The 288,358-nt window shown below is 44.1% G+C and overlaps 9 protein-coding genes, 2 long non-coding RNA genes and 1 pseudogene across 19 annotated transcripts in view; 4 read left to right on the top strand and 8 right to left on the bottom strand.

The window, feature by feature from the left end:
• The window catches only part of atp8b5a (ATPase phospholipid transporting 8B5a), a 96,754-nt gene extending 93,103 nt beyond the window's left edge, over positions 1-3,651 (bottom strand). The window contains exon 1 of the mRNA XM_079516037.1: positions 3,535-3,651. The gene's annotated coding sequence lies outside the window, so the exon portion shown is untranslated. The remainder of the gene's footprint in view (positions 1-3,534) is intronic.
• A 6,206-nt stretch (positions 3,652-9,857) lies between these two features.
• ovch1 (ovochymase 1) lies at positions 9,858-33,147 on the bottom strand. Of its 2 annotated transcripts, XM_079516121.1 has the most exons (14): positions 32,760-33,145; positions 32,581-32,661; positions 29,673-29,753; positions 26,934-27,117; positions 25,926-25,998; positions 23,233-23,422; positions 22,005-22,144; positions 20,445-20,598; positions 19,544-19,573; positions 19,234-19,462; positions 17,626-17,768; positions 16,942-17,043; positions 12,803-12,951; positions 9,858-10,058 (listed from the first exon to the last, which is right to left on the bottom strand). In XM_079516121.1, the coding sequence occupies exons 1-14, from the start codon at positions 32,818-32,820 to the stop codon at positions 9,885-9,887; spliced, it is 1,791 nt and encodes a 596-aa protein (XP_079372247.1). In that variant the 5' UTR covers positions 32,821-33,145; the 3' UTR covers positions 9,858-9,884. The 2 variants fall into 2 exon arrangements, with proteins under 2 accessions (XP_079372247.1, XP_079372248.1); XM_079516122.1 differs by lacking the exons at positions 9,858-10,058; positions 12,803-12,951 and adding an exon at positions 15,883-16,074 and having other exon boundaries at positions 32,760-33,147.
• Positions 33,148-34,879: 1,732 nt separating this feature from the next.
• Positions 34,880-43,779, bottom strand: LOC306933407 (GTPase IMAP family member 8-like). Its single transcript, XM_079515623.1, has 9 exons — positions 43,586-43,779; positions 42,345-43,049; positions 41,496-41,614; positions 39,765-40,410; positions 38,852-38,919; positions 38,667-38,745; positions 38,063-38,130; positions 37,685-37,820; positions 34,880-36,063 (listed from the first exon to the last, which is right to left on the bottom strand). Exons 1-9 carry the CDS (start codon positions 43,746-43,748, stop codon positions 35,915-35,917), a joined length of 2,133 nt encoding a protein of 710 aa, XP_079371749.1. The 5' UTR covers positions 43,749-43,779; the 3' UTR covers positions 34,880-35,914.
• A 389-nt stretch (positions 43,780-44,168) lies between these two features.
• LOC306933856 lies at positions 44,169-47,547 on the bottom strand. Its single transcript, XR_013791258.1, has 4 exons — positions 47,438-47,547; positions 47,273-47,348; positions 45,608-45,661; positions 44,169-44,278 (listed from the first exon to the last, which is right to left on the bottom strand). It is a non-coding gene; the product is annotated as an uncharacterized lncRNA (long non-coding RNA).
• A 47,892-nt stretch (positions 47,548-95,439) lies between these two features.
• Positions 95,440-158,943, bottom strand: camsap1b (calmodulin regulated spectrin-associated protein 1b). 5 transcript variants are annotated; one of them, XM_079515488.1, is made up of 20 exons: positions 158,354-158,943; positions 157,395-157,561; positions 149,392-149,654; positions 133,519-133,680; positions 130,843-130,923; positions 130,039-130,071; positions 121,399-121,540; positions 118,509-118,648; positions 112,774-112,870; positions 112,274-112,433; positions 110,788-110,876; positions 110,330-110,414; positions 108,131-109,484; positions 107,141-108,097; positions 105,325-105,461; positions 104,672-104,922; positions 101,772-101,874; positions 101,168-101,280; positions 99,705-99,823; positions 95,440-98,874 (listed from the first exon to the last, which is right to left on the bottom strand). In XM_079515488.1, the coding sequence occupies exons 2-20, from the start codon at positions 157,558-157,560 to the stop codon at positions 98,578-98,580; spliced, it is 4,749 nt and encodes a 1,582-aa protein (XP_079371614.1). In that variant the 5' UTR covers position 157,561; positions 158,354-158,943; the 3' UTR covers positions 95,440-98,577. The 5 variants fall into 5 exon arrangements, with proteins under 5 accessions (XP_079371614.1, XP_079371612.1, XP_079371615.1 ...); XM_079515486.1 differs by having other exon boundaries at positions 107,141-109,484; XM_079515489.1 differs by having other exon boundaries at positions 107,141-109,484; positions 112,310-112,433.
• Positions 158,944-163,149: 4,206 nt separating this feature from the next.
• Positions 163,150-176,548, bottom strand: LOC306933727 (beta-1,4-galactosyltransferase galt-1-like; the record flags this gene model as incomplete). The annotated part of the gene is made up of 5 exons (XM_079516036.1): positions 176,492-176,548; positions 170,688-171,350; positions 166,224-166,554; positions 163,753-163,928; positions 163,150-163,375 (listed from the first exon to the last, which is right to left on the bottom strand). Exons 2-5 carry the CDS (start codon positions 171,287-171,289, stop codon positions 163,150-163,152), a joined length of 1,335 nt encoding a protein of 444 aa, XP_079372162.1. The 5' UTR covers positions 171,290-171,350; positions 176,492-176,548.
• dis3l (DIS3 like exosome 3'-5' exoribonuclease) lies at positions 176,539-225,817 on the bottom strand. 2 transcript variants are annotated; one of them, XR_013791302.1, is made up of 19 exons: positions 225,546-225,817; positions 224,158-224,311; positions 221,271-221,399; positions 217,655-217,790; positions 216,543-216,710; positions 216,009-216,087; positions 213,861-214,040; positions 213,072-213,241; positions 212,362-212,523; positions 211,623-211,873; positions 210,830-210,922; positions 209,053-209,347; positions 208,135-208,370; positions 206,976-207,130; positions 204,191-204,378; positions 201,390-201,535; positions 198,485-198,656; positions 195,773-196,845; positions 176,539-176,665 (listed from the first exon to the last, which is right to left on the bottom strand). XR_013791302.1 is itself a non-coding variant. In XM_079516776.1 (18 exons), exons 1-18 carry the CDS (start codon positions 225,676-225,678, stop codon positions 196,528-196,530), a joined length of 3,165 nt encoding a protein of 1,054 aa, XP_079372902.1. In that variant the 5' UTR covers positions 225,679-225,817; the 3' UTR covers positions 195,609-196,527. The 2 variants fall into 2 exon arrangements, 1 of the variants encoding a protein (XP_079372902.1); XM_079516776.1 differs by lacking the exon at positions 176,539-176,665 and having other exon boundaries at positions 195,609-196,845.
• LOC306933726 (ubiquinol-cytochrome-c reductase complex assembly factor 1-like) lies at positions 183,469-184,303 on the top strand (annotated as a pseudogene). The gene has a single exon. The product of its transcript is annotated as a ubiquinol-cytochrome-c reductase complex assembly factor 1-like (transcript).
• A 15,562-nt stretch (positions 225,818-241,379) lies between the features above and the next one.
• LOC306934627 lies at positions 241,380-242,602 on the top strand. Its single transcript, XR_013791323.1, has 4 exons — positions 241,380-241,489; positions 241,580-241,666; positions 242,077-242,196; positions 242,391-242,602. It is a non-coding gene; the product is annotated as an uncharacterized lncRNA (long non-coding RNA).
• A 6,276-nt stretch (positions 242,603-248,878) lies between these two features.
• On the top strand, positions 248,879-263,108 carry pmpca (peptidase, mitochondrial processing subunit alpha). Of its 2 annotated transcripts, none has more exons than XM_079516443.1 (14): positions 248,879-248,964; positions 249,718-249,784; positions 250,871-251,073; positions 252,187-252,266; positions 253,352-253,434; positions 254,274-254,368; positions 254,841-254,941; positions 255,712-255,975; positions 256,854-256,946; positions 257,951-258,069; positions 258,871-258,961; positions 259,877-259,939; positions 260,058-260,202; positions 261,087-263,108. In XM_079516443.1, the coding sequence occupies exons 1-14, from the start codon at positions 248,922-248,924 to the stop codon at positions 261,254-261,256; spliced, it is 1,617 nt and encodes a 538-aa protein (XP_079372569.1). In that variant the 5' UTR covers positions 248,879-248,921; the 3' UTR covers positions 261,257-263,108. The 2 variants fall into 2 exon arrangements, with proteins under 2 accessions (XP_079372569.1, XP_079372570.1); XM_079516444.1 differs by lacking the exon at positions 248,879-248,964 and adding an exon at positions 249,103-249,136.
• A 1,503-nt stretch (positions 263,109-264,611) lies between these two features.
• On the bottom strand, positions 264,612-273,515 carry LOC306934118 (phosphatidylinositol polyphosphate 5-phosphatase type IV-like). The gene is made up of 7 exons (XM_079516599.1): positions 273,411-273,515; positions 271,553-271,672; positions 271,212-271,319; positions 270,404-270,565; positions 269,123-269,238; positions 268,193-268,329; positions 264,612-266,148 (listed from the first exon to the last, which is right to left on the bottom strand). Exons 1-7 carry the CDS (start codon positions 273,484-273,486, stop codon positions 266,016-266,018), a joined length of 852 nt encoding a protein of 283 aa, XP_079372725.1. The 5' UTR covers positions 273,487-273,515; the 3' UTR covers positions 264,612-266,015.
• A 669-nt stretch (positions 273,516-274,184) lies between these two features.
• Positions 274,185-286,861, top strand: LOC306933631 (uncharacterized protein; the record flags this gene model as incomplete). The annotated part of the gene is made up of 4 exons (XM_079515948.1): positions 274,185-274,205; positions 283,365-283,513; positions 284,204-284,265; positions 285,859-286,861. 4 exons carry the CDS (start codon positions 274,185-274,187, stop codon positions 286,026-286,028), a joined length of 402 nt encoding a protein of 133 aa, XP_079372074.1. The 3' UTR covers positions 286,029-286,861.
• Positions 286,862-288,358: the final 1,497 nt, after the last annotated feature.

Below are 288,358 nucleotides of genomic sequence, written 5' to 3'. Positions count from 1 at the left end.
AACGGCAGCACTTCTTTTATATTTCAGCGCACCAAAAGAACCCCCGAACAATCAGCCCGCTGAATTATTCACATGACCTCTGCAGCTATGAAGACAGAACGAGTGGTCGGGTCCTCTCATCTTACCGGATAAAAAACCCTGACATTTCGATTCAGCATCCCCCCCCCCCCCCCCCCCCACCCCACCCCACCCTCCCGGGCTCATACAACAGAGGTGGCACATACATACGGTATCAATATCCATCGAGGACCCACCCCACTGCAACCAATGAGTCTGCAATGTTGTTACACGTTGACTCACGTTGAACTCAAAAGGGAACCGAAGATTTTGCACCCATCACAGGCTTCCAATATAGGTCTCAATAATAGCATGCTAAATGAATAGCGTAGTGTCAGTAATGGTATATTTACTCCATAACCGATGAGACTCAATTCGTGGGGATTGTGGAAAGCATTTGTGTGATGCATTAATATAAACACATTTATTGCATTATGGCACGCTTCATAACGTTGTTGTAAATTATTATAATTACGCAATAAAATGGTCCATCCATTCATTCATACATTGGGAGGTGAAGCGTTAACAAGCATATTAACAACAATGTATTTCGAGGGTGCCCGGATGAAACAATTATTTACAGGAGTGACCTGAGAGAAAGAAATCAGACCCGTCTGAACCGAGTGGTACTGTACTGTACTGTACTGTACTGTACTGTACTGTACTGTACTGTACTGTACTGTATGTAAATAAAAAATAAAATAAAATAAAATAAAATAAAATAAAATAAAATAAAATAAAATAAAATAAAATAAACGAATGGTTCAAGCCCATTAATTAAGATTTGAGTGCCAACCCTAACGAGCGAAGGTTCGAACCCCGAATGTTCGGGGACAGCCTTAGTGTGTGTGTGTGTGTGTGTGTGTGTGTGTGTGTGTGTGTGTGAGAGCGTGCGTGCGTGAGTGTGTGACTTAATGGCTGCTAAAAAATCAGCTTCTCATCATGCACCTGTGCAGTGTGAAGCTGTGTCACCCATAGACATATATACATAGACGCCTCATTTGCCGCTGCAGTTCATTGGAGCGACGTGTATCCCAATGAAGGCGGAAGTGCAGTGCTGAAGGCTTTTTTTTTTTTTTTACAAATCTTTATAACAGTCATGACAATATACATTACAAAACAAGACAAACAAACAAACACAAACAACAAAGTTATTAACAATACAACATCAGAGCCAGGGGGATTAGATTACTAACAGAAAACATTAAAAGAGTGAACACAAAGCAACAGTTCTCCGCAGCTTTCTTATTTAGAAGTGCTGAAGGCATTTGCTGAATGCGACTGCGTCGCTGCCCGAGTGACGTCACTCATGTGAATCCTCCATGTCTCTCGCTGTCACTCAAGTGACTACTGGCCAATCACAGCGCGTCTTTTCCGGGACTTATGTTACGCACGCGGAAGCTTGACAAGCTTCCGCTTTGCTTCCGCTATTCTTCGCAAGGAATGTCGGGAAAATAGTGCCTTCAATTTTGACACACGCCTCAGAGCCGGAAGGGGCGTCTATGTATATATGTCTATGGTGTCACCTGTTACCCTGAACAGACAGACATATACGTATAGGGACACACATTGCTGTGCATTGGAGTGGCTGCACCACTCAAAAACAGTTTGAGAACCACTGATTTAGAGGCTACTATCACTCTATCAGTGCATACTGATAGCTGTCATCGCAAACCTTACCATCATAAACACCTTATACTTTGCTGTACAAACAAGGTGTTTTCAAAATTGTGAAAATAGCAGATCTACAAGCTCTCATAACGCATCACAATGGCCCCTTTCACACCGGGGTTGAACTAGTTCCGTTTTTTTTCTCCCATCTAATGTAGAACCAGTTCAGAGTGTTATTTTTTTTTTGCGGCTTTCGCCTTTATTTTATATTTTTTATAGAGGGACAGACAGTAGGCTGACAGGAAATGGGGGAGAGAGATGGGGGAGTGACATGCAGTAAAGGCCGTTGGGATCAGGAGTCGAACCCGCGGCACACTGCCAGACTTGGACTACCGGCCAAGGTGCCTGGACCGCTGAGCCATGGCCCAGGCCCAGTTCAGAGTGTTAAATCCACTGAAAATGTATTGGTTCAGAACCCTAAACGTTGTTTCGGAACTGGAACCAACAACCAGACGCTGGTTCCGTGAAATAATCTAGCATGCACGGAACCAGTTCTATAGAACCAAAGTTACTTTGGTGGGAAAGAGGCCAATGTGGAGCGTTGAGTTTGTACACTGGCTATTTTCACAATTTGTGAACAATTTGGAAAAAGGTGAATTGAACGAAGAAACACTGAAGGAGAATTTTACTCCCATGAAGCCTAAGCATAATCGTGCATGGTTTACACTTTACAGATAAATCTGGTTTGTTTAACAGAAAAACAAACTCTGTGTGCTTGCATGCCGCATGCGTGCACAACCCATTGAGATTTTAGTAATTCTCTCACTTAAATTGTTGGCAACAAAAGTAGGCTTTTGTAGGCTTAAATAAAGTCTCAATTTGCCCTGCAGTCACTTATCTCCAGCTCCACTTAAAAAAACACCAAGAGTACAAGTAAAGCCCTCTCTCCTCAGTTGATTAGTACAGTGCATGGTTCTCAAAGTGGGGTCCGGGGACCGCCAGGGGTCCTTGAGGGAGTTCCAGGGGGTCATCAGCTAAATGATAATTAGGAACCAAATGGACCCTCATGGGTCTGTAACTCAGAGCGTGTACAAATGGAACGAAATTGACCCTTATGGGTCTGTCTGTAACTCTGAGAGTGTACTGTACAAATGGAACCAACCAACACTCTCAGAGTTAAATTAACATTGATTTTATACAATAATAAATTGGGGTCTCAGAGATAGAAATGCCATTAAATGGGGGTCCGTAGCCTAATGCATATCAAACTGGGGGTCCTTGAAATTAAAATGTTTGAGAATCACTGCATAGGCCTATATATTTTCAAATGGGGGTCCAATGCGGGCTCTGATCCATAGCTCTAATGCCGTTGCATTAGAGCTATGGACCAGAGCTAGGGTGCTCCTTCCTTGGAGTTGCCATGAAAAAGTTTGAGAACCAGTGGCAATTAGTAAAGGCAAAATAGTTGCGCACCGGAGTAGCCTATAGCTTGCCAAAATATCAGACCTACACAAGCTCACAACGCGTCGCAGCGGGACGCGTTGTGAGCTTGTAGATCTGATATTTCCGGCGCGCGACGCGACCATAAATCTAAATCACCCATCAGAGGAGGAGAGAGACGCCACACCACACGCACACTGACTTTCTTTCACTCTCTCTCTCTCTCTCTCAACAGTTATCTTCACTTTCTTCCTCTATCAATCTCCTCCTTCCCGCTCCTGCTTCTTCCTCTAAACGTCTAAACTAAACCGTCTCCTGCTCCTCCTTTCCCCCCGTTCTCTCCTCCTCCGAAATGGGACTGAATTCTTATAGTTTCAGACACTGACTGTACTGTACAACTAGTGTCCAGTGGTTCTTAGTTCTTACCTGCTGCTGGCTTTGAGTGCGTCTACTCTGTATGGAAGAAATGTCCAGAATATAATGTTGCAGTTCTGTTGCACACATCGGTGAGCTAGCGGTCTGCCTGGCTGCCTGGAAGGTCCAACTATCCGAAAACAAGAAGAAGTGAACGGTTTCCCTGTAGTGGACTCCTTCCTTCAACGTCCTCCTCCTCCATACTACTGAATAGTGAATATATACATCATCCCTCCTATCTCCTACTCCTCCCTCATTGACGCGCGCACACACACGCACGCACGCACGCGCACACACGCACGCACACACACACACACACACACACACACACACACACACACACACACACACACACGTTCCCTTTCCTTCTCTCGCTGCTCTCAGTCTCGGCTCCTCCCCTACGATGTCTCGTACGCCTGGACTTCCCCTCTAGTCAACTCTACTACTCTACAAACACAGCACACCGCCTCTTTTGTTTCTGTTGCAATCCGTGACTTTTTATGTCCAAGTAACAAAGTTACTACTTACTTACTGGTAACCAAGAGGATTCGAACCGGGATCATTTCGAACCCAGTTGAACTGGGCCAGTTCTCCAGCAGTTCTCCAGAGTCCATATTTTTACCGCTCACTTGCTGCCAAATCTCACTTATAATTTCCTGAACAAGTTCGAAGAAAGGAAACCTTTTTTGTCCTCTCTTCTCTTTCTTTTTTTGTCGCATGCACACACGCACACGCACACACACACACACACACACACACACACACACACACACACACACACACACACACACAGTGATAACTCCACAAGTAACTGCAGGCCTACAGAACAGCACATTTGGGGACATTAATGTCGTTTTAATAGCCATTGTGTAGAATGTAGCCTATTAATTATTAAATATTATTATTGTTATTACCAGTAAGACGCCCTGAGGTCGCGTGCACGCATCCACCGGGGTGACGACAGACTGCTGGGCGAGCGCTGGCGCATGGGGGGTCAGTTCAACATATGGAATGTCAGAACAGGTCAGCTCCATATATGGAGCTGGATCTAAGGGTGGCAGCGGGGTCTTGAGTGTACACTGTACACTCATGCTCCGACCATATATGGCCAGACCCTGTACAGGGTTTGAAAACCACGGTCATGGGGGAGGGAAGCTCAGGGGTGCTAATTTGTGTTCCTATTTTCTTAAATGGTAAATGGTTTGATTGATTGATTGATTGAAGAATTTATTAACAGTTTGCAGAATTACAGTACATTTCAAGCACAAACTCAATACAAAGGCTGTTAACTGTGAGTGGACGACCCAATTAAGCATTACACTTGTTTCCAATAGGGTCCACCATGTTCAAATCATCAAAACATTTAGAGACGTACAAATAGACACTTCTATAGACAGAACAGGAATTCATCATAAAGGAGGTAAAAAGGTGCATTTATATAGCGCCTTTATCCAAGGCGCTTTACATAGATTGTGCATTACATTCACCCATTATGTTCTTCATGAGTGCTCAAGCACCGACGCACCCACATAGACGGCGCCGCTCGTTCCACCGCCTCAAAAACTGTGAAAATAGCTAGCTGATCTATAAAGCTCTGACTGTAGCAGCTCTGAGCTTAGTTGTACCTGCTATTTTCACAATATTTATCTGTGGAACTGAGTCAAACTAAATGCCCTCAAGTGCTTGTCAGGGTGACATGGGTGGGCCGTGGCGGGGGGGGGGGGTGTATTTTGGGATATTCACGGCCTGAAAAGGTTGGGAGCTACTGAGCTATGAGACACCAGAGTCAGGAGATTCAGGACAGAGAAGGAAATGTTCAGGAACCTCCAGGACTTTGTTCATTGGGTTATGGGTCGCTGGGGGGCAGCAAGACCCCTGAGCTGGGGGGCAGCAAGACCCCTGAGCTGGGGGGCAGCAAGACCCCTGAGCTGGGGGGCAGCAAGACCCTTGAGCTGGGGGGCAGCAACAAGACCCCTGAGCTGGGGGGCAGCAACAAGACCCCTGAGCTGGGGGGCAGCAAGACCCCTGAGCTGGGGGCTGCAAGACCCCTGAGCTGGGGGGTAGCAAGACCCCTGAGCTGGGGGGCAGCAAGACCCCTGAGCTGGGGGGCAGCAACAAGACCCCTGAGCTGGGGGGCAGCAAGACCCCTGAGCTGGAGGGCAGCAAGACCCCTGAGCTGGGGGGCAGCAAGACCCCTGAGCTGGGGGGCAGCAAGACCCCTGAGCTGGGGGGCTACAAGACCCCTGAGCTGGGGGGCAGCAAGACCCCTGAGCTGGGGGGCAGCAAGACCCCTGAGCTGGGGGGCTACAAGACCCCTGAGCTGGGGGGCTACAAGACCCCTGAGCTGGGGGGCAGCAAGACCCCTGAGCTGGGGGGCAGCAAGACCCCTGAGCTGGGGGGCAGCAAGACCCCTGAGCTGGGGGGCAGCAACAAGACCCCTGAGCTGGGGGGCAGCAAGACCCCTGAGCTGGGGGGCAGCAAGACCCCTGAGCTGGGGGGCAGCAAGACCCCTGAGCTGGGGGGCAGCAACAAGACCCCTGAGCTGGGGGGCAGCAAGACCCCTGAGCTGGGGGGCAGCAAGACCCCTGAGCTGGGGGGCAGCAAGACCCCTGAGCTGGGGGGCAGCAACAAGACCCCTGAGCTGGGGGGCAGCAAGACCCCTGAGCTGGGGGCTGCAAGACCCCTGAGCTGGGGGGCAGCAAGACCCCTGAGCTGGGGGGCAGCAAGACCCCTGAGCTGGGGGGCAGCAAGACACCTGAGCTGGGGGGCTGCAAGACCCCTGAGCTGGGGGGCAGCAAGACACCTGAGCTGGGGGGCTGCAAGACCCCTGAGCTGGGGGCTGCAAGACCCCTGAGCTGGGGGGCAGCAAGACACCTGAGCTGGGGGGCTGCAAGACCCCTGAGCTGGGGGCAGCAAGACCCCTGAGCTGGGGGGCAGCAAGACACCTGAGCTGGGGGCTGCAAGACCCCTGAGCTGGGGGGCAGCAAGACACCTGAGCTGGGGGGCTGCAAGACCCCTGAGCTGGGGGCAGCAAGACCCCTGAGCTGGGGGGCAGCAACAAGACCCCTGAGCTGGGGGCAGCAAGACCCCTGAGCTGGGGGGTAGCAAGACCCCTGAGCTGGGGGCAGCAAGACCCCTGAGCTGGGGGGTAGCAAGACCCCTGAGCTGGGGGCAGCAAGACCCCTGAGCTGGGGGGTAGCAAGACCCCTGAGCTGGGGGCAGCAAGACCCCTGAGCTGGGGGGCAGCAACAAGACCCCTGAGCTGGGGGCAGCAAGACCCCTGAGCTGGGGGGTAGCAAGACCCCTGAGCTGGGGGCAGCAAGACCCCTGAGCTGGGGGGTAGCAAGACCCCTGAGCTGGGGGCAGCAAGACCCCTGAGCTGGGGGCAGCAAGACCCCTGAGCTGGGGGGTAGCAAGACCCCTGAGCTGGGGGCAGCAAGACCCCTGAGCTGGGGGGTAGCAAGACCCCTGAGCTGGGGGGCAGCAAGACCCCTGAGCTGGGGGGTAGCAAGACCCCTGAGCTGGGGGGCAGCAAGACCCCTGAGCTGGGGGCTGCATGTGTACTGTAGCATCCTGAGGTGATTGGACACAATGGACAGGGGGAGGGAATAACACAGTTTTGTTACTTTTTTTTAAATATATGTTTTTTGTGGCTTTCGCCTTTATTTAATATTTTTTCATAGAGGGACAGACAGTAGGCTGACAGAAAATGGGGAGAGAGATTGGGGGGGGGGTGACATGCAGTAAAGGCCGTCGGGATCGGGAGTCGAGCCCGCGACACACTGCCAGACTTGGACTACCGGCCAAGGTGCCTGGACAGCTGAGCCACGGCCCAGGCCTGTTATTCTGTTATTCTGTTATTCTATTATTCTGTATAATTTAATGAAGTTGTTTTCCATGGGAAAGCACAGGGCGAGAATGTGCTGAACTGTGTTGTGTTATAATTGTGTAAAAAGCGTTAAGGGGTAGCTGCGGGGCACTCCCCTCCCTCTTTCCATCCTTGAATCGATTGAGTTGGCTGGTAATGCACTGTGATAAGTGGTGTGCATTAAAAGTGTGTTTCCGAAGAAACTAAGCCAATAAGCCATCATAATAAACTTATTTTCCCAGATCAAATGACAGTTATTATACACCCTGATGCCTCTGGAGGGTGTCTGTGTCTTGTCTGTTATCTCCAGGTAACAGACAAGACACCCGTGCCTGTGTGTCAGTCTTGTCAGTTGTATAGTACTGTAGGAGGGGCGGTGGTGGCTCAGGGGTAGAGTTTCCAGATGGCAACCGCAAGGTCGCCAGTTCGAACCCGGGCTCCCCCAGAGTTAGTGTCGAAGTGTCCTTGAGCAAGACACTGAACCTAATTGCTCCTGATGTGCTGGTTGGTACCTTGCATGGTTTCCGCTGCCATCAGTGTATGAATGTGTGTGTGTGAATGTAAAGCGCCTTGGATAAAGGCACTATATACATTTACCATTTACTGTACTTAGCTGCTGCCACAGACAGGTCTACCTATACTGTATGTGAAGTCAGGAGTACTTAATGGGGGGTATATAAGCCCCCCCACCCCCCTAATTAATACACAGGCATCTACAAGAACAGCGAACTAGACTCCTGCAGAGCCAGGACCTAAAAATCAATCTAGAGCTGCAGGAAGCATGCAACTATACAGTAGACGGTTGCCTAGGGTGCCACCTGCAAGGGGAGTGCTATTGATTGCCCACCCCTCCCAAAGCTTTTTGTAAATATCTATTTTAAGAGCAGTTATTCAATCAATTTGTCAAATACAACCCACAATAAGAGTCATTTCATTATTATGAGTGAGTGAGGTGATGATGATTTAGAGATAATTATGATATACCCAGAAAAGGGATGTTATGGTGGTAGGCCTACCTACTGTACACGCATTGATCATTCGTATAGGAAACACGCATGGAAAAACACAGTTGTTGATCATTCATATAGGAAAAGAAACACAGCACCTGACATAACATATGTACCCCACCCACCCCTTAGACCCCTTTTTTGATTGATTGATTGAAGTATTTATTAACAGTTTGCAGAATTACAGTACATTTCAAGCACAACTCAATACAAAAACTGTTAACTGTGACTGTGGACGACACCATAAAAGCATTACAATTGTTTACAATAGGGCCCACCATGTTCAATTCATCAAAACATTTAGAGACGTTATCAAATATACACTTCTGCGCCAAAAACAGGAAATCATAAAGGTAAAAAACCTAGGGTGATTCAGATTTTACAGGGGCCAGTTTCGAATTGCAGCCGTCCGTAGGTGCCCTTTGAGAGCGGTTTTGAAGGAGTCAAGGGATTTGCATGTCTTAATGACTGTTGGTAGGGCGTTCCACATTTTGGTGGCATAGGAGCGAAATTAATTTAGTCCCTTTAGTGCCGAATCTGGGTTGCACATGGTTTGTTGAGCTCTCTCTGGTGGGTGTGGAATTCATTGACATTAAGGAAGTATTTAGACAGGTACATGGGTATCTTGGTAGTGTATCGAATCTTGTGGACCAGACCCATTGCAAGATGCTGTACTCTGTCGTCAACCCTAAGCCATTCCAGCCTGTCAAAGTGGGCAGGGGTGAGGTGCACCCCCTTCGACTGGTATCATGCATATAATCGGCGAAATCATCCGTTATCAGCACGTTTGAATGGTGCCAAAATGTTGATACTGGCATCCTCACTGTTCAGTATGTCATTATCTGCGATTGTAGCATTGTCATTATCACTGATGTCCTGACGGAGGCGCACCAGACCCGACTCAGCGCAGTCCGAGTTATGTCCTGATAGGCAGAGAATAGTATATATTAGTAGCTCCTAGTTCCATGCACCAAAATGACACGTCCACCAGGGGGAAACCTTGACCAGGCTATGTGGTGAGGATGCCAGTATCAACATTTTGGCACCATTCACCCGTACCTGCCCCCCACTATAAAAAAACGACCCTGTCACAATTCCATGGTCTTTTTCTCAAGTTTAGTCTTCCATGTTTCTTGTGCATATTATTCTTATTGCCTTCCTGCGTGGTCCGGAAGTTATCGCTGCTTGCAGCGATCCTTTTCTAGTTATTATTTTAAATAGCAGATCTTAATGAATCACTTTACGTGTGATGAATAAAATTACGGGGAAGCTGTGAGCAGAAATGTACAGACATGCAATTATGCAGACCATCCCTGTCCCGAACATTTATTAAGTGGGGCCGCCTCTAAAAAAGAATTCCGGGACAGGGATCGGCTGCATGATTGCAGAGAGAACGATCAAAAATGTACTTTATGAAGTAAAGTTTACCTTCAATCGATACACATGCAAAGTAATGGGTGTATATATATATTTATTGAATTATACAGTCAAATATTGCGCTTATAATTGCGAATAACATTTTGGATCCATTGGCGATGTGCTGATATACTAGAGAAGACGGCGGGTTTGTCTGGGTCACAACGCCGGCTGCCAAAGGAGAACAAGCCAAACAGGAAGTAGATGCCATTCTTCTGACAAAACAATGGGGCTCCACGATCCCCCTGTAAAAAAAATAAAAAATAAAATAAAATGTTAAACCAGTGGTTTTCAACCCTTTTCATGTCAAAGTCCATTATTTATTGGGCATTTGAGCCACGGACCACCATTTGATGAGATGTAGCCTCCTTAGACCTGGGGTTCTCAACCCGTGGGTCGCGACCCCTCGGGGGGGTCGCCAAATTATTTTAGGGGGTCCCCAAATTATTAAAAAAAAAAAAAAAAGATTTGTTTTTAAATTTTATTTTCACGATTTTTCAAAAATAGCAGACCTACAAGCTCGTAGCGCGCCACTCGGTGGCGCGCTATGAGCTTGTAGATCTGCTATTTTTCAATAGCTAAATTATAACAATGCTTAAAACACCAAAAGGGGTTCCCGCCCAAAATGGTTTAAGGTTATTGTAGCAGTCAATTTATATTGGGGGGCGGGGCGGGGCGGGGGTCCCGAGACATTGCCAAAGCATTTCCGGGGGTCCCCGGCCAAAAACGTTGAGAACCCCTGTTCTAGGGGGTGCGCGACATGAAAAGGCTAATGGTGGTGCTATGGTTTTATTTTAAATATACTAACATATTATGCCAATATATGGCAAGTATATGCAGAATATAGCCTATGCTGCATATAAATGCCATATTCAGGTTCATATATGTGCATAAATAGGAAATGTATGTCTCTATATAGCAATATGCAATGTATATTTCCATGTCGGGGGGTGTCAGCTAGGTCAGGAGGTAACAGGGGGTGCATCATGTCGGGGGGTGTCAGCTAGGTCAGGAGGTAACGGGGGTGTCAGCTAGGTCAGGAGGTAACGGGGGGTGTCAGCTAGGTCAGGAGGTAACAGGGGGTGCATGTCGGGGGGTGTCAGCTAGGTCAGGAGGTAACGGGGGGTGTCAGCTAGGTCAGGAGGTAACAGGGGGTGCGTCTGCTAGGTCAGGAGGTAACAGGGGGTGCATGGCCATGTGGGGGGGGGGGGGGGGGGTGCGTCAGCTAGGTCAGGAGGTAACAGGGGGTGCATGGCCAAAAAGGTTTGGGAACCGCTGCCTTAGACCAAAGACGTATTATTTATATTATATAAAACATTTTGTCGTCGTTGGATACGATTTTGCCCACAATTCCATGCTGTAGTGATGTGGTACCCAATTGTGTGGAATGCGTTAAAATGAAAACACCTCTGTGGACATTTTAACATCCACAGGTGCTGTAGTGATGTGGTACCCAATTGTGTGGAATGCGTTAAAATGAAAACACCTCTGTGGACATTTTAACATCCACAGGTGCTGTAGTGATGTGGTACCCAATTGTGTGGAATGCGTTAAAATGAAAACACCTCTGTGGACATTTTAACATCCACAGGTGCTGTAGTGATGTGGTACCCAATTGTGTGGAATGCGTTACAATGAAAACACCTCTGTGGACATTTTAACATCCACAGGTGCTGTAGTGATGTGGTACCCAATTGTGTGGAATGCGTTACAATGAAAACACCTCTGTGGACATTTTAACATCCACAGGTGCTGTAGTGATGTGGTACCCAATTGTGTGGAATGCGTTACAATGAAAACACCTCTGTGTACATTTTAACATCCACAGGTGCTGTAGTGATGTGGTACCCAATTGTGTGGAATGCGTTAAAATGAAAACACCTCTGTGGACATTTTAACATCCACAGGTTTTTTTTCTATGTGCAACCAAAACAGATGCTTGATTCAATATTTAGATATTTGTCATTTTTGTATGGGTTTATCCTAAATAAACCCATTGTAACTTCAAAATGTTATACTCATCCCTTTTACAGTGACTGATATTGTCTTTCTAATGCGGAGAGGACATGGCACTCTTGCGCATTAGAAAGAAAACTATTTTTAATAAATCAAATTTTCAGTGGTTTTCAGTATTTTGTGGAAAATAAAAAACGACCCAAAGGCCAACCCAAGTACATCGCTAAGAAAATAATCAATAGTTACAGCCGTACAAACGCCACTTCAACCCATTGAGACCTGGAACGCATCCATGTCACGTTAGCGTTTAACCACATTAACCATTAACCCATTTTGGGGCGGGAACCCCTTTTGGTGTTTTAAACATTGTTATAATTTAGCTATTGAAAAATAGCAGATCTACAAGCTCATAGCGCGCCACCGAGTGGCGCGCTATGAACTTGTAGGTCTGCTATTTTTGAAAAATCGTTAAAATGTGCCTCAAATCTTTCCGAAAATTGTCATGATTTAGAAAACTTTTTTTTTTTTAATTTCGACGTCAGGCCTGAATGGGTTAAAAGGATCCCTGGCTAATAAGACAAATACGCCTTAAAACATTATACTTGCCCTCTATAACTAAAATGTAAAAACAAAAACACCTTAAATATTTTATTTCTTTCAGAAAATCTTTTACTCAATAGGATCTGTTCCTGTCGCAAGTTGATGACGTCATATGTCCATGTGTGGTCCAGCCCGATGGAATGTATGGAATGCACGTGCTAATAAAAAAGTATTTCAAATATTGCTTTGATGCTCATATTAACTTTCGGAAGTATTAAGTTGTTTCGTGCATTCCATACATTCCATAGGGCTGGACCACACATGGACATATGACATCATCAACTTGCGACAGGAGCAGTTCCTATAAGGGAAAGATTCTCTATTTATAAATAACATATTGATGGTGTTTTTATTTTGTAATTTTATTTATAGAGGGCAAGTAGTGTTTTAAGACACACTTGTCTTATTAGCCAGGGATCCTTTTAACACTTACCATACAGGAAGCCGAGCCAGCTGAGTTTGTACACAGGTGAGTGTCCTTGAGGCGGTCGAGGCGGTGTCCTGCCCAACTCCTCCTGCAGGCCGCCTGGTCGACTAGACTCAGCTTAGCCTGGTGCAGAATGTCAGCGTTCACACTATCCTCTAGGGGGAGACAAACACCACAGGAATTAGCAGGAGTCAGTGGTCCAACAAGCAGTGTTGTTTTTGATTGATTTTAGAATTGAATTTTGATTTTAGTTTTAGTCATAGTCTCTTGAATAGTTTATTATTATTTTTTGTCACATTTTAGTCACCTGGAATGTTTGTGTTTAGTCGACTAAATATCACAAGATGTCTGATAACATGAATATCAAACATCTAAACATCTGTCTGAGGTGCGCACAAAACCTAGAGTAAAGTGAAAAATACCCCCTCATATTATTAAAGGACCACTTCACCACTTTTCAACTTCTCTTCCTATAATTGAACCTCACTAATAAGTTCATGATAAAATACCACCATTTTTTCCTACTCAGTCTGTCTCATAGAAAGGCTGTGGGCAGTTCAGAAACCCGTCCAGTGACATCATCGATGGTGAATCCAAGCTAATAGAAACGGCAGGCTTTCTTTTCCTGAAAAGTTGCAATGCAAAGGTTGAAGCCATCGTTCTCACGATAATAAAAATCTAAATATATTTTAAAACAAATCTTGTTTAAAAAAAAATCTGCCTAATGATGATGTCACTGGTGGACGGGTGTCCGAACTGCCCAAAGCCCTCCTATGAGACACAGACTGAGTAGGAAAAAATGGTGTTATGGTGGTTTTATCATGAACATTAGTGAGGACCAATTATATGAAGAGATGTTGAAAAGTGGTGAAGTGGTCCTTTAACGGCATTTTTGTAGTGGGAAGGAGTACTTTCTTACTTTCCAAGATCAAGACAAGGTTTTGGACATAAAAAGAAAAATTCAGTCCGACCACAACGATTATTGTTGGACATTCGGGACTGTGGCCAACCGCGTCCCGCGGCACTATATTTAAATGCTGAATCCCGTCGACAGTGTTTATACAGTAGCATATCAGTTGTTCTCAACCTTTTCAGGCCGTCACACCCCAACATGATCATATAATCACCCCCATATCGGGGGCTGTGGCTCAGGAGGTAGAGCAGGTCGTCCAATGATCCATGGGTCGGAGGTTCGAATCCCGGCTCCTCCTGTCCTGTCCACATGTCGAAGTGTCCTTGGGCAAGACACTGAACCCCACACTGCCACCAATGAGTCGGTCGGTGTGAGCTCGCCACCATTTTTGTGTGAATGTGGGAAGTGAGGACGCTGGTGTCGACTGTTCGCCGCTTCACCTCCCAATGTATGAATGAATGAACCATTGTTAAGCGCTTTGAGCACTTGGGAAAGAGCTATAAAAATGCAATTAATTATATGTAAACTGTGGACCCCACCGCCCTGACAAGCACTGAATGCAGGAGTAAATAATTGTGGAATAAAGCAGATCTACAAGCTCACAGAGCCTCGTTTGTGTGAGCTTGTAGATTGGCTATTTTCACAATTTCTGCCTTTCTTATTGCGAACGCAGTGAGCATTTACTATGAGACCCAGCAGATCACGTCTGTGTGTGTGTGTGTGTGTCTGTGTGTCTGTGTGTGTGTGTGTCACGCTGTAACACCACCCGCCCACCACCAGAGGGCGCAGCTGTATCACACACAAAAACACACACACACATGCACGCACGCACACACACACACACACACGCGCACGCACGCACGCACGCACGCACACACACACACAAAAAACTTAACTTAAAAAAAAACTTAACTTAAAAAAAAACTTAACTTAAAAAAAAAACTTAAAAAGGAAAAACGCACACACAAAAAACTTAACTTAAAAAAAAACTTAACTTAAAAAAAAACTTAAAAAGGAAAAACGCACACACAAAAAACTTAACTTAAAAAAAAACTTAACTTAAAAAAAAAAAAAAAAACTTAAAAAGGAAAAGCTTTAAGGAAAAACTTTAAAAAAACTTCACTTAAAAAAAAACTTAACTTAAAAAAAAAAAGAAAAACTTAAAAAGGAAAAGCTTTAAGGAAAAACTTAAAAAAAACTTAACTTAAAAAAAAAATTAACTTAAGAAAAATCTTAAACACAAAAAAAAGAGAACTTAAAAAAACCTTAAAAAATTACGTAATTTATTCTAATTGTTGTTTTTGCAATTCACGAGCTGCGTTCGCTTCCCGCGTTCGCGCGTCTTACTTGTAAATATTATTTGACAATTTGACCAATGTTTAACCTTTATCCCGCAGGGGGAAATCAGTCGCCCAGAGGCGGCACAGCAGTTCAGTGCCACCTGGTGCCACCGAAGCCCATTATAAATAAAAGAAAGAAAATTAAATTATATTGTGCATGTAATGTGCATGTCATCACCTGACATGCAGATTAGAGCAATTTTCAAAATATGGATAAAAAAAAGGCGTCCAAAGGCGCCATTGGCACTCTCTGCCACCAGGGGCAGGCGTCCAAAGGCGTCCTGTGGCACTGAGACAGTTAAGGTCACAACATGTATGTAAGTATAAGAAAAAGAAAAAAGGTACTGTAGTAAACAGTAGAAACAAGGCAAAAGGAAAGACAAGATGCATCAAGGAACAATAATAACTAGAAGAAGTGCCCTTCTGGGCACAGGTCTCCACCAGGAGGATAGGACTGTGTGAGATGTTTGGCAAAATGTTTAGGAGTAATATAAACGCTATAACAGGCCAATGTGAAAAGGGTGGGATATATTCCTCAGTCTAGTAAGGAAAATGTGTGAAAGATTTCACGTAAATTGCATGCTGCGTTCATGATTTGAGGCTTTTGTTCAAAACGGGGCAATCGTGCAAACTATGAAAGCCAATTATAGCCAATTAGGATGGAATATGAAATATCGGACAGATCCGACTTGAACACATGACCATAGAGATACTGTGTAACGATTTGTGAGATCTTTGGACAGAATCTGGAGGAGTAATTTCAAAAAATGTGTTTTACAAAAGTCGGCCTCCTGGTGGCGCTATAAAAGGCAGATGCGGAAAATGCAGGTTTGTCCTTGGCCACTAGGGAGTGTGCATGCAACGTTTCACGCAGATCGGTGCAGTTTTAGGTCAAAAATGTGAAAAGCTGCCTCATGGTGGCGCTATAACAGGCCGTTCTGGAAAATGCGGGGCAGAGGTTCATCGTTGGCATCCAGGGAGTGTGTGTGCAAAGTTTGGCATCGGTTAACGGTGCCGGAGATTAGCTGTACACAGACGGACGGAAGGACGGACACACACACACACACACACACACGGACTGAGTGCAAAACATACTCTCTCCCCATGCCTTCGGCCTGGTGGAGACAATAATAATAATAATACAAAGCATTGAGAGCAAACAAGGGTAAAAAATAAGGTGTTTATATAGTCAGAGAAAGAAAAACAGTGCAAAGCCAAACAAGTCCAATGGTCAGTGCAAGAAAGCGTGAGACGTGAAAAAAACGAACTGCAGAACTAGGGGTGTCACAAAAATCGATTAGAATTAGAATCGCGATTCCCGTTATGAACGATTCAAAATCGATTCATAATTTCCAAAAATCGATTTTCTTGTAGTTTTTTCACCATGTAGTTTTCACTACATGGTGTTTGTTACTGTCAAGTTGTAGTATAGTCACTTCAGTTGGCTGGAGTAGATTGTGATGAAATCCTATGTATTGAATCGAGAATCATTTTGAATAGAGGGTATGCGCATGCTTAAAGTGAATGGCACATCGAGTAGCAAAGCAACATGCAAAGTGAGTTTAACATTGTTAACGTTGTTTAATGCAATCAGATAGGACTTTTCTGTTTGGATTAATGGGTTGTCAAGGCCAGAAAGTATTTTTTTGCCACTCAGTAGGCATTCCTGCGTAACCTCCGGGTTTGCTGATGATGTCACGCGCATACCCTCTATAGAGAATCGTTTTGAATCTGGAAAAATAATGCTTTTGAAATTTTTTTAAAACGTTTTTGGATTGAGAATAGAGTTGAATCGAATCGTGACCCCAAGAATCGGAATCGAATCAAATCGTGGGACACCCAAAGATTCACAGCCCTATGCAGAACCACTGTTTGTATGACCGTCTCATTACCTGCCGCTGTGCTTTTCCCCCAGCCCGTCGTGACACAAGACCAGCTGTCATCCAGCTGCGTCGCGTCGTCAGGCATACAGACTGGGAAAATGGCTGCACTACCTAGTAGGGACAGTAGTACGAGACAAAAGGATGACATGACTTGCGGAACTCGACTTCGTCTCGTTCCTTACCGCATCACTGTCGTGGCAATAATCACGTTAAACCACACCCTCTCGTGTAATATTGCTTAATCATCAGCTGTGGGTCTGTGTGGCCTAATGCGGGAGCCGTCAAATCAAAACGTTTGAGGACCACTAATACATTAATTAGGTCAGTGGTTCAAGTCAAGGATGCTCAAATTGACATGTACTGTATATAGTCCGGCAGTCAACAGGCTTCTTTTGTTTAAAGTGCGAAATTTGGTAAAAAGTATTTTATTGGCCTAAATTGGCCCATATATTATCTATATACATACATTCATGAATCCACTTGCTGACCAGCGGTCAGCATTGAGCAATGTTTTTATAGTGGGTTTATGTGACCATACCATTAACATCCTATATAAGGCAAAAATTTTAAAAATGTAAAAAAAATAATCATTATGCTTTAAGTAGCATGTCAAACTAGGGGATTTTCATGATTCTGAATACATTCCAAGCATTAGTTTTGCACAAAAGACACTCCTTGGCTAAAAAAACGTACCAATTCTGGCAGAACTACTGAGGCGGAGGAGTGAGAGTCCGCCTTCTTCAGGCAGGCGGAACACCTCGTCCACCATCACACTCTGGAAGACCGTCATGTCGTACAGGTCATGACCGCCCAGCACCACCACGGTCCATCCGGGCCTGGAGGAATAGAGCAGAGCTTCTCAAACTTTTTCATGTCAAGGACGCCCAAATAGACACGTATAAAACATATGACAGGGACCTCCATAAGAGATGATTGCTATGGCACTAGCAGTTTCAACCAGTTTCATTTCAAGTCCCCCCTGGTTTGACCTGAATTAGGCTATGGTCCCCTATTTAATGGCATTTCTATCTCTGGGACCACCAGTTTATATTGTAAAATCAATGTTAATAACTCCGAGAGTGTACAATATTGTAAAATCAATGTTAATAACTCTGAGAGTGTACAAATGGAACCAAATGGACCCTAACGAATCAATTTGATCAGCCCACAAACTAGTTCAGGCAGTATACACTCGAGAGGTTTAACACATTGAGACCTGAGACCAGATTCTACAATTGCCTTCTAAGATCATGACAGTTTCCTGAAAAACCTATATCAGTGGTAGTTCTCAAACCTTTTCATGTCAAGAATGATATGCATTTGGCCGCAAACCCCCATCTCAAAATATGTTGTTCCAGGGACCCCCAGAAGCAAAGATTTGAGTTCAAAATGTTCACTGTGAAAGAATATATATATATATATATATATATATATATATATATATATATATATATATATATATATTCACAGATTTGCACACATTTATGATTTTTCAAAAATAGCACAAGCTCGTAAGCACGGCACTCGAGCTTGTGCTATTTCTGTGATGAGGGTACATCACTGTACCGCGTTCCATGTGTACGTGCAGCTCTGTGTGGGAGATACATGTACTGTATGTGATGCGTCAAGCAGCTGATGATCAATTGGCGGTCTACTGAAGCTCACCTTGTTGCCACTGTGCGTGGTGTGCTCCCACCACCAACACCAGTAAGGCTCACCTTGTTGCCACTGTGCGTGGTGTGCTCCCACCACCAACACCAGTAAGGCTCACCTTGTTGCCACTGTGCGTGGTGTGCTCCCACCACCAACACCAGTAAGGCTCACCTTGTTGCCACTGTGCGTGGTGTGCTCCCACCACCAACACCTGTAAGGCTCACCTTGTTGCCACTGTGCGTTGTGTGCTCCCACCACCAACACCAGTAAGGCCTATGCCTGTTGCCACTGTGCGCCGTGTGCTCCCACCACCAACACCAGTAAGGCCTGTTGCTCTTCTGCCTGTTGCCACTGTGCGTCGTGTGCTCCCACCACCTTGTTGCCACTGTGCGTCGTGTGCTCCCACCACCAACACCAGTAAGGCCTATTCATACTCCACTTTTAGGTGATAAAGTGACCACCGAAATGGTGCATGCTTAGTAAAAACAGAGACGGAAAATGTTTTTCAGACCATGAGCCAATATCTGATTTGTGAAAACAGGGGGTGAAGCCAAGCATAGACCGACCACCTGGTGGAACCACGGTCTATGCTGGGTTTAAGTAGTTTGAAGATATTGGTGATATCCGTGACGATCGTGTGCCCGTCACCTGGTATCGCAGTGGCTGGATGCCAGCACCCAGTCTTTGTGGATCAGGGTGCCGCTGCAGTCGTTGACGCCGTCCTCCGTCGTCTGCAGGCTGACTTGCCAGGGCCAGGAGTTTTTGCATGCCGCGGTCACGCCACCCAGCTGCACCCGGCCATCCTCCTGGGACAGGGTCAGTTCAGCCAGGGAGGGCTGCACGCGACAGCGCGTCCTCTGCACCTTGCCACATGTCGCTGCAGTGGGTACAAATACTCAAATCAATGCAAGATGACTATCTATATACACATTTATTTGAAATGGTAAAACCTACATACCTTCAGAGTCAAACCCAGCATCGGAAGCATCTGAAAACATGCCCCATGCACACACACACACACACACACACACACACACACACACACACACACACACACACACACACACACACACACACACACACACACACACACACACACACACACACACACACACACACACACACACACACACACACACACACACACACACACACACACACACACACACACACACACACACACACACACACACACACACACGGCCATCAGTTGCTTAGATTAACAGTTTTCAAACTACAGTTAATTTATGCAGTTTCTTTATTTTTTTGAGTGGTGCTAGCCACTCCTATAGACAGCAATGTGTGTCCATCCATATCTCTGTCCGTGTGTCCGTCTGTGTGTCCCTCGAGTATTTGAAAATAACCCATCTACAAGCTCACAATGTGATGCGACGCATTGAGAGGTTGTAGATCTGTTATTTTCAAAAGATGTTGATACATTTTGAAATGGGACATTCTGCATAATTCATACTTTTGGTACTTTAAGTACATTTTCATGCCAATACTTTCGTACTTTTACGCACGTACATTTTTAATTCCGGACTTTTACTTAACAGAGTATCAGAGTACCTCTACATTGCAGTATTGATACTTTTACTTAAGTAAAAATAACCCTTTTTCCACCATTGAATTAAGTGCAGAACCCTGAGGAACCTCTTTTTTTTCTCATGCCACAAATATTTTTATTTTTTTTAAAAACATTTAAAAAAAGATTCTTCCAGGGGCCACAAGGGGGCGCTCCGCGGGCCGCAAATGGCCCACGGGCCGCCTATTGGGGAACCGTGGGGTAGGCTATTAAAAATAACCCCCCTCCAAAATCACGTAGGGGACCCGCACAGCTTGAGAACCACTGTCCTTACCGACCAACTTTTCATTGATCCACTCCACGTGGTCCTGTGCTTTGGTGTAGACCCCTGGTCTCTTCGGCCGGCCACAACCCACCCCCCAGCTGACCACCCCACCCAGCTGATACTCTGTCCCAGTGAAGCAGGACAGAGGACCACCAGAATCCCCCTGAAGAGCAGAAAGATGGGTAGTTATTATAGGAATAATACAAGTGCGCCCGCCTCCAAATCTGGCGACCTTGGAATGGTCGCCACTACTAGGTAACCAAACGGGCCTTTAATTGGATCTTTAACTCTTGAGAGAGTAAAATTAAACCAAATGGACCCGTACGGGTTTCATTTTACACTCTCAAGAGTTCAATTATCTCTGCATTACTTAATTTTCATTTACAAGAAGTCTACACAATTAGAGGATGTAGAAGAATTGGTATTTTGATCAACGTTTGCCTGTTATGTCTCCTCATGTTATGTCTCCTAATTGTATCAATACGGCATGTAAATGTGGACAAAATCTTATCCAACGACAACAAAATATTCTACGTTTTGGGTCTGAGAGGCTAAATCTCATCAAATGGTGGTCCGTGGCTCAAAGGCCAAATAAATAATGGGCCTTGATATGAAAAGGGTTGAAAACAACTGCCTTAACTTAACCTTATTCCAAACCGTAACCTCAGTAAAACCTTATTCCAAACCGTAACCTCAGTAAAACCTTATTCCAAACCGTAACCTCAGTAAAACCTTATTCCAAACCGTAACCTCAGTAAAACCTTATTCCAAACCGTAACCTCAGTAAAACCCTATTCCAAACCGTAACCTCAGTAAAACCCTATTCCAAACCGTAACCTCAGTAAAACCTTATTCCAAACCGTAACCTCAGTAAAACCCTATTCCAAACCGTAACCTCAGTAAAACCCTATTCCAAACCGTAACCTCAGTAAAACCTTATTCCAAACCGTAACCTCAGTAAAACCCTATTCCAAACCGTAACCTCAGTAAAACCCTATTCCAAACCGTAACCTCAGTAAAACCTTATTCCAAACCGTAACCTCAGTAAAACCTTGCCCAACGCCAACCTTATACTGTATACAGCCCCTGGTCTAAATGTGTTAGAGCAGTGGTTTTCAACCAGTTGTCCGGGGAGTCGGGGACCACCGGTGGTCCTTGAGGTGGTTCCAGGTGGTCCCCAGCTAAATGATGGAGAGTTGCTTAACCAAATGGACCCTTAAAGATCATGAACTCTTAAGTGTAAAATGAAATATTTCATTGTACGCTCTCAAGAGTTAAATTGTTAAACATCTGCATTACTTAATCTCTAAGATGTCACTCTACACAATTAGAGCATGTAGAAAAAGGTTATTCTGATCAACGTTTGCCTGTTATCTCTCCTATGGTACCACATCAAATACAGCATGGAATTGTGGACAATATATTATCTGACAATAACAAAATATTTAGTTTTTGTGGTCTGAGAGGCTAAATCTCATCAAATGGTGGTCCGTGCGTGGCTCCAATGCAGAATAAATAATGAACTTTGATATGAAAAAAGGTTACACTCGGGCATGTTTCATCTCTTACCTGGCAGGCGTCCACGCCTCCCTTGGCGTTTCCAGCACAGACCATGGTGGGTTTGACTTTCCCGCGGTAGAAGCTGTTACAGGCGCGATTGGAAATACAGCTCACGTTCACTTCTTGGAGCCTGTGAACGCGTGGGGCGTCTGAGAAGAGGTGGGTTTTGAATGAGCTTTTATTACTTTGGAATTCCTATTTTTAATCCACTTTAAAACACTGCATGGACTAAAGCCACCCACCAAACCATAAAATAAAAACGTGACACGTGGTCATATAATTCAATCATCGCTTGTTAATTTAATAGCGGTTGAATAATTGATAAGAAAAATAATTGATTTTGGCCAGTCATGCACATGAGCCTGTGGCTTGGGTTTTGATCGATTGATTTCTTTTTTCGATTGGTTTTTATTTAGCACAGTATAATACAATAAAACATTCAAAACATTATAGAAAAGGGAAAGTGCCCAGGGGGCTTATACGAGGCCTCTACCTATTATAAGACGCAATAAAGACATTTAGAACAAGATATAAAGAATTTCCAAAAGACATGATTGCAGTACAAAACAAATACAAAATCTGCAACATGATTCAAAATACTTGCTGATCTAAGACATGATTAGAGAAGGGAAGAGAATACAAAAATGTATATGTTTAAGGTTTAAGTAAAATGTGTTGCCAATCAACTTACCGATTGATGTAATTAAGAATTAAAAGCAAACAAAACAGTAGTTGATTAGGCAGTGAACTCCAAATTATAACAAAATCAGACCCGTCTGAAGTGAGTGGTACTGTACTGTACTGTACTGTACTGTACTGTACTGTACTGGCCCTCCTCCCTGGCCTGTGTGTGTCTGTGTGTTAGGCTGTCCTCTTATCATCGCCATGACGTAAAATAGACACTGCCTATTTGCTCAGACACTGACGTAAAATTCTCCATTAATTGTCAATGGGAATTTAATGTTTGTGTAGGACGAAAATCCACACTAATAGCTAAATATAGGAGGGGCTAGCGCCGCTCATAAAATCTGTTTAACCCATTTAGCCTGAGGCCCGATTCTAAAAACGCCTTACAAATCCTAACCTCACCCCTAAGAGGGGGGGTTACATCCCGGGTTGAAAGGTATACAGTTTACGTATATGGGTTCCCGGTCTAAATGGGTTAAAAAAATCTATTTCAGTGAAGGGCGGCCAAGTCAAAAATAAAATGCCAGTGAAAGTGACATATATCCCTTACTCTCTCTGGTGGAACCCCAGCCAGTGATGGTGCACTGCAAGGGGGGCTCGAGGGGCTTCATCCATATGTCTATTGGTCTGACGTGCTGGTTGAAGGTCAGCTTCGTCCGGAGTCTCAGAATGGCCAAGTCGTTCTTCTTCGTCTTGGTGTTGTAGCCCTCGTGGCTCATGATCTTGGCCACACGGACCCGCTTGAACACAATGCATTTTGGTTGAATGATAACGCACGCACGCACGCACGCGCCGCCCCATTCCGTTTTTCTCAACCTTTACAGGTTTCTCGCTTTTATGTATTATTTGAGAGGCGCTAGCCCCTCCTATGCCCAGCTTTGATTTTGTGTCTGTGTGAATCATAGCGATGATTTGATTGGCTGAGCACCCCATTGCGATGATTTGATTGGCTGAGCAGTGTACTGTATTGAGGATAAAAAGTGAGGACGGAAAAACGAGGACGGAAAAATGAGGACGCAAATTGTGATTGGCCGGAATGAGGTGATGTATGATGATGAGAGCGCCCCTCACTTCACACGAGTGTGAATTGTTTAAATTGCCTTCACACTAGCAGCGACAAAAACATCTCAACAACTCAGTGTGGTCAGCTACGCTGTCGCAAAGTCACAGGCGAAGTGTTGCTCAACGCGCTCTTTGAGGTCAAAGAGCGTGCGTGTGGGTGCCAAGATATATATACAGTAAAAGGGAAATATAAAGCCTTTGGATTCAAAAGAACAGGCTGATGGCAAGAATGTGTTGTCCCCCCATTACAAGCAGGAATTGATGTCATTGTATGGAGAGAGAAGGGCAATGGAATGAATGAATGAACGAACGAACGAACGAACGAATTTCGCGTCTGGCTGCCTTTCACAGCCCATCCTTTACTGACGGGATTATTCAGACAATTTACAATACATTACATTTCCTGTGCCAACACGCTGACATCAAAATAGTATACTAAAATAAATAAATATCACACATGTCTGGGAAATAGTGAAACAAAAACATCACCGACGACGACTCACTGCATCACTGGAACGCTGGACAAAACTAAAGCCAGATAGACTTCTTTCAGTAGATTTAGAACTTGACACGCGGTGACAAGGTGTCGGGCGTCAGTCTGTGCTGTAGATCTGCATGTGGCTGGCTTCCACTGACAATGGCTTGTTGGCCTGTCACTTCATTTGTGAACTAGGGATGTCCCGATCACGTTATTTTGCTCCCGATCTGATTCCAATCATTTGATTTTGAGTATCTGACAATGCCGATCCGATATTATAATATAGGACAGGTTTATGCCACATCACAATAGTACAATATCCAAAATCACAGACAATCTCCACTAATATCATGATGGATATAATATTGATACAAGGATGCCCCGATCACATTTGAAAATTACGTGATCGGTCCCGATTTCCGATCACATGATCGGATCGGGACAACCCTAGTGTGAACGCAGCAGACTTTGTGGCTGCTATATACACAACGCAACATGGACAGTTCATTCACCTGTTCACTGGCTTCACGGCGACCCAGTGGACAACATGGACAGTTCATTCACCTGTTCACTGGCTTCACGGAGACCCAGTGGACAACATGGACAGTTCATTCACCTGTTCACTGGCTTCACGGAGACCCAACATGGACAGTTCATTCACCTGTTCACTGGCTTCACGGAGACCCAACATGGACAGTTCATTCACCTGTTCACTGGCTTCACGGAGACCCAACATGGACAGTTCATTCACCTGTTCACTGGCTTCACGGAGACCCAACATGGACAGTTCATTCACCTGTTCACTGGCTTCACGGAGACCCAACATGGACAGTTCATTCACCGGTTCACTGGCTTCACGGAGACCCAACATGGACAGTTCATTCACCTGTTCACTGGCTTCACGGAGACCCAACATGGACAGTTCATTCACCTGTTCACTGGCTTCACGGAGACCCAGGTCGTGTTTCATTCAGTTGATTCACCTGTTCACTGGCTTCACGGAGACCCAGGTCGTGTTCTACTGTATATACAACGCAACATGGACAGTTCATTCACCTGTTCACTGGCTTCACGGAGACCCAGGTCGTGTTTCATTCAGTTCATTCACCTGTTCACTGGCTTCACGGAGACCCAGGTCGTGTATATACAACATGACATGGACAGTTCATTCACCTGTTCACTGGCTTCACGGAGACCCAGGTCGTGTTTCAACATGACATGGACAGTTCATTCACCTGTTCACTGGCTTCACGGAGACCCAACATGGACAGTTCATTCACCTGTTCACTGGCTTCACGGAGACCCAACATGGACAGTTCATTCACCTGTTCACTGGCTTCACGGAGACCCAGGTCGTGTTTCATTCAGTTCATTCACCTGTTCACTGGCTTCACGGAGACCCAGGTCGTGTTTCAACATGACATGGACAGTTCATTCACCTGTTCACTGGCTTCACGGAGACCCAGGTCGTGTTTCATAAAGACAGTTCATTCACCTGTTCACTGGCTTCACGGAGACCCAGGTCGTGTTTCATTCAGTTCATTCACCTGTTCACTGGCTTCACGGAGACCCAGGTCGTGTTTCATTCAGTTCATTCACCTGTTCGCTGGCTTCACGGAGACCCAGGTCGTGTTTCATTCAGTTCATTCACCTGTTCGCTGGCTTCACGGAGACCCAGGTCGTGTTTCATTCAGTTCATTCACCTGTTCACTGGCTTCACGGAGACCCAGGTCGTGTTTCCCCGCCAGCACTTCCCAGAACTTGGCTTTGTTATACCTATAGGAAATGACACGTCCATCATTGTTAATAAGCTTTATGCCAAAATCTAAGAAAATGTCATCTTTACGCATAGACCTGTCACAAAATAAATTGTGATTGAGGATTCCATTGTGTTTTATTTATTTGCATTCAACATTAAAATATAATCAACGTTACATTTCTGTTTGCCTTTTTACACAGGACTATTAACACATTTAGACACCTTTCAATCCAGGAGCTACTGCACCTCTGTGTCTCATTAGTTAACTTGTTGCCATGTATCCAAAAAGAAACCTCAAATAAATAATTTACTATGGCCAAAACAGGCTAGGTTATACTTTCTGAAATAGCAGAAATGGCAGATGCAACTTGTTGTGAGCCTGTATATATGCTATTTTCAAAATATTCGAATATTTATGAGTTTTCCAACATTTTCAATGTTTGTATGTTTTTGGTAATGCTTACTTTGTCACACAAAAGGAGCAAAAATAGGTGTTGCGATGAGCTATTTTGGAAAGAATTTAAACTTGAAAGTTGTCCGTTCGTTATACTTTTACTTCAACTCCACTACATCTCGGAGGCAAATTTTACTCCACTACCAATATTAGAAAATGTTACTAGTTACTTGGTAGTTTTGGATTATTAGTACAAAACATATTAGCAACTTCAGCCCCAGTGAAACTATAGGCTATTTTAAAAATAGAATTTCTACAAGCTCATTGTAGATCGTTGTGAGCTTGTAGTTTGCCTTTTTTTTCTCTCTTTTTTTTAAAAGATGTTTTACACATCCCGTGAAATGTAATGTGAACAACAACATTACATTTTGTATTCTGGACTTTCACTTGCAACAAAGTATTTCTTTCATTGCATTATTGCTGCTTTTATTCAAGTGAAAAATGTATGTATGAGTATTGAGTACATTTTCCACTCACTGACTAAGTACTACGTCTCACCGTTTGAAACAGTGTGCGGCAGTGATAATGTGGCGATCACCGATGATAGCCCCACCGCAGGCTGGCATCTTGGCAAAGGTCAGGGACACCTGCCATGGCCAGGAGTGAGCCCAGGCCTCCTGGCCACCGATGATCCTGGTCTCTATCTCCGTCTCCTTATTGAAGCAACGCTGCCCTGATATACCTACACACACACACACATAGTAAACACACAAAGGTCAGGGACACCTGCCATGGCCAGGAGTGAGCCCAGGCCTCCTGGCCACCGATGATCCTGGTCTCTATCTCCGTCTCCTTATTGAAGCAACGCTGCCCTAATACACACACACACACACACACACACACACACACACACACACACACACACACACACACACACACACACACACACACACACACACACACACACACACACACACACACACACACACACACACACACACACACACACACACACACACACACACACACACACGTGGTGAAAAACTTCTACAAGCTTTATGCATTTATACAAGACATTTTCATGAATATTTTGTCTTGCATTAAGAGTAAATGCATACTGTACACAATTTGTTGCAATTGGAGTGACATCTTGTACAATTGATATTTTGCGCACCACCACAATTGTGCGACTAAGCTTAAAGGAGCATTCAGTGATTTGGAAAACCACCCAGTCCGCCCCGGTAACAAAATGCGCACATGCACGCTCTACAGTGGGGGGAAGTGCAACAGGCCAACAGCATGTGCACCAAGGCCCGCCCCCACTCGATCATGATTGGAGGAAGGCCCCTCTCATCCTGATTGGATGAAGGCTTTGCCACCCGCCACCAAAACTGAAACTAGGGTTTTTTGACCCCAGGGGCTCACTGGGGACAGGGAGGAACTCCTTATATGGTCAGCACACTCTATAGTAGGGAGGATTATCCAGAAAAAAAGAAAAAATAAGTGATATTTAGATTAAGTCAAATCACTGAATATACCTTTAAGCACAAAATAAGTGTTTAATAGTTAATAATAAACACGTAATTTTTAAACACGCTTCTTGATTCATCAAAAAAGTAATCTGTAGAATAATAGCCAAGAAAACAATCGAGCCCTACAATGGCATTAATGCACCCAACCAGAAAAATGCAGCCGAGTAAAACACAATAGACCAGGGGTTCTCAACCCGTGGGTCGCGACCCCTCGGGGGGTCGCCAAATTATTTTAGGGGGTCCCCAAATTATTTTCAAAAAAAATAAAAAATAAAAAAAAGGGTTTTTTTTTAATTTTATTTTCACGATTTTTCAAAAATAGCAGACCTACAAGTTCATAGCGCGCCACTCGGTGGCGCGCTATGAGCTTGTAGATCTGCTATTTTTCAATAGCTAAATTATAACAATGCTTAAAACACCAAAAGGGGTTCCCGCCCAAAATGGTTTAAGGTTATTGTAGCAGTCAATTTATATTGGGGGTCGGGAGGGGGCGGGGCGGGGGTCCCGAGACATTGCCAAAGCATTTCCGGGGTTCCCCGGCCAAAAACGTTGAGAACCCCTGCAATAGAGCACCGAAGTCTGACGTCACTTTCAGTAGAGGGCACCAACACACAGGTTTGTGTATTTTTTTATTTGTATTGAAATCTCCATAGGGCGATTTTATGTCGCTTCATATAAGAACTGTGTTTGAAAAATAAACCGACCACCCCGGCGTTTCTGTCAGGGGAGTGGCTGTGCGTCGTTACGTGAATGATGTCCATTCATATTTGATACAGCCAGTTTCTAGAGAAAATGGAATTAATGTGACCGCAAAAGCCTTGAAACTACATATGAATGCAATGTCGCTGAGCATATACGTCACGCCCAGCTGTCAACATATTGCGTTCCTGAGATTCCGCATTGACGTAAGCTCAGCTGGCGGTGACTCGACTCGTACTAACCACGATACATTATATATCAATCAAATTAAAATAAACGTAATTAACGTTCAGTTTCTGTTGTGCGACGGGCTGCGGGCAGAAGCAGCCTACCCGGAAATGTAGTCTCTGGGTTGTTTGGCTCGTTTCTAACGCTTATTTTGTTACTCTTTGGGTATATTTGTACAGTTCCACCTTCAGTCGATGCTTCATATCCATATGAGTGAAAAGGCTGGGGTGATCGGTTTATTTTTCAAACACAGTTCTTATATGAGGCGATCTAAAATCCCCCTATGGAGAGTACAACGCTTATAAAAAAATACACGAACCATGGGACTGGTGCCCTCTACTGATAGTAGAGGGCAGTGACGTCAGGACGGTGCTCTATGCCGTATGAGCTATGAGGAAGACGGTCTTGCCAGGGCTGTCACAGTTACAAAATATGATTTAAAGTGTACAAATAATTGCGATTAATGATTTAATTGTGTTTGACATTGAAGATTGGAACGTATGAATAAAAACGTAATTTCCGTTTGGCCTTACAGGCTTTGTAATAAAATAATTACAGGGCAGATATGACAAATAACTTAAATATATATACAAAGACATTACTAAGATACTAGGCCAATTTCATACTTCCACAAACAAAAAGTGTGGAAATAGACGATCTACAAGCGTTGTGAGCTTGTAGATCTGCCATTTCCGCTATTTTTGAAACATTTTTGAAAATGTATGAATATCTTTCAACATATAAACAAATATTACGATTATCTCAAATAATTGTGATTAGACAATTATGTGATAATTATGGTAGTGCTGTCACAATTAACATAATCGTCTTGGCATACCTTGATATCGAGAGGCGCCCTGGATCGCAACATTTTCATGGTCTGTATTGTCGCCACCGTCTGATGTATTGTTGCCACCATCTGATGAAATATCAAAGGGAACACGTTTCATTGTGTTAGATCAAATTATATTAAATAAGTTGTGGGCATGCATGTTCTACACACATTCTTTATACTAAAATACTTTTATCCGACGATTGTGTAGCTAAGACACTCCCCAAACTGCTATGGTCCAAATGGTTTTCCTATATGATAAAACATTGTTTTAAAAAAAAATCCAGTGCATATGGCAGGCCTTGTTGACGAATTTGGAAGAGATTTTGAAGGTCTGGTTCCAAAAATGAGCCAGCATTTAATGTGTAAAATCCATGATATTTACATTGGAATGAATGAGCCCCGGCTGGAAAGTGTCTGAGTGCGAGTGTCTAAGTGGGAGAAGGCGGGGCTTAGCTAAAGGTGAATTGTCTGAGCTGTAAGCCTGGGCGCTAATAATAATAATGGATTTTATTTATAATGCACTTTACATTCCTCAGAATCTCAAAGTGCTAATGTCCCTCTGCCAACCCGGGGAGAGCCCCGAACTGAGCTCATGATTCCTTCAATGCATGAGGAGTGAGCAGGCCGCTTGTGATCGCCCATCAGGGGGAACGTGTTAACGTGTTCCTTCCATGCGCTATACGTCCTACTGGGGAAATGAACCGGATGAGCTCGTATCGCATCACTGCTTGCTGTGCTATGAGCTTGTAGATTTGTGCAATCTTTGAATACAGTATAGCGTTGCTGTCCGGAGGAAACCTCATAACTCCATTTTTGAGATTTTTTTCCCCCATAAATCCGTGCTATTGAACACCCTTTACGTCTGTGTGTTGTTTGGAAAATATTGAACCAATGGAAAGTAGTAAAAAGCACATTGGACAAAACCTCTTAACTCCATTGGACCCTCAAACTGTCTGCTAAAACAGCTAACTCCACCAACTCTCTCCTTCTCATGCAAGTAATTGACAAAATCTAAAGTCACAACCCCAACTTTAATGAGACAGTATGGCATTGCTAAAAAATATAAGGTTTTCTTAATTTCCTTAAATATGACCTCTCAATTTATTCCACAATTTATTGCAATTGGATCGCTTAGTGAAACTAGTGATCTTGGACAATAGAGCAGCTATTTTTGCACACCACCTTGCTTGAGCGACCAAGCGTAAGCAAAGCACAAAATAACATTTAAGTGTTTAATCTTTAATACATTTTTAAAGACGCTTCTCGATTCATCGAAAAAGTAATCTGTAGAATAATAGCCAAGAAAACAATTGATAGCTGCAGCCCTACAATGACATTAATGCACCCAACCAGAAAACTGCAGCTGAGGAAAACACAATGCCGAATGAGCTATGAGGAAGACGGTCTTGCCAGGGCTGTCACAGTTACAAAATATGATTTAATGATTTAACGATTTCATTGTCATACAAATAATTGCATTTAACCATGAAACACAGACCAGCCTCTCCTCTGTTAAGAAAATAAAAAGAACGTTTCACCTACTCACCAATACAAAGGCGGCTTGTGTTATTAGAAAGCCTACTTTCCTTAGTGGGCGCACTCTGAGACTCCCACCACACGTAAAAAATGGCCAGAAAGGGATTTTATTTTCACCGGAAAAAAATACTTTTAGTTACTCCACTGCGCCCTTACCGATATTGCCTCAGACAAGATTATTTCCTTCCAGTGTACATGTTCAGGTGGGTTCACCAATTCTAGACAATTAGGAGAGAGTAGAGACTATACCATTTTATCAGCTTAAAATGTATAGTGTTCCAGTTCCAATTGTGTCTGCACTCTGTTCATGGCTTTGTCACTTCTAATTCGACTTGTTTATCCTGTTCTGTATGAATCCCCTCTCCTGATTTGATATAATTGGTATCCAAATCTGATTTTCTGTTTACTAAAGAGCTGGAAAGATAGGGAGGGAGACCCAAACACTATGATGAGCAATGATTACAGCTTCACTTATATTTTAAAATAGCCAAAAAAACAAAAAAAGACAATCTACAAGGTAGGTTAGCCGCAATTTGCAACGCTAGATTTTTTTATAATGGGATGAATCTAGAGTTGCAATGTGACTCACCACTCATCCAATTTGGTTTGCGATCTGCTTGTCTTAAACAACGTTAAACTCACCAACATTGCAGCTGTAGTCAAAGCTTGAATTATCCTCTTTCAATCTGCCGAGCTTGTTTTTCATAAAAATCCACCGTAGAGATGTTATGAGCTACTTTCTGTCAAGACATCCTCTGCAGGTGATTCTTTTTCTAAGTGTTGCAGTTTGGAAGCACTCGTTTTTGTTAACGGGTCGCGCTGCTGCCTCCTGCATTATGTGCAAATTCGAAACAGGTGGTACGCAGGGCCGTTCAGTGACATACGACGAGTGCTTCCAAACTCCAGCACTTAGAAAAAGAATCACCTGCACATCATTTCTTGACAGAAAGTAGCTCATAAGTCATAACATGTCTACGGTGGATTTTTATGAAAAACAAGCTCGGCAGATTGAAAGAGGATAATTCAAGCTTGGACTACAGCTGCAATGTTGGTGAGTTTAACGTTGTTTAAGACAAGCAGATGGCAAACCAAATTGGATGAGTGGGGAGTCAATGGAGGGTATTGCAACTCTAGATTCATCCCATTATAAAAAAATCTAGAGTTGCAAATTGCGGCTAAAAGGTAGGTCACAACTTGAGAGCTTGTAGGTCTGCTGTTTTCAGCACAGGAGACCATCACAGCAAACACACCCATAAATTCACTCAGCATATGCTTAATCTTATGAGTTGTTTTTTTCTTTCTTTCCACCTTGCATTATAGCTCTTATCAATAATATAAACATAGCATAGGCTATTCAGTGAATAATAATTCCTACCATAAGCAGTAGTTGAATTGATCCCAACAGTAGTGTTTGTTGATGGAGGTTCAAGTGTGGCTGTTTGGTTGGTAGACTCAACTGTAACAAAACAAAACAATAAACATTGTTTTCATATGACTCTCCTCTCAGTTCACGGTAATTCCCAACAATACCAAACCTTGCATTTTGTTTCTTACCCCACCAAACACCATGCAACACCATCAATGTGTGCAAGACAACACACGCCAAAGTCAACATGGCTAGAGTTGTGGTTTGGGCAGGGCTCCTCCAAAGCACTCACGCTGCAGCTCCAGCTGCACGGAAACTGGTGACCTGTAGAATTCTGTGACTCCAGACAGATCGCCACCAAATTACCAATACAGAGCCTGAGAGCCATATGTTATTTTTTTCCCCCTGGCTATATTGTTTAAAGTAAAAGCAGTGGTGGAAAAAGTACTCATTAAAAAAAAAAGTAGGCTATCAATTTTTACTGGACTATGATGAATTGAAAACGGTGGACCCTCTTAAAACAAGGTTCCAGACTTCCCAAAACAAACTGGTCAGGCTTCTACTTGGCCTCTCTCCCCGTGCAGCAGCAGCAGCAAGACTCATACACAGCCGCTGCCACACCATCAAAAGAGCTGCGCACGTTCTCGGCTGCGCGTAGCTTAAAGCTTGAGTTTTTAGACAGCTGGTGGATGGAAATTAAGCTCCACCTCCGCGGAATTCTTGCGCGACGGCCAGATTCCCGGAAACGCTCTCCTCCGCTCAAGTCTTCGGCGGAGGTGGAGCTTCTTTTCCATCCACCAGCTGTCTAAAAACTCGGAATTTAAGCTGCGCGCAGCTTAAGAAGTGCGCAGCTTAAGAAAGTTTTGCGCTATGGTGTGGAGACGGTGACAGAGTTGGCGGTGCCCAGATTTGAACCCATGACTTTGTGTTGCAAAGGAAAGAGCTCTACCTACCGAGCTAACAAGCAAAATCATTCAGTGTTTTTGTAGTAAGTTGCACAAGGATAACTAATGATAAAGGTGGGTAAAGATAAATTAATTGACTGCATATAAACCAGAAAATGTACCAGATTCAGACGAGGAGCTCAATGAGTGAGTGAAAACCAATGAAATGAGTCGGAAACAGGGATTAAAGGTTAACTGAAAAATTATTATTAAACTTCACAGAAAATAAACAGCTTTGAACATTCATGAAAAACAAACAAATGGGGCCCACTTTCAGTTGTTGAATTGAAAAGTCCTAGTTCAGTTCCTATTCAATTCAGGGAAAGCAGTCTCTTTCAGTCTTTCTCCAATTTGGAGAACCAGATTACCACATTTGTGGGTGAAGGGGGGGGGGGGGGGGGGGGGGGTTCAGAGTTCCGGGTCGGCTCGCCAGGTCTGGATACCATCCTGTACCAGAACCATCCATGCAAGGGAATCCTTTCAGAACGGCTTGGTCCTTTAATGATGGCCAATATTAGGCCTATATGGTCGAATATGACATCAAGGTATTTACGGTAGCCTAAGTAATAAGCTGGAACACATGCATGTCCCGACTCCTGGCCCTCCCAGATGTGCACACATCTGGAACACATGTCCCGACTCCTGGCCCTCCCAGATGTGCAAATCTGGAACACATGTCCTGACTCCTGGCCCTCCCAGATGTGCACACATCTGGAACACATGTCCCGACTCCTGGCCCTCCCAGATGTGCACACATCTGGAACACATGTCCCGACTCCTGGCCCTCCCAGATGTGCACACATCTGGAACACATGTCCCGACTCCTGGCCCTCGCAGATGTGCACACATCTGGAACACATGTCCCGACTCCTGGCCCTCCCAGATGTGCACACATCTGGAACACATGTCCCGACTCCTGGCCCTCCCAGATGTGCACACATCTGCATCTGAAGTGTTTAGCAAACCAAAATGTCACGTTTGAAACCAGTGCTATCAAAGCTACTCATCTAGCAAACACACTCAACACTCCCCAACTGTAAACACAACAACAAACACAGAAGTCCCTTAAAGTAATTTACAGTAATAATTAATTATACTGTGGTGTTAATGTAGCAATAAAACATATGTATGGATGTATGATCATCTGAAGCTAATTTGACCTCTTGACCTGTTTGTGTCCAATTGTACCAGAAGTGTAATAATGTTCCCTGATGAAAACAGACACATTTACATCTAATAATTTACATTTAATCATTTTATAATGTATATAATTTATAACTGAACAAATCTGTGTCTATTAATCATTGGTATAGATAGTAAACATAGTTTAGTAAAAGAGAACAACATAATTTACAGTATTGTCTCTTACATAAAAGTGATTTATTCCCTGATAGATGAAACAGAACAGTTTACATTAATATACAGGATGGATGCTACAGACAACATAAAACATTAATATACAGGATGGATGCTACAGACAACATAAAACATTAATATACAGGATGGATGCTACAGACAACATAAAACATTAATATTCAGGATGGATGCTACAGACAACATAAAACATTAATATACAGGATGGATGCTACAGACAACATAAAACATTAATATTCAGGATGGATTCTACAGACAACATAAAACATTAATATACAGGATGGATGCTACAGACAACATAAAACATTAATATACAGGATGGATGCTACAGACAACATAAAACATTAATATACAGGATGGATGCTACAGACAACATAAAACATTAATATTCAGGATGGATTCTACAGACAACATAAAACATGACATGATAAACTTGAGCTTGAACAATAATAATAATGTTGAAATACAATCATGTTCTCTTCAATGAAAGCTCACATGGTTGTAAATGTATGCATTGTAATGTCCACAGTCCGACTGGTGTGGGTTTAAATTTATTGACCAATAGAGATTTAAAGGAAGGGACAATTATGTCAATATGACTGAATTATGCAAATATCAGCCTGATATGTCAGCTGGACGACGATTATATCGGTCAGGCCCTAGTTTAGTTTAGTTTAGAGGCATTTCCTTCTGTACTTAAACCTGAATTATTTACTATACAACAACTTATAGAAATATATACATGATAAAATACATTTAAATACAACAAATTAATCAAGACAAATAAACATGAACCTAAACTGATCAACCAATGTAGAAATATGTTCATATTAATACAATAATACAAATGTAGATCTGTACAACTCAAAGTAAAGTTTTAGTGATCTGATTTGAATAGATTGTCAGTACACTGAAAAGAACAACAATGCTCATCACTACTAGTTGTGAGCTTGTAGATCTGCTATTCATCCGCGTAACACCGGTGTGTGCAACAAAGTATAACTCAAGCCTAATAAAGTTTTCATCTATGAAACATCTTCATCTCTCACATCATCAGTGTCTGCCTGGCTGGGAGCAGAGCTGCTCATGGTGTCATGTCCTGAAGAGGGCGCTATTGGTCCAGGATGTCTGTTCAGCCAATCTGAGACCTTGGCAGAAGGTGTGTCACCACTCACTGCAACACAAGACAACAAACACACCACCACACATTTACAATTAGAATAAAAACACTGTCACTGCAACACAAGACAACACAGCACACCACCACACATTTACAATTAGCATCTCACTCACATATTGTTTTAAATGCTAATTTTGGTCATGGGTGGTATGGCCGACTTACTGGTAGGCCTACTGTAACCTAGGGGATATTTCTCATGTTAGCCTATTATTATGACAGGCTTAAAAACACATCTTGCTGGAAAAGAGACAACGAGAGAGCTTTACAACAGAAAGCCAACTATTAGAGGACTGACTATTAATTATGGCATTTGAACACTGATGCCTTCCATGTTACAATGTGGGACAGGGTCTCAGTTTGAACGCTGATGCCTGCTAGTCACAATGTGGGACAGGGTCTCAGTTTGAACGCTGATGCCTGCCAGTCACAATGTGGGACAGGGTCTCAGTTTGAACGCTGAGGCCTGCTAGTCACAATGTGGGACAGGGTCTCAGTTTGAACGCTGAGGCCTGCTAGTCACAATGTGGGACAGGGTCTCAGTTTGAACACTGATGCCTGCCAGTCACAATGTGGGACAGGGTCTCAGTTTGAACACTGATGCCTGCCAGTCACAATGTGGGACAGGGTCTCAGTTTGAACACTGATGCCTGCCAGTCACAATGTGGGACAGGGTCTCAGTTTGAACACTGATACCTGCCAGTCACAATGTGGGACAGGGTCTCAGTTTGAACACTGATGCCTGCCAGTCACAATGTGGGACAGGGTCTCAGTTTGAACACTTATACCTGCCATGTCACAATGTGGGACAGGGTCTCAGTTTGAACGCTGAGGCCTGCTAGTCACAATGTGGGACAGGGTCTCAGTTTGAACACTGATGCCTGCCAGTCACAATGTGGGACAGGGTCTCAGTTTGAACACTGATGCCTGCCAGTCACAATGTGGGACAGGGTCTCAGTTTGAACACTGATACCTGCCATGTCACAATGTGGGACAGGGTCTCAGTTTGAACACTGATACCTGCCAGTCACAATGTGGGACAGGGTCTCAGTTTGAACGCTGATGCCTGTCAAGTCACAATGTGGGACAGGGTCTCAGTTTGAACACTGATGCCTGCCAGTCACAATGTGGGACAGGGTCTCAGTTTGAACACTGATGCCTGCCAGTCACAATGTGGGACAGGGTCTCAGTTTGAACACTGATGCCTGCCAGTCACAATGTGGGACAGGGTCTCAGTTTGAACACTGATGCCTGCCAGTCACAATGTGGGACAGGGTCTCAGTTTGAACACTGATGCCTGCCAGTCACAATGTGGGACAGGGTCTCAGTTTGAACACCGATGCCTGCCAGTCACAATGTGGGACAGGGTCTCAGTTTGAACACTGATGCCTGCCAGTCACAATGTGGGACAGGGTCTCAGTTTGTGGGACGCTTGAAAAGTCTTGGAAATGAGGGACTTCACGCAACGGCCGGGGGACATCTGGTCACCCTAAATATTCATCTCAGAGCAGCCTACTAATCATTCTTTAATGAAAATGAATCCAATCTTGTTATTTTATGAAATGCACGAGCACACACATTTTAGTAAGTAATGTGTGTCCACAACAGTAAGACTCACTACTTGGTTCTTGTGGCTCCGTCATCACAAACGTCAACATCGTCTCGATCAGCTCCTCCTCTCTCTTCTTCCATTCTTCTGCTGTTAGAGTTTTAACTCCTGTCAGTCTCTCAAACAGAGTCTTCTGTCGTGTCTCCTTGTCACAATATCAACAGGAAAGAGAGGGACCATTGTAATTAGTGAAAAAGCGCAAATATATATCAGATAGATGGTATATCAATCATCAGTACTTCAATCTGATTTATCTTCCTATATAAAAACAACAATGGAAAAATATGATCAATTGCATTTTCATTTGTAACCAAAGCTCTTAGTTATCAACAAAGTGTTATGCTATGTTGATTCATGTAATACATAGACCACAATGGAAACACTTACATCAGTCTCTGCCTGGCTTGAAACGACACTCATGGTGTCAAATCCTGAAGAACGAGTTCCTCCACTCACTGGAACACAAGACAACAGACAGCAACACATTTACACTGACAATAATAAACACACTCACTGGAACACAAGACAACAGACAGCAACACATTTACACTGACAATATAAACACACTGACTGGAACACAAGACAACAGACAGCAACACATTTAAGCTGACGACATGAACCATGATGTCATTTTGACCGTGACCTCAACTTCCACGCAAAAGTTCACTACAAAAGTTCAGTAATTGTATACACATGCACACACATACATATATATTATGCACATGCACATACCCATGCGCACAAACACACACACACGATTACATAATCATTGTTTATTCTTTTCCTAAATTAATGTCATAAGTAGTCTGGCTGTGTGTTTTATAACTATTGAACCAATAAAAAGTATTAACAACAGCTGTGACTAAATAATTACTACCCATTGAAACACAGCCTCTTTTTATTTCCTGAAAAGTAACATTATTGGACATACAGTACAGGTTTCCATCTGACAGTGATGACATCATGATGTAAACAGGATATTGATACTCACTGCTTGGAGGAAACCACTGCATGCTGTTCCTTCTCCTGACAGCTGGCAGGGTTGATTCTTCTAGCCCCGTCACCACAGACTGAAAATACAATGAAACATAAAGTAAAGAAATGAGAACTTAAATGTTTGTGATTAAAGTCAGACTAAAGTTTCATCTATGAGACATCTTCCTCTCTCACACTTACATCAGCATCAGTGAAGGTTGGAGCTCCACTGGCGGTGTCATATCCTGAAGAGCGAGTTCCTCCACTCACTGGAACACAAGACAACAGACAGCAACACATTTACACTGACAATATAAACACACTCACTGGAACACAAGCCAACAGACAGCAACACATTTACACTGACAATATAAACATACTCACTGGAACACAAGACAACAGACAGCAACACATTTACACTGACAATATAAACACACTCACTGGAACACAAGACAACAGACAGCAACACATTTACACTGACAATATAAACACACTCACTGGAACACAAGACAACAGACAGCAACACATTTACACTGACAATATAAACACACTCACTGGAACACAAGACAACAGACAGCAACACATTTACACTGACAATATAAACACTCACTGGAACACAAAACAACAGACAGCAACACATTTACACTGACAATATAAACACACTCACTGGAACACAAGACAACAGACAGCAACACATTTACACTGACAATATAAACACACTCACTGGAACACAAGACAACAGACAGCAACACATTTACACTGACAATATAAACACACTCACTGGAACACAAGACAACAGACAGCAACACATTTACACTGACAATATAAACACACTCACTGGAACACAAGACAACAGACAGCAACACATTTACACTGACAATATAAACACACTCACTGGAACACAAGACAACAGACAGCAACACATTTACACTGACAATAAAAAAATAAAAACAACTGGATGTGAAAACCCTACATGACACGGTTCCTCTTGACCTCTTACACCCAAAAGGTCATCACACGCACGCACGCACGCACGCACGCACACACACACACACACACACACACACGCACGGAGGATCAACAACACCAATGTAGACAGGATATTGATACTCACTGCTTGGAGGAAACCACTGCATGCTGTTCCTTCTCCTGACAGCTGGCAGGGTTGGTTCTTCTGGCTCCGTCGTCACAGACCTCCTCATCCTCTCTATCATCTCCTGCTCTCTCTTCTTCCATTGTTCTTCTGTTCTTCCTGTCAGTCTTTTAATGAGTGTCATCTGTCCAAAGTGTCCTCTGTCCCTCATCACCATGTATTCTATTTTCTCCATCAGCTCTGTGACTTCTGAAATGTCCCACTTGACACCATGCAGAACATGGTACCTGTAGCCACATTTCTCCAGGATCCACCTCAGAGGTTCTCCTTCAGACTCGATGTACTCCTCAACACGTCTCCCTCCCAGCCAGAATCCCCACGTGAACAGAACCAGAGCGCATCTCCAGACTCTGTCCCCCAGCAGCTCCATGTGTTCCTCCACTGATCTCCTGTCAGCTTCACAGAAACTGGACTTGACATCGACAGTCACCAGGACAGCGTGGGGTCCAGGAGAACACAGAGTCGCACCGTGTAGAAGGACGTCTTTGGTCTTCTGTGATGGAGGTGTAGTCGACCAGTCTGGACAGTTCACCACACTCACTGTTCTGTCAGCAACTCGTCTCTGTTGTCTGACACATTCTGTCAGTCTAGTCTGGGTTTTAAACTCCTGGAATATGATGTTTACTGTATGTATTATTCTCATTTACTTTGTCTAACAGTGACAGTAATATGGGATTAATATCGTGCCATAATCTGAATTCTGTGTTTGAAAGCTGTCAATTTGACATTCTATCTTCTCCACAGGATATGTTCAGAGCAGTTTATTAACTCATTAAAACCCTTGGGGTGCCACCCCCAATAGCAGCCCTTTTGTGACATATATTCATATTTTTAATTCATCATTTTAATGCCAAAAGAAAAATCCGTGATTTACACACTATATCTCATTTTGACGGGGCAAGACTATAGTATTGGGACAATCAGTCCTGATGGTGGCGGTAACGTCACCATTGTGCCGATTCTGACCAAAGGGGAGCGAGTGAACGATGACCACATCCGGTTTGAATCAAAATATCCGGTAGTATCTTTGCTACTGTGCAACAACATCAGATGTCCGGAATGCTAAGCTATCATCGTATTTTTCATAACTAAGTCAAATTAAGCTCTAATCACGCCCAAAACATTGCATTTTACGCAGCGATGCATGCGCGATCATGCGCGTGCGTGCTCGACCATGCACGCGCGGATTTCGGCCGGTTTTAGGAACATTACTTCCGCCGTTAGCCAAATTAGCCAAAATATTTAAAATTTTGCTACATTAAGGTCCCGATTAGGCTCCCGATTGACAGCCCGTCAATTCCGTCAACGGGAGGTCTGGATTTATTGATTAATTCCGTCAAATCCGTCAATGGGAGTTCAAGGGTTAAGATGCCGATTCTACAAATGCCTTCTAATTGGTAGTTCTCACATTTTGATAAAAAATAAATAAAAAACAGAAATAGCAGAAGTGACGTACGATGAGCTTGTACATCTGCTATTTTTGAATAGCCGACGCACAGATCTAAAATTACACATTTCTGTGTGACACTTCACTGATCACATGATCAAAATGCACATTCATGACAGCATAGTATAATATTATATTATATTATATACATTATCTTCAGAAAACATATTTGATCTCTTTAATGTTTACTTAGAGTGAAGTCATTCATTATAATTATAACATCACATTCATATCATATTCCTCACCTTGTATGGAGTTCGTTTAAACAAAGACTTCTGCAGTATGAGATCTCCAGCTCTGCTTCTCTGATCCTGTTCTCCACCAACCAGCATCACCTTCACCTCTGGTAGACTCTGATGTTCTCCTGACGCACGCACGCACGCACGCACGCACGCACGCACGCACGCACGCACGCACGCACGCACGCACGCACGCACGCACACACACACACACACACACACGCAAACGCACACACACACACACGCAAACGCACACACGCACACACAATTATTGATGCTTTAAGGTGGAGGTGGAGGTGGTGGAGGAGGTGGAGGAGGAGGATGTGGAGGAGGTGGAGGAGGAGGAGGACGGCGGTGGTGGAGGAGGAGGAGGTGGAGGTGGAGGAGGAGGGCGGTGGTGGAGGAGGTGGAGGAGGAGGAGGGCGGTGGTGGAGGAGGTTTAGGAGGAGGAGGAGGAGGTGGTGGAGGAGGTGGAGGAGGAGGAGGTGGAGGAGGAGGAGGAGGTGGTGGAGGTGGAGGAGGAGGAGGTGGAGGAGGAGGAGGTGGAGGAGGAGGTGGAGGAGGAGGTAGAGGAGGAGGAGGAGGTGGAGGTGGTGGAGGAGGAGGTGGAGGAGGCTTGAGCACCTGCCCTTTTGCAGAGAGTGCCCTTTCTCAAAAAAAAGGGGGAAAAAAGGGCTTATGTGGGGGGCCAATAAGGGCTTGTGTGGGGGCCAATAAGGGCTTGTGTGGGGGCCAATAAGGGCTTGTGTGGGGGCCAATAAGGGCTTGTGTGGGGGGCCAATAAGTGCCATTGGCCCTTCAAGACGAACATTTGACAAGTAATGATAAATTCCACTATCATAATGAACACGTCACCTTCAAACAGAGCATTCAGAGCAGTTCTTTGTCTCTGTGTCTTGGTCATCAATGTGTGGACATGTTCCTCTCTGATCTTCTTCCTCTCTGACGTCGTCTCTGAAACATCTCCACCATCTTCATAGTGTCCACCTCTGTTTCCTGCCACCATCTCCTCCATCTTCTGCAGCAGCTCTGTGACCTGAGTGTCATCTGTATTCTGGTTGTTGAAGACATGGTACCTGTTCCCACATGCGTCAACAAGCCAGCAGAGGTCTTCTCCTTCAGCCTCGATGTGCTGCTCGATGCTTCTGTCTCCCAGACGGTCTCCATGGGTGAACAGGACTATAGCATGACTCCACACGCTCTGTGACAGAAGGGTCATGTGTTCCTCTACTGCTACTCTCTGTGCTTTGGTGAATGCTCTATGAAGAGGAACGGCCAGAAGGACAGCATGTGGTCCAGGAGGACAGAGAGACACACTGTCCTGGATCTCCAGTTTGTCCATCTCTGAGGTGTCCTGTAGTGGACGGTTGTAGTCCCAGCCTGGTGAGTCCACCACTGTCACATGTCTCCCTGCTACGCTACCCTGTCTCACCTCACACTGCACTGACCTTTGACTTCTCTGACTAACTTTAACACCACTTCCTCCTAGAATGGTGTTTCCTGCTGAACTCTTCCCAGATTTCCCGCTTCCAAACAACACAATCCTGAGGTCAGTCAGTCCTGTCAGAGAAAACATTGTTTACTTTAACTTTGACAGTTTCTTATTTAAAAACTGGAGACATTATTATTTCATCATTCATCGCAGTACAAAAAGCAAACAATAGCACATCTACAAGCTCACAATTAACACAATATGTTGTGAGCTTGTAGATCTGTTTGGGAATGTTCCCCTACAGTGTAATGACATGCCCATAATAGGAATGATTTAAAGAACCAGGATACAATGTCCAATTCATTTTATGTTGTTCTTAATATCTAATTTATAATATAATATAATATAACAGCAGAAAGGTGTGTTCAGTGTACAGTTCAGAACATAGAATAGACATCATAGAATAATACTAATGTACGTACATTACTACGTGTGTGTGTGTGTGTGTGTGTGTGTGTGTGTGTGTGTGTGTGTGTGTGTGTGTGTGTGTGTGTGTGTGTGTGTGTGTGTGTGTGTGTGTGTGTGTGTGTGTGTGTGTGTGTGTGTGTGTGTGTGTGTGTGTGTGTGTGTGTGTGTGTGTGTGTGTGTGTGTGTGTGTGTGTACCAGTATCTTTTGGAAGTCCAGTGGTTTGTTTCAGAGAGTCTGTCCTCCTTTGTTCTGCTCTTCTGCTGATAGTTCTCTCCTTCTCCTTCAGTTCCTCTGAGACGTGTTCTTCTGTCTCATAGTAACCACCACTACTCTTCACCATCTGATCTATCTTCTCCATCAGCTGTGTGACCTGACTACCATCTCCTCTGTCATTGATGTTAAGAACATGGAAGCGACCTTCACATTTATCAGTGAGATATCTTAACTCAGGGGAAGATCTAATGAGATCAGGTCTCATGTTGGTTTTATCAGCTACAGTGAACACCATAATAGCGCGTTTCCACACTCGGTCACCGAGGAGAAGACTCACATGCTCCTCTGCTGACAGATCTGTTCCTCCATATGGGGTGTCCAATGGCATCACTAGGACGAAGGCATGTGGTCCTGGAGGACACAGACTCACACCATGTTGGATTTCTAACTGGGTCAATTTTGGGGTCAGATCTAGGGGCGAATAAGACAACCATCCTGGAGTGTCGACCACACTGACCTGTCTCCCTGACACTAACTCTTGTCTCATGACACTCTTAGTTATTCTGTTTGTTTTAAAACCATCTCTGCCCAGGATGAGGTTTCCTACTGAACTCTTTGCACTGGCTCTTCCCCCGATCAGAACAATGCTCAGTTCTGACGGCTCGCTGTTCTTCCCTGGTTGGAGAAATAAACATAATATTGATAAAAAATCACAGATGTGACTAAACCAGTATCAGTTTGTTGGTTTCATCTGATTTAACCCATTAAGACCTGAGGCCAATAGTTCTCAAACTTTTATTTTGTGCCAGGGACCCCCAGAAGAGAGGATCTGTGTTAAAATATTCCACATTTTTATTATTCCACATTTCTACACTCAACACTGAGGATTCTTCCATTATGTACAACCTCGCAGCGTGGCACAAAGTGACGTGCTGTGAGCTTGTAGATCTGCTATGATATAGATCTGCTATGATATAGATCTTGCTATGCTATAGATCTGCTATGCTATAGATCTGCTATGCTATAGATCTGCTATGCTAGAACCACAGTTCTAAATCCTAAGAGTTTTCTGAAAAAACTACATTGCTATACAGCAGGGTTGCCCACACGTTTTTACGGAGCTATGTGTGTGGGTGCCTGCCTGGCTGGGTGCGTCTGAGCACGAAAACAGCATGGTTGTTTTTCACCACCTGTGCGCAACCTAACACACACACAAACACACACGCACATATTAACTGTATATATGGTGATTTCGGGTGTGCCAGTACAGTACAGTACTGTCACTGTAGAGGGACCCCCACATTGTAACTCTGTCATTTCTCAACCGTTTCGGACGCGGGGCGGCTTGCCGGAATCGGGCCGGCACCCTGGGTGCGTTCCTGTGGGTCTGGAACCCCCCCCCCCCTCCCCCGGGGACCCCCACAAGGAGTTGCACCACTCACTTCACATGGGTGTGATTTTTGACTTGAGAGCTACTTTCAAAATTACCAGCTCAACAAGATCTACCCACCAAAAAAACATATTATCCCAATGCTGGAAATAGTTTTAAAATGTACCTGAGGGGTCTTTAGAATTGCGGCGCTGGTGTTATAAGACAAATGCACTTGGAATGGGACATGTTTAAGTGGGGAAAATGTAATTGGTAGGGTTTATTTGTATATAACTTTGGAATGCATACTGACATTTGTGTGCAACACTCTTGAATTGAAAGTAGGCCTACATATATCGCATTGTGGGTTTGAGCTGACAGGATGTCAATCAAGTCACTTTAATTCATGTGGCAGATGCCAAAAATATTCTTTTTTAAATATTTATAATATATATTACATATTTTTTAGGGGCATGTCATGTGGTCTACCTGCACAGCCTTTGTGATCTACTGGTAGATCACAATCTACCTTTTGGGCACCCCTGTAATACAGTATATAGGCCTATATATACGTTTAGCTGAACTCTAAAACCACACAGATCCTTTCCCAGTTTTAAAGGGTTGATAGAACTCACCAGTGATGGAAGCTGAGGTTCCACTGGCCATCCTGTCTACAGCTGTTGGTTGAACTGTAAAACATTAACATACAGTAAGTTAGAATAATCTGCTGTTATTATAGGTTTGTTGTCATTACTCTTATATTGTTATATCACACATTGGACAATATAATGAATATAATATATTTAGACCAACGGTTTTCAAAGAGGGTTCCAATGGACCCTCACAGGTCTGTAACTCTGAGAGTGTACATATGGAACCAAATGGACCCTCACAGGTCTGTAACTCTGAGAGTGTACATATGGAACCAAATGGACCCTCACAGGTCTGTAACTCTGAGAGTGTACATATGGAACCAAATGGACCCTCACAGGTCTGTAACTCTGAGAGTGTACATATGGAACCAAATGGACCCTCACAGGTCTGTAACTCTGAGAGTGTACATATGGAACCAAATGGACCCTCACAGGTCTGTAACTCTGAGAGTACATATGGAACCAAATGGACCCTCACAGGTCTGTAACTCTGAGAGTGTAGATATGGAACCAAATGGACACACACACACACACACACACACACACACTTACTTTTCTAATGATGATGTTCCATGTGTACAATGTGTGTTATGTGGGTAGGAAACCTGTTTGACAACACACACACATTATGGAAGAACATTTGCACACACACACACACACACACACACACACACACACACACACACACACACACACACACACACACACACACACACACACACACACACGCACGCACACGCACGCTTTTCTAATGATGATGTGCCATGTGTACAATGTGTGTTATGTGGGTAGGAAACCTGTTTGACAACCTCTCTGTTCCTCCTGTCCCCATCGTGCTCAAACCATGCAGGAAACCTTTTTTATTTATTTTTTTTTATTATTATCATCAACTATATCTACTGCAGGTTCCCAAACATTCTAACCCTTTGACACAAAAGAGAGATTGTTTTGTCTTCGAGACCCAAACTAGAGAAATCACTTCACGCTGTGTTGTGAGCTTGTAGATCGACTGTGTTGTGAGCTTGTAGATCGACTGTGTTGTGAGCTTGTAGATCGACTGTGTTGTGAGCTTGTAGATCGACTGTGTTGTGAGCTTGTAGATCGACGGTGTTGTGAGCTTGTAGATCGACTGTGTTGTGAGCTTGTAGATCGACGGTGTTGTGAGCTTGTAGATCGACTGTGTTGTGAGCTTGTAGATCGACTGTGTTGTGAGCTTGTAGATCGACGGTGTTGTGAGCTTGTAGATCGACTGTTTGTGTGAGACATCATTTACTCGCTGAAGATAACATGTGAGCATTCCTCCATAGCTAAACCCAATTTAAAACTTCCTTTCACCTGAACTACATTGAATGTAGGTTGTAGACCATTATGGAAGAACATTTGCACACACACACACACACACACACACACACACACACACACACACACACACACACACACACACACACACACACACACACACACACACACACACACACACACACACACACACACACACACACACACACACACACACACACACACACACACACACACACACACACACACACACACACACACACACACACACACACACACACACACACACCATTATGAAAAACCTTCTCAAAACAATGATTTTGTACTTCAAAACAATTAGTATTTTACCTTATTAGTTGTGTGACAGAAAGGTGCTGAGTGGAATCCAGCTGCGTGAGGCGGTGCTTCTGGAATGTGTTGTATTCTAAGAGCATAAAGAGAATGATAGCGGTCAACAATGGAAACACGACAGTATAAAAACATGCTCTACTTTGACACATAATATGATATTACCTATAAGTACGACCCCCTCCTCTCTCTACTGTCTGCTGGCTAGTGTTTCTGACCCCCTCCTCTCTCTACTGTCTGCTGGCCAGTGTTTCTGACCCCCTCCTCTCTCTACTGTCTGCTGGCCAGTGTTTCTGACCCCCTCCTCTCTCTACTGTCTGCTGGCTAGTGTTTCTGACCCCCTCCTCTCTCTACTGTCTGCTGGCCAGTGTTTCTGACCCCCTCCTCTCTCTACTGTCTGCTGGCCAGTGTTTCTGACCCCCTCCTCTCTCTACTGTCTGCTGGCCAGTGTTTCTGACCCCCTCCTCTCTCTACTGTCTGCTGGCCAGTGTTTCTGACCCCCTCCTCTCTCTACTGTCTGCTGGCCAGTGTTTCCGACGCCCTCCTCTCACTACTGTCTGCTGGCCAGTGTTTCCGACGCCCTCCTCTCTCTACTGTCTACTGGCCAGTGTTTCTGACCCCCTCCTCTCTCTACTGTCTGCTGGCCAGTGTTTCCGACGCCCTCCTCTCTCTACTGGCCAGTGTTTCTGACCCCCTCCTCTCTCTACTGTCTGCTGGCCAGTGTTTCTGACCCCCTCCTCTCTCTACTGTCTGCTGGCCAGTGTTTCTGACCCCCTCCTCTCTCTACTGTCTGCTGGCCAGTGTTTCTGACCCCCTCCTCTCTCTACTGTCTGCTGGCCAGTGTTTCTGACCCCCTCCTCTCTCTACTGTCTGCTGGCCAGTGTTTCTGACCCCCTCCTCTCTCTACTGTCTGCTGGCCAGTGTTTCTGACCCCCTCCTCTCTCTACTGTCTGCTGGCCAGTGTTTCTGACCCCCTCCTCTCTCTACTGTCTGCTGGCCAGTGTTTCTGACCCCCTCCTCTCTCTACTGTCTGCTGGCCAGTGTTTCTGACCCCCTCCTCTCTCTACTGTCTGCTGGCCAGTGTTTCTGACCCCCTCCTCTCTCTACTGTCTGCTGGCCAGTGTTTCTGACCCCCTCCTCTCTCTACTGTCTGCTGGCTAGTGTTTCTGACCCCCTCCTCTCTCTACTGTCTGCTGGCCAGTGTTTCTGACCCCCTCCTCTCTCTACTGTCTGCTGGCCAGTGTTTCTGACCCCCTCCTCTCTCTACTGTCTGCTGGCCAGTGTTTCTGACCCCCTCCTCTCTCTACTGTCTGCTGGCCAGTGTTTCCGACCCCCTCCTCTCTCTACTGTCTGCTGGCCAGTGTTTCTGACCCCCTCCTCTCTCTACTGTCTGCTGGCCAGTGTTTCTGACCCCCTCTTCTCTCTACTGTCTGCTGGCTAGTGTTTCTGACCACCTCCTCTCTCTACTGTCTGCTGGCCAGTGTTTCTGACCCCCTCCTCTCTCTACTGTCTGCTGGCCAGTGTTTCTGACTCCCTCCTCTCTCTACTGTCTGCTGGCCAGTGTTTCTGACCCCCTCCTCTCTCTACTGTCTGCTGGCCAGTGTTTCTGACCCCCTCCTCTCTCTACTGTCTGCTGGCCAGTGTTTCTGACCCCCTCCTCTCTCTACTGTCTGCTGGCCAGTGTTTCCGACGCCCTCCTCTCTCTACTGGCCAGTGTTTCTGACCCCCTCCTCTCTCTACTGTCTGCTGGCCAGTGTTTCCGACGCCCTCCTCTCTCTACTGGCCAGTGTTTCTGACCCCCTCCTCTCTCTACTGTCTGCTGGCCAGTGTTTCTGACCCCCTCCTCTCTCTACTGTCTGCTGGCCAGTGTTTCTGACCCCCTCCTCTCTCTACTGTCTGCTGGCTAGTGTTTCTGACCCCCTTCTCTCTCTACTGTCTGCTGGCCAGTGTTTCCGACCCCCTCCTCTCTCTACCGTCTGCTGGCCAGTGTTTCCGACCCCCTCCTCTCTCTACTGTCTGCTGGCCAGTGTTTCTGACCCCCTCCTCTCTCTACTGTCTGCTGGCTAGTGTTTCTGACCCCCTCCTCTCTCTACTGTCTGCTGGCCAGTGTTTCTGACCCCCTCCTCTCTCTACTGTCTGCTGGCCAGTGTTTCTGACTGTGCTGTCTGACATTTACAAATGTAAGATCACGCCTTTCTGGTCCATGCCTTCATCACCTCAAGAATAGATCACTGCAACGCCCTCTTCTCCTGTTTACCATCAACAGCAACAAATGCTCTTAGATTAGTCCAAAATGCAGCAGCTAGAGTACTCACCATGGAAAAAGGTAATTTGACCACATCACACCAACACTCATAGCACTACACTGGCTGAATACAGGACCACACCATATCACTACACTGGCTGAATACAGGACCACACCATAGCACTACACTGGCTGAATACAGGACCACACCATAGCACTACACTGGCTGAATACAGGACCACACCATAGCACTACACTGGCTGAATACAGGACCACACCATAGCACTACACTGGCTGTATACAGGACCACACCATAGCACTACACTGGCTGAATACAGGACCACACCATAGCACTACACTGGCTGAATACAGGACCACACCATAGCACTACACTGGCTGTATACAGGACCACACCATAGCACTACACTGGCTGAATACAGGACCACACCATAGCACTACACTGGCTGAATACAGGACCACACCATAGCACTACACTGGCTGAATACAGGACCACACCACACCATAGCACTACACTGGCTGAATACAGGACCACACCATAGCACTACACTGGCTGAATACAGGATCACACCATAGCACTACATGGCTGAATACAGGACCACACCATAGCACTACATGGCTGAATACAGGACCACACCATAGCACTACACTGGCTGCCCATACAGGCCAGAGCCGACTTCAAAATACTCCTCCTGACCTATAAAACCTTAAATGGAGTCGCGCCGTCTTACATGTCCAGTTTAGTTAAACTATACATCCCTCCAAGACCACTATACGCTCTCAGGATGCTGGAAACCTCACAGTCACAACACACAATAAAAGAACAGTTGGGGCAGAGCATTCACACATGGTGCCCCCTGTCTGTGGAACGCCTCTCCCTCAAGATGTCAGAGATGCAAACTCCCTGGACATTTTTAAATCGAGGCTAAAAGCACATCTTTTCTCTAAGCACTACGGTACCGCCTATAGTTTTATTCTTGATGATCTATTCTATAGCTATGCACATTTTACCATGTTTTACTACAGTAAGTTTTCTTATTACTATGTATTGTGTCTTTGATTTTTTTTTAATGTATTGATTTGATTTGATTTTTATTAAGGATCCCCATTAGCTGGTGCCATAGCAACCAGCTAGTCTTCCTGGGGTCCACATAAGAATAAACATTCCAGTACACATACAACTAGAAAAAGTGCCCTTCTGGGCACAGGTCTCCACCAGGAGGATAGGACTGTGTGAGATGTTTGGCAAAATGTTTAGGAGTAATATAAACATGTTTGCCTTTGATGGCAATTGGATGACTTGAGGCATTTTGTTCCAAAAATGTGTTTTGCAACACATTGGCGCTATAACAGGCCAATGTGAAAAGGGTGGGATATGTTCCTCAGCCTAGTAAGAAAATGTGTGAAAGATTTCACGTAAATTGCTCTTGTTCAAAACGGGGCAATCTTGCAAACTGTGAAAGCCAATTATAGCCAATTAGGATGGAATATGAAATATCGGTCAGATCCGACTTGAGCACATGACCATAGAGATAGTGTGTAACGATTTGTGAGATTTTTGGACAGAATCTGGAGGAGTAATATCAAAAAATGTGTTTTACAAAAGTCGGCCTCCTGGTGGCGCTATAAAAGGCAGATGCGGAAAATGCAGGTCAAAGGTTTGTCCTTGGCCTCTAGGGAGTGTGCATGCAACGTTTCACGCAGATCGGTGCAGTTTTAGGTAAAAAATGTGAAAAGCTGCCTCATGGTGGCGCTATAACAGGCCGTTCTGGAAAATGCGGGGCAGAGGTTCATCGTTGGCATCCAGGGAGTGTGTGTGCAAAGTTTGGCATCGACCGGGTTTACGGTGCCGGAGATTAGCTGGTAACGGACGGACGGAAGGACGGACGGACACACACACACACACACACGGACGGAGTGCAAAACATACTCTCTCCCCATGCCTTCGGCCTGGTGGAGACAATTACAAATACACATTTGTTAAAAAGTCAGTATTCAACTTACATTAGTTCGGATAAAATAAAAATAGCTAAGATTACAAGTGAGAGCGGGAAAAAACTAAAAAACTTAACTGCATCAAATGGAATTTTAGATGCTTTTTAAACGTTATTAAAAGTCTTTGTTTAGTCTTTGAGTTTAGTTCAAAATAGCCTTTGTACTTTCCGCACTTGGGCTCTGTACATCTACATACACGTTCACATTTAAAATATAAATAGCCTTCCCAGTGGCCACGGATGTTACAATCATGTACGGCTGATCAGAAGTACCCGTAAAGTCCGTATTGTTCAATAAAAAGCATTTGAATCCCATCAGTGTCTATTTTTCCTCAAAGAGTTATAACATATCATAGTGCAATACACCTCCCAACCGATAGGGTCGCGCAGTTGAAAGTATAGAGAAAATGGCCACCGATCGGATTAAAAGGCTTTTTTATTGAACAATAAGGAATATACAGATACTTCTGAGGGTCCGTACATAATTAAGACATCTGTGGCCATGGGTTTAGCACTTTGTATTTGAAATATGAACGTTTATGTAGATGTACGGACCCCAAGTGAGAAAGTACAAAGACTATTTTGAACTAAACTCCAAGACGCTGGGCGTCTGGATCCAAGTCTACTTCATGTCTCTCTCTGATGGTCATCAGAATGATCACCTCAGCCAGCATGTGGTTCCTCCTCAGAGCAGGCCGTGGACAGAATGTCTCTCCACACTGAGGACAGCTGGACAGGCTCTTCTCCTCGGCCTCCTGGTCCCAGGCTCCTTCGATGCAGCCGAAGCAGTAGCTGTGTCCGCAGGGCAGAGTAACTCAGCACCTCCACGACAACTGGTCCTGGTCCACGACTAGAGACATTTTACTGACTGACGATCACCTCTCTGTGGAGAATGACTGTTTGACTGAGACTAACGTGAGTTCCCAGAACTAGAAGTTCCCACATAAAAACAGGATGTCTGACTCGAGGCTGAAACACAGAAACAAAACAGAAACAAACACATTTAGGTTTCGTTTCCTCTTCGGATGTCACGGGAGAAACAAGCGAAGCGACCCTAACCCTAACCCTATATGAAAACAAACCCACAAGATGGGTTGTTTTGTTAAATGTTTGGTATTTTGGTAATGAGAGCGTTGTTATTTTTCAACTACCTTATCTATAATATCCAGAAAGTTAATTTCCATCTTCCTCCTCCTTACCCATTAAAGCTGTATAACCACAACTCATCTGTGCCACCACTAGAGGGCGGTGCCACACAGCCACAACAAGCCAGCTGTGTGCATTAATGGTGATTTTTGATTGATCGAAGTATTTGATTGAAGTATTTATTAACAGTATGCAGAATAATAGGTACATTTCAAGCACAACTCAATACAACTGTGGACGACCGACGACACCATAATAGCATTACACTTGTTTACAACAGGGTCCACCATTTAATTCATCATAACATTTAGAGACATACAAATAGGCTATACACTTTATATAACAAAAAATCACACCCGTGTGAACTGAGTGGTGCAACAGTGACGTCACACACTAACCATAGCAACCATGCTCCTTTTTTGAGTGACAGGTACACGAACATACAGACAAAGCTGGTTGTTGGAGTGGTTTGCACCACCAAAAAACAGGAAATCATCGTAAAAGGAGACAAATAACTAATGATGACGGCAGCAATAATTCAAGGTCCTCTTTTCATTGTTACATGTTGTGTCCACAAGACCTCCTCAGACACTGTAGCACTATGAGTAATAGTACTAGGCATTCAACAAGATACAATGGTAATAATAACTAGAAAAGGATCGCTGCAGCGATCCAAGCAGGAAGGCAATAAGAATAATATGCACAAGAAACATGGAAGACTAAACTTGAGAAAAAGACCATGGAATTGTGACAGGGTCGTTTTTTTTATAGTGGGGGGCAGGTACAGGTTCTTGAAGACTCATACACAGAGTTGGCAGTGCCCAGATTTGAACCCATGACTTTGTGTTGCAAAGGCAAGAGCTCTACCTACCGAGCTAACAAGCAAAATCATTCAGTGTTTTTGTAGCAAGTTGCACAATAACTAATGATAAGGTGGGTATAAAGATTTATGAATTGACTGCGTATAAACCAGAAAATATACCAGATTCGGATGAGGAGCTCAATGAGTGAAAACCAATTAAATGAGTCTGAAACAGGGATTAAAGGTTAACTGAAAAATTATTATTAAAACTTCAGAGAAAATAAACAGCTTTGAACATTCATGAAAAACAAACAAATGGGGCCCACTTTAAGTTGTTGACTTGAAAAGTCCCAGTTCAGTTCCTATTCAGTTCAGGGAAAGCAGTCTCTTTCTCCAATTTGGAGAACCAGATTACCACATTTGTGGGTGAAGGGGGGTTCAGAGTTCCGGGTCGGCTCGCCAGGTCTGGGTACCATCCGGTACCAGAACCATCCATGCAAGGGAATCCTTTCAGGACACAAAAAACCTGAACTGAAAGGCCAGGTGTCCAAATCAGTCTTTGTTTCAAAATCACTGTTGTACAACATCAAAAATAATCTATCAATTCATGAGTAAAGAACCTGATTTGATCAGGATCAAGTTCTTTATACATGTTTCTCACTAAACAAATCAGTTTCTAGCATTGTTACGGCCCTTTAAACTTGGCTCAACCAAGGGCTAACATAAAAGGACAAAATCAAAAGTTTACAAAGATATTACACATTTATTTAAAATCCTGCATTGCAAAACAGGGACTAATTGACAAGCCCAGCCCATCTGAAACTTAACTAATAACAGCAACAAAAAGTGAACACAACTGTTCAGTTTGGGTGTTTGGGAGACAATGAGCTGCTGGCCACAGGTCCACTTATATAGCCTGCAACTAATCAAGAACAGCTGACTAAGGGTGTGGCAGCCAGAAATCTCAGGTGATTGACAGGTGAGGCACTTTAGACCAGCAGAGGTCAGCAAAGCCACAGGCACTACAACAGAACAAAGTAAAGACAAAATTTCACAAAACGGCAATTTTCATTGGCTCATAAAACCTTCATTTTTTCACTTAAAAAAACGTACTATACTTTCCCATGTCCGTATAGGTCCAAAGTTCACGTGTAGAAGTTTTCGTGCATTTTGATCAAAGATCCTGGGAGGAGATGCATTTTAATTGATTTTCATATAATTCAAAATGGCGGTTGATCTAGAGGTCAGAGGCCAAAAGTAACAGAACTTCTTCGGCATGAGGAGACGCATATGTGTGTCGAGGTTTCATTGCCGACGGTCAAGCGGTTCATGAGCTATGCGTGGTCAAAGTTTGCATTTTCAATATAGCGCCACCCTTTGGCCAATGGTTGTGGGCTTCGCATCCTCACCGTTTGGCAAGGCCCTCTACCATATCTCCAAATTTCGCGAAAACCGACTGCACGGTTCAGCCAGAACTGCTATTTTTGGCGGAAGAAAAGAAATAGCAATTTCAAAAAAGGACCAAGTTCTTTCAGAACTGCTTGGTCCTTTAATAATATAACTTAAAATCTTTGCTTCTGGGGGGGTCCCAGGAACAAAATATTTTGAGCGGCCAAATACATATGTTTGAGGGGGGTTCTTGACATGACAAGGTTTGATCACCGCTAATATAGCATGTATACGTCTTTCAGTTTTTAGAAGGATTTAGATGTGTGAATGTGTTAAAGGATTAATAATTGACTAGTAACTTTATTACTCTTCCTGAGTGCCTTGCCCAACAGTGGACAGGAGGTGCTAGCAGCAACAAGCCCTCATAAACTGTACGACAAACATTGACAGGTGGATCTTTAGTGTTCCTAGCTGGGAACAGGTAAGAGACTATTATGTGTATTATGTTCCGTATCGCTGCTTTTATTAGACTAGTGGTTCTCAAACGGTTTTAAGTTAAAGGCTCCCCAATATAACTTGTGGGTGTAGAGATGGAACCAAACGGACCCATACGGGTTTGTTTGGGTCCATTTGTACACTCTGTTATGTAAAGGGACCATTCGGAAAACTGACGTAACCGCAAGGGTCCCTGGACCGCACTTTGAGAACCACTGTATTGGACAATAAAATGAGTCATATATAAATATTTGTTTTAATTATGGCATGTTTGAGGAAGTGCATGGTCAAACTGCTCTTCGTCATACTGTACAGTGAATGGCTTGTAGATGTGCTATAGCAACTATTGTTATTTGAGTGGTGCTATCAACCCAACGGGAACTAGTACGTACCATGGGACATATTCCACAGGTTCTGGACTAGTTTACATACGCTGCTACGACTCACTTTCAACATAACGTTCTCAGAACCTAATTTGGGCAGTGCTCAGCAGCTCAGGAGGTGATACTACTTAAACAAAAAATTCAAAAATAGCTTATTTTCATTGAGTTAATTAAAAGATTTTACTATTATTGTATTGTATATTATGTCATTCAACTGGCCTATGGTTGGGAACTGCACCTTAAGAGCACTACCTGCTGCTTTCTTTAATCTCTGCCGTGTGTGTGTGTGTGTGTGTGTGTGTGTGTGTGTGTGTGTGTGTGTGTGTGTGTGTGTGTGTGTGTGTGTGTGTGTGTGTGTGCAGCATGCTTATCGTTGCTGTGGCGCAGAAACATATTACGTATCTCCATATTGTAACTTGTTGTGTTTTTTCGTAAATGAATGCCCTACTTGATGACATTACACAGTAATGATTACTGTAATGCAAACAAAAGCATCAAAAGTAGCAGAGTGTGCCACATTTTGAGCCTGTTGTAGATCTTCTACCTTTGCTATTTTTGAATTTGGATACTGAAAAGTTAACAGTTTTGGACATAATGAGGGTTCCACCTGACGGAGATGATCTAAATATCATGTACATATGCATGCTATCTTTACACTTATGTATGTATATAATTTGACCAGTTTACTTAATTTTTCTCCTGCTCTACCCTATCTCTATACTCTCTTCTCACGAGAACTACAATTGATGGATTGTGCAAAAATACACACACACAAACAGACACCTGTAAACCTTTTTCATTTTTTCAGTTTACATTATTTAATTTGTGACCAGGATGTCGATGTTCGTGACCAAGGGTGAGGGGGTGACGACGGTCACCATCACCGCCAACCTGAGGTCGCTTGATGCGGTTACTTCTCAGTCAGTGCTGGGGGTGAGTGAGTAAAGGCCTATTCATAGTCTGGTTTTTCGGTGGTGAGCTGACCACCGGAGCTGAAATAACGTTGAGCGGTGGTGAGTAAAAACAGAGAGAAGGGCTGCAGCGGTGGCGGTGGTTTGCTCTTCACCGCAGCTAGTGACGTCATGTTGTAGTTCGGTGGTCACCTAACCACTGAAAATCCAGACTATGTATGAGCCTTAAGTGGTGAAGCTGCACTGCAACTGCACAGTTTAATTGATTGAAGTATTTATTAACAGTTTGGAGGATTGCAGTACATTTCTAGTACAACTCAATACAAGAAGGGTGAATTATATTGGTTTTGTGCCAATGTCGTGCAAACAAGTACAACACAGGGCTTTATACATTTAAGTGTTTTAAGTTTGTTTGTCAAAACAAAAGGTTGGATTCAAATTAACACTCACCACGACTGATTTCAGTCCTTTGGGTTCTATAGAAAGTTGGGCATGTCTTCTATGGTAGCATGTCATGCACTGAAAATAGGCTTGTAGATGGCCTGTTCAGAGTATTGGAAGTGGCCAAATTAGCAAAAGAATGCATCTTACAGAGAAACCTAATGATCTCGGATATTTCATGAAAGCAAAGGTGAAACCTGAAATTTCTACGAAAACACAATTCTACATATTGTGCTAATTGTAGTGTGGTGGGCTCCACCTCTCACGCCGTTTCACAACTGACAGATTAGGCCTAACAAAAATGTGTTCAGTTTATCTAGCTTTTATCCATGAGTTAAAGCTCTATATTCTTAATATTAATCACGTGACTACAATCACTAAATCCCAGTAACTTTTCCTCTCCACATACACAGGTCCTGCAGGTTATGGCTGGGTGCCTTAACATTGGCCTTGGGGCCATCCTCGCTGGTAGCAGTGTGATTGAATTGCACTATGCTACGGTGCTGGACCTTTTCTATCCTGTCCACCATGTCCTTGGTGGGATGGTAAGGAATCTCATATTATTTTCTGTCATGTCATTTATGGCATAAGATGAGAAACAAAAACATACCAGGCATACACAACACAATTATTTGTTCATTTCTGTTTCTTATTCTCTAGTTTATTGGCATTGGCATCGTGTGCATTTTGACCAAGAAGTTCCCCAGGCCTTGCATGGTAAGCAGACCAGCTATTTATTTATTCATATTTCTGGTAATCATTTTCAGCTATATTGGGCATATACAAAATCCTCCATTCATAAATTGTACTTTGTCATAAAAGAACGTCAAGTAAAAGTAAGTAAGTAACGTCAAGATTCAATTTATCCCCTGAGCAAGCAGGCAGGCTCTATTAGCTCAATGGTAAAAATGTCAGCACTTGCGCAGGACACCAGGTTCAAATCCTGGGTAGAAGAAGAAAGTTTAGAAGGTAGAAGAAGAAGGTCTGCTGAAAACGTATATATACATTTTTGAGGGGCGCTTAACCCCTCCTATATACAGGTTTGTTTTAAAAACGCCATTGACAATGAAGGGAAAATGTACATCATCTTGTCCCTAACACACACATTAAATGCCATTAACAATAAAGATAATTGAATGTTTGTTTTGACACAGTTTGTTTTACATCACCTAATCATAGCAACATGAGTTTGACTTAGCGAACCTCACTTCACACGGGTGTGATTTTTTAATAGCCATCTGTTGCCTGCGTTTGACGTGTATATACGTTTTATATCGCTTTTTATGGATCTGAAACGGCACTGCTAAAAAAAACTATTAAACTGTTTGCCCTGAGTCGGTTGCTAGGCAACGCCTTGCTTACACCCGCACGAACGTGCTTGCGCATGCGTAGACTACTGTTATAATTAGGATCTTCTATGGCTCATTACTCCACATTTCTGTCGCTGTCCGTTGTGCTGATCAGACATCCGATCTTCGGATCTGATTGTTCTCTCCTCTGCATCATCAGCGCCATACCCTATAGGTGGGGTTGGCAAAAGGGCCTTTCTGTGTGGAGTTTGCATGTTCTCCATGTGTCCCCTAGGGTATAGGTACCATCTACCCTCACAAAAAACATGCAGTAATCAGCCTGATGGAGGGGAAAGGAACTGTTTGGAATAACGTGTTCCTTCCACACGCTAACGTCCATCCGGGGAAACTCCCCCCTGTCAGGTGAAAAGAAACAGCTTGGACTCCTCATGCATTGAAGGAAGCATGAGGTCCGTCCGTTGCTCTCCACAGGTTGGCAGAGAGACTGTAGTGTCCAGGATTACATTGGATAATTGTATCTGGGTGTGGGATAAAAAAAAAAAAGGTACTATACTGTACATTTAATCTGTCAACTCTTCATCTTTAGATGTTTGTCAACGTGTTGGCGAACCTAGCCGGTGTTGCTGCCGCCATTACAGCCATTATGTTCTACGCCATTTACTTCCCGGCTGCAGATACATACAGCCTGTGGTCACTGTGCAATTTCGGTGACACCACCTCCGCGGCACACAAGCACGACTGCTACATGACGGACTGCATGAGGGACTGCATGAAGGCCAAAGAAGCTGTTATTGTAAGTGTTGAACTAGGGGTGCAAAAAAGTATAAAAGAAATGGAATGATAGTTGATCATTTAATAAAATGTGATTGATCCACCGCAATTAGACGCGTTTAGTTGTGAGTTCGTATAATCGGCTATTTTCAAGAACTAGTAGTAGCCAGCGCTTGTTTTACAGCGCCGGCTACTAGCTAGTAGGTTGGGGTTATGGGGAAAATGCTCTCGCCAGATCATTATTTACTATTGTATACCATTATATACTATTACTATACTCTGCCTATCAGGTCGCAACTCGAACAGCCCTAAGCGAACTTCGAAACGCATCGCTATAAATCGCTCAGTGTCTCACATGGCTTAGGTTCACTTGAGACGGCGGGCATCCTTCACGGTCTAGTCCAGAGTTATTATATATAAACAATCGCCCCATCAGCGCCCAACGACTCCCAGGCTCAGAAAAATAGGGAGTCCCATTTTGCTGCGCACGCAGCTATTCACTTCCTGTTTTACGGGCCGACAATCTTCTTTATTTACTCTGAATCTACACACAGCAGTCTGTGGTTTTGATCAGAACGCTATGTTCTGTTCTGGCATAAAACGTGTCCGGTGCGTTCACATAAACTTGAGTTGACCCATTAAAACCGGGATTGTGTGTGTGTGTGTGTGTGTGTGTGTGTGTGTGTGTGTGTGTGTGTGTGTGTGTGTGTGTGTGTGTGTGTGAGATCATATGTTTTTCAAAAAACTTGAACAATTTATAAACAGTGGTTCTCAAACACAAATCTTCTCTTCTGAGGATGGGTGGGGCTGCCCTGGCACACAAGGGCGGGGGGGTCAAATACATTTTGGGGGTCTTCCTCGGTACGAAAAACTTTGGGCACTAATGATTTAGAAGGCATTTTGTAGAAATTGGGTTAAAATGTGATTGTTCTTGTCACCAGGTGCTGGCGCAAGGTGTGACTGCGGTGTTGATCATTGTGTCAGTCCTGCAGCTGTGTGTCAATGTCACCTCTTCTGTGTTGGGGATCAGAGCTCTGAGAGATGGGTTTGTATACTGTAGGAAGTGGTATTATGTCTGATGAAATCAATATAAAAAATCTATGTTAAGCTTTTGTTAAGAAGCTTCCATCATTAATTTATTGAAGACACAACCGATGTGTTGAACAAAATGTCTAGCCTTGGTAATTATCAATCACAGTTTCTAGTTACTATGGATGTCTTTGTACACAAATATCGATCACAATGAAGGGTTGCATGCTTTGAAACCTTTTCTCTCTAGCCTTTAGCTCCTGAGTGTATCCTCATTACCATGTTAACCGAGTGAATCATTCATAACAATGTGTTCTTATTTACTGATGAAGTGTACAAACAAGTTATCGGAGTACCCATGGGTTCTAGCTTCTCTCCCAATTATGCATGTCCATTGTCTTTACCTGGGTTATTGGGAGAAGATGTTTGTGCTAACTCCTGTTCGTACATTGATGATCTGCTGCCGGTGTTAAATGGATCTGAGACACAACTCTTATAATTCCATACTTACTTAAATTCTTTGAATGAAAACATCAGACTCACTATAGAATACTCACAGCAAACCATCCATTTCCTTGACATGACCATTTACGAAGATGACTCTGGTTAGCCTGTCCTTCACACAACGATCTATACGAAAGAGATTTCAAGGAACACTGTTACGAGCGGATTCCTTTCATCCGCCACACCTGATTAAGAATGTCCCTTTTGGTCAATTTCAAAGGTTAAGTCGCATTTGTCGCATCAATAGACTGAACCAGAGGGAAACATTCTGGATTCACACTTTGGATGCAATTACCTAACCTGACTCCGCCAGATGGGGCAGCAGAGAGTACACTGGGTTCCCCCCTCCTGCTCCCATCTGGGAACTCTCAGGCAGACTTGATGCCCGGGCACAAAACGGCCTGGCCAATCAGCGGCAGCTAGAGGCGGGATCAAGGCATACACAGTGCTCCCAGATGGGAGCAGGAGGGGGGAACCCAGTGTACTCTCTGCTGCCCCATCTGGCGGAGTCAGGTTAGCAATTACCCCGCCTGGCCTGAATGAGCACATAGACTTCATGTGTTTTTTATAGTTTACATTAGGCTCTATACTAGCCTTTATTAGGCTACTATTGCCTGTGTCCTCTGCTATATGTTATACTAACAGTATATGGTTGAATATATTGCATTGTATTTTATACCTTGCATTTATGATGTATTCAATGTACTTTAAGTATGTTTGTATGATGTGTCATGTGTTCCTTTTTTGTATTTGATGATTGTTTGATTGTTTCAGAGCCATGTATTAAGAGCTGTACCACATGATTTGTTAAGTAGTTATTATTGCCGGACTAGTCCCACCTGACCTGGGTCCAGCCCTGTATAATGAGTTTGTTGTTTTGTGTCTTGTTATTAGCCCTGATGAAAATCGGTATAGGTCGAAACATGTTAGATTGTTATCACCATGAAACTTCCCCAGTTGAGTACTAACACGAAGACAATGATTTATTGTATTACACATTTTTAAATTTTAAACATGCAAATGAGGCATTATATACGAAAATATGCAAAAGCTACTACTGAGGAAGGGTTATCATATATTAATTTACTTAAATTGATCCTATAAAATGTATAGTTTTGCACACTCAATTCATAATTAACGTTCCAATTTTGGAGCTCATGCATGGACTAAGAACCAAAAAGAACTGAACCGGTTCCCATTTGGATAATGGATAGCAGGTAACGTTGCACCAAAATACCTTTTGGGGACAGTGCAAGCTACCAGTAATTTGCAGTCAGTGGCTGACTTGCGGGCAGTGCTGCAGGTATTGGCACTAAGCCTACTGTACTTACTTACACCTTTCTGCACAGATATAGGCTAATACAAAAATGCTGCTGTATTAAATGATCCATATCCATTCACTGCGATAACATAAGACACATACTAGTTTTGTTTTAGTTCAGTCCGGACAACTCATGAATGGATAGAATATGTTTTGTATTAAATATAAAATGACCATTACATTTATTATGGTTTGGCAATGAATTGGATCTTCTTTTAGGTACTCTGATAAAGCGTAAATCTCCCAACAATATAGGGACACCGAATCCCTTGTACATAAACAGCAGATCCAAAAGAACAGGTGGTAGCTGGGGTGGTGGAGGGTGATTCCTCATACACGCGTATCAAACACATGTTCTGTTCTTAGTTCTGTGATTAATGGCTGCCGCAATGCAATTGCAATGAGAGTCACATGGTTTGACCAAAACATTTGTGTTTGATGAGGCAGCCATCAGCAATCAAACACAAATGTTTGGTCAAACCATGTGACTCCCATTGGAATTGCATTGTGGCAGCCATTAATCACAGACTGAACACAGAACATTTTACAATTTGTTTGTCTACATATTGGTGGCAGATCGACCCATAATGCACTTCTTAGTGTTTCTCTCAGGTTTCAAAATAATTGTATAACACTTTGGTCCAAACAGCACCAGCAAGAGGCCAAAACTAGATGCTAGAATAGCAAACACCTCCACTACATCTGCATATTTGCCTGGAGAGCTGATGTATGCTGGGATGAAGGCTATCCACACGGCACAGAAGATCAACATGCTGAAAGTGATTAATTTGGCTTCATTAAAGTTGGCTGGAAGATTCCTTGCCTTGAATGCTAGGAGGAAGCTGAGGAGTGCCAGTAAACCAATATAACCTAATAACACTGCAAAACCAACCGTTGATCCCACATTGCACTCATAGACTATCTTATCACTGTGGTATTGTGTGTTTTTATGAGGAGTCGGCGAGGCAGACACAATCCAGGCTGTGCAGATTATTGCTTGGACGAAAGTAAGAGTCAGAACTGTTCCTCTCTGCTGTATAGAACCAAACCACTTCATAATGTCTGCACCCCCAGGCTTGGAGGCTTTGAACACAGCCAACACCACCATAGTCTTTACCAGGATACAGGAGACACACAGCACAAAGCTGATCCCAAATGCTGCATGCCTCAGCCGACAAGTCCAGAGTCTGGGATGTCCAATGAACAGGAGTGAACACAGGAAACACAGTATGAGTGACAGCAACAGATGGAAGCTGAGTTCTGAGTTGTTGGCTCGCACCATGGGCGTGTCTCTGTGATACACGAAGATTCCCAGGACAATGACACACATAATTGTGCCTAGCAATGAGATGGTTGTCAAGGAGATACCCAGGGCCTCGTGGTAGGAGAGGAACTCCATGCTCTTAGGGACGCAGTGGTCACGCTGGGGACTGGACCAGAAGTCCTCTGGACAACCGGTGCACTCTAGAGAGTCTATCAAAGAAAAGAAGATCAAAGGGACAGACGAGTATCAGCCTAAAGAGAATCAACTATACATGCATAATGTAACCCTACCAGTCGCATTGCTGATCTCTCCCTCGGAGCAAGCAATGCAGTCAAAGCAGCAGACAGGTTCTCCTTTCCTTCTGGCCACACGGGTTCCAGGAGAACAGCCCTCACTGCACACTGACCGAGGAGGCTACAGAAGAAAGTAACAATGATCGATCAAAACTAAATTGCATTTGTGTTATGACTCAACATGAGCTTTTTTAGAAAACCAAAGTGACCTTTGTGGATTCAAAGCTCCAGAAGATTCTGTCATCATCGAGGATGAGTTCTTCACCTGCGGAGGCTGACTTCTTGGCCACACCTACAGTGTGAACCTTTGTGCTTCCATCTGGGAGCCACACCCAGTTTATGATATCACAGATTGGTAATGCATTTCCATTTTCATCAAATGATACTTGATCACCAAATGATGTGGTGAAGCTTATCTTTTCCAGGTAATACACAAGCTAGAAATATATAGGATGAGCAAAATTATAAAGAGCAAGAGAATTATAGGCAACTATAAGTAGCGGCCTGCTCACTCCTTATCACGTGACAGGGGGGAGTTTTCCCGGTAAGCCGTAGCACGTGGAACATGTTATTCCAACCAGTTCCTTTCCCCTCCATCAGGTGCCCCGGCTGAATATAGACCAGAATTACTCCAAGTTTTTTGCCTACTGTACTCTAGGGGAGACCCGGTAGAGCATGCAAACTCCACACAGAAAGGCCCTTTCGCCAACCCCACCTATAGGGTATGGGCGCTGATGACATGGAGGAGACTCAGGAGAGAACACGCCCACAACATCCCCGGTGGGAATCTATTATTACTCTAAATTAAATCAAACTGGAAACATTAGTAAAGTGTGTCACACCTGCCATGGCTGTATTGTTTGCAAAGTGGCACAGCTGTGCCCAGTGAAAGGCCCTCTTCCTGGCACACACTGCACCATGTCATGGAGGGCATGGGCCAGAGAATACACAGCCTTGTACACATTATACTCTAGCCTGAGGTCGGACACATCCAGAAGTTTACTCTCTGCTCTTCCTAGATCCTCTTGTCCAGAACACACCCTTCCACCAGTATCCACCCACTCTGGGGGAAGGGGTGCAAATTTACACTTAAACATGTGCTCCCAAAACTGCCTCACCTGAAGAAAACAAAAAAAGTAGGCTTAAACAATACAATAATATTTAAAAACAAGACATCAGATTGAATTTGCAATTTAAAACCATCTGTCTATCCCTCTCATAGTATTTATTGTCATCACTGTTCCTATGCTACTACAATGTGCGAGGATCCGAACAAATTGATTATCTTATAAGTTATAACCTTGAAACTTGAAATTAAACAAAAGACTCACTAGTGTATTTTCATGGCTGTTGTCATGGTCATGTCTGGGATGAACTTTTAACAAAAACTCTTTGAGACCTGGTATCTCTCCACGACGGACGTCAATGCCCAGCGTACCTCCAAGGTACGGCATGAAGTCCGGAGTCTGGAGATTAGGATCGTTGGCCCAGCCCACGTCGGCTATCCACTGTAGGCCTGTCACATTCTGCTTTACCACCTGTTGATTGTGTTGAACAACAAACAAATACTACTACTACGACGTTCTGTTCAAACACCTCACTTGTAATGGCGGTGGACGGCGGGGAATTATTTCATTGATGGACCACAGGCGAGCGAGCGTTACCTATAGCGATGGGTACGCTGCTAGACGGTGGATATCAGCGAGACCATTCTGAATCCATAAATATATAAAAATACGTCAAAAGATGTTCTTGGCACTGAGCGCCATTGGTAAAAAAAGACGTGAAAAGACGTTCTTGACAGTCAGTAACTATTTGCGTATTAGCATTACTGAGAAAAAACAGAACAATTAATGAATATGTCCATCTCAATACCTCTGGAGACATACACCACCTTTAAGTTTCACTTAATGTTTTGTTGTGTTATCAGTTATTAGTAACGTCACTATGTGTGGAACATGCAATTAGCCCTTCGCTAAGTCCCTCCCCAACCTGTGTCCAATAGGCACATTAGCAGCGAGGAGACAGGGCAGGCTGTCCCTCTCTCCCATTGAGATGCATGTTTGTTAAATGACGGGATTTCTCCATATAAATAATCATTTCAGTAGCAAGAGCTCCAAAATGTCTGCTAAATCTAGTCAACAAGGCCTGCATGCACTGGATAAATGCACATGACATTTTTTCAATGAACTAGAAATACGAGGAAATGACTGATGAATGAGGGAGAAACCGTATAACAATCAACTGAACAATCAAATGATGATGTTTAGGTGAAAAAAGAACAGAAAAAAATATATATTAATGAATTAAAATATAAATGGTTGTATAGTTGCAACGGTGGGTCTTGCAGGGTTAACGGGGTCCAACAGGAGTTTTCATGTTGCACGGTAAGACTACGGTCATTAGTATTGTTGCCATCACCTGGGTGGGTCAGTCGTGTAAGTTTCCCGACATTAAGCTGTGTATGTGTTCAACAACAGAGCCATGCAAAATAACATTGACAGCTATGAGGTGAAGAAAGCTTGACCTGCATAGCAACGGTTGCTAAACTACTTGGATTTGTATTGGACAATCGCTTTTTGGGGTGGGGTTTAACAAAGGGCTAATTGTTGCATTTTGATGAGTTTCGATTACTATTTGAATTATTAAAGAAAATGCTTGCAATTAAATTGCAACCTATTTTAATACATGAAAGGATGTATTTATGTCAAAATAACTAATTTCAGAATTATGAATCACTAAATGAAACCCCAACCTCTTCCATGAGTTTAACCATACGTATGCCATATACATAAACGATGACCACACGAGCTTTGGATGTCTTCATCACAGAGACGATCCTCTGCAGTTCAGCTGGGTCACTGTCCCAGGGCAGAGGTTCCAAATAAGCCAAACAACCCCGACCGGACTGGGCCAGGTCAGACTGGAAGATTTGGGCTGCATTGTGACCGTAGACATCGTCACTGATCAACAATCCTGCCCAGGTCCACTCGAACCGTCTCATAATCTGGAGCATAGCTTTCACCTGATATAGAGAATGCAGGGATTAGTGTTTAGGATAGATTATTAATATCAGTGAGTTGTTTTTGGTAATGACAACACAGGGTATTGTACGTAGTAGGTGGGTACATGGGAGTGTAGATTTAAACATCTATTGTCTGAGGAAGTTCACCTGGAATGCATTACTGGGGATTGTTCTGAAGAAGGAAGGGAACATCTTCCGGTCACTCAGAGATGAGCTCATGGCATGGTAACTGACCTGTGAAAGGCAGGCAACACGTTTGTTCTGTAATGGACACAATCTCCCTGGAAGCAATGTGAGTGGAGTCAAGAGAGGACATATCTTGCTCCATGCTCATGAGGCGTTCTCACATTCCATTCCAGCGCAAAACCATTGAAATCAGCGCTCAGAATCAGTCACCTAGATTTGCACTCACGCTCCATGCAAACACGAAGCAAACAAGTTGCATGGGATTTTGCTGTAAATACACAATTGTAAAATAATGGTGCGCTCTCTCTCTCTCTCTCTCTCTCTCTCTCTCTCTGCAAGTACATACCGGTAGCCTATGTCCATTCAAGCTTTAAACATACCATAATCCAGTGCTACTCAACCCGCGACCCCTTCATGGTCATACAAATACAAATATAATTATAATATAATATATAATTAGTCATTTTCATTGTTTTGAACAAGATCGTATGGTAGCCTATAGTATTGTTGGTTCCAAGACAAAGTGGCCTGATGTCAGCTGATTATTGACCACTTTTATCATATAAATATAATATACTTTTATTAACCATTTTTATTCACCTGTGTCTGTGATCATCTGTTCATTATAATTATGTTCTCTTCATGTTTTGTGAATGAAGTCTCATTTTGTAACTTCATTAATTAATCACAATGTTTTTGTTCATTGAGGTTTGGCCTTATTGATGGAAATGTGGCTTTTTACTCTGTTTCCTGAATTGTCGTGTCGTTGTGAGTGGTCCCTGAGCCATCTTAAGTTTGCCATAATCATTGTACATCATTAGTTTTGTAAATCAATGAAAAGACAAAACATAATATGCTGAATTGGTGACGGTAAACAGCAGGGGTGTAAAGATACATTTTTGATAGATAAAGTGTTACTATTAAACCCCATATTTTTATTTTTTCTTCTTAAAATTGGTAAATACAGTACTTAGTATTGATAAAAAATATTATTTATATTGCAAAGCGATTCGGTACCGATTTTTTCCATTGCAAAACGATACGATACAAAGTCAAGTTTTAACTCAAATCTTTGCTTCTGTGGGGAGTCCCTGGAACAACATATTTTGATATGGGGGTCGGTGGCCAAATAAATATAATTCTGGGGATCCTTGACATGAAATAGTGTGGAAACATTTTTTTTTTAGAATCGCCTTGCAGGTCTAAATTTAAAATTGATATTTCTATACAGCTACTATATCGTTACACCCCTAGTAAGCAGGGCTCAAGTAAAACACTCACCAGAGGCACTCTGTATAAAGACAATATACTAGAGATGGCAATAGAATGTGATGAGTGATCACCCACAAGCCCGAGCGCTGGAGGAGAGCCCACGCAGCCCTCATCCAACTGAAAGTGCTCCTCTCTCCCGCTGATCAGTGACAACGCTGAATGGAATGCAACTCCCAGAGTAACACAGTTGTCATAGAGACTGTACCCCAGAGTCACATTGGGGAGCAGGCTGGGGTTTCTGTTGATCTCTGTGATCGCAAAAGCCATGGTCTGGGCCCATCGAAACCCTTCTAGGTAAAAGCTATACGACACGACATGGCACTGTAACCTTGCGTGATGTATTCTTTGTAGAAATGTACACCAAGTAATAATTCATCAAGACAAGGTACATGATCTTTTGCTTACTGTCGTATGTGCTATTACTCACTCATAGCAAACGGGGTCCTGCTGCTCGGAGGTAAAAGACAACTCATGGAACACAGAGGAGAGGTGCATCTCAAACAAGCCTCCGAGAATAAAGTCTCCATCCTTGTAAATTCTGTTGAGGTTCAACCGAGCCTGTAACTCACAAGAAGAGGAAGACAAAGTAGAGAAGGAATAACAGAACAATATCAAGTACAAGTACAGGTATGGAAGCAGGTGTGTGTCTAGAGAAGCCCTCATGACTGTCCTTCTCTGTCTAATCCTCTGTCTGTCCACTTTTATAAACAGTGTGCCGTCCCCTGTGCCAATGTGTGCCATTATGTAATCGTTCACATCACCCACCTAAACAGAGGCAGACGTATGGGGCAGGGCATAACACATCGTCATCAACACTATCTCAACACTCATCAAACCCTGTACACTCAAGACACACGCTTCATATAAGGCCAGTACAAAATTCATTACATAATTGATCTGACCTCATCAAACCCTCACAGACCGTTCTGACAATCCATTATGTTGAACTGACCTCATCAAACCCTGTACACTCAAGAGAAGACTGGATCATCACCTAGATCTGGGCCGGCCAGCAACTCTACATCTGACTTCACGGACACCAGATTAATAGTTTAACTCCTGCTTCCTAAGTATAAAGTTACCTTTGAACAGCCACTGCACCGACCGCTGAGTTGCTTGTCATGAAAATCCACTTTAAAACGGTGTATCGCTTGTAGTGTTTCATTCTGTCCGGCGGATTGCCCGTATGACTTAAAACTGATTAAAAACGTGGATTAAACAATGAAAACATAACTCGGGCAACTCGCGAATCGCAGGGAAAGTGTTCTACAATTAATTAACTCGGGCAACTCGTGAATAGTAGTCAAAGTGTTAACTGTGCCGTATTAAGAAGCTCTGTTGTTTCAGAGCGTCGCTTCTCGCCCTCATCTTATACTGGTTGTTAGGGCACAGGAAGCTTATGGCCTATACAAGTAGGTTCAGTTGTTTGTAACGGTCAGCAGCACTTTTAACCACTATAGTTTAAAGATGAAGTGCCGTCATTATTGTATTTTTTCCAGTTTTTCATGTGTTTTTGAGGTGACAGTACTTCATTAGACCCCCTGGTGTGGTTGTTATGTGCAATGATGTCTTCCCTTTGTATTTAGGGTGTCTTCCAGGACGTTGAAACCTTGACAGTCAAAAAAACATGATATAGTGATATAGTGACATCACAATATCATTAGAGATGTCCCGATACTGGATCGGTATCGGAAAAGTATCGGCTCGGCCCTTATTTGGTCATATCGGTTCATAACGGTATCGGCAAATATGCCAGTCTAACCACAGATCCAACACAGGGGTATGGGGTTGACACTATGGCAGGTAAATAAAATGTGAGATGCCCAAACTGCAAGTGCACATTTGAGTGAGGAGTCTGTTATAAACACAACATGAGATATATAGCTAGATTAGCTATAAACACTATTCCCGGTCGGTGGACTTCAAAATATGATATTTTTTCTTTTTGTATTATTGTAAATATTATTCTCTGGTATCGGTATTCGGTATCGGTATCGGCTAACACAGAAATTGTGGTATCGGGATCGGATCGGAAACGAAAAAAGTGTATCGGCCGGGACATCCCTAACAGTTCAGGTGGATCACCACCGAAGCCAGTAGTCACCGGCCTTTGGCCGACCGGCCTCCAGTGACAGTAGAGGTGAACAGCAGTATAGGCTGTGAGTGACAGCCTCTGGCACAGGCCCAAAGTTCCAAAGTAACCTATACTGTACATGTCTTCAGAGGCCCATGATGCAACAGACCTGAAAGACAAACAGGTTCCAGTGGGAACTGAGACTCATGGGGATTAGCATGTTAAAGGTGTTGTTGATGGTTAACATACATGGCTGAGGTGTGAGTGGAAAACAAGGGGGAAGCCTAAGGCATCGTCAACTCCCAAATTAGCTGAGTGATGCCATCTAGCAGGCAGCCAAAAACTCAAACAAAAACAATCTTGTTTTTGTTTTAATTAACCCAGGTCTCAGATACAGTAGCCTATACATATCAACAGGCAATGCATTGTAAAAGACGTGAGAGGTTTAAAATTAACACCATGCAATAAAGCTGAAGTGCGCTTCAATGCCTTGAGTTAATTGTGAGTTAATTAGTTTCCTTCTTCCTTTTCTTATTTTGTATTGTTAATCCACATTGAATCTGCTGTATACAGTGAATACATACAATAGATGCGTAACAGTCTCTTTGAAGACCCAGATAATATTTATGTAAACACCAAATATCTTAAAACAAAAGAAAGAAGAGACTCTCTACAGTATGTACTTTCATTAGGGAAAAGGTGTATTTCCACGATGTTCCATACTTCCATTAATTAGTTATTGGCAGTTGACTAAAGCTTGTTTTCACCAAAAAACGCTGTTTGGGAACAGAAAGCCGAGAGAAATGTGTTTTTAGTGTCCGACTAAGGAACATCTTAAAACCGTCTTTGTTTTGGTTAGCAGCGAAAGGGTATTTTTCATTTTCACTGAAGATGAGAGGCTGCGGCCGCTGCACTATACCGTGGGTGTGATGGAAAGGATTGAAAATACCATAGACTTAAGGAGATGTCCATCTAACTCCATGGACCAGAGCTAGCTGGTACTAGAGAGAGATAAGAGGGATATAGATGTCTGTATCAACTTAATAGATATCTATTACAAGATATATAATCTATAACAAGATTTCTATATATTAACATAGATTACAATGATATCTGATTTCTATTTTCAATATTACTAGATTACAATTATATTTATAACTAGATTACAATTTACAATATTTGCCATTGGTGCTTAAAGTTAAATATTTCAAAAACTACAACTACTTTTCAGGCAAACATGTCCACCGTAAGATCAACTTAAATAGCTTTGAATGGGGTTTCTAGGTGAAAGTGATTTTTTGACGTGCCACTGTCTGCCATTGAGCCCCATTATAAATGTCTCAAATTTGAAAGCACTATATTTCTAAAACTATGAAACATTTCAAAGATTCCTTTTCAGGTAAACATGGCCACCATAAGATGAACCTAAATAGGTTTGAATGGGGTTTCTAGGTGTAAGTATGTAGGACTAGTAGCATGCCAAAGTTTGTGCTATTGCCATTGAGAATGCATTGGGAGTTTAAGTTAAATAACTCGGATACTACAAAACATTTCAAAGTAAAAAGTTCCAGCATGTGTCTCCACAGTAAGCTGAATTATAAAAATCACACCCGTGTGAACTGAGTGGTGTAAGGTTGATTCAGCTGGAGTTTTTGTCCGATGTGAGGTATTATATAAGGTAAGGTATTATATAGCCTGATCAGCTCTGATCTGACGTAATGAAATCACACCCGGATGTGATTTCACAACTGGCTTTTTTTGTGCAGAAAAAATGAGCACGGTTGCTACGGTCATCCAGTTCACCCGGGTGTGATTTAATTACGTCAGAAATTATTTTGAACATAGCAACCATGCTCATTTTTTTATGCACACAAAAGCCAGTTGTAGGAGTGGTTTACACCACTCAAAAAGTGTGAATGGTGTTTCTAGGTGAAAGTGCTTTTTTGACGTGCCAATATCTGCCATTGAGCCCCATTATAAATGTCTCAAATTTGAAAGCACTATATTTCTAAAACTATGACACATTTCAAAGATTCCTTTTCAGGCAAACATGTCCACCGTAAGATGAACCTAAATAGGTTTGAATGGGGTTTCTAGGTGTAAGTAGGACTAGTAGCATGCCAACGTTTGTGCTGCCATTGAGAATGCATTGGGAGTTTAAGTTAAATAACTCGGAAACTACAAAATATGTCAAAGTAAAAAGTTCCAGCATGTGTCTCCACAGTAAGCTGAATTATAAAAAGTGTGAATGGAGTTTCTAGGTGAAAGTGATTTTTTGACGTGCCAAAATCTGCCATTGAGCCCCATTATAAATGTCTCAAATTTGAAAGCACTATATTTCTAAAACTATGAAACATTTCAAAGATTCCTTTTCAGGCAAACATGGCCACCATAAGATGAACCTAAATAGGTTTGAATGGGGTTTCTAGGTGTAAGTATGTAGGACTAGTAGCATGCCAAGGTTTGTGCTATTGCCATTGAGAATGCATTGGGAGTTTAAGTTAAATAACTCGGAAACTACAAAACATTTCAAAGTAAAAAGTTCCAGCATGTGTCTCCACAGTAAGCTGAATTATAAAAAGTGTGAATGGCGTTTCTAGGTGAAAGTGCTTTTTTGACGTGCCAATATCTGCCATTGAGCCCCATTATAAATGTCTAAAATTTGAAAGCACTATATTTCTAAAACTATGAAACATTTCAAAGATTCCCTTTCAGGCAAACATGGCCACCGTAAGATGAACCTAAATAGGTTTGAATGGGGTTTCTAGGTGTAAGTATGTAGGACTAGTAGCATGCCAAAGTTTGTGCTATTGCCATTGAGAATGCATTGGGAGTTTAAGTTAAATAACTCGGATACTACAAAACATTTCAAAGTAAAAAGTTCCAGCATGTGTCTCCACAGTAAGCTGAATTATAAAAAGTGTGAATGGCGTTTCTAGGTGAAAGTGCTTTTTTGACGTGCCAATATCTGCCATTGAGCCCCATTATAAATGTCTCAAATTTGAAAGCACTATATTTCTAAAACTATGAAACATTTCAAAGATTCCTTTTCAGGCAAACATGGCCACCATAAGATGAACCTAAATAGGTTTGAATGGGGTTTCTAGGTGTAAGTATGTAGGACTAGTAGCATGCCAAGGTTTGTGCTATTGCCATTGAGAATGCATTTGGAGTTTAAGTTAAATAACTCGGAAACTACAAACATTTCAAAGTAAAAAGTTCCAGCATGTGTCTCCACAGTAAGCTGAATTATAAAAAGTGTGAATGGCGTTTCTAGGTGAAAGTGCTTTTTTGACGTGCCAATATCTGTCATTGAGCCCCATTATAAATGTCTCAAATTTGAAAGCACTATATTTCTAAAACTATGAAACATTTCAAAGATTCCTTTTCAGGCAAACATGGCCACCATAAGATGAACCTAAATAGGTTTGAATGGGGTTTCTAGGTGTAAGTATGTAGGACTAGTAGCATGCCAAGGTTTGTGCTATTGCCATTGAGAATGCATTGGGAGTTTAAGTTAAATAACTCGGAAACTACAAAACATTTCAAAGTAAAAAGTTCCAGCATGTGTCTCCACAGTAAGCTGAATTATAAAAAGTGTGAATGGCGTTTCTAGGTGAAAGTGCTTTTTTGACGTGCCAATATCTGCCATTGAGCCCCATTATAAATGTCTAAAATTTGAAAGCACTATATTTCTAAAACTATGAAACATTTCAAAGATTCCCTTTCAGGCAAACATGGCCACCATAAGATGAACCTAAATAGGTTTGAATGGGGTTTCTAGGTGTAAGTATGTAGGACTAGTAGCATGCCAAGGTTTGTGCTATTGCCATTGAGAATGCATTGGGAGTTTAAGTTAAATAACTCGGAAACTACAAAACATTTCAAAGTAAAAAGTTCCAGCATGTGTCTCCACAGTAAGCTGAATTATAAAAAGTGTGAATGGCGTTTCTAGGTGAAAGTGCTTTTTTGACGTGCCAATATCTGCCATTGAGCCCCATTATAAATGTCTCAAATTTGAAAGCACTATATTTCTAAAACTATGAAACATTTCAAAGATTCCTTTTCAGGCAAACATGGCCACCATAAGATGAACCTAAATAGGTTTGAATGGGGTTTCTAGGTGTAAGTATGTAGGACTAGTAGCATGCCAAGGTTTGTGCTATTGCCATTGAGAATGCATTTGGAGTTTAAGTTAAATAACTCGGAAACTACAAAACATTTCAAAGTAAAAAGTTCCAGCATGTGTCTCCACAGTAAGCTGAATTATAAAAAGTGTGAATGGCGTTTCTAGGTGAAAGTGCTTTTTTGACGTGCCAATATCTGTCATTGAGCCCCATTATAAATGTCTCAAATTTGAAAGCACTATATTTCTAAAACTATGAAACATTTCAAAGATTCCTTTTCAGGCAAACATGGCCACCATAAGATGAACCTAAATAGGTTTGAATGGGGTTTCTAGGTGTAAGTATGTAGGACTAGTAGCATGCCAAAGTTTGTGCTATTGCCATTGAGAATGCATTGGGAGTTTAAGTTAAATAACTCGGATACTACAAAACATTTCAAAGTAAAAAGTTCCAGCATGTGTCTCCACAGTAAGCTGAATTATGAAAAGTGTGAATGGCGTTTCTAGGTGAAAGTGCTTTTTTGAAGTGCCAATATCTGCCATTGAGCCCCATTATAAATGTCTCAAATTTGAAAGCACTATATTTCTAAAACTATGAAACATTTCAAAGATTCCTTTTCAGGCAAACATGTCCACCGTAAGATGAACCTAAATAGGTTTGAATGGGGTTTCTAGGTGTAAGTAGGACTAGTAGCATGCCAAAGTTTGTGCTGCCATTGAGAATGCATTGGGAGTTTAAGTTAAATAACTCGGAAACTACAAAACATGTCAAAGTAAAAAGTTCCAGCATGTGTCTCCACAGTAAGCTGAATTATAAAAAGTGTGAATGGAGTTTCTAGGTGAAAGTGATTTTTTTGACGTGCCAAAATCTGCCATTGAGCCCCATTATAAATGTCTCAAATTTGAAAGCACTATATTTCTAAAACTATGAAACATTTCAAAGATTCCTTTTCAGGCAAACATGGCCACCATAAGATGAACCTAAATAGGTTTGAATGGGGTTTCTAGGTGTAAGTATGTAGGACTAGTAGCATGCCAAGGTTTGTGCTATTGCCATTGAGAATGCATTGGGAGTTTAAGTTAAATAACTCGGAAACTACAAAACATTTCAAAGTAAAAAGTTCCAGCATGTGTCTCCACAGTAAGCTGAATTATAAAAAGTGTGAATGGCGTTTCTAGGTGAAAGTGCTTTTTTGACGTGCCAATATCTGCCATTGAGCCCCATTATAAATGTCTCAAATTTGAAAGCACTATATTTCTAAAACTATGAAACATTTCAAAGATTCCTTTCAGCCAAACATGGCCACCATAAGATGAACCTAAATAGGTTTGAATGGGGTTTCTAGGTGTAAGTATGTAGGACTAGTAGCATGCCAAAGTTTGTGCTATTGCCATTGAGAATGCATTGGGAGTTTACGTTAAATAACTCGGAAACTACAAAACATTTCAAAGTAAAAAGTTCCAGCATGTGTCTCCACAGTAAGCTGAATTATACAATGTGTGAATGGCATTTCTAGGTGAAAGTCCTTTTTTGATGTGCCAATATCTGCCATTGAGCCCCATTATAAATGTCTCAAATTTGAAAGCACTATATTTCTAAAACTATGAAAAATTTCAAAGATTCCTTTTCAGGCAAACATGGCCACCATAAGATGAACCTAAATAGGTTTGAATGGGGTTTCTAGGTGTAAGTATGTAGGACTAGTAGCATGCCAAAGTTTGTGCTATTGCCATTGAGAATGCATTGGGAGTTTAAGTTAAATTACTCGGAAACTACAAAACATTTCAAAGTAAAAAGTTCCAGCATGTGTCTCCACAGTAAGCTGAATTATACAAAGTGTGAATGGCGTTTCTAGGTGAAAGTGCTTTTTTTATGTGCCAATATCTGCCATTGAGCCCCATTATAAATGTCTCAAATTTGAAAGCACTATATTTCTAAAACTATGAAACATTTCAAAGATTCCCTTTCAGGCAAACATGGCCACCGTAAGATGAACCTAAATAGGTTTGAATGGGGTTTCTAGGTGTAAGTAGGACTAGTAGCATGCCAAAGTTTGTGCTGCCATTGAGAATGCATTGGGAGTTTAAGTTAAATAACTCAGAAACTACAAAACATGTCAAAGTAAAAAGTTCCAGCATGTGTCTCCACAGTAAGCTGAATTATAAAAAGTGTAAATGGAGTTTCTAGGTGAAAGTGATTTTTTTGACGTGCCAAAATCTGCCATTGAGCCCCATTATAAATGTCTCAAATTTGAAAGCACTATATTTCTAAAACTATGAAACATTTCAAAGATTCCTTTTCAGGCAAACATGGCCACCATAAGATGAACCTAAATAGGTTTGAATGGGGTTTCTAGGTGTAAGTATGTAGGACTAGTAGCATGCCAAGGTTTGTGCTATTGCCATTGAGAATGCATTGGGAGTTTAAGTTAAATAACTCGGAAACTACAAAACATTTCAAAGTAAAAAGTTCCAGCATGTGTCTCCACAGTAAGCTGAATTATAAAAAGTGTGAATGGCGTTTCTAGGTGAAAGTGCTTTTTTGACGTGCCAATATCTGCCATTGAGCCCCATTATAAATGTCTCACATTTGAAAGCACTATATTTCTAAAACTATGAAACATTTCAAAGATTCCTTTCAGCCAAACATGGCCACCATAAGATGAACCTAAATAGGTTTGAATGGGGTTTCTAGGTGTAAGTATGTAGGACTAGTAGCATGCCAAAGTTTGTGCTATTGCCATTGAGAATGCATTGGGAGTTTACGTTAAATAACTCGGAAACTACAAAACATTTCAAAGTAAAAAGTTCCAGCATGTGTCTCCACAGTAAGCTGAATTATACAAAGTGTGAATGGCGTTTCTAGGTGAAAGTGCTTTTTTGACGTGCCAATATCTGCCATTGAGCCCCATTATAAATGTCTCACATTTGAAAGCACTATATTTCTAAAACTATGAAACATTTCAAAGATTCCTTTCAGCCAAACATGGCCACCATAAGATGAACCTAAATAGGTTTGAATGGGGTTTCTAGGTGTAAGTATGTAGGACTAGTAGCATGCCAAAGTTTGTGCTATTGCCATTGAGAATGCATTGGGAGTTTACGTTAAATAACTCGGAAACTACAAAACATTTCAAAGTAAAAAGTTCCAGCATGTGTCTCCACAGTAAGCTGAATTATACAAAGTGTGAATGGCGTTTCTAGGTGAAAGTGCTTTTTTGACGTGCCAATATCTGCCATTGAGCCCCATTATAAATGTCTAAAATTTGAAAGCACTATATTTCTAAAACTATGAAACATTTCAAAGATTCCCTTTCAGGCAAACATGGCCACCATAAGATGAACCTAAATAGGTTTGAATGGGGTTTCTAGGTGTAAGTATGTAGGACTAGTAGCATGCCAAAGTTTGTGCTATTGCCATTGAGAATGCATTGGGAGTTTAAGTTAAATAACTCGGATACTACAAAACATTTCAAAGTAAAAAGTTCCAGCATGTGTCTCCACAGTAAGCTGAATTATAAAAAGTGTGAATGGCGTTTCTAGGTGAAAGTGCTTTTTTGACGTGCCAATATCTGCCATTGAGCCCCATTATAAATGTCTCAAATTTGAAAGCACTATATTTCTAAAACTATGAAACATTTCAAAGATTCCTTTTCAGGCAAACATGGCCACCATAAGATGAACCTAAATAGGTTTGAATGGGGTTTCTAGGTGTAAGTATCTAGGACTAGTAGCATGCCAAGGTTTGTGCTATTGCCATTGAGAATGCATTGGGAGTTTAAGTTAAATAACTCGGAAACTACAAAACATTTCAAAGTAAAAAGTTCCAGCATGTGTCTCCACAGTAAGCTGAATTATAAAAAGTGTGAATGGCGTTTCTAGGTGAAAGTGCTTTTTTGACGTGCCAATATCTGCCATTGAGCCCCATTATAAATGTCTCAAATTTGAAAGCACTATATTTCTAAAACTATGAAACATTTCAAAGATTCCTTTTCAGGCAAACATGGCCACCATAAGATGAACCTAAATAGGTTTGAATGGGGTTTCTAGGTGTAAGTATGTAGGACTAGTAGCATGCCAAGGTTTGTGCTATTGCCATTGAGAATGCATTTGGAGTTTAAGTTAAATAACTCGGAAACTACAAAACATTTCAAAGTAAAAAGTTCCAGCATGTGTCTCCACAGTAAGCTGAATTATAAAAAGTGTGAATGGCGTTTCTAGGTGAAAGTGCTTTTTTGACGTGCCAATATCTGTCATTGAGCCCCATTATAAATGTCTCAAATTTGAAAGCACTATATTTCTAAAACTATGAAACATTTCAAAGATTCCTTTTCAGGCAAACATGGCCACCATAAGATGAACCTAAATAGGTTTGAATGGGGTTTCTAGGTGTAAGTATGTAGGACTAGTAGCATGCCAAAGTTTGTGCTATTGCCATTGAGAATGCATTGGGAGTTTAAGTTAAATAACTCGGATACTACAAAACATTTCAAAGTAAAAAGTTCCAGCATGTGTCTCCACAGTAAGCTGAATTATGAAAAGTGTGAATGGCGTTTCTAGGTGAAAGTGCTTTTTTGAAGTGCCAATATCTGCCATTGAGCCCCATTATAAATGTCTCAAATTTGAAAGCACTATATTTCTAAAACTATGAAACATTTCAAAGATTCCTTTTCAGGCAAACATGTCCACCGTAAGATGAACCTAAATAGGTTTGAATGGGGTTTCTAGGTGTAAGTAGGACTAGTAGCATGCCAAAGTTTGTGCTGCCATTGAGAATGCATTGGGAGTTTAAGTTAAATAACTCGGAAACTACAAAACATGTCAAAGTAAAAAGTTCCAGCATGTGTCTCCACAGTAAGCTGAATTATAAAAAGTGTGAATGGAGTTTCTAGGTGAAAGTGATTTTTTTGACGTGCCAAAATCTGCCATTGAGCCCCATTATAAATGTCTCAAATTTGAAAGCACTATATTTCTAAAACTATGAAACATTTCAAAGATTCCTTTTCAGGCAAACATGGCCACCATAAGATGAACCTAAATAGGTTTGAATGGGGTTTCTAGGTGTAAGTATGTAGGACTAGTAGCATGCCAAGGTTTGTGCTATTGCCATTGAGAATGCATTGGGAGTTTAAGTTAAATAACTCGGAAACTACAAAACATTTCAAAGTAAAAAGTTCCAGCATGTGTCTCCACAGTAAGCTGAATTATAAAAAGTGTGAATGGCGTTTCTAGGTGAAAGTGCTTTTTTGACGTGCCAATATCTGCCATTGAGCCCCATTATAAATGTCTCAAATTTGAAAGCACTATATTTCTAAAACTATGAAACATTTCAAAGATTCCTTTCAGCCAAACATGGCCACCATAAGATGAACCTAAATAGGTTTGAATGGGGTTTCTAGGTGTAAGTATGTAGGACTAGTAGCATGCCAAAGTTTGTGCTATTGCCATTGAGAATGCATTGGGAGTTTACGTTAAATAACTCGGAAACTACAAAACATTTCAAAGTAAAAAGTTCCAGCATGTGTCTCCACAGTAAGCTGAATTATACAATGTGTGAATGGCATTTCTAGGTGAAAGTCCTTTTTTGATGTGCCAATATCTGCCATTGAGCCCCATTATAAATGTCTCAAATTTGAAAGCACTATATTTCTAAAACTATGAAAAATTTCAAAGATTCCTTTTCAGGCAAACATGGCCACCATAAGATGAACCTAAATAGGTTTGAATGGGGTTTCTAGGTGTAAGTATGTAGGACTAGTAGCATGCCAAAGTTTGTGCTATTGCCATTGAGAATGCATTGGGAGTTTAAGTTAAATTACTCGGAAACTACAAAACATTTCAAAGTAAAAAGTTCCAGCATGTGTCTCCACAGTAAGCTGAATTATACAAAGTGTGAATGGCGTTTCTAGGTGAAAGTGCTTTTTTTATGTGCCAATATCTGCCATTGAGCCCCATTATAAATGTCTCAAATTTGAAAGCACTATATTTCTAAAACTATGAAACATTTCAAAGATTCCCTTTCAGGCAAACATGGCCACCGTAAGATGAACCTAAATAGGTTTGAATGGGGTTTCTAGGTGTAAGTAGGACTAGTAGCATGCCAAAGTTTGTGCTGCCATTGAGAATGCATTGGGAGTTTAAGTTAAATAACTCAGAAACTACAAAACATGTCAAAGTAAAAAGTTCCAGCATGTGTCTCCACAGTAAGCTGAATTATAAAAAGTGTAAATGGAGTTTCTAGGTGAAAGTGATTTTTTTGACGTGCCAAAATCTGCCATTGAGCCCCATTATAAATGTCTCAAATTTGAAAGCACTATATTTCTAAAACTATGAAACATTTCAAAGATTCCTTTTCAGGCAAACATGGCCACCATAAGATGAACCTAAATAGGTTTGAATGGGGTTTCTAGGTGTAAGTATGTAGGACTAGTAGCATGCCAAGGTTTGTGCTATTGCCATTGAGAATGCATTGGGAGTTTAAGTTAAATAACTCGGAAACTACAAAACATTTCAAAGTAAAAAGTTCCAGCATGTGTCTCCACAGTAAGCTGAATTATAAAAAAGTGTGAATGGCGTTTCTAGGTGAAAGTGCTTTTTTGACGTGCCAATATCTGCCATTGAGCCCCATTATAAATGTCTCACATTTGAAAGCACTATATTTCTAAAACTATGAAACATTTCAAAGATTCCTTTCAGCCAAACATGGCCACCATAAGATGAACCTAAATAGGTTTGAATGGGGTTTCTAGGTGTAAGTATGTAGGACTAGTAGCATGCCAAAGTTTGTGCTATTGCCATTGAGAATGCATTGGGAGTTTACGTTAAATAACTCGGAAACTACAAAACATTTCAAAGTAAAAAGTTCCAGCATGTGTCTCCACAGTAAGCTGAATTATACAAAGTGTGAATGGCGTTTCTAGGTGAAAGTGCTTTTTTGATCTGCCAATATCTGCCATTGAGCCCCATTATAAATGTCTCAAATTTGAAAGCACTATATTTCTAAAACTATGAAACATTTCAAAGATTCCTTTTCAGGCAAACATGGCCACCATAAGATGAACCTAAATAGGTTTGAATGGGGTTTCTAGGTGTAAGTATGTAGGACTAGTAGCATGCCAAAGTTTGTGCTATTGCCATTGAGAATGCATTGGGAGTTTAAGTTAAATTACTCGGAAACTACAAAACATTTCAAAGTAAAAAGTTCCAGCATGTGTCTCCACAGTAAGCTGAATTATACAATGTGTGAATGGCATTTCTAGGTGAAAGTCCTTTTTTGATGTGCCAATATCTGCCATTGAGCCCCATTATAAATGTCTCAAATTTGAAAGCACTATATTTCTAAAACTATGAAACATTTCAAAGATTCCTTTTCAGGCAAACATGGCCACCATAAGATGAACCTAAATAGGTTTGAATGGGGTTTCTAGGTGTAAGTATGTAGGACTAGTAGCATGCCAAAGTTTGTGCTATTGCCATTGAGAATGCATTGGGAGTTTAAGTTAAATAACTCGGAAACTACAAAACATTTCAAAGTAAAAAGTTCCAGCATGTGTCTCCACAGTAAGCTGAATTATAAAAAGTGTGAATGGCATTTCTAGGTGAAAGTGCTTTTTTGACGTGCCAATATCTGCCATTGAGCCCCATTATAAATGTCTCAAATTTGAAAGCACTATATTTCTAAAACTATGAAACATTTCAAAGATTCCTTTTCAGGCAAACATGGCCACCATAAGATGAACCTAAATAGGTTTGAATGGGGTTTCTAGGTGTAAGTATGTAGGACTAGTAGCATGCCAAAGTTTGTGCTATTGCCATTGAGAATGCATTGGGAGTTTAAGTTAAATAACTCGGAAACTACAAAACATTTCAAAGTAAAAAGTTCCAGCATGTGTCTCCACAGTAAGCTGAATTATACAATGTGTGAATGGCATTTCTAGGTGAAAGTCCTTTTTTGATGTGCCAATATCTGCCATTGAGCCCCATTATAAATGTCTCAAATTTGAAAGCACTATATTTCTAAAACTATGAAACATTTCAAAGATTCCTTTTCAGGCAAACATGGCCACCATAAGATGAACCTAAATAGGTTTGAATGGGGTTTCTAGGTGTAAGTATGTAGGACTAGTAGCATGCCAAAGTTTGTGCTATTGCCATTGAGAATGCATTGGGAGTTTAAGTTAAATTACTCGGAAACTACAAAACATTTCAAAGTAAAAAGTTCCAGCATGTGTCTCCACAGTAAGCTGAATTATACAAAGTGTGAATGGCGTTTCTAGGTGAAAGTGCTTTTTTGATCTGCCAATATCTGCCATTGAGCCCCATTATAAATGTCTCAAATTTGAAAGCACTATATTTCTAAAACTATGAAACATTTCAAAGATTCCTTTTCAGGCAAACATGGCCACCATAAGATGAACCTAAATAGGTTTGAATGGGGTTTCTAGGTGTAAGTATGTAGGACTAGTAGCATGCCAAAGTTTGTGCTATTGCCATTGAGAATGCATTGGGAGTTTAAGTTAAATTACTCGGAAACTACAAAACATTTCAAAGTAAAAAGTTCCAGCATGTGTCTCCACAGTAAGCTGAATTATACAATGTGTGAATGGCATTTCTAGGTGAAAGTCCTTTTTTGATGTGCCAATATCTGCCATTGAGCCCCATTATAAATGTCTCAAATTTGAAAGCACTATATTTCTAAAACTATGAAACATTTCAAAGATTCCTTTTCAGGCAAACATGGCCACCATAAGATGAACCTAAATAGGTTTGAATGGGGTTTCTAGGTGTAAGTATGTAGGACTAGTAGCATGCCAAAGTTTGTGCTATTGCCATTGAGAATGCATTGGGAGTTTAAGTTAAATTACTCGGAAACTACAAAACATTTCAAAGTAAAAAGTTCCAGCATGTGTCTCCACAGTAAGCTGAATTATACAAAGTGTGAATGGCGTTTCTAGGTGAAAGTGCTTTTTTGATCTGCCAATATCTGCCATTGAGCCCCATTATAAATGTCTCAAATTTGAAAGCACTATATTTCTAAAACTATGAAACATTTCAAAGATTCCTTTTCAGGCAAACATGGCCACCATAAGATGAACCTAAATAGGTTTGAATGGGGTTTCTAGGTGTAAGTATGTAGGACTAGTAGCATGCCAAAGTTTGTGCTATTGCCATTGAGAATGTATTGGGAGTTTAAGTTAAATAACTCAGAAACTACAAAACATTTCAAAGTAAAAAGTTCCAGCATGTGTCTCCACAGTAAGCTGAATTATACAAAGTGTGAATGGCGTTTCTAGGTGAAAGTGCTTTTTTGATGTGCCAATATCTGCCATTGAGCCCCATTATAAATGTCTCAAATTTGAAAGCACTATATTTCTAAAACTATGAAACATTTCAAAGATTCCTTTTCAGGCAAACATGGCCACCATAAGATGAACCTAAATAGGTTTGAATGGGGTTTCTAGGTGTAAGTATGTAGGACTAGTAGCATGCCAAAGTTTGTGCTATTGCCATTGAGAATGCATTGGGAGTTTAAGTTAAATTACTCGGAAACTACAAAACATTTCAAAGTAAAAAGTTCCAGCATGTGTCTCCACAGTAAGCTGAATTATACAAAGTGTGAATGGCGTTTCTAGGTGAAAGTGCTTTTTTGATCTGCCAATATCTGCCATTGAGCCCCATTATAAATGTCTCAAATTTGAAAGCACTATATTTCTAAAACTATGAAACATTTCAAAGATTCCTTTTCAGGCAAACATGGCCACCATAAGATGAACCTAAATAGGTTTGAATGGGGTTTCTAGGTGTAAGTATGTAGGACTAGTAGCATGCCAAAGTTTGTGCTATTGCCATTGAGAATGTATTGGGAGTTTAAGTTAAATAACTCAGAAACTACAAAACATTTCAAAGTAAAAAGTTCCAGCATGTGTCTCCACAGTAAGCTGAATTATACAAAGTGTGAATGGCGTTTCTAGGTGAAAGTGCTTTTTTGATGTGCCAATATCTGCCATTGAGCCCCATTATAAATGTCTCAAATTTGAAAGCACTATATTTCTAAAACTATGAAACATTTCAAAGATTCCTTTTCAGGCAAACATGGCCACCATAAGATGAACCTAAATAGGTTTGAATGGGGTTTCTAGGTGTAAGTATGTAGGACTAGTAGCATGCCAAAGTTTGTGCTATTGCCATTGAGAATGCATTGGGAGTTTAAGTTAAATTACTCGGAAACTACAAAACATTTCAAAGTAAAACGTTCCAGCATGTGTCTCCACAGTAAGCTGAATTATAAAAAGTGTGAATGGCGTTTCTAGGTGAAAGTGCTTTTTTGACGTGCCAATATCTGCCATTGAGCCCCATTATAAATGTCTCAAATTTGAAAGCACTATATTTCTAAAACTATGAAACATTTAAAAGATTCCTTTTCAGGCAAACATGGCCACCATAAGATGAACCTAAATAGGTTTGAATGGGGTTTCTAGGTGTAAGTATGTAGGACTAGTAGCATGCCAAAGTTTGTGCTATTGTCATTGAGAATGCATTGGGCGTTTAAGTTAAATAACTCATAAACTGCAAAACATGTCAAAGTAAAAAGTTCCAGCATGTGTCTCCACAGTAAGCTGAATTATACAAAGTGTGAATGGCGTTTCTAGGTGAAAGTGCTTTTTTGATGTGCCAATATCTGCCATTGAGCCCCATTATAAATGTCTCAAATTTGAAAGCACTATATTTCTAAAACTATGAAACATTTCAAAGATTCCTTTTCAGGCAAACATGGCCACCATAAGATGAACCTAAATAGGTTTGAATGGGGTTTCTAGGTGTAAGTATGTAGGACTAGTAGCATGCCAAAGTTTGTGCTATTGCCATTGAGAATGCATTGGGAGTTTAAATTAAATAACTCGGAAACTACAAAACATTTCAAAGTAAAAAGTTCCAGCATGTGTCTCCACAGTAAGCTGAATTATACAAAGTGTGAATGGCGTTTCTAGGTGAAAGTGCTTTTTTGATGTGCCAATATCTGCCATTGAGCCCCATTATAAATGTCTCAAATTTGAAAGCACTATATTTCTAAAACTATGAAACATTTCAAAGATTCCTTTTCAGGCAAACATGGCCACCATAAGATGAACCTAAATAGGTTTGAATGGGGTTTCTAGGTGTAAGTATGTAGGACTAGTAGCATGCCAAAGTTTGTGCTATTGCCATTGAGAATGCATTGGGAGTTTAAGTTAAATAACTCGGAAACTACAAAACATTTCAAAGTAAAAGGTTCCAGCATGTGTCTCCACAGTAAGCTGAATTATACAAAGTGTGAATGGCGTTTCTAGGTGAAAGTGCTTTTTTGATGTGCCAATATCTGCCATTGAGCCCCATTATACATGTCTCAAATTTGAAAGCACTATATTTCTAAAACTATGAAACATTTCAAAGATTCCTTTTCAGGCAAACATGGCCACCATAAGATGAACCTAAATAGGTTTGAATGGGGTTTCTAGGTGTAAGTATGTAGGACTAGTAGCATGCCAAAGTTTGTGCTATTGCCATTGAGAATGCATTGGGAGTTTAAGTTAAATAACTCGGAAACTACAAAACATTTCAAAGTAAAAAGTTCCAGCATGTGTCTCCACAGTAAGCTGAATTATAAAAAGTGTGAATGGCGTTTCTAGGTGAAAGTGCTTTTTTGACGTGCCAATATCTGCCATTGAGCCCCATTATAAATGTCTCAAATTTGAAAGCACTATATTTCTATAACTATGAAACATTTAAAAGATTCCTTTTCAGGCAAACATGGCCACCATAAGATGAACCTAAATAGGTTTGAATGGGGTTTCTAGGTGTAAGTATGTAGGACTAGTAGCATGCCAAAGTTTGTGCTATTGTCATTGAGAATGCATTGGGCGTTTAAGTTAAATAACTCAGAAACTGCAAAACATGTCAAAGTAAAAAGTTCCAGCATGTGTCTCCACAGTAAGCTGAATTATACAAAGTGTGAATGGCGTTTCTAGGTGAAAGTGCTTTTTTGATGTGCCAATATCTGCCATTGAGCCCCATTATAAATGTCTCAAATTTGAAAGCACTATATTTCTAAAACTATGAAACATTTCAAAGATTCCTTTTCAGGCAAACATGGCCACCATAAGATGAACCTAATTAGGTTTGAATGGGGTTTCTAGGTGTAAGTATGTAGGACTAGTAGCATGCCAAAGTTTGTGCTATTGCCATTGAGAATGCATTGGGAGTTTAAGTTAAATAACTCGGAAACTACAAAACATTTCAAAGTAAAAAGTTCCAGCATGTGTCGCCACAGTAAGCTGAATTATACAAAGTGTGAATGGCGTTTCTAGGTGAAAGTGCTTTTTTGATGTGCCAATATCTGCCATTGAGCCCCATTATAAATGTCTCAAATTTGAAAGCACTATATTTCTAAAACTATGAAACATTTCAAAGATTCCTTTTCAGGCAAACATGGCCACCATAAGATGAACCTAAATAGGTTTGAATGGGGTTTCTAGGTGTAAGTATGTAGGACTAGTAGCATGCCAAAGTTTATGCTATTGCCATTGAGAATGCATTGGGAGTTTAAGTTAAATAACTCGGAAACTACAAAACATTTCAAAGTAAAAAGTTCCAGCATGTGTCTCCACAGTAAGCTGAATTATAAAAAGTGTGAATGGCGTTTCTAGGTGAAAGTGCTTTTTTGACGTGCCAATATCTGCCATTGAGCCCCATTATAAATGTCTCAAATTTGAAAGCACTATATTTCTAAAACTATGAAACTTTTCAAAGATTCCTTTTCAGGCAAACATGGCCACCAATAGATGAACCTAAATAGGTTTGAATGGGGTTTCTAGGTGTAAGTATGTAGGACTAGTAGCATGCCAAAGTTTGTGCTATTGTCATTGAGAATGCATTGGGCGTTTAAGTTAAATAACTCAGAAACTACAAAACATGTCAATGTAAAAAGTTCCAGCATGTGTCTCCACAGTAAGCTGAATTATAAAAAGTGTGAATGGCGTTTCTAGGTGAAAGTGCTTTTTTGACGTGCCAATATCTGCCATTGAGCCCCATTATAAATGTCTCAAATTTGAAAGCACTATATTTCTAAAACTATGAAACATTTCAAAGATTCCTTTTCAGGCAAACATGGCCACCGTAAGATGAACCTAAATAGGGTTGAATGGGGTTTCTAGGTGTAAGTATGTAGGACTAGTAGCTAATTAAAGTACTACGCTTTTGGACGGACACACTAAGAAGCAGTGGTGGAAGAATACTCACATTATTTTATTTAAGTAATAAGTATTAATACCACAATGTATGCTCTATTACATTTTTCTTTTACATTGATTGATTGATTGAAGTATTTATTAACAGATTGGAGAATTACAGTACATTTCAAGCACAACTCAATATAAAACTGTTAACTGTGGATGACACCATAAAGCATTACACTTGTTTACAATAGGGTCCACCATGTTCAATTCATCATAACACTTAGAGACGTACAAATATACACTTCTATATAGCCAAAAAACAGGAAAATCATCATAGCGGAGATAAAAAGGGGAAAAACATACAGTGAGGGGAAAAAGGGGTGGGTGGGGGATCCAGATTTTACGGGGGCCAGTTTTGAATTGCAGACGTCCGTAGGTGCCCTTTGAGAGCAGTTTTGAAGGAGTCAAGGGACATTACACAATTTACTTGTGTTAAAGTATTTTCCCCGACATTGTGGATGTGATGAAACAATCAGTTGAAAGGAAAAACTTCCAGAAAGTTGCTTCTAAATACTACCCAACATCTTGCATGTCTCTGTAGCCCAGATAATATGACCAATATGGTATTATCTAAACCCAAGGTTACTGGTCAAAGACCAGTAAAGAACATTTTCTGTCAACTGTCTTTCACTCTCTACCTATATGTATAGCCTCGGAGACCGCGGGCATTCTGTTTTCAATGGAGAAAAAGAAACACGTCACGTTGCAACGCGCTGTGAGCTTGTCAATCAGCTATTTTCTGTGAAAACTTTCCCGACATAAACAGAAAACACACTAGTAGCCTATAGAGCCCTGAGGTATGACTAATCTAATAGTTAATATCCACCAACACTTTCTAAAAAGTGCCATCCTAATGTCCCTGCCTGGCCTGCCAGGGACCTAGGGCCTCCAGATCCCTAAGTCCGCCCCTGGTCCCTGGTTCTTGTAGCGCTGCTTGTTCAGGTGCGTTTGCTTCCATCTTTGTCTGGTCCAGCGGCCGTGGTTGTGGGCCACCTCATGCAGGAGGTCGATGTAAGCGTACTCGTTGTCCACAACAAGCAGACTGTCGTCACCCGGAGAGACGCCGCCACCACCAGAGGGCGCCGTTGAGCTGAAACTCCCCTGGTCAGTCTGCCTGCTGCTGCCCAGTCCCATCTGCACCTGCTCCTGTTCAATAGGAGTCATATAGGACTGTCATGTCAACATGGTTGATAATAAAATGACTCAGTAGAATCGTAGGGTGTATTTAGTAGGCTATATGCTACAAGGTATGTTTTGTTGACGATTAATTCCGATTAGTGATTTATTGAGTGAGGGGACTGAACATTGGAACATAAATAGGCCTACTGTTTGATTACATTTATTTTTCTTTTTAGGCTTTATTAACTAAAATACACAAGGCAGATAAATGACAAATAAATAGGCTACATGTTAGTAGTACATAATGTACTATGGCCAAAATAAACCATATTTCATAATGTCATCATACATTAACATTTTAAAACAATAAATAAGAAGTGGAAATAGCCGGTCTAGTCATATTATGAGGCATTGTGAGGTTGTAGATTGGTTATTTCCACTATTTCTGAACAGTTTTCAAAAGATTAATTCATACAGATGAATGTAAACAATTCTGGCTCTTACTCCACAGAGCACTTGTTTGAGCCAGAAAACCCCAGACCACAGAAAATCTACTGAATGTTAAATGTCCAGGTTTTTTTGGGTGCAATTGAGCTCAGCATTTTAAAACAATAAATAAATAATGGAAATAGCCGATCCAGGCATTGTGAGGTTGTAGATTGGTTATTTTTCCACTATTTCTGAACAGTTTTCAAAAGATTAATTCATACAGATTAATGTAAACAATTCTGACAATAGCCTATGCATAAATAATTGCAACTCATAATTGTGATCAAGCGATTATGTAATCACGTTGTGACATGCTTACCTGTTCATTCACCAAAACTCCTCGGTCAGACTCACACGTATCATGGTTTGCAAACCCTTCAGTGATTTCAGCGGCTCCTTCTTCCAGCGTGACCTCAGCAGCACCACTGTCAAGTTCCTCATCTTCATTCAAGCTGGTCTGACTCTTGTCCTGGCCTTCAGCACTCTGCACCTCCCCGGATAAGGAACTCTTGTCCTGGCCTTCATCACTCTGCACCTCCCCGGATAAGGAACTCTTGTCCTGGCCTTCAGCACTCTGCACCTCCCCGGATAAGGAACTCTTGTCCTGGCCTTCAGCACTCTGCGCCTCCCCGGATAAGGAACTCTTGTCCTGGCCTTCAGCACTCTGCGCCTCCCCGGATAAGGAACTCTTGTCCTGGCCTTCATCACTCTGCACCTCCCCGGATAAGGAACGAGGTGGACTTAGGTCAGGTGACCCATGAGGGTTTAGGTCCTTGTAATTTATTTTGGAACGAACATCTTCTACTGCTGCCATTTCCTGGGGACACTCTGTGTCCGGCGTGACCGTGCGTGGCTGAGACGGTCTCCGTTCTCTGGGAAGTTCATTTGTCACTGGTGGAGCCATGCTTTGGTCTGGAGCGGCAGATGCTACGTCTGATACACGCGTGTCCTCGACCACATCTGCGCTGTCTGTCTCTGGTATAATCTCACTTGAGCATGATGATTCCAGAGCGCAGACTCCACTGCTCTGCGAAGATGTGTCGCCGGGAATCGCATCTCTCGTACACACAACCTGCTCCTTGTCACCTTCGAACTCCACGTTGTTGAAATGCTCGGCTTGGCCCCTGAGCTCTGCTTGTAGTGGAAGGTTAGGCGGGTGAACGGTGACGGTGATATGAAGCCCTTCCTGCTGCTCCATAGTGCTGCATCTTGCTTGCCATTGAGCTGAGGTGGGCGGCCAGGTGGAGACCCTCGACATGACCTTACCCATCTGACACTGAAGACCCGTTGCACTATCGTGCTGACCTTTGACGGGGTCGATGTTCGGTTTGGAGGGGTCAGTGCCGATGCTGAAGTACGGTACTGCGTCTGACACACAGGGAATGGCTTTGTCAACATCTTCCCATCTGACCACGCCAGTGTCATCTTCGTTCGTGAATTCGGCATTTTCTTCTTGCCCTATTCCAACCTCTTCGGCCTCCCTTCCCAGCTTTGCATTCCCGTCAGCTGTGGTCTCTGTGTTTTCCAAGGGTCCCTCTGTTTTAGCGAGGTGGTCTTTAACTGCGGTACAAGGGGACGTAAGGAGGATGGCGCTGGCTGACTTTGCTCTGGCTCCAGTAATGGGAGTCCTCCAAGCTATCTCCGAGTTCCACCACGTGGGGTCATCCGTCCTTTCTGGGTCTGCTGGAGTTTTCGGATGCTTGGCTGAGGCTCCGTCGTCTTGGTCGACATTCTCTTTGTCTTCCTCACTCAAAGGTCCAGGCTTCACGCTTTTCCTCTTGCGCTTCCTCCTGTACAGCACTCCCAGAAAACACGTCACGCACAGCAGCACACACAAGGCCACTGCAAAGGAGAAACACAGAGTTAATAATGAACTGACCTGTTTTCCATCTCAACTACTGAGCATTTTAAGTCAGCAGTTCCCAAACAATAAGTTGGACCCATTATATGTGTGCGTGCGTGCGTGCGTGCGTGCGTGCGTGCGTGCGTGCGTGCGTGCGTGCGTGCGTGCGTGCGTGCGTGCAAGTTTGGGTCCCATGCAGGAAGACTATATGGGTCTGGATCTGAGAACGTTTTGGGAACCGCTGTAACATCAGATTGAGTATGAAGCTGGTATGAAAAATAAAAACTAAATACCAATGACTCCAATGAGTGTGGGCACTGTGATGGACTTTCCTGTGGGCTTAAGTTGAAGGGTGAACATTTCTGTAGGCGTAGGTTGCAGGGTGGTCTCTGGTGCTGAAGGTGGTGTTGTGGAGGTCCCATTAGGTTGCAGGGTGGTCTCTGGCGGTGAAGGTGGTGTTGTGGAGGTCCCATTAGGTTGCAGGGTGGTCTCTGGTGCTGAAGGTGGTATTGTGGAGCTCCCACATGCTGCTGTGTTCCACACAGGCTGACCCAGCAGGGAGGAAGGACTCCCGCAGGTGACTTCCATCGCCCTCTCCAGCAGAGATCTGCTCTGAAGATCTGAGGGAAGGAGATATACATACGTTTCCAGAGGCTCTCCCTAAACAGCAGTGGTGGATAACAGTGGTTCCCAAAGTGGGGTCCGGGGACCCCCAGGGGGCCTTGAGGGAGTTCCAGGGGTCCCCAGCTAAATGATAGTTTGTAACTAAATGGACCCTTAACTGCAGTGTACATATGGAACCAAATGGAAGCTCCATCTGGTTCCATTTGTATTGTATAGTTATGGCCTGGGGGTCCTTGAAATTAAAACGTTTGAGAACCCCTGGTATTGTATAGCTAGACATGAAGTCCACATACCAGCTCTGACAGTGTGGTAACTACGGAACTAGTGTATGTCATTCTCTCCCATGAACCGTAGCGTCCCTATAGAGGGTATGCATGTGACATCATCGTCATACGCGGAAGTTATGCGGGAACGCCTACTGAGTGGCAAAAAACTAGACAGAAAAGGTCTTATCTGATTGCATTAAATGAGGTTAAGCAACATTAAACTCACTTTGCCACTCAATTTGCCAAATTGTATAATAGTGTTTAATTGGTTTAACCACATGAACGTAACAGATCTACAGCTCGTCACTTGTAGGTCAATTTTTGAAGAATGTTTTCCTACTTTTGCAGACTGTTTGCTTATTGACATACACAGACAGAATATAGGGATGCTACGGTTCATGTTTAGGACACATACCTTTGAGGAAGTCAACAAAGTCCTCCACGCCACAGGAGCAGTTCCATGGGTTTCCGTCCAGCCTTATGCTGGCCGAGCCGAGAGGCCTGAACACCTCTGGGTCGACCCGCGTCAGTCTGTTTCCAGACAGGTCCAGATGAGCCAGGCTGCTCTGGAGATCGAAACTACCGGCGTGGACAGCTCTGATCCGGTTCTTGGCCAGGTTCAGAAGAGTAAGCCCAGTGAGTCCGCCAAACGTGGACCCGTCCAGAACCTCGATGCGGTTCTCCGCCAGGCTGAGTGCCTTAAGGGCGGCCGGTCGGTCGAGCCAGGCCGGGTCGACCCGGGCGAGGCCGTTCTGATCTAGGGTGAGGTTCTGGAGCTGCCGAAAGGAACCCAGCGCCCCCGCGGCGATGGCGGTGACGTTGGCCCTGTTGATGGTGAGCCTGGTGACGGAGGCCAGGTTGCCGCTGCGGAATGCGGTGGAGTTGATCTCGCCGACGTCCTTCAGAATCATCACCAAGGACAAATAACCTGCGCTGAAAGCTGAGTGCAGAGATACAGAAGCAGTGTATTGATTTGTAAAATAAAATTAAATACGTCTTGCTTTGTACCAATATGATTCATATGAAGCAAAAGGTATTGAATGTATGTCTTTTTATCAACTGGACGTTTAACCACAAAAACAATTGTATATAAATGAATTATTTTGGAAATAGACGATCAAGCTCACTGTGAGCTTGTAGAGCTGCTTCATTTAATTAAAAAGTGGGTGGGACCTCAGGGTTAAAGAGGTTAATCAAAGAAAGATAGAAAGAAGATTTTAACAAAAACAAAGGTTTTACTTGATGGAACTTCCTGGCAGATCATTGTGATGCCATCTAATGTACAAGCACGGCCCAGGTCCCAAACTACACATACCAGCAACAACGCAAGGCCAGGGACACAAACTGTAGAGATACAGATAAGAGGATTAACATGACATTTCTCAATATTATTATTCTTTGGCTTAATATTTCATAATTTAGCTGAGAAAATGTAACAAATGTAACAAAACTTACATTTCATGATAGACGGTGTGCGCGTTCTGGGCGAGGATCTAATGAGTCAGATACAAAAATAAAATAAAGAATCTGGACTGGGTTATCCGTATCACGTCTAGAGAGACATGCTGTCGATCGATGGTGTGGTGAACCTGCAAGTTGACTATAAATGGCATACATGTGGTTGCCATGACATGGCTTCAGTTTACCATGGTTATGATGGTTAAGCCACCGCTTCTCAACATGGGGTCTGGGGACCGACCACCCCCAGTGGTCCAAATGGACAAACACGGGTCTGTGACGCGTTTACAAATGGACGCCGACTGGTCCATTCGGTTCCATTTGTACACTCTTTAGTTAAATTAACACTGAGGATTTCATAGTTTAGATTATGGTGAGAGAGAGAGAGAGAGAGAGAGAGAGAGAGAGAGAGAGAGAGAGAGAGAGAGACTATCAAATGGGGGTCTGTGGTCTAATAATGCTGCTTACCACAGTGGGGGTCCTTGATTTTAAAAAGGTTGAGAATCACTGAGGTAAACTATACTGGAACCCCAATCTACTCTGTAAAATCCTCAGTGTTGATATAAATCCATGGCCATTAGCACACTGTTCAGTTACAAACCTTTAAGGGTCCCGGGACCACATGTTGAGCACCAGTGCATTAAGGCATGACCCCCTGCTGTTACAGTTGGTTTGAGTGGAAGGCAGTTAGCTCTGAGGGAGGCCTGAAGTCACCCAATGGAAACGAAAAGAGTTCCAACTAGACATTTTCTATCAGTCCATAAGAGGTGTGAGTGTGAGCAAGCCTGTGAGACATTCGTTTTAACCACTTAAACCCTATATAAACTAGAAAGCTTTATAATGGTTTATGAAATGTTTATAATCGTTTTTATTTTTCTTAGATAAGATTTTCACCTCAAAAGGTGGTGACCGTGACAGGTGGTGCTAATGTTCAAAAGTGGATCCTTTGTTAATAAAATCAAAGAAGGGCCCCACCCACACTCTCATTAGACTGTCTGTCCTGAACTCCCGATTTAAAAAAAAAAAGATAAAATTAGAAAATGTCCCCAAAATAGCAACACTAGGGTTAATGTGGTTAAACACTGAAGAAAATTATTAAAAATAAATAAGAGTTAATGGATGCACTACTGTAGGTTCTGAAAAGTGAATATGCCACTCATGTGATGGTGGTGAGCTATACTAGTTTAGAAGGTGTGGTGCCACTCATGTGATGGTGGTGAGCTATACTAGTTTAGAACTCATGTGATGGTGGTGAGCTATACTAGTTTAGAACTCATGTGATGGTGGTGAGCTATACTAGTTTAGAAGGTGTGATGGTGGTGAGCTATACTAGTTTAGAACTCATGTGATGGTGGTGAGCTATACTAGTTTAGAACTCATGTGATGGTGGAGAGCTATACTAGTTTAGAACTCATGTGATGGTGGTGAGCTATACTAGTTTAGAACTCATGTGATGGTGGTGAGCTATACTAGTTTAGAACTCATGTGATGGTGGAGAGCTATACTAGTTTAGAACTCATGTGATGGTGGAGAGCTATACTAGTTTAGAACTCATGTGATGGTGGTGAGCTATACTAGTTTAGAACTCATGTGATGGTGGTGAGCTATACTAGTTTAGAACTCATGTGATGGTGGTGAGCTATACTAGTTTAGAACTCATGTGATGGTGGAGAGCTATACTAGTTTAGAAGGTGTGATGGTGGTGAGCTATACTAGTTTAGAAGGTGTGGTGCCACTCATGTGATGGTGGTGAGCTATACTAGTTTAGAAGGTGTGATGGTGGTGAGCTATACTAGTTTAGAACTCATGTGATGGTGGTGAGCTATACTAGTTTAGAAGGTGTGATGGTGGTGAGCTATACTAGTTTAGAACTCATGTGATGGTGGTGAGCTATACTAGTTTAGAACTCATGTGATGGTGGTGAGCTATACTAGTTTAGAACTCATGTGATGGTGGTGAGCTATACTAGTTTAGAACTCATGTGATGGTGGTGAGCTATACTAGTTTAGAAGGTGTGGTGCCCAAAATCCACAACAGAACAAATGGTGAGTCACACAAATGGACAAATTAAATCATGACAAAAGAATAAAAAAAGAAAAATGTTTTCTCGTTTCTTTTATTTAATGGAAAATGTATAGTGTTTCAGTGCTTCCTTTTCTTAAAATAAATAGGTGGTATGGGAATCAAAGATAAAATCAACATGATGAAGAGTACACTAGTGTAACAAAGACGGTGACCAATGCCAAATACAATCGTTTAGTAAACATAAAATGAACACACCTGCGTACGTACAATAGAAAGATGTATCAAAAAAATAATAATAAAAATCTAAATGCAGCAACAAATGATAATAAATCAAGTATTCTACGTAGTTTTTTTGGAGACAGCAGTAGTATCAATGGATGCCCTTCAGGTTTACTGGTCAGGATTACTCAATCTTAGTGTTTGGTTTAGTTCCACAACAGGTTCCTGCACAACAGCAGTTTTTTTTAAAGACAATACCATGGTCATTAGTTCACACACATAGTTTTTTGTATGCCCGTTTAAAAAAATAAAAATAAAGTAATGCTTAATTATTCTCCGTCGTACGGCGGAGTCGCGTGCCGAAAATATCGGATCTACAAGTTCACAAGCTTGCAGTGGCCGCTATTTTCGCCGTGCAACAGCGCGGTACAACAGAGTACAACATCGGGCTTAAAGTGCACGTGCAACACTTGGTTGTTCTCGAGGCCAACAAAGGTTCCTAAAAAGCACTTGGATGTGAAACAACATACAGAAGACAGACAAGACAGACAATGTGGCAGTGTTTGTTGACACATTGGAGGAATGTTCTTTAATATCGGTAAATAATTGAACCACAGCCCCCCCCATGCCCTCCCCCCCCCCCCCAACCCCCTCCTCCCAACACACAGTAACCCATTATGAATATATCAAATACTGTCATTCAAACGGCGGGTTACAAGGGGACAACGAGACAATGCACAACAAGAGTATGCGGCTCTCTGATGGGGGAAGGGGGGGGGGGGGGGGGGGGGGGGGGTGTGTCCCGGGGGTAAAAGGAAGCGGTTGGAGTTGGAGGGGCGGATGGGAGTACATTGCGTGGTAGAAGCCTTCGACACGTGTTCATGAGTGCACCTTTAATACAGCACAATTCAAGAGTGTGCCCACTGGAGGGAGGGAGAGAGATCCAGCGTGTGAGAGAGAGAGACAGAGAGAGAGAGAGACAAAAACCACGACTAAACTCTAAACGTCAGAGAATTCCCGTTATGATGAAAGCACATAACATCGGCTTAAACACGAAACCACGTTGCTTTAAAAAAGAAAAAAAAAGAAAAGAAATAACAGACATTGTTGTACCAAAGCCTATCATTCGCCCCCTTTCGTCACCCTCACTAAAAGGATGGTTTCAAACTAATAAAAGCAGAAGTACTGTATATAAAATGGATCACCTCTTTGTGGAGGTGTTTTTCTTAGCTATACCCATTACCCAGTGCTACACAGACCAGCGTCTACTTTATTTTTACATTTTAAAGCGGCTGAATAAATAGACGAGTACCATGATGCATGAAAGGCCAACAGACGTCATGGGGAGCTGGGCGTCCGTCCCCCATGGAGGGGACAGTTCAGAGACGTCAGGGGGAGCTGGGCGTCCCCCATGGAGGGGACAGTTCAGAGACGTCAGGGGGAGCTGGGCGTCCCCCATGGAGGGGACAGTTCAGAGACGTCAGGGGGAGCTGGGCGTCCCCCAGGGAGGGGACAGTTCAGAGACGTCAGGGGGAGCTGGGCGTCCCCCATGGAGGGGACAGTTCAGAGACGTCAGGGGGAGCTGGGCATCCCCCATGGAGGGGAGCTGGGCGTCCCCCATGGAGGGGACAGTTCAGAGACGTCAGGGGGAGCTGGGCGTCCCCCATGGAGGGGAAAGTTCAGAGACGTCAGGGGGAGCTGGGCGTCCCCCATGGAGGGGACAGTTCAGAGACGTCAGGGGGAGCTGGGCGTCCCCCATGGAGGGGAGCTGGGCGTCCCCCATGGAGGGGACAGTTCAGAGACGTCAGTGGGAGCTGGGCGTCCCCCATGGAGGGGACAGTTCAGAGACGTCAGGGGGAGCTGGGCGTCCCCCATGGAGGGGACAGTTCAGAGACGTCAGGGGGAGCTGGGCGTCCCCCATGGAGGGGACAGTTCAGAGACGTCAGGGGGAGCTGGGCGTCCCCCATGGAGGGGAGCTGGGCGTCCCCCATGGAGGGGAGCTGGGCGTCCCCCATGGAGGGGACAGTTCAGAGACGTCAGGGGGAGCTGGGCGTCCCCCATGGAGGGGACAGTTCAGAGACGTCAGGGGGAGCTGGGCGTCCCCCATGGAGGGGACAGTTCAGAGCAGCAGGTTCAATGACTCGTGGTGAGGCAAGAATGGCGATGCCGGTCTGATTTAACCATTACATTAGTCCAGTGGTTATCAAACATTTTTTAATTTCAAGGGCTCCCCCCCCCCCATAACCAAGTGTACAAATGGAACAATTTGAAAACCTTGAGGATCCCTGCACTCCTCTTTGAAAACCCCAGCATTAGTCCACTCTTAGGAGAGGTGTTGGTGCAATGGAGCGGTTCAATCCCCGCCTCCCCAAAAAAGGGGGATGTATTCCGTGTCCCTCGCTTCCGATTTCTCTTTTGTCAAAAAAAGAAGAAGTTAGAGGCGTATTGAAGGCAAGGATTGTAGTGCTGCAGCTGAGCGACAGTGCCAAACCAATAAATACTCAAGTAAATAAAAAGAAGATCCACCACATGATAGACAGAAGAGGAAGGAAACGCCACATGCTCGAGTCGCGGTCATCGTAGAAAAATGGGAGCGGGATCGTCAGCACCTGAACAGAAGGCATTGAGGTCACATGGAAGCGGGTCACACCATACCGTTTTAAACCTCAGATGGCATTTTCCCTTTGCTTGGACGAGTCTCGCATAACATCCGGTGACGCGGTAGGATTTTCCATGTGCCCCGTCGTAGTATACCCTCGGTCCTGCCTACAGGCGACCACGTGTCCGTAAGCGTGGCCTCCGGCTAGGCTTCCAGAGCAACAATCGGTAAGCTAGGCTAGGCGGGGGGCGGGGCGGTGGGGGACGTCAATGCGGTCTATCCAGGGGGAAAAACGAGCAAGATGATCGGGATGATTTGATTTTGGAGCAGTGGAGACGATTGTTTAGTTGCTTTTTTTCCTTCGTTTTAAGATCCTTCTCATCTCTGAGCCTATTATTTGGCGCTCTTCTTTGGCACAGTGCCCCTCTTGGCATGCCACAGGTGGTTGTGGATGGTCAGGGCGTCCACGCTGACCGACACCGTCTTGGTGGGGATGACAGTGAACTGCTTGCGGTCCGAGCTGTACTTGTACAGCTTGTCGATCATCTTGCGGCTGATGCTCTTGGGCCCGGTGCCCGTCAGCTTGGCGATCTCCTCCGTGTCGGGGAAGAAGGAGTAGAGCGCGCGGAACTGGCAGCCGCCGTCGCGGAACAGGATCATCAGGTGGTTGGCCTCGCACTTCTCTAACTCCTGGTGGTGGAGCGGAGCAATTTGTTAAAAGTAAATTTACGCTTCGAGAAACAAGTGTCTTAACACACACGTTGGCTATTCAAAAATAGTAGATCTGCGTGCGAGCTTATCCATGTGCTATGAAAACATTTGAAAGATAACATCATTACATAAATCTTGTCATCTGGGGGTCCCTGGCACTAAACATTTTTAGATGGCGGTCTGTGTCCAAAATACATATTGACATCAAAAGCCATAGTCTGAAGACTCGTCTCTTCAGACTCCCCCTGTAGCACTTGCCCTAGCCTTGACGACCTTGCAAAGGCAAAGGTCACGCAAAGGCTAACGTTTTACTTTAGATGGCATGTTATGTAGACAGATGCCAGGTCATTATTGACCTGGCATCCTATAGTATTTATAGTTTCAATGTACGGATATTCTACCGTTAGACTGATGTTTACTTATGATCCTAGATAAGCAAAGCAAAGCATCAGATACTTGTTTACAGCCAGGCCCTGCTCATAGAACATTTCATGGTAGTGGTTCAATGCCTTGCTCAAGGGCACTTCAGCGGTGGTAATTTTAACGTGCCGGTCCGGGGATACGAACTGGCGACCTTCCGGTATCAAGACGGCTCCGCAAACCGTTCGGCCACCGCTGCCACAGATGACTATTATATATGCATTTGATGTATTACCATGTGTTGTTCTTGCTTACTGTAAATTGCTCTGGATTGAGAGCGCCTGCTAAATTCCTGAATTGTAGATCAGAACCACTGATCTATACTGTGGGATTTTTTTTAGAACATTGAATGTGAGCGAGAAATGTTCAGTCCTAGTGTGGGCTCTGACCTCTAGGATCTGGTTCTTCTGCGGCTCATTGACCTTGCCCGCCAGGCAGCAGTGTGCGATGGCGTTGTGGATGATTGGCTTGTTGGACTTGGCACTTGGTTCCTTGAACAGCTTGGGACCTAAAGAAAATCAGTTCAGACACAGTGTAAACCTCGTGAACAGCTTGGAACCTAAATAAAATCAGTTCAGACACAGTGTAAACCTCGTGAACAGCTTGGAACCTAAATAAAATCAGTTTATTCAGACACAGTGTAAACCTTGTGAACAGCTTGGAACCTAAATAAAATCAGTTTATTCAGACACAGTGTAAACCTCTTGAACAGCTTGGAACCTAAAGAAAATCAGTTCAGACACAGTGTAAACCTCTTGAACAGCTTGGAACCTAAAGAAAATCAGTTTATTCAGACACAGTGTAAACCTATGGAACAGCTTGGAACCTAAAGAAAATCAGTTAGGTCGGTACTTGTTGGTTGCAGACACATTCTTATGGGTCCCCTTATTTTTTGTTTCCTACAAACATTTTCAAAAAACATTCCCCCAAATAGTTTAAATTAAAGGGATATTTCACTTTAAAAAAAAAAAAACATTTTATCATCTACTCAGGCTTATGTGAACACCAGTTTTTAAGTTGCTCGATTCAGTATTTAGAACAAAAAAAAGAGAGATGCAAAAAAAGTGTGGTGCATTTTAACTTTTGCCAAAGCATTAGCCACTTTATTAAAGGGGCTAATGAATGGGGGGACTTTATTATTTCCACACAACAGCTCTAAGGTATATTAATGACATAGTAAAATGTTGAAAATGGGTGGTTTTCCCCTTTAAAGGCTTATTACGTTCCTATACAAAGGAATTGTTTTTGTGCATCAATTGTGTCACCCACTAGTTATACCAGAGAGAGCACCTTATTGTAACTTCAAACTCCATTTTAACCATGATGATAGATTCATCGAAAACACCCATACATTTTTCTGGTGACTGATATTGTCCTACTCCTAATACATCAGGGGTCATGTTTTTTTTTCATTTACCGTTTTCATTCACTTTTAATAATTATTTTAGATGTTTCAGTCTCCTCCGTCTTCCTCCTAGGAGGTTATTTTCCAAAACAATTATTAAAAATAAATGAAAAAAGTAATTAAAAAAATAAACACGGCTCTCTCACGTATTAGAAGGACAATATCAGTCACCAAAAAAAGGATGGGTATTTTTCGCTGAATCTATCATGGTTAAAATGGAATTTGAAGTTACAATGGGTTTGTATAGGAAGAGCTAAAATGAATATCAAATATCTAAATACCGAATCGAGCAACTTCAAAACTGTCTGGGGTGTTCACATAAGCCTGAGTAGACAATGAAATGACCAAAAAATGACTGGCAACCTTGCAGTTACCATCCGGCCACTCTACCCCTGAGCCACGGCCGCCCAGAGATGTATTTTAGGAAGGTTTCCTTGGTGCACTGACCGGTGTATTCGGCCATGGAGGTGATGGAAGACGCCGTGGAGCCGTTGTCCCAGTCTCTCTCCGCAGTGCGGCTGGTGTTCCGGCTGCCTGGGAAGGACTCTACCGAGTCACAGCTGCAACACACATCATTATAGAAATATAAACATTACAATACATGTAAAAAACATTACTACAACAATTATTAATAATAATGGGTGGAATTTAACCCACCAGGAGAACATCTGCATCATTTATTTGTGCAAAACTTTGAATTTATATATATATTTTAAAGAGAACATTTTTAACTAAAAAAATCTTTGCTTCTGGAACAAAATAGTTTGAGATGATACTTGTGGGGGTCCTTAACCCATTTAGACCAGAGGACGATTCTACAAATGTCTTCTAAATCCTGACACACTTTCACGATTTTTCAAAAAATAGCAGATCTACAAGCTCGTAGCGCGGCACTCGGTGCCGCGCTACGAGCTTGTCGATCTGCTATTTTTCAATAGCTAAAGTATAACATAATGCTTAAAACACCAAAAGGGGTTCCCGCCCCGGAATGGGTTTTAAAATGAAAATGTTTGGGTTAAAAGCAGGTTTCTAGCAGAAGGAGCCAGCTTACCGCTGGGAGCCGGTCCCTCCCGAGTTGAAGCTGTCAGCTTCATTGGTGGTAGCGGAGGCCAGGGACAGACTGGAGCCTGACTGGGCCGTGCTCAGGTTGTCAGCTATATGGGAGCAAGAGACATTCATTATTACACTGGCAAAGAAAGATGGAAGCTGCAAATATGCAGTTTCTGACCACTAGAGGGCAGCAAGTACTAAGTTGAATGGTAAATGCACAGGACAAATTGCACATGTGTGCAAATGCACAGAAGTGAGTCATTTGCCATTGTAGTCCAAAGCCTGTTTGGAATCAAAATGCTGAGAAAATGCCGATTTTTATAGTGTTTCTCAATCAGAATTCTCACTCAAGCCTTTTAATTTAGATTTCAGTGATATCAGACGTATAAACAGTACTTCTTCTCAAACAAATGACATATATAAGTAGTCATCTATTATACATTTGAAAAGGTGTGCCCAAAACGTGTGCCCACACCAGGAAAATAAAGTCACCAGCTACTACGTCACTGACACGCTGCAACACGCTGCAACACACACTGCAACAACACACTAACACGACACAGTCTTACCCTCCGCGTCGATCCACGGCTATCTCCTCATGTCGCGCCGCACGGCCACACTCAACAACACCCGCGTAAAAACTGTCATTGCACTGCCACTACAGCCGCCTCCCGTCCACACTCACAAACAACATCAATATCAATAATAAACACAAACACGCCACAAGCACCGACACCCCCGCCTAATTTGTTGCCACGTCTATGAAAACAAGCACAGAAAAAATGCCATTCAACACGCTACTTACACACACTACCACTCGCTTACAATACGCGGACCTGGCAACACTACAGTCCCTCTCCCATTTGCTCAAAGCCCACCACGTGACCCACACAGGGAGGGAGACGATTGCGTGATGCTTCTATGTACAGGATTCTATAGGTCACCACTTTTGGTGTGACACACACACGGCTTCTGTTTACTATGCGTTGTCAACACGTGCTGAGTTGACAAACATTGACCGATTTCGGAGAAGACTGATCGTTTATCCTTTAGTAATTAGGCTGTGGAAGTATTCACACTAGGCAACTTTTGCATTTATTGGGATTGGCCATTTGGGGAGAAAAGGAGGAGGAGGAGGTGATCAAGCTCCACAACACCACATTGGTAGGTAGGCTCAAGGCTGCATTTATTTTCCTTCTTTTTCCTCTCGACGGTGCATGGGATGATGTGAACCCCTCCAGCAGGCTAGGGAGCACCGCTCCCGTTCGCGGAAAATGACCGCGGGGTGCGGGTTGCCAGGTTTTTTTATAAGTAAAGTATTTACATTCAATTAAAAACACATATATATATATAATACATTTTCATTTACGTCATAGGCTATTTAGCGGCATTTCGACCTAAATTCTCTGTTCTTTGTCAATGGCAAATATTGAGACGTGTGGGGACTAAAGCTGTATATAGGAGGGCCCTCAAACACATTATTTGATAACTTTTCATCGTGCTCCTAAAAAAAAAATGTGCTACTAGCCGCCATTACATACACAGTTAAAATAATAAGAAATTTGCGCCAACGACTGCGTCGACACCTGGCGTGGAACAAACGGGACGAACCGAGGCGCATATATGGATAACAACAACAACACTACACGCGCTCTGCAACACAAAACAGCTGCATACAACGCGTGTCACTGTGCACTTCTGTATCTGTGGACTTCTGTATCGCAACGCGGGGCAACGCAACTCTGGGATGAGCGGGCCGAAGGCCCGCGAAATTCTAGTTGAATACAAGACTCAAATAGGCTACAGATATGCCCTCCTGTTTTTGGACAGACGAGGGAGCCAGGAGGCAGCGTGTGTGTGTGTGTGTGTGTGTGTGTGTAACTTTAACTTACTCCTTGCGTTCAGGATGCGATCAATGTTAGTGCCAAAATCATGTTACATGGGATGGGGCGTGTGTGTGTGTACACACACGGATGGGGCGCGTGTGTGTGTACACACACGGATGGGGCGTGTTGGCACTAACATTGATCGCATCCTGAACGCAAGGAGGAAGTTACACACTAACTAACTAACACAAACACACCCCCCTAACACTGTGTGTCTCTCTCTCTCCACACACGCACGATGGATGCTTGGTGGAATAACTGGAATTTACCCGTGGCTGAAAGAATTATCATCGTTCGTCGCGGTCAATATGGATCTACTGTATAACTTTCCTGGGTCGCAGGAAAAGAACGTTGGCTAACTATTTATTATATCGTGGATCCGGAATTTCAGGTAGGCGCCTGGCAGGGTAATCGGGGAGTGATGGAGTTTGCTGGTTGAGTGGGAGAGGATCACAAAGATATGATCTCTGCATGCACAGAGAGAGAGGGAGGTGCAGACAGTGATTTAGAGGGAGAATCATACTTTCGTTTGTTTTTCGAGGTTATGTGTGAGGAATCAAGACGAAAGTTCTTTCTCTCGTAGCAATGGGGGACTGTCTCAAGATCCAGGCAGAGAGAGAGAGAGAGAGAGAGAGAGAGAGAGAGAGAGAGAGAGAGAGAGAGAGAGAGGCCTGATACAGGGTTTAGTTTTAGTTTGTGTCAGCTTTGAATGGAGACAAGAGTTATCCCTCTCATAGCAAGCAGGGACCGGACTGTGTGTGTGTGGGGGGGGGGGGGGGGTATGGCCGCTGGAGAAATCTCACGCGGAGCGCGCGCGCTCGCTCCGGTGTGTGTGTGTGTGCGTGCGCGCGCTTCACTGCGCTGTGTGGGAGGTGCTGTGAGCTCAGATCTTTATCTCTCAGCAACGGGAGGACTGTATACTGCCGTTTAGCCTCGTTTTTTACCGCATGATTTCAGAGCGTTTGGGCGAAACACTGGTCTATTAGCTCTAAAAGCTACCGGGAGTGCGACTTACGCGTGGAAGAAGGGCACTTGGAGAAACTGTCGCCGGACGACTCCTCTCTGTTGAAGACGGACTTGGGCCTGTGTTTTTGCCGGGGCTTGGGGGTCTTGGGCATGGGAGCCTTGGGCATCTTGGGCTTGGCCAACAGCAGGCCCTGCTCCTCCAGGATCTCCTGCTGCTTCCGTCGCAGGTACTCCTGCTTGATGAGCTCCCGCCGCGTCTTCTCCTCCTCCTTGCGCAGGCGATCCTCCTCGGCCTTGCGTCTGGCGAACGAAAAGGGGCGAAAGAAAAGACACCATGGCCTCGTTTAAGGTGTCCGGCGGTGGAAAGAGTACTCAAATGTTTTTACTTAAGTAAAAGTACCAATACTGCAACGCAGAAATACACCGTTACAAGTAAAACACGTCTGGAATATCAAATCTACAAGCTCACAATGCGTCACAAGCTCAGAAAGCGGCGCGTGTTGAGCATCTGCAACTTTTGCTATTTTTGAATTTGAATCGAGAAAAGTAACAGTTTCCACCCGACGAGAGACGAAATGTTTGCCTCCATTCAGCACCTGAGCATTGACCGGCGCACGCACGCGCACACGCACGCGCACACACGCACACACACACACACACACACGGAATGCTTGTGAGGTCACATGAGGTATAAACGGTCACCTGGCTTCGTCGCGTTTGAGCTCCGACTCCACCTCGAGCTGCTGTTTGCGCAGCCGAGCCTCCTCGGCCTTCTTCTGCTGCTTCAGCAGGAAGGCTGCTCTCTTCTTAGCCAGCTCGTCCTCTGCCTTCTGCTCATCCTGCAGAGGGTTGGACATTAGTAGTCAATTAAGGGAACAGAACAGGAAGACGCTGTAATTAATGTAATGTAATTAAAGGACCACTTCACCACTTCTCAACCTATCTTCATATAATAGGTCCTCACTAATAATCATGAAAAAATGGCGCAATTTCTTTCTACTCGGTCTGTGTCTCATAGGAGGGCTGTGGGCAGTTCAGAAACCTTCTTCCAGTGACATCATCGATGGGGAATACAAGCTAATAAAAACTGCAGGCTTTCTAGTCCTGAAAAGTTGCAATGCGAAAATGGAAGCCATCGTTCTCACGATAATGAAAATCTAAACATTTTTGTAAAAAAATCTTGTTTAAAAAAGAATCTGCTTAATGATGATGTCACTGGAAGACGGTTTCTAAACTGCCCACAACCCTCCTATGAGACACAGACCGAGTAGAAAAAAATCGTGCCATTTTATTTTTTTGTGGTATGAAACATCTACCATAATCAATGTTGCCTAAAGTCGTTGGAAGGAGCGTTCAAAACAATGTCAAACGTTTAGATTTTTGGATTGTAAAATCACATTACAAAAAGTAATTGTTGTTAGGACGTTAATCCATTGAGACCTGGAACGCATCCATGTCACGTTAGCATTAGCGTTTTAAACATTATGTTATAATTTAGCTATTGAAAAATAGCAGATCTACAAGCTCATAGCGCGCCACCGAGTGGCGCGCTATGAACTTGTAGGTCTGCTATTTTTGAAAAATCGTTAAAATGTGCCTCAAATCTTTCCGAAAATTGTCATGATTTAGAAAACTTTTTTTTTTTAAATTTCGACGTCAGGCCTGAATGGGTTAATTCTAACAACAATTACTTTTTGGGGTAGCGAGACGAGACATGGCCACGGGGGTCCCCGGCCAAAAACGTTGAGAACCCTGTGCTAGAGAGGAGAGGTTCAAAAAGTATTGAGCCGACTGCTTTAGTGGTGCTTTCTCTCAACACACTGGACATTCTATCCAACAGTCCCACCAGTTCCAGAGACCGTACCTTTCTCTCAACACACTGGACATTCTATCCAACAGTCCCACCAGTTCCAGAGAACATTTTATGGCGATTTTTTATTATTATTATTATTTACTATAGTCCTACTAGACTCCAAGAAATTACATCTGGCCACAAAAGATCACAGGATCTATTGAATGTGCCAAACTGACATATTGAGCCTATACACACAGTATAAGCCTTCCCCCAGTAGGCTACCTTCACATTCAGTAGATCATGTGATCTTCTGTGGCCAGATGTAATTTCCTGGCGTTTATTAGGACTATAGTAAACCATAAAAAAATAAATCACCATCAAATTGTGTAAAAAAATACATATTTAGCCCCATGCTCGAATGCCCCCGCCCCCCTGTCAAAAACTGCTAAAATCCCTAAAACGAAAGAAAGCAGCAAATGAAAAAAAAAAAGAACATTCATCTTTTACTTTATCTAATAACAACCTAAAACATGAACCTTGGTTCAAAAAAACTAAAGTTGTCCTTTAAACTCATTATGACAACTAGGGGCTGTTCACTTGAGCCCTACATACTTTGTCGCATGACGAATATAGCAAAAGGGACACACTTAAGCACTTAGTGGTGCTTTCTCTCAACACACTGGACATTCTATCCAACAGTCCCACCAGTTCCAGAGACCATACCTTGAAGAAAAAGCCCATGCCAGACTTCTGCTCTCCCTCTCCTCCCTCAGTGCCGCCGCCGCCGTCCTCCTCGTCGGCTATCAGCTCGGAAATGTCCACTTCGATCAGGGGGGCTTTGCTGCGCTGCAGCTCCTCCGAGGGCACGTTCTCCTTCCCCGAGCCGTCCGAGGAGTTGAGCTCGGTCTCCCTCATGGTACTGGACAGGCACTCGTCAAAGGACACTTCTTGAGTGGTCACGGTCGGCAGGCGCAGGTTGGCTTCGTCTTGGAGCCGGAATGTGGCGCTCCGAAGGTGGCCAGAGCCAGGCGGCGCGCCGATTGTCTCTGCTGCGGTGGGGGTCCTGGGGCTGGGGGCGTCGGGCTGCTCGGCCCTGGGGGACCGGCCCCCATGGAAGTGCCTTGGCTGAGGCAAGGTGTCCCCGCTCTGTGTGGGGGTGCTGCCCTTGGAGCCCTGACGACTCTGCTCCTTGGCTATCTTCAGCTCGGAGGGTTTGGATCTGGAGCCTCGGGTTGAGGAGAGCTTCGGGGGCTTCCTGGCTGGAACGGAGCCAGCGGTGGAGAGGGACTCCATGAACTGAACCGGCGCGCGCACTGTAGTGTCACCACCGGCCTTGTCGGTGGCGGAGGGAGGTGGCGGGCCAGCGGCCTTGTTGGTGGCGGAGGGAGGTGGCGGGCCAGCGGCATCAGGGGGCGACTGTACATTCTGCTTCATCAGCATCTCCTGCTGGAACGACAGCTGCATCATCTGCTGCTGGATGCTACCGATGGCCTCGTTCAGCAGCTCGATGGAGCGGTTGCACTCGTTCAGGTCCAGCTCTTCCTCCAGGTAGAAGCTTCCTCCGCCGCCCTTCTTCTTGTCCGTGTCCACGCCGCCGGGCAGCGTGGCGGCCACCTCGGCCTCTCTGCCGCCCCGCAGGGCGGCCACCTCGGCCTCTCTGCCGCCCAGCAGGGCGGCCACCTCGGCCTCTCTGCCGCCCAGCAGGGCGTCGACGCACAAATCGTCCTTGGAGGCGTTACCTTTCTCGCCGCTGAGCTCGTCTTTTGAAAAGTCCGACTTGAGGGGGTTGGGCAGCGTGTCGCTCTTGCCGCCGCCCTTCTTGACGATGTGCAGGAAGGCGGCCTTTCCAAGCTTCTGCCTCTGTCTGGCCGACAGCACCTCCATCTTCTTCTTCTGGTGCTCGATGGCCCGCCGCTTCTCCTCCAGCTGCATGTGGAGCTGGACGAGCTCCGAGTTCAGCACGTTGTTGGACCCGCCGGCGGCGAGCGGCGAGGACGGGCTCTGGTCCCGCCTCAGCCTCCAGGAGGAGGCGGCCAGCGGCCCGCTGCACTCCGACCCGTCCGGAGTGGTCCTCTGGGAGCTGGAGGCGCTGGAGCGCAGGTCGTGGTTGCTGCCGAAGCGCTGCTGGTGCGCCTTGCGCTCGGCGAAGGAGGTCATGCGCACGCTGCCCTGGGAGTGTGTGCTGAGGCACGGGCTGGAGCGCCCGCTGCCGCCGTTCAGGTCCTTGTCCTTGTCCACGTGCTCCTTGACGTTCATGTCCTCCTGGAGCTTGGCCGATTCCTCCTCTTCCGTGTCAAACGTTTTCCTGATCCAGTTGGGGTCCTTGGTGGTCAGCGCCTCGTCCAGATCTTCCTCCTCGTCCTCCTCGTCCACCTCCTCCAGCTCCGGCTCGAGGCCCTGCCCAGGCCTCTGCTCCTCAGAGTCAGAGTGCAGGTAGAAGCCCCCGGCCGGCTCCCTGGAGGAGGGGTCCACGCTGCAGGCCGCCTGGTCGTGGGGAGGGTCGGTCGGCGGGTCTGGCTCCTCGCCGGGGGAGGGACTGAAGGTCCTGTTGAGGCCGGCGGGCAGGGCTTTCCTCCGGACGGCTGCAGCGGGACTGTCTCCTCGGCGTAGGGAGCCTCTCCCCGCAGACCGGGGGACCTCGCCGCTCTCCTCCTCCTTGTTCAGACATACAGACTTCTCTTTGGCCGGCTTTAGCACGGCAGGCATCAGTGGTTCTAGGTAAAAGCTATCCGTGGCGGGTTCAGCCTCTGCGGTGGATTCGGGCGTGGCTGCTGCTGCTGCTTGTACGCCGCCGCCGCCCCCACGCTCGGGGCCGGCTGGAGTGTCCGTTCTCGTAACAGCCGCCAGGGTCTCGTCCTCAGCCTCCGCACCGACGACAAGTAGGCCATGGCCGTTGATTCTCCGTGCCTGCGGAGGCAGGTGGCTGGGGGGAGCCTGGTGCTTGGGGGTGACGTTGACCACGTTTGAGGCCAGGCTGTCCTTGCTAATGGAGCGGGCCAAGCTGATGCTGTCAGCGTCGCCGTCTGTGGCCGAGGGGAACGTGTAGGGGTTCAGTGTAGACATAGGTCTGTAGGGAGGAAGCATGGAAAACACAACAACATACGTTAACATAGTTGTGAATGCAATCGGAATATAGTAGAGCTTTCACAAGAACACCAGTGTTGGACTTAAAGGACAACTTTATTTGTTTTCAACCAAGGTTCATGTTTTAGGTTGTTATTAGAGAAACTAAAAGGTGAGTGTTCATTTTCTTTCATTTGCTGCTTTTTTTTACCGATTTCAGCAGTTTTTGACAGGGGGGCGGGGGCATTCGAGCATGGGGCTAAATATGCTTTTTTAACAACATTTTATGGCGATTTTTTATTATTATTTACTATAGTCCTACTAGACTCCAAGAAATTACATCTGGCCACAAAAGATCACAGGATCTATTGAATGTGCCAAACTGACATATTGAGCCTATACACACACAGTATAAGCCTTCCCCCAGTAGGCTACCTTCACATTCAGTAGATCATGTGATCTTCTGTGGACAGATGTAATTTCCTGGCGTTTATTAGGACTATAGTAAACCATAAAAAAATTAATCACCATCAAATTGTGTAAAAAAATACATATTTAGCCCCATGCTCGAATGCCCCCGCCCCCCTGTCAAAAACTGCTAAAATCCCTAAAACGAAAGAAAGCAGCAAATGAAAAAAAAAATTTACACTCATATTTTACTTTATCTAATAACAACCTAAAACATGAACCTTGGTTCAAAAAAACTAAAGTTGTCCTTTAAACTCATTATGACAACTAGGGGCTGTTCACTTGAGCCCTACATACTTTGTCGCATGACGAATATAGCAAAAGGGACACACTTAAACACATATACCCCATCTTAAATAGAATGTAATAGATCAAGGTTACCTCTGCCTCTTCTCCGGCCAGGCAACGACAGAGCCTCTGGTTTGTCCCTCCATCTGAGTCAAGGAATTGGAGCGGTTTCTCAGGCCTAGCACACAAAACACACATCGGCTACTAAGCAGACAGCTCAAATACAGAAAACCTTTGAATAAAACTTTGATTTAGACTGAATCCTTATCTTAGCAAAAATAAACAATTCAATCAATCAATCAAACCTCTTGGGCCACTGCCACCTCAAAAGCTAAGAAAAGACTAAATAGTTTTACTGCTGTTAGTCCCCATTTTCTTCAATTCATCAAGTATCTTTGTTTTTTTCGATTATGAGGGAAAATACAATAATCTCTATGAATTCAAAGCTGCATGAGGCGAGTGATTTTGTGGTGTAAGCGTCGCATTTAAGAGAACATTAGAAATAACAACAACTAATACAGCTGTAATGTTTAATATCTTCTGATAGTTACCAGCCCCGGCTTCTTCCCCTTGCTGCTTCTGTTGCCTCTGTCTCAAAGGTAGGAGAGGATGGGACGGGCTGAAGGTCGGACCCCCTTTACTGAAAACCAGAAAAGATCAGAAGCCACATTTAATATCTCACACCGTATGTACATTCAACCGGATTGAGAATGGAATGAGCAGCGGGTACGCATGAAAGAATTGGCTACACAAACAGCACATAATGTAGACCGGACCTGGCCTAATAGATTAAAATGCAGGAGCTTGATCAAAATGGAAAATGGTAAATGGTGCATTTATATAGCGCCTTAATCCAAGGCGCTTTACATAGATTGTGCATTACATTCACCCATTCACACACACATTCATACACCGATTGCGGCGGAAGCCATGCAAGGTACCAACCAGCACACCGGGAGCAATTTGGGGTTCAGTGTCTTGCCCAAGGACACTTCGACATGTAGACAGGAGGAGCCGGGATTCGAACCGCCGACCCATGGATCATTGGACGACCTGCTCTACCTCTTGAGCCACAGTCGCCCTAAATGGCATTTATATAGCGCCTTTATCCAAGGCGCTTAACATAGATTGTGCATTACATTCACCCATTCACACACACATTAATACACCGATGGCGGCGGAAACCATGCAAGGTACCAAGTAACCTGCACATCGGGAGCAATTAGGGGTTCAGTGTCTTGCTCAAGGACACTTCGACACCAACTCTGGGGGAGCCCGGGTTTGAACTGGCAACCTTGCGGTTACCAACCAGCCACTCCAACCCCTGAGCCGTCGCCGCAACACAAACAAAATTGAAGACAAAAGTGTGTAAACACAAAGATTTATCTTCTTCCTGTTCCCTTTCTTTTCTTTTATGGAATGTGTACAAGGTAAAATGAATATAAATCATGTACAACCATAACTGAAATGAAATAAATAAATATGAAATGAAACGTTGAAGACAAAAGCGAGGACGCAAATTGTAATTGGCCGGGGTGACTGGGTGGGAGATGTGCCATTGGTTGAGAATGAGATGATGTATGATGATAAGAGCGCCCCTCACTTCACATGGGTGTGATTTATATATATATATATATATATATATATACACATATACACAGTGTGTGTGTGTCAACGAATCAACATGTTTTTTAATCACCAAGTCTGATTAACAACGTAAACCTGTGTTAAGACTTGTACAATTTATTTTTAGCGCGAACAGCAGATCTACAAGCTCTCAATACTGTGAGCTTGTAGATGTGCTATTTTCACCTTTCCAACACCCCCCTCCCCCCCAAGTCGTGTTCATTAATCATAATCGAGGCTAAAGTTTAAAATAATCTTTATATTGATTATTAAGTCATAATATCACCCAGCCCTGCTCAAGGCAAAGCAGCCAACAGTGAAAGATCCATTCCTCGCAGCCTGTGCAACAAACAGGTAAAAACAGAGAAGGGGGGAGCATGATGCGATTGAATGAGAAGCAGAATGACTTACAGAGGGTCAGCAGAGTCTTCAGGGTGCAGGAAATACCTGTTGCAAACTTCTGGGCTAGCCTGCGCCTCGGTCGCGCCGGGGCTGGCCAGGAAACTGCGCTTGGTGGCGTTGGAGATGGGCACTGATGGACGGCCACTCTTGCACTGTGCCATAGCTCGGGCTGGGAGGATGGAAGCAGTGTCGTCAGTCAAGAGGGGAAAAATGGCGGGGTTACTTTGAATAGCACCGAGCGGCGTTTCATAAAAAAGCAGCATTAGAGGATGAAATACCCGTTTCGGTCAAAAACGACCACATTTTATAACAAATACAAAGGAGGATACCACTTCATGTTCATGCACCAATTTATACAACAGTTTTTCATAAAACTGTTTTAGAAGACATGTGTAGAATCGTCCTCAGGTCTAAATGGGTAATTGAAAGGTTAAGCAACCACTATTGGATGTTCAAAAATATGTCCTTCTGTCCTTCTGAGCAAAGCAAAGCTCTCTCACGTCACGTACCATCTTTGAACTCCTGGGGGTCCCTGGGCTGGACAAAGTCTGGCTTGACGATCTCAAACCACCAGAAGAGCTCAGCGATGAACACCATCACATTGTGCTGCGAAAAGAAGAGAGCACAGGCAACAGTGTAGAGCGTTTAATGTCTCCGCCATAATACACTGTTAGAGCGTTTAATGTGTCCACCATAATACACTGTTAGAGCGTTTAATGTCTCCGCCATAATACACTGTTAGAGCGTTTAATGTGTCCACCATAATACACTGTTAGAGCGTTTAATGTGTCCGCCATAATACACTGTTAGAGCGTTTAATGTGTCCACCATAATACACTGTTAGAGCGTTTAATGTCTCCGCCATAATACACTGTTAGAGCGTTTAATGTGTCCACCATAATACACTGTTAGAGCGTTTAATGTGTCCACCATAATACACTGTTAGAGCGTTTAATGTGTCCGCCATAATACACTGTTAGAGCGTTTAATGTGTCCGCCATAATACACTGTTAGAGCGTTTAATGTGTCCACCATAATACACTGTTAGAGCGTTTAATGTGTCCGCCATAATACACTGTTAGAGCGTTTAATGTGTCCGCCATAATACACTGTTAGAGCGTTTAATGTGTCCACCATAATACACTGTTAGAGCGTTTAATGTGTCCACCATAATACACTGTTAGAGCGTTTAATGTGTCCACCATAATACACTGTTAGAGCGTTTAATGTGTCCACCATAATACACTGTTAGAGCGTTTAATGTGTCCACCATAATACACTGTTAGAGAGTTTAATGTGTCCGCCATAATACACTGTTAGAGCGTTTAATGTGTCCACCATAATACACTGTTAGAGCGTTTAATGTGTCCACCATAATACACTGTTAGAGCGTTTAATGTGTCCACCATAATACACTGTTAGAGCGTTTAATGTGTCCACCATAATACACTGTTAGAGCGTTTAATGTGTCCGCCATAATACACTGTTAGAGCGTTTAATGTGTCCGCCATAATACACTGTTAGAGCGTTTAATGTGTCCACCATAATACACTGTTAGAGCGTTTAATGTGTCCACCATAATACACTGTTAGAGCGTTTAATGTGTCCGCCATAATACACTGTTAGAGCGTTTAATGTGTCCACCATAATACACTGTTAGAGCGTTTAATGTGTCCACCATAATACACTGTTAGAGCGTTTAATGTGTCCACCATAATACACTGTTAGAGCGTTTAATGTGTCCGCCATAATACACTGTTAGAGCGTTTAATGTGTCCACCATAATACACTGTTAGAGCGTTTAATGTGTCCACCATAATACACTGTTAGAGCGTTTAATGTGTCCACCATAATACACTGTTAGAGCGTTTAATGTGTCCACCATAATACACTGTTAGAGCGTTTAATGTGTCCGCCATAATACACTGTTAGAGCGTTTAATGTGTCCGCCATAATACACTGTTAGAGCGTTTAATGTGTCCACCATAATACACTGTTAGAGCGTTTAATGTCTCCGCCATAATACACTGTTAGAGCGTTTAATGTGTCCACCATAATACACTGTTAGAGCGTTTAATGTGTCCACCATAATACACTGTTAGAGCGTTTAATGTGTCCGCCATAATACACTGTTAGAGCGTTTAATGTGTCCACCATAATACACTGTTAGAGCGTTTAATGTCTCCGCCATAATACACTGTTAGAGCGTTTAATGTGTCCACCATAATACACTGTTAGAGCGTTTAATGTGTCCGCCATAATACACTGTTAGAGCGTTTAATGTGTCCGCCATAATACACTGTTAGAGCGTTTAATGTGTCCACCATAATACACTGTTAGAGCGTTTAATGTGTCCACCATAATACACTGTTAGAGCGTTTAATGTGTCCACCATAATACACTGTTAGAGCGTTTAAGGTGTCCACCATAATACACTGTTAGAGCGTTTAAGGTGTCCGCCATAATACACTGTTAGAGCGTTTAATGTGTCCGCCATAATACACTGTTAGAGCGTTTAATGTGTCCGCCATAATACACTGTTAGAGCGTTTAATGTGTCCGCCATAATACACTGTTAGAGCGTTTAATGTGTCCACCATAATACACTGTTAGAGCGTTTAATGTGTCCACCATAATACACTGTTAGAGCGTTTAATGTGTCCACCATAATACACTGTTAGAGCGTTTAATGTGTCCACCATAATACACTGTTAGAGCGTTTAATGTGTCCACCATAATACACTGTTAGAGCGTTTAAGGTGTCCACCATAATACACTGTTAGAGCGTTTAAGGTGTCCGCCATAATACACTGTTAGAGCGTTTAATGTGTCCGCCATAATACACTGTTAGAGCGTTTAATGTGTCCGCCATAATACACTGTTAGAGCGTTTAATGTGTCCGCCATAATACACTGTTAGAGCGTTTAATGTGTCCACCATAATACACTGTTAGAGCGTTTAATGTGTCCACCATAATACACTGTTAGAGCGTTTAATGTGTCCACCATAATACACTGTTAGAGCGTTTAATGTGTCCACCATAATACACTGTTAGAGCGTTTAATGTGTCCGCCATAATACACTGTTAGAGCGTTTAATGTGTCCACCATAATACACTGTTAGAGCGTTTAATGTGTCCGCCATAATACACTGTTAGAGCGTTTAATGTGTCCGCCATAATACACTGTTAGAGCGTTTAATGTGTCCGCCATAATACACTGTTAGAGCGTTTAATGTGTCCGCCATAATACACTGTTAGAGCGTTTAATGTGTCCGCCATAATACACTGTTAGAGCGTTTAATGTGTCCGCCATAATACACTGTTAGAGCGTTTAATGTGTCCGCCATAATACACTGTTAGAGCGTTTAATGTGTCCACCATAATACACTGTTAGAGCGTTTAATGTGTCCGCCATAATACACTGTTAGAGCGTTTAATGTGTCCGCCATAATACACTGTTAGAGCGTTTAATGTGTCCGCCATAATACACTGTTAGAGCGTTTAATGTGTCCGCCATAATACACTGTTAGAGCGTTTAATGTGTCCACCATAATACACTGTTAGAGCGTTTAATGTGTCCGCCATAATACACTGTTAGAGCGTTTAATGTGTCCTCCATAATACACTGTTAGAGCGTTTAATGTGTCCACCATAATACACTGTTAGAGCGTTTAATGTGTCCACCATAATACACTGTTAGAGCGTTTAATGTGTCCACCATAATACACTGTTAGAGCGTTTAAGGTGTCCGCCATAATACACTGTTAGAGCGTTTAATGTGTCCGCCATAATACACTGTTAGAGCGTTTAATGTGTCCGCCATAATACACTGTTAGAGCGTTTAATGTGTCCGCCATAATACACTGTTAGAGCGTTTAATGTGTCCGCCATAATACACTGTTAGAGCGTTTAATGTGTCCGCCATAATACACTGTTAGAGCGTTTAATGTGTCCACCATAATACACTGTTAGAGCGTTTAATGTGTCCGCCATAATACACTGTTAGAGCGTTTAATGTGTCCGCCATAATACACTGTTAGAGCGTTTAATGTGTCCGCCATAATACACTGTTAGAGCGTTTAATGTGTCCGCCATAATACACTGTTAGAGCGTTTAATGTGTCCGCCATAATACACTGTTAGAGCGTTTAATGTGTCCACCATAATACACTGTTAAGAGCGTTTAAGGTGTCCGCCATAATACACTGTTAGAGCGTTTAATGTGTCCACCATAATACACTGTTAAGAGCGTTTAAGGTGTCCGCCATAATACACTGTTAGAGCGTTTAATGTGTCCACCATAATACACTGTTAGAGCGTTTAATGTGTCGACCATAATACACTGTTAGAGCGTTTAATGTGTCCACAATAATACACTGTTAGAGCGTTTAATGTGTCCGCCATAATACACTGTTAGAGAGTTTAATGTGTCCACCATAATACACTGTTAGAGAGTTTAATGTGTCCACCATAATACACTGTTAGAGCGTTTAATGTGTCCACCATAATACACTGTTAGAGCGTTTAATGTGTCCACCATAATACACTGTTAGAGCGTTTAATGTGTCCGCCATAATACACTGTTAGAGCGTTTAATGTGTCCACCATAATACACTGTTAGAGCGTTTAATGTGTCCGCCATAATACACTGTTAGAGCGTTTAATGTGTCCGCCATAATACACTGTTAGAGCGTTTAATGTGTCCACCATAATACACTGTTAGAGCGTTTAATGTGTCCACCATAATACACTGTTAGAGCGTTTAATGTGTCCGCCATAATACACTGTTAGAGCGTTTAATGTGTCCGCCATAATACACTGTGAAGTCCTCACGTGATCAAGCTGCATTCCAGAACTTATTTGAATGAAGAAAACATTATTTTTAACTAACAAAATATGGTACGGTATGTTGATCACATCTGGAGTGGTTTGATTGAGATTTAGACTGTGGTGTTGGTAGTAGTTCACCGACTGGCTGGTAAAAGACAAGCGGTATAATATACGTTTGGTCTCCCCAACGTGGGAGACCTCAGGTTCCAATCCCAGGTAGGACATGACATTTACAGATCACAGCTGTGATTTAACTCAGAGATTGTGCAAATAGAGAACCAAATGGATCCGGTCCCATGGCTCCATTTGTGCATCTGTGTAGATGTAGAAAGCACGATATAAAAAGGGTAACAGGACAACTCACCCCTTTTCCGTTTTTGAATTTCTCCAACTATAAACTTTCACGACAGCAGACAGCCTAAGTACGTTATGAAAAGCTACTACAGTGAAGTCAGTTCACAGAAGTTGTTGTAGGCTATGTGGGGATTATGTGACGATGTACCATTTGAGTGTGCAAAACCTTACATATACTAAATTATACTAAATTGTTTATACGGTCAATATAAGTAAGATATAGCCTTTCCATAGGAGTATCTTTTTATATTTTTTCCAAAAAGAATATAAACAGCCAATGGCATATTACAAAGTTATCCCCCTCACTTCTGGGAAGAAAAACGGGCAAACACCGGGGTGAGTTGTCCAGTATTCATCTAAAAGAACAGAGTCTACCTTGAGCACCAGGGGTGAGTTGTCCAGTATTCATATAAAATAACGGAGTCTACCTTGAGCACCAGGGTGAGTTGTCCAGTATTCATCTAAAATAACGGAGTCTACCTTGAGCACCAGGGGTGAGTTGTCCAGTATTCATCTAAAAGAACGGAGTCTACCTTGAGCACCAGGGGTGAGTTGTCCAGTATTCATCTAAAAGAACGGAGTCTACCTTGAGCACCAGGGGTGAGTTGTCCAGTATTCATCTAAAAGAACGGAGTCTACCTTGAGCACCAGGGGTGAGTTGTCCAGTATTCATCTAAAAGAACGGAGTCTACCTTGAGCACCAGGGGTGAGTTGTCCAGTATTCATCTAAAAGAACGGAGTCTACCTTGAGCACCAGGGGTGAGTTGTCCAGTATTCATCTAAAAGAACGGAGTCTACCTTGAGCACCAGGGGTGAGTTGTCCAGTATTCATCTAAAAGAACGGAGTCTACCTTGAGCACCGGGGTGAGTTGTCCAGTATTCATCTAAAAGAACGGAGTCTACCTTGAGCACGGGGGTGAGTTGTCCAGTATTCATCTAAAAGAACGGAGTCTACCTTGAGCACCAGGGGTGAGTTGTCCAGTATTCATCTAAAAGAACGGAGTCTACCTTGAGCACCAGGGGTGAGTTGTCCAGTATGCATATAAAAGAACGGAGTCTACCTTGAGCACCAGGGGTGAATAGAGCACGTCTTCTGTCCGCAGGTAGAAGCTCTTATTCAGATACTCGCTGGCAAACTCCTTGAGCAGCTGGATGTTGTACAGGCTGTCCGCAATGGAGGGCACCTCCTTCAGGCAAATATCTGACCAGACAGACACAGGGATGAAAGCAAAAATATATACTGTAATCTCTGAGTGAAAAGCTTTGTTAGGCCAAATCCTAATCGGCAATGTATAAATTATACATATAACCAGTTGAAGAATTCACAAATTGAGGCTTTAGTATTTGCTTTTATGAAATATTCATTACGGCTTATGGACGACTATGGACGACTTTGCATACCCTTTGATGTTCAAATAAACAAATATCTATTATTACTGTAGGACTTTACTTTACCGACCAGTCACATGGGTTATTTGATGAAATAGGCGCTGCGACACATTTTGAGCTTGTAGATCAGCTACTAAGTACAGAAAGCTAAGAGTTGGCCAAGAAAGAGAAAGCCTCCAATATGGAATCCAAATAACTGAATCAAATCAGTCATGGCAGCTAGAAGGTCATCAGTGCCCATACCCGAGGCTGGGTTGGCGAAAGGGCCTTTCTGTGTGGAGTTTGCATGTTCTCCCCGTGTCCCCTAGGGTAGGTAGGTACCCTCACAAAAATCATGCAGTAATCCTGGTCTCTAAACTGCCTCCGCCTGGCCAGCCGGGGCGCCTGATGGAGGGGGAAGGAACTGGTTGTAATAACGTGTTCCTTCCACGCGATACGTCCAACCAGAGAAACTCCCCCCTGTCAGGTGTAAAGGAGCAACTTGGACACTCAGGCATGAAGGAAGCATGAGTTCAAGTCCGTTGCTCTCCCCATGTCCCCCATATATGAGGACTAGGTTGGCGGAGGGTGTGTAGAGCCCAGGATCACATTAGATAATTGACACAGGGGTGAAAAATGGGTTACAAAATCGTGGGATAAAAAAATAAAAAAAATGGCGACTGAGAAAGTTGGACTCAATGACCTCATGGCTACAAATGTCACAGATCTGAACGTACTGTAGGAGCTGTGTAGCCAGATCTGAACGTACTGTAGGAGCTGTGTAGCCAGATCTGAACGTACTGTAGGAGCTGTGTAGCCAGATCTGAACGTACTGTAGGAGCTGTGTAGCCAGATCTGAATGTACTGTAGGAGCTGTGTAGCCAGATCTGAACGTACTGTAGGAGCTGTGTAGCCAGATCTGAACGTACTGTAGGAGCTGTGTAGCCAGATCTGAACGTTTTGTAGGAGCTGTGTAGCCAGATCTGAACATTTTGTAGGAGCTGTGTAGCCAGATCTGAACGTACTGTAGGAGCTGTGTAGCCAGATCTGAACGTACGTAGGAGCTGTGTAGCCAGATCTGAACGTACTGTAGGAGCTGTGTAGCCAGATCTGAACGTTTTGTAGGAGCTGTGTAGCCAGATCTGAACGTTTTGTAGGAGCTGTGTAGCCAGATCTGAACGTACTGTAGGAGCTGTGTAGCCAGATCTGAACGTACTGTAGGAGCTGTGTAGCCAGATCTGAACGTACTGTAGGAGCTGTGTAGCCAGCAGCAGTACTGTAGGAGCTGTGTAGCCAGATCTGAATGTACTGTAGGAGCTGTGTAGCCAGCAGCAGTACTGTAGGAGCTGTGTAGCCAGATCTGAACGTACTGTAGGAGCTGTGTAGCCAGATCTGAACGTACTGTAGGAGCTGTGTAGCCAGATCTGAACGTACTGTAGGAGCTGTGTAGCCAGCAGCAGTACTGTAGGAGCTGTGTAGCCAGATCTGAACGTACTGTAGGAGCTGTGTAGCCAGATCTGAACGTACTGTAGGAGCTGTGTAGCCAGATCTGAACGTACTGTAGGAGCTGTGTAGCCAGATCTGAACGTACTGTAGGAGCTGTGTAGCCAGATCTGAACGTACTGTAGGAGCTGTGTAGCCAGATCTGAACGTACTGTAGGAGCTGTGTAGCCAGATCTGAACGTACTGTAGGAGCTGTGTAGCCAGATCTGAACGTACTGTAGGAGCTGTGTAGCCAGATCTGAACGTACTGTAGGAGCTGTGTAGCCAGATGTGAACGTTTTGTAGGAGCTGTGTAGCCAGATCTGAACGTACTGTAGGAGCTGTGTAGCCAGATCTGAACGTACTGTAGGAGCTGTGAAGCCAGATCTGAACGTACTGTAGGAGCTGTGTAGCCAGATCTGAACGTACTGTAGGAGCTGTGTAGCCAGCAGCAGCTGACCAGAATAGGATCACACTCGGGTATCAAATTCAACACAACAGGGAAGAGGCTTGATGACACAATCTCATTAGATGAGGACATCATCTCTGAATGTGACTGGTAACTGACCCCGGAAACGGATAACTCAACCCCTCGTGAAATTGAGACAAAATGTGTTGAATTTAAGCAGAATCGAATTTAGTGACGCATCATTTAGCTACTTCGGAAGAATGGCTTATGAACGCTAATGTTTTTGACAGCAATTTCAGTGTTCGGGTTCAGATGAGAATCTATCAACATTTTGGATTTTTATTATTTTTTTCCAAATAGGTCTACATCTATTCTAAGATAGCATCTTCAATAATAGTTGTGAAAATGTTTTGTGAATTTGATTGAAAAGTTATAATACAAATAGTAAAAGGAGTACATGGGCCAAAAAAAGTTTGGGAACCCCTGTGCTACAGTACAGGTGTGTGTGTGTGCGTGTGTGCGCGCGTGCGTGCGTGCGTGCGTGTGTGTGCGTGCGTGCTGTTCTCTGTAGTACCTTCCAGCTTCATGAGATCAGGACAGTAGTAGTGGACCACGGTCAGCAGGGCGGCGCCATCGTGTGTGTGTGTGTGTGTGTGTGTGTGCGGGTGCGTGTGTGCGGTTCTCTGTAGTACCTTCCAGCTTCATGAGATCAGGACAGTAGTAGTGGACCACGGTCAGCAGGGCGGCGCCGTCACACACGTCCCTCATCAGCTCCTCCAGCAGAGGGAAGAAGGGCAGCAGGCGGCCGGAGGCGTGTTCCCTGCGATACCGCACCTGACCACCAGGGGGGGAGAGGGGGAGGCTTAAATTGAGCATTAAAGCCAGGACAAAAACAAACACCACCAACACCGGCAAAGTGCGTTACCACCAAGAGTGCAACATACCAATGGCGCTTTTTCAACTGCATGGTACTGGCTCAATGTACTCGTGTTCGTTTTTGGGGGGGGGGTGGGGGTCCATTGGGACAGTTATTTTTGTATCACCTCCGTCGAGGTTCCAAGCGAGCCGAGGCGATGCCAGCGGCGACGTGAAAACACTGCAGACTAACTGGTTAGTCAGAGAGAATGGTCGGTAGTGTCACTGCATCACGACAGACTGCATGGAAGCTCCCGATTACTGTGCACATACATTCTAACTAGAAATGAATCGATATTGAGCAACTGCTTGGCCTATTTCTCCCCTAATTATTAGCAGGAACGTTTTGCTAGACTATAGGAAATACTCTTTTTCAGACACTATTGTTTTTTTAACAACCCCTCCCGACTCCCGGAATTGACTGCTACAATAACCTTAAACCATTTTGGGCGGGAACCCCTTTTGGTGTTTTAAGCATTGTTATAATTTAGCTATAAGAAAAATAGCAGATCTACAAGCTCATAGCGCGCCACCGAGTGGCGCGCTACGAGCTTGTAGGTCTGCTATTTTTGAAAAATCGTGAAAATAAAAATTAAAAAAAAATAAAAATTTGGGGACCCCCTAAAATAATTTGGCGACCCCCCGAGGGGTCGCGACCCACGGGTTGAGAACCCCTGCTATAGAGCACCGAAGTGAAGTGATTTAAGAACAGTGTTTGTAAAAATAAATGTAAAAAATCATCCCGGCGGTTTCAATCAACTGACTGCGAGAAAACGCTAATGTTATGTTACTGCTGCCGAATTAGTTACATTTTCGCTATCAAATAGGAGCGACTATCGTAAACGATACAGACAGAGCTCCCCGACACCATCGCAGAGACAGTTTGTTTATTTTTGGATCACAATGCTTATATGAGACGATTTTAAGATGAGCAAAATGTTATTCTCCATAGAGAAAAACTTCTGCGAACCCCTTGGAACCAGGGGATGAGCGACTGACGTCAGGACTTCGGCGCTCCATACGGAGGGTGGGCGGAAGAGCATTTATATTGAGGGGTCACTTTCCACAGTAAATGGTAAATGGTGCATTTATATAGCGCCTTTATCCAAGGCGCTTTACATAGATTGTGCATTACATTCACCCATTCACACACACATTCATACACAGATTGCGGCGGAAGCCATGCAAGGTACCAACCAGCACACCGGGAGCAATTTGGGGTTCAGTGTCTTGCCCAAGGACACTTCGACATGTAGCCAGGAGGAGCCGGGATTCGAACCGCCGACCCATGGATCATTGGACGACCTGCTCTACCTCTTGAGCCACAGTCGCCAGTGGAAAACAAAGTAGGTGGTACCAAGAGAGAGAAGAGTGGAGTGGAGCTGGTACCAAGAGAGAGAAGAGTGGAGTGGAGCTGGTACCAAGAGAGAGAAGAGTGGAGTGGAGCTGGTACCAAGAGAGAGAAGAGTGGAGTGGAGCTGGTACCAAGAGAGAGAAGAGTGGAGTGGAGCTGGTACCAAGAGAGAGAAGAGTGGAGTGGAGCTGGTACCAAGAGAGAGGAGAGTCGAGTGGAGCTGGTACCAAGAGAGAGAAGAGTGGAGTGGAGCTGGTACCAATAGAGAGAAGAGTGGAGTGGAGCTGGTACCATGAGAGAGAAGAGTGGAGTGGAGCTGGTACCAAGAGAGAGAAGAGTCGAGTGGAGCTGGTACCAAGAGAGAGAAGAGTGGAGTGGAGCTGGTACCAAGAGAGAGAAGAGTGGAGTGGAGCTGGTACCAAGAGAGAGAAGAGTGGAGTGGAGCTGGTACCAAGAGAGAGAAGAGTGGAGTGGAGCTGGTACCATGAGAGAGAAGAGTGGAGTGGAGCTGGTACCAAGAGAGAGAAGAGTGGAGTGGAGCTGGTACCAAGAGAGAGAAGAGTGGAGTGGAGCTGGTACCAAGAGAGAGAAGAGTGGAGTGGAGCTGGTACCAAGAGAGAGAAGAGTGGAGTGGAGCTGGTACCAAGAGAGAGAAGAGTGGAGTGGAGCTGGTACCAACAGAGAGAAGAGTGGAGTGGAGCTGGTACCAAGAGAGAGAAGAGTGGAGTGGAGCTGGTACCATGAGAGAGAAGAGTGGAGTGGAGCTGGTACCATGAGAGAGAAGAGTGGAGTGGAGCTGGTACCATGAGAGAGAAGAGTGGAGTGGAGCTGGTACCATGAGAGAGAAGAGTGGAGTGGAGCTGGTACCAAGAGAGAGAAGAGTCGAGTGGAGCTGGTACCATGCAGTGGTAAAGTGCCTAAAACATCCCAGAAGTAATGACTAGTGCCACGTGAACAACACACAGAAACAGGTGAAGCTAGTCTGTAGCGTGTCTGCTATCGATCTGTGGATGTTTTATTATGCTTCGCTCGACAATGTTTCCACCCTCCTCATTTTAAGTAGGGACGCTCCGATCAGGTTTTTTTGGGACCGATCCCGATCACCGGTAGTTTTTCTCATGATCGGACGATATCGATCTCGTGCGTAAGAATATTTCCTAAATTAAAATATGTCAAAACTCACGTCAAGAATTTCCCTGTGTGCGGGGAGGAAGGGGAGAGTGTTTAGGCCTGTCACAAAGATGAAAAATTATATTATACTATATATCTGAATGACATTTATACCACTTAAATGGTGTAAAAGATCGCTTTCTCCAGATAGGGTAAATTGCCGAACACCGATCGGTGATCGGCCGTATCGGCCAATATTCACTCCGATGAATATTACCGATTATCGGAGCATCTCTAATTTTAACCCATTCAGGCCTGACGTCGAAATTAAAAAAAAAAAAAAACGTTTTCTAAATCATGACAATTTTCGGAAAGATTTGAGGCACATTTTAACGATTTTTCAAAAATAGCAGACCTACAAGTTCATAGCGCGCCACTCGGTGGCGCGCTATGAGCTTGTAGATCTGCTATTTTTCAATAGCTAAATTATAACATAATGTTTAAAACGCTAACGCTAACGTGACATGGATGCGTTCCAGGTATCAATGGATTAAGTCCAGGGTTCTCTCCGGGTCTCTGTGACTGATTCATTGTGGAATGAATGACTGATAAGGGGATTTCTTTACGTGAGACGTATAACTGACAAGGCGTCACCATTATATTAGTCAGACCGTTGGGGAAAACCCTGGAGCCTAATTTGACTGGGTGGAGATGGGAGCGCCAGGTGGTCTCACTCACATTAGAGCAGTGACAACATGAAGTAGAGAATGGTTTATCGAGCCTCAGTGTGAATGCGTTGCTGCGTGACTGGCCCGTGGAGCGGGCCAAGTCAAACCAGGACAACTGGGAGGGACACCAGGGAATCACTGGCCCACTTATGGACGGATGGACGCACGCACACGCACACACACACACACACACACACACACACACACACACACACACACACACACACACACACACACACACACACACACACACACACACACACACACACACACACACACACACACACACACACACACACACACACACACACACACACACACACACACACACACACACACACAATTTTATAAATAATTATAGAATTCAAATGGGGCTCTGATCAGGCTGAAACTTTGGGAGTCCACATCAGAGGCGATTGACATCACAAGCTCTCCACATGAAGTCCAAGATCCACATTGGTCCCAAGGTGGTCCCGCACGGATCCTGGGATCCACATGATCCCCCCCCCCCCCCCCCCCCCCCTTTACTGGTGTTAAAGCTTGCCCTCATTTGTCCCAACACTGCAGTTAAAAAGGAAAGGCTGAACAGTCCTCCTATGTGGAGCGGCCTTCATATAAAGTGAAAGGAAGGACAAACTAGCCCTCACCAGCGTCTCTTAGCAACAGGTAAACTAATGGGCTATAGTTAGTGCCAAGTTTTTTTTATTTGTACTATAATTCCCATAGGGAGATTTTAGACCGCCTCATATAAGAACTGTGTTTGAAAAATAAACAATTCATCTCGGCCGATATGGATATGAAGAATCAACTGACTGAGAGAAAACTATAATGTTACTGCTGCCGAATTAGTTACATTTTCGCTAGAAACAGACTATAAAATATGACTGACTGACTGTTGTAAACGATACAGAGACACACCCTGACAATATCGCTGACAGTTTATTTTTGGACCACAATTCTTATACGAGACGATTTTAAGATGTCCCCATGTTATTTTCCATAGAGAAAATCTTCCACGAACCCCTTGGAACCAGGGGATGAGGACTTAGGCACTCTATATGCATAACCGTCCTACTTACAGGCAAGGTTTATTAAATCAGGTTAGGAAGCGAAGACCGTACAGTGGACTCCATTCCTTTCATGTTGCTCCCTGGAAGGAATATCATGTCACGCCATTGCATTTTACCTTTTATATTAAAGTTTTAACAGCAAGTGGATAAGTAAATCCCAGCATGGATCATCATCACACAGACAGTAATGTTGGTCGGACGTGACATATGTACAAGCATCCCTCCTTTCAGTGGCATCACGCCATCTGCTGGGCCATTTGTGCCATACAGTATCTATGATTTGTGCATGTACAACTTCCTGGTCTCAATTGCGTATGTTTCTTTCCTTCCAGGGAGCAACATGGAGTCCACCGTACAGTCTTCGTTTCCTAACCTGATTTAACCCATTTTGACCTGAGATCAGATTCTAAAAATGTTTTCTACATCCTGACAGTTTTCTGAAAAAGCTATGTTTCTATGTCAGTCGTTCTTCGATTTTTCAAAAATAGCAGACCTACAAGCTCGTAGCGCGCCACTCGGTGGCGCGCTATGAGCTTGTAGATCTGCTATTTTTCAATAGCTAAAGCATAACATAATGCTAACACCAAAAGGGTTTCCCACCCAAAAAGGGTTAATAAACCTTGCTTACAGGCCGCTTCTCTACTTCCTTCACAAGTTCACAGGTGTTACCAATGATACTAATTAAGGCTCGGTTCCATTTAGTGTGCAGTGGTTCTCAAACCTTTTAATTTCAAGGACCTCCATAACTTACGGGGCCATTTGGAACCCACTCAAGGACACTTTGAGACCCACGTGGTGTAGCAGAATGTTTCCAGTGAGCCAACATGCACAATAGCAGCACCCTGACTCTGTTTGACCAGGATGGAACAGAGCCTTCATTAGTATCATAGAGTATATAAAAGGATAGAGACTGAACTGGCGCAAAGCTCCGCCCCCCCAGCTATTCATGTCAGTGGAAGTTGCTCAGTGGCGTTTTGAAGCACCCGGAAGACTGCCGGAAGTACCGTCTCAGAATGTCTACTTCCGCATTTGACCACAAAATAATTTTGGTGGTCAAATGCGGAAGTGCAACCGAGCGCTCAATGTTAAAGCCCAGCTGCACGGGGTTTCCCGGTCATGAATCCACGGGTCCGCCTGTAGTCCCTCCTCCTACCACTAGGGCCCAGAGCTTCAATGTTGAATAGCCTCACTGGCCCCTTGATTAGTATCAGCGGGTAACACCTGAAGGAAGTAGGGAAGGGCCCCAAGTTCTTTCCAAAATGGTGTGTGTGCATAGAGCCCATTAGTCATGGTGTGATAACCTGGAGAAAAGCCTCTAGCAGGCGTACTTTGCTCCACCAATGCTAGCTGCTTCAGTGCCAAGAAAGACAATTATTACAGTTTGGAAATGAGACCCTTGGGGCTTTGTAAGAAAAATAAACCCACTGTTTCTCTAGACGGGAGCATTTCTTATCTAGCTGCTACTGTAAACAGCTAACACGGATTCAGAAATACACAGACGTGAGTTAGCCTTCTTCGGCCACTTTGTTTTCAGTGTTTTCAGGGAGGTGAGGAAGAGGTCGAATTGAAGACTCAGTGGGTCCCTTAACCCATTCTGGACGGGAACCCCTTTTGGTGTTTTAACTAAGCATTATGTTATACTTTAGCTATTGAAAAATAGCAGATCTACAAGCTCATAGCGAGCTTGTAGTTCTGCTATTTTATTTTATCGTGAAAATGCGGCACAAATCTTTGAATATATATTCTTTCAGAAATTTCGATGTCAGGCCTAAATGGGTTAAATTAACTATACTGTGCTTTTTTCCCCTTTCTTCTTCTTTGCATTTCTCATTATGTCAATTAGCATAATTAGCAATGAGAACGGCCGCAAACAAACCTAAGCCCACTGATTTGGAAATCATCCCAATATGAAGGACCCTCCCAATATGAAGGACTGATAAAAGATTTTATATTGGTTCTGTAAATTTCTTTTTTTCAAACTCTAAATGTTTATAACCCGTTTTAAACAACAAAAGCTGTGAGATTGTCCTCAAGTCTCTAATTGAGCGAAACATCTAATCAAGGCATAATTGGTGACAACTGTGGTGCCCGATCAAATTTCTGCTCCTATATATATTTGATCAACGGCAAACCCTACAACCCTATAAGCTACAATCCTTCAATCGCCTATATTTGCTATTCATCATCAAACAACAAAGTATATCGAAACCTCCCATCTCCATATTTTAACGTTTAGTATTTTGTTGTTGTGTGAATTCATGCTCTACTACGGTGGTGATCCTACGGCGTCACACAAAAGCATCAAAAGTAGCCGATCCACAAGCTCGAAAACACAGCGCGAAACGACGTAGATCTTCTACTTCCGTGGCTTTAAAATGAACAGTTAACGAATCAATTGGTTAATAATGCAGCAATTACGTACTCGTGCATTCACAGTTGCCATCAAATAAAAAAACAAACAAAAAAACAATCACAACACACACCTAAGACATTATGAGCCTCAAACTAGTCTAGATCTAGAGGGTATCGCAAGTCAAGGAAATTGGGCCCAGTGACAAAATGGGGCGAAGGATAACTGGAGCCAGTCCAAAGCAGACCAAGGAAACGGGTCTACAGGTGAGGTCGGGAGGTCTCCAGCCGGCATAATGGGTATAAGTACAGGTGAGGTCTACAGAGGCCTGGCTTTAGAGAAAGAGACTGCACCGCGTACCACGTCCGAGAGCTCCCCTGGCTCCAGCATGCAGTGGGTCAGCGTGTGCACATCAGGCTGACATTCATACCGTGGTGTACACAAACACACAGTCACACAGTCACACAGTCACACACACACACAGTCACACACACACACACACAAAGCAGAGATACAGATGCTGTCAGACACAAAACTTTGTGGACTCAAAGGAAGGGAGTGATGCTTCATTTATAACCCCTTGTAAGGCGGTGCCATGCGCCACAAATAGCCGATCCACAAGCTCACAAGCGTTGAGCACGCGGCTGCTTGCGGCTGCTTGCGGCTGCTTCCGGTTGCTTGCGGATGGGCTATTTCCAGCATGCGACAGCATTGTACAACAAAGTATAAATCAGACTTGAGAGAGACGGAGGAGGGAGAAAAAAAAGAGAGGACGGGCGGGCTGGGGGTGTGAGGGGGGGGGGGGGGGGGGACAGCAGAAGATCAGTGAGGTGGGACTGTGCCAAGGATGGGATTGCAAAGGCGTGTGAAAGAAGCATGGATTTCCCCTAAGTCTTACTGAGACACACACACACACACACCTGTGTGAGGGACGGAATGAAAATGACAAGTAAAGAATATTGCACACAAAGGGGGAACGTCTTTCAGTCCGTTGTGGTGCATTGTGAGACGAATCCGCCGACACCCGACTGCAAGCAGCACAGAATGACTGACACCCGACTGCAAGCAGCACAGAATGACTGACACCCGACTGCAAGCAGCACAGAATGACTGACACCCGACTGCAAGCAGCACAGAATGACGCCTGATTTATACTGGATGTCGTGACCCGGGCATCGAAAACAGCAGATCTACAAGCCCAGAAGCTTGTTAAATCAGCCACTTCCGGTGCGACACACACACACACACACACACACACACACACACACACACACACACACACACACACACACACACACACACACACACACACACACACACACACACACACACACACACACACACACACACACACACACACACACACACACACACACACACACACACACACACAACTTAACCCATTTTGACCTGTGATCAGATTCTAAAAATGTCTTCTACATCCTGACAGTTTTCTGAAAAAGCTATGTTTCTATGTCAGTCGTTCTTCGATTAAAAAAAAAAAAAACAGACCTACAAGCTCGTAGCGCGCCACTCAGTGGCGCGCTACCAGCTTGTAGATCTGCTATTTTTGAATAGCTACACCAAAAAGGGGTTCCCGCCCAAAATGGGTTAAATCAGCCACTTCCGGTGCGACACACACACACACACACACACACACACACACACACCGCACGCAACTTATAGTATAACTCAGGCTTGAGCATTGGATGAGTGTGCGCACATCGACACAGAACCAAGCGTGCGAGAGGGCGTGGGGGGGGGGGGGCAAGGATGGGGTATGGGGACTATAGCATCCAACTTACAGGTACTAGCTTCCAATACCATTTGGAGGGAGACTATCCAGATAGCAGGGATAAAAGAGGGGAGGGGGGCGAGGGTAAGGGTTTGGGGGTCAGATAAAGGAAAAAAGGAGCAGAGGTCAATAGAGGCTACAGACAAGAGGAATGGGTCTGCTTCCAGGTTAAGGAAAAAGTGACAGAGAGAGACAGAGAGCAAGAGAGAGAGCAAGAGAGAGGTCATAACAACATTGGTGAGGGACATTGGTTATAAAAGTGTGACCCAACTGTTGTCTTGCAGCCAGATGTTCCTTCTAAAGAATGAAGTGGTGAAACACTATCCGGGATGAATACAATATATATTTTCATATTTTTTTATTTGTCCTGAAGCAGCAATAAGGAACTACTGGCTGACACCGGGTTCACATTTTGGGCTCCTCTGGCCCTTAGAGTATATATGAATAGAGATGAAACCCTGAGGCGCAATGGACATAGTGGCCGAATTTGATATGGCAGCGTGGGCCCAAACACATGAACGCGCTGGTCCGTTGACTATCATTGTACAAGTTCACGATGACACGTGAACGCTGAATGCCTGCAATGATAGTCAGCGGCAGCGCGTTCACGTGTTTGGGCCCAATCCATCCCAGAATGCACTCTGTTCCTACCCAGAATGCACAGTGAAATCGCCTCATGCGCTTTTGAGCAACTTAATGCAAGTGGATGGGAGGAGAACTCGGGTGCCGTCTCTATTCATATATACTCTAAGCTCTGGCCCCTTTCTTGTTCCAAATAGGTGCAAGCGGAGGATGGGCGAGCAGCGAGCGTTACCTTCTGGTGGCCGGGGGATTCCAGCGGATGCTGCTTGACCTTGTGCTCCCGCTCTGTGATGTCCCGCATCTTCATGTTCACCTGTGGAAGCACGGAGGACACAAACATTGAAGACTTCAGTGGCGTGCACAGATAGACACTAGGGGGTGCTAGAGCACTGCCCTTTTGGCAATGTGCCCTTTTGAGAAAAAAAAAGAAAAAAACTTTTTTCTTCTTCTTTTTTTTGATTTTTCAAAAATAGCAGACCTACAAGCTCGTAGCGCGCCACTCGGTGGCGCGCTACGAGCTTGTAGGTCTGCTATTTTTCAATAGCTAAAGCATAACATAATGCTAACACCATAAGGGGTTCCCGCCCAAAATGGATTAAGGCAACCGGCCGGTTCCACGCGCTGCACAAGGTGCCCTTTTTTAACTTGAGCACCTGCCCCTCTAAATGTCGCACGCCACTGGAAGACTTATTCGTTTCCCTGGCGCAAATGGGGGAAATAAAAACAACAATGTTTTTGTCAGTCCGAATCCGTGATTTGTGGAACAGCATGAACGTTTCCTAAACAATGAATGAATATGTAGGACTGTGATGTGTAGATGCTATCATTCTATTTTTCTAGATTGAGCCTCGTTTCCCATGTCTAGTTTGACTACTTCAAATACTTTTTAATCTTAAAACAAATAACTGAAAATGGACGATCTACAAGCTCACGAGCTGTGAACTTGTGGATCGGCCATTTTCAGTACAAGAGATTCTTCCATGGAAGACATACTGGCTGCTGCGGAATGGAATCCCAATGACTTTAGAACTTCAATCCACGAATGCTTTAACAATGTTGTGAGTCACATGACTTGGGTCCGGCAGCGTGATCTAGTATGAGAGGGACGACACTAGCGGTGACTCCCATTGCAACAATGGAATGCGGAAGTGCCCATTCTATTTCAATGGGATAGTTCCAATGTTTGGAACTATAGCCCATAGCGCCCCGTTTTGCGGCGAGCTCAAAGCGTGTCGCCACTCTCTTACTAGATTACTCTGGGATCCGGACAGTGTACAAGAGAGAGACTCACACATACGAGAACTGCCAATATGTGAGACATCTCAGTGAAGGATTATAGCTGCTGTGGTAGTTAGCCTGCAGTCCACTGATGGGAAAATGCAATATGAGCGTGTTACTGACCTGTGGGTGTGTGTGCGTGTGCGTGTGCGTGTGTGTTCAAATTGGCAGTCCACTCTCTCTCTAGGTGCTGCCACACTATGGAAAGAGAGCCGCGCACGTTCTCGGCTGTGCGCAGCTTAAATTCTGAGTTTTTAGACAGCTGGTGGATGGAAATTAAGCTCCACCTCCGCGGAAGACTTGCGCGACGGCCAGATTCCCGGAAACGCTCTCCTCCGCGCAAGTCTTCCGCGGAGGTGGAGCTTCTTTTCCATCCACCAGCTGTCTAAAAACTCGGAAAATAAGCTGCGCACAGCTTAAGACGTGCGCGGCTGTCGACCGTTTTGCGCTTAGGTGTGGAAACACTGTCTCTCTTGGCCCACGCCCAAGCAGGGAATACAAGTGGGCCACATCAATGTGCATGACATTATTCACGTGGCACGGTGCTGAGTGAGTACAACCAGCAGCAGCTAAATCCTGAGCTATGCTTGGTTGCACACGGGTGTCACACACCGGAAATAGTCGACATACAAGCTCACAAGGTGTCGCACTGCGACGCGTCGCGAGCTTGTAGATCATCCATTTCCGGAGTATGAATAAGGCCTCATGTCGGAAGGCCACGTGGGTCGCATGGCATGCGTCTTTCATTGGTGTGAAGTAACTAAGTACATTTACTTAAGTATTGTACTTAAGTACAATTTTGAGGTATTTGTACTTTACTTGAGTAATTCCAAATTCCAATAGTTTTACTTCTACTCCTCTAAAACTCAGAGAAATATTGTACTTTTACTCCACTACATTTATTTGAAAAGTTTAGTTACTACTAGTTACTTTGTAGTTTGGGATTATGAACCACTTCAGCCCTGTATACATTTTGACCATTTGAAAATAGCCGATCTACAAGCTCACAAAGCGTCGCATCGGCTCTTTTCTAAATATTTGAAAACTTGAAATGGGACTTTCTGCATGGTGAATACATTCTACTTTTGGTACTTTAAGAACATTTTGATGCCAATACCTTTGTATTTATTACTCAAGCACATTTTGAATTCCAGACTTTTACTTGGGCTTCAGAGTCTTGCTCAAGGACACTTCGACACCAACCCTGGGGGAGCCCGGGTTCGAACTGGCAACCTTGCGGTTTCCATCTGGTCATTCTTCCCCTGACCCCCCCCCCCCCCCCGCCGTAGTTCTACATTGGGGTATTGATACTTTTTAATATATTTCACCCAGTGTCAATTATCTAATGTAATCCTGGGCGCTACACTTCCTCTGCCAACCTGGGGAGGCAGCGGACTGACCTCATGCTTCCTTCTATGCATGAGGAATATGAGCACTATGCATGAGGGTATGGGCACTGATGACGTGGAGGAGAGAACACACCCCCAGCGCCCCCAGTGGGAATCGAACCTTCTAGCTGTGAGGCGACAGCACTACCGAGTCCCGACTGTCCCCTCAGTATTGATACTTTTACTCAAGTAACACAATTGAGTACTTTTTTTCCCCTCCCACCACCGGCTACTATTCGGACCTTGTTGATCCAGAAGACCATGGCGTCCTCCAGGTCAAAGGGCAGCTCCTTGGAGGCGCTGAAGGTGGAGAAGCGCTTGACGCAGGCCACCACCTTCTCGATGCTGATCATCTCCACCGTGTAGGCCATCATCAGGGCGTCGATCATGGGCATGTGAGCGCTCTGCGTGAGGGGGGGGGGGGGGAGAAGAGGAAGGGAACAAAACAGACAGACTTAGGCCTCACTCAGACCTTTGCAGCATTGCTGCATGCTTGTTGTATGAATGCTGTGAGTGTCATGGCCGCCCCAATGCATTTCCAATGGAAGTCACATGGTTTGAGGACTACATTTTGGACTACAAGCTGTTATACAGCACACAAGTGTTGTGTCAGACCATGTGACTCCCATTGGAAATGCATTGGGGCAAGCTGTGTCACACCCTTTGTATACAGCAAGCATACAGCAATCTGTTGTAAAGGTCTGAGTGAGGCCATAGAAAGAGATGGAGAGCACAGTCCAGTTCAATACTACAAAAGATTCCAAGAAGGCTTCAGAATGGACTCTTCCACTTCCGCCCCCCCAAAGATGCCATTGCCTAGTGTAGATTTTTATGTTAGACATTGAGGGAAATTAAGATTCTCAGATTTAAAAGAAAAACTGCGCTTATCAACTAACCAGTTAATCGATCGATAATGTTATCAAAACATATCAATTAATGACTTAATCGCTAATTCCCATCCCTAGTCTGAGCTGAGCTGTTTTTTTGTCTTAGTCATAAAATGTAAAAATCTATCAAATTATTGAAAAACAATATATATATACCCAAGTCAGTGAAACAAAATGTGCTCTCCAAATAACCTCTTTCTAATGCTCGACTCCTTGTGCAGGTCAGTGTGAACTCAGTGGACACACATAGCTCAGGCTTCATTCTGTTCTAATCCCATCAAGAAGCACAGTAGGGAACCCCCTCTCAACGTAGCCCAACACCTGACGTCTGAGTCTGACACAGACATTATTATGGTAACACAGTAGGCATGTGTAGTTTGTGTACCGTGGTTAACCCACTTTGGACTGAAACCAGATTCTACAAAATGTCATCTAAATCATGCCACCAACCCCATCTGAAAATATGTTGTTCCAAAATGTGACATTATCGATGTGGTATTGAAGTGTAATTTTATTTCTGCCTCTTGGCCAGTTCCCACTTGTAAAAGAGACACAGTCTCAATGTGTTTTACTAGTTAACAGTTTGACGCCACATCACACGGAACCCGCCTTTTAATTAAATATCCTACGCTGCCTGGATTGTTTTATTACCTTTAGATCATACGCTGAAGTATTTGGGAGTTTGATCCGTGAAAATCCGGTCCAGATCCGTTCCTCAGTTTGTTTTTGAACGATCGCACCACCCGCCATCTTGCCAAGCAGAAAGGAGGGGGCTGGGAGGCTGTTGTAGTGAGACAAAACCACCGTCCGCTTGCATTGGACTCAATTTCCCAGAAGCCCTAGCAGCCCAGCATAAGTATCGATTTCCGGTTTCTTCGTCATAACATGAAGCTCTCTCTCCCTGCTCCGCGGCAGAGGCGGACTTTTTTTTATTATTATTGATGCGATGCGATTTAGACACATAAAACAAATAGCGGGGATGTCGTATTATGCAGCGGCGCAACACTGGATCAAACAATTCTCGGCCGTCAAACTGTTTTAAATAAAAATAAAATAAAAAAGGTATGTGCACCATGGTAGGCCCATGGTCTTTATGTGTGGGCCATAGCTAGGCTTGGGCAATATACCGATATTACCGTTTACCGCGATATTTTAAATCAATACCGGTAATATCGCAGAGTATATAAATAATACCGAAAACCGGTAATATCGCGGAGTATATAAAACACCACTCAATAATACCGAATACCGTCATAATACTAATATCGTAATTTTACCGTCATGTAAATATGAGAGGAGAGGAGAGGAGAGGAGAGGGGAGGGGAGGGGAAATTTTGACAGGAGAGGGGAGGGGAGGGGAGGGGACATTTTGACTGGAGAGGAGGAGAGGAGAGGAGAGGATAAATCAGCCCGTCAGTGTGATATATTAATGTTTTATTAATAAAACCGATAATCACGGTATTATTCACGTTATCAATATCGATATCAAAAAATCAATATCGCCCAAGCCTAGCCATAGCTTCATCCGTGTGACCTTGTGTTGATGACAGATACAGCATTCAACCCCTTTACTCGTCTCAACAAACACACACATTTAAGTCAATCACTCACCTCGAGTTATCAAATGATTAGTGTCACAAATCGTTTACTGGATTCTACCCAAATTGCCCCCCCCCCCCCCCCCCCTCCCTAGCAGATAAGACCGGGGATTGACATTGTTTTATACCAGAGTTTACGGTTCCGTTAATCATTAAAGGGGCATTCCACTCATTTTCAACATTTTACTATGTCATTAATATAACTTAGAGCTGTTGTGTGGAAATAATAAAAAAAGTCCCCCCCATTCTGTGTTTCCTAGAACTAGAGGTCTGAAAAAAATCACACCCGTGTGAACTGAGTGGTGTAAGGTTTTATATAGCATGATCAGCTGTGGTCTGACGTAATGTCTGACGTAATGAAATAAGGTAAGGTATTATGTAGCCTGATCAGCTCTGATCTGACGTAATGAAATCACACCTGGATGTGATTTCACAACTGGCTTTTTTTGTGCAGAGAAAATGACCATGGTTGCTACGGTCATCCAGTTCACCCGGGTGTGATTTAATTACGTCAGAAATTATTTTGAACATAGCAACCATGCTCATTTTTTTCTGCACACAAAAGCCAGTTGTAGGAGTGGTTTACACCACTCAAAAAGGTAAACATAAAATAAAATAGGTATGTGTACCATGGTAGGCCCATGGTCTTTATGTGTGGGCCATAGCTTCATCCGCGTGACCTTGTGTTGATGACAGATACAGCATTCAACCCCTTTACTCGTCTCAACAAACACACACATTTAAGTCAATCACTCACCTCGAGTTATCAAATGATTAGTGTCACAAATCGTTTACTGGATTCTACCCAAATTGCCCCCCCCACCTCCCTAGCAGATAAGACCGGGGATTGACATTATTTTATACCAGAGTTTACGGTTCCGTTTTAATCATTAACCAAAATACTTCCAGACTACAGAGCACTGCTCCATTCAATGCTTTATGACCCTGCTAGAGCACAGTAATCCAATCGGTGACGGGGGGGGGGGGGGGACAGACAGAACTAACAAAGCTAATTAGAGCTATTCAGAGCGCTCACAGCAGCACTGTCCCACGCGGCACCAGGACAACGAGACGCCGACAAACACTACAAGTGGAAAAAGGGATAACAACGGTAGACAACATACATTACAAAGTCCAATGAATATAGAAGCAGCGAGCGTAAGAGTAAAGTGTGCGTGGTTGCTAAACTGGTGGCTATGAAAATTGTACACAAAGGACCGTACCGGTGGTCGTCTGGCATGTTTAGCATAAGACTCATGGTATACTCGTCATAACATCGTTTAGGTTTATGCATGACAAGCATAAAGCTGCTTCGCCCGGCATGGCCCGGGGGTCATGTGCCGAGTCGACGTGCCAAAACTGCCAAACAGAGTGTTCCGGTTTCGCTCCCTTGAATCTGTAGCGTACATGCGGACTCACTAAACTGTAGTTTAGTCAAGCGAATCGATCCTGCACAGCCAGAACTCACCTAACCCCTGCTCACTATGCTAGGGGAATCGACCCTGCGCAGCCAGAACTCACCTAACCCCTGCCCACTATGCTAGGGGTGGGATGGCTTAGGGTAGAAGACAAGAGTAAAGCAACTTGCAATGCTTGGGCCTGGCCTTCAAAGATACGCGAGAAAACAGGGATACCCGTGTACCTGTCAGACACTACTTCAATTAGCATAAGAGACACACACGGGCATGACACCAGAAGAAGGAGCCCCACTGATCTCACCAACCCAGTTTCGGCACAAAATGGGGTCAAATTTGTTCTACTGCTATGCCGCCGAAATGTAGAATCAATGCCCTACACCAACAACAGTGTGACCTTTACCCTCCTCCAAAACCGCTCTGAAAGAGCACTGGCTGCAAATTAACTGTCGACAGTGCGACTAGGTACTCGCATTTGCGAGTTAAAATATCACCGTGCGAGTTGTCAAATTCACTTTGTAGCACCCGTGCGACTACAGAATTTGACCGTTCAATCGTGATAAAGACAAGGCTCTACAGCAAGTGCACAGTCTATAGTCGCGGTTCTATACCTACATTTATATTTATATAGTACGGCGGTGTCGTTCGCCAAAAAGAGCAGATCTACAAGCTAACAACGTGTCGAGACTCAATGCGGCGTTCATTTGAAGATCTGTCCCTTTTGCTCCCACCTCCCCGCCCCTCCATGTGTTGCTGTTCAGTACTTCTCTTCCCTGTCAGCAGCGAACGCAGCAGGATAGCATGATAGCACAGAAGGAGTTGCTAGGACCCCGACACGTTGAATACTAAAGTTATTTGGAAAGTTTAATGTTCAAACATCACTCTATAACTTTTAACCAAACGTGGGTGAAACAGCGTGCGGCCGTGCACGCAAAGATTGCACGTGTGCACGGATTCTACCAAAACAACCATCGCTCAGCACCTCGCTTACAAAATCGTGTGCGCAGCGCAAATGATAATACGAATGACCGACTTGGCTGGGTACATATTAGTCAGTAGCCTGCATAACGAGCGACGGAAAAAAGGCAAAGATCCCCCCCACTACCTCCTTCCACCACGCCGAGGTGTATATGTACGATGGTCTGAACTGAAGCAGTCAAAGCCAAGGAGAATGTTACAATACTAATAGTACCATCGAGTAGCCTGCGCCCTGCACCGAATCTCACACAATAGAACAGCAGGATAAAAACGGATAGAAAGTCTGCCTGTCTGTCTGTCTATCCATCCATACATGAGCAACATAAAATTAATTGATTATCCATCTATCTATCCATCTATCCCTCTATCTATTTGCATAAAAAACTAATAGACTATCAGCATAAAAACAAATTGATTATATAGATTATATAAAAACAAACAAATCCAGATGAATATCAATATTGTGATCATTTCTGAAAGATTTTTCATATTGCCCGCCCCCTACCTCATATCACTGTATTAAAGAAAAATCACACCTGTGTGAAGTGAGGGGCGCTCTTATCATCATACATCATCAAGAATCATCTCATATTGGCCAATCAGAATGCCTGTTGCCTGTGATTGGTTAGCTGATTTGCTCGTTTACATATGACATACATTGTCCTTTCAATGTCAATGGCGTTTAATGTTTTGATGTTTAATTTACGTCATATTTAGCGGAATTTTGACCTAATTTCTCCTTTCATTGTCAAGATATTGAGACGTGTGGGGACTACAGCTGTATATAGGAGGGGCTAGCGCCCCTCAAAAACACATTATTTGATAACTTTTCATCGTGCTCCTAAAATAATTTGTGTGCTACTAGATTTTTCAACTTAGTCGCACACGTGCTACTTGGAAAAATGCTAAGCGTCGAGCCCTGCCTGTAACCGTTTACTGTACATATCCTTCTTTCTTATTACCACTCGTATTCGTTGCAATCAGAACTGCAGCATCACTCCCGATCTTCCGCCGTAGTCTGACTCCATCATGGCCCATAGCACTTACCCTACCCCCTTAGACAGCACTTCTTAGACTTATATAGCATTTGAAACAGACTTATGTCATGTAGACAGCACAATAAGTGCATTGTATGTAGTCATAGCACTTCATAGTATATATGTACAGCATAGTATAGCATATATGTATAGTTTATATGTATAGTGTCATTATATAGATATGTTCTAGTTATAGTTTATATGTATAGTGTCATTATATAGATATGTTCTAGTTACGTTCTTAGCTTACGCATGTTTCGCGATAAATGCATTTTACATATGTGATGTATTCCCATGCTTTTTGTTCTTGCTTAATGTAAGTCGCTCTGGATTAAGAGCGTCTGCTAAATGCCTAAATTGTAAATTGTATTATATATGATGTTTTTTGCATAGTATTGTACTGTATATAATTGGTTGTCTGTCTAGGACTCGATTAATTGAACACACAGGAACCTGTTTATTCAGCTCATCTGGCTTATGCTGATGAACCGTATTTGCCAATAGCACTTAAGTCAGGCAGGTCTAGTGCATATATGGATACAGTAGATCATGATTTGTGCTGATGTGTCGGGCATCTAGAACAAAAGAATAGATGGCTGCGAATAGACAACGGAATGGACTGATGCTGGTTAACCCATTTTGGGCGGGAACCCCTTTTGGTGTTTTAACTATGCATTTGTTATAGTTATGTTATACTTTAGCTATTGAAAAATAGCAGATCTACAAGCTCATAGCGCGCCACCGAGTGGCGCGCTACGAGCTTGTAGGTCTGCTATTTTTTTAAAATCGTGAAAATGCAGCACAGACCTTTGAATATATATTCTTTCAGAATACTTATTTTTGTTTATTTCGATGTCAGGCCTAAATGTCAGACTTTCATTGGTTCATCCACACAGTAGCAATCATGTCTTCGGGGTCCATGAGCAGCAGCAGCAGCAGTGATTAGACAAACAATAGAAAACAGACAATGGGGTTTGTCTGCTGTTCGATCCTGAACTGGCCTTCATCAGGCCAGCACAGAACTCCACAGGGAGGGGGTGCGCTGCTGCTATTGCCCCGAGTCTGGGGCAATACTGGGGGTTTTTAACAAGCCCCAGATGCTACTCAGGCCTGGTTTTCCTGTTAACCCATTTTGGACTGACGTCGAAATTTAAAAAATGTCTTCAAAATCCTGACAGTTTTCTGAAAAACCTTGTTTCTGTATCAGTGGCGCTCAATATTTCATGTCAAGGACCCCATCAATTATATGTAATATGCCTCCACCCCCCCCCATCTGAAAATATGTTGTTCCAGGTCCTCCCCAGAAGCAAAGATGAGTTAAAATGTTCACTCTGTAATAATATATATTCAAAGATTTGAGGCACATTTTCACAATTTTTCAAAAATAGCAGAACTACAAGATCTGCTATTTTTCAATAGCTAAATCATAACATAATGTTTAAAACACCAAAAGGGGTTCCCGCCCAAAATGGGTTAAGGGTCAGAACAGGTAGGGGGATCTCTCACCGTCACATGGGAATAGGAACATGGTAGTTGCCATGGAGACGTCTTGAAGAGTCAGAAGGCCGGTGTTGGGGGGATTTCTTACTTCCACCAGCAGTCTATCTGACAGGCAGACTGTTTCTCAACCTGCAGTCCAGGGACGACCAGCGGACCCCCCCCCCCCCCCCCGGTGGACCCCCTCTGAGAGTGTACAAAGGGAACCGAATGGGCGCTTACGGCTGGCCCCATTAACGTACACACAGGATTTTACAGTGTGGACTGAGGTTCCACCAATAGTCTTGTTGTGATCCCCATTCCCCATTTGATATGTTATTAGGCTACCGTTTTTCTGTTTCCCTTTTCTTTGCTCTGGGGCCCCCGATTTAAACTGAAAAAATCCCCAGTGTTATAATTTAACTTCCATTTTGTACACTCTCAAGAGTTACAGACTCGTGAGGGTCCATTTGGTCCCCGTTTGAGAAAGAGCGGTCCGCTGCAGGCAGCTGCAGCGGATTTTCAGCCCCTCTTGGGTGCTTTGTGTCTGGCTATATGCTTACACAGGGGCCCATGCTGGGATTATTCACCAGGGCCCTGTTAGGAACCACACACACACACACAGCCCCACACACACAGCCCCCCACACACACACACACAGCCCCACACACACACACACACACACACACACACACACACACACACACACACACACACACACACACACACACACACACACACACACACACACACACACACACACACACACACACACACACACACACACACACACACACACACACACACACACACACAAACTCGCTCGCGCACACACACCCCTGCTGCCGGCGCCGTCACACCGTTGTTTGTTTCCATGGTAACAGAAGAGGGGAAGAGACAGTCGAGAGAGGAAGTGGAGCTGGTGTTTCTATCTGTTCTGTGTCCAAGACAAAATTGTGAGCGGCTGCCGGCTGGATCTCTGCACTTTAAATCACCCGGCCTACTTTGCTCAATGGCTGTGACAGGGGTTCTGTGGAGCCAGGCGGAGGGCCTCCTCTAGGCCTCTCCTCGATATGGGCAACAGTAAGGGGTTCTGTGGAGCCAGGCGGAGGGCCTCCTCTAGGCCTCTCCTCGATATGGGCAACAGTAAGGGGTTCTGTGGAGCCAGGCGGAGGGCCTCCTCTAGGCCTCTCCTCGATATGGGCAACAGTAAGGGGTTCTGTGGAGCCAGGCGGAGGGCCTCCTCTAGGCCTCTCCTCGATATGGGCAACAGTAAGGGGTTCTGTGGAGCCAGGCGGAGGGCCTCCTCTAGGCCTCTCCTCGATATGGGCAACAGTAAGGGGTTCTGTGGAGCCAGGCGGAGGGCCTCCTCTAGGCCTCTCCTCGATATGGGCAACAGTAAGGGGTTCTGTGGAGCCAGGCGGAGGGCCTCCTCTAGGCCTCTCCTCGATATGGGCAACAGTAAGGGGTTCTGTGGAGCCAGGCGGAGGGCCTCCTCTAGGCCTCTCCTCGATATGGGCAACAGTAAGGGGTTCTGTGGAGCCAGGCGGAGGGCCTCCTCTAGGCCTCTCCTCGATATGGGCAACAGTAAGGGGTTCTGTGGAGCCAGGCGGAGGGCCTCCTCTAGGCCTCTCCTCGATATGGGCAACAGTAAGGGGTTCTGAGGAGCCAGGCGGAGGGCCTCCTCTAGGCCTCTCCTCGATATGGGCAACAGTAAGGGGTTCTGTGGAGCCAGGCGGAGGGCCTCCTCTAGGCCTCTCTTCGATATGGGCAACAGTAAGGATACATTCATACTTCATAGAATTACTACAGTTGGAGGCCATCGATATTGTCCTTTTCTTTTTGCTGAGGTTTGCGTGATCTGCGCAAAAGGACAGTTAACCCATTTTGGGGGCGGGAACCCCTTTTGGTGTTTTAAACATTGTTATAATTTAGCTATTGAAAAATAGCAGATCTACAAGCTCATAGCGCGCCACCGAGTGGCGCGCTACGAGCTTGTAGGTCTGCTATTTTTGAAAAATCGTGAAAATATTTATTTCAGAAAACTGGAGGATTTAGAAGGATTTTTTTAAAATTTTGAGGTCAGGCCTCGAGAACCGTTCGCCCCACCGACTTCAAATTTGACACACGCGTTCCACACCACCACAGGGTGTGTCCGTCGGATCGCCAGTTGTCCAGAACCAGCACAAAAGCCTCTGCCCATGCTCCGGACAGGGCCTACAAAATCCAGATCACCCCTGTATCTATATCATACATGGAGCTGGCCTGTTCCGACGTCACAAAGAACTCAATATATGGGCATAAAAGGGACACATGATATAATAAATAGGCGGGGCATGCATTGCCAACTTGCATCGGTCTTAGTAGGCCAGTGCCCGACGGGCACCGCACTACTTATAATGATTACAGGGTTGCTGGTGCCAAAGCCTCAACTTCCCTGCCATAGTAGGACAGATGCCATGACCTATCCGGTGTTTGAGCCCAGGCATGACGTTCCAACATTGGTCCCCTGAAATAGACTATTAGACTGTCATTGTCTACCGATTCCACGTTCACGTCATGTCTAAGAATGGGAAGCAGTGGGCGCCGCTAAACCTCGGGGAGCATGCGTGTGTTTATAGAACTAATACTGTAACTAATGACAACCATGTTTATGAATAGTTTTCACCGCTTGGCTGCTAGTGATGGTATGTGGTACTATATGGCTGCTAGTGATGGTATGTGGTACTATATGGCTGCTAGTGATGGTATGTGGTACTATATGGCTGCTAGTGATGGTATGTGGTACTATAGAGCACCGAAGTCCTGACGTCACTGCCCTCTACTACCAGTAGAGGGCAGTGAGCGCCATGGTTCATGTATCTTTTTATAAGCATTGTACTCTCCATAGGGGGATTTTAGATCGCCTCATATAAGAACTGTTTGAAAAATAAACCGATCACCCGGGCCTTTTCACTCATATGGATATGAAGCATCGACTGGAGGTGGAAATGTACAAATATACCCAAAGAGTAACAAAATAAGCGTTAGAAACGAGCCAAACAACCCAGAGACTACATTTCCGGGTAGGCTGCTTCTGCCCGCAGCCCGTCGCACAACAGAAACTGAACGTTAATTACGTTTATTTTTATTTTTATTTTATTGATATATAATGTATCGTGGTTAGTACGAGTCGAGTCACCACCAGCTGAGCTTACGTCAACGAGGAATCTCAGGAACGCAATATGTTGACAGCTGGGCGTGACGTATATGCTCAGCGACATTGCATTCATATGTAGTTTCAAGGCTTTTGTGGTCACATTAATTCCATTTTCTCTAGAAACTGGCTGTATCAAATATGAATGGACATCATTAACGACGCACAGCCACTCCCCTGACAGAAACGCCGAGGTGGTCGGTTTATTTTTCAAACACAGTTCTTATATGAAGCGACCTAAAATCGCCGTTTGGGGATCTCAATGCAAATAAACAAATACATGAACCTGGAGATTGACGACCTCTACTGAAAGTGACGTCAGACTTCGGAGCTCTATATGGCTGCTAGTGATGGTATGTGGTACTATATGCAGTGATGGTATGTGGTACTACCGTATATGCCAGTCGTTCCCAAACTTTTTAGCCCGTGACCCAAAATAGAAATTATACATTCCCCCGGGAGCCAATTTCGTGAAAATAGCAGATCTACAAGCTCACAACGCATCGCTTTGCGCCACGTTGTGAGCTTGTAGATAGTCTATTTTTTACTATTTCTTAAACATTTGTTTTCTAATTTATGGAATTTAAGATTTTTATTTTATTTATTCAAGAAACTACTTAGAAAAATCCTATTCATGAAAACTTTAGCTTTTTGGGAATGTAAAAAAAAGAAACAAAACCCCCCCCAAAAATAAGGGACCCATAAAAATGGGTCCCAAGCCACTGTTTGGGAAACGGTGTACTATACAATATCAACAGATGGGTCTCTTTGATTGTCATTTGTTAAATGATTACGTACTAGCCCCCCCGCCCAATCAAGCAATGGACTCCATAGAAGAGGACTAATGGGTCCACTGGAACCCCTCCAAGACAACACTGTCTGTCAAACCATGATTCACAGTTATCATGCCATCAGAGACAGAGCTAGACAGATAAGAGGAAGTGAAATAAAGAAGAGCTGAGGTCGCTGGGCTGGATGAGAGAAGGTAGCTGGATGGAGCAAATTAACCAATCAAATGCGGTTTAGGGGGACAATGTTCCGGTGACAAACACAATTAAACCAAGACACAAGCCATTTGTGACCAAAAATCACGGCTGGGAAAGATCGGCGTCCCTATTTTGGGCACGTCAATGTTAATATAAGATAAACAATTAAATGGGAAAACCACCCATTTTCAACATTTTACTATGTCATTAATATACCTTAGAGCTGTTGTGTGGAAATAATAAAAAAGTCCCCCCATTCTGTGTTTCCTAGAACTGAAAATGAAGAAAATCATTAACATGGTGAAACACATCTTGATGACATCATCAAGATGTGTTTCACCATGTTAATGATTTTTTTCAGACCTCTAGTTCTAGGAAACACAGAATGGGGGAACTTTTTTATTATTTCCACACAACAGCTCTAAGGTATATTAATGACATAGTAAAATGTTGAAAATGGGTGGTTTTCTCCTTTAAATACAACGTTTTCAAAGCTAACTATGGGGCACGGGATCTACAAGATCAGAACGTGTTGTCATGACAAGTCAAGGTTGTTTTCTGGCTCACAACACCATTTTTACCATGAAGCTTAAAATAGGTCTTAAGTGACACCACAACCCAACCCTCTTCACATACAACCATTCACAGTGCAAGCATTGAATGCACAACCCAACCCTCTTCACACACAACCATTCACAGTGCAAGCATTGAATGCACAACCCAACCCTCTTCACATACAACCATTCACAGTGCAAGCATTGAATGCACAACCCAACCCTCTTCACATACAACCATTCACAGTGCAAGCATTGAATGCACAACCCAACCCTCTTCACACACAACCATTCACAGTGCAAGCATTGAATGCACAACCCAACCCTCTTCACATACAACCATTCACAGTGCAAGCATTGAATGCACAACCCAACCCTCTTCACATACAACCATTCACAGTGCAAGCATTGAATGCACAACCCAACCCTCTTCACATACAACCATTCACAGTGCAAGCATTGAATGCACAACCCAACCCTCTTCACATACAACCATTCACAGTGCAAGCATTGAATGCACAACCCAACCCTCTTCACATACAACCATTCACAGTGCAAGCATTGAATGCACAACCCAACCCTCTTCACATACAACCATTCACAGTGCAAGCATTGAATGCAGACAGACCTACACTTCACAGAGATCATTTTTTACTGGCTCGACGTACCTACTGTACACAGCAGAGCATAACTCCAGTGGAAAAATCAATTGTAGCCATTTGTGTGCGGTGTGAATAAAACACTGACGCACGGCTGATGGAATGTGCCTGGAGTTCAATGGTTGCCATGGCACTTGTTTTAGTGAATCACTGGCTTTGCTAGCTGAAAGACTGCCAGTTCTTAATTTGGACAGTTTTTAGTATTAGATCGTAAAAATCTATAGTGTAGCTTAACTCAGAGAGTGCACAAATGGAACCAAAAGTATCTCAAATACATTAACGTTACTGTGTAGGTTGTATTGCCTACACTCTTCCAGTGTAGACGTTTGTTTAACAGAAATAGGCCATTTCTGTCTACATCAAATGCTTTGTGTACAGACAGACAGACAGACAGACAGACAGACAGACAGACAGACAGACAGACAGACAGACAGACAGACAGACAGACAGATAAAGAGAGAATGGCTAGACACCTGGAACAACATTAAAAGGTGTTCTTGTTGACTGAAAATGAACCTGGCCAAGAGGTTCTGTGAATAACAACGGTGCCGTTGCCATTGTAGCAAAACAACAAAGACACCAGGAACAAGGAAAGCCATAAGCTTCTCTGGCATGGCACGCCCTCACTAGCATGAGTAGCAGTCAAATTATCACACCTAATTTGAATAAAATAGCGTTGTACAGTGTGCACAACCAAATCCCGTGGAGCCTCTTTGCCTAAATCAGGCTGCAAACTCAGAACCCAAAACTAGGGCCGTGATATTTTTGTTGATGATAAATTGTCATTTCATTGTGTTTTGGCATTGGAACAAATAAATGAAAAATAAATTTCTGTTTGACTTTAAGGGCCGATTCATACTCCTATTTTAGAGCCGAATAAAAGTCGGTTCGGCTCTGTAGAGCCTACAATGTGATGTAATTTGAGGTTAGAGGGGGCGGGTACCGTCCTAAAGTCGGCTCTTCGGTGCTACTGAAAATTTCTGACGAGCCGAAATCATTTCGGCACTACAGCGCCGAAACAGCGGTAAAATAGGAGTATGAATCGGCCCTTAGTCTTTAAAAAAAATAATTCAAGTATAACAATTTTCCTTTTTTCTTACATATTTTCTCTTAAGTGCCAAAAACAGGGAGGAATATGATTGATGAATATGAGTAATGATGCACAAATATTTATGATTAGCTCAAATCAGGCCATTATGTAATAATTGGGACACTCAGGCCAATCTAAGTCGTCAATAAAATTTCACATTATCATGTGAAACAGCAAAGTAAGCAACCCGGGACTTAAAGGTTATATTTGACAGGTCCATTATGTGATTAGCATTGCAATGTTTCAAAGTGCTGCGGCCAAGATGCTAGATAAATGGGAACAATATCCAATAAGATAAGGCATGGGGAGAAGGAAGAGATATGGAATGTGCAAGCTGTGAGCCATGTTGTTAAAGTTTAGGCCCTGCTTTTCTTTATAGCATCAACAGGCCATCTATTTAAAGGGTGTATAACAGTCAATCTGGATCGATCTATCGATTCAACGGGTAACAATCCAATTCACAGTAATTGATGCAAAGCTAAAATGGCGATTCAGATCGCAATGTTATTGCAAAGCATACTTTCATCCTGCAAAAGGAAATAATGCTACAACCGTCATGGCTTTCTGACTTCCTTAACCCATTTAGGCCTGACCTCAAAATTAAAACAAATTCTTCTAAATCCTCCAGTTTTCTGAAATAAATATTTTCACGATTTTTCAAAAATAGCAGACCTGCAAGCTCGTAGCACGCCACTCGGTGGCGCGCTACGAGCGTGCTAAGAGCTTGTAGATCTGCTATTTTTCAATAGCTAAATTATAACAATGTTTAAAACACCAAAAGGCTGGCTGAAAGATGCCATGTTATTCCTGAATCTCGAGAAAATTAAATACGATCTACGTTGCTCTCCAGGAGGATTCACCTCCTCCTGGGGTCCGACAATAACCTCGAGAATCTGTCAAGTCTTCCGAACTCCCCATAGGCCATTTGTTATGAACCACGATGTTCCCCTCCTACTCTGCACACCAACCTCATTCCCCTCTTAACCCTTTCATTCCTTTCCTCTCCTACTTTCTTTCTTTCTTCCTATCTACTTCCAAAATAAACAGCAGTACCCCTTATCTCTTTCAACCACTCTCTCCTACAACATCATGGAGTCACTATTCACTTCTGTCTATTTCTCTCTCTTTTCTACTTCTCCTTGCTGGCTATTGCTACTATTTACTTTATAAAAAGGAAAAAAAAAAAGAAAAGAAAAAAGGAAAACCTACAAGGTGAAAGGAGAAGGTGTCAAAGTTCCAAGTGGGAGGGTGGGGGGTTGTTTTCGTCTTGTTTTGTTTTGTTTTATAAAAGAAAAAGAAGCATAACATATCACATGTACTGCATTTTTCCCTGTCCAAACCCCTCTACTATGCTTAATAAAAAACCTTAAAACACCAAAAGGGGTTCCCGCCCAAAATTTATGTTTATTGATAACGATCACCTTATGGATCAGGCTTATCGAGCCGGGGTCCTAACGAGCCCACTATCGAGCATCTTCTATTATTTTGTGGATGGACGGGAGACAAAAAATCTGAACAGAACCAGTAAAATACAGTACTTTTCTAACAGACGGAAGACAATTGACCTTTTTACCAATAAAATAATATTAAAGAAACTTTATCTAATATTTTTTTATCCCACGATTTTGTAACCCATTATTCACCCCCGTGTCAATTATCTAATGTGATCCTGGGCTCTCTACACACCCTCCGCCAACCTGGGGAGAGCAACGGACTTGAACTCATGCTTCCTTCATGCATGAGTGTCCAAGTTGCTCCTTTACACCTGCTTTTTCCCACCTGACGGGGGAGTTTCCCTGGTTGGACGTAGCGCGTGGAAGGAACACGTTATTCCAACCAGTTCCTTTCCCCTCTATCAGGCGCCCCAGCTGGCCACTGGCCGAGTTTAGAGACCAGGATTGATTTTTTTGAGGGTACCTACCCTAGGGGACACGGGGAGAACATGCAAACTCCACACAGAAAGGCCCTTTCGCCAAACCCGCCTCGGGTATGGGCACTGATGGCGCGGAGGAGAGAACACACCGCCAGCACCCACAGCGTCCCCAGCGGGAATCGAACCCAGGACCTTCTAGCTGTGAGGCGACAGCACTACCAACTGTGCCACCGTGCCCCCCATTAATCCCCATTAAATAAAGAAACTTTAATATACCGGGTACTCAAAGGATTGAGTAGTCCGACCAACTGTCGCACCCCTACAATCCCCCCCCCCCCCCCCCCCCCCCCTCCGCCGCTCACTCACCATCTTGATGGGCACGGAGGCCAGGTCTCCCTCAGTGACGGGCGCGTCGTCGCTCTCCACCACGTAGATGCCCTTCCTGGACAGGGCCTGGATGACGGACATGTGCGACTGCAGCGAGGCCGCCTGCTCCGTGTCGAGGATGAGGGCACAGACGCGACAGTAGAGCTCGCAGGACAGCAGCAGGTGGAGCACGGGCGGCTTGATGTGCTCCTGCTCATACTGGTCCGTGTAGAAGGGGTCACGCAGGTCCTCGGGGATGTGGTCTATAGGACAGACAGGACGGGAGGGGGGCACAAAGGGAGAGTTAGGGCAGATTCACACACACCAAGTTTGTTTGATTCACACTGTTCCCCGGCGAATACGATTGCCCGGTCCCCCGCTGGGCGCTGGCCATGATTCACATTGGCCTTGATTCCACCACGCCCGAGTACACTCCATTCAACTGTATTCAATGCCGTCACATTGCAGCGATGCGTATCCGAGTTAAGTAGCCTTGCCGAGCCATGAGGCCCATAGGGCAGGAGCCTATCTCCTGTTTCTGTAGCGTGAGGCAGCTTGATGTACAAGTACACCCCCTGGACATGACTCTAGTATGTCGCAGGGACTTACCCCCAATCCAACCCTTGATGCTGAGTGTCAAGCAGGGAGGCACTGGGTCCCATTCTTGGAGTCTTTGGTATGACCCGGCCGGGGATCGAACCCCGACCTCCCAGTCTCAGGGCGGACACTCTAACCACAAGTCCACCGAGCTGGTATCAGAGTTAGTGCTGCACAATTAAATCGAAAAAAAAAGATTGCGATCTAGATTCAGACACCTATGCAATCTCATTTAGTGAAGAATCGTGCAGCACTATAGTTGATTGTGCAATTCTATTTTAATTACTCTTATGTTTTTGCTACAAGAGAGACTTTGAGAGGTTTAACCCATTGAGACCTGAGAACAGATTATACAAAATGTCTTCTAAATCATGACAGCTTTCTATGATTCTATATCAGTGGTTCTCAAAGTACCACAATGTCAAGGACCCCAAAAATGTAATGTAATTGGCCACTCTGCTCAGTGGCAAGCACTTATTATGAGCTGAATAAACATATTCAGATTTCAGAATGAGCACATATTCTGAATATGAGCACAAATAGTGTCAATTGTCTGGTCACTTATCGCCACGCCAACGTCAACATACAACAACAAATACACTCTCTTTCATCCTGTCATGCTACGCCTCCTGAAAAGAGGGCTATCGTGATACAGAAACCCGCCTAAGCCCTCGGCATTATGACTTCTCGTGTGTCAACGGTGTCAAAAGCAAGGCAGCCGGCTTTCTAATGCTAAAATATTTGTTCTGCGCGGGTTTCGGTTTACTTTGAGTAAATATGGCCATACATGGTTTGAACATTGAAGCCATGTCTTGGTTGTGCGAGCCGAAGAGGCTCGCAGTTAGATAGAAACAGCTACAGCTAGACTGAGTGAGCACAGCCTTCTCAGGTGACAGCGCAGTAGGGTCTGCCAGTGAGCACAGCCTTCTCAGGTGACAGCACAGTAGGGTCTGCCAGTGTGAAGCTCATTTAACAATACTGCAGGTGTGCCTGTATTAAGGTGAAAACAAAACAATGACCTATATTTAAAAAAGGGATTCTGTTGCTCTGCGTACAAAGTCACTTGCAGAACAAGAGAATACCACCATATAAAGAAAGGCCCTGGGGGGAAAGATGAAGATAAATCAATGTCAACCTAGAAAATGTGTTAATGAATGCAAAGACCGAAGAAGGCGAGATGAAACTGAAAGCAAAAAGATGTTAATACCATTATCTGCCTTCTGGTTTTGAACAGAGTGTGCAGCGCTGTCACACAACTGAATCTGTGTGTGACATGTGTGCCTGTGTGTGTGTGTGCGTGTGTGTGTGCTCTCCGATAGGATAAGTGGAACCAGAGTCGTCAGCACTCTCCCTTCCGCACAAACAGGAAGACAAGCAAGCAAGCAGGCATGGCCAAATAACCCTCTGCAGCCAAAAGGTAACACAATAAGATGTGAAAACTACCTGGGATTACATGTGGCACCTCATGATGACAATTTCACATGTATCACATGTGTTTGTGTTCTTGCTTACTGTAAATCGCTCTGGATTAAGAGCGTCTGCTAAATGCCTAAATTGTAAATTGTGAAGCACTCTAAATAAATATACACATGCCTTGATCACTGGTACGTCACCCTCCCGAGCTGACGTGGAAATAAACGGACTGTGCGACCAAAGTCACGGCCAAGTTCAAATGAGGAATTCCACACGTAACGTGGGAATGGTCGCAAATGTCCGTACGATCAAAATATGAGCGTAAATTGCTTCCTGGTGTGACCAGTCTGGAGCAGTTAGGGGTCAAGAGGTAGAGCAGGTCGTCCAATGATCCATGGGTCGGCTACATGTCGAAGTGTCCTTGGGCAAGACACTGAACCCCAAATTGCTCCCGATGTGCTGGTTGGTACCTTGCATGGCTTCTGCCGCAATCGGTGTATGAATGTAATGCACAATCTATGTAAAGCGCCTTGGATAAAGGCGCTATATAAATGCACCATTATTTTATTATTATTATTATTATTTAGCCCGACGGGGCCAGACTCATAACGTGGATTCGCGGACGCTTCCTCATATGCGGGGAGGAACGTTGACATTTGAACTTTTGACTTTGACACCAAGCCAGGCATCGAAGGCATCGAAGATGGAACCTTCCGATTCTACTCCTGAGCTACTGTCACACTGCGTGTGTAGTATGGTCAACTGGCAGCCAGCCATACATCTACAACAAACCCAGTTGTTGTGGAACAGCGTAACTGTACAGCAGCAGTGTGGAGTCAATGTGGAGAGCTGTGCGAGTGGAGTAGATCAACTCGAGTCCCGTCACAACAACAGAGGGCCCGATTGTGCATGAAAACAAAAGCCGTCTAGCCCGGCTGGGTCTTCACGTTCGACTTGCCTCCACAGAGACACTGATGTCATGTGGCAGCTGCCCCGCCTCCCTCCTGCCGCCACCAGCCAGGCTGAAATATTTACTAACTGTAATGGAAAAGGGGTGGGGCAAGGGGAGGGCTTTTAGCATACTGTAACAGTAGGCAACAACACTGCATATTCATTCTATTGTGGGAAATGATGAGACGCAGACTCCAGCCATCCACACGTCAGGCTGGAGAGCATGTACAGGACATGACCAGGCAGCAATATGCCCACTCCTCCAGAGCATGTACAGGACATGACCAGGCAGCAATATGCCCACTCCTCCAAACTGCGTCTGTCTGTCCGTCCGTCTGGCACACAGCTTGGTAGCAGCTGTGCCCTGTCCACTTGGCACGCACACGCACACGCACACAAACATTGGACTACTCGACTCGACTGAACCTTCCGCCTCGATAGGATGTGGCGGCTGTATGAATGTAATGGAGGAAGAAACGTGGTGCATGTCGTAGTGTTGCATTTCATGAACCAAGCAGGAAATGAACGGTTGCAGCACCGTTGGTCACTGTGGACTGCCACTGTGGACACCACATGAGGCACAGGGTGAAATGCACTAAAAGCTTAATATATTCACCTCCCATGGGGAGAATAATTGCAGCTGCACCCAAGAACAGTGCCCCCCCCCCCCCCCCCCCACACACACACACACACACACACACACACACACACACACACACACACAGCTCTACTGTAATCCCTCAGTATCCCCACCCGGTCGCTTCATCTGAATTGCATCATTTTAGTCCAGCAATATTGCATCTTTGGTTTGCCTTCTATGCCAGGGTTTCTTTTAGAGACTCCTCAGTCAGATGAAAACAAGCATCCTTCATAGTCAGCCATCGGCCCAAAATGCCAATTAAGACCGCAGCATTGCTATGAACATCGGGGCTGTGTATTGTAGGTCTCAGTGCTTCTCAGCACCGAATGCTTCAAAAATGAATAAAAAAAAGGATCCCTGGCCCATCCCATCCCTGGCCTCAATAGTATTGAACCTATCGTCATTTTGGCTCATTTACGAAATCTGCCTAATGAGTCACAACTGAGGAACGGCATTCAACACAGGTTAGCCGAGTTGAGCCTCTGAGCCTGAGGTAATGATAGGTGACATGTAGAGACTTCTACACGCCATGCAAGGAACATGCAAAGCAGTGCAACGTGAGAGTGTGCCGAGTCCGCTAACTTAACCCAACACCAAGACCAATCTCTCTGAAAAGCCACCCTGGAGCGAGTCAATACTGAGCAATAAACAATGGAAGCTATGATGGTGGCATGATCATGGTGATCATGCCACTGTTGTCATTCAATAACAAAACACCTCCAATGAGAGAGCGCTCTCCTTTGACCTGAATTTTTTAACCTGAACAGCCTTTTAACCCGGGATTCCTGACCTTTTGGGTCACATTTTTATAGCAGATCTACAACTATGAGTGACGAGTGCAAGTCTTCTTTATAGCAGATCTACAACTATGAGTGAGGAGTGCAAGTCGCTTCTTTTCACCTGACAGAAGGGAGTTTCCCTGGTTGGACGTAGCGCGTGGAAGGAACACGTTATTCCACGTTATTCCAACCAGTTCCTTCCCCCCATGTTTTTGTGAGGGTACTACCTAGTACCTACGCTCATTAGTTCACGAATGTTGAACAACTCCCGACTCTGTGCTTCAGGCAAGAGACGCACCATCACGCCGGAACAAAAGAAATACGTTGTCAATGTCCCACACCGAAAATAGGCACTCTACATTATATTGGCTATTTGCCCAATATATACTGTAGCTACTTTGTACAAGAAACTAGAAAAGGTGCCCCGCTGGGCACAGGTCTCACTCTCCACTATCATAGGCAAAATGTCAAGTGTAATTTCTTCCTCGTGGGAATATGCGTGCACAGTTTCACCGCAATTGGATGCTGTGTTCATGAAACGTTGGAAGCCAATCGTATCCAATCAGGATGGAATCTGATAAATCAAACAGAACCGATCACATGACTATAGAGATCATGTGCGGGATTTTTGGATAAAATCTGAAGGAGTAATATCAAAGAATCTCTAGAGAGTGTGCATACAAAGTTTGACACAGATCGGTGCAGTTATAGGTAAAAACACGAATGGGCCAGTTATAGCGTCACCATGGTGGCATTTCTTCCTCAGCCTAGTAGGAATGTGCATGAAAAATGCACGCTGCGTTCATGATTTGAGGCAATTTGTTCAAAACGGACCAATCTTGCAAATTTTGGAAGGCCATCTTAGGCAATGGGGATGGAATATGGGGAAGCAGACAGGTGGGCGTTCCATGTAAGTAATATAAAGAAATGTATTTTGCAAAGATCTGCCTCATAACTGGCCGCTTATGGGGAGAGAGGTTTGTCGTTGGCATCCAGGATTGTCGTTAGCATCGACCGGGCCAACGGTGCCGGAGATTAGCTGTACACGGACGGACGCATAATTATACACACACAAACGGACGGAGGGCAAAACATACTCTCCCGGGTCTCCCCATGCCTTCCATCGGCCTGGTGGAGACAATTATCATTCACTTAAGCCTGCTATGACTTAAAACTGCCATTACAGGTCTAGACAAGTTAAGACATGCAAGTCTAGCCTCTGGCACCAGATACTAACACTGATGCCATTGTGATAGGAAGTGTGAATGAATAGCTCTACAGCTTTGACTTGTTTTTTACACCCAGAGGACATTCAAATAAATAACCTAATCCTCAACCAGGCATCGGCTTGCTATGGGTACTCCTGTCCTACCTAGTCGCAATTTGCAACACTAGATTTTTGAGTGGTGTAAACCACTCCAACAACCAGCTTTGTCTGTATGTTTGTGTACCTGTATGTTTGTGTACCTGTACCTATACCAGTGTGTGACGACACTGACATAGCTGATCAAACTATATAAGACCTTACACCACTCAGTTCACACGGGTGTGATTTTTTATAATGGGATGAATCTAAGAGTTCTTTCTTGTGACCACCACGCTCTGACTTATGGTACGTTACCAGGTTAAATCAACATAGTGAAATAGGTAGAGGTGTCGCACACACCAAGAATCACATTTCAACAGGTGTATTTCTCTACTACATCAGGACAACGTTTGGGCTAACAGCCTTGACACTGACGAAGGCCGTTAGCCGAAGCTTACAAATACAACCATGGCACGGAACTTCTTAGCAGAAAGTAGCTCATAACATACGGTGCATTTTTGAGTGGTGTAAACCACTCCTACAACTGGCTTTGTTGAGTGGTGTAAACCACTCCTACAACTGACTTTGTTGAGTGGTGTAAACCACTCCTACAACTGGCTTTGTTAGTCTGTGCAGAAAAAATTAGCATGGTTGCTATGTTCACCCTGTTCACCCGGGTGTGATTTCATTATTGAGTGGTGTAAACCACTCCTACAACTGGCTTTGTTAGTCTGTGCAGAAAAAATGAGCATGGTTGCTATGTTCACCCTGTTCACCCGGGTGTGATTTCATTACGTCAGACATGATTTCATTACGTCAGACAGGCTATATAAGACCTCACACCACTCAGTTCACACAGGTGTGATTTTTATGAAACAAACACTCTGCAGATTGAAAGAGGATAATTCAAGCTTTCCCTACAGCTGCAGTATTGGTGAGTTTAACGTCGTTTGCAAGCAGATCGGAAATTTGATTTGGATCAATGGGCTATCAATGGAGGGTATTGCAACTTTAGATTCATCCCATTATTTAAAAAAAAAAATCACCCCCGTGTGAACTGAGTGGTGTAAGGCCTGTCTGACGTAATGAAATCATGTCTGACGTAATGAAATCACACCCGGGTGAACAGGGTGAACATAGCAACCATGCTCATTTTTTCTGCACAAACAAAGCCAGTTGTATGAAATCACACCCGGGTGAACAGGGTGAACATAGCAACCATTCTCATTTTTTCTGCACAACAAAGCCAGTTGTAGGAGTGGTTTGCACCACTCAAAAATAAAATGTAGTGTTGCAAATTGCGGCTACTGTCCTACCATGCTGGACTGCCAAAGGCCACTGCACAGGATCCGTACGGGAGATATCCAGTGAGTCAGTGGGGAAGAATTCAGTTGCCAAGTGTCATGGGGGAAATTAGAATTGGCACAAGTGCACACAGACACATATTTCTTTCTGTTGGGCCCTTGCTGTCAATGCCCCCCCCCTTAAAGAAAGCTCAGCGCATTCTGCTGACCATCAGTAATGCTGAGACTGAGACGATGAGAAAGCGTGGCATGCTGTCCAACAGAGCATGAGAACATGTAGACTACTGCATAACTTCACCCAAAACACACAGGTTCAGATAAAATGCTGGCAGCTACAGTACCAAAACATCTGCCTTACCCCCACTCTTTGAAGATGTGTCTACTGCGCATGATTGATTGGTTGGTTGAAAATCGTATTTTTGGTTTGTGGAATGGGTACGTTTCAACGAAAGTACAGGTCAATAACAATATATGCCACGAGGATAAACCCAGAAAAAGCAGTGCACTAAGACTTGTTTACATCAGTGTCCTCCATTGAAAGATGGAGTGCTGTGATTTCCCCCCCCCATCGGGTACTATGATTATGATTGAAAAAAAGTGTACAGAAAGTGTTGTGTTTTTATGTGGCCACACCCACCAGTGAATTAAGTATACCTGGTTTTCACCTTAGCACCACCCACCTGAACTTAAGGCTCACCCACAGCTGTTGTATGATAATGTGGGAGGGGTTAGGGTTAAAATGGTGTTATTTCGATTGGTCCTTAGGCTTTCAGGAAGAAACGAAAAATACACAGGGAAGAAATATTTGAATATTATAACCACACCTATTAGACAATAGGGGGTCTATTCTATTAGAGTAATGTTAACTCCATAGACAGATGCAAAAAGTACTAAAATCACGGCACTCCATCTTTAAAGACATCAGGGAAAACATCTACAGTATGGAAAAATAGGTGTAGGTGTGTGTGTGTGTGTGTGTGTGTGTGTGTGTGTGTGTGCACGAGACAACTTACCAATGCCGTAGGCTTTGGCAAACAGCCATCGTAGGTTGGCATCAATTTTTGCTCTGGCAGAATCGTACATTTCCAAAGGTACAACTTCCATCGATGCTTCTGCGACGCCCGCCAAATCCATTTTCCTTTTGGTGCCATCTCCACCAGCACACAGACCCACATCCATCCTTGATTCACAAGACACAACGCCCACAGTGTTACATATTAAAAAACACACCAACTAATACTTCTGACAGGTGGTTGTTAAAAAAAAGACAAAAGTGCTTTAAGCTTAGCAGCCTCCAGTGCTCCACATGTTAGTTAACAAGCAAGTGTAGCTCTAAGGATGACACCATTAGCTTGGGACAGTCACACACACACACACACACACACACACACACACACACTATCATTCATATCAAGTTGCAGGTGTTTGTCTTGCTCTGTTGGGTAACATGTCCCCACTCCCCACTCATCATGAACTCATCACCTTAGTCATAGTTCAGCAGGAGACTCATACAATAATTGGACAGACAGACAGACAGACGGACTCCCTCCATCCATGGCCTGCTGGAGCATACATGTACTATTATTTGAGGCACCTGCTGACACATACATAACGAATACTTTTGCATAATTATTTCCTTCGTTCAAGTTTAAACGTGGCTGCACATAGCTCGTCGTAAACAGCACCATATATTGGCTGTCATAACATAAGCAGGTGTTTGCTTGCCATTATGCTTAACTTAATTGGCTCAAACAGTGCGATAATAAGGTTATGTGATTTGGGGGCTAAAATGGCTAGCGTTAGCTATAATGTTGGCCCATGCATGCAACTGTTATGTATGTGTAGCCTCTTTAGCCTGTGTTTCGCTTTGCCAAAACGAACAGATCTACGAGCTAGACACCGGCGTTGCTTCGCGTTATAGCTTGTAGATCTGTTATTATTTGTTTATTTTGCAAACGACTCTCAACGTTACCTTGAGAGGTGTGGCGTTGTCTCCAAATCCACCCTTCAGCTCCGTCGCAGTGTACAAATAAAAATCACCCAAGGGCTTGCCTTGCTGTACGGTGGCCTGCTGGATGCATCCTATCGCCAGCTAACCGCTAGCAGGCACAGGCGGGCAGGCGGGCGGGCTGGCCGGTGGACAGGCGGGCCAGCAGGGCGGTGGATGTGAGCTGTCTCCTCCCTGCAACAAGCCCCCAATCTGCGGCCTGTAATGTGACCAATGGCTCCACGGTACTGGTAGAGTGTTCCCCGAGTCCGAGCCGTCCGTCCTCCCCCCCCCCCCCCCCCCAGCCAATTCCAAACAATACAACACAACACAAAGAAACGCAGCGTCCAGGAGTATAGACCCGACACGTATTCGTTTAAAATCAAAGGAGGTGCCTCAGCCTCATGTTAGGTCACACATAGTATTATTACTGGAGGCTTAATGCAGCGACAGACAGACAGTCCCTCGGTTACTCCTTCTGTTCTGCCCACAGTCAGAAATCTAATGATCGAATCCCGTCGTAAAGGTAAAAGCACTGCGCCTGCGTTAGTTACTCCCAGAGCCATGTATCCAAGGCTCTGGTTACTCCCATGTTAAATCAAATCTGTGATCGATTAGCTTTGCCAGCATGCCTATCCGGTCTGGAGCGGATACGGAAAAACAGAACTTTTGTGTTTGGTGGATCCTCTGTTAATTTAACCCCCTTGCTGTTAGCTCTGACTGCCACCCTGAGTTGTGTGTACACTGTATGTATGCTGTATGGACTGGGGAATGCCTTCTTTTTTTTTTCACTTCATCTTTGAGTGAGTTACCATTGCATTTGGGTTTAGTTTACAAAAACCCTAACAGGAAACCGTAATAGCAATAGCCCAGTGGCAAATAATTATGCCTGCAGTTCTCTGTAAACTCCACTATGTGGCACTGCCACTCTTTAAGAGTTCCATTTTTGTGGGGCCAAGTTTTCCTCCGAGGTGGAAAGCCTGGTGAGGCGAGGTTAGGGGCCAAGGGTTTAACAGTAGATTCTGGGAACATCTATCTTGGATGAAAACAAGCAACCTGTTGTGTTGTGGATTCTGAGATGATCTTAGTAAAATAGCTATACTTGTATGGTGTCCTGTGCCCAGGGCTAAATTAGCCATTGGGCTGGTGGGGCCGGGGCAGATATATAGGGGCCCTTGGTTGGTTCTCAGTGACCTTTCGGGGGAAACTGGGCCACACAGCACTGGGTTTGAGACCCTGACAGGAACAGGTATGCAAGCTATTGGTTTCTTGTAGGGGTGCAAGATTATGAAATGATGACCGATATCCGGATCTCCGATTATTTGCAGGGTCATATGTGCCGATACCGATTCTGACCGATTCCGATATTATACAGAGGACCACAATGAAAACAATCCTAGGCCTAGTAGGGGCTTGGCCCAAAGCCTGTTAATAAAGTATTCAATCAATCAATAGAGGGTATGCGCGTGACATCATCATCAAACCAGTAAGTTATGCGGGAACGCCTACTGAGTGGCAAAAACTACTTTCTGGCCTTGACAGTCCATACATCCAAACAGAAAAGTCAAATATGATTGCATTAAACGACTCACTTTGCCACTCGATTTTCCATTCACTTTATGCATGCACATACCCTCTATAAATAGCCTATAGGCCTACTCTTTTCCAAGTGTCTGTTTTCACAACTCAATGACTACTGAATGAGATGAGTACACAAATTAAATGTAGAAAAATGTAAAGTTTATTTTTACTTAAGATTTTACATCATATTTGATTTGGCTTTTGTTCTAAATGGTAAATAAATAAAAGGTGCATTTATATAACGCCTTTATCCAAGGCGCTTTACATAGTGCATTACATTCACACACACATTCATACACCGATTGCGGCAGAAGCCATGCAAGGTACCAACCAGCACATCGGGAGCAATTTGGGGTTCAGTGTCTTGCCCAAGGACACTTCGACACGTAGACAGGAGGAGCCGGGATTCGAACCACTGACCCATGGATCATTGGACGACCTGCTCTACCTCCTGAGCCACAGTCTCGTTCTAGACTAGAGGTACTAGACACTTTTGATTTATATTGAACTCATTGATGATTTTTTTTTTTTACATTTTTCATTTAAAAAACAATTTGCAGGTGAAAAGTTTGAAAACCGATTAAATAATCTGTATTATTTTGAGACCGATCCGATAATTACCGATATGGCATTTTTGTGGCCGATCTGGCCCGATTCCGATTATGCTACCAATTAATCATGCATCCCTAGTTTCTTGTGTAGGTTTCTCGTTGGGTAGCCTACTAGCCTCGGAGACCGCATGCAGCGTTTTGGGTTCTCATACAGCCTGGGCACACTTGAACTTCCTTGCGTGGACAGAAGAAGCTGTGTTTTGCGTCATTTCTGTTGGATGGTGGATGGAAAAGAAGCACCGCAAAATAGCAGATCTACAAGCCCACAATGCGTTGCGATGCGTTGTGAGCTTGTAGATCTGCTATTTGCTATTTTTGTCCAAAAGTGCCCTCTTTTACGGGATTTCAGCCCCTGCCTCTCTAACACAGGGGCTTTTTTACCAACTGAATGGCTGTAAAGTGGAAATGAAGAGTTTACATATAGTACACATAGTACATGCATACACCTTCCCTAATGATTATGGTTTCAGTATTTATTTATGGTGTATTGTCTCTATTATTAAGGTTATTGTAGCAGTCAATTTATATTGGGGGTCAGGAGGGGGCGGGGCGGGGGTCCCGAGACATTGCCAAAGCATTTTCGGGGGTCCCCGGCCAAAAAGGTTGAGAACCCCTGCTCTAACACACTCTGCACGTCCCTGCCAGGAAGAGACGCCTGGTCTAACACTCTGCACGTCCCTGCCAGGAAGAGACGCCTGCTCTAACACACTCTGCACGTCCCTGCCAGGAAGAGACGCCTGGTCTAACACTCTGCACGTCCCTGCCAGGAAGAGACGCCTGCTCTAACACACTCTGCACGTCCCTGCCAGGAAGAGACGCCTGGTCTAACACTCTGCACGTCCCTGCCAGGAAGAGACGCCTGGTCTAACACACTCTGCACGTCCCTGCCAGGAAGCGACGCCTGGTCTAGGCGCTTTCTTTACGCTCCTGTCTGGATGTACCCATAGGCAAGCACACTCGCAATTCCCCAGGATTGCATCTTCCTAGTTCCTTGATAATTGGCAATGATGGAAAAGAAGGGAATTTGGTGGATAAGTCGTCTTACCTGAAGTTTTTTTTACCGTTTTCAAAAATAAATAATACATAATACATTTAACAATAAAGAATCAAATGTGACAAAAAAACAACAGCAATTAGACTAATATAACAAACAAACCAAAACGTCAAAACACAAAACCAACAATTATAGGCCTTTATATGGCCCCCATTGATTTACATATAAGCATGGTGAAACAGGTCTCAAAGTCACACTTTTAGCACATAATGAAAGTAAACAATAAATGCACAAAATATCTGTCCATTTCAAAGCGTGTGGAAAGTATCCTTTATGGTGCCGAAACATGGACAATGAATAAGGAGTTTCGGGATCGTCTTGACGGAACATACACAAGACTCCTCATTCGTGTCCAGAACCTTTCACGGAGGGACCATCCCACTAAAGCTCAGATTTATGGAGGCATTGATGGATATTTGTGAACCACATTCTGTTATCTCATATTTTCTCTCCACAAATGAGTGGTTTCAGCAGCCATCTGCTTAAACATTATGTCATGTCACACACTAGGGTCTCAGCAGGCCTTCCAGGGTGAACCTGGCCAATGTTGATCTATCATAAAGATAGCAAATGTGGTGGAGTGGAAATGAGCAACAGAGACCAATGGAAGCAGCTTGTGTCGCAGATGTTGAGGGCACTCGAATGATGATGATGATGATCTGTCCGTGTGTCCCTTTGTCCGTCTGCTTGACGCGCGGGTCGCTCCAAGCTCACAAAGTTTTGTATAGTATGCAATCAAACAAGCTAATGTACAGTACAGTATAAGGAGGCCCATCATCTTCATGAAGAAGGTAGTGCACGGCACGCACACCCCAGGTGCCAAAACAAACAGGAATATCAAAAAAGAAGGATGGAGTCTGCAGTGGTGATGCTGAAAAAGCTCCTCTGAAGTTGTATTGCTCAATGTTTTGATCTTATTCGATCTTAATGGGCATACATGTATATGTTTAAATAGTTCACCATCTACACACTGATAGGAAAAGGTAGTCAACTCAACTCATCAATTGAGTACCACAGACGAAAAACAGTATAAGTCCAAATTTCATTCTGACCCCTCCACGAAAAGGCCTCGTTGTCCTGAACCCTTATCTATCATTTATACATTATGGATCAATAGTGTGGACTTAGACTGTTTTTCGTCTGTGGCATTCTGGCATTGCTCAAAATACATATAAAAAATCCATAAATAAATACATTCTGGGATGGGTACAACATTGCTTATATAAACGTGTGTATGCCCATTCCCATGTACAGTAGGTCCTTATATAAACGTGTGTATGCCCATTCCCATGTACAGTATACTAGGTCCTGATGAAGATCGAAGAAGAGCAAAGTATTGACGACCTTTTTCCGTCCTGGTTATTCCTTGGTCCTCAGCATCCCTATTCCCCGCAGGGCCTTGTCCACTCTGGGGATCAGCTGCTCATGGAAGTCCCACAGCCGGGTGTTATTCCTTGGTCCTCAGCATCCCTATTCCCCGCAGGGCCTTGTCCACTCTGGGGATCAGCTGCTCATGGAAGTCCCACAGCCGGGTGTTATTCCTTGGTCCTCAGCATCCCTATTCCCCGCAGGGCCTTGTCCACTCTGGGGATCAGCTGCTCATGGAAGTCCCACAGCCGGGTGTCAACGTGTAGCTGCTCGATGGTCAGGCCGGCCCGTAGAGCAACCCGGACATGAATGATCCGGCACACTTCTGGAGGGACCTTGAATGTATTCCCGAAGCTCTTGAGCACTTCGTGTACCGAGGTCTGCTCCACCATCCTGTGTTAATATGCACGCACATGTACAAAATAAATTATTAGACCATTAGGCCACAGCTGAAACTGCTCATGTTGTTTTCATATCCGATTCATATCCGATCTATTATGCAGATTGAATACATTTTGCTTTTCTGCCTGTATTTTGGCCGTAATGTACAGTCAAATTCAATTTGAAATAGTTTCATTCATCACAACACCAGACCTTTTTGTAGAGAGTTTAATGGCAGTAAAGTACTTGCATATAGGTGTTGTGTTACCCTACCACATTTTATTGACTCGAGTCTTAACTTTAGAGTTGACTGTACATCTATATCTATTGTAGTCTCAAAGAAGATGAAGATGAGGCTCACAGATTTAGTAATTGGCCGCCTACTGTACCTTGGCTGAACTATCATCTTGTGTGGGTGGTATATGGTTCGGTCTGGCTCTTCTCTATAGATGTGCTCCAGAATATTTATTCCTGGCACCCCTTCCCACTGGGGCAGGTGGAACTTTGCACTGGGCTCAAAGTGGTGCCATGGAAAGATGTGATTCTCAATGAGGAACACCCCAGCCTATATAGGATGGAAGAATAGGGCATTTGAGATGAGTGGAAGAGCGAATAGAAGTAGACATTATACCATTCCATCTCTGTCCGGTTTATAAAACTGCAAACGTGAGTCCGTGACTGCCGCTCCCATGCATATACTGTAGGGCAGGGGTTCTCAACCCGTGGGTCGCGACCCCCCGGGGGGTCGCCAAATTATTTTGGGGGGTCCCCAAATTATTTTCAGAAAAAAAAAATATATTTTTTAATTTTATTTTCACGATTCTTCAAAAATAGCAGACCTACAAGCTCGTAGCGCGCCACTCAGTGGCGCGCTATGAGCTTGTAGATCTTCTATTTTTCAATAGCTAAATTATAACAATGCTTAAAACACCAAAAGGGGTTCCCGCCCAAAATGGTTTAAGGTTATTGTAGCAGTCAATTTATATTGGGGGTCGGCAAAAACGTTGAGAACCCCTGCTGTAGGGCAGTGGTTCTCAACCTTTTCAGGCCGTGACCCCCCAAAATAATATTATTGAACTGGGGTTCAATATTATTCAAGATTACCTTTGATGAAGTAATCTTGTTTTCTTTAATTTCTTTGGTATTAAAAAGGTCTTAGAAGTCCTTACATTTTCACTTCGCGGTCATCTAGGGACCCCCCCAAATTATCAAATCACCGCCTGGTTGGATCTTCCGACTCACAGGTTGAGAAGCATTGCGATAGGGCTTAGCAGTGGTCGCCATTTTGTAGTGCCACAGATAGAAAACCCATTCATTTTTCCAATAGATTTCCGAAAATATTTATATAAATTATTTTAAGCCTGGGACCAAGCTATCCAGACATTGAATCATGACCATAAAACATTTAATTCTGTGTCAAAACAATTGAAAACCGCAAAAAGGCTATTTCTTTTTACACAGAATCAAATGTATGGTCATGATTCACCAGGAGCCTGAGTGGCTTGGTTTCAGGCTTTAAATAATTGATATAAATATAGCTGGAAGTCTTTCTGGGGGAAATGTATGTGGGTTTTCTATGTGAGGCACCACAAAATGGCTGCCACTGCCATACGCCCTTCATAGCCCGTGGCGAATTAGCCCTGGTCCAGTGCTTACAGCGAGTAGAGCGAGTCTCTCTCTGACGCCCTGTGGAAGTCCCTTCCGCAGCCCTCTGGTCATATTCTCACTCCCGTGCGCGGATTTTCAAATACCAGCAAATAAACAAAACGACGTAACTACTCACCGAAACAAAGCCTGCTAGACCTTGGTAAAAGTCTATTCTCGTAGCTGGGAAGCGTCTCAGGTCCCCAGCTTCTCTCTAAAATGCACTATTTTAATCATTGAATAAAATAAATCCAACCAGATCGGCGCAGGCAAAACCCGGAAATGCCATAGTAGAAGAAATGACTCTGCCCGGTAAATTCAGGGTACATTGCGTTATTAAAATGGCCCAAAGTGCATTTTAGAGAGAAGCTGGGGACCTGAGACGCTTCCCAGCTACGAGAATAGACTTTTACCAAGGTCTAGCAGGCTTTGTTTCGGTGAGTAGTTACGTTGTTTTGTTTATTTGCTGGTATTTGAAAACCCGCGCACGGGAGTGAGAATATGACCAGAGGGCTGCGGAAGGGACTTCCACAGGGCGTCAGAGAGAGACTCGCTCTACTCGCTGTAAGCACTGGACCAGGGCTAGTGGCGAATATGCAAAATAACTGATCACGGACAAATCTGTGTGTTTTGCGTTTAGCATTAGTATTCCCAATTGGTTTGTGCAAGTCCAATGTAAACATTATTAACCATGAAATCACTTAGTTTTGTTGGCAGAAATAGCTGTTTTTGTTATGCAATTTTGTGGAAATTAGGATCCAGTTACAAGGAGGCGGGGGTTGGCAGGACAACGAGAGCCCAGGTGGAGACAAAAGAAGGTATTTTCAAACCTCCATCCACGTACCATGGCACACACTTTCTATTCAGTCTTTAAAACTTTAGACTGAAATAGAAAGTGTGAAACACTGTATTTAACATTCCTACTGTATGTGATTTCCTCAGTTGTGTCTTTAAAATTCTGGTTTTATAAGGTTTAGTTCCAAAAACGATTGAATCAATGTAAATAAGCAACATCTCATGTTGTAGGTACGATGAAAAAAGAAAAAAGGGAACACAGTGTTGGTCGTGTCTGGTGTGGTGTGGTCACAATTGGTGAGTCCACGGAGGAGAAATGGATGAGGACGGACTGACTGACAGAGTGGAGTTAATGTGATAGTAGCATAGACTCATGTTTGCACACATGCACGTACACACACATCCATAGTGAGGCCCCTACCGTCGGTTGCTGCTGTTGGAGCTCGTCCATCAGAGACACAAGGCTGTTCTGACGATATGGTACTATTATCTCATCGATGTCATTCAACAAGACATAGCGAGAGCGGTCCATGTATCTGTATACACACTCGTTGAGCGTGGTCAGCTGGCCAAAATAATGCAGGTCGCCTCCGTGCTGTGAGTGTTGCCATCCCCGGGACGGTCGGAGGTGCTTGTCTATTGGCCAGGGAACCACCTCTACCAAACCCTCCTGGCTGTAACTGAGCAGCAGGCGCTCCAGATCTGGACCACAGCTGGTGTTGTAGACCACCACTCGGTCCACGCCCAGCAGTCTGTGGTGAGGCCAGTTGCAGAGCGTCGTCCAGGTGAGGTGTCCCAAAACAAAACACAAAGCAACTCTGTCAGCATTCAGTGTGATTATCCCATTTTGACCTGAGATCAGATTCTAAAAATGTCTTCTACATCCGGACAGTTTTTTGAAAAAGCTATGTTTCTATGTCAGTCGTTCTTCGATTTTTCAAAAATAGCAGACCTACAAGCTCGTAGCGCGCCACTCGGTGGCGCGCTACGAGCTTGTAGATCTGATATTTTTCAATAGCTAAAGCATAACATAATGCTAACATCAAAAAGGGTTCCCGCCCAGAATGGGTTATTTATAGGGATGTGCCGATGAGACATTTTGGCCGATATCGATATCCGATATAATGAATTGCTGTTATGGCCGGTAACCGATATTACCGATGTCGATGTGATCTCATTCTGTATTGAAAAATTATAATAATTTTGTTCATTCTGAAAAATACATGTAACAGGGTATCTGCACTGCAGGCTTAGGCAAGTCAGATTTAACCTAAATACCATTATATTTAATATTGTGAGCTTGTAGATCTGTTACTTTGGGCTTGTTTATCTGTAAAGACAGACCGATTAATCGAACCGATTAATTAATCGGTCTGATTGATTAATCAAACCGATGCAGATCAATCTAAAAACAACTAAAATCGTCCGATACCGATGTGTTTATTATTTATCAATGAATGGACAATTTTGAGTGTTCGTGTAAACACAAACATTGCGTAACACAAACATTGAAGACGAAGGTGAGGACGCAAATTGTGATTGGCCGGAATGAGATGATGTACAGTATGATGATCACATGGACTCACTGGCGCCCAAGGGGCCAGTGAGGCTATTCAACGTTGAAGGTCTGGGTCCTAGTGGTAGGAGGAGGGACTACAGGCGGACCCGTGGATTCATGACCGGAAAACCCCGTGCAGCTGGGCTTTAACATTGAGCGCTCGGTTGCATACGTCACCCCGGACCTCAAAGTTGAGGTCCGGAGGAGGGACTTCCGGCAGTCTTCCGGGTGCTTCAAAACGCCACTGAGCAACTTCCACTGACATGAATAGCTGGGGGGGCGGAGCTTCGCGCCAGTTCAGTCTCTATCCTTTTATATACTCTATGCTGGCGCCTCACAACGCCTCGGGATCCCCCAGGAGGAAGTTACTAATGTTTCTGGGATGTGTGGAGTTCTCTGGTGGAGCTGTTGCCCCTGCGACCCGACTACGGATAAGCAGTTGAAGATGGATGGATGTATCTATGTGGAGTTAACATTACTCTAATAGACCCCCAGGTGTGGTTAGAATATTCAAATATGTCTTCCCTGTGTATTTTTGGTTTCTGAAAGCTGAAAGCCTTTGAGTCAAAAGGCCCAATCTAATTACGCCACTTTAGTGACATCATAACCCTAACCCCTCCCCCATTATCATACAGCTGTGGGCGAGGCTTAAGTTCAGGTGGGCGATGCTAAGGTGAAAACCAGGTATGCTTACTTAATGAACTGGTGGGTGTGGCCAGTCTGGCCATATAAAAATATAATTTTAACACTTTACATATGTACACTTTTTTGAAGAAAAGAATCTTCCTCCTAGTATAATCATAGTACTTGATGATCATGTTTTAGGTGGGGGGAAAATCACGGCACTTCAACTTTAAGTAATCTCATGTGGCCAGACAATCATACATCTCAAACAATAGAGGTAGTAAGAGAAATCTATGAAAATCTGGGAACTAAATCGTTACCAAGAAATTTCTTCACCAATGTGTTTCTAAAGGTGTCTAATAACATGTACTAAAAGAGTTATTAGCATAATATGTATAAGGCAAAAAAGTCCACATTTCATAATTCTTTAAGTAGCATGTGACATATGAAACTAGGGGGTTTTCATGATTCTGAATCCATTCCAAGCATTAGTTTTGCACAAAAAACACTCCTTGGGAGGAAAACGGCCTCACAAACGTGATGAGGTCAGCACATTTGGTCAAGTGGATATGGCCTAATTTAGCCCAAGGAGTGTTTTTTGTGCAAAACTAATGCTTGGAATGGATTTAGAATCATATGTCACATGCTACTTAAAGAATGATGAAATGATTAAGGGTATGGTCACATATTATGCTAATAACTCAATTTCCCACAGGAGTTGAATTTCAAACTTTTAGTATATGTTATTAGACACCTTTAGAAACACATGGGTGAAGAAATTTATTGGTAACAATTTAGTTCCCAGATTGGTCAAATACCTGATAAAATGCCCTTACTAAGGGTATGCGCATGCTTAAAGTGAATGGCACATTGAGTGGCAAATCGAGTGGCAAAGCAACATGCAAAATGAGTTTAACATTGTTTAACATTGTTTAATGCAATCAGATAGGACTTTTATGTGAGGATGTCTGGGCTGTCAAGGCCAGAAAGTAGTTTTTTGCTACTCAGTAGGCGTTCCTGCATAACGTCCAGGTTTGATGATGATGATGTCACGTGCATACCCTCTATACTGATAAGTAGCAAAGCAAAGCAAAGTTACTATATTTACCCAGGGTAACTGGACTAAGCATCAGATACTTGTTTACAGCCAGGCCCTGCTCATAGAAGATTTCATGGTAGTGGTTCAATGCCTTGCTCAAGGGCCCTTCAGCGGTGGTAATTTTAACGTGCCGGTCCGGGGATACGAACTGGCGACCTTCCGGTATCAAGACCGCTCCGCAAACCGTTCGGCCACCGCTGCCACTAAGTCTGCATGGTCTGGGTAAATCAAAATGAAATGTACCTGGGTTTGAATGGCAGAGAAAACCATGCAGCACTAATACGCCCACTGCTATGAACCCTAAACCATGCAGCACTAATACACCCACTGCTTTGAACCCTAAACCATGCAGCACTAATACACCCACTGCTTTGAACCCTAAACCATGCAGCACTAATACACCCACTGCTTTGAACCCTAAACCATGCAGCACTAATACACCCACTGCTATGAACCCTAAACCATGCAGCACTAATACACCCACTGCTTTGAACCCTAAACCATGCAGCACTAATACGCCCACTGCTTTGAACCCTAAACCATGCAGCACTAATACACCCACTGCTTTGAACCCTAAACCATGCAGCACTAATACACCCACTGCTTTGAACCCTAAACCATGCAGCACTAATACACCCACTGCTTTGAACCCTAAACCATGCAGCACTAATACACCCACTGCTTTGAACCCTAAACCATGCAGCACTAATACACCCACTGCTATGAACCCTAAACCATGCAGCACTAATACACCCACTGCTTTGAACCCTAAACCATGCAGCACTAATACACCCACTGCTTTGAACCCTAAACCATGCAGCACTAATACACCCACTGCTTTGAACCCTAAACCATGCAGCACTAATACGCCCACTGCTTTGAAAAAACAACCCTGCATTTCTGATACCGTCCCAATACGAAAGATGGACCTAAAGGATTTCATTGTTTCGGCAGGGATCTGATTGTTTATGTTGTTGTTTATGTTGTTGTTTATGTTGTTTCAGCAGGGATCTTATTGTTTATGTTTCAGCAGGGATCTTATTGTTTATGTTTCAGCAGGGATCTTATTGTTTATGTTTCAGCAGGGATCTTATTGTTTATGTTGTTGTTTATGTTTCAGCAGGGATCTTATTGTTTATGTTTCGGCAGGGATCTTATTGTTTATGTTTCAGCAGGGATCTTATTGTTTATGTTGCCCAATTGTTTCTAGACAGTTCTAGTCCAGTCATTGACTTTAGATGTCATGTATCAGGTAGGTGGAGATCTCTGTTCAAAACCTTTAATCGGTTTCTTTCTTAATTTGATTTTATTTTTTATGGAGGGACAGACAGTAGACTGACAGGAAATGGGGAGAGAGATGGGGGGAAGACATGCAGTAAAGGCCGCCGGGATCAGGAGTCGAACCCGCGGCACACTGCCAGACTGGATTACCAGCCAAGGTGCCATTGAGCCATGGCCCAGGCCACTTTAATCGGTTTCTGATCGGATACGGATCCCAGGGTTGTGTGTCCCAGGTGTGTGTGTGTGTGTGTGTGTGTGTGTGTGTGTGCGTGCATGCGTGCGTGCGTGCGTGCGTGCGTGCGTGCGTGCCATGAAGGGCTGACCTGTACATCTCCAGTGTCTGTGTGAACTGAAGCACATTGTTGTAGTTCCCGAACAGGGTGGAGATGCAGACCGTGAAGTTAAACTGGGGCTTTCTCTCCTCTGTCCCGCTGCTCTCCAGGTTACCTATGGGGAGGAGGGTGTGCTGGTGCGCCTCCACGTTGCATTGGTGAATCGACAGGGTAACGTGGGTCGCATCGCAGCCCGCGGGGATCCGACACATCACGTCCGTAGTCACGAAGGGGAAACCGTAATTCTCGGCGTGCGGCGCAATGTTAGCCAGAGTGCCGTGGACGAAGTGGCCACCACAGCAGAAAACACAGCGAAGGGGCACGATGGAATCTATCCTGAATATACCGATGATGCGCAAATCCCAACCTCCTACCCTACGGTCCATGTAGGCCGAAATCAGCAGGTGTTTGGTGTTGTTGAGAGGGGTGATGGTCTCCGTAGAGATCCGGTAGGGACACGCATGTTGGACAGGACACCGGGCCGGGATGGGTCTGTGTATAACTGGGTCCGTTTTATAGTACCAGATCATACCAGTTGAAGAAATGAAGAAAACAGCAAGGCAGAACCACCGGCGGTTTTGGTTATTCATCATCCAGCCGTAAACAGCAGCTCCTCCACAATCATTCAGCCGTAGACAGGAGGACTGATGGTACCTGATGATACATAAAGACAGGAGGACTGATGGTACCTGATGATACATGAAGACAGGAGGACTGATGGTACCTGATGATACATAAAGACAGGAGGACTGATGGTACCTGATGATACATAAAAGTATGTCACTGCAAAATTTACATTTCAACCAAGCAACAAAGATTCAGAATGCTTAAAGGAGAATTCCATACTAAAAGGCTTTCTTACCTTTCTTTGTAGTTGTTACGTCCCCACCAAAGAGGTCCAGGTGTTATTTTGTGCAAAAGCTCCTTATGTGCTATTTCCCCTACCATAAGCCCTAAATGAATTGCATTGAATCGGAATTGAATGGGGCTATGGGGTGTTTTGTGCTAATTCGCTTATTTCCATCGCTCAAAATTATATTTTTTTGTATATATCCTCTCTTCATAATGTAAATAATATCCCAAGCGGCACACTTTACTACTTATTTCGATGGAAATAAGCGAATTAGCACAACACCCGCTAGCCCCATTCAATTCCCATTCAATTCATTTAGGGCTTATGGTAGGGGAAATAGCCAATAAGGAGCTTTTGCACAAAAAAACACCTGGACCTCTTTGGTGGGGACGTAACAACTACAAAGAAAGGTAAGAAAGTTTTCTAGCATGGAATTCTCCTTTAACTCATCCATTCATGTTCAAATGAATCCAGTTACTCGGTTATTTTGTGAAATGAACAGCGTATTTAATGTGTTTATTTTACAGATAGTTGTATACCAGGGGTTCTCAACCCGTGGGTCGCGACCCCTCGGGGGGTCGCCAAATTATTTTAGGGGGTCCCCAAATTATAAAAAAAAAAAGAAAAAAAAAGATTTTTTTTTAAAATTTTATTTTCACGATTTTTCAAAAATAGCAGACCTACAAGCTCGTAGCGCGCCACTCGGTGGCGCGCTATGAGCTTGTAGATCTGCTATTTTTCAATAGCTAAATTATAACAATGCTTAAAACACCAAAAGGGGTTCCCGCCCAAAATGGTTTAAGGTTATTGTAGCAGTCAATTTATATTGGGGGTTGGGAGGGGGCGGGGCGGGGGTCCCGAGACATTGCCAAAGCATTTCCGGGGGTCCCCGGCCAAAAACGTTGAGAACCCCTGTTGTATACTACATATTAAAACATGTATACATTGAATTACTTCTGTGGACTTAATGTTTCATTTGATGGCCTTCCTGTCCTGGCCTTTGACTTTTGTGCCCTCAGAATTTGGCCAATTTGTCTAAGCGCACCTGCCTCTAAAAGGATGGAATTCCAGGCCTGGTCTGTACTGTATTATACAGCTTTCATCTGTTTATTTACACATGATGTGCAGTGAGTAAACCTGTTGTGTACTGTAGATCAGGGGTTCTCAACCCGTGGGTCGCGACCCCTCGGGGGGTCGCAAAATTATTTTAGGGGGTCCCCAAATTATTTACCAAAAAAAAAAAGATTTTTTTTTAAATTTTATTTTCACGATTTTTCAAAAATAGCAGACCTGCAAGCTCATAGCGCGCCACTCGGTGGCGCGCTATGAGCTTGTAGATCTGCTATTTTTAAATAGCTAAATTATAACAATGCTTAAAACACCAAAAGGGGTTCCCGCCCAAAATGGTTTAAGGTTATTGTAGCAGTCAATTTATATTGGGGGTTGGGAGGGGGCGGGGCGGGGGTCCCGAGACATTGCCAAAGCATTTCCGGGGGTCCCCGGCCAAAAACGTTGAGAACCCCTGTTGTATACTACATATTAAAACATGTATACATTGAATTACTTCTGTGGACTTAATGTTTCATTTGATGGCCTTCCTGTCCTGGCCTTTGACTTTTGTGCCCTCAGAATTTGGCCAATTTGTCTAAGCGCACCTGCCTCTAAAAGGATGGAATTCCAGGCCTGGTCTGTACTGTATTATACAGCTTTCATCTGTTTATTTACACATGATGTGCAGTGAGTAAACCTGTTGTGTACTGTAGATCAGGGGTTCTCAACCCGTGGGTCGCGACCCCTCGGGGGGTCGCCAAATTATTTTAGGGGGTCCCCAAATTATTTACCAAAAAAAAAAAGATTTTTTTTTTAATTTTATTTTCACGATTTTTCAAAAATAGCAGACCTACAAGCTCATAGCGCGCCACTCGGTGGCGCGCTATGAGCTTGTAGATCTGCTATTTTTAAATAGCTAAATTATAACAATGCTTAAAACACCAAAAGGGGTTCCCGCCCAAAATGGTTTAAGGTTATTGTAGCAGTCAATTTATATTGGGGGTCGGGAGGGGGCGGGGCGGGGGTCCCGAGACATTGCCAAAGCATTTCCGGGGGTCCCCGGCCAAAAACGTTGAGAACCCCTGCTGTAGTTAATACAAATGTAATAATGCAATAACTTGCAAGCAGAATGTCTTGGCTCTGTGTAAAATAGAGCAATACATAATATGTGTTGTTCAGTGTAATTAATGCACCAACGTCACCAACACAAATGCCTTGTAGTACACTATTAGGAATTAAACAGATTCCAAATGGGGAGACGTGCCAGGTATGTTGCAAACATACCTGGCACGTCTCCCCATTTGGGATTAAAATCATTCTTGGATTCAGAGTTGTTTTAACGCAGAATCTATGTGGAAGGTGCATAGAAAGTCCATGTTCGACATATGTGACCAGATTTGACTGAGAGCCTGCCATCGCGCAAATTTTCACCAGAGGAGAAAAACTTTTTTTATTTTTTTTTCCCCAAAATGAGTTTATAGCACAGGCAGACTCTTCACATACTAGAGCATGTCTGAAATAAGTGTCAGAGCTGAAATCGACATGCAAATATGAAATAAATGCTTAAACTTGTAGCTAGGTGTAATGTTAGAGACCACAGAAGTGAACCTTTCAAGCCTGTTTTCTCAACTCGCTGTTTTCTGCAAGACATAACTCTATGAGCCATATCTCCAAAACTGGTGGGTCAAACTGAACAACCAATATGTCAATTTGAAGCTATGATTCCCTGCTTTCATATGACATGAAAAAACGAAAATTAAAAAATATCCAATGGCAGTCAAATTTAGTCACATATGGCAAGATTAATGGCCCTTTCACACATCACTGGTGAAGTAAACATTGAAGACGCTTTGCTACAAGCAGAATCTGCTAGAGCTACTTACAGGTGTTGCAAGATCCTCGTCTTTGGTAATCCTCGGTGGATGGATGGTCTGAGCGTTACCAGTACCAGCTGTCAGGGTCATCAGCTGGGAGCCATCCTTCCTTGATGTCTCTACTGTAATAAAATGTAGTATACTGTACAATTTTAAGTGCTAGAGCCCAGAGCGTTTCATGATAAACCAATCAAAGTTGACTGTGTCCTTTGGACAAAAGCAGTGTCAGATAACAGAGCAAAGGGGAATTAAGGAAATAGGTCAGTCCTTTCCAAGCCAATTTCAAGATCGTTGTCGGAAGGGAGGCACAGACGCCACTGGTTGGCGTTGAAAACATATCAGAGTGAATCATCACAGCATCATCCAAGGAAACCCTGTACTCACAGTCATTGTAGCATACTTCCCAAAAAACAAATATGGCTTCCTGTTTCAAAACCGACCAAACGGACACCAGGGCTCTCGCAGACAGACACTACTCATTTCCTCTGTCTCTGATGAAGACCGCAAGGTCGATGATGGTGACAAAGCACAGTTCTACGACCAGCTCAGGCAGACAGCTGAAACTGTCACATTCTTGGCCATCCTGGGCGACTGTCCTGCCCAGAATGCAACGCTTCCCTTTCAAAGAACGAACAGCGAGGCATACGGGTCTGGCCCTTTCAGTGCACGGTCCAGCCTAATCTAATCAATGGTGTATTAAGGTGGATTAAAGGAATAGTTCACCGCAAAAATCAATCAATTGCACATATATTTTTTTGAGTGGTGCAACCACTCCTATAGACAGCTATGTGTGTGTGTGTCTGGGTCCCTGTGTACGGTACGGTACGGTACGGTACGGTACGGTACGGTACGGTACAGTACAGTACAGTACAGTACAGCACCACTCACTTCAGACTTCAGCATTTAAGTCTTCTTCTACCAGAGACTCTACCGGTTAGCCTCGGAGTCGGTACCCATGCTTTTATTTTCGTTCGCATTCGGCTCAAAAAGAAAAGTCTGGGAAACCCATTGGAAGATTTGGCATAGGAACGGATGCCCACTTCCTTGTATTTTTTTGCTAACCGGTGCGTCGCTCCAAATGTATTGATTGATTGAAGTATTTATTGACATTTATTGGCAGAATTACAGTACATTTAAAATACAACTCAATACAAAAACTGTTAACTGTGAGAGGACGACACCATAAAGCATTATGTATTTTTGAGTGGTGCAAACCACTCCAACAACTGGCTTTGTTAGTACCCGTGTGTGTGTGTTTGTGTACCTGTCCCTCAAAAGAATGAGCATGGTTACTATGGTCACTGACATTACGTCAGACCACAGCTGATCAGGCTATATAAGATCTTACACCACTCAGTTCACACGGGTGCGATTTTTACAATAGGACCCACCATTTTCAATTCATCAAAACATTTAGAGACGTACGAATATACACTTCTATATAGCCAAAAACGGGAAATCATCATAGTGGGTGAAAAGGGAAAAATATATATATACAGTGAGGGGGGAAAGGGGTGGGTGGGGGATTCAGATTTTACGGGGGCCCGTTTCGAATTGCAGCCGTCCGTAGGTGCCCTTTGAGAGCATGTCATACAGTATGTTGTTGTTGTGGTTGTTTTCTACCGGGGAGGATCCACCGCGGAGGATCCACCGCGGAGGATCCACCGCCTGTTTTCGACCGGCCCTCTAGACCAGAAATCACACTGGACCTATCTCCCGGTCAACAAATGATTGGCTTAGGAATGTGACAAAATCTCACGGCTTCATGCAAGTGTGCAATTGATTGAAAATAAGTTATTTTTGGGGTGAATACTCCTTTAGGGAGAGGCCGCTACTTATCAGGGCCACTTCCTGCTCACTATCGCCTTATCAGCATCACCTGCCTTCTCTCTCAAATCAAACTTTATTTGTATAGCACATTTCCAACCCAACGACCAAGGTCGAACCAAAGTGCTTATCAGCCTGCGAATCCCTGTCACAATCACCACAGCATAATACTCATGCGAACTGTCACTTACTTGTTCTTATTACATACGTGGTCTTGAACAGTCCAGCTCTACTACATCTCGCTCTTCCTCCTCTTTTCCCGGTCTCTTCCAGGAACCCGGTGGCCGTATTAGAGCAGAGCACACGAACACTCCCCAAGCGAGCATCGGTGGCTGTGCAGTGCCCCACCCTGAATCTCGCCCTACCTGGGTTCAAGTGTTGAAGCAGAAGGTGTGGTCTCTTACTAGTGAAAAATGTGATTTTGAGACAGACTTATGTTATGGAAAAGAATTTGGAAGACATAGTAGTTGTTGACATCTTCAGTTTATTCAGTGACAGTCAGAAGCAGAGAACCAAACCCCAGAGTCCAGCTACCATCTCTCACACAGTTCTCGGTGTCATCTTTCTCTCTCTACTCCGCTCTCTCTCCCTCTCTCAGACACGTGCTGGCCATTGGGAAATTCGGGACAACTCCCGAACGGCCGGTCCAGTCCAGGCCAGTCTGGGCCAGCCGTTAAAATAATAATAATAATAATATATATATAATAATCATATATTTTATTTCGAAGATACACAATTATCTTTTATCAAGCCTATATAATCATGTTGCTTTGTGACATAATGCCTCAGGCTGCAGCCTGTCAGTGTCACACACAGTACACACTCCACACGGCCGGCCGAGGCAGACTAATTAACTATAGCCTACGGCCTACAGCTGTGGGTAGATGCCTTAGAGCAGTGTTTCCCAACCTGTGTGCCGCGGCACTTTACTGTGCCGTTTGATGTGTCCAGGTGTGCCGCCTGATTTGACCGAAACTAACACAACCCTCCCCCGAAAGCAATAGCTACTGAGCTGCAGGATTCGTGCGACGGTGCGACAACAACAACAACAACGGAACAATAGACTCTAACGACCATCGGCCATAGGAATGTTAATCACCTGTACTCACCTGGCAACTGAACGTACTGTATTTCTGCCTGATGAAAGCATGTAGCTTTCACAAGTTGGCCCATAATAAAGACAAGGAAAAGGATTAATCCTTAAATTCGGTGGCATTTCACATTGCAAAGAGCAAAATGTAAAAAAAATAAAAAATCACACCGTGTGAACTGAGTGGTTGCTCATGTTTAAGACCATTGTATTGTGGCAAAATATTTTTTTTATTTAGAAGTATTTACTTTGCATTGACAAATTGAACATGTGTGTGCTATATTTTGTATATTGAGTTATTTGACGAGTGCTGTCATGTGTGTTTTTAAAAGTATATTGGGTGTGTGGTTACTGTGTATTGGGTTCAAAGAAGTTTTACTATATATATATATATATATATATATATATATATATATATATATATATATATATACACACACACATGCACACCCCCCGTATATCTAGGTGTGCCCCGAGATTTTTAGGCTATGAAAAGTGTGCCCTGGGACAAAAAAGGTTGGGAAACACTGCCTTAGAGTATGGTAGATGCACGTGTTTAGGCTTCGTAGTACTGTGGTGTCGGCCGTGTGACGTCACGTGTCGCGCAACATGCAGAGAGACACAAGGCTTGCACAATTATGTCTATATGATAAAAATCATAACATGTGCTGTTGTAAATTTCCTGGAGGGAGGTGAACTTCCCATAGGCAATATCTGAGACATCCCCTTGTATACTTTGGTCAAACACTGAAATTCGAAGAGTTCTTTATACTGTACCTACTCTATCTATCTACCTACTGTATCTATAGTGTACCTAACATGTTATCAATAATATAGCAAAAATGTCATCAGGAATTTACAGCAGTAACAAACCTGAGGTAAAAATCACACTTGAAATGAAATGAAATGATTACTATATTTACCCAGGGTATCTGGGCTAAGCTCAAGAACTTGTTTCCAGCCAGGCCCTGCTCATAGAACACATTTCATCGTAGTGGTTCAATGCCTTGTTCAAGGGCACTTCAGCTGCGGTAATCTTAACGTGTCGGACCGCTGATTCGAACTGGCGACCTTCCGGTATCAAGACCGCTCCGCAATCCGTTCGGGCCACCGCTGCAACTGTGTTAAGTGCCTTTGGGGGCACGCACAAAGTCCATAGACTTGGCTGCCACATGACGTCACAGGGCTTTGTGTGTGCTAGCGCCCCCCAAAAACCCATACACCCTGTGGCATCACAAGGGGACAGGTGGTAAATGGGTACTATATTCCCCATACACAAAATGGCTACCGGAACAACAACAACTACAACTCCCAGGGTGCCTCAGCACACACACAGGTGTAGGTGTGTGAGGCACCTAATTGAGGCAGAGCTGAGAGGCTAGATGAGAGAACAAAGAAAAGGTGAAGAGAGACAAAGGGCTGAGGGCTGGACGGAGCTGGACCCAAGGATGGAAAAGGACTGAGAAAAGGACTGTGTTTAAAGGGGCATTCCACTCATTTTCAACATTTTACCATGTCATTAACATACCTTAGAGCTGTTGTGTGGAAATAATAAAAAAGTCCCCCCATGCTGTGTTTCCTAGTATGAAAAGTATGAAAAAAATCATTCACATCTTGATGACATCATCAAGATGTGTTTCACCATGTTAATGATTTTTTTCAGACCTCCAGTTCTAGGAAACACAACATGGGGGGGCTTTTTTATTATTTCCACACAACAGCGCTAAGGTATATTAATGACATAGTAAAATGTTGAAAATGAGTGGAATGCCCCTTTAAGTGTAACAGTGCGGACATTCTTTGAACTTAAGAACATTTCAGTTTGGACAACATTATTCTCCCTCTGGGATGTTTTCCGTTGCCTTTGCAAATTGTCTCATGTTTGTTGGCCTATCTGAGTTATGAGCCTCATGTTGGCCTATCTGAGTTATGAGCCTGTGGGAAAATAAACCTCATTTCATTGTATACGGGATTTTCCTTCCTTTTTTTTCTGCACTGCCTCACAATATCCCACCCTACACCTCTCATGATATTACGTCTGTCCCAACAGTGTTGTCCTGGACAGTCAGCTCTCGTTCAAAACTCACATCACAGCTGTCACTCGATCCTGTAGGTTCACACTCTATAACATATGACGAATTAGACCGTTCCTCACCCAGGAATCATCCCAGCTCCTAATCCAGACAACAGTCCTGTCAAAACTTGACTATTGTAACTCTCTCCTTACTGGCCTACCGGCATGTGCACTGAAGCCTCTCCAACTGATCCAAAATGCCGCAGCTCGCTTGGTCTTCAACCAGCCAACATTCTCACATGTCTCCCCCCTGCTCCGCTCCCTGCACTGGCTCCCGGTCGCTGCCCGCACAGAATACAAAACTCTGATGTTGGCATTTAAAGCAACCAAAGGTATGGCTCCCCCATATCTTGCCAGCATGATTGAACCCTACAAACCCTCCCGCGCACTCAGATCAGCCAACGCAGGGAAGCTGGAAGTACCCTCACTAAAAACGCCGGGACAACGCTCCACACGTCCCAAACTCTTCTCCCTTCTGGCCCCAAAACTGTGGAATGCACTTCCAGTTGCAATCAGAACTGCAGCATCACTCCCGATCTTCCGCCGTAGTCTGAAAACCCACCTTTTCAGACTCCATCATGGCCCATAGCACTTACCCTACCCCCCTTAGACAGCACATCTTAGACTTATATAGCATTTGAAACAGACTTATAGCATGTCATGTAGACAGCACAATAAGTGCATTGTATGTAGTCATAGCACTTCATAGTATATATGTACAGCATAGTATAGCATATATGTATAGTTTATATGTATAGTGTCATTATATAGATATGTTCTAGTTATAGTTTATATGTATAGTGTCATTATATAGATATGTTCTAGTCACGTTCTTAGCTTACGCATGTTTCGCGATAAATGCATTTTACATATGTGATGTATTCCCATGCTTTTTGTTCTTGCTTAATGTAAGTCGCTCTGGATTAAGAGCGTCTGCTAAATGCCTAAATTGTAAATTGATTACAACCCATTACACAACCACGCAGTAACCACACAGTAACCGTGCTGCCTGCTACTAAGAAACACACAGTCACATGTTGTTACAGTTGGGTGCCACCGATATTGTCCCTTATCATTTGACCCATTTAGGCCTGACCTCAAAATTTTAAAAAATCCTCCAGTTTTCTGAAATAAATATTTTCACGATTTTTCAAAAATAGCAGACCTACAAGCTCGTAGCGCGCCACTCGGTGGCGCGCTAAGAGCTTTTAGATCTGCTATTTTTCAATAGCTAAATTATAACATAATGTTTAAAACACCAAAAGGGGTTCCCGCCCAAAATGGGTTAACTGTCCTTTTGCGCAGATCACGCAAACCTCAGCAAAAAGAAAAGGACAATATCGATGGCCTCCAACTGTAGCACCGCTCCAAAATAAATAAAGAAAATGCATTTTTTTGTTACCGACTAGTGAATCGGTCAGTCGACCGAACACAATTCTAAAAGGCTAAAAGGCGATTGTCAAAATGTATTCAAATATATTATAAGCTCCACGTATTTTGGCCAGATCGTCATTTTAATTATAATCATCATTAGTAAATAGTGTCGACACAACTCACCCAAACCTGTATGAAGTGAAGACGCGCAGCTATCAATGCAACGCAGCTGTTACGATGCTATCAATGCAATACAATCAGCCCTTCCAGACTACTGGTTAGGGCAGGACTTTGAAAAGTGTGCTTCATGACTTCCCGTTTCTAAACTGACCAAACTGACACCAGGGTTCTCACAAACATGTCTCATACACTCTCAGAAAAGAAGCCTGCACAAGCATGCTCATTCAAATCCCTTGATCTAAAAATGCCGCGCCACGCCTGGTATTCAACCACCAGCCAACATAATTATTATCATCTCTTTTTTTTTTATATGATAGTTTTGTAATATTCTAAAGCCTGAATTTTCATTTCACTTCATTATTCAAGAACATATTTGTTTATTAATAGGCGTGGCTAGTGATTCAGAGGTTGAGGCCAGGCTAGAGCTGTATAGAGCGTCGCAGTCCCGCCTCCTACCCTGGACCAGGAAATGAAACCCAATGCATTATTCTCATAGACATTTCTTAAAGTATTTATTTAAAGACGGTTACGCCACGGACAAAGCCAACTCGAGTCGTGACAACTCATGACAACACAAACAATATTTTGGACCAAACAAATAATTAGAAAGAAGAAAAAAATGACAGGTTACAACACTTTTTTTGTTGTTTTTCTTCTTTGTAATTATTTGTTTGGTCCAAAATATTGTTTGTGTTGTCATGAGTTGTCACGACTCGAGTTGGCTTTGTCCGCGGCGTAACCGTCTTTAAATAAATACTTTAAGAAATGTCTATGAGAATAATGCATTGGGTTTCATTTCCTGGTCCAGGGTAGGAGGCGGGACTGCGACGCTCTATAGACACTTTCCCTCTCAATTCCAAAGTCTACACTTGTGTAAACCACCTCTGATTGCGTTTAAAAGGTACAATACATTTTACAGTACTTCAGAACACTGGAACCCCCTAATGAATGCACTGACTTGCTTGTAGAAACACTAGATAAGATAAGAGCTGAATTGAGCTTGCGGAGAAAAAATCAGCTGCCAAAGGCACACACAAAGCCTATTCATGTCCGTGGCAGATTGAATGTCAAGTTTTCTTCAGAATATCTGACACTGATTTACTGAGACACTATGGCACATTAGAAGTCCACTCACACTTCACTTCTCTCAAACATTTTATTTTCAATGACCCCCATAACTGAGGAGTGTTCCATTTGTAGACCCTCAGGATTACACACCGTAATGGTCCATTTGGACCACCTTCAAGGAACCCCAAAGGTCCCTCTCGACCCACTTTGAGAACCAGCTGGGCCAGCTATATTTGGGGCTGGGTCTTTGTGTGTTTCTGGTAACATTGTGATGCACTCTTTTGCATGTCCATGGCAAAACTATCATTTTGACAAACATGTTCACCACAAAACAGCGTGCCGATGACTGCATGCGGATAGCTACTGCAACGCTACATGGCCAGCATGATGACTGCATGCGGATAGCTACTGCAACGCTACATGGCCAGCATGATACGACTCACCTAGGATACAGGTCACAAAACGCATGCATTTCATCTCGTAAAAAAATGTTTGAGAGTTAACTACTCAAATCTTTTTTTTGTACTCTGCAACTAGCCCATCCAACATCTGGCTTTTGGAATTGTCATGTGGCAGCCAAGTCTATGGACTTTTTAATGTTTGTTTAGAACACTTTAAACAGAGTGGCAGCCAAGTGTGTGAACTTTTAATGTTAGAGCACTTTAAATATTGTAACTGATGGTAAACAGGGGGCAGCAACCCCTGTTGCAGCACTCGCAAGAGGGCACCACGCAAGCTACAGATCATGCAAATGAGCAATACCCCCAGTCTACAAGCCTTGAAGTCATGGAAATTTTCTAAGCCAATAACGCAATATTTGACAAATTAGTGCTGAGCCCGATTGGCAGTGTTGTTGTGTGGCACTACATGTCTTGACTGGGGCGTGCAGGAACAAGTTTGTTTGCTCAAAACAAACACTAACTACCCCATAGCCAGACACTTCAGACAATGTCACAATAGTAATGACACACTCCTAGGGATTACACGTATAGATGCATGACCACATATGGGCATATCGGTCCATTCGGGGGTTATATAGGGATATATATAACATATGGATATAATATATGGATATATATATAACCCCCGATATGGAGATCCAAATCAAAATAAATAAAGAACGCCCAATTCAAGACGTTGCATGAATTGCAATGGCACCAAATGCGCAAATTGGCATTGTTTGGCCTGCATGGTTTGTCATCAGACTAGAGCTGCTAATGTTGGGAAATTACCGTAGCCTTCTAATTCATCAGGGGATGACATTCATTTAGTTGACATTGCAGGAAGGAGGAGGCGGGTACAGGCGTACCTGTAGGCTTACGATAATTGGGGACACAATCAAAGTGACATATCATAATAATACTACAACTCCTTGCGGAGTCATGTATCGGCGACCGCTAGGGTCCGCAGTCAGAAGCATTCATGCGACAGCGATCAGACGAAAGGTATTAGAGCAAGAGGCCCGTTTGGCCAGAACATTAGTGGCCTGTCAGCTGGCCAGAACCTCCTCCCCCTTCCTGACACCACGGCGGACACTGCACAGAACCGCACAGCTCTCTAATGCGAAGGATTCACCCCAGCACTCGGAAGAGGTGGGAGCCTTCACTAAACTCATCGAGGCCATGGGCTTCACAGGACCCCTCAAATACAACAAATGGAAAATCAAGATTGCTGCCTTGCGGATGTACACATGCTGCGTCGAGAGAATCAATTATGATGACTTCTTTGAAAGATGCTCCCTCCCGGACACACTCAACTCTTGGTTCCTGGTGGCACAGCTACACGTATGGCTGTGTTTGGTGAGGAAGGTGCGGCAGGAAGGCCGAGCAGGGAAGTACATGTGTCGTTACATCGTTCACTCCATGTGGGAGGACGTGGAGCAGAGGAGCAAGATCATGGGGATTGGTGCCGTCCATAGAAAGGAGAGCATGAAGGCAATGACGGAGACCTTCTATGCAGCTATATTTGGATATGATGAGGGAATCTTATCGGACGACTGCGTGCTAGCTGCAGCTCTGTGGAGAAACCTGTTCAACCGTCAGTGTGAAGACCCCAAACAGCTGGAGCTCATGGTGGAGTACGAACGCAAACAGATGCAGTGCATTGATGCGTTTGACGGGGGAGGTGAGGTGGCGTCCCCTGCCGGAGGAAAACGCTCAGAGCATCCTGAAGGTGTCCACTCCAACCTACAATGCATGCGTTCAAGTTTCCGCTTGACTTCCTCCTCCCGTTGGGAGACAGGTCGATCCAACGAACTGCAGCAGCCAATGAGGCATCTGATTTTTTGAGGGGCGCCGCGCTAGGCCCTCCTATATACAGGTTTAATGTTTGTTTTTAGTTCAATGATTATTTAAAAACGCCATTGACAATGAAGGGAAAATTTACGCCACCTTGTCCCTAACACAAACATTAAATGCCATTAACCTAATCACCTAATCATAGCAACATGAGTTGCTATTAGCGCCCCTCACTTCACACGGGTGTGATTTTTAATATCCATATGCCTGAGGCCAACAGCCCAGATCAACAGGTTCTGACATATATCCATATAATACAAATTTGAATGATCAAGTTACGTTAACACACAAATCACCACTTTGTTTACTTTAAATCCAGAAAAATGCATAATTTCATTAGTAAGTCTGGTGCCTCGTCTCTGCTTACCTTAGAACCTCCGATTTAAGATTCTACTCGTGAGTGAAATGATTTAAAGTGCTGAATACAGTAGGACTGCCTCTCAGTGACCATTCCCACCCCCAAGGTCAGATATGAACGCAATGACACATCACTGCCATTTGGACACAGATATAGCACTTTCAAATGGAAAGAATAAAAAAGAAACTCACTTTAGCAATGGTTTTGTCCACTCGGCCATTGCTGCATAAACCAATTTTGACCTGAGATCAGATTCTAAAAATGTCTTCTACATCCTGACAGTTTTCTGAAAAAGCTATGTTTTTCTCTGTCGTTCTTAGAATTTTCAAAAATAGCAGACCTACAAGCTCGTAGCGCGCCACTCGGTGGCGCGCTATGAGCTTGTAGATCTGCTATTTTTCAATAGCTAAAGCATAACATAATGCTAACACCAAAAGGGGTTCCCGCCCCAAAATGGGTTCAAAACCTATATACTTCGCTGACTGGGGTCTGTCTTTGGGTCCCTCCTTTTCCCTGGTAACACCAAATCTCTTTGCCGAAAGCAGCCAATCTATCTCTAAAGCGAAGCATCGTCCCCTAGAATGGGGACGTTGGCGATCAAACGCTATATAATGTGTTGACCCCGGGGTTCCCCAGGGCTCTGTCCTTTCCCCCTGCTTCTTCCCCTCTACACCAAATGTCTATGGTGAAAGCAGAGTGTTTAATTTAGAATGTTTGCCTAATAGACGCATTATCAGACGACGTCACACTGATAAGAAACAGCATGCACGCGCATAAGGGCTGCAGAAGAACAACACCTCTCATAAGATGCAATGGAAAAGTTCTAACTGCATTCACATGTAAAAAATGCCCCATCAAACTTTCAGATGCTGTTTTTCTCCCAGTGTGGAGGAAGAATGATTAGGATTTTTATTGTGATCTCTCGCCCTTGAAATATATAATCCTTGGTTTCTGTTTGAACAATAATAGCAATTCAAAACAGTCCTCAAAACCACACCTCCAGTCGCTGTCATAAGAACGGGAGGTGCGCTCATGAACACGGCAGCAGACCTCTACACTCACAACAGTCGCATCTGCGATGCGATGTGAGCTTGTATATCAGCTGTTCTCTGTGCGCAATACTGTTGGGCTTTGAAGTATAAATGTCTCCTAGGGTGCATCTCACTAGCCAACTCACAAGAGGAGGTTGAATGGACTGAAACCAGCGCTACCCAAAACAACATGTTTGGGGATCTGTTGGGAATTGATTAAATGAAACAGTCACCTGTGCGCCCAGTCCCAATGTTTGTAAACAAATAATTGGTCTATATGATGACATGCCCACAATAAGGACAGGTTCATGAGATTCAACAAAAGGCTTTGCTGGCAATGTGGTGCTGCCAGGTATGCATGGATATTTATGGATATTCTATGAATTGTGTTCATCTGTCTTTGTGCGTTTACCTGTATGTTACTGCCTTCATGATGCGTTAGTCCATAGTGCTAGTATAATCTTATCATTTTGTGAAGGTCACTCACATTACATACCTGATTGTTGTTGCACCGTGAAGACATTTGGCTGCCTGAAAGTGGCCTCAGTAACGAGACGTTTAGTTCAGGAAAAGAGACAGACAGCCATACTCCTGTTTCAAAGACGGATACACATTGTTACTTATTCAAGGTTCTCACACACAGATCCTGTCAGCGAAATGAAGGAATGTGTACTGTGTACAGATCGTGACTCGTCTATTTATTTTGTTGCTCATATTTACTCGCGCAAGCAGAGCGCGCAAGTAAGGTGGTTTAACCGGCGCGTTGATGCGTATGCCGTGGTACATACCAGTGTTGTTTTTGGCAGCAAATTTTGGTTTTAGTTTTAGTCATAGTCTCTTGAATAGTTTTCACTTCGTTTTAGTCACATTTTAGTCACCTGAATGTTTTTTTGTGTTGAGTCTAGTTTTAGTCGACTAAATGTCATAAGATTATGTCGACTAAATCTACAGTTGATTTAGTCGACTAAAATGCATTTTGGTGGACCTTGATGCCGTCGTAATGACAGATTTTACACTTGCTGAAAATAGCAGATCTACAAGCTCACAACGCGTCGCGCTGCGACGCGTTGTGAGCTTGTAGATCGGCTATTTTCAGCATGCAACCAATTGTAAAATGACTTATACTGGATCTCTTGTGCGCTAGTCCCTTCCTAACATTTTAGTCCAGTTTTTATTTGTTGACGAAATTGTCAATATATTTAGTCTTAGTTTTAGTCATCATAGCTTAGTTTTCATTTAGTTTCAATTTAGATTTCGTCAGTGAAAAAAGGTAGTCGGCGAACATTTTTCGTCTTAGTTTTAGTCGACGAAAACAACACTGGTACATACTGATTTTGAGAGTGACGTAATGAAGATATGTACCAATGCCAGGGTATAACTGGCTCTCAATGGTGACGTAATGAAGATATGTATCAATGCCAGGGTATAACTGGCTCTCGATGGTGACGTAATGAAGATATGTATCAATGCCAGGGTATAACTGGCTCTCAATGGTGACGTAATGAAGATATGTACCAATGCCAGGGTATAACTGGCTCTCAATGGTGACGTAATGAAGATATGTATCAATGCCAGGGTATAACTGGCTCTCGATGGTGACGTAATGAAGATATGTATCAATGCCAGGGTATAACTGGCTCTCGATGGTGACGTAATGAAGATATGTACCAATGCCAGTGTTAAGGATGACGTAACGTCGAACTACCGTTACGTCATTCTCCCTTCTTTATAAGGCTACACCCAGCCAAGATCTCTTTGTCAGAAAATAAACATACAAACGTAACTCAACTTGGTTCAAACCCTTAACTAGCCAATACAGACCAGACCTTGTCAGACTCCCACCTTCGACCTAAGAGGCCTTCAAACCAAAACCCTAACAGTATTTTCTGACCACCTCAGGTTGAAGCCGAGTCCTCATGGACACTAGGAAACCCAAGGACCGTAGAGTCAAGCACGAAGCACTTATCCCGTCTAATTCCAACGACGAGGGATCCACTTCTGTTATGATGCACGACGCACCTATCCTACCTTCTTCCAACGCGACACCCACTTCAGTTATGCAGACCAACCCGCCATCCTCCTCCAAACAGAGGGAGACTGACCCCACTTTCACACAACTAGTGATACAACTTGCTGCTAGCCAGCAACAAATTGCTTCTAGCCAGCAGAGACAAGAAGTTCTCTTGACTAACTTTCTTGCTGGCAATCGGCCCCTTAGGCACCGTTCCCTTAAGAACAGACACCTTCGGAATCGAACCCTCAGGCAAGGTGCCCCCTCCTGTTAAGGATGACGTAACGTCGAAACCCCCATGAAGGATGACGTAACGTCGAAACCCCTATGAACCCCCATGAAGACGCGCGGACACGTCCGTCGAGGGGGAGATACTGTTAAGGATGACGTAACGTCGAACTACCGTTACGTCATTCTCCCTTCTTTATAAGGCTACACCCAGCCAAGATCTCTTTGTCAGAAAATAAACATACAAACGTAACTCAACTTGGTTCAAACCCTTAACTAGCCAATACAGACCAGACCTTGTCAGACTCCCACCTTCGACCTTAGAGGCCTTCAAACCAAAACCCTAACAGCCAGGGTATAACTGGCTCTCGATGGTGACGTAATGAAGATATGTATCAATGCCAGGGTATAACTGGCTCTCGATGGTGACGTAATGAAGATATGTATCAATGCCAGGGTATAACTGGCTCTCGATGGTGACATAATGAAGATATGTTTCAGTGTCGGGTGGATTAAAGGTAATGCCTCTCTATGTATACATGTATGTAATCTGAAACCTACCTTTATTACGTCACCATCGAAAGCCAGCTAAAATGTTGCATATTTGTGTAACGCAGATGAAATACTGTTTCCAATCTATTCATCCACAGACAGTGGAGGAAACACGCACAGCCAGGAGGGGCTGGGGATTGAACCGGGAACCTTGGCCTCTGATTCACCCAGTCTGGATTCAGAGGAATGACTTCCTGACTAAAGCCCTAACCACACCAAAGGGTCACCATGCAACTCCTTGGGTCCAAACGGTTGCAAGGAGTTGCATGATGAGTGACCCTTTGGTGTGGTTTGGGGGCCATTGAATTCCATGCGTTGAATCACTTGGGACAACGTGGGACCACGTGTGTCAACGTGCAACAGGACAACGCTAAAACCGTCTCGACCCTTTGGTGTGGTTAGGGGGGCTTTTTACCAACGGCTGATTGGTGTCTGGCTTATTAGCCAGGCTAGTAAAATTGAGCCTTTCCAGACCGTAATCCGCCGGCAGGCATTTATTTTTGCCAACGGCTGATTGGCGTCTGGCTTATTAGCCAGGCAATTTTAAGACCACCAGGAGGAGTTATGGGCTAAGATTTGGGTTTTTCTTGAGTTGCACCCAGTGCTAGCCTCGCATTGCGATACTAATATACCACTGCGCCTCAGGGCATATGCATATGCGATAGGGGAGGATGAAGTCTGGCTGCGCCAGGCTAACACAGTGCTGGCCTAGTGGTGGACAGGGAGGATGAAGTCTGGCTGCGCCAGGCTAACACAGTGCTGGCCTAGTGGTGGACAGCCAGGCTAACACAGTGCTGGCCTAGTGGTGGACAGCCAGGCTAACACAGTGCTGGCCTAGTGGTGGACAGCATCGATAGGAGAGGATGAAGTCTGGCTGCGCCAGGCTAACACAGTGCTGGCCTAGTGGTGGACAGCATCAGAGCCAGGCTAACACAGTGCTGGCCTAGTGGTGGACAGGGAGGATGAAGTCTGGCTGCGCCAGGCTAACACAGTGCTGGCCTAGTGGTGGACAGCATCAGAGCCAGGCTAACACAGTGCTGGCCTAGTGGTGGACAGGGAGGATGAAGTCTGGCTGCGCCAGGCTAACACAGTGCTGGCCTAGTGGTGGACAGCATCGATAGGAGAGGATGAAGTCTGGCTGCGCCAGGCTAACACAGTGCTGGCCTAGTGGTGGACAGCACTGTGTTAGTCTGCAGCCAGGCTAACACAGTGCTGGCCTAGTGGTGGACAGCATCAGGCTAACACAGTGCTGGCCTAGTGGTGGACAGCATCAGGCTAACACAGTGCTGGCCTAGTGGTGGACAGCATCAGGCTAACACAGTGCTGGCCTAGTGGTGGACAGCATCAGGCTAACACAGTGCTGGCCTAGTGGTGGACAGCATCAGGCTAACACAGTGCTGGCCTAGTGGTGGACAGCATCAGAGTCTCATAACCAGGCTAACACAGTGCTGGCCTAGTGGTGGACAGGCTAACACAGTGCTGGCCTAGTGGTGGACAGCACTGTGTTAGTCTGCAGCCAGGCTAACACAGTGCTGGCCTAGTGGTGGACAGCATCAGTCTGGCTGCGCCAGGCTAACACAGTGCTGGCCTAGTGGTGGACAGCATCAGTCTGGCTGCGCCAGGCTAACACAGTGCTGGCCTAGTGGTGGACAGCATCAGTCTGGCTGCGCCAGGCTAACACAGTGCTGGCCTAGTGGTGGACAGCATCAGTCTGGCTGCGCCAGGCTAACACAGTGCTGGCCTAGTGGTGGACAGCATCAGTCTGGCTGCGCCAGGCTAACACAGTGCTGGCCTAGTGGTGGACAGCATCAGTCTGGCTGCGCCAGGCTAACACAGTGCTGGCCTAGTGGTGGACAGCATCAGTCTGGCTGCGCCAGGCTAACACAGTGCTGGCCTAGTGGTGGACAGCATCAGTCTGGCTGCGCCAGGCTAACACAGTGCTGGCCTAGTGGTGGACAGGCTAACACAGTGCTGGCCTAGTGGTGGACAGCATCAGTCTGGCTGCGCCAGGCTAACACAGTGCTGGCCTAGTGGTGGACAGGCTAACACAGTGCTGGCCTAGTGGTGGACAGCATCAGTCTGGCTGCGCCAGGCTAACACAGTGCTGGCCTAGTGGTGGACAGGCTAACACAGTGCTGGCCTAGTGGTGGACAGCATCAGTCTGGCTGCGCCAGGCTAACACAGTGCTGGCCTAGTGGTGGACAGGCTAACACAGTGCTGGCCTAGTGGTGGACAGCATCAGTCTGGCTGCGCCAGGCTAACACAGTGCTGGCCTAGTGGTGGACAGGCTAACACAGTGCTGGCCTAGTGGTGGACAGCATCAGTCTGGCTGCGCCAGGCTAACACAGTGCTGGCCTAGTGGTGGACAGCATCAGTCTGGCTGCGCCAGGCTAACACAGTGCTGGCCTAGTGGTGGACAGGCTAACACAGTGCTGGCCTAGTGGTGGACAGCATCAGTCTGGCTGCGCCAGGCTAACACAGTGCTGGCCTAGTGGTGGACAGCATCAGAGTCTCAGAACCAGGCTAACACAGTGCTGGCCTAGTGGTGGACAGCATCAGAGTCTCAGAACCAGGCTAACACAGTGCTGGCCTAGTGGTGGACAGCATCAGAGTCTCAGAACCAGGCTAACACAGTGCTGGCCTAGTGGTGGACAGCATCAGAGTCTCAGAACATTTCTCCCTCCAACCTGGTATGTCAGTGTGGAAAAACAACTCTCACAGAGAGATACATTGTTGCTAAAGTAAATACAAATAAACTCACCAAGAACTGTTTTATAGCCTACATGTGCCTCTTGACAGAGTCTGTGGTGTTTTATAAATATCTATGGTCTCTGCCACTCTCAGTATCCTCTGGCAAGCCATTCTTAGCCATATACATGTAGACATATAGTGGCTGATTAAAAGCTGCCTTGTTGAGCATCTTTGGCACAGGAGACAACTACCAGAGGACCTGATGTCAGCAGGGTGTCTCAATGACTCCATCTAGTGGCCAAAGGAAATACCGGCACAAGTTGGTGAAAAGTTATGTTATAGCCCACTGTTGTCATTTGATATATGAAAGAAAACAAAATTCAGAATTACACAATGCATTTTGGCCTTTAGACAAATTGGTCTATGTGGTGTGTCCTGCCACACCAAATAGACCAAATATATTTACGGATGACAGCTGACCACACCTGAAACAAAGATCTTATTAAGTTACGCAGACAGCCAACCACATTTTTGTAAATGTCAAACTGTTAAAATTATAGTGGTCGGCCTGGACTGCGGCTCAGCGGTCCAGGCACCTTGGCTGGTAATCCAGTCTGGCAGTGTGCCGCGGGTTCGACTCCCAATCCCGGCGGCCTTTACTGCATGCCCCCCCCCCCATCTCTCCCCATTTACTGTCTATCCCTCTATAAAAATATAAAAATAAAAGGCGAAAGCCACAAAGAAAACATAAAAAAATGGTAGTGGTCAGAATGGAAATTAAATGAATCTTCCTAATGAGCATCGTTCCCAAACTTGCCAAATCAATCCATATATAGAAGACAAACAGTGGTGGTGTTGTATATTTCCTGGGGAGGGACACTTCCCATAAGTCATTTCTGAGATATCCCCTTACTTTAGTCAAACACTGACATTCTAATATTTAATCAGGATGTACAAGTGTAACCTCAACGGAGGTCAAAACAACAGGCATTGATAGAAAAATGCCAAATGTTTAGTTGTGTTATTTGTTCTGTTACCGACTAGTGATAATATTAACCCTCATTAAGGCTAAAGCCTGAAGGGCAAATGTCAAAATGTATTCAAATATCGTATATAATATAAATTACTGTTAGTAAATACTATCCACACAACTCACCCAAGCCTGTATGAAGTGAAGAACACTGGATGTTAAGATGGAAGACTTTGTTTGTCACTACCAGTAACTAAGGCAGCGTGCCACCTAGACTGGCACGTTTCCAGTGGCGTACAGCAGGGGTTCCCAACCTTTATATTGTCACGGACCGGCTGACAGTTCATAAAATGATAAGAACCCATGGCTATAAACCCTGTACGCACACACGCCCACTCGTACAAGCGCATGTGTACGAGCAGACCAGGTGTTTGCAGACCTGGTCTGGTGTTTTTCCACAGACATGGGCCCCGACAGTAAATCTAACCAAGACAAAAATGATCAGCCTAAACATCAGTAGCACAGGAAACCTCAACAAAGCTGCGAACGACCTGAGAGAAAAGGCAAGAAGGGCTTTCTATGCCATCAAAAGGAACGTTAAGATAGACATCCCAATTCAAATCTGGTTAAAGATATTCGACTCCGTCATAGAACCCTCTATGGTTGCGAGATCTGGAGTCCCCTTGCCAACCAAGAACCTGAGAAATGGGACAAACACCAAACTGAGACTCTGCAAATCCATCCTCTGCACCCAATGAAAAACAACAAACAATGCTTCCAGGGCAGAATTAGGGCGTCAAAAGAAAGAAGAGAGCACTTAAATCTCATAACCACCTAAAAGAAAGTAACCCAGACACGCTCCATAACCAGATTATAAGAAAACAAAAAGAAAGCTACCTGGCATACTGGAAAGAGACTACCCAAAACCAAAGCCAAATGGAATGCTATCTACCAAGTAGACCTACTGCATGAAAACAGAGCTGCTACTTTAATCTGAGCTTTTTTTCAATGTGACATAGCTCTGTTTAATGCTGTACCACAATGAAACGATTTGAGAAATGATCAAATATGGACTCACCAAATCTAAAAAGTATTTGCGGAGAGTGGAGACAGTTCCATGACCTGTTGCTTGTTCTAATGTTCTTCCTGAAAGTGAAGCAGCAGTGAACAGCAGCGCGGGCTTCCAGAGAAGTAACGCCCTGCTTAGTGGTCGCTGACTAACTACTCGAATCTATTTTGAGGGGCGCTAGCCCCTCCTACTGTATATACAGCGTTTGTCCACACACGTCTCATATTTGCCATTGACAATGAAAGGAGAAGTACAGTTATGATGTATAAATTTGCTGATGACACATCTTTAGTAGGTCTTATTACCAACGAGGATGAATCCGACTACCGCAGAGCAGTAGAGGAGCTGGTGAGATGGTGTGAGAGTTACAACTTGATTCTAAACATCTCTAAAACCAAAGAGATGTTCATAGACTTTAGGAAGAAAATCTCGAGTCCCCTCCCCCCCTCTTCATCAATGGGGAAGAGGTAGAAAGAGTCTCCTCCTTCCGGTTCCTAGGGACCACCATCCATGAATCCTTATCATGGGATCTCAACACCAGTCTCATAATAAGCAAATCACACCAGCGTCTCTATTTTCTGCGGCAGCTTAAGAAGTTTAAAGTCAGCCAAACAGCCATGACTCACTTCTATAGGGCCACTATTGAAAGTGTTCTTACCTTCTCCATGCTTGTCTGGTTTGGTCACACAACCTCTCAAGACAAATCAAAGCTGGAAAGAGTAGTACGTCGCGCATCAAAAACCATTGGATGTAGCCTCCCTACACTTTCCTCACTCTATTCCACCAGAATAATTAGGAAGGCAAAAAAAATCATTGCAGACAACTCTCACCCTGCACATTACCTCTTCAATCTCCTCCCATCAGGCAGGAGATATAGAAGCATCAAGAGCTCCACATCTCGCTTCAGAGATAGCACTTACCTCGTAGCCATTAGACATCTGAACTAGATGTATGTATATGTAGCAATATGCATAGTGCACTTTAAAAACAATGTAATTCCCTATGCTGCTGGTTTTTGTATTGTATTGTCCTTTTTGTTTTTGTATCTATGGTTGTCTGTATATGTTGAGTATGAACCAAGACAAATTCCTATCAACTTGTTGACATGGCAAATAAATTCTTGAATCTTGAATCTTGAAATTAGGTCAAATGTCCCCCAAATATTACGTAAATGTGTGGCAACACAAACATTAAATGCCATTGACAATGAAGGGAATATTTACGTCATATGTAGACGAGCCAATCGGCTAAGGAATCACATAAATTCAGATCAATGAAAGGAGAAATTAGGTCATATGTGCCTCAAATATGATGTAAATTTTGTCCACACACGTCTCATAATTTGCCATTGACAATGAAAGGAGAAATTAGGTCAAATGTCTGCCAACTATGACGTAAAACACAAACACTAAATGCCATCGACAATGAAAGAAACTTTACGTCATATGTAGATGAGCAAATCGGCTAACTAATCACATAAATTAGGTTGTTCATGAGATGATGATGTATAATGATAAGAGCGCCCCTCACTTAACACAAGTGTGATTTTTCTTTTCTTTTTGAGGGGCACTAGCCCATCCAACATCTGGCTTTTGGAATTGTCATGTGGCAGCCAAGTCTATGGACTTTTTAACGTTTGTTTAGAGGACTTTAAACAGAGTTACAGCCAAGTGTATGAACTTTTAATGTTTGTTTTAGAGCACTTTAAACAAACATTACCATGCTGCCACATGACGTCACGTTTAGTGAGGCGCCCCTCACTTCACACAAGTGTGATTTTTCTTGGATAACTTTAATGTAATGTCCCACTGGGAGGAGACCAGGGCGCAGATGGAGGGATCGACTCACTGGCCTTGGAACGTCTCAGGATCCCCCAGGAGAAGTCACAAATGTTGCTCTGGAGAGGGAAGTCTGGAGCTCGCTGGTGGAACTGTTTCCCCCGCGACCTACCCTCTGGAACGCTCTCCCCAAACACATCAGAGATGCCCCCTCACTTCCCACCTTCAAATCTGCACTAAAAACCCACCTGTTCACCATCGCATTTCCAAGCTGACGTGTTTTTAAAACTTGTTATATGCACTGTTTTATTGGTTTTATTCTTTTAATAGTTTTTTCTAATAAAGTTGTCCTTTTCTTGTTCCCCCCCCTGGCCCCAACGCATGTAAAGCGTCTTTGAGTGTTAAGAAAAGCGCTATATAAATCCCAGATATTATTATATTATTATTGTTATGGATAAGCGGTTGAAGATGGATGGATGGAACTTTAATGTAAAAATCGATTGTAGGCCACACATTCACTGATTGAGATGCTAGGTTACAGACTACAGAAGTGCATCCTATTACAATAAATCATTGCTTCCAGCAACTTATTCATTCGACTCACTGTCTCACTTCCACCCCAACAGTCACTGCTGGTGCATCTATACAGTACAGATAAAACAAATCACATTTGAATCATGCGCTACCTCACATAAACTCACATTGCACAGGTAAGTAAGTCGCCAGCATCCTCTTATCCTGGCCTGGGATTCTGACGTGTTGGGACTTGGTTTACAAGATGTTTCACGGGGGAGTGTCAACCATCTCCATCTCTGACACAGTGGCAAGGGTCACGCGTGCAAGACGGTTCATATTCAGAAGAACAGAAACAAAATGGACGTCAGTTGCTGAGATGGTCTGGAAGGATTTCACTTTGATTACATCAAACTAAAGGCTTAAAAGGTACTCGTGTTTACCCACGTTTCATGACAAAAAATAGGGACAGCAGGGTTAATGTGGCTGAAGAAACTCGGCCAAACTTTAATTCAGAATAACAAATTAGCTGCCAGATAGGCATGTTAAACAATGATTAAAAACAAGTATGCTTGTCTGCTCGTCAGAGGTCAATAAATCATGTGAAGAGGACATGTATTGAGTGCTGGTATTTTCATTCTATCATGTATCATGGAGCCTTGCACCTGTAGAAGCATTGCTTCTCTAACCTGGAGTGTTGCGGGTTGTCTGCTTCGGCAGTACTCTGTCTAATTTCCACACAAAAGGTTCAGTACTGTCCACAATCAACCAGAAACTGTGTTGGAAAAAACTTCAAGTGCTGTTTCGTCCGTTTCTGTATATTATCCCACTACCACGATACAGTGCATACAGTGTAATATATGATAGAAGCATATATTACACCACCCTGAGGTCAAAGAGGTACACAGGACTAAAGAGTTCTGATCCGCATCGGGAAAACAAACTATCTGGTCGTACAGATGGACAGGTCCGTCAAGGCCAGCTCCCTCGCTTCCTCCAGGAGGGAGTAGAGGTTGGGGACTTTGCTCTGGCGGAACTCCCTCTCCTCCTTGGAGAGTTTGGGGCCACGGGCGGCCTTCTCCTGGGCCTGCTGGGACGCCTCCTCTGCCTGGCGGACCACCTCCTGGACCAGGCTGGGACGGCACCCTTGGGTCTGGGTGCTCTGGGGGCCGGCGGCGGGGCTCCGGTGGGGCTTGTTGCTGATCATCTCCATGTGGAGGCTGTCCGAGTGGCAGCGCGATGGCTCCACGGAGATGCGCACCTGTAGAGGACAGCGCTCTTATTACCACCAACGAGGAGCTGTGTAATTTACCGTAACTAAAGTAGCAGATGTACACAAAGTTACAATACAAGGCCAAAGTCTCACTCTAATCCGTGTGTTTGTTGTATGAATGCTGGCAAAATAACCCAGTTAAAGAAAAACAGCCTGTGACATCAGTCTATGACATATCTATGACGTAGGACTGTGTGAACACAAACATTGGCTGATCACCCCATAGCTATGATTTGATTGGCTGAGCAAAGTATATATTGAGGATAAAAGTGAGGGCAGAAAAGTGAAGACGAAAAAAGTGATTGGCCGGAATGACATTGGTGATGATTTGATTGGCTGAGCACGAAATGTGATGTATGATGATGATGATGAGAGCGCCCCTCACTTCACACAAGTGTATACAGCTTTTGTGCCCACACGTCTCTTTTGTGCCCACACGTCTCAATATTTGCCATTGGCAATGAAAGGAGAAATTAGGGCATATGTACCTCAAATATGACGTCAATTTGTGGCAACACAAACATTAAATGCCATCGACAATGAAGGGAAAATTTTATTCATATGGAGACGAGCAAATCGGTTAAAAATCGGTTAAAAAAATGCCTACAACTGGCTTTGTTAGTTTGTCTGTCTGTCTGTTCGTACCAAAAAATGAGCATGGTTGCTATGGTCACCCAGTTCACACGGGTGTGATTTCATTACGTCAGACATTACGTCAGACCACAGCTGATTCGGGTGTGATTTTTTATGTTTTTAACATTGGGGAAACAGTAGCCTCAGAAAACCCAGACGTTTTTATTTCCAGGGAGAAAAAATAAATCTGGGGCCGAGTCCACTTCAATACGGCATACAGTAACACAAACGTCGATCACTCTCTGCTGATTTCTGATCGCCTGCACCTTTGTTAAATTGACACACACACACGCACACACGTACACACACACACACACACACTCCTCTCTCTCTCTCTCTCTGTCGCTCTAATTAATTCGTCTCATGTCGTGCAGCTGCGCCTAGTTTCTCCCGGCGGATCCTGCCAGGAGCTAACCTGACTCCGCCAGATGGGGCAGCAGAGAGTACACTGGGTTCCCCCCTCCTGCTCCCATCTGGGAACTCTCAGGCAGACTTGATGCCCGGCCACAAAACGGCCTGGCCAATCAGCAGCAGCTATCCCGCCTCTAGCTGCTGCTGATTGGCCAGCCGGGAGCTGCCTATGCCATAGAAAGCATAGATGGGTTCCAGTCTAGGGAAACAGTGACTTACAGCAGTGGTTCCCAAAGTGGGGTCCGGGGACCCCTAGGGGTCCTTGAGGGAGTTCCAGGGGGTCCCCAGCTAAATGATATTGGAACAAAATTGGACCCTTATGGGACTGTAACTCAGAGAGTGTACAAATGGAATGGACCCGCTCTCAGAGTTAAATTAAGTATGATTTTACATGTGTTGGTGTACCAGAGATAGAAATGCCATTAATGGAGGGCCTAATTCAGGTCAAACCGGGGGCCCTAGAACCGTAAAAATCTTCTCTCATGGGGGTCCTGGGCATGTATTTTCAAATGGGGGTCCTAGGGCTAATGAGTATCATTTTGGGGGTCCTTGACATGAAAACGTTGGGGAAACAGTGACTTACAGTGATGTGATGAAACAGGCTGAAGGTGGAGCTGCCAGAGCTGCTGCTGGTGCTGATGTGGTCTGGATGTCTCTGGATGGAGCCACTCTGCCACTCACAGCTGCCGTCCGCGTTCACACTCAGCACCTGACCCTCACGGTTCCTCATGTACACCGCCCCCTTCAGGCCATACCTGGTGGTGAAGGACGAGGTCAACGTTAGGGAGTGCCAGCCACACTGATGCCTATAATTCATACATGGGCAACTGTGGGGCGGCTGTGGCTCAGGAGGTAGAGGCTAGAGCAGGTCGTCCAATGATCCCTGGGTCGGCGGTTCGAATCCCGGCTCCTCCTGTCCACATGTCGAAGTGTCCTTGGGCAAGACACTGAACCCTACATTGCCTCCAATGAGTTGGTCGGTGTGAGCGTGCCACCATTGGTGTGTGTGAATGTGGGAAGTGAGGACACTGGTGTCGACTGTTCGCCGCTTCACCTCCCAACGTATGAATGAATGAACCATTGTAAAGCGCTTTGAGCACTTGGAAAAGCGCTATAAAAATGCAATTCATTATTAACTGGCGGCCGGGGGGCCACATGCGGCCCCCACCATCACGTATTGTGGCCCTCAGGTTAATATCCAAACATCGATATATTATTGATTTCAGCTAATTACTAGTATTAAAATGATATTGTCTTTTAACTAACTAACTAACTAACCAACTAACTAACTATAAGTTAACTATAACTATAACTAAATGCATTTGAAATTAAATAAAAATGTTACTTTTCAGGATTCCAATTAAAAAATAGCAAGATTATTCAGGAATTCAATTCAAATATAGCAAAAATAGCAGATCAACAAGCTCAAAACACGTCGCACTGCGACGCGTTTTGAGCTTGTAGATCGGTTATTTTTGCAACGACAGTAATATGCAATGTGGCCCTCTGCAGTGAGTGTAGATTGTCAAAGTTGCCCACCCCTATTTCCCAGTTGCGTGACTGTGTCGCTTGCTGAGAAGAACAGATCTTCTTTTTTTATCATGATGTAATGCATTGGTTCTCAAAGTGGGGTTCGGGGACCCCTAGGGGTACTTGAGGAAGTTCCAGGGGGGCCCCGGCTAAATTAGAGATAGTTAGGAACCAAATGGACCCTTATGGGTCTGTAACTCAAGAGTGTACAAATGGAACCAAAATGGACCCTTGTGGGTCTGTAACTCTGAGAGTGTACAAATGGACCCGTTGGGGTCCATTTGGTTCCAATTGTACACTCTTAAGAGTTAAATTAAGTGATTTTACAATATAAATTGGGGTCTCAGAGATAGAAATGCCATTAAATGGGGGTCCGTAGCCTAATGCATGTCAAACTGGGGGTGCTTGAAATTAAAATGGTTGAGAATCACTGCTAGAGCCGTAAAAAAAAAAAGAAATCTTACGGGGGTCCCTGGCACATCTTTTCAAATGGGGTCTGTGGGCTACTAAGTGTCAATTTGCGGGGTCCTTGACGTGAAAAGGTTTGAGAACCACTGGTGTAATGGATGCAGAATAATTAAAGGTGAATTGTTCACAGTCTTGACTCTTAACCCATTTTGACCTGAGGACGATTCTACAAATGCTTTCTAAATCAGAGAGTTTTCTGAAAAACCTCATGTTTCTATGTCAGTGGTTCTCAAAGTTTTTCATGTCAAGGACCCCCAGAATGATCTGCATTTGGCCCCGGACCCCCATCTGAAAATATGTTGTTTCAGGGACCTCCCAGAAGCAAATATTTGAGTTAAAAACCGTTCGCTGGGAAATAATATATATTCAAAGATTTGTGTCACATTTTCGCAATTTTTCAAAAATAGCAGACCTACAAGCTCATAGCGCGGCACTCGGTGCCGCGCTATGAGCTTGTAGAACTGCTATTTTTCAATAGCTAAAGTATAACATAATGCTTAAAACACCAAAAAGGGGTTCCCACCCAAAATGGGTCAAAGACCAGCAGAATAATTCAAGGTGTATTGTTCACAGTCTTACTGAGGGACAAAGACCAGCAGAATAATTCAAGGTGTATTGTTCACAGTCTTACTGAGGGACAAAGACCAGCAGAATAATTCAAGGTGTAATATTGTTCACAGTCTTACTGAGGGACAAAGACCAGCAGAATAATTCAAGGTGTATTGTTCACAGTCTTACTGTGGGACAAAGACCAGCAGAATAATTCAAGGTGTAATATTGTTCACAGTCTTACTGAGGGACAAAGACCAGCAGAATAATTCAAGGTGTATTGTTCACAGTCTTACTGAGGGACAAAGACCAGCAGAATAATTCAAGGTGTATTGTTCACAGTCTTACTGAGGGACAAAGACCAGCAGAATAATTCAAGGTGTATTGTTCACAGTCTTACTGAGAGACAAAGACCAGCAGAATAATTCAAGGTGTAATATTGTTCACAGTCTTACTGAGGGACAAAGACCAGCAGAATAATTCAAGGTGTATTGTTCACAGTCTTACTGTGGGACAAAGACCAGCAGAATAATTCAAGGTGTAATATTGTTCACAGTCTTACTGAGGGACAAAGACCAGCAGAATAATTCAAGGTGTATTGTTCACAGTCTTACTGTGGGACAAAGACCAGCAGAATAATTCAAGGTGTAATATTGTTCACAGTCTTACTGTGGGACAAAGACCAGCAGAATAATTCAAGGTGTAATATTGTTCACAGTCTTACTGAGGGACAAAGACCAGCAGAATAATTCAAGGTGTATTGTTCACAGTCTTACTGAGGGACAAAGACCAGCAGAATAATTCAAGGTGTAATATTGTTCACAGTCTTACTGAGGGACAAAGACCAGCAGAATAATTCAAGGTGTAATATTGTTCACAGTCTTACTGAGGGACAAAGACCAGCAGAATAATTCAAGGTGTAATATTGTTCACAGTCTTACTGAGGGACAAAGACCAGCACGCCGTTGGCTCGTATGGCATAGATGACGGCGTCGGCCACGCAGTCCTGGTGCTCCTGGGGGTCTTTATCTTTAAAGTAGAGACACTGGAACAGCTCCGTAGACAACTTCTGGGCCTGCTGCGCCGCCTGCACAAATCAAACATGAGCACGAACAGTTAAAAGACAACAGGCTAAACAAAATCTATTATTTAAAGGACCTATAACATAAAATTCAACTTTTTCAATTTCTTTTGTGTTTTTGGGGCTCCCATATGTGTTTTCTATCCCCACAAATAACCAATTTTGAACAATTAGGCTTTCATATCATATTGGTGTTTTAATGGAAATTGCTCTCAGGAACAGCTCAACTGATTTTGGCTTCATCGTGATGTCATCAATGTATAATTGATTGAAAGGAATGTATAATTCTTCCTCTTCTTCAGTCTTCAGTTCCAAATTTGCATTTCCACTTTGTTTACAATGTCCACCATTGTTGATTTTCCAAGCTGGCATGGAATGGAAACAAGCCTGGTTTTATCTAGCATCAGTATTATAATGACTCAAATATTAAATAATCTGCATATCAGCACCCCCACCACCTCAGGACATTGTGGTACTGCAGCTAAAACTGCTTTCAAAGTCCAGAAAGAAATGACAAGGCCTGGTTATATCAGAGTGGTGATTGAAGCTCAAACCATTAGAAATAAGTTTGAGGGACATAGACAATATGATATTAAATATTAAAAGCAGTTTTAAAATGCATGTTATTTGCGCTTTAAAACCAACAAAACATTTGGCTACAGGCCAAATGTGTATCGACCTGTATCTTATGGGAAAGTATTCAATCGATTTCATTCACATATATATATTTTCTCTCGCAGCCTTTATAATTAAATAAAAAAAAACTATTCTCCTGATATGTGTTGTATCTGTCTTTCTGTTTTATTATTTTATCATTACCTACTTTTAATCTGTGCATTTCTCTGGATTCATGTCCAGTGGCATCATGTCATGCTACAGTAAAACTGATAAAACGGTCTGGCTGCATCCATTTTTATAGACCAATCAATCATATTAATGCACATGGGCACTGAGTACCGGCATAGGATTTTGTGTGTGTGTGTGTGTGTGTGTGTGTGTGTGTGTGTGTGTGTGTGCGTGCGTGCGTGCGTGCGTGCGTGCGTGCGTTCATTTTCAGCAACACCCTGCACACACAGAAACACACAGACAGCCCTACACATTAAAACCTGGGAGCTGACCAGTATAACCACAGTCTGAGTGGTGGAGGGTTGGGGGTTGAGTGGTGGTGGGTTGGGGGTTGAGTGGTGGTGGGTTGGGGGTTGAGTGGTGGTGGGTTGGGGGTTGAGTGGTGGAGGGTTGGGGGTTGAGTGGTGGTGGGTTGGGGGTTGAGTGGTGGTGGGTTGGGGGTTGAGTGGTGGAGGGTTGGGGGTTGAGTGGTGGAGGGTTGGGGGTTGAGTGGTGGAGGGTTGGGGGTTGAGTGGTGGTGGGTTGGGGGTTGAGTGGTGGTGGGTTGGGGGTTGAGTGGTGGTGGGTTGGGGGTTGAGTGGTGGTGGGTTGGGGGTTGAGTGGTGGAGGGATGGGGGTTGAGTGGTGGAGGGTTGGGGGTTGAGTGGTGGTGGGTTGGGGGTTGAGTGGTGGAGGGTTGGGGGTTGAGTGGTGGTGGGTTGGGGGTTGAGTGGTGGTGGGTTGGGGGTTGAGTGGTGGTGGGTTGGGGGTTGAGTGGTGGAGGGTTGGGGGTTGAGTGGTGGAGGGTTGGGGGTTGAGTGGTGGAGGGTTGGGGGTTGAGTGGTGGTGGGTTGGGGGTTGAGTGGTGGTGGGTTGGGGGTTGAGTGGTGGAGGGTTGGGGGTTGAGTGGTGGAGGGATGGGGGTTGAGTGGTGGAGGGTTGGGGGTTGAGTGGTGGAGGGTTGGGGGTTGAGTGGTGGTGGGTTGGGGGTTGAGTGGTGGAGGGTTGGGGGTTGAGTGGTGGAGGGTTGGGGGTTGAGTGGTGGTGGGTTGGGGGTTGAGTGGTGGTGGGTTGGGGGTTGAGTGGTGGAGGGATGGGGGTTGAGTGGTGGAGGGTTGGGGGTTGAGTGGTGGAGGGTTGGGGGTTGAGTGGTGGTGGGTTGGGGGTTGAGTGGTGGAGGGTTGGGGGTTGAGTGGTGGAGGGTTGGGGGTTGAGTGGTGGAGGGTTGGGGGTTGAGTGGTGGTGGGTTGGGGGTTGAGTGGTGGAGGGTTGGGGGTTGAGTGGTGGAGGGTTGGGGGTTGAGTGGTGGAGGGTTGGGGGTTGAGTGGTGGAGGGTTGGGGGTTGAGTGGTGGAGGGTTGGGGGTTGAGTGGTGGAGGGTTGGGGGTTGAGTGGTGGAGGGTTGGGGGTTGAGTGGTGGAGGGTTGGGGGTTGAGTGGTGGAGGGATGGGGGTTGAGTGGTGGAGGGTTGGGGGTTGAGTGGTGGTGGGTTGGGGGTTGAGTGGTGGAGGGTTGGGGGTTGAGTGGTGGAGGGTTGGGGGTTGAGTGGTGGTGGGTTGGGGGTTGAGTGGTGGAGGGTTGGGGGTTGAGTGGTGGAGGGTTGGGGGTTGAGTGGTGGTGGGTTGGGGGTTGAGTGGTGCCATTCACTTCTCCACCCAGATTTTTCCCCGCTGGTCCGTGAAATCGAACGTTTTTAGATTTTGTTTTTTTGTTTGCTTGTTTTTTCCCCCATTTGACCAAATGTTATGAACTTGTCCTATAGTTGAAGTATAATTAAGCAAATGTTGGAGGTAAAAATCCTTAAAAATAGCCCAGCCTATAAGTAAATATTGCTGACCCTGTTTTTGCAGTTGATGTGCTGCGACATTTCTTCCAGCTCTTTGTTCAGCACAGACGCCTTGTTGGGCCCCTTGGGGACCTGGCCTTTCTCCAGGCTGATGGCTGCAGTGAGGAGGCGGTGGACCACTATGTCTGCATAGCGACGGATAGGTGAGGTGAAGTGTGTGTAGCGGTCTAGAGCCAAGCCTGAGACAGACAGAGGGGAGATGGAGAGAGAGAGGTTCAGGTAAAACAAAACTACTTTAAAGTCATCTATGAACCACTTAAACCCTATATACTTAGCTGAAGAGGTCTATAAGAGGGCCCCTCCTTTTTGAGTGGTGCAACCACTCCTATACGGAGCTATGTGTGTCTCTGGGTGGCTGTGTCCCTGGCTGTGTCCGAGCACGAAAATAGCGGCTGTGTCCCTGGCTGTGTCCGAGCACGAAAATAGCGGCTGTGTCCCTGGCTGTGTCCGAGCACGAAAATAGCGGCTGTGTCCCTGGCTGTGTCCGAGCACGAAAATAGCGGCTGTGTCCCTGGCTGTGTCCGAGCACGGAAATAGCGGCTGTGTCCCTGGCTGTGTCCGAGCACGAAAATAGCGGCTGTGTCCCTGGCTGTGTTCGAGCACGAAAATAGCGGCTGTGTCCCTGGCTGTGTCCGAGCACGGAAATAGCGGCTGTGTCCCTGGCTGTGTCCGAGCACGAAAATAGCGGCTGTGTCCCTGGCTGTGTCCGAGCACGAAAATAGCGGCTGTGTCCCTGGCTGTGTCCGAGCACGAAAATAGCGGCTGTGTCCCTGGCTGTGTTCGAGCACGAAAATAGCGGCTGTGTCCCTGGCTGTGTCCGAGCACGAAAATAGCGGCTGTGTCCCTGGCTGTGTCCGAGCACGAAAATAGCGGCTGTGTCCCTGGCTGTGTCCGAGCACGAAAATAGCGGCTGTGTCCCTGGCTGTGTCCGAGCACGAAAATAGCGGCTGTGTCCCTGGCTGTGTCCGAGCACGAAAATAGCGGCTGTGTCCCTGGCTGTGTCCGAGCACGAAAATAGCGTTTGGTTGGTTTTCACAACCAAGTGTCACTGTTGCGCAGCCTAATACACACACAAATATTAACTGTACATAATGATTTCGGGTGTGACAGTACAGTACAGTGACAGTACAGTACAGTAGAGGGACCCCCCACACGGTAACTCTGTCATTTCTCAACCGTTTCAGACGCGGGGCGGCTCGCCGGTACCAGGCCGGCACCCTGGGCGCGTTCCTGTGGGTCTGGAAGTTCCGGAGACACCCCGGGGACCCCCACACTGAGTTGCACCACTCAGTTCACTCGGGTGTGATTTTCCCCTCTACAGTAAATCTCTAAACCGAAAATACTTGTCAATACAGCTCACAATATGTCAAATGGCGACGGAATGCAACACATTGTGAGTTTACGATGAATATTTATCCCCAGAATAGGAGGGAGAGCGAGTGCATTTCCCGGCAGCGGCGTCAGCCGCGGAGTCTCCGCCAATTGCTAATACACCCGCGTCAGTGTTTCTCGGCCAGTCCGACACCCTACCCCAAACCCTAACCCTAACCTCACAGGGAAGAGACGGCTGATTTATAACCGCATGTCTCGGCATTTGCGGCGTTGGCCGCCAAAACGGACCGACACTGCCGCAGAACGGAAATAAACAATAAACAATGTCACAGAGCGGCACTCGGTGCCGCACTATGAGCTTGTTGTAGATCTGCTATTTTTCAACAGTTAAAGTTTAAAAATAAAGGTTAAAGTGGCTAAAAGCTATAAGGCGACACAGACGCGTCCTCAGGTCTAAATGGGTTTAAAACGCAGGTATGCAGTGTGGACTAGGTCAGGGGTTCTCAACGTTTTTGGCCGGGGACCCCCGGAAATGCTTTGGCAATGTCTCGGGACCCCCGCCCCGCCCCCTCCCGACCCCCAATATAAATTGACTGATACAATAACCTTAAACCATTTTGGGCGGGAACCCCTTTTGGTGTTTTAAGCATTGTTATAATTTAGCTATTGAAAAATAGCAGATCTACAAGCTCGTAGCGCGCCACCGAGTGGCGCGCTACGAGCTTGTAGGTCTGCTATTTTTGAAAAATCGTGAAATTTTTTTTTTTTTTGGAAAATAATTTGGGGACCCCCTAAAATAATTTGGCGACCCCCCCGAGGGGTCGCGACCCACGGGTTGAGAACCCCTGGACTAGGTAGTACCGTAGTGGTAGTACTGATCTTGGATCAGGTATGCAGTGTGGACTAGGTAGTACCGTAGTGGTAGTACTGATCTTGGATCAGGTATACAGTGTGGACTAGGTAGTACCGTAGTGGTAGTACTGATCTTGGATCAGGTATACAGTGTGGACTAGGTAGTACCGTAGTGGTAGTACTGATCTTGGATCAGGTATGCAGTGTGGACTAGGTAGTACCGTAGTGGTAGTACTGATCTTGGATCAGGTATGCAGTGTGGACTAGGTAGTACCGTAGTGGTAGTACTGATCTAGGATCAGGTATGCAGTGTGGACTAGGTGGTACCGTAGTGGTAGTACTGATCTAGGATCAGGTATACAGTGTGGACTAGGTAGTACCGTAGTGGTAGTACTGATCTTGGATCAGGTATGCAGTGTGGACTAGGTAGTACCGTAGTGGTAGTACTGATCTTGGATCAGGTATGCAGTGTGGACTAGGTAGTACCGTAGTGGTAGTACTGATCTTGGATCAGGTATGCAGTGTGGACTAGGTAGTACCGTAGTGGTAGTACTGATCTTGGATCAGGTATGCAGTGTGGACTAGGTAGTACCATAGTGGTAGTACTGATCTTGAGAGCAGGATCCAGTGGAGAAGTACAGAGCATTGGACATGGCCTGGGTGGCCATCAGTCTGAGCATCCTGTTCACCAGAGGGTCCTGGGGGTCCGTGGCGCGGTCCAGAGAGTCCGCCAGAGCTTTGTTGGACCTGGTGGGAAAACACAAGACGTTTTCAATGAACCTTTCAACTGAACCTCTCACCCAATCCATGGAATGAACTTTCCCCATTGCAATCAGAACCTCTCCCAATCTCCCGCCGTAGTCTGAAAACCCACCTCTTCGGCCTCCATCTTAGCCCGTAGCACTTGCCCTAGCCTCGACAACCTTACAGGCGTATGCAAAAGTTGAACTTATGTAATTTAGATAGCATTGTAAATGCATGTAGACATAGCACTCATATTACTCTTAACGACACTCCTATGAAACAGGTTGATGACTACAAGTAGCTGGGTTCATATATATCTTCTTCCCCAAAGGACTTTCAATCTAGGAATGGTATGGCCTGGTCAGCCTGCAATGACATGCATAAGATCTGGTCATCACAGCTTAGTATAATGTTCTAACTAAACTAAATATTTAGGACGATCATCAAGCTTATTCTACTATACTGTATGGCTCCGAGACATGGACACTTCCAAAGAAATTAGAGAAACGGTTGGATGGCACTTACACCCGCCTTCTAATGAGAGCGCAAAATCTCTCTTGGAAGAGCCACCCATCGACTAATCTAATATACGGCAACCTTTCCCGTGTTTCTTCACTAGTCCGATCCAGAGGATCGGACTAGTGCTCTGGATTAGCGTGTCTGCTTATTGCTAAATGCCTATATTGTAAATTGTATCTTTAAGGGAGATAGATGCCAGCCACCCGTGTGTATATGTATGTCCAAAATTCATTCCGGACGCTTGTATCAGAAACCTTGGCTGGATTCATACTTTTAGCTGAAACACCCTCAGCCTAGTCACTGCTTAACAAAATATAAAAATACACAATTATTCTGTTCAACTTTTTTTCTTCTTGACCTAGTGAAATGAAAAATACGTTTTTCACACTTTTAGACCATATGAGCTTGTAGATCTGCTATTTTTCAGTAGCTAAAGTATAACATAATGCTTAAAACACCAAAAGGGTGAATGTGTTAATGGGAGTCACCTGGTATCGATGGCGTAGCCCATGGCCTTGGCGCTGTCGACCAGCTGACCGAAGAACTCCTGACGCGGCGGCGGGTGGTGACGCAGCAGGGCGTGCTGAGGAAAGCTCTCCTGGATCTTGCGCGCCACCCAGTGGTTGGCGTGGATCATGCACTCGGCCACGGTCTCGTGGACCTCGAGCGGCTGGCGAGGGACGAGCGCCGTGATGTTCTTCTCCTCGTCCAGCTGAGCGCGCACCTGAGCAGGGACGCATTTAGAAATGTTCATGATCAGGGCGGTGATACTACTGGTCCTTGAGGTGGGGGTTCCAGGTGGTACTGGTGGTCCCCAGATAAATGATGGAGAGGTTGGTAACCAAATGGACCCATATAGAGCTTTAGCTCTTGAGAGTAAAATATGAAACCAAATCCACTTGGGTTAAATCTTACGCTCAACCAATTGTGGACAAAATCATGTCCAACGATACCATTTTCAAAGTCTTGGGTCTGAGAGGCTAAATGTCATCAGATGGTGGTCCATGGTAATGGACCTTGATATGAAAAAGTATGATTTACTGATTTACTGATTTAACTGATTGTAATAAATACAATTAATAAAATCCTGATTTAATCAAAACAATAGATTTGGGGAGCAGTTTTGTTTGTTCTTTTCATTTCTTAAAAAGAAAAAGAAAAGAGTTTGTTGAGCTATTGTTGAGAAATTAACTATTAACATCCCTAACTACTTGTGAAACATTTTGAAAGTATAAAGTTATTAAATATGCCCACGATCACAATTCAATCGTTAATCGCAATTATTTGTGTGGCAATTAATCGTCAAGTAAAATGTCCTAATCGTGATTCGTGACAGCTCAGCTCTAGCTCAGCTCACTTCCAAAACGCTGTCCAAACAAAGCACTTCTCGTGCGGCTGAATCCTACCTCCACCCCCTCCAGCTCCAGCGCGCCTCCTTTGTCCCTCTGCGCACGCAGCTGCCTGGCTATGTGCGTGAGCGTCTCCAGCGCCTGGACGAGCTGGGCGAGCTTGGCGTCCCTGGCGTCGGCGGGGAGCGGGGCCAGCTCGGGCACCTCCTCCTGCGCCTGCCGCCCGTCCAGCAGGGCCTGGGCCAGCTCGTACTGCAGCTTGTAGGAGGAGCGGATCAGGGTGCGGCCGTACCACACGCGGCTCACCTCCACGGTCTGAGCGTCCAGCTCCCACAGCACACTCATGGCATACCTATTATTTGATTGATTGAACATTTTTATTTCCACAGTATGTAGAATGGGTACATTTCAGACAAAAGTCAATACACAAAGTGTTACTTTGAGGACTTGTTTACATCAGGGTCCTCCATGTTCAAAAGAAAATTTAAAGATAGGGAATCATCATATAAAGGAAGTTAAAAAGAATGGGAAAAACATGTACTGTATGGGGAAAAAAGGGGTGTCTTTTTTTTATTTATTTTTTTACAGGGGCCAGTTTCAAATTTCAGTCGCCCGTAGAGCGGTTTTGAAGGAGTCAAGGGATTCACATTTCTTAATGGCTGTTGGTAGGGCTGCTGCCATCGAAATCAAAACACAGGTATTGCACCAACAAAAGAACGTCGGAAACGAACGAAACCAACAGCCAGGAGGTTGTGACAGAGAAACATACACGTTCCTAGCGAAATAAAATGAAAAAAATCATAGGGTAAAAAAAAAGGGGGGGGGGGGGACAGATGCACAACGGAGAAGGCTTGTTTCACCTGGCTGTTAATGACATGCGTGTCATTCTTGTTTGCTTTTCATAAATGAATGCACTGTTTATACTTCGTTTTATGAGCAAAGATAGTCGCTCTACAAGCTCAAAACCCGTAGACTGGCTAATTCTTTTATGTTCACCTATAATGCCAGGCCCAACACAGGGATGCCAGGTTGAAGGCTGTCTGTGGGCTTTTATGAATATTTAACCAATAAAAAGTATGAACAACTGGCTTGTGACTGAATAATAACCTACGGTTTTGGACACACAACAAGGTTTCTGCCCTACAGTGACGACATGCATCCATATCTGCAAACACACACTAAAATTCGAAGATATAGTCAACCTAAACACTGCAATAGTCATGAACAAAATAAATAAAAAAAATACTACCATTATCCATACAGGAGCTGTTTGAAATGAGAGAATCCCAGTACAACCTCAGGGGGACATGTGTATTAAAACAAAAAGGGGCAAGGACCAACACAAATGGTAGATGTATATCCAAAATAGGGGTTGACTTGTGGAATAGCCTGGATAATGAACTAAAGCTATCACTTATCAAATTTAAAAAGCTATTTAAAAGTAGAGTATTAAATAGATATAAAACATTATCATAAGATCATTATTACTATTATTATTATTATTATCATAAGATCATTATTAACACTATTAAACATTAACATAAGATTATTATCATAAGTCTAAAATGACTAAGTTCTAAAAAATGCCTTATTTATTTCTGTTTCCTTTGTATTATGTTTCTTTTCTTTGTATACATTTTGTATTTTGTTTCTTTTCTTAAAGGCTAGGCAAAATAAGCTCCGGCTTCAGCCTAGACCTTTTCGGTGCTACCCCTTTGTAAAAAACTTAAATGCAAATGATGAAACTTAACATGTAAATGTAAAGCACCGAAATAAACTATTCATTCATGCATCCATCCATATGCGGCCCAGACCCAAACACCGTGGCACTGACCTGTCCACTCCTCCAAGCAGAGAGCAGAGGTCTGCGCTGAGGACGCCCGGCAACATGTCATACCTGCGGTCTGCCAGGTAGTACGTAGTAGCCCTGGGGAAACACAGGACGGAAAGTACACCATTAAGCCAGGAGGCTTAGCCACTCACCTGCATCCGTGTCACCTTATAGCTTTTTAACCACTTTAACCATTATTATATGCTTTAGCTGTTGAAAGATTAGTGTCCGCAACACCCCCGCCCGACAAAGTACGACTTACGGCCGGGCTCCACCGGGCGCGTCAGTGTCGCGTCTCCGACACCGTCAGGGAATGTTCCCTTTTTAATCAATGAAGGGTGGCTCCACTGCCCGCGTTGCGTTGCGTTGACGCGACGCGTGCATTAAAATTGAACCGGTGCGTTTTTTGACGCACGCCACGGAGACGCAACGCGTCCGGTGGAGCCCTGGCGTTAGGCTTTGCATTCATCCGTCCGTCTAGGCCTGCAAAAATACATTTTAGTCGTAAAAAATCAACTGTAGATTTAAACGACGACTAAAACTAGACAAACACTAAAACATTTCATATGATATGACTGAAACATGACAAAAACTAGATCAAATTTGACTCAAAAAGACTATGGCTAAAACCCAATCAAAAGTTTACAATTTACAATTTTACAATTTAGGCATTTAGCAGACGCTCTTAATCCAGAGCGATTTACATTAAGCAATAACAAAAAAGCATGGCATACATCACATATATAAAAAGTTTGCCGTCAAAACCAACACGATACGTCTATCCAATCCGTCTTGCCTGGCTCGCGCCTCCAGGTCGGTGAGCGATCCCTCTGCGACGAAGTGAGTGACGTCGGCGATGTGAACGCCCAGCTCCAGGCGCCGGCCTCCGGGCAGCATGCGCACCGACAGGGCGTCGTCCACGTCCTCGCAGCCCGCCGGGTCGATGCTGAACACCAGGTGTGTGCTGCGCAGGTCCAGCCTCTCCGACGCCTGGCCGGGGTCCACAGTCCACGGGCTCTCTGCCGAGGTCACTGGCATCTCTCTCAGCTAAACACACGACGAGACACAGACAGAAATAAACATGAGTCAACATGCACGCACGCACGCACGCACGCGTGTGGGGGTTCACATTCAGTAGATCCTGTGATATTTTGTGGCCAGATGTAATTTTGTGGGGTCTAGTAGGACTATAGTAAATAATTTAAAAAAAAATCGCTATAACATTTTGTAAAAAAAATACAGATTTAAGGTCCCCACACACTGAGCGCGTTCTTCGGATTTCTAGCTGCGTTTCTCCATCGGTTTTCCGGAAAACGCGTCCAGTGTGCAACCACCTTTAGCCCCATGTTCGAATGTCCCTGCCCCCCTGAAGAAATAGCTAAAAATCGCTAAAACGACAGGAAGCAGCAAATGAAAAAAACGTAACACTCATCTTTGACTTTCTCTAACATACAAACACAAATACAAATAGGGCCCCTTGAGTTTAATGTACAGTTATTTGGACATGGTTGTAAAAGCAAGACAAAGAATCAGACCTGGGCCTCTGAGAAGGGAGGCACGTGAATGCAGTTCTCCACCAGGATGGTCTGGACCTGGGTCTCCAGCTCTCCCGCCCGCCCCAGCACGCGCACACTGTGGCCGTTGGGGTAGAGCGAGGTGCTCTCCCACGAGTCCATGCGCACCACCACTCTGTGGTCCTATACACAGAGACAGGAAGGCAGCAGTGTTGTGTTTTGTGGTTTTTTTGTAAAGATATTTTTTGCAGTGGTTTTCAAACAGTGTCCAACCAAATGGACCCTTATAGATCTTGAACTCTTGAGAGCGTAAAATGAAACCAAATGGACCCGTACGGGTCCATTTGGTTTCATTTTACGCTCTCAAGAGTCACATTATTGTTAAACATCTGCATTACTTAGTTTACAATAAGCCCACACAATTAGAGAATGTAGAAGAATTGTTATTTCCATCCAACATTTTCCTCCTAATGGTACCAACATCAATACAGCAAAGCTTGTAGATATTTTCAGCAAGTGTAAAATCAGTCATTACGACGGCATCAAGGCCCGCCAAAACACATGTTAGTCGACTAAATCAACTGTACATTTAGTCGACTAAAATCTTATGATATTTAGTCAACTAAAACTAGACTAACACTAAAACATTCCAGGTGGCTAAAACTAAATGGCAAAATTAATCAAGAGACTAAAACTGAAATCTGCTGTCAAAATCAACAGTAGGATCTGACCTGCAGGGCCTCGGCCTGCTGAGTGCTGATCCTGATCTTGGGAATGCGTTGGTCCCAGGGGATGACCAGGACGCGCTGGGAGCTCCTGCTCTGCGACTGGGTCTCCTCCCTGGGGGGGAACGTCACCACGTAGTCCCTCCAGTTCCTCTGCAGTATCCCCACCACGCGGCCTGCAGCCAGGAACGCACGCTGTGTCACCGTATAGCCTTTAACCCACTTTAACTCATTGTTTTTATACTTTAGCTGTTGAAAAATAGCAGATCTACAAGCCCGTAGCGCCCCCCCCCCCCCCCCCACAGATCTACAAGCCCGTAGCGCCCTCTGGTGGACTGCCATGTGTCTCACCTGTGGGTATGGGCTGGCTCTGGTGGACTTCCATGTGTCTCACCTGTGGTCATGGGCTGGCTCTGCTGGACTGTTGCATGTGTCTCACCTGTGGCCATGGGCTGGCTCTGGTGGACTGTTGCATGTGTCTCACATGTGGGCATGGGCTGGCTCTGCTGGACTGTTGCATGTGTCTCACCTGTGGCCATGGGCTGGCTCTGGTGGACTGTTGCATGTGTCTCACATGTGGGCATGGGCTGGCTCTGCTGGACTGTTGCATGTGTCTCACATGTGGGCATGGGCTGGCTCTGGTGGACTTCCATGTGTCTCACCTGTGGGTTTGGGCTGGCTCTGGTGGACTGTTGCATGTGTCTCACCTGTGGGCATGGGCTGGCTCTGGTGGACTGTTGCATGTGTCTCACCTGTGGGCATGGGCTGGCTCTGGTGGACTGCCATGTGTCTCACCTGTGGGCATGGGCTGGCTCTGGGCGTCCTCTCCGGTCTTCTCGTCCCCCGTGCCCGCCGTCAGGGACGTAGCCTTTCCCCTCCACTCACTCTTGGGCAGCAGCTCCACGACGATGGTGTCGCCGTGCACGGCCCGGTTCCGATTCTTACTGCCACTCACCAACACGTCGCTGTTCAAATCTGACACACATACACAGAGAGGACGACAGGGGAGGGAGGGGGGGCATACAGTTGGAGGCCATCGATATTGTCCTTTTCTTTTTGCTGAGGTTTGCGTGATCTGCGCAAAAGGACAGTTAACCCATTTTGGGCGGGAACCCCTTTTGGTGTTTTAAACATTATGTTATAATTTAGCTATTGAAAAATAGCAGATCTACAAGCTCATAGCGCGCCACCGAGTGGCGCGCTACGAGCTTGTAGGTCTGCTATTTTTGAAAAATCGTGAAAATATTTATTTCAGAAAACTGGAGGATTTAGAAGGATTTTTTTAAATTTTGAGGTCAGGCCTAAATGGGTCAAATGATAAGGGACAATATCGGTGGCACCCAACTGTATGACAAACAGAAAGGAGGAGGTCTTTCCTTCTCCCGATTTCTCTTGAAACTGCACTGCGGACCGAGTAGTAGTAGTAGTAGTAGTAGTAGTAGTAGTAGTAGTAGTAGTAGTACACTCAACGCCCGAGTGTGCAAAATGTAACCAAATAGACCCTTATGGGTGCAAAAAGGACTCTTGCATGTGCAAATTGGACCCCTATGCTCATTTGAACACTCTCAGGCCCCTTTTCCACCGGTTGGAAGCCGGTTTAGTTCTTTTTGGTTTAGTCCATGAGCCAGACCTCCAATTTTGGAACTTTAATTATGAATTGAGTGGGCAAAACCATACCTATATTAAATTGTTTATAGGATCAATATAAGTAAATTAATATATGATAACCCTTCCACAGTAGTAGCTTTTTCATATTTTTTTGCATATTTCACCCCTCACTTCACACGGGTGTGATTTTTTAATTTGTAATACAATAAATCATTGTCTTTGTGTAAGTAATCAACTGGGGAAGTTTCATGGTGATAACAATTTAATATAGGTATGGTTTTGCTCACTCAACTCATAATTAACGTTCCAATTTTGGAGCTCTGGCTCATGGACTAAGATCCAAAAAGGACTGAACCGGTTCCCAACCGGTGGAAAAGGACTGAACCGGTTCCCAGCCGGTGGAAACCGGTTCCCAACCGGTGGAAAAGGAGCCTCAGTGTTGAAAAACAGTGGATTGTAGAGTGTAGGATCTGCTCTCTGTGTGATGAAGAATGGAATTGGCTGCTCTATCTGTGGTCCGTGAAAGATGCCTAATCCAGTGGTTCCCAAAGTGGGGTCCGGGGACCACCAGGGGTCCTTGAGGGAGTTCCAGGGGGTCCCCAGCTAAATGATAGTTTGGAACCAAATGGACCCTTATGGGTCTGTTGTACATGGGTCCCCAGCTAAATGATAGTTTGGAACCAAATGGACCCTTATGAATCTGTGTACAAATTTGGTTCCATTTGTACACTCTCAGAGTTAAATTTAATTGTTTTTACAATATAAATTGGGGGTCCCAGAGATAGAAATGCCATTAAATGGGGGTCCGTAGACTAATGCATGTCAAACTGGGGGTCCTTGAAATTAAAGGGGTTGAGAATCACTGCTAGAGCCGTAATAATCTTCTCTTATGGGGGTCCCTGGTATATGTCTTCAAATGGGGGTCCGCGGGGCTAATTAGTGTCAATTTGGGGGTCCTTGACATGAAAACGTTTGGGAACCACTGGCCTAGTACAGGGGTTCTCAACGTTTTTGGCCGGGGACCCCCGAAAATGCTTTGGCAATGTCTCGGGACCCCCGCCCCGCCCCCTCCCGACCCCCAATATAAATTGACTGCTACAATAACCTTAAACCATTTTGGGCGGGAACCCCTTTTGGTGTTTTAAGCATTGTTATAATTTAGCTATTGAAAAATAGCAGATCTACAAGCTCGTAGCGCGCCACCGAGTGGCGCGCTACGAGCTTGTAGGTCTGCTATTTTTGAAAAACCGTAAAAAAAAATAACAAATAAAATAATTTGGGGACCCTCCAAAATAATTTGGCGACTGGAACCCTCCATTCTGACAAAGGCCTCACCTGTGTTCTTGTTACTGGAACCCTCCATTCTGACAAAGGCCTCATGCTGGGATCGATGCTTGTTGACATTCAGAGTGCCCTGCAAAAATAAATTACGTACTGTAAATTAAAGAATACATTAAAAAAAAAAAGAAGTGTGTATGTACTTTGCGCCCCCTAGCCGGATTATGCTGTAATCTAACCCCAGTCTCCACAGCTGTGGGCAGGAACTTTACAATTTGGAGGTCCTTGACATGAACACGTTTGACAATCACTGGGTTGTACCATCTGTGTGGTCCTCACAAATGTAGTGATACGTGTGTGTGTGTGTGTTCACGCACGCACGCACGCGCACGCGCACACGCACATGCACACACACACACACACACACACACACACACACACACACACACACACACACACACACACACACACACACACACACACACACACACACACACACACACACACACACACACACACACACACACACACACACACACACACACACACACACACACACACACACACACACACACACACACACACACACACCTGAATGTATCGTCCAGACTTAATTCCAGCCTCCAGGATGTCAGCAGGCAGGTGCTCTGCATACTCCCTCTCTGTGCCCTCGCTCTCCTTCTCCTGCAAGGCCTGGGTGATGGAACAGTACAGCTCCTGTGCTGCCTGCAGCTCTGGCCAGAAGTTCTTCAGGTAATCCTGACAACATTGGAAAAGGAAAACTTGACTTATAGGCCAACATTGTTTCAATGGTCATTGTTTGGCAAAACAAATGGAACCTTACTGGTCCATGAAAGGGTTTATATATATCCAGAGTTTACGAGAGATGTGCTTGGACAAAAGCGTCAAAAAAATGATTCACCAACTAACTATAGTCTTGGTCAACCAAGACCAAAACGATCGATTAACCCATTGAGACCCGCTGAGACCAGAGTCTACAAAATGTCTTCTAAATCATGACAGTTTTCTGAAAAACCTTATGTTTCAGTGAGTGGTTCTCAAACCGTTTCATGTCAAGGACCTACAGAATTATCTGTATTTGGCCACGGACCCCCATCCAAAAATATGTTGTTCTAGGAACCCCAGAAGCAAATATTTGAGTTAAAAACGTTCACTGTGAAATAATATGTATTCAAAGATTTGCACCCGTTTTCACGATTTTAAAAAAAATAGCAAATCCACAGGTGGTTCAAAGCTATAAGGCGACACAGATGCGTCCTCAGGTCTACATGGGTTCATCCACTATGACGGGCCATACACAGTATGGACGACGGACAGTACATATTCATTGATTGATTGATTGATTGATTGATTGATTGATAATTGTATTAGACAAAAAAATGCAAACAGTACAGGGTACAGTCAAGCACAGCATTGGTCCAAAAGGACAGCACCGAAGAATTGGGGTCCCATGCATTCATTCACAATGACAACAGTGACAACAAACAATACGTTAAATGTACAGGTTGGAATAGAAATACACTAATAAACATAAAGGGGGGGAGGGGGGAGCCAATCACCTTCTCTCCCTTTGACCTGATGACAGTGACAGGTGAGTTTTCAGACCCTTTTTAAAGGAAACCAGTGATCTGCTTGTTTTGAGGGAAGGGGGCGGGGCATTCCACACATATACAGTGCGTTACCTGAACGGAGATGACATAAACTCCAGAGCTCAGGCTGCTATACTGAGCCACAGCATCCTTGTCCTCTGTCAACATCACCACGGGCTTAAGACCTGCCAGATGGTTGTGGTACCACACTGCTGCGTTGTACACGCACCTATGGCCATGCAAAGACACACACACACACACACACACACACACACACACACACACACACACACACACACACACACACACACACACACACACACACACACACACACACACACACACACACACACACACACACACACACACACACACACACACACACACACACACACACACACACACACACACACACACACACACACTCTATTTGACTCGTCAAACCTTTCTGTGAAAGCCTGTCTTAAGAATTCTGTAAACATTTAATAATATTCCTTATAAAAGTTTCTGTTGAGTATTTTTAATAGCTCTTTCTCCATGTAGCAGTATTCTATGAGTGTCCCCCAGAGAAAGTGACCTTTGCATCTGTAGTGAGACCTCACTCACATGATTATTTACATCCTTTGTTTGCTCAGCTTTGATTAGCATTGTCCTGAGACAGCCTAGTGACTGTTTCTTCAGCTCTTTATCTGACCTAATCAATCAACAGACCCTCATGTGACATGATGCAACGTTACGGGATGCACACGCAGATTAGACAAGGTGCTGCCACACTTATAAAAGAGCCGCGCACGTCTTAAGCTGTGCGCAGCTTATTTTCCGAGTTTTTAGACAGCTGGTGGATGGAAAAGAAGCTCCACCTCCGCAGACGACTTGCGCGACGGCCAGATTCCCGGAAACGTTCTCCTCCGCGCAAGTCGTCCGCGGAGGTGGAGCTTCTTTTCCATCCACCAGCTGTCTAAAAACTCGGAAAATAAGCTGCGCACAGCTTAAAACGTGCGTGGCTGTCGACCGTTTTGCGCTTAGGTGTGGAAACAGTGACACACCAACGGACCGACATGCGGAAACAACGGTCGAACATACGCTGCTCCCGTGCTTGCGGTTAGCGTTAGAGCTAGGTTGAACATACGCTGCTCCCGTGCTTGCGGTTAGCGTTAGAGCTAGGTTGAACATACGCTGCTCCCGTGCTTGCGGTTAGAGTTAGAGGTAGGTTGAACATACGCTGCTCCCGTGCTTGCGGTTAGCGTTAGAGCTAGGTTGAACATACGCTGCTCCCGTGCAACTCAACTCAAACTTTATTTATATAGCACGTATCACAACGACCAATGGTCGACCAAAGTGCTGTACAGATTACAAAAATCACACCCGTGTGAACTGAGTGGTGCAACTCCCCCCCCCCCCCCCCCTCTCTCTCTCTCATTAGCAGGTAGCAGTGCAGCACTATCTCTCTCTCTCTGTTTCTGGCACAACAGTGCCACTTTTGGTACTCATTGGTACTCGTGCTCATAGTGACATAGTTGGTTAGGTGAACACATAGGTGAACACGGACATTGCTGTTCCTTGGAGTTGTTTGTACCACTCAAAAAAGGAAAGACAGAACAGTACATGCGAACATAACAAAAGTGCATGGCAACAATATGGAGGAACAGGAAGACAAAATAAGAATAAATAGAGCTATAGACATTATAACATTTACATAATCAGGCATTGTCGAAGGCCACAGAGGAAAAGTGAGTCTTCAATAGGAACTTAAAAACCTCTAATGAGGTAGCAGAGCGAATGTGGAGGGGTAGGCTGTTCCAGAGTCTAGGGCACCTCTCGTCTTGTATTCTGTTTTGGGGTCGGTCAGCAGTAGCTTGTCAGCTAACCTGAGGGGTCTGAGCGGAACACACGCGGGTCAATGAGTTCAGACAGGTACAGGGTCTAATGACAGTCGGACCAATAGTATGTCTAAACTAAAGCCTGTTCCGTATTGCAACATATCCGTGTCCCATCAGCCTGAGTTGCAGCTTTGGGCATGTATAAAAACTGTGAACCTCAGTTGCTCATTGAGCCAGACCGGGACTTCTCATTGCATTTCTCTGCTCCATTGAATTGTAAGTCTGACTTCTATTTTGGTACCAAAATGTAATGACTTGTGCATTTAAACTCTGAACTTTTGTCTCTGCCTCATTTTGTCTGTTTATTCTGACCAAGCCCATTCAGATTTCCATCACAAGCCTTACCCAAGGTGTATTTATAATTAGCCTTACCCAAGGTGTACAGTATTTATAATTCAGGGTTCATTTTATTCTTTCTTTATTCATTATTCGGATCCCCATTAGCTTCTGCTGCTGCGGTCGCTAGTCTTCCTGGGGAAGACTTTGAAATGCTGAGTTTAGTCGCAGAATCCCAGTGCAATTCAAATTGCTGTATTAATAACCTATAATACAAGAAAACGAACCACTTGTGGCTTTTATTTCTAAGCCAAAAACTTTGAAGGACCTCATCACCACAAGCAATGACTGTCAATACACTGACTGAGAAGGCTAGGGATGTGCATGTCTAACCACATTTTAATTAGAAACATCCACTGCTCTGGCGACTTTTCCTTGATTGTTGAATGAAGAGGGCTACTATATTTCCACACTCACTCACACCACAATGCACAATGCATACAGTACAATTGGTCAGAAACCTTTTACCTCTCCGTATTTTACCAAATTACTAATCAAAAATCAAATCCTCTACTAATCAAATGATTCCCGAGCGCGGCACGGCTGCAGCTCACCGCTCCTTGGCTGCGGCTCACCGCTCCAAGAGATGGGTCAAATGCGGAGGATAAATTCCACTGCGGTAACATGTGTGACAAATCGTACGACTTTGACTTTGACTTTTAACTTTGTTCCTAATTGATGCCCCACTTTGACATAATTCTATGTCACACAAAAGTGGCAAAAATAGCCGATCTACAAGATCAAAGCACGTCTTGAGCTGGTAGATCTGCTAGTTTTTTCAATTGGAATCCTGAATAGTTTTTTTTGCTATTTTTGAATTGGAAACCTGAACCGTATATACTAGTATTCCGTATACCAACCTGCGGGCCGGTGCATTAAGTCAGGGGTTCTCAACCCGTGGGTCGCGACCCCTCGGGGGGTCGTGACATTTTTATTTTCACGATTTTTCAAAAATAGCAGACTTACAAGCTCGTAGCACGCCACTCGGTGGCGCGCTATGAGCTTGTAGATCTGCTATTTTTCAATAGCTAAATTATAACAATGCTTAAAACACCAAAAGGGGTTCCCGCCCAAAATGGTTTAAGGTTATTGTAGCAGTCAATTTATATTGGGGGTCGGGAGGGGGCGGGGCGGGGGTCCCGAGACATTGCCAAAGCATTTCCGGGGGTCCCCGGCCAAAAACGTTGAGAACCCCTGCATTAAGTGAAGGTGGGGGCCGCTTGGACACTGACCTGGTCTGGTCTGACATAGAGAGAGGACACTGGGGGAGCATTGAGCACTGGACCTGGTCTGGTCTGACATAGAGAGAGGACACTGGGGGAGCATTGAGCACTGACCTGGTCTGGTCTGACATAGAGAGAGGACACTGGGGAAGCATTGAGCACTGACCTGGTCTGGTCTGACATAGAGAGAGGACACTGGGGGAGCATTGGGCACTGACCTGGTCTGGTCTGACATAGAGAGAGGACACTGGGGAAGCATTGAGCACTGACCTGGTCTGCCACTTGTCCTGGCTCTCCCCTTTCTCTCTGGGACAATACGAGTACTCCTGGAACTCGTTGGCAAAGAGCACACAGTCGTGACGAGGGTCCTTCAGGAGGCCACGCAGACGGTTGTACTGCCTGCTCAGAATTGAGACACAGGATAAAAATATAGTCAGCACCAGCAAGTCATTTTTATTTATTTTTACCTTTTTTTTTTTAATTATAGAAAAGAATTGTAATTTCTTTGTATATTTCAGTTATTTCTCATATCTGCCCTGTGCATTTTTGAGTGGTGTAAACCACTCCTACAACTGGCTTTGTTAGTCTGTCTGTCTGTGCTCAAAAAATTAGCATGGTTGATGCCGATTGGTTGATGCTGATTTCATTACGTCAGACATTACGTCAGACCACAGCTGATCAGGCTATATAATACCTTACACCACTCAGTTCACACAGGTGTGATTTTTTGACTACCAGGCAAACAGAAATGTACTCTTTATTCAGAGGTTCCAATGTTCAATGCCACATTATTTATCAATCGTCAACTTAAATGTGTAATCCTGACAGCCCTGGCTGTGTTTCCAGCCTGCTTCGCTGCGTTCCGTGATTTGTCTCGTCACTCGCCAGTGACAAAACAAATCCGCGGAACGCAGCTCAGCGGGCTGGAAACCAGGCCTAGCTGGGAGTGTACCAGTGTTGATTTTGACAGCAAAAATTTTGATTTTGTTTTTAGTCATAGTCTCTATGATACTCTATCATAGAGACGCGTCGCGTTGTGAGCTTGAAGATCTGCTATTTTCAGCATGCAACCAAGTGTAAAATGACTTATGCCGGCCGGGTCTCTTGTCCACTAGTCCCTTCCTAGTCTAGTATTCAAATTATATTTATATTGAATTTATTTATTTTAGTCATCATAGCTTAGTTTCCATTTAGTTTTCTGCAGTGAAAAGAAGGTAGTCGACAAACTTTTTTTGTCATAGTATTAGTCAACGAAATCCTCTGCTGTGCTGCACGGCCTGACAGTGTGTGTGTGTACCTGCGTTCTCTGCTATGCTGCACGGCCTGACAGTAGGGACTTTAAGCAACGACGGCTACGGCAGTCGGCTCCGGCAACCGGAAATGGATCAGTGCTCGATACATAAACCTGCTTGCCGTCGCAGCCCTTTCTACTACGGAAGAACCTACACCTACACGTAGTGTCTACAACGCCATGTCATAACCATGTTTATTGGAATTATAGCTGTCATACATTTACACCGATTGCTCCAGCACCTTCCTCTTTCCACTGCTGATCATGTCCAGTGTATGTAAGAATTACGCAATATCGGCAAGTTAGCTGACGCGCGATGGGGTGTTTAAAAAAAGTGTTCATGTTTGACACACGCTGCATAGACGCGTCACCATGGGAACCAATGTCGCCGTCGCCGAAAGCTGTTTGCTTAACGATTTTGACAGCTACGTCATAGCCGCCGTACTTCCGCCTAGCGGAGAGCCGCCCTGAAAACCGTCGCTCCTTAAGCCAAATTCCAATACCCAAAATCTCGGCCACTCGCTCACTCCCACTCGATCACTCGGGGTCATTCCAGCTTGACCCGGAAATGGTTAACGTTCCGATTGTTAAAGTGTTCCATCGAGGAGGAGAGTGGAGTCGAGTGGAGGAGCCGAGTGGGCTCTCCGAGACCGCATAGAGCGAGTGTACATCAGGTGCAGGCTCGGTGGGGTATGTTGTCTCCTCGCTGCGGATTTCCGCATCACGTGTACATGTTTTTTTCCTTCTCCAGTGACATAAGTCCGCCTCCTCCACATGTGGCACAGAAAACACTGCTTGAAACCCGAAACTATGCACCCCCACCCCCCATCCACTAGCTGCCGGCCGCTGCGGCTGATGAGACGCTGTCGCTGACCCAACACACACATTGCACACACACTCACACACATTAAACTAAAAAGCTTTGCTGTTTGTTGAAGAGACACATTTTCGCTGAATTAATAGAGCTTCAGAATGATACAGTAGCCTTAGCCTATAGCCTATGTGAAAGTGAAAGGACCACAACAAGCCACTGGCTTTATTGCGTTGTGTGATATAAGCATAATAAAAGTAGGCTATATTGTGCGCACCTCAAAAGCTATAGTTAATTTCTCTCTGTGCATGCCTGAATGCACAGACTGCTATGAATGACGGTGACAAAAATGTATTTATTTATATGTGGACTGAACTGAACTGAATATGTAAGTCAGAGAGACTACCTATAATTCCTGTTATAGTGTCCGTTATTTGCAAAGACCGTCGGAGGAAGGACTGTCCGAGGAGGGGGGTTATTTATACGAGCAAAAAGGAACGCGGGCTGCGGGCAGGTCAGGAATTAGCTTCACATTCACAATCATATAATATAAAAGTGTGTGCATCCTGGCGCTTATTCACTATTTCAGGAATAAATAGCCTTGTTGCACATGTTACCAATACATACACATTGGCCTCGGTTACATGCACAAAAATGAATTGTCTATTCTGTAGACTGTACGGCTCTGGGTTCAGAGTTCCAGTGATCCAGCTGTGTGACACTGTATTGTTCCACCACTTTTGCTTTGGCAATGTAAACGTATGTTTTCCCATGCCAATAAAGCCCTTTGAATTGAATTGAATTGAATTGATTCACGTCATAAGTGATCGCGGAATGTGCCGTCGCTTTGAAATGACAGCGGAGTACATTCCGATTCTAGAGGCAAATCCATTCCACCGTCTCCACCACTCTGTCCTCGCATCGAATCCTCTCCTCCTCCACTCCTCCTCACTGGGGGCGGAGCCGAGGAGCGAGTGGAGGACACGAGGGGAGTGAGCGAGTGTGAAAGTTGCGGTATTGGAATTTGGCTTTAAAGTCCCTAAATGTGTGTGTACCTGCGTCCTCTGCTGTGCTGCACGGCCTGACAGGCGGTCTGCGTGAACACGATGCCCTGCAGCTCCGTGAAGTCCAGGACCTCCAGGTAGTCCCCCGCCACGCTGACATCGGGCACCACGTAGTGGGTCACCTCCGCTGACAGCACCTTCCCGTCTGATTGAGAGGAGTGCATGCGGTGAACAGCGGCATGACCATTGTATTCAGTTAGGTAGATTTCAACACGAAACCACAAGTCAATACAAAAAACTGCTACGAAAATAATACAAAAAAACCCCAGAAAGAGCACAGTTTACATCAGGGTCCTCCATTTTCAATTCAGAAGAACATTTAAAGACATACAAATACACACTTCTATGAAAAAAACGGAGGGTCCCGAGAGGGGATAGGGGAAAAGTGTGTGTAGGGAGGGGGGGGGACCTGGCATCCCTATTTTGGGCATGTCATTGACAAACATTTTCCCCCACAAATAGGGGCCTATATATTTTGGAATTTCTCTGCACGTAGCATTACAAGATTGTGTAAGACTTGTCTAGCCTGAGACTACACACACACACACACACACACACATACCTATGTGGAAACTCTCCATACGTTTTGTATGGATTTTTATAACGATTGATTGATTGATTGAAGAATTGATTAACAGTTTGCAGAATTACAGTACATTTCAAGCACAAACTCAATACAAAGGCTGTTAACTGTGAGTGGACGACCCAATTAAGCATTACACTTGTTTCCAATAGGGTCCACCATGTTCAAATCATCAAAACATTTAGAGACGTACAAATAGACAAATAGACACTTCTATAGAGAGAACAGGAATTCATCATAAATGAATTCCTGTTCGACGTGCACCTATATACTAGGTTCCTTGACTGATTAAAAATATGAGTGACTGAAAAGTCACTGTTCTGCTGGTTTGTATTGTTACAAGAGCCTTAAACTCATCAAACTCATCAATTAACCCAACACTGTTAAATCATGAGTTATACATCTGTAACTCGAGGGAGTTACAACTTGACTAGCTCGTTTGCATTAAGGCTACAGGCTGGACCAGAGCTACAACTTGACATGTGTACACTGTGGCTAGTACACTGTCAGAGTTAGATATTATAAGATTACCCTTTTTTAAGCTACTTCTGTCCAAACTGTAGTTGTGTAGTCTAGTGTAGCCTATTAGCTAACATTAGCTTCGATTTGGTTTTAAAATCTTTTCTGCTATTCGGGAGGGAAAATAAATCTGTCAGACATTGGTCCAAGGCTAAACGACAATGAATGCATCTTTTATTATATGAATGAAATTGAACAATGGTTCTGCCTAGCCGTTTTTTACAATCTCATTATTACTATTATTATTATTATTATTATTATTATTATTATTATGTACCGTTAGCACAGCCCGCCTGACACAGAGCACTGTAGCAGGGAACATGCTCTCTCAGGTAGTGTTCTCGGACCACGCGCCGCAGCTTGCGACCTCCGGAACATTTCAAGTGGACAATCTTCTCCGTCTTGATCATTGTTGTGGATCCTACAGAGCCTTCATCACGCGGTTACATTGCTGTTGTTGTTGTTGTTGTTTTGTTGTCAAAAGCTGCTGGAAGTTTCAGGATAGTTTGCTGTGACGCGTTGCATTCTGGGTAATGGTTTCTCAAGGTGGGGTCCGGGGACCCCGATGGGGACCGCCCCCCACCACCCACACGGGTCCGTGAGACCATGCTACAGTTAACCTGACGGACTCTGCCAGATCCAGCAGGGGGAGTGGTTTTACCAGGCTAGGCCACAGCAGAGCCTATGGCTCTGGGCCACAGTAGCCTGGCTAATAAGCCAGACTCAAATCACACTGTCGTCAACGGCTGATTCGGTCTGGCTTATTAGCCAGGCTAAGGCCACAGTGCCACACCAAATAGACCAACTTGTCTAAAGGCAAAAATGCATTTGTGTAATTCTGAATTTTGTTTTATTTCATATTTCAAAAGACAACAGTACAGTAGCCTATAGGCCAGTGGTTCCCAAACTTTTTCATGTGAAGGACCCTCAAGTTGACACTAATTAGCCCGCGGACCCCCATTTGAAAAGTTATGCCAGGGACCCCCACAAGAGAAGATTTGTACGGCTCTAGCAGAGATTCTCAACCCGTTTAATTTCAAGGACTCCCGGTTTGACCTGCATTAGTCTATGGACCCCCATTTAATGGCATTTCTATCTCTGGGACCCCAATTTATATTGTAAAATCAAAGTTAATTTAACTCTGAGAGTGTACAAATGTACAAGTGTACTCTCAGAGTTACTCTCAGAGTTACAGACCCATAAGGGTCCATTTGGTTCCTCATTATCAATTAGCTGGGGACCCCCTGGAACTCTCTCAAGGACCCCTAGGGGTCCCCGGACCCAACTTTGGGAACCACTGGTGTAGGCTATATAACAGCCTTTGTTTCGGTGAGTGAGTATCAGTGAAGTAAATGAACTATGAAGAGATTCTCTCTCCTCTATAGCACACAAACCAACACTTTTGCTCAAGATTGTAACCGCTTTCTTTATGTTTTTGTTTTATCTGTTTTAGTTCTTTGAGTATTTTAGTTTTTTGAGTATTTTCTGTCTTCTGATTCATGTATTATAATATACAGTATGAATGTCCTGTTGATTATCGTGTTCTGTATCTCGGCTATATTGAAAATGAGGGCCTGCACCTCAACTGTACTAGTTGAAATAAAAGGTCACAGTCACATTTCTTTAGATTTTTACAAATCCGTCATTATGTAACAAATAACATGCAAGCCCCTAGGACATCCTTCCTAGAAAATATTCTTACACAACCTGTGCCAGAAAGATGTATTTCCTATCTGTATGAATGTTTTGATATAAGTTCAAACCACTCCACTGATCATATTCGAAGGCAGTGGCAGATTGACTTGGAATGTCAGAAGACAATACTTGGACAACAATTATAGGAAATACACTTACTATTTTGAGTTGCAATAATGATAGAGAAAGACAATTCAAAATACACAGACTCCATTATACATCTCTACTGAGAAGCAAGCTTGGTCTCAGCTCTCCTAACTGTAATAAATGTGACACAGAAGTTGGTACATATGCACAAAAAAAGAAAAACAAATCTATGTGTGTTGTAATCACTGTAATACAGCGTTAGGTTATTTACAGAGGGAAGGAAACAGTCCCTGGTTGACGGTAAACCATCATCTTAAACAGAAGTACATCCTGTGAAATGCTATATGTACTGGCAGTGACAACATAGTGACCATATACATTACACAAGATGTACTTCTGTTTTTTCAAAAGTTTTCTTTGCAGTTGAGCTACATATGTATGGCCAACGTAGCTCAACTGCAATTGATTGGCTTGGATTTATATTTATTTGCATTTATGTTGGATTCTTTCTTTCTTTCTTAGGTAAAATGCCACAGGTGCAAAAAGCCAACCCCTGTCTGAAAAAGTTATTTTATGTCCTCAATAGTCTACTTTTGGTACGTATGTATAAATAATACTATCAGTAGTATACACAGGTATTATGTAAGGTTCAGTGGGCAAGAGACAAGACATGAGCCGAAACTGTGACATTAGTAACTCCACCAAGTTTTTATCAGCAATTGGGTATAGCGTTTGGAGGACTATGAGACAATACAGTCTGCAGGATCGAATCTGACCGAAAAAACGCTACTTTTAGCCTACTGATGTTTAAGTTAGAAATAGGTTTTAGGCATCATTTTACTGAGTTATATGTCATGTTAGGCCGGGGAGGGTGCTTCATTTTTTGTTTAATCACTTGGAGGGGGGGACTGGATTTTAATTTTCATTCAGAGGGAGGGTGATGGTATTTTAGATCAGGGCACATACATTTCCTCCAGGTATCCCTACTTAAATTTCGAATAACTTTCTCGAGCAAGATCTCGTCAACGTACAGGGAAGCAAACCACTCGCCCGCAATACAAATCTGAAATGAAACAAACATAAATGTTAATTAGATATGCCTACGTCACTGCATCGCAGAAATCAAACATGTGTAAAAATGTAACCAGTGGCGGCAATTATTTCTTTTCACCCAGAAATGTGGAAACACACATAAATAGCTACAGAAACAGTAGAAAGCTTTTAAACCAGTTCTGGTTTAGGGTTAGGCTTATAAGAATTGTTCTATATCATTGCTCCCTATCACAAGTGACACATTTATATTTCTTAAAATGTAAGAAAAGGTGATTTTGGGTGTCCTGTCCCTTTTTAGGCCCTATACACATTTCGGCTGTTTGAAAGTAGCTTAGTAGCCGATCTACAAGCTCACAATGCGTCGCAATGCGCGCATTGTGAGCTTGTAGATGTGATACTTTTACTCAAGTACATTTTGAATTCCGGACTTAAACTGAGTATTTCTACAGCAGTATTGATACTTTTACTTAAGTGAGTACTTTTTTCCACCACTGAAAATTGTTATCCTGACCTAAAATATAGTTGTCTGTTTACTAAATTGCTGTTCAGACTTACTTGTTCATGCCATTTAGACTGTATAGGCCTATCTGAATTGTAAAATCAGTCTGAGTTGTAGATCTTTTGTTCAGATTGCAGGATGCTTGTTGCTTTTACTTGCACTCACAGTGCTTTTACTTCTCACTCTCAACAACAATCAGGTAATGATTACTGTCTGTCTGTCTGTCTGTCTGTCTGTCTGTCTGTCTGTCTGTCTGTCTGTCTGTCTGTCTGTCTGTCTGTCCGTCCTATACTGTACTTTTCCCCCCTTTTTTTTTTTACATATTTTATTTCGATTTTTCGAACAGTAGACTATAAGACATCAAATGACAGAAAAATAATCTTAACAACAATAGATAGCATTTTATAACACTTTTCTATGCACTACGACGTGCTTACTCAAAGTGCTTTACAATGGTCCATTCACTCATGCATTGGGAGGTGAAGCTATAGCCTGGCAGCCAGACTCATAGCGAGGATTCACTGACATGGGGAGGAAGCATCAGGGGCCATGCAGACTCATAGTGAGGATTCACTGACATGGGGAGGAAGCATCAGGGGCCATGCAGACTCATAGTGAGGATTCACTGACGTGGGGGAGGAAGCATCAGGGGCCATGCAGACTCATAGTGAGGATTCACTGACTGGGGAGGAAGCATCAGGGGCCATGCAGACTCATAGTGAGGATTCACTGACATGGGGGAGGAAGCATCAGGGGCCATGCAGACTCATAGTGAGGATTCACTGACGTGGGGGAGGAAGCATCAGGGGCCATGCAGACTCATAGTGAGGATTCACTGACATGGGGAGGAAGCATCAGGGGCCATGCAGACTCATAGTGAGGATTCACTGACGTGGGGAGGAAGCATCAGGGGCCATGCAGACTCATAGTGCGGATTCACTGACATGGGGAGGAAGCATCAGGGGCCATGCAGACTCATAGTGAGGATTCACTGACGTGGGGAGGAAGCATCAGTGAATCCTCTGGATGAGTCTGGCACCGCCATGGCTATAAGGTGAAGCAGGGAACAGTCAATGCCAGCATCCTCACCTCCCACATTCACACAATGGTGGCAACCACTGGAGGCAAGGTGGGGTTCAGTGTCTTGCCCAAGGACACTTCAACATGTGGACAGGAGAGCCATGCAGGATTCGAACCGCCGACCCACGGGTCATTGGACAACCTGCTCTACCTCCTGAGCCACAGCCGCCCCTATAACAATATACAAAAGACACAAAAAAGGACACATGGGTTGGATCGATGATATAGTTGGGATTTCTTTGATTTTTTTTCCCTTGTGGAATTACTGGGAAAAAATAGCAATTTGTTTTTAATTAATTCAAATTTTAATTAATGTTTTTTCATGTTTTTTATGTATTTCTTTTAATGTTGTTTGAAACAGTGTGTTAGATCCAGCTGACTCTCTCTCTGTTGTTGACTCTATCAGTCTGGCGGTATCGAGTGGCTCTATGTAACCGCTGTGGGCTTAATCATCGTCCCCATTTTGGGGATATTTGGAGCTCGCCGTGAGAACGCTGTTGCCCTGGTTATAGTACGTTATTCTATTCTATTGTCAACTCTATTCTATTGTACTATATCACATAATCAACACCGTTGTAACACCATTGTCTATCCTGTGTAGTTTACGGTAGTGATGATGGTTGGAGCGATCTTTCTGTTCATCACAGGCATCCAAGTCTATCAGTTTGTACCTCAGGTAAGCCCTTTTGAGGTTTATTAACATTGGTAATTGAACAGTCAAGTTCTTATAAGTTAAGAAAATGTTTTTGACTAAGAAATCTCAATTTGAGGCTCATCATACAATTAATCTTCTCTGAGATTCCAACTGTTAAAGTTTTTTGTAAAAACACTTTACTGACTTCTGGAAGACAAAACAACATAAACAGCAAATGTGTAATATACATATGTGCTGCCTGTGCGAATGCATGCATGTGTGTGAGTGTGTGTGTGTGTGTGTGTGTGTGTGTGTGAGTGTTGTGTGTATGCGTATATGAAGAATTGAGACTTTTTTTTATTTTTAGGCGCGGCAGGAGATATCATTATCACAATATCAAGATGACCATGTAGTCCTGGGAATAACCTTTGGCTTTTCAGCAGCAGCGGTATGTGTTACAGTATTTCTCAAAGCTATAAAACCTTGTCTCATCATTAACACATACAGTAATAAGCCATCTCTGTGACCTCAAAGACCTTTTCTTAACACCCACATAATAACAGACAGCTGATGTGCATTAAAAATGCAAACATCACTCATTTATATGATTGCCTAAATATGATATATATTGTCTTGGTACAGATCTTAGGTGTGATACTCTCCATGTGCCTACTCCGCCAGATTGGTCCCTGCAGGAAACCTGCACCATCCCTGTCTGACCGGGTAACGGTGCCGAACAATGCTGTTCCGACGACACATGACCCCATGATCAATGCTGTCCCCATGCCATGCTATCCTAGCCTCGCGTAGCGATACTAATATCACTGCGTAATCTGCCTGAGGAAATATGCATTGCGAACGCAGATGAAGGCTGGCAACGTGAGGCTAATGCTATCCAATCAGCGCCTAGCAGTTAACCCCAAACTACTGGGTCTAACCTTGAAGCCTAAATGTGAACACTCTATAATCTCCTAGATCTTTAATCCTTATTTTCGTGCTATATTTGCTATATGATTACATCAGACCTCATTTGTCAAATGGCATATATATAATTATATTACAAGTAGGCCTACCTGATATATTTATAATATGTATTAGTCTTGGGATACTGTAAATGCAAATGTATTGCTTTTTTGATTCTGGGATGGTACACACTGTTTGTTCTTTATTATATATATATTTTTTGCAATACCAGCCATCGATGAGTGGAGCTGACTAGCTGATATGACCTCACTTTCCCTTAAGCCCAAACCACACCAAAGGGTCGAGACAGGACGAGACGGTTTCGGGTTTATCCCTCAAACCGATTCTTCTCAATAAAAGCCACAGGCTACGAAAGCTTTTATTGTAATTCTTCCGGTTTGAGGGAAAGGAAGTTCCAGATGATGGTGAATTCCTGCCTGATGACTACAAAACAATGACTACAACATGACGTAACGATATCATCCGCTCCAAACCGGTTCACACAGCAATTTAGTAACACAACAGACCAGGCTTTTTTCCTCCGAGGTGGAAAGCCTGGTGACGCGAGGTTAGGATGCAAGGAGTTGCATGGCGAACCTTTGGTGTGGTTTCTGCTTTAGTGTGCATTTGGTGTACTAGTTAAACATAATGTGTTTATGTCCATTCACATGTATACAGTTACAGTATGTCCTGATGAAGATCTATTAAGATCTAAACGTTGATTGCACGAGCAGCAATAAACTTTAGAGGAGCTTTTTCTGCATCACCAGTGTGAGACTCATTCTTCTTTTTTCTACTTAAATGCTTATCACACGATTTTTGTAACACATTTTTTTTCACCCAGTGTCAATTGTTTAATGTAATCCTGGGAGCTACACTCCCTCTGCCAACCTGGGGAGAGCAACGGACTGACCTCATGCTTCCTTCATTGAGGAGTCCATGCCAAGCCGCTTCTTTTCACCTGGCAAGGGGGAGTTTTCACGGTTGGGCGTGGAAGGAACACGTTATTCCAACCAGTTCCTTTCTCCTCCATCAGGCGCAAAACATTAAACAAACCAGCAAATCATACATTTTACTGTTGGAATGTTGTGTTATGTAGGCCTATATGTTTTCTTGAATACATTTTGAATTATTTTATATGTTTAATGTTGTATCAGTACTGAATAGTCTGTTCATTCACATTTTAAAACACAAACAAAGAAAAACATAATACATAAATATACAAATAATAACCTTCAAATACTACAGTAGGTTACTAGCCTGGTTGTCAGACTCTGAGAACCAGTGCGCTCAGTCGAGTGGGCGGGGTCTATGGGCTGGAAACCAGGCTAGTAGATTACACTAGCTGTGAAAGTGGGCAGTGGCCCTGGATAGTTTTCTTTGTGTGATATGCAGTATGCTATTTTCTTTTTGTTTCACATTTATTTCACAATAATAATATTCAGACAACTAACAATAAGTTAATATGGACTGGAGAAAAAAAGAAAAGAATGATGACACCTGTGACTCTTCCATGCAGGGCCCTCACAAGTATATCTAAATATGCAGTCATTGTCCCAGAGCCATAGAGTAAGACAGAGTTACGAAAACTCTGTTCACTTCATGGGGCCAGTCCAATGGCAGCTCTTCTACATAGTAGACAAGTCCTGGACCGGAAGTAGAAAGAAATGTATTGGACCCAGTCAACAGCCCAGCTGTAATGATCTTAAATCCCTTTATTTTAGATTGTTTGTAGTAATCGTACAACATAAACATTACAGAGGCTTTAGTTGTTACTGTACAATACTTTAAAACAGTTGGCATGTTGCACATATGCCTAAAATTGCTCTTATTTGCGCCGCCCTTGTTGAAAACAATGTATTTCCAACTCCAGCTTGTCCCTCTCCAGGCTGCATGAACAGCGCTTGAGCGCTCGGTTTCTGCCCCCTTAATATCGTAACTCTTCTTTTAGATGGCTCTGGGGTGGCCCTCCCCAGAGGGGACGGCGGTGGTTCAGGGGTAGAGTGGCTGGAAGGTAACAGCAAGGTTGCCAGTTCGAACCCGGGCTCCCCCAGAGTTAGTGTCGAAGTGTCCTTGAGCAAGACTCTGAACCCCTAATTGCTCCTGATGTGCTGGTTGGTTCCTTGCATGGTTTCCGCCGAAAAGGCCTCGTTGTCCTGAACCCTTATCTATAATTTATATATTATGGGTCAATAGTGTGGACTTAGACTGTTATTCGTCTGTGGTTTGGCCCCTCTTATTGCTGCTTGGAGCTATATCTAAAACCTTCTCAAGAATGCTCCCCTCTTATATTTGTTCTATGCTGAATCAGAACCCTAGTCCCTAATCAGACCAGTGACTTCATGACGCTCGCAATTTTGCTCAGACAGAGCTATAGGCAAGGCAGCATTCTCTGACAGTGCTCCATCTGCTTGGAATGGTCCTAAGCTTGGGTCAATGAACGGCTTAACACTTTTGTTCAAGATTGTAACCGCTTTCTTTATGTTTTTGTTTTGTCTGTTTTAGTTCTTTGAGTATTTTAGTTTTTTGAGTATTTTCTGTCTTCTGATTCATGTATTATCCTATATTACAATTGAAAACATGTGCCCAAAAGCACGCACAGGAACAAAAGGCACCAGCTACTACGTCACTGACACGCTGCAACACGCTGCAACACACACTGCAACAACACACTAACACGACACAGCCTTACCCTCCGCGTCGATCCACGGCTATCTCCTCATGTCGCGCCGCACGGCCACACTCGACACCAGCCGCGTAACAATTGTCATCGCACTGCCACTAAAGCCGGCTCCCGTCCACACTCGCAAACAATATCAATATCAATAATAAACACAAACACGCCACAAGCACCGACACCCCCGCCTAATTTGTTGCCACGTCTATGAAAACAAGCACCGAAAAAATGCCATTCAACACGCTACTTACACACACTACCACTCGCTTACAATACGCGGACCTGGCAACACTACATTCTCTCTCCCATTTGCTCAGAGCCCACCACGTGACCCACACAGGGAGGGAGACGATTGCGTGATGCTTCTATGTACAGGATTCTATAGGTCACCACTTTTGGTGTGACACACATACGGCTTCTGTTTACTAATATGCGTTGTCAACACGTGCTGAGTTGACAAACATTGACCGATTTCGGAGAAGACTGATAGTTTCTCCTTTACTACTTAGGCTGTGGAAGTATTCACACTAGGCAACTTTTGCATTTATTGGCATTGCCAATTTGGGGAGAAAAGGAGGACGAGGAGGTGATCAAGCTCCACAACACCACATTGGTAGGTAGCCTCAAGGCTGCATTTATTTGCCTTCTTTTTCCTCTCGAGGCTGCATGGGATGATGTGAACCCCTCCAGCAGGCTAGGGAGCACCGCTCCGGTTAGCGGAAAATGACCGCGGGGTGCGGGTTGCCAGGTTTTTTTATAAGTAAAGTATTTACATTCAATTAACAAAACATATATATATAATACATTTTAATTTACGTCATATTTAGCGGCATTTCGACCAAATTCCTCTGTTCTTTGTCAATGGCAAATATTGAGACGTGTGGGGACTAAAGCTGTATATAGGAGGGCCCTCAAACACATTATTTCATAACTTTTCATCGTGCTCCTAAAAAAAAATGTGGCATTGCCAATTTGGGGAGAAAAGGAGGACGAGGAGGTGATCAAGCTCCACAACACCACATTGGGAGGTAGCCTCAAGGCTGCATTTATTTGCCTTCTTTTTCCTCTCGAGGCTGCATGGGATGATGTGAACCCCTCCAGCAGGCTAGGGAGCACCGCTCCGGTTAGCGGAAAATGACCGCGGGGTGCGGGTTGCCAGGTTTTTTTATAAGTAAAGTATTTACATTCAATTAAAAAAACATATATATATAATACATTTTAATTTACGTCATATTTAGCGGCATTTCGACCTAATTTCTCTGTTCTTTGTCAATGGCAAATATTGAGACGTGTGGGGACGAAAGCTGTATATAGGAGGGCCCTCAAACACATTATTTCATAACTTTTCATCGTGCTCCTAAAAAAAAATGTGTGCTACTAGCCGCAATTAAATACACAGTTAAAATAATAAGAAATTTGCGCCAACGACTGCGTCGACACCTGGCGTGGAACAAACGGGACGAACCGAGGCGCATATATGGATAACAACACTACACGCGCGCTGCAACACAAAACAGCTGCATACAACGCGTGTCACTGTGCACTTCTGTATCTGTGGACTTCTGTATCGCAACGCGGGCCAACGCAACTCTGGGATGAGCGGGCCGAAGGCCCGCGAAATTCTAGTAATATACAGTATGAATGTCCTGTTGATTATCGTGTTCTGTATCTCGGCTATATTGAAAATGAGGGCCTGCACCTCAACTGTACTAGTTGAAATAAAAGGTTATGACATTATGAATTCACAAAATGTGAAAAGTATTCACACAAAAAAAATCACTACACACTTAAGGTGGTTGCACACTGGACACAGAGCTGAAAATCTGAAAACTGTACATTAAGCTATATTTAATTTATTGAATTTCATAATGCCTAATAATTCCTTAAAATCTATGTGTGTAATCACTGTAATACAGCTTTAGGTTATTTACAGAGGGAAGGAAACCTGGTTGACGGTAAACCATCATCTTGAAAACAGAAGTACATCCTGTGAAATGCTATATGTACTGGCAGTGACAACATAGTGACCATATACATTACACAAGATGTTTTTTCAAAAGTTTTCTTTGCAGTTGAGCTATGGCCACCGTATACTATTATTATTAATTTTTTTCTCCAAAAAGACAATCGTCAGTTTCAAGTAGAATGCTTCGGTTCTATGTCGCAGGTATCAGTATATATTACAACCAAGACATGGTGTTAATGGTGTTACGGAAGTGACATCCAAGTGTTACGCAGATTTTCCGTCGACTACCTTTTTTCACTGACGAAGGGGCTCGGGGCTTGCCACCCTGGTGTCGGTCAAATACTACATGGATCTCACTATGTTCTTTGGTCTCCCTGTCCAGTGTGGCTATGAAGTGGTCTGGCAGGGGACAACTGTCAAAAAAGATTGAAGCATTTGTTTGCCAGCTGTACGAGCCCGGTACAAATCCTGTGGATGTTGGTGAGCTCAAACAATTAGAAGCAGAGAAGCTGCCACCTACACAAGCAGCATTAAATCAAGCCATTGCCCTCTCACATCATCAGGCAATGGTATGGGATCAGGACCATGTACCTAACCCACAGATGCCACCAGCAACTGAATATGGATGAGACGCATCGCTGAGGGAGCTCAACTGCTGCCAGTCACAACACAGGATACCCACGCCCCAGCCACCATTACCCAACTGATCAAATGTGTCTGCAAGAAATCCCAGTGCATATCACACGACATTATTCTTGTCGATCTCAATTTTTTAACTGCTCTGAGATGTGCATGTGTAGGGCAGATGATTAGAGGTGTGTGGTAATGTAAACAACAAAGGTAATAGTCTAATAGAGCATGCACCTCGTCCTCCACTCTAGCCCAGGTGCTGGACAAATGGCAGTACAAGAGGAAGAAATAGAGTCCGCAACACTGGTATGAAAAACTCGGCTCCACTGGTTTATTGATTCAACATTTCTGTAAATATTAGAATAAACAACGTGATAATTCTGTGACCATTTCTCATATTGTTCGTTATTTCATATGACTGATTTCCTTTATTAGCTTAATTTGCATATATATATATATATATATGCAAATTAAGCTAATAAAGGAAATAAGGAAAGGTTGCATATCCTAGTTATGGAAAGAGAATATTTTCTAGACATGCAAACAGACTTACACTATCCGTAAGATGACATTTATTAATTAACTTAAAGCAAAGAAATATAGCTATTTCTGGTTTTGGTGTGATTGTTACATAATTATTACATAGACAAAGGGTTGCATGATTTATTCATAGGATGATAATTATTCCTGAAGTTGTAAACATACACTTAGAGTCTGTGAGAAGCTTTCAAAGTTCACTAAAAGTAACAAAAATGCCGCAATTTGCTGATTTTCACCTTGTTTTTGCATAGTTTATGCTAATTGGGAAAGGTTGTATGACTTCAAGATGGTAACAGATGAATTTCTGGACATCACAAACATGGACTTAGACTCTTAGATCACCTTTATAAGTTATCTAGAAGCAAAGTTATTGCCATTTCCTGTTTTTGGCAATTAATTAGCTAATTATGCTAATTAAACATGCTAAACCTGACATAAAAAATTGGAGACATGTGTTTTTGGCATTCTGGTAACTCCAAGAATCAAGATATGCATGTCTCCAAAAATTAACATTCCAAAATCACGGAAATTGAAAATTGATAGGCTCCCCTACTAAATATTGTCCTTTTGTTTTATTAGGAGGAGCTCTTTGCCTTTGTTTTGTTTATTGTTTGTGCAAACCGGCTGTTTTAATGATTTAACTTAATCGTAGTTCCTCATAATGGTGTAGCCTACATTTGGCCCAGCTGTGCCAGTATAGCAGGTATCAGATAGTAGTCCGACAGGTGGGACGGTCACGGGTGGTAGGCTGTGTTTGGGATTTAGTATAGTCTGCATGCTTCTTCCCAGTTTTATTGCGAGTGTTTAACAGTATCTCTTGTCTTGCAGTGATTGAAGAGTGACGTGTCTTGCCGTGTGTGGGCTCTTTGGTGGCGGTTAGACATTTCCCTTCTCTCCCCTCACTCCCTGCCTCTCTCCTGTGTCAGGACGTTTAAAACCCCTGCTACCTGGTATAGTATAGCATATAGGCCCCTAACTGTCATATTCATAATCCCTTTTCATATTTGACTTTGATATTGATTTTAGTAATGAAGTCACTTTTAACTAAATGGCATTTTGCAACTGATAAATACTTCTAACCTGATATTTATGCTGCCTTGAGTTATAAATAAAACGAAACGATATATTTTGTATAACTGGAAATGCACGTCTCTGCTCCCCTTTATTTCAACCCTGTGGGTATTCATTATGTATCATATATTCTCTGGGTGAAACTCCCAGAGTGGCGTAGTCTGGTGTTCTGTGTCCGGGCCTTAGTGCTCTGGTCACACTGGATGGACATTTTTTTGGCTTGTGAAAATGAAAGGTTTCTTTCCTTTCTCATATAAAGCCCAAAACACACCAGTTGCAACTCCTTTTATGGTCAACCGGTTGCAACTGCCATAGGGTTGCAACTTGCAAGTAGAACATTTTGCAAGACTAGCCTGGTTAAGCACTTCCCCCTTGAATACATGTGTGTGCTTGCAGGCTACCCCAGATACAGCGCAGGCACACGTGAGTTTCCATGCGCGGACAAAAGCCACTCGTGGCCTTCGTCTCTTCCTGGTTTTTAGACAGCTGGTGGATGGAAATGAAGCTCCACCCATGCGGCAGAATGCCGCGGGGGCAAGCTTTTGTCTGCGCATGGAATCCTAGGTGTGCTTACACCCATAGCCCACCGGTAGGCTATATAAACTCATAAGGAATCTCAATATCTGGACTTTGTTAATACCTTTTTGAAGATTCTTTCAGTCTTAGCTTATGCACACATTTGTGTTTTTGTTTTGTAAGAAACATTTCTGTTTTTAGCAGGTAAATATTTTGTAATTATCACTTGGCTGCAGTTAGTGTGAAATCTAATTGATGTTTTCAGCTGTCTAGACGAAACATACTGGTCTGCCTGCTGCATTTTTTTCTTATTTTGCACACAGGCAACTCAACAAGTCTATTAACAATTAATTGATCAGTTCTTCAGAATAATCTTGGAGGCCCAGGTAAGATTTTCCCGCACGGATAACTTATTTTATTCAAGTACAACATGCAGACTACAGTATACAGGGGCCCACTTTGTTTTACTCGTGAAAAGTAAACTTAAAAGTAAAATAGACTGTTGTGATCATATATTATTTAACATCATATTGTGCATTACTTACCAATTACATTTATATGGATTGGATTGATATTTATTTGGATTTATGTTGGATTCTTTCTTTCTTTCTTAGGTAAAATGCCACAGGTGCAAAAAGCCAACCCCTGTCTGAAAAAGTTATTTTATGTCCTCAATAGTCTACTTTTGGTACGTATGTATAAATAATACTATCAGTAGTATACACAGGTATTATGTAAGGTTCAGTGGGCAAGAGACAAGACATGAGCCGAAACTGTGACATTAGTAACTCCACCAAGTTTTTATCAGCAATTGGGTATAGCGTTTGGAGGACTATGAGACAAGACAGTCTGCAGGATCGAATCTGACCGAAAAAACGCTACTTTTAGCCTACTGATGTTTAAGTTAGAAATAGGTTTTAGGCATAATTTTACTGAGTTATATGTCATGTTAGGCCGGGGAGGGTGCTTCATTTTTTGTTTAATCACTTGGAGGGGGGGACTGGATTTTAATTTTCATTCAGAGGGAGGGTGATGGTATTTTAGATCAGGGCACATACATTTCCTCCAGGTATCCCTACTTAAATTTCGAATAACCTTCTTGAGCAAGATCCCGTCAACGTACAGGGAAGTGTAAAAATGTAACCAGTGGCGGCAATTATTTCTTTTCACCCAGAAATGTGGAAACACACATAAATAGCTACAGAAACAGTAGAAAGCTTTTAAACCAGTTCTGGTTTAGGGTTAGGCTTATAAGAATTGTTCTATATCATTGCTCCCTATCACAAGTGACACATTTATATTTCTTAAAATGTAAGAAAAGGTGATTTTGGGTGTCCTGTCCCTTTTTAGGCCCTACACATTTCGGCTGTTTGAAAGTAGCTTAGTAGCCGATCTACAAGCTCACAATGCGTCGCAATGCGCGCATTGTGAGCTTGTAGATGTGATACTTTTACTCAAGTACATTTTGAATTCCGGACTTAAACTGAGTATTTCTACAGCAGTATTGATACTTTTACTTAAGTGAGTACTTTTTTCCACCACTGACAATTGTTATCCTGACCTAAAATATAAATTGTCTGTTTACTAAATTGCTGTTCAGACTGTTACTTGTTCATGCCATTTAGACTGTATAGGCCTATCAGAATTGTAAAATCAGTCTGAGTTGTAGATCTTTTGTTCAGATTGCAGGATGCTTGTTGTTTATACTTGCACTCTGGGGCAACAACAATCAGGTAATGATTACTGTCTGTCTGTCTGTCTGTCTGTCTGTCTGTCTGTCTGTCTGTCTGTCCGTCCGTCCGTCCGTCCGTCCGTCCGTCCGTCCGTCCGTCCGTCCCCCCTTCTTTTTTACATATTTTATTTCGATTCTTCGAACAGTACAAGACATCAAATGACAGAAAAATAATCTTAACAACAATAGATTGCATTTTATAACACTTTTCTATGCACTACGACGTGCTTACTCAAAGTGCTTTACAATGGTCCATTCACTCATGCATTGGGAGGTGAAGCTATAGCCTGGCAGCCAGACTCATAGCGAGGATTCACTGACATGGGGGAGGAAGCATCAGGGGCCATGCAGACTCATGGGGAGGATTCACTGACATGGGGAGGAAGCATCAGGGGCCATGCAGACTCATAGCGAGGATTCACTGACATGGGGAGGAAGCATCAGGGGCCATGCAGACTCATAGCGAGGATTCACTGACATGGGGGAGGAAGCATCAGTGAATCCTCTGGATGAGTCTGGCACCGCCATGGCTATAAGGTGAAGCAGGGAACAGTCAATGCCAGCATCCTCACCTCCCACATTCACACACCAATGGTGGCAACCACTGGAGGCAAGGTGGGGTTCAGTGTCTTGCCCAAGGACACTTCAACATGTGGACAGGAGAGCCATGCAGGATTCGAACCGCCGACCCACGGGTCATTGGACAACCTGCTCTACCTCCTGAGCCACAGCCGCCCCTATAACAATACATACAAAAGACACAAAAAAGGACACATGGGTTGGATCGATGATATAGTTGGGATTTCTTTGATTTTTTTCCCTCGTGGAATTACTGGGAAAAAATAGCAATTTGTTTTTAATTAATTCAAATTTTAATTAATGTTTTTTCATGTTTTTTATGTATTTCTTTTAATGTTGTTTGAAACAGTGTGTTAGATCCAGCTGACTCTCTCTCTGTTGTTGACTCTATCAGTCTGGCGGTATCCAGTGGATCTATGTAACCGCTGTGGGCTTAATCATCGTCCCCATTTTGGGGATATTTGGAGCTCGCCGTGAGAACGCTGTTGCCCTGGTTATAGTACGTTATTCTATTCTATTGTCAACTCTATTCTATTGTACTATATCACATAATCAACACCGTTGTAACACCATTGTCTATCCTGTGTAGTTTACGGTAATGATGATGGTTGGAGCTATCTTTCTGTTCATCAAAGGCATCCAAGTCTCTTTTGTGTATCTTTTGTTTGTATCTCAGGTAAGCCCTTTTGAGGTTTATTAACATTGGTAATTGAACAGTCAAGTTCTTATAAGTTAAGAAAATGTTTTTGACTAAGAAATCTCAATTTGAGGCTCATCATACAATTAATCTTCTCTGAGATTCCAACTGTTAAAGTTTTTTGTAAAAAGGGAGAGCAATATTATTGTTTGACATTGGTGGATATGTCACAATGGTCAGCCCATGTGTGTCTGTTGTGACATATCCGTGTGTGTGTGTGTGTGTGTGTGTGTGTGTGTGTGTGTGTGTGTGTGTGTGTGTGTGTGTGTGTGTGTGTGTGTGTGTGTGTGTGTGTGTGTGTGTGTGTGTTAATGTGTTAAGTGTGGTCCTGTATAGCGCTTTGAGGGCCATGCAAATACATTTGAGTTGAGACTTTTTTTCATTTTTAGGCGCGGCAGGAGATAGAGTCACAATATCAAGATCACCCTGATATAGACCTACTGATGAAAGGCGTGGATCATGCATTGCGTTCAGTCCTGGGAATATCCTTTGGCTTTTCAGCAGCAGCGGTATGTGTTACAGTATTTCTCAAAGCTATAAAACCTTGTCTCATCATTAACACATACAGTAATAAGCCATCTCTGTGACCTCAAAGACCCTTTCTTAACACCCACATAATAACAGACAGCTGATGTGCATTAAAACTGCAAACATCACTCATTTATATGATTGCCTAAATATGATATATATTGTCTTGGTACAGATCTTAGGTGTGATACTCTCCATGTGCCTACTCCGCCAGATTGGTCCCTGCACAGGAAACCTGCAGCCATCCCTGTCTGACAATGCTGTTCCCACGACACATGACCCCATGATCAATGCTGTCCCCATGCCATGCTATCCTAGCCTCGCGTAGCGATACTAATATCACTGCGTAATCTGCCTGAGGCAATATGCATTGCGAACGCAGATGAAGGCTGGCAACGTGAGGCTAATGCTATCCAATCAGCGCCTAGCAGTTAACCCCAAACTACTGGGTCTAACCTTGAAGCCTAAATGTGAACGCTCTATAATCTCCTAGATTTTTAATCCTTATTTTCGTGCTATATTTGCTATATGATTACATCAGACCTCATTTGTCAAATGGCATATATATAATTATATTACAAGTAGGCCTACCTGATATATTTATAATATGTATTAGTCTTGGGATACTGTAAATGCAAATGTATTGCTTTTTTAATTCTGGGATGGTACAAACTGTTTGTTCTTTATTATATATATATATTTTTTGCAATACCAGCCATCGATGAGTGGAGCTGACTAGCTGATATGACCTCACTTTCCCTTAAGCCCAAACCACACCAAAGGGTCGAGACAGGACTAGACGGTTTATCCCTCAAACCGATTCTTCTCAATAAAAGCCACAGGCTACGAAAGCTTTTATTGTAATTCTTCCGGTTTGAGGGAAAGGAAGTTCCAGATGATGGTGAATTCCTGCCTGATGACTACAAAACAATGACTACAACATGACGTAACGATATCATCCGCTCCAAACCGGTTCACACAGCAATTTAGTAACACAACAGACCAGGCTTTTTTCCTCCGAGGTGGAAAGCCTGGTGACGCGAGGTTAGGATGCAAGGAGTTGCATGGCGACCCTTTGGTGTGGTTTCTGCTTTAGTGTGCATTTGGTGTACTAGTTAAACATAATGTGTTTATGTCCATTCACATGTATACAGTTACAGTATGTCCTGATGAAGATCTATTAAGATCTAAACGTTGATTGCACGAGCAGCAATAAACTTTAGAGGAGCTTTTTCTGCATCACCAGTGTGCCGACTCATTCTTCTTTTTTCTACTTAAATGCTTATCACACGATTTTTGTAACACATTTTTTTTCACCCAGTGTCAATTGTTTAATGTAATCCTGGGAGCTACACTCCCTCTGCCAACCTGGGGAGAGCAACGGACTGACCTCATGCTTCCTTCAGTGAGGAGTCCATGCCAATTAAGCCGCTTCTTTTCACCTGGCAAGGGGGAGTTTTCACGGTTGGGCGTGGAAGGAACACGTTATTCCAACCAGTTCCTTTCTCCTCCATCAGGCGCAAAACATTAAACAAACCAGCAAATCATACATTTTACTGTTGGAATGTTGTGTTATGTAGGCCTATATGTTTTCTTGAATACATTTTGAATTATTTTATATGTTTAATGTTGTATCAGTACTGAATAGTCTGTTCATTCACATTTGAAAACACAAACAAAGAAAAACATAATACATAAATATACAAATAATAACCTTCAAATACTACAGTAGGTTACTAGCCTGGTTGTCAGACTCTGAGAACCAGTGCGCTCAGTCGAGTGGGCGGGGTCTATGGGCTGGAAACCAGGCTAGTAGGTTACACTAGCTGTGAAAGTGGGCAGTGGCCCTGGATAGTTTTCTTTGTGTGATATGCAGTATGCTATTTTCTTTTTGTTTCACATTTATTTCACAATAATAATATTCAGACAACTAACAATAAGTTAATATGGACTGGAAAAAAAAGAAAAGAATGATGACACCTGTGACTCTTCCATGCAGGGCCCTCACAAGTAGGCTATATCTAAATATGCAGTCATTGTCCCAGAGCCATAGAGTAAGACAGAGTTACGAAAACTCTGTTCACTTCATGGGGCCAGTCCAATGGTAGCTCTTCTACATAGTAGACAAGTCCTGGACCGGAAGTAGAAAGAAATGTATTGGACCCAGTCAACAGCCCAGCTGTAATGATCTTAAATCCCTTTATTTTAGATTGTTTGTAGTAATCGTACAACATAAACATTACAGAGGCTTTAGTTGTTACTGTACAATACTTTAAAACAGTTGGCATGTTGCACATATGCCTAAAATTGCTCTTATTTGCGCCGCCCTTGTTGAAAACAATGTATTACTCCAGCTTGTCCCTCTCCAGGCTGCATGAACAGCGCTTGAGCGCTCGGTTTCTGCCCCCTTAATATCGTAACTCTTCTTTTAGATGGCTCTGGGGTGGCCCTCCCCAGAGGGGACGGCGGTGGTTCAGGGGTAGAGTGGCTGGAAGGTAACAGCAAGGTTGCCAGTTCGAACCCGGGCTCCCCCAGAGTTAGTGTCGAAGTGTCCTTGAGCAAGACTCTGAAACCCTAATTGCTCCTGATGTGCTGGTTGGTTCCTTGCATGGTTTCCGCCGAAAAGGCCTCGTTGTCCTGAACCCTTATCTATCATTTATATATTATGGATCAATAGTGTGGACTTAGACTGTTATTCGTCTGTGGTTTGGCCCCTCTTATTGCTGCTTGGAGCTATATCTAAAACCTTCTCAAGAATGCTCCCCTCTTATATTTGTTCTATGCTGAATCAGAACCCTAGTCCCTAATCAGACCAGTGACTTCATGACGCTCGCAATTTTGCTCAGACAGAGCTATAGGCAAGGCAGCATTCTCTGACAGTGCTCCATCTGCTTGGAATGGTCCTAAGCTTGGGTCAATGAACGGCTTAACACTTTTGTTCAAGATTGTAACCGCTTTCTTTATGTTTTTGGTGTCTCCACCAGGCCGAAGGCATGGGGAGAGAGTATGTTTTGCACTCCGTCCGTGTGTGTGTCCGTCCGTCCGTGTGTCCGTCCTTCCTTCCGTCCGTCTGTGTACAGCTAATCTCCGGCACCGTTAACCCGGCCGATGCCAAACTTTGCACACACACTCCCTGGATGCCAACGATGAACCTCTGCCCCACATTTTCCAGAACGGCCTGTTATAGCGCCACCATGAGGCAGCTTTTCACATTTATTACCTAAAACTGCACCAATCTGCGTGAAACGTTGCATGCACACTCCCTAGAGGCCAAGGACAAACCTTTGACCTGCATTTTCCGCATCTGCCTTTTATAGCGCCACCAGGAGGCCGACTTTTGTAAAACACATTTTTTTATATTACTCCTCCAGATTCTGTCCAAAAATCTCACAAATCGTTACACAGTATCTCTATGGTCATGTGCTCAAGTCGGATCTGTCTGATATTTCATATTCCATCCTATTTGGCTATAATTGGCTTTCACAGTTTGCAAGATTGCCCCGTTTTGAACAATAGCCTCAAATCATGAACGCAGCATGCAATTTACGTGAAATCTTTCACACATTTTCTTACTAGGCTGAGGAATATATCCCACCCTTTTCACATTGGCCTGTTATAGCGCCACCAACAGGTAGATTTTTGCAAAACACATTTTTGGAACAAAATGCCTCAAATCATCCAATTGCCATCAAAGGCGTATGAAGAAATGGCTACAGAAATACATGATCTCTGTAGTCATGTGATCAAGACGAGTCTGTTGGATTTCTCAGATTGTACACTGATTGGCTAACATTGCCTTCCAAAGTTTTCAGGAGTGGCCCGTTTTGTACAAAATGCTGCACATGTCCTGCTCATCCAGAATTCTATCCTCAGAGATGCTATGAGTGATCTGGCTCTCCTCAACAAAATGACGAAATTGTTGCAAAAACAAATAACAAAAAACATCCTCCTAAACATTTTGCCAAACATCACACACACTCCTATCCTCCTGGTGGAGACCTGTGCCCGGAAGGGCACTTTTTCTAGTTTTATCTGTTTTAGTTCTTTGAGTATTTTAGTTTTTTGAGTATTTTCTGTCTTCTGATTCATGTATTATAATTTACAGTATGAATGTCCTGTTGATTATCGTGTTCTGTATCTCGGCTATATTGAAAATGAGGGCCTGCACCTCAACTGTACTAGTTGAAATAAAAGGTTATGACATTATGAATTCACAAAATGTGAAAAGTATTCACACAAAAAAAATCACTACACACTTAAGGTGGTTGCACACTGGACACAGAGCTGAAAATCCGAAAACTGTACATTAAGCTATATTTAATTTATTGAATTTCATAATGCCTAATAATTCCTTAAAATCTATGTGTGTAATCACTGTAATACAGCTTTAGGTTATTTACAGAGGGAAGGAAACCTGGTTGACGGTAAACCATCATCTTGAAAACAGAAGTACATCCTGTGAAATGCTATATGTACTGGCAGTGACAACATAGTGACCATATACATTACACAAGATGTTTTTTCAAAAGTTTTCTTTGCAGTTGAGCTATGGCCACCGTATACTATTATTATTAATTTTTTTCTCCAAAAAGAGAATCGTCAGTTTCAAGTAGAATGCTTCGGTTCTATGTCGCAGGTATCAGTATATATTACAACCAAGACATGGTGTTAATGGTGTTACGGAAGTGACATCCAAGTGTTACGCAGATTTTCCGTCGACTACCTTTTTTCACTGACGAAGGGGCTCGGGGCTTGCCACCCTGGTGTCGGTCAAATACTACATGGATCTCACTATGTTCTTTGGTCTCCCTGTCCAGTGTGGCTATGAAGTGGTCAGGCAGGGGACAACTGTCAAAAAAGATTGAAGCATTTGTTTGCCAGCTGTACGAGCCCGGTACAAATCCTGTGGATGTTGGTGAGCTCAAACAATTAGAAGCAGAGAAGCTGCCACCTACACAAGCAGCATTAAATCAAGCCATTTCCCTCTCACATCATCAGGCAATGGTATGGGATCAGGACCATGTACCTAACCCACAGATGCCACCAGCAACTGAATATAGATGGGACGCATCGCTGAGGGAGCTCAACTGCTGCCAGTCACAACACAGGATACCCACGCCCCAGCCACCATTACCCAACTGATCAAATGTGTCTGCAAGAAATCCCAGTGCATATCACATGACATTATTCTTGTCGATCTCAATTTTTTAACTGCTCTGAGATGTGCATGTGTAGGGCAGATGATTAGAGGCTACTATAGCCTACCTATAGCCTTATACCTACACTATCACACTCACACATTGGCCGCCCGCCCGCATGCACACTCTCTCTCTCTCTCTCTCTCTCTCTCTCTATATATATATATATATATATATATATATATATATATATATATATATATATTTATATATAAATTATCATTTCACATATAATTATATTAACATAGCCACTGACATGTAACCATGGCCACGTTGTGATATTTAAAAACAGAGCCATGTTTGAGGGGTGCTATCCCCTATATATGTCCAACCTTGAGGGTTTGTGCAAACACAAACATTGTCCTAACAAACATTGAATGCCATTGACAATGAATGGCCAGTTTTGAGTGTTTGTGCAAACACTGTCACAAACATTGTGTATTGCAAACACAAACATCAAAGACATGCAGTGACCTTTTACAAAGTGATGCATATTACTGTAATATTGTTGGGGAGATATGGCATTTTTATCTTTAAGGCAGTACCATGTGTCAGCCAGTAGGTGTCCTACCTGACCTTAGGCTATGTCTAACAGAAGAGCAGCGAGGGAGACCAAATCCAACCACTGCAATCGGGATAGGTTAGGGATCAATGAATCGTCGGACCAAACACATGTAACCACTGCAATCTACTCTAGACTGGTCAAAAATAACATATTATTCATTAAACTAAAATGTTTAAGGTTTTTCCAGATCACTCCAAGAACAATGGATACAAAAATAAAATCACATCCGTGGACCGTGTTCAGTGAGCGGCGTTCTAATCATCATACATCATCATGCCGTAACATGTCGATTTGCTCAGACACACATGATGTGCATCATTGTCAATGGGAATTTAACAAAAAAACAGAATACAGAATTTAATCTTTGTGTAGGACGACAATACATACCCATTACCCTCTATTGCAGTTGTTCCCAAACGTTTTCATGTCAAGGACCCCCAAATTGACACAAATTAGCCTGCGGACCCCCATTTGAAAAGATATGCCATATACCCCCATAAGAGAAGATTTTTACGGCTCTAGCAGTGATTCTCAACCTGTTTAATTTCAAGGACCCCCAGTTTGACATGCATTAGTCTACGGACCCCCATTTAATGGCATTTCTATCTCTGAGACCCCAATTTATGGTAACTGGACAATTTGGTTCCATTTGTACACTCTCAGAGTTACAGACCCATAAAGGTCCATTTGGTTCCAAACTATCATTTAGCTGGGGACCCCCTGGAACTCCCTCAAGGACCCCGGACCTCACTTTGGGAACCACAAGGCCGGCAGGCCACTATAAAGCCTGAAAGGTTACCAACCAGGCCACTGACCTTGTCTTCGTGATAAGCATCCAGCTAAGCCTCCAGCTAAGCCCTATATAAAGAGCTAGTGGTAGTGTTGCCACGGAAACGGTCGGTAGCGTGATGTCAGGCCACGACGTCACGTCACCCTATAAAGTATGGCTCAGAAGACAGCGAGTGCGTCAGAAGAAGTACCAGCAAGTGAGTTCCTCACTGTGTGTTCCAGATTAACTCAGGAATTCCAGATTAACTCAGAAGTATCAGATCTGGGGGTCCAGTGTCAGGCAAGACCGGCGAAGTGTGCCAGTTCAGTAAGAAGAAGATCAACAACACCATATAATATAACAATATAATATGATCAGTATAAAAAGAGGTAGGCCTACCAAAATCAATACACTTGTGCTCAAGCATCCGACTCCCACCCCCGAATTTATACCAGCCCTTTGACAGCTGCCTACTAGGAAATCGTCTCTTTGATTGATTGATTGAAATATGTATTAACAGTTTGCAGAATTACAGTACATTTCGAGCACAAACTCAATACAAAGGCTGTTAACTGTGAGTGGACGACCCAATTAAGCATTACACTTGTTTCCAATAGGGTCCACCTAGCCCAAACATTTAGACTCTCGTAGAGGTTTTTTTCGATTCTGACGAATCGATTCGTCAGAATCGAAAAAAAGAGTCTAAATGTTTGGGCTAGGGTCCACCATGTTTAAATCAGAACAGGAATTCATCAGAACAGGAATTCATCTAGGCCTACTACAGGTAGTATTTGATATTATTATTAACATGATTTTTGAGAAGAACCGGCAACAACTGGTTTAAAATAAACTCTTTAAAAGTAAAGTGACATTTTGTCCCCAGCTGCTTCCCGTCTATGGAGGCGTTTGAATAATGTATGTCATCATATGATGTCATCATCATACATGCGCGTTCTGGTTCTCTCTCCAGTGGTCACAGAAGGAGCCAAGATGGCGACACACATGTCCAAGTGTAGAACCTGGAGTCGTGTCCACAGGTAACAAACCGCTAAAGCCTTCATTCCGCTGACATTAACAACAACTCTGATGTACAGACCGGTGGAGTTTTAATATCTGCCTTTCATGCCGTAGCGACTCACAGCCTGGCACATTGAACCGTCGGCTTCTGTTGTGTCACCAGTGTCAGCCAGCCTGCTAGCATGAGGCTAACCTAGCTGTCAAACTAGCATATCTGGAAGTGTACCTACTGTAGTCTGTAACTTACAAGATAAGCAATAGTTGAAAACGGTAGAAACACAGTAAAATAGACATGCAGACGTGCATTCAAAATGTTTACTTCTTGAGTAAAAGTTTTGGCGTTAGCAGTGCCAAATTACTTTGACTGTGAACTGGTACTATATTGAATTGTAATTACTAATGCATCATGTGTGTCTTAATTACTTTAAGGTTGCAGCTGATAAAGGTGGAGTTGATTTGAAATACTTTTGTTTATATTTCATAACAAATCTGTTAATATGTTGTTTCTGCAAATTGGCTGGTAAATCTGTCAAATAATTGTAGTTGTTAAAAGCACAATATTTGCTTCTGATAGTGGACTGGAGTTATAAACTAAAGTATCAAAAATGGAAAGTGAAGTGCTTTACAAGTTTACCACACTATGGGTGCTTTCAGACTTTCAAGTCAGTGTTGGTACATTTAAAATGTAATCACTTAAACCCTATTCTTTGTAGTGCATCAAAAAGTGAAAATGGCAGTTCTACAACTAAGCTCGCAATGCATTGTGTTGCAAATGCATTGTGAGCTTGTAGAGCTGCTGCTATTTGTCACACAATGTTCCCCTAATAATTATGATGTTTGTTTTTTTTGTTTTTTTAAGATTTGTTTTTGGCTTTTCTGCCTTTATTGATGGTATCAAGTGGAGATAGATAGGAAAGAGGGAGAGAGAGACGGGGAGAGACATGCAGCAAAGGTCGTTATGAACACGCGACGCCTGGACCACTTGGCCAGCGGGCGCCCCGTTCTCGTGTTTTGTTATTTGAGATTTGTCGTTCAGCCCGCTGCGTTACTGTGACCGATTTGATGGGTGAAGGAAATGTCACTATGTTTTTATTGTTTTCTCAAAGGTTTGGCGTCGCAGCATACAGGAAGTACAGCAGTGGTACTGGGTACCCAAACATCTCCCTGTCCACGCCCCTGCCGGGCATCCCCAAGCCAGTGTTTGCATCGGTGGATGGGCAGGAGAAATACGAGACCAAGATCACTACGTTGGAAAATGGCCTTAAAGTTGCGTCGCAGGATAAGTTCGGTCAATTCTGCACGGTTGGAAGTAAGTCCCTTGTTCTGTTGTACTGATCACAGTGGTTACCAAACGTTTTAGCCCGTGACCCCCAAAAAAGAAATTTGTTTCCCCGGGACCCACACTGGTGAAAATGGAAGATCTACAAGCTCACAACACGCCGCAAGCTTGTAGATCGGCTTGTAGATCGACTTTTTAAACATTTGTTTTCTATCTGAAAATGTTTTGAAATAGTAATAATTAAGAACAAAATGTAGGAAACGAAACAATGAAGGGACTCCTAAAAACCACTGGGTCCACTAAAATCCTCAATGTTAACCCATTTAGGCCTGACCTCGAAATTTAAAAAGATCTTCTAAATCCTCCAGTTTTCTGAAATAAATATTTTCACGATTTTTCAAAAATAGCAGATCTACAAGCTCGTAGCGCGCTATGAGCTTGTAGATCTGCTATTTTTCAATAGCTAAATTACAACATAATGTTTAATACACCAATAGGGGTTCCTGCCCAAAATGTGTTAATCTAAAGCTGCATTCCATAGCCTTGTGTAAGTGAATGAAACCTAATTCTTTTAACCAATCTTTATGGTAGATTATTATATTACTAACTCATTTTCTGATATATATGACATTGGACAAGGTTTATTTATAGTCACAGATCGGCTAGGATGTGATCGGACGACCCCTTAGTCTATAATGATTAATAATATTTTTACCGGACCAGATTCTACAAAATGTCTTCCAAATCCTGATGGTTTTCTGAAAAACGTATCAGTGGTGCACTGGTGCTCCAAACTTTTTCATTTCAAGGACCCACAGTATTGTATTATTTGGCCGCTGACCCCCATCTGAAAATTCAGGGACCCCCCAGAAGCAAATATTTCAGTTAAAAACGCTCACTGTGAAAGAATGTACTGTATATTCAAAGATTTGTGCCACATTTTCATGATTTTTCAAAAATAGCAGATTTACAAGCTTGTAGCGCAGCACTCTGTGCCGCACTATGAGCTTGTAGATCTGCTATTTGTCAACAGATAAAGTTTAAAATAATGGTTAAGTGGTTAAAAGGTGACACTAATGTGTCCTCAGCAGTCTAAATAGGATAATGTATTAATATTGGGGCAACCTTCTCTGTCTGTCTTAGTTTTAGTAAACTCTGGATCCAGGTACGAGGCCAAGTATCCAAGTGGGATTGCACACTTCTTGGAGAAACTCGCCTTTTCTGTAAGTATTAGCGGTTGTTGGTCAATGTGCTCACACTTTTCTCCCTCTTGAATTGTTCACTATCATCTATGGCAGGGGTGGGCAACTGGTGGCCCGGGGGCCACATGCGGCCCCCACCTTCACTTAATGTGGCCCTCAGGTTAATGTCAGAATACTGATATAATATTGGTTTCAGCTGTTACTATTCCACATGCAAGCATGGCCCGCTGTTATTACTTCAGTCTAAATTAGTAGCTCATTGCTTCAACACAAGTATAATTAAAGGCATTTGAAATTACATAATGTTAATTTTCAGGGTTCAAATAAAAAAATAGCAAAAAATAATTCAACATTTCAATTCGAACATGGCAAAAATAGCCGATCTACAAGCTCAAAACGTGTCGCAGCGCGACACGTTTTGAGCTTGTAGATCGGCTATTTTTGCGACGACAGTAATATATGGCCCTAGGGCAGGGGTGGGCAACTTTGACAATGGAGAGGGCCGCTATATTTCCACACTCACTCCCTAGGGCCATATATTACTGTCGTCGCAAAAATAGCCGATCTACAAGCTCAAAACGTGTCGCGCTGCGACACGTTTTGAGCTTGTAGATCGGCTATTTTTGCCATGTTCGAATTGAAATGTTGAATTATTTTTTGCTATTTTTGAATTTGAATCCTGAAAATTAACATTATGTAATTTCAAATGCCTTTAATTATACTTGTGTTGAAGCAATGAGCTACTAATTTAGACTGAAGTAATAACAGCGGGCCATGCTTGCATGTGGAATAGTAACAGCTGAAACCAATATTCTATCAGTATTCTGACATTAACCTGAGGGCCACATTAAGTGAAGGTGGGGGCCGCATGTGGCCCCCGGGCCACCAGTTGCCCACCCCTGCCCTAGGGAGTGAGTGTGGAAATATAGCGGCCCTCTCCATTGTCAAAGTTGCCCACCCCTGATCTATGGTCATTCGTACTATAAAATCCCAAGTGAAGTGTGTTTATTCTGAAATGTAGCCTCCGTCCATTTGGTTGCATTTGAACACACAATGGTAAATGAAAACTTGTCTGTGTATAGAATTGACGTCGTGTGCGTTTGTAGTCCACAGCTCAGTATGGCAGTAAGGACGAGATCCTCCTCACGCTGGAAAAACACGGCGGAATATGTGACTGCCAAACATCCAGGTATGTTACCCTACCCCTACCGCGTCTTTCAGGGGCGGCTGTGGCTCAGGAGGTAGAGCAGGTCGTCCAATGATCCCTGGGTCGGCGGTTCGAATCCCGGCTCCTCCTGTCCACATGTCGAAGTGTCCTTGGGCAAGACACTGAACCCTACATTGCCTCCAATGAGTCGGTCGGTGTAAGCTTGCCACCATTGGTGTGTGAATGTGGGAAGTGAGGACGCTGGCGTCGACTGTTCGCCGCTTCACCTCCCAATGTATGAATGAATGAACCATTGTAAAGCGCTTTGATCACTTGGAAAAGCGCTATAAAAATGCAATTCATTATAAATTCATTATTATATTATTTAGACCCGAGGACGATTCTACCAATGCCTTCTAAAACCTGAAGGTTTTCTGAAAAACCCCATGTTTCTATTTCAGTCGTTCTCAAACATTTTCATCAAGGACCCCCAGAATTATATGTATTTGGCCACGGACCCCAATCTGAAAATATGTTGTTCCAGGGACCCTCCCCCCCAGAAGCAAATATTTGAGTTAAAAACGTTCGCTCTGAAAGAATATGTATCCAAAGATTTGCGCCTTATTTTCACGATTTTTCGAAAATAGCAGATCTACAAGCTCTTAGCACGGCACTCTGTGCCGCGCTATGAGCTTGTAGATCTGCTGTTTTTCAACAGCTAAAGTACCGGTATAACATGATGCTTAAAACACCAAAAGGGGTTCCCACCCAGAATGGGTTAACAAACTCATTGTGTATCACAGAATGTATCGCTTTTTCCACTTGCTTGAGGAGCGTTTATTAATTTATTATTATTTGAATTGATCATCTTCCTTCTACAGAGACACCACCATGTATGCCGTGTCTGCTGAAGTGAAGGGCCTAGAAACGGTTGTCAGCCTTCTGTCTGATGCTGTTCTGCAGCCTCGCCTCCTAGGTCAGTCTTAACCACTTTAAGCCATATTTTATACTTTCAAAGACGTTCAAAAATAGTCCCTAGTATAGCTAAATGATGGAGAGTTGGTAACCAAATGGACCCATTTTTCAAGAGTTAAAATTATTGTCAAACATTTGCATTACTTACTTTACAAGAAGTCTACACAATTAGAGAATGTAGAAGAATTGTTAGTTTCATCAACGTTTGCCTGTTCTCTCTCCTACGGTACCAACGTCAGTACAACATGGTATTGTCGACAAGATCTTATACAACGACAACGAAACATTCTTTAGTTTTTGGGTCTGAGAGGCTAAATGTCATCAAATCAAATAAATAATGGGCCTTGACATAAAGGGTTGAAAGAAAACCACTGCTTTAGATAAATTTCCACTGACGGTGACAAGTCACTGTGATTTTAAGTCTTGTTTTCCCCGATCACTGTGTGTGTGTGTGTGTGTGTGTGTGTGTGTAGATGAGGAGATCGAGATGACCAGAATGGCGGTACGTTTTGAACTTGAGGACCTGAACATGAGGCCTGACCCCGAACCCTTACTGACCGAGATGATCCACGCAGTGAGTCAAGTCTACTGAATCAGTGTTGATTTTGACGGCAAAATTTCACATTTGAGTCACCTGGAGTCGTTTTAGTCGACTAAATATCATAAGATTTTAGTCGATTTTAAATCTACAGTTGATTTAGTCGACTAAAATGTGTTTTGGCGGTCCTTGATGCCGTTGTAATGACTGATTTTACACTTGCTGAAAATAGCCGATCTACAAGCTCACAACGCGTGCGACACGTGGGGTGCACACGCTTATCCGAGACCCAAACGTTCGACATGTGAAAACACCCGTTGCCTCCCGCGTGCGATTAGGTTTCTGGTTTAAGGACTTCAGTGTTTTGTACCATACTATTGTATGAGTACAGAACAAAGAATGTCTTTGTTGAAGAAGAGTCTGGGCAATTAAGATTTAGTCTTATGCCTGTTGCATTGTGATCTTGTATTTTCAGCTACTTTCAGCATGCAACCAAGTGTAAAATGACTTATACTGGATGTCGTGTCCACTACTAGTCCCTTCCTAACATTTTGGCTGTTTGAACCAATCGGATTGCTTTCTCGAAACGACCTGTTATATAATTCCCTTTAACCTATGTCATACAGAACTTAATAAAACATATATTGTTGAAACGTGCAATTCAGGAAGTTTAGTGAAAAAGTGATGCCAAGACGATGTAGAGTGGAATATTGGTGTGTTATTGCCTAAATAAATATAACACCTAACCGTATTGTAACACTTTTAAAGGTCACGATACCAATGATTTTTTTTTAAATAAATTCCAGGCAGCATATCGAGGCAACACAGTGGGTCTGGCGCGCTTTTGCCCCGTGGACAACGTGGACAAGATTGACAGGAAGGTGCTCCACGACTACCTCAGCAGCTACTATTGTCCCGAGCGCATGGTGCTGGCGGGAGTGGGCATCGAGCACGAGCAGCTGGTGGCGTGTGCCAGGAAGTACCTGCTGGGCGCCAGGCCGGCGTGGGGAGCGAGCACGCCCGCCAACGTTGACCTGTCCGTAGCGCAGTACACTGGTGGCATCATGAAGGTGGGATTATTTGTTTGTTTATGTGGCTGTGGAACCATAGTGGCCCTCTGGAGTGACTGTGGAACTATAGTGGCCCTCTGTCTGGAGTGACTGTGGAACTATAGTGGCCCTCTGGAGTGACTGTGGAACTATAGTGGCCCTCTGTCTGGAGTGACTGTGGAACTATAGTGGCCCTCTGGAGTGACTGTGGAACTATAGTGGCCCTCTGTCTGGAGTGACTGTGGAACTATAGTGGCCCTCTGGAGTGACTGTGGAACTATAGTGGCCCTCTGTCTGGAGTGACTGTGGAACTATAGTGGCCCTCTGGAGTGACTGTGGAACTATAGTGGCCCTGTCTGGAGTGACTGTGGAACTATAGTGGCCCTCTGTCTGGAGTGACTGTGGAACTATAGTGGCCCTCTGTCTGGAGTGACTGTGGAACTATAGTGGCCCTCTGTCTGGAGTGACTGTGGAACTATAGTGGCCCTCTGGAGTGACTGTGGAACTATAGTGTTCCTCTGTCTGGAGTGACTGTGGAACTATAGTGGCCCTCTGTCTGGAGTGACTGTGGAACTATAGTGGCCCTCTCCATCTTCAAAGTTGCCCACCCCTGGTTTATGCGTTTGTCTGCAGATTTGTCCACCAGATTCTCCTCACCATATTCTCCTCAGTTAGAATAATGATTCTAATTAGGGCTGCAACTATTGATTATTTTTCTTATTCTATCGATTATGTTTTTTGAATAATTCAGAAGCAAATTTGTTTTCATGTAGTTTGTTTTACATAGTTTTTATATATGAACAAATCTATGTGAAATTTCTAATGGATCAATACATGAGTGTGATTAACTGCACCCCTAATTCTGATGGATTAAAAGTTTCACTTTGATCACCACTTAGATGGAAAAGGACATGTCCGACGTGAGCCTCGGCCCCACCCCCATCCCAGAGCTCGCACACATCATGATCGGCCTGGAGAGCTGCTCCTTCCTGGTGAGTACTTGTAGGGATTGAACGATGGAGAATCTCCAACGGTTTGATAACCTCGCGTCACCAGGCTTTCCTCCCCGAGTCCCCGGAGGAAAGTATTTTAAACAGACTTATAGCTTGTTATGTAGACAGCTCTAGAATTGCACTTCATGTAGTCATAGCACTTTATAGTACACATGTATAATATATTATATAGTATAGTATAGTATGTATAGTTTACATAGATACTCCACTGTTACGTTCTTAGTCTACGCATGATTCATGATAACTACGTTTTATATATGTGATGTATGCCATGCTTTTGTTATTGCTTAATGTAAGTCGCTCTGGATTAAGAGCGTCTGCTAAATGCCTAAATTGTAAATTGTAAATTGTAAAGCCTGGTCTGTGTTACTAAATTGCCATGTGATCTGGTCGGGAGCGGATGATATCGTTAGGTCATGCTGTAGTCATTGTTTTGTAGTCATCAGGCCGGAACCCTCAATCCGGAACATCCTTTCCCTCAAACCGGAAGAATAATACCTTCCCAATAAAAGCCTTGATGCAGCGTAGTGCGAGTCACGCTTTTATTGAGAAGGTATTAATTACTCTTCCGGTTTGAGGGAAATGAAGTTCCAGATTGAGGGTTCCGTCCTGATGACCGCGATACAATGACTACAACATGACGTAACAATATCATCCGCTCCCGACGGAATCGTAAACCCGAAAAGGAATGCCGGTGTTTATTTGTTTTGTGTCAACCGCGGTGTCCCAGAGTCAATGCAGGTGTTTTTTTGTTTTGTGTCAACCGTGGTGTCCCAGAGTCAATGCAGGTGTTTATTTGTTTTGTGTCAACCGCGGTGTCCCAGAGTCAATGCAGGTGTTTTTTTGTTTTGTGTCAACCGCGGTGTCCCAGAGTCAATGCAGGTGTTTTTTTGTTTTGTGTCAACCGTGGTGTCCCAGAGTCAATGCAGGTCAATGCAGTGTTCCAGAGTCAATGCAGGTGTTTTTTTGTTTCTCTTTGGCAGGAGGAAGACTTCATCCCGTTCGCTGTGCTCAACATGATGATGGGCGGAGGCGGCTCCTTTTCAGCGGGAGGGCCTGGGAAGGGCATGTTCACCCGCCTATACCTGAACGTACTCAATAGGTAATAAAGTGCTACATCAAGAGAGGGGGGACAATTGATACAAGGTTAAAAAGCACACGGGGCATCTAAAAAGTCCAACTAGGAAAATGCCTTGTTAAAAAGAAAAGTCTTCAGTCCCCTCTAGCAGCTGAGCAGAAGGCCCGGTCCCCCATAGTGTGGAGATTGGTCTTTTTTTCCTTAAAGGACCACTTCACCACTTTTCAACCTGTCCTCACTAATAATCATGAAAAAATGGCGCAATTTTTTTTTCTACTCGGTCTGTGTCTCATAGGAGGTCTGTGGGCAGTTTATTCATATTTACATTTACTTATTTCATGCTCTAGTAAGAAAAAAAGTTTTTCTCCTCTGGTGAAAAGCTGGAATTTGCACGATGGAAGGCTCTCAGTCAAATCTGGTCACGTGTGTTAATGCAAATTTTTAAATTTTATTTTCACGATTTTTCAAAAATAGCAGACCTACAAGCTCGTAGCGCGCCACTCGGTGGCACGCTATGAGCTTGTAGATCTGCTATTTTTCAATAGCTAAATTATAACAATGCTTAAAACACCAAAAGGGGTTCCCGCCCAAAATGGTTTAAGGTTATTGTAGCAGTCAATTTATATTGGGGGTCGGGAGGGGGCGGGGCGGGGGTCCCGAGACATTGCCAAAGCATTTCCGGGGGTCCCCGGCCAAAAACGTTGAGAACCCCTGCTCTAGTAAGAAAAAAAGTTTTTCTCCTCTGGTGAAAAGCTGGAATTTGCACGATGGAAGGCTCTCAGTCAAATCTGGTCACGTGTGTTAATGAACTGACACTCTTTCCAGACATCATTGGATGTACAATGCTACTGCCTACCACCACAGCTATGAGGACAGTGGCCTGCTGTGTATCCACGCCAGTGCAGACCCCAGGCAGGTATGTATGGCCTGCTGTGTATCCACGCCAGTGCAGACCCCAGGCAGGTATGTATGGCCTGCTGTGTATCCACGCCAGTGCAGACCCCAGGCAGGTATGTATGACCTGCTGTGTATCCACGCCAGTGCAGACCCCAGGCAGGTATGTATGACCTGCTGTGTATCCACGCCAGTGCAGACCCCAGGCAGGTATGTATGACCTGCTGTGTATCCACGCCAGTGCAGACCCCAGGCAGGTATGTATGACCTGCTGTGTATCCACGCCAGTGCAGACCCCAGGCAGGTATGTATGACGGTCAGTGGTGGGAAGAGGACTCGCATGTAAAAATATATCAATACTGCAGTCCGGAATTCAACATTTACTTGAGTAAAAGTACAAAAGTATTGGTTTCAAAATGTACTTAAAGTACCAAAAGTAAAAGTACTCATTGTGCAGAATAACCCATTTAAAGTTTTCAAATGTATAATAATATAACATGTTATATGTAATACAATATAATATAACAGATCTATGCGACGCATGCTTGTAGATCGGCTATTTTCAAATGGCCAAAACGTATATAGGGCTAAATTGGTTCATGTTTGTTTTGTAATAATAATCAAAATCTACAAAGCAACTAGAGTTTTCAAATAATTGTCGTGGAGTACAAGTACAAGTACTCCCTACAGAGGAGTAAAAGTACTGAAACTTTGAAATACTCCAGGAAAGTAAAAGTTTAAATAATTCACAAAAGGATCTAATGATCATTGTTCCCATATTTCTCTCTGGTTTAAATGGGGGTCCCTGCAAATGCACATTCGCTACATTTGGCAGATGAAGGTGGCAAAAATGCTGATTAGATCTGGACCTTGTGTTGTGTGCTATTTCTTTTTTAATTTAAAGGAAAAAAACAAACAAACATACCTTCCTCTTCAGGTACGGGAAATGGTGGAAATCATCACCAGAGAGTTCATCCAGATGACCGGCACAGTAGGAGAGGTAAGGGGAGTAGTTCCTAGAGGGAAAACTACACTAATGGATGTTGCTTAAATGCTTACTGTTCTCATGGAATGCTAAAACGGAGCTTTGTTTCCGTTTTGAAAACGCCTAAATCCAGATGGAGTTGGAGAGGGCCAAGACACAGCTTAAGTCCATGTTGATGATGAACCTGGAGTCACGGCCAGTTATTTTCGAGGATGTGGGGCGCCAGGTTCTCTCCACAGGAAAGAGAAAGCTGCCACACGAACTGTGTACCCTCATAAGTGAGTAAAGAAAATCCATTGTGCGTTATTCTATGATTTAAAGTTTAGGCTCCATGCTTTTCTTTCGAGGCAGTAGAGCGAGTCAACATCGCACCTTGATGGTACGTTCGGTCTCGGATCTCAAACAGTCGTTTAGTATTACAGTTAAAGTTTTAGGCGGCTCTCAAACAGTCGTTTACAACGTTTAGTTCAAGTTGTAGCTAGTAACCACCTATATACAAGTTGACCAGGGTCCATTCTATTGATATTTTAAGCATGAAATGACCACTAGTCCCTCCTTAACATTTTAGTCTAGTTTTTATTTGTTGACGAAATTGTCAATATATATAGTCATAGTTTCAGTCATCATAGCTTATAGGTATTAGTTATTTTGTTTTTATTCAGTTTTCCTCAGTGAAAAAAAGGTAGTCGGCGAACATTTTCCCTCATAGTTTAGTCCAGGGGTTCTCAACCCGTGGGTCGCGACCCCTCGGGGGGTCGCCAAATTATTTTAGGGAGTCCCCAAATTATAAAAAAAAAAAAAAAAATTATTTTTAAATTGTATTTTCACTTTTTTTCAAAAATAGCAGACCTACAAGCTCGTAGCGCGCCACTCGGTGGCGCGCTATGAGCTTGTAGATCTGCTATTTTTCAATAGCTAAATTATAGCAATGCTTAAAACACCAAAAGGGGTTCCCGCCCAAAATGGTTTAAGGTTATTGTAGCAGTCAATTTATATTGGGGGTCGGGAGGGGGGGTCATTGCCAAAGCATTTCCGGGGGTCCCCGGCCAAAAACGTTGAGAACCCCTGGTTTAGTCGATGAAATCAACACTGACGTCAGGTTGAAAGTGGTAAAGGGGGGGGAAAAAACAAAACAAAAAAAACTAACGTCTCGTCTTTCCAGGTAACGTTACAGCCGGCGACATCAAGCGAGTGACCAGCAAGATGCTGCGTGGCAAACCCGCCGTGGCTGCCCTGGGAGACCTGACCGAGCTGCCCTCCTACGAGCACATCCAGGCCGCTCTGTCCAGCAAGGATGGACGCCTGCCTCGCATGTACCGCCTCTTTAGATAGAAAACAAACACTACTACTCCCCCCCCCCCCCCCCCCCCCCCCCCCGTTCCATTTAATTTATCCAGTCCGCACTGGCCACCATCACTGTATATAAACTCCTGGAGAACAAGAGACCGCTGACCCTATACTCCTAGTGTTTTCCCCTGAATAAGGGCCTGGCAATGCTCTGGGGAGGGGACAAACAGCCATGGTCCACACACAGTTGGAGAATCTGTCTTTTTCATTTGCTGGCTGGAAGGCTGTTTTTGCTGAGAGGGTTTTCACACGTTTGGGTTTTAAAAAGGAATACTTCAGCAGCAACAAATTAATCTTCATCTCCACACATGCCACCAAACGTTAACTCTTGTTTTGTTTAACGAATGAATGTTGAAAATGAAAAACTAGGATTTCTATTTTAGTGAGACCTTCAAATATAAGATGCTATTTCACTCTCTCAGTTCACATTTGTCTGTATGTGTTATGAGATCAATGTCTTACACTGTTTGCACTGACTGTTAATCTCAAGCTCTGTGTTGGTTCTTAAATTGGGGACCAGGGACCCCCAGGTGTTCTTGAGGGGATTCCAGGGGGTCCCCAGTATAATTAGTTAATATAGCATAAACATCTGTAAACAACTTTTTAACGCTACACTATGTAAGCTTGTAGATAGGCTATTTTTAAAAAACAAACCAAGAAAAAAGAAAATAATTTGGAATATTTTTGGCATGGCGGTCTTTGACCCTATTGCAAGTGCAGACGGTGTGCTGGGTTTGGTGCACTTTACATGCATTTCTTTTTCCACATAGCCAAATATACATTTTGGGGTCCTTGACTTAAAAAACGTTTGAGAACCACTGATTTGAGGCCTTGTCTTTGCTCCAGCAGATGACTCACAACTGAACTGTTGCATGGAGGTGTTCACTCTTCCTCAATTGACCTATAGCTAAGCCAAACTGCTATGGTCCAATCACAGATCAGCATAACATGGGTTAGACAAACCTCTCCACCAATAGTATTCCTATATACAAAACATATTGTTGTTGGATTTGGAAGAGATTTTCTTTGGAAGGTCCGGTTACAAAAATGAACCAGTATTTAATGTGTAAAATCCATGATATTTACATTTGGAATGAATGAGCCCACACGTGTGTGTGTGTGTGTGTGTGTGTGTGTGTGTGTGTGTGTGTGTGTGTGTGTGTGTGTGTGTGTGTGTGTGTGTGTGTGTGTGTGTGTGTGTGTGTGTGTGTGTGTGGTCAATCTTGTAACTCAACTGTCTGCATGTGTCGACAGCAAGGAGATGTGTATTTTCTTTACCTCAATATATTGTGAGGCTCTGCTCAAACATTTGTTAAAGGACAACTTTAACGGGTTTTTTTTAAGCAAGGTTCATGTTTTAGGTTATTTGAGGAAGTAAAACGTGTTCATTTTTACAATTTTAGTGGCAAAATTTGTATTTTCTTTTTACATAACTTTTTGCGGCGATTTATTTATTTACTATAGTCCTACTAGACCCCAGTAAATTACATCTGGCCACAAGATCATGGGATCTACTGAATGTGAAGGAGGAGGTGACAAACTGATGATTGAGCCTATGACACGCAGTATGGCCGATAAATCCCAGTAGGTTACTTTTACTTATCAAGCCGATCTTATCGACTTACCTCCTTCACATTCAATAGATCCTGTGATCTTCTGTGGCTAGATGTAATTTCCTTGGGTCTATTAGGACTATAGTAAATAATAATAAAGAAGTCGCCATTAAGAAGAAAAAAAAACATTACCCTAAACTTGTGGTTGTGTTGGTTGGTGTCGTTGCAATGTACCAGAGCAATCAAGTGGCAAATGAAATGGTCTTTATCATGCCTTTCTCAAATATTATTGGGTTTGCTGCATTTAGGGGCTCACTTGGTAAGCGTGCATATCACATGCAGTAAATAAGGCTAGTCTATCTGACTCGAGGCTCTTTTCCTGCATGTCATCACCCCCCACTCTCAACCCATTTGTGTAGGTCTCCGTTGTGTTCATTTCTCCAGCTAGACTAACTTGTCTTGATGGCCATGTTTGTTCATCTTCACAAGCTTGTCAGTAAAGAAATGTAGGTATTGCCTAAAGGGCGAGGTCGCTTCTCGCCCTCAGGCGTGCACACATCCGCCTGGGTGACAGCAGACTGCTGGGTGATCTGTACTGGCCATATATGGAGCGTGTCTTGAGTGTACAGGGTTTGATGAGGTCAGGTCAACATATGGAAAGTCGGAACAGGTCAGCTCCATATATGAAGATCTATCATCTAATGGTGGCAGCGGGGGCAGTGTCTTGAGTGTACAGGATTTGATTAGGGCCGGGCCTTCATTTTCGGGCTGTTAAGAACTGTAGTGTTCGCCTAGCCTGGGTAAACCCACTCCCCCTGCTGGACAACATTTTGCAAATCTGGGGAGGGGTTTACCCAGGCTAGTGTTCGCCGGCTGCCGGTCACAGCTCCACCAATAACTTTGGGGCAGGCCCATCTAGAGTTTAAATGGACAGGTATCATTCAAAAGGCAGACATCGAAGAGGAAGGATGGATGGGGAAGGATCAACATATCGAAAGTCAGAACAGGTCAGCTCCATATATGGAGATCTAAGGGTTTGAGGTGAGATGTAGGTTTGCTGGCCAATATTGATGACATCAGGGATCTCCATATATGGGCTTAATATTGATGACGTGATGTCACGAGGCATGACCATATATGGGGCATGACTGACTGACTGACATAGTAAATGCAACTTGCAGTCACAATAGTGAACAGATTTTGACCATAAATTGTTCAATCTTGGAAAATCAAATTCCACCTAAGTTTCAAACATTTTATTATGTGGAGTTACAGTACAGTATGTCAGAGATGTTTCAATGTGATAGAAAATGATGTACACAGAGGTCCTGAGGAAACCATGAACAAGACAACACAGGCACTTAACCCAGAGTGTAATTCATAGTTTGTTGCATGACTGTTGCTCAGCAGTCCAGTCCAGAAGTGCTAATTCCGTGTCCGACACAGTCATAATACAAAATATAAATTAAGCTTGACCTCTTAAACCCTCTATATTTGGTCTGCTCTTTTTTTCACAACCCCAAATGTCTTCTCCCAAAATAGCCGTGCTACAAGTTCACAATACTGTACGTACTAAAGCGTTATTCATAGTCTGGATTTTCGGTGGTGAGGTGACCACCGAACTACACGTGCCGCAGTGAAGAGCAAACCACCGCCATCGCCCCAGCCCTTCTCTCTGTTTTTACTCACCACTGCTCAACGTTATTTCGGCTCCGGTGGACACCTCACCACCGGAGCTTGTGGTCACCCCACCACCGAAAATCCAGACTATGAATGAGCCTTAAGGCCTATTCATACTCCACTTTTAGGTGATAAGGTGACCACCAAAAATGACATGATGTCACGCTGTGGTGAGCGACTCACCGCAACACATCTGTTTTTACTAACCATCGTTTCGGTGGTCACCTTATCACCTAAAACTGGAGTAAGAATAGGCCTTTAAGCTTGTAGATCAGCTATTTTCACTAAATGTTCTATTATGACATGCCCAGAAGAGGGACATGTGGGTTCACATGGTTAAGAGTGAATGACACCTGATTCACTGATCTTCATGCAAGGACCAGGAGCATCAGAATTCCTTTTAGCTCAGTATTATGCGGGCGTTCATATTCTCGTCCAAAGATTACAGTTCTAGGCAACGAGCGCATTGCAAAACGATTGGCAGATAAAACCGACGCATGGAACCACTTTGGAATTATCCAATCAAGGTCACAGATCATTTGAAGAAAATGGCTTTGATCACCAGGGAATCAAATCAATTTGCTCTCCCTGTAATTTGACACTGTCTTGTCTATTGAAATATCATAAAAAAAGTTATGTTATCTGTGTAGGTAGTGTAATGTGTTGTCACTGGTCCTGCCTATGGCCGATCCACAAGCTTGAGCTTGTTGGTCAGGTATTTACCACTTGACACCTTCATACGACGGACTATTAATTGGGCAATAGGCGTATTAAGCACGCAGCTGGGAATTCAAAACCTTTCCCTACCTAATGTTTGCCGCATCGTCAAGGCATTTGAACACTAATGCAGCGTTTGAGAAAAGGGTTAACCTAGCATTACGGTCCTCATCAACCTTGCTCGTTAAATACAAAATAATTAGAAAAACAAAACGATGCAATTATACATTCTCGACGGTTAATCGCGTCACGTCACAGTGTGTGACCGACAAGTCCCGTTTGTGCAGAGTGGGACTACATAAATAAGAACCCAGACGGCTGTGCACACACATCAGTCCGTCTGACCTGGAGGTCCCTGACCTGGAGGTCCCTGACCTCGCACGCAGCCAGCCTGCAGCATCCACCTCTGCCCCAGCATTTCACCAGGACACAGTTACCAACAACGCCCGCTAGAGGGCGGCCAACCACTGCTCAGTCACTAGGACTCCTCGGGTTCTTTTGTTCGTGTACTCTGGGGTTCCCTCCCTCCTGGGTGGTTTTCAGGGAGCATTTTGGTCTGGGTGTGGTTCCAGAGAGTGCCCGCGTTAGGAGACGGAGCAGGCGGTGCTACTGCCCTGGTTCTCCTGTCAGGAGACGGAGCAGACCGTGCTACTGCCCTGGTTCTCCTGTCAGGAGACGGAGCAGACCGTGCTACTGCCCTGGTTCTCCTGTCAGGAGACGGAGCAGACCGTGCTACTGCCCTGGTTCTCCTGTCAGGAGACGGAGCAGACCGTGCTACTGCCCTGGTTCTCCTGTCAGGAGACGGAGCAGACCGTGCTACTGCCCTGGTTCTTCATGGCCTCTTTCCTCTGCAGCTCTCTGCTCATCCTCCTCCTGATGCCTTCCAGGTAGAGGCTCCGGTCGAACTGGCCCGCACCCAGGGGAATGCTGGCAGACACACATTCACACAGGCAAATAGAAGAGTACATGATTGTTATTCTCACACCCATGGATTCAAGTTCAGCCATTTGAATCCATAGAAGCCAGCATGTCTTCTGTGAAAGCACGCTTGCGCACCGAAAATAATAGCAGATCTAATATACCTATTTTCGGTATACAAAGTAAGAAGCATCTTCCAGAAACATGAATGGTCTCAGAAATGTGATGATTTCTTCAGCTGGTCGGCCTAAAACATCATCACATTTTCAGCCTTGAGATTGTATTTTGCCCTATTCCTCACGTCTCAACCACTGAAACCCTATTGCAATGCTGTTGGGCAGAAACCCCCCATATCCATATACCGTACAAACACGAACGCATCAAAAGTAGCAGATCCACAATGCGGCGCAAAGCGGCACATTCTGAGCTTGTAGATCTGCTCCTTTTGATGTTTTTTAATTAAATCCTGAAAGGTAAACGTTTTGGACATATGAGGTTTCCACTCGACTATTTACTTCAGGGATCTGTTCCCCCTACCTTTTACCTTCTACACACCAAGGGGCCCTATCTTTCTGTCTGTTCCCCCTACCTTTTACCTTCTACACACCAAGGGGCCCTATCTTTCTGTCTGTTCCCCCTACCCTTTACCTTCTACACACCAAGGGGCCCTATCTTTCTGTCTGTTCCCCCTACCTTTTACCTTCTACACACCAAGGGGCACCTATCTTTCTGTCTGTTCCCCCTACCCTTTACCTTCTACACACCAAGGGGCCCTATCTTTCTGTCTGTTCCCCCTACCCTTTACCTTCTACACACCAAGGGGCCCTATCTTTCTGTCTGTTCCCCCTACCTTTTACCTTCTACACACCAAGGGGCCCTATCTTTCTGTCTGTTCCCCCTACCTTTTACCTTCTACACACCAAGGGGCACCTATCTTTCTGTCTGTTCCCCCTACCCTTTACCTTCTACACACCAAGGGGCCCTATCTTTCTGTCTGTTCCCCCTATTTTAGACAAATGTTTGCCTGTTATCCCATTCTGGGCGGGAACCCCTTTTGGTGTTGTAAGCATTATGTTATACTTTTGTGAAAAATAGCATATCTACAAGCTAACCCTAACTTTTTTTGAGTGGTGTAAACCACTCCTACAACTGGCTTTTTTGTGCAGAAAAAATGAGCATGGTTGCTATGTTCACCCTGTTCACCCGGGTGTGATTTCATTACGTCATGCTCATTGTGCAGAAAAAAATAGCATGGTTGCTATGTTCACCCGGGTGTGATTTCATTACGTCAGACATGATTTCATTACGTCAGACGGGCTATCCTATATAAGACCTTACACCACTCAGTTCACACGGGTGTGATTTTTTTTTTAATCGTGAAAATGTGCCTCAAATCTTTGAATATATTATTACAGAGTGAACATTTTAACTCAAATCTTTGCTTCTGGGGAGGTCCCTGGAACAACATATTGTCAGATGGGCGGGCGGAGGCATGCATATTACATATCATTTACCTTCTGGGGAGGTCCCTGGAACAACATATTTTCAGATGGGCGGGCGGAGGCATGCATATTACATATCATTTACCTTCTGGGGAGGTCCCTGGAACAACATATTGTCAGATGGGCGGGCGGAGGCATGCATATTACATATCATTTACCTTCTGGGGAGGTCCCTGGAACAACATATTGTCAGATGGGCGGGCGGAGGCATGCATATTACATATCATTTCTGGGGTCCTTGACATGAAATATTGAGCACCACTGATACATATATGAAACATAAGGGTTTTCAGAAAACTGTCAAGATTTTGAAGACATTTTTTTAAGTTTCGACGTCAGGCCTAAATGGGTTATGACATGTCATGATGACATGGGGGCCCTCTTTAACGCCTAGATGTTAACGATGAATCTTTAGTTGCAAGGGCCATAACTCCTTTCTGACAGAATGCAATGCTTTATTTGCAGAGGCAGCCGTGCTTTTGTCTTTTTTTTGGGTCAAACTATTTGGAACAACACAGCGTTAACGTGGCAGGACATCCACCGGGACTCACTTGTCTCTCCCCGGCCGCAGTTTGACCTGGAACGCTCCCATGACGGGCCGGTGGTCCGAGGTCTTGATGCTGGAGCAGCTGCCGTATTTGACCACCTTGATGTCATCTACCTGCCTGTTCCTGAACACAATCCTGTCCTGTGGACACAGGGAAGAGGCATTGATTGAACACTAGTAACACTTTATAAAACAGCACCGAGGTACAGTAAAGCAAAAAGAAAAAGTCCTGTCATTTTGTTCACAGTCCACGAATCAATACAGTATGGGGGGGGGGGGGGGGGGACTGTCATTCCGAAACAGGAAAACGGCCTTTCTGCAAACCATTGCCACATATTTGGAAGCACAGAATTTAAGAAAGTCGTTGCGTCTGTAACATAAAGATTTTCATTCACTGGAACAAAGGGCACTGGTTAGAAACACTGGGCAATAATTGGAAATAGTGATTAGAAAGGGTGACATCTGACTTGGTCATATACTGTATGACCTAACAGTGGAATACCTAAATATGCGTATACTATACACTATAGAGTGCTATGTCTACATAAAGTGCTATTTAAGTTAAATAAGTTGAGCCTATGCATACGCCTGTACGTCGTCGGGGCTAGGGCAAGTGCTATGGGCTATGATGGAGTCTGAAGAGGTGGGTTTTCAGAATATGGCGGAAGATTGGGAGTGAGTCTGCAGTTCTGATTGTTATGGGAAGTGCATTCCATAGTTTTGGAGCCAGAAAGGAGAATAGTTTGGGACGTGTGGAGCGTTGTTGTCCCACCGTTTTTAGTGAAGGTACTTCCAGCCTCCCTGCGTCGGATGATCTGAGCGAAAATCATTTGAGAAAGTCCCTCCCTGTCAAAACCTTTACAGATGAAGGTCATCTGAAGCCTATACTTTTGGGGGTCCTAGACATGAAAAGGTTTGAGAAGCACTGCCTTACTGTGAATGAAGGCGTCCTCTGCTTGGACGTGGTGTCATACACGTCACAGCCGATGTCAAACTTATAGGTGGGGCGGAAGTGAATGGACGCCTCCTGGAAGCCTTTGAAGATAGAACCTAGAGAGCATGTCTCCACACACACACACACACACACACACACACACACACACACACACACACACACACACACACACACACACACACACACACACACACACACACACACACAGAGACAAGTTTAACACCTAGAACGCCCAAGGATATTTGTAACCATTAAATCAGGACGCCCAGAGATTTGTTTCAAGGTGCACAAGGCGCCATCTTGGATGTAGCTGAAGTAGCTAGATGTAGCCAAATCACCCCCGAGGGGATCGACAACAACGGGAAGTATGATTACTTATAACGCGACAAGCGACAGGACACGATGGGCCGTCAAAAACATCATCTTTGGTTAGAATTGGACGGATTGATTTAGATTTTAGATCAAGAGTTATTCACGTTTGAAGATTTTTCCTCTCATCCACTAAAATGGAGGGGGAACACTTTGGATGACGTCCCAACCGGAAATTACATCGAATGTTGCTCAATCGACGCTCCCAGCCTGTGGATCGGTGCGCTCCCAGCCTGTGGAGCGGTGCGCTCCCAGCCTGTGGAGCGGTGCGCTCCCAGCCTGTGGAGCGGTGCGCTCCCAGCCTGTGGAGCGGTGCGCTCCCAGCCTGTGGAGCGGTGCGCTCCCAGCCTGTGGAGCGGTGCGCTCCCAGCCTGTGGAGCGGTGCGCTCCCAGCCTGTGGAGCGGTGCGCTCCCAGCCTGTGGAGCGGTGCGCTCCCAGCCTGTGGAGCGGTGCGCTCCCAGCCTGTGGAGCGGTGCGCTCCCAGCCTGTGGAGCGGAGCGCTCCCAGCCTGTGGAGCGGTGCGCTCCCAGCCTGTGGAGCGGTGCGCTCCCAGCCTGTGGAGCGGTGCGCTCCCAGCCTGTGGAGCGGTGCGCTCCCAGCCTGTGGAGCGGTGCGCTCCCAGCCTGTGGAGCGGTGCGCTCCCAGCATGTGGAGCGGTGCGCTCGGTTATGATATCATTAATGTTCCGTCCTGTGATTAATCTCCGTCCTGAGCGTGGGATTATTTGATAGGACGGAGACCTCAGTTTATGCCGCTCAGAGTGTTAACCATATTTTCCAAAAAAGCAAATAAGCAATATTACGTGTATTTCGCATTCGCATTCGTGATTTATTTTGCGAGAACGCAGATTAATTAACGCACTGGAACCAACGGCTGGGCGCTAGTCGTACCGTCTTTCATCTCCTTGGCGAGCTGGTCGTGCTGCAGCAGGAGGTCCATGTCCGTGCCGACCGTCTGCCTCAGGATGGCTTCCACGCCCGGGCGATCTTTACTGAGCCGGAAGTTGAAGTCTCCGAACCAGAAGACCTGGTCGAATCTGGTGGTGACGTCAGCTGTGGCGGAGGAACAACAGGGCTTTGAGATCATCATCTGAGTGTTGACAAGTACCGGTAATTCACCGTTACCAACCTCCTGGATTCAAGAGTCTTTTTATCACCACAAAACAGTAGTATAATTCAGCTCCATTTAATTAATTAAAGATAGATAGCCTTTATTGTCCACAGGGGAAATCCATTTTTCTCAGGTTAGTAGACTACAAACAGACAAGTCAATTAGTTAATAAACAGGTAAATAACACCAGAGTAAATATTTTTGAATCCAAGCACAAGCTCATAGCATGGCTATGAGCTTGTAGATCTGCTATTTTTGAAAAATCGTGAAAATGTGGCGCAAATCTTTGAATATATATTCTTTCAGAGCAAACGTTTTTAACTCAAACCTTTGCTTCTGGGAGGTCCCTGGAACAACATATTTCCAGGCCAAATACATACAATTCTGGGGGTCCTTGACATGAAATAGTTTGAGAACCACTGATATAGAAACATAGGGTTTTTCCGAAAACTGTCAGACATTTGTAGAATCGTCCTTAGGTCTAAATGGGTTAAACAGCTTGCAGATCTGCAAATCTCAGCCCACAAACTAAGTATAAATGAAGCCTTGTGATTGACAACACTACTAAGTCGACACAGACAGACTTACAGGCTGTAGAGCGATATGGATTGGTGTCAGGAAGGCTTTTGGGAAGAGCGAGTGCTTCAATGATCTTGTTATAGTCCAGGATCCTTTCATAGACTTTGGCATCTCCAGCTGGAAGAGAAAGGAAATAGACTTAAAAGCAGTTGTCTGTGTGATGCTGTGCTGTGCGGTGACTACTACAGTGTGTGTGTGTGTGTGTGTGTGTGTGTGCGTGCGTGCGTGCGTGCGTGCGTGCGTGCGTGCGTGCGTGCGTGCGTGCATATTATGGTCGATGGTCGTAGACCGATAGTAAGAATACATTTTGCAGGGATGAACGTCATCACGTGTTAGGATGCAGTACTCACAGGTAAAGTGGGAGGTGATGAAGAGGAAGGACGTCCCGAAAAAGGTGAAGGCCACGCCCACGGCCCCTTTGGTCTTGATCTGGGAGATGATCCTGGTGGTGACCGTGGCGTGCTCCACCTCTGTGTTAGTAAGAAAATACATTTGACTTTGTTGTTAGCTTGTAGATCACCACCAATAGAGGGTATGCACATGCATAACGTCAATGGCAAAATCGAGTGGCAAAGTGAGTTTAACATTGTTTAACGTTTTTTAATGCAATCAGATAGGACTTTTCTGTTTGGATGTATAGGCTGTCAAGGCCAGAAAGTAGTTTTTTGCCACTCGGTAGGCGTTCCTGCATAACCTCCGGGTTTGATGATGATGATGTCACACGCTTACCCTATTATCACCATTTGTTTCCTCTTTTTCTTTTGGAGGGGTCTATATTTCAATACAGCAATGTATTGATATGAACACATTGATCCCATTCACAAGTTACCCGAGTTAATTGATAAAGACCTCTTTCCCTCCCAAACACGAGTTATGTTTTCATTGTGGGGGCGACTGTGGCTCAAGAGGTAGAGCAGGTCGTCCAATGATCCATGGGTCGGCGGTTCGAATCCCGGCTCCTCCTGTCTACATGTCGAAGTGTCCTTGGGCAAGACACTGAAGACACTTGGTACCTTGCATGGCTTCTGCCGCAATCGGTGTATGAATGTGTGTGTGAATGGGTGAATGTAATGCACAATCTATGTAAAGCGCCTTGGATAAAGGCGCTATATAAATGCACCATTTACCATTTTATTTTATTTACCATCGTTTTATTTGCCGTTTATGATAACTTTTAAGTCATACAAGGTTTTCCTCGGATAGCCTAGGATACGTCACACGTTTGGATCACGTGACCGGGAAAAAAAAATCACTGAGCCTGGTTTCTCAGTGATTCTGGGTAATTGTAGATTTGTATTGTTATTACAAAACATAACCACTTCAGCCCCTATACACATTTCGGCCATTTGAAAGTAGCCGGTCTACAAGCTCACAACAATGCGTCGCATTTCACTGAAGTGAAAAAGAACAAACACTGTCTTCAAATGCAGTGGAAAAACTTTAATAGAGAACCAGCAACGTTTCAGGCTATACGGCCTTCATCAGACTATCTTTATGTCTTCAAATGCAGTGGAAAAACCTTAAATAGGGAACCATGCGGGTGTGTTTTTCTTTTTCATGACGTCGGGAACTTGGTTGTCCCTCTCCTACGCACCTGTCACTTGTAGGTGTGCAAAAGCCTTGCTTTTGTATTCACTTAAGTAAAACATTGGACTACTTTTTTCCCCACCACTGACAGTACTGTTCTGACCTGAGCAGAACCAGATGAGGTCTCTCTTGATGAAGACAGTGAGGTACAGGACACACTGACAGTACTGTTCTGACCTGAGCAGAACCAGATGAGGTCTCTCCTGATGAAGACAGTGAGGTACAGGACACACTGACAGTACTGTTCTGACCTGAGCAGAACCAGATGAGGTCTCTCCTGATGAAGACAGTGAGGTACAGGACACACTGACAGTACTGTTCTGACCTGAGCAGAACCAGATGAGGTCTCTCCTGATGAAGACAGTGAGGTACAGGACACACTGACAGTACTGTTCTGACCTGAGCAGAACCAGATGAGGTCTCTCCTGATGAAGACAGTGAGGTACAGGACACACTGACAGTACTGTTCTGACCTGAGCAGAACCAGATGAGGTCTCTCCTGATGAAGACAGTGAGGTACAGGACACACTGACAGTACTGTTCTGACCTGAGCAGAACCAGATGAGGTCTCTCCTGATGAAGACAGTGAGGTACAGGACACACTGACAGTACTGTTCTGACCTGAGCAGAACCAGATGAGGTCTCTCCTGATGAAGACAGTGAGGTACAGGACACCGTGTGCTGCTGCGTACAGCATGACGTAATACGGTCCTAGAGTCTCCTGGAGACGGGTCTCCCATTCCCTCCTGTGGACGCAAGCGCATGAACACACAAACACGCACGCACGCACACACACACACACACACACACAAATCCACGCATGTGGATGGACGCGCACACACATAAACGCACGGACACAAATAAGTTATTGCCGGCGATATTATGAATGCATTTAATTTAGCCTTTTCTGCCCTTATTAACCCTAACCAGTGATGTAAATATGTTTTCAATGTAATGAGTCCCGGGATGCAGGGATGGTCTTTTAGACGAGTCCCAGGGACATTTTATGAGTCCCACTTCAACGACGTTAGGAGTCATATTTTGCCATTTTTACAAATTGCAGCATTTAACTCTCATTTAATTTTATATGGTTATATTCATGTAGAAAACAGAAGAAGAAATGATTATTATAACTAAAGCTAGCAAAATAAACTAGAATAATAGTAGTGCATCCCGTGGATGCAGAGGTCGTTGTTCTATTGCGTCCCTTAACTATAAACTGCGTTTGGGATGCAAAATGCACCCTATTTTAATCTCTGCCTAACCCTAAATTGTTGCACCACAAATAGCAGATCAATAGATCTACATACAACATCACAACACAACAAGCATTTTTATAAATGCAATGCTTTGCCTTTTCTGCCATTGTGAGCCGAGCTTGCTATTTTTTGGTGCATGACCTCGGTGCGCAACAACGTACAAGTCTGAAGTCAGCACAACCCTAATCCGAGGTTTATTTTTCACCACTAGGGGGGCGAAAAAACGTTGGTGTTGTGACTTTATATATTTTCAATTACGTGGTGGAAAAATATATTGGTTCAATCCTTTTTAAATGTTTTTTTTGTGGCTTTCACCTTTTTTATATTTTTTATGGAGGGACAGACAGTAGGCTGACAGGAAATGGGGAGAGAGATGGGGGGAAGACATGCAGTAAAGGCCGTCGGGATCGGGAGTCGAACCCGCGGCACACTGCCAGACTGGATTACCAGCCAAGGTGCCTGGACCGCTGAGCCACGGCCCAGGCTGGTTCAATATATTTGTATTATATTTTTAACCTATGTATTTATTTAAAGCAGTGGCTCTCAAAGGTGTGATCCAGGGACCCTCATGGTTCCTTGAGGGGGTTCCAAATGGACCCAATATAGGTCTGTAACTCTGAGAGTGTAACACATGGACCCAAATGGACCCTTACAGGTCTGTAACTCTGAGTGTACAAATGGAACCAAATGGACCGTTTTATAACTTTTAACTCTGATACTGTACAGATGGAATCAAATGGGACTCCAAATGGGTCCATTTGGTTTTACTCTCAGAGTTATGGGGGTCCTTGAAATTAAAACGTTTGAGAACCTGTATGCAATGGCTTATCTCTTGTAAAAAGAGAGAGACCAGCCCAAACCATCATATCCTATGCTTTGCTTGGTTGTAGGCTACAAAATAATATTCGGTCAATTGAATTTGCAGAAGGACTCACCTCGCGCACAGCTGCCTTGTCTGTGTTGTTGACATGGACTTGCAGGACAGAACTTTTATTTGTGACAGACACATAGTTCCTTTGCAGACAATACAATCTGCATCTCATTGGTCAGTCACAAAGCTAAGAAAACAGTAGCCTACTTTTTCTGCATGTCATTGATAGGATTAGGATAGTTATTTTGCAATTCAAGTTTTCCTCACGGAGAGCAGACAACACAGTCTATCTGCAGACAGCGGAGCAGCAGCGAGCCTTTCTCTGACCTGCTGTGAGGACCAGTGCTGTCAGCGCGCATGCAGTTATGAATAATACACATTCCGGGGTTCGGGCTGAAAGTCCGCCTCCCACAGTGTTTTTCCACTACGAACCATTGAACGTGCATTGTAATACACATTGGTCGGTCTGAATGGTCTGTGAGCGTACATATACGTGTAAAGGAATTTATAAACCCCCCCCCCGGACAGCCAGCCGGACAGCCAAAAGAGGACGTATGGTAAGCCTACATTAGACACACAGCACAACAACCTGGCAACCCTGAATGAGGGACAAGTGGCAAATTGCCAATCAGCTGCCAGTCCTGGTGTGTGTGTGTGTGTGTGTGAGAGAGAGTGCAGAGTCCTCACAAGTACTGTTAAAAAAACTCTACCACAACGTCACTAAAAGGTACATTAAAACACTTGAACCTTTGCAAAACAAACACATAGTAACATACAGACGTACATTATGACAATATTTCACTGTGTGCATTGGTAAAATACACTTGTTACTACTTACGAAGAAAAATGTACTAGCCTGCAAAAAAACAAGACGATAAATATACCCTCAATCCTTGGCTCAGAGTATTCCACGGTGGCTCAGTGGTTCTGTCAGTTGCCGATGGTGTGAGAGGACGCTGGTTCGGGACAAGTCAAGATTCGTGACCTCGGACAGAGGATTGAGGATAAATCAAAGTAAATCACTCTTTACCTTTTAGTCAAGGAGGATAAATCAAAAATAATTCACTCTTTACCTTTTAGTCAACAAGTCAAAAGTCAAGACAAGGACTAAGGACTAAGGACTAAGGATAAATCAAAAATAAATCACACTTTACCTTTGAAATGTATTTAAGACGCGCCGTCCGAGTTACGTCCCGATAGGCAGAGAATAGTATATATTATTAGCCCTTCGTTTTCCATGCGCTGACAATAGTTGGAAATGACACGTCCACCAGGGGGAGACCTTGACCAGGCTATGGTGAGTATGCCAGTATGGCCTTTGTATTGAGTTTGTGCTTGAAATGTACTGTAATTCTGCAAACTGTTAATACATTTTTCAATCAATCAATCAATCAATCAATGGCCACTATATGCATGTACTATGTTGCAGTGCTCCGTTCACGTTTGTTTATTATATTAGTGCTGTCTGCCGTGATACCTGGCTTAATATGGTCAATACTGAATCTGTCTAAAATATGCTTTGGCGCCCCCCCCCCCACACCTCTTGCTATAGACAGACATGTCATGACATGACATGACATGATGTGTGTCAAACAATTGTCACATGGATGGATGATTATCCTTGTTTATTTATTTATTTCCGGGGGGAATGAATGAATGAATGAATGAATGAATGAATGAATGAATGAATGAATGAATGAATGAATGAATGAATGAATGAATGAATAAATAAATAAATAAATAAATAAATAAATAAATAAATAAATAAATAAATAAATAAATAAATAAATAAATAAATAAATGGATGGATGGATGGATGGATGGATGGATGGATGGATGGATCATATTTCCGGGGGCATTTCTCTCCAGGTGAGGACAACGCCATCCAGTCAACCAAATATGGATGTCAGAAGATCAGGCATCATCTCGTATGTATTACTTCTACTACTACTACACACACACACACACACACACACACACACACACCCTCTCGTTAATGACTCCGCCTCTCGTAATGTTAGGCCACACCTCTCATTATATTAGGCCACGCCTACTCGTTATGTAACCATATGCAAATTTCATGGGCGTCGTTTATGCAAATGAGTGGGCGGTGTCCCGCCGGCTTTGTGGGCGGTTCCGGCTACTTTGTGGGAGTGGTTTATGCAAATTTGATGGGCGTAGTTTCAACTACTATGTGGGCGTGGTTTATGCAAATTAGTGGGCGTCGTCACACCTGCTTTGTGGGCATGGTTTATGAAAATTAGTGGGCGGTGTCCAGCCTACTTTGTGGGCGTGGTTTCAACTACTTTGTTGGAGTGGCTTATGCAAATTAAGGGGTGTGGTATGCAAATGAAGGGGCATGGTATGCAAATGAAGGGGAGTGGTAGGCAAATGAAGGGGCATGGTTCCGGCTACTTTGTGGGATTAGTTTATGCAAATGAAGGTGCGTGGCATGCAAATGAAGGGGAGTGGTATGCAAATGAAGGTGCGTGGTATGCAAATGAAGGGGCATGGTATGCAAATGAAGGGGAGTGGTATGCAAATGAAGGGCGTAGTATGCAAATGAAGGGGCATGGTATGCAAATGAAGGGGCATGGTATGCAAATGAAGGGGAGTGGTATGCAAATGAAGGGGCGTGGTTCCGGCTACTTTGTGGGATTAGTTTATGCAAATGAAGGTGCGTGGTATGAAAATGAAGGGGAGTGGTATGCAAATGAAGGGGCATGGTATGCAAATGAAGGGGAGTGGTATGCAAATGAAGGGGCGTGGTTCCGGCTACTTTGTGGGATTAGTTTATGCAAATGAAGGTGCGTGGTATGAAAATGAAGGGGAGTGGTATGCAAATGAAGGGGCATGGTATGTAAATGAAGGGGAGTGGTATGCAAATGAAGGGGCATGGTTCCGGCTACTTTGTGGGATTAGTTTATGCAAATTAAGGTGCGTGGTATGAAAATGAAGGGGCATGGTATGCAAATGAAGGTGCGTGGTATGCAAATGAAGGGGAGTGGTATGCAAATGAAGGGGCATGGTTCCGGCTACTTTGTGGGATTAGTTTATGCAAATGAAGGTGCGTGGTATGAAAATGAAGGGGAGTGGTATGCAAATGAAGGGGCATGGTATGCAAATGAAGGGGCATGGTATGCAAATGAAGGGGCATGGTATGCAAATGAAGGGGCATGGTTCCGGCTACTTTGTGGGATTAGTTTATGCAAATGAAGGTGCGTGGTATGAAAATGAAGGGGAGTGGTATGCAAATGAAGGGGCATGGTATGCAAATGAAGGGGCATGGTATGCAAATGAAGGGGCATGGTATGCAAATGAAGGGGCATGGTATGCAAATGAAGGGGAGTGGTATGCAAATGAAGGGCATGTTTCTGCTACTTTGTGGGATTGGCTTATGCAAATGAAGGTGCGTGGTATGCAAATGAAGGGGCATGGTATGCAAATGAAGGGGAGTGGTATGCAAATGATGGTGCGTGGTATGCAAATGAAGGGGCATGGTATGCAAATGAAGGGGAGTGGTATGCAAATGAAGGGGCATGGTTCCGGCTACTTTGTGGGATTAGTTTATGCAAATGAAAGTGCGTGGTATGCAAATGAAGGGGAGTGGTATGCAAATGAAGGGGCATGGTTCCGGCTACTTTGTGGGATTAGTTTATGCAAATGAAAGTGCGTGGTATGCAAATGAAGGGGAGTGGTATGCAAATGAAGGGGCATGGTTCCGGCTACTTTGTGGGATTAGTTTATGCAAATGAAGGTGCGTGGTATGCAAATGAAGGTGCGTGGTATGCAAATGAAGGGGAGTGCTATGCAAATGAAGGGGCATGGTTCCGGCTACTTTGTGGGATTCGTTTATGCAAATGAAGGTGCGTGGTATGCAAATGAAGGGGAGTGGTATGCAAATGAAGGGGAGTGGTATGCAAATGAAGGGGCATGGTTCCGGCTACTTTGTGGGCTTCGTTTATGCAAATGAAGGTGCGTGGTATGCAAATGAAGGGGAGTGGTATGCAAATGAAGGGCGTGGCACACCCACTAATTTGCATAAGCGACACCCACTAATTTGCATAGCCCACACCCACAAAGTAGCAGGAACCACGCCCTTCATTTGCATAAACCACTCCCACAAAGTAGGCGGGTTGACACCCACTAATTTACATAAGCGACACCCACTAATTTGCATATACCACACCCACAAAGTAGCCGAAACATGCCCTTCATTTGCATACCACTCCCATTCATTTGCATACCACGCACCTTCATTTGCATAAACTAATCCCACAAAGTAGCCGGAACCATGCCCCTTCATTTGCATACCACGCCCCTTCATTTGCATACCACTCCCCTTCATTTGCATAACACGCCCCTTCATTTGCATACCACGCCCCTTCATTTGCATAAGCCAATCGCACAAAGTAGCCGCACATGCCCTTCATTTGCATACCACTCCCCTTCATTTGCATACCACTCCCCTTCATTTGCATACCACTCCCCTTCATTTGCATACCACGCACCTTCATTTGCATAAGCAAATCCCACAAAGTAGCCGAAACACGCCCTTCATTTGCATACCACTCCCCTTCATTTGACACCACGCCCCTTCATTTGCATACCACGCCCCTTCATTTGCATACCACTCCCCTTCATTTGCATACCGCGCCCCTTCATTTGCATACCACTCCCCTTCATTTGCATAACACGCCCCTTCATTTGCATACCACGCCCCTTCATTTGCATAAGCCAATCTCACAAAGTAGCCGAACATGCCCTTCATTTGCATACCACTCCCCTTCATTTGCATACCACTCCCCTTCATTTGCATACCACTCCCCTTCATTTGCATACCACGCACCTTCATTTGCATAAGCAAATCCCACAAAGTAGCCGAAACACGCCCTTCATTTGCATACCACTCCCCTTCATTTGCACACCACGCCCCTTCATTTGCATACCACGCACCTTCATTTGCATACCACTCCCCTTCATTTGCATACCACTCACCTTCATTTGCATTCCACTCCCCTTCATTTGCATACCACGCACCTTCATTTGCATAAACTAATCCCACAAAGTAGCCGGAACCATGCCCCTTCATTTGCATTCCACTCCCCTTCATTTGCATACCACGCACCTTCATTTGCATAAGCAAATCCCACAAAGTAGCCGAAACACGCCCTTCATTTGCATACCACTCCCCTTCATTTGCATACCACGCACCTTCATTTGCATACCACTCCCCTTCATTTGCATACCACGCACCTTCATTTGCATAAACTAATCCCACAAAGTAGCCGGAACCATGCCCCTTCATTTGCATACCACTCCCCTTCATTTGCATACCACGCACCTTCATTTGCATAAACTAATCCCACAAAGTAGCCGGAACCATGCCCCTTCATTTGCATACCACTCCCCTTCATTTGCATACCACGCACCTTCATTTGCATAAACTAATCCCACAAAGTAGCCGGAACCATGCCCCTTCATTTGCATTCCACTCCCCTTCATTTGCATACCACGCACCTTCATTTGCATAAGCAAATCCCACAAAGTAGCCGAAACACGCCCTTCATTTGCATACCACTCCCCTTCATTTGCATACCACGCACCTTCATTTGCATACCACTCCCCTTCATTTGCATACCACGCACCTTCATTTGCATAAACTAATCCCACAAAGTAGCCGGAACCATGCCCCTTCATTTGCATACCACTCCCCTTCATTTGCATACCACGCACCTTCATTTGCATAAACTAATCCCACAAAGTAGCCGGAACCATGCCCCTTCATTTGCATACCACTCCCCTTCATTTGCATACCACGCACCTTCATTTGCATAAACTAATCCCACAAAGTAGCCGGAACCATGCCCCTTCATTTGCATACCACTCCCCTTCATTTGCATACCACGCACCTTCATTTGCATACCACTCCCCTTCATTTGCATACCATGCCCCTTCATTTGCATACCACGCACCTTCATTTGCATAAACTAATCCCACAAAGTAGCCGGAACCATTCCCCTTCATTTGCATACCACTCCCCTTAATTTGCATACCACGCACCTTCATTTGCATAAACTAATCCCACAAAGTAGCCGGAACCATGCCCCTTCATTTGCATACCATGCTTCTTCATTTGCATACCACGCACCTTCATTTGCATACCACTCCCCTTCATTTGCATACCATGCCCCTTCATTTGCATACCACGCACCTTCATTTGCATACCACTCCCCATCATTTGCATAAGCCAATCCCACAAAGTAGCCGAAACACGCCCTTCATTTGCATAAACCGCTCCAACAATGTAGGCGGGCGACACCCACTCATTTGCATAAGCGACACCAACTAATTTGCATAGCCCACACCCACAAAGTAGCAGGAACCACGCCCTTCATTTGCATTAGCCACTCCCACAAAGTAGGTGGGGTGACACCCACTAATTTACATAAGCGACACCCAGTAATTTGCATATACCACACCCACAAAGTAGCCGAAACCACGCCCATCAAATTTGCATAACCCACACCCACAAAGTAGCCGGAACCACGCCCTTCATTAGCATAAACTGCTCCCACAAAGTAAGGCCTAAGTTAGCGAGAATATTCGCGAAATTCGACAGAACAAATCCGAGACCATCACCCCGATCGCAGCTGTATAGGGTTTGGGCCAAACGGACATACGGTCGCGACAGTAGCCCTGCACGAAAGCCTCGAAATTTGCGACTTTGACGCGAAAGTCGCAGAACAAATCCGAGACCATCACCGCGGCCGGGTCGCGGCCCCGATCGCAGCCGTATAGGTTTCGGGCCAAACGGACATACGGCCGCGGCGGTAGCCTTGAACGAACGCCTACAAATTGCCGACTTTGACGCGCGACAACGCGCCAACGATAAAACATCACGGTCCGACGTTCGGATATGTCGGAGAGCCAGCCGAGACGAACGGTTAGGTGTCTCGGACGTACGCCTCCGACAGTCGTACAAAACGTCCTTCACTTTGGCTCTGTGCATGCAGACACGTCATAGACCCATAGACTCTAACAGCGTCCTGGCTGAAAAATTGAAACGAGACCGCACCTCCTAGAAAGGTCGCCCGAGGACGTTCTATAGATCCATGCGTCTCCGGGAGCTCTATAACATATCCGAAAATCAGCCCGGAAGGCCTCACCGTCGTGGCGTTCCAGTGAAGCAAAGTTTGACGTTCACGCGCGCCTACGCCGACGATCGTAAGTCTGTTCGGGATGGGCCGAACACCTCTGCGATCGCGGCGACAAGCCGATCTTCGTGATGGTCCGAGTTTTTTTCTGCGACCTCGGGAACCTCAAATCTGACCCGAGGCCTAGCATTGCAGTGTAGTTCCCTTTATCGGACGCTTGTAAGAGTCCCACAAAATCGAGACCAACGCCATTTTATTCGCCATGGCCTGAATATGGATATTCGGGGGTGTTACATATTTAAAAAAATATCTATCACTTAATTGTTAAGGCATTTGGCCCAAAGGTCACCGTGGCAGTCTTTCGGCTGACCTTTGACCTTTGCAAACGTCGTGGAAATTCGAGACTGGTTCCATTGGATTCGACATGTCCTGAATATGGATATTGGAGGTTCTTACATATTTTTAAAATTATATATCACCCCGTTTTTTTAAGAATTTGGCCCAAAGGGTCACCGTTGCAGTCTTTCTGCTGACCATTGACCTTTGCAAACGTCCTGGAAAGTCGAGACCGGCCCCATTGAATTTGGGACGCTCTAAATATGAATAAAATGTCTCGTTTGCGAAGAATAGGGTTAGGGAACATATTTTAAAGGTGTGTTTTGTCTGTTTTCACTTCTGTGGAGAGAGGGGAGAGAGGAGGCAGTCTTTTTGCTGACCATTGACCTTTGCAAACGGCGTGGAGAGCCCAGACCGACGCCATTGGATTCTGCATTTTCTAAATATGAATAAAATGTCTAGTTTGTGAATAATAACATTAATGAACATGTTGTGTTTTGTGTTTTGTCTGTTCATTCAAAAAGAGAGGAGAGAGAGGAGAGGAGGGGAGAGGCATATGCCTTCATACATGTGGATGGGCTGTGGCGCTGTTCTGAATTCCACTGGCAGATGACGGTCTTTTCTTTGATTCGTTTCTCTGACTTCCTATGTAAGTGCTGCTATTAAAATGCTTACTTTAAAAAGACTAAAATAGCTAAAATACAACAATTCATGGTCATAAGTTCATAAAGCATAATTCATAATAATGTCATGATACAATAATAAATATGTGGTTCATAATTGATTTCATATGAGGTTAAAAATGTAAACATGATGTGATGATAACTTTCTGAGGCAGAACCAAGTTCCCTGTCTGTCAGTAGCAACACTGGACCATGATTGATTGACTGATTGATGCATGATTGCCTGGCATTGCACACAGGTGGTACAAACATTTCTCTCACTCATTCAGACTCTGGTCTGCACAAGGAAGCACACTCGCAGCAGAGTAGTGTGTTTGAACTGTTTAAAGTTATTAAACACGGTCAAAAGGACATTCAAAGGACTGTATGAAACTCAAGAAGCATCAAGAACCTCTTTACACAACAAGCGGCCAACGAGGTATTATTATTTGAGAGTTATCTTTGTTGTGTTGTATTGTGGTGTTTTGACGGACACGTTCACCTGCGCATCGCGCATTTCTACATGTTTTGTATTTCTTTGTTTGATCAATATGTATTGCGACGTAATTTGTTGATTGTTTATGTGTTTATTATTTTGTGTGAACATAGTTCTCACGGCATGGAACAACAGAGGGATGAGAAGAATGCCCAATAAATGCCCGTTTATAAAGAACCGACCTGTGTCGTCAATGTTGTGAGAAGAGCTACATCCTACGTGTGTGTTTCGTGTCGTGTCATTCATCATCACTTTGTTTACTTTACTTTATCACAGCTAACAGTCACATCAAGGTCTGTGAAATAGTTAGTAATGAATGAATAGCTGACTGTCGCGATTTTGGCTTATGGTGAATGTTTTACAACTATATGAACTTCAACTTTGGCCAGTAGTTGTACAAAGCCATGGGTCTGAATGTAAACAAAGTATATGCTGCTTTATAAGACAACGTTTTATTTTTATATTGAGTGGTGGTGTGATTTGCATGTTATGTAATGAGTCCGAGTTTGTATTGTGCTAAACCAGTCACCAGTAGCATGGATAAGAAGCTAACTATGCTAATCGGAATTCGCATTAAGCTAACTGCATCCACTATAATGTTACACATTATATTAATGTGCTCTGTGTGTTCAGCCATGGCCAGGACGTCGAGGCACGACCGAGAGATGGCGCTGGACGCCAAGAGACGTCTGTGTGTGAGTTCAGATCACGTGGAGAGGCTGAGGCTGCAGTGCCTGGCCCGAGGGTCGTCTGGCATCAATGGCCTGGGCAGGTGAGTGTGTGCGCGCGTGCGTGTGTGTGCGCGCGTGCCTCCCTCAGGCACAGCAGAGGCGTACATACAGACAGTTGGACTGTGAGGTGACGTGGCAGCCCTCCTCCTCGCCATCACCCAGGAAGCCTTGGAGGTGTCGGCCGGTGTTGCTGGGCTCTATAACATATGAAAATCAGACCGGAAGGCCTTACCGTTGTGGCGTTCTACAGAAGCAAAGGTTTTAAATAGCAGACCTACAAGCTCGTAGCGCGCCACTCGGTGTAGTGGAACGTTCGCGCGCGCCATGTCGACTAGAAAGGTCGCCCGAGGACGTACTACAGTTCCACGCGTGCGTCTCTGGGAGCTCTATAACATATCCGATTATCAGACCGGAAGGCCTTACCGTTGTGGCGTTCTACAGAAGCAAAGGTTTTAAATAGCAGACCTACAAGCTCGTAGCGCGCCACTCGGTGTAGTGGATGTTCGCGCGCGCCATGTCGACTAGAAAGGTCGCCCGAGGACGTACTACAGTTCCACGCGTGCGTCTCTGGGAGCTCTATAACATATCCGATAATCAGACCGGAAGGCCTTACCGTTGTGGCGTTCTACAGAAGCAAAGGTTTTAAATAGCAGACCTACAAGCTCGTAGCGCGCCACTCGGTGTAGTGGAACGTTCGCGCGCGCCATGTCGACTAGAAAGGTCGCCCGAGGACGTACTACAGTTCCACGCGTGCGTCTCTGGGAGCTCTATAACATATCCGATTATCAGACCGGAAGGCCTTACCGTTGTGGCGTTCTACAGAAGCAAAGGTTTTAAATAGCAGACCTACAAGCTCGTAGCGCGCCACTCGGTGTAGTGGATGTTCGCGCGCGCCATGTCGACTAGAAAGGTCGCCCGAGGACGTACTACAGTTCCACGCGTGCGTCTCTGGGAGCTCTATAACATATCCGATAATCAGACCGGAAGGCCTTACCGTTGTGGCGTTCTACAGAAGCAAAGGTTTTAAATAGCAGACCTACAAGCTCGTAGCGCGCCACTCGGTGTAGTGGAACGTTCGCGCGCGCCATGTCGACTAGAAAGGTCGCCCGAGGACGTACTACAGTTCCACGCGTGCGTCTCTGGGAGCTCTATAACATATCCGATAATCAGACCGGAAGGCCTTACCGTTGTGGCGTTCTACAGAAGCAAAGGTTTTAAATAGCAGACCTACAAGCTCGTAGCGCGCCACTCGGTGGCGCGCTATGAGCTTGTAGATCTGCTATTTTTCAATAGCTAAATTATAACCATGCTTAAAACACCAAAAGGGGTTCCCGCACAAAATGGTTTAAGGTTATTGTAGCAGTCAATTTATATTGGGGGTCGGGAGGGGGCGGGGCGGCGGTCCCGAGACATTGCCAAAGCATTTCCGGGGGTCCCCGGCCAAAAACGTTGAGAACCCCTGGTTTAGTCGATGAAATCAACACTGACGTCAGGTTGAAAGTGGTAAAGGGGGGGGGAAAAAACAAAACACAAAAAACTAACGTCTCGTCTTTCCAGGTAACGTTACAGCCGGCGACATCAAGCGAGTGACCAGCAAGATGCTGCGTGGCAAACCCGCCGTGGCTGCCCTGGGAGACCTGACCGAGCTGCCCTCCTACGAGCACATCCAGGCCGCTCTGTCCAGCAAGGATGGACGCCTGCCTCGCATGTACCGCCTCTTTAGATAGAAAACAAACACTACTCCCCCCCCCCCCCCCCCCCCCCGTTCCATTTAATTTATCCAGTCCGCACTGGCCACCATCACTGTATATAAACTCCTGGAGAACAAGAGACCGCTGACCCTATACTCCTAGTGTTTTCCCCTGAATAAGGGCCTGGCAATGCTCTGGGGAGGGGACAAACAGCCATGGTCCACACACAGTTGGAGAATCTGTCTTTTTCATTTGCTGGCTGGAAGGCTGTTTTTGCTGAGAGGGTTTTCACACGTTTGGGTTTTAAAAAGGAATACTTCAGCAGCAACAAATTAATCTTCATCTCCACACATGCCACCAAACGTTAACTCTTGTTTTGTTTAACGAATGAATGTTGAAAATGAAAAACTAGGATTTCTATTTTAGTGAGACCTTCAAATATAAGATGCTATTTCACTCTCTCAGTTCACATTGTCTGTACTGTATGTGTTATGAGGGTGTTGTCTGATCCGCCTTACACTGTTTGCACTGACTGTTAATCTCAAGCTCTGTGTTGGTTCTTAAATTGGGGACCAGGGACCCCCAGGTGTTCTTGAGGGGATTCCAGGGGGTCCCCAGTATAATTAGTTAATATAGCATAAACATCTGTAAACAACTTTAACGCTACACTATGTAAGCTTGTAGATAGGCTATTTTTAAAAAACAAACCAAGAAAAAAGAAAATAATTTGGAATATTTTTGGCATGGCGGTCTTTGACCCTATTGCAAGTGCAGACGGTGTGCTGGGTTTTGTGCACTTTACGTGCATTTCTTTTTCCACATAGCCAAATATACATTTTGGGGTCCTTGACTTAAAAAACGTTTGAGAACCACTGATTTGAGGCCTTGTCTTTGCTCCAGCAGATGACTCTCAACTGAACTGTTGCATGGAGGTGTTCACTCTTCCTCAATTGACCTATAGCTAAGCCAAACTGCTATGGTCCAATCACAGATAAGCATAACATGGGTTAGACAAACCTCTCCACCAATAGTATTCCTATATACAAAACTTTTTTTGAGTGGTGTAAACCACTCCTACAACTGGCTTTGTTAGTTTACGTGTCTGTTCGTACCAAAATATTACGAACGTGTCTGTTCGTACCAAAAAATTAGCATGGTTGCTATGGTCACCCAGTTCACCCGGGTGTGATTTCATTACGTCAGACCACAGCTGATCAGGCTATATAAGACCTTACACCACTCAGTTCACACGGGTGTGATTTAAAAAAAAAAAGAAAATAAATGACATGCACATATTTTTCCAGTGCATATGGTAGGCCTTGTTGTTGGATTTGGAAGAGATTTTCTTTGGAAGGTCTGGTTACAAAAATGAACCAGTATTTAATGTGTAAAATCCATGATATTTACATTTGGAATGAATGAGCCCACACAACAGTAAATATATATATATATAATATATATATATATAAACAAGGACTGTGTGGTCAATCTTGTAACTGTAACTCAAACTGTCTGCATGTGTCGACAGCAAGGAGATGTGTATTATCTTTAACGTTTATTTTTAAGCAGGGTTCATGTTTTAGGTTATTTGAGGAAGTAAAACGTGTTAATTTTTACAATTTTAGTGGCAAAATTTGTATTTTTTTTTATAACTTTTTGCGGCGATTTATTTACTATAGTCCTACTAGACCCCAGTAAATTACATCTGAGATCATGGGATCTACTGAATGTGAAGGAGGAGGTGACAAACTGATGATTGAGCCTATGACACGCAGTATGGCCGATAATTCCCAGTAGGTTACTTTTACTTCTTATCGACTTACCTCCTTCACATTCAATAGATCCTGTGATCTTTTGTGGCTAGATGTAATTTCCTTGGGTCTATTAGGACTATAGTAAATAATAATAAAGAAGTCGCCATTAAGAAAAAAAAAAACATTACCCTAAACTTGTGGTTGTGTTGGTTGGTGTCGTTGCAATGTACCAGAGCAATCAAGTGGCAAATGAAGTGGTCTTTATCATGCCTTTCTCAAATATTATTGGGTTTGCTGCATTTCATTCCGATAAACACAAGACACTTAACACTTTGGGGCTCACTTGGTAAGCGTGCATATCACATGCAGTAAATAAGGCTAGTCTATCTGACTCGAGGCTCTTTTCCTGCATGTCATCACCCCCCACTCTCATAACCCATTTGTGTAAGTCTCCGTTGTGTTCATTTCTCCAGCTAGACTAACTTGTCTTGATGGCCATGTTTGTTCATCTTCACAAGCTTGTCAGTAAAGAAATGTAGGTATTGCCTAAAGGGCGAGGTCGCTTCTCGCCCTCAGGCGTGCACACATCCGCCTGGGTGACAGCAGACTGCT

Source organism: Electrona antarctica (assembly GCF_951216825.1).
Source record: "Electrona antarctica genome assembly, chromosome: 12".
NCBI lineage: Eukaryota > Metazoa > Chordata > Actinopteri > Myctophiformes > Myctophidae > Electrona > Electrona antarctica.
The sequence above is the reverse complement of the archived record's forward strand: the minus strand, read 5'-3'. Positions and strand labels throughout refer to the sequence as shown.

Bases quoted from the DNA above. Each gene is read 5' to 3' on its own strand.
- pmpca (XM_079516443.1), top strand. From the start codon at position 248,922: ATGGCTCAGAAGACAGCGAGTGCGTCAGAAGAAGTACCAGCAA. The intron at 253,435-254,273 runs GTATGTTACCCT...TTCCTTCTACAG, and splicing joins TGTGACTGCCAAACATCCAG to AGACACCACCATGTATGCCG. The intron at 259,940-260,057 runs GTAAGGGGAGTA...GCCTAAATCCAG, and splicing joins TGACCGGCACAGTAGGAGAG to ATGGAGTTGGAGAGGGCCAA.
- LOC306933407 (XM_079515623.1), bottom strand. From the start codon at position 43,748: ATGGAGAAGATAGATCAGATGGTGAAGAGTAGTGGTGGTTACTATGAG. The intron at 38,131-38,666 runs GTGAGTATCAAT...CTTGTGTTCCAG, and splicing joins GCAGTGGTTTCCTCCAAGCA to TGAGTGGAGGAACTCGTTCT. The intron at 37,821-38,062 runs GTAAGTGTTTCC...TATTGTGACAAG, and splicing joins CAAGCCAGGCAGAGACTGAT to GAGACACGACAGAAGACTCT.
- dis3l (XM_079516776.1), bottom strand. From the start codon at position 225,678: ATGATCAAGACGGAGAAGATTGTCCACTTGAAATGTTCCGGAGGTCGC. The intron at 213,242-213,860 runs GTGAGACACATG...TCCTGGCTGCAG, and splicing joins GAGCCAGCCCATGCCCACAG to GCCGCGTGGTGGGGATACTG. The intron at 211,874-212,361 runs GTCTGATTCTTT...TCGTGTGTTTAG, and splicing joins CTCCCTTCTCAGAGGCCCAG to CTGAGAGAGATGCCAGTGAC.
- camsap1b (XM_079515486.1), bottom strand. From the start codon at position 157,560: ATGGATGTGGGTCTGTGTGCTGGTGGAGATGGCACCAAAAGGAAAATG. The intron at 121,541-130,038 runs GTAAGTTGGATG...CCTGGTGGTCAG, and splicing joins GGTATTGGAAGCTAGTACCT to GTGCGGTATCGCAGGGAACA. The intron at 99,824-101,167 runs GTCAGTGCACCA...GATTTTCTTTAG, and splicing joins CTCCATGGCCGAATACACCG to GTCCCAAGCTGTTCAAGGAA.
- ovch1 (XM_079516121.1), bottom strand. From the start codon at position 32,820: ATGTTGACTTTGGCGTGTGTTGTCTTGCACACATTGATGGTGTTGCAT. The intron at 23,423-25,925 runs GTGAATGAACTG...ATTGTGTTCAAG, and splicing joins TCCGTGAAGCCAGTGAACAG to CGGGTCCGTGTGGCCAAGAT. The intron at 22,145-23,232 runs GTAAGGGATATA...ACCTCTTCTCAG, and splicing joins CTGGGGTTCCACCAGAGAGA to ACGCCCCACGCGTTCACAGG.
- LOC306934118 (XM_079516599.1), bottom strand. From the start codon at position 273,486: ATGCTGTACGCAGCAGCACACGGTGTCCTGTACCTCACTGTCTTCATC. The intron at 270,566-271,211 runs GTAAGTCTGTCT...CCTCCGCCACAG, and splicing joins TCCATATCGCTCTACAGCCT to CTGACGTCACCACCAGATTC. The intron at 268,330-269,122 runs GTAAGGCAGTGC...CTGTGTCCACAG, and splicing joins AGAGGACGCCTTCATTCACA to GACAGGATTGTGTTCAGGAA.